General features: G+C 35.3%; 2 pseudogenes; both read right to left on the bottom strand.

Annotated features, from left to right (window-relative positions):
* Positions 1 to 49993: 49993 nt before the first annotated feature.
* Positions 49994 to 50619, bottom strand: LOC111179747 (dynein axonemal assembly factor 11 pseudogene; annotated as a pseudogene).
* On the bottom strand, positions 50383 to 53889 carry LOC149748702 (dynein axonemal assembly factor 11 pseudogene; annotated as a pseudogene).
* Positions 53890 to 288358: the final 234469 nt, after the last annotated feature.

A 288358-nucleotide genomic window follows, 5' to 3' on the forward strand; every position in this document is an offset into this window, starting at 1 on the left:
CAAAGCAAGGACCTGCAACAACTAATAGGAAAAATGGGACAATTTACATGTTTTTTATGTTTAAAGATATTAAAAGACAAGGAATTGTTGAGAATTGGATTAAATAAAGTTCAGAGAGAAGAAATTGTTTTTCAAGTTTGGCTAATGATCTGCAGACTTTTTTTTTCCCCCTGAGGGTATTTTCCAAAATACCACGGTCTAAGGCTCTGGTCTTCCCAGGTAGAGAGCCTCTTGTAGGGAAAAAGGAAACCAGCAAACATTTGGGGCTGGAGTGAAAAGTTAGAAATCAGAAAGGACTCAAGCACACTACTCAGTGTACCAAAATTTGGTGAGTTCAATGCTCTATGGGCAAAATGGGAGATAGGTTAAAAGCTTCTAAAAAGTAGAGTTAAATCTCCCACCCCAATAGACAAGAAACAGCATACTGTTTGAAATGGATCCCTATCAACCACTCCATGGATATCCACTGAAAATTTTTTTCCAGATCTAAAAACTGTTTGTAATGACAGTCTGGGCTTGAATCTCACAGTTTTTCAGGGTTGAGAAGCCCACGAGCTACCAAACTCACAATCAGAATCCTGGAGCAAGAGAAAATTATAAGTAAATTGTATCAAACCTGCAATTTAATGAAGTTTCACTTCAGTTTCTGATTAGGCTGGGGTTAAAACCTCCTGATTTGCCCAAAGGAGAAAATAACATCAGTTAAGTGTCTATATAGTTCTTGTAAGCAAGTCTGATATATATACGACTTGTAAAGAGGCAAAGATACATGATTTACAATTAATAAGAAAAGCAAGAAAGATATGTACCAGATATTGTATACAAAGAATTAGCTCTGATGAACTTGTTAAACACAACATAAAAACATAAGAAAAAAATCAATGAAAATATATAGAATTTCACTAGAGGGTTTAAAATTTTAAAGTAATAAAATGGACTTTCTGAAATTGAAAAAATACAGTTTCTGAAATTAATATCCTAATATATATGTTTAAAAGCAGATTGGCCACAGAACAGTGAATTAATGAAATTAAACAAAGATCAACAGAAAATACATAAAATGAAATATGGATACAGGAGAAAGAGAGAGAAAAAGAGAGAAAGGAATAGCAATATAATGAAAAGAAAAATCTAGGTTAGAGTTTAAGAGACAAGTAAGACATACTTTTATAAGGAAAAGGAAAATATCAACCCACAGACCCAATGAACACAGCAAATCACAATCAGAATAGATCCAAAGATAACCTCTCTTAAGCACATTATAGTATAAATGCTAAAAACCAAAAACAAGGGGAAAATAATCTAAAATTCATTAGTGAAAACACCACACATTGCTCTCAGTGAAGCAAAAGTCAGATTGGCAGCTGACATCTCAACAGAAATGAGGAAAGACAGGAGGAAATGTAGTAACACTTTTAACTTGCTGAAAGAATATAACTATCAACCTAGAATTGTATACCTAGAGAATATACCAAAAAGGAAGGTGAAATAAAGATGTTTTCAGATAAACCAAGACTGAGGGAACGTGTTGCCAGTAGCTCTGAAGTAAAAGAAAATAATTTCAAATAGTAACATGGATGTATAGTAGGTAATGAAAAACAATATAAAAGGTAAATCTATGTATACACATATTGTCTTTATAATGCAGCAATTATAATGTCTCATGGCATTATAATTATGTATATAAAGTTATACATAAATTATATAAAGTTAAAATGATGCAAAAGGTGGTAATATATCAAATTTAAAGGTTTTAATATTTGAGCAGACTAAATTAATTGTATCAGACATTAATAAATTAAGAATGCATATGCTAATCTGTAAGGTAACCACTACAAGGATAATAAAAGGAAGTGTAACAACTAATAAAAGGAAAAAAAAAGAATCATAGAACGGTTTGATTAGTCTAAAAGATGGCAAGAAAGCAAAATCAAAGAAATATAAAACAGATAAGTCTATACAAAATGAATAACAATATGGTATATATTAACACAACCTTATCAACAATTTTAGTAATTACATAACATGTAAACATGTAAATGGAATATGTGTGTGTATATTTAGATATAATTATGAACTTCAGTTGGATGGATAGATAAATATAACTTCAAACATCTCTATCTTTTTGTAACAATATAAAACAGCTCATTTTTTTGAATTCCCATTACAAATACAGCTTAAATTTAATTTACTCCATTTTTGGTTCACCCTCAGTCCATCTTTTGTGGTTTAGGACAGTAATTTTATTTTATTTTATTTTGATCTGCCTTATGAGGCCTTATGAGGCCTTATGTTGCCTCAAAGGATTTTCTCACATATTAATGGTTAGGGATTGGTGAGCATTTGATATTCATCCACTCCATTCCTTGGGTGATCATATTTTTTAGCTTTTATCTATAAAGATTTATAAATAATGAATTCCTGTTTTCAGTTTAATCTTGTAAAAGGACTTTTGATTATTTCTTTAGCCGTCCTCTGCATTTCTCTCCCACTTAGGCAAAAAAGAAAATACTGTCTTATAACTTACAAACAGAACATCATACGGAAGTCTGGGCACACATACACCACGTTTGCAGATAAAGATAATGTGATGATCCTTTTTTATCCACAGTGGCACATAGGATACTTAGTTCACTTTCGTTGGTTCTAGCTAAGCTCAGAGGCTATAGTTTCATAAATATAGTTTAAATCCCTAAATAAATATAATGACTGACATTTCATACACTGAATTTTAGTTGCCATTCTTCTGTCTACGTTATAGATAGTGAACTATTTTGAGCTTTTAACTCAAACATCTTGGAATTTCACTATCTCATACTAAGGGACCCAGGCATCTATTGGGAACATAGTCATTAGACTGTGATACAATGAGAAGAAAATGTTATACATGTCAAACCACTGAAATTTTAAGGTTGGTACATTATGTTGATGAATATATTGATTCAAAAGAAATGATTTCACTTTATCCATGCCATCTCAATGAAACTTAATCTCATCCTTACTGTGTTTTTGATGATACTATATAAATAACATTTAAGAATGGAAGCCTACTAGATTTTATTAAATGGAAATGAATATGAAGAAAATGTTATATGTTTACATATTAATGAAATCATTCATTTCATGTATATGTTGCTTTACTCCAGCAATAACTCATGGTGACAAATAAATAATTACTTCTACTTGTTTACTGTTATCATAATACAAGCAGAAACTCTAGATTGGATTGAGAGAAGTAAAAGCAAAGGAGATCAGAATTCTCTGCCTGTGTGTGGCCCAGGACTGTACAAAGGCCTATATTTTCTTAAGTGCAGCATATCATGGGGCTTATTAAAAATGGGTAACTAATATGTTTAGGCAGATGACCTTGAAAATGAAATCCTATTTATCCCAACAATGATTAGAAAGTAGTGGAACAATTTCTCATGTGCCCAAAGTTAGAACAAGTGTTGTGAAGCCCCATAAATAGCCTTGTTGAGTTTCCAGTAGCCAAAGAAAAATGTATGAGCCTCTTAAAAGCAGACTGGCCTGGAGAGACATTGAGGTTCAGCAGAGAGGGATGAAGTAGTAACATTTACTGTCCAAAGGAGGGAGACCTGGTGGGATAAAGACCAAGTACCAGGAAAGAGAGATGTGGACCATCAAAGTCAGATCCCAGCCACAACCCTGCACATTGCAATGCAGATAGAACCCAAGGATGGTGGAGAGAATGCTGATTTAATTGATATGTATAATAAATCTTGCCATATCTTGAAATGGGAACTCTCTACAAAAATTAAGTTAGTTAAAAATAAAAGCAATTGTACTAACTTAACTGAAGTGAGTGAATATGTACCTTGAGATTTTCTCACACCCATAGTCAAATAATTAGGGGAAAAGTGAGATTGTTAATATATTCATGATTAGTTAATAAGTGACAGATACCATCAGGCTTTTGTTGTGGAAGAAAAATCACTGACACTCAATCTTTTAATCATTATGAAGTTTAAAATATGTTAAGATATAAATACAAAACATTCATTTATATGAAGCATAATTCTATATGAGAGATAGATTATAAAAATATGGAAATTATTGGATACAGTAAGAGATTTTCTTTTAGAGGTGTTTAAATATCTCTTGCATATATAGTGTGATATAAAATTTATATATGTCATTTTATTGATAACTTTTACGGTATGAAATATTATGACAGAAAAATAGCTGAAGATTGTATATCAAAGAATTGTCATCATAAAATTAAATAGAAAACATTAAATTTATAAATTCAGTATTTTAATATTCCATTGAGACAAATATGATTAGAGTTCTTTTGGCATGTAATACACAGAAACATATAATATAAAGATTATAATTAAAATATTACTGTAAGGATACAAATTTTAACTGTGGCATACTTTACAGATTTATTTGTTAGATGTTTTCCATAGCTCTATGACACAAATACATTTTAATGATCAGTTTTATTACAAAGGTAATTATGTTCATTATAGAAAATTTGGAAATGCAAAAAAGCAAAGCAAACAAAATGAAAATAAACACGAATTTCTATCGCTATCTGCATTTTGTGTACATTTTTGGGGGGAGACCCTTTAGAAAAAAATTCTACCTAAAGCCCATCATTCTTTAACCCACAAATGTAACAGCTTATACTTCTCATGAGTTGACACGAATAATCTGGGACTTCTTGTCCATTGACAGTCTCAAGCCCTGCATCTCAATGCTCAATGCTGTAAGTTCTGTGGTCAGACTGACCAGCTGCCATTATGGTTCCAAAGCTTGTTCTACGACCTTAGGCATAGAGTTTAATCTATGTGCACTTTACCTTTTTCCTATTGAAAACAGAGGTAATAACATACCTAACTCATAATTAACTTTTTGTAACAATGCCAAGAACACACTAGAGTGCATAAAACAGGGATAATTATCTAACCTATAGGGTGAGTGAAGGTTAGTCAGAAACTAGAGGTTGGTCTATATGAATGCCTAATACATTCATAGTACTATGCTCCATAAACATTCTTAAAAGCTTATACAGTTTTTGTTACAGTTACTATGAATATTAACATTATTAAAGTTGTACAGCGATCAGTATACACCTACCAAAATAGGTTGCTTATCTTCAGAAACAGTGAATGTTAGACATCTGTATACCATGTGCTTTAACCACATTTCTTTAGAAGTCGTTCTTATTCTCCTTCATATTTCAATAATAAGGAGAATCCAGCCTTTTAATGTCCAAAATCAAAAATATTAAAATTGTTTTTGGAGGTTACCATGGATCCTTACTTTCTTTTTTTTTTTTTAACATCTTTATTGGGGTATAATTGCTTTACAATGGTGTGTTAGTTTCTGCTTTATAACAAAGTGAATCAGTTATACATATACATATGTTCCCATATCTCTTCCCTCTTGCATCTCCCTCCCTCCCACCAAAACACCGAGCTGATCTCCCTGTGCTATGCGGCTGCTTCCCACTAGCTATCTACCTTACGTTTGGTAGTGTATATATGTCCATGCCTCTCTCTCGCTTTGTCACAGCTCACCCTTCTTACTTTCTTATTTGAGAAAAGCAATATAGGGGGATAGATCATTGCCCATCTTCTCGCCACCTTTGGCTCTGAACATTGCTGCCTTAGCTCTGGGCAGCAAGCATGACACCTTTGTCATCTGCTCTTAGTCACCAAAGGAGAAATGGCCAGTCTGAGGCTCACAACCATTCAGCAGATTAAAGGGCCCACAGACATCTGAAAGCAAGGCCATGATTTCTAGATATTGCTAGGCCCTGCACTAAATAAGGAAGAAACCATTTATGAAACCTATGGGCTGGTTTCTATCTCATAGCATCCTTTTATTTCTGTTTTAATATAGTCTAAAATTACAGGTTTAACAAACTATAAAACAGTATATACCATGTATATAATATGTTTTCTTATATATGATATGTACTTAATATATATCCAGATATATACATTTTAATTGATTTTAATTGACTAATTATATTTTGAAGATATATGTGTATACATATATATATATATATATATATTCCAATGCACAGCATAAAAAAATTGAGTTTGATGAAAAGTAACTTTCAGTTGATTATTTGAAACAAACTTCAGAATTAACCTATTCAAGGATGTTCATACAAATCTTGCAAATATAATATGTATCCTACTGATACAGGTAGAAAGTAAGGGCAAATTCACAAAAATATAGCTTTTAGACCTTCTAACTTCATGTCTTTGCTTGGGTTTCTGCAAAAAGCAGAAACCAAGTCAAGGGATGACATGCGTGTAGTTTATTTAGTGAAGTGATTCTAGTATAGATGAGCATTATTCCCATACTGGTCAAGTTAATCCCTTTCCAAATTGCAGATGTGTAAATGTTGACAGTTTCCAAAAGATGCCTGTCCCAGACTGAAGCCTCAGAAACAAGCTGGGCAGAAAAAGAAGATTCAGCTGAGGCAAGATGGGGTCACAGCCGAATGAAGCTGGTTACAACAAAAATGGTCCGAGTGAAAGAAAAGCACAATGGGATCTTGGAGCATGGGGGTCAGTCACAGGACAAGTGCTGTGGAGTCTTGGGAGGCCTCAGAAGTGTGTGATTCATCCATAAATAGGTAAAACACTACTTAGTAACTCTTATAAGACAAGGGTTGATTTTTAAGACATTCTTTAACCTAAATGATCTTTTAGTTTTGAAAATAGACACTGAGAATAAGATTAAGTTTCCTTTCTAATATTTTCCAGTTGTTAGAATCCTAAGTGTACATTTACAATGTTTGCCCTATTTGTTATTTTTCTTCCTAAGAATTCAACTACAGTGTGTGCTTCTTTTAATTTCTCTTTCTCAAAGAGCTGAGTATGAAAAAAATAAAGACATTCTTATGATGTTGTGTGTTTGAGAAAAGATACACATCTAAAAGATGCTACCAAGTAGCCAAGTATCCCTCCGTGAGTTACTTAACCTCAGTCTACTTTTCTATAAGCGTAGGTTATTCGGTTCAAATAACATACACGGTCTAAGTTAAGAGAGAAGACCTGCTTTTGGACTTGTTTAAAAGCTGATTAATATCATTGTCTCCTATTAATTGTGTGATCCTGGTTATATCACTTAGATTCTCTGTGCCTCAGTTTCGTCATTTAAAAATAGGGAAAAATGGGCTTCCCTGGTGGCGCAGTGGTGGAGAGTCCGCCTGTCGATGCAGGGGACACGGATTTGTGCCCCGGTCCGGGAAGATCCCACATGCCACGGAGCGGCTGGGTCCGTGAGCCATGGCCGCTGAGCCTGCGCGTCCGGAGCCTGTGCTCCGCAACGGGAGAGGCCACAACAGTGAGAGGCCCGCATACCGCAAAAACAAAAACAAAAAATAAAAATAGGGAAAATAACAGTACCTATCGAGTGCATGTAATGTGCTTAGAGTACTCATTAAAATGTGAGTGCTGAGAAAGTGTTTACCTAGAATGAATTGATTTGCCCAAGGTCACGTAGCTTCTGATTAAATCCCAGAGCTAGAGCCCAGACTGTTGACTTCCATCCCATTTCATTCCATGCCATTCCCATAGTGTCTTACCTGATTGTCTTTATGGTAATTTTTGTCTCTAAAATTTATTAATACTGTTTTTAAAATTAATATTTATGTAATAAGCTCATCAGTAATCACTAATCAAAAAGTTTAGCTAATGATTATAGGTAGATTTTTTCATTGCTTTTGAGGTGATTTAAAAATATCTGGGTAAATGTCCTTTTTTTTAAACATTTATTTGTAAAGTATCTGGGACTGCTTGCTCTTAAGGATTTATTTGGTTCTTTTAGAAGAATTGCTACATTTTAGAATCTCAAGCCTTATCCAGTTTGGGTAATGTAGAAGACCGACAAATTGATTCTCCAAATAGATTCTCTAATACCTTTCGGTGATACTCAGCATAAAATGGGCTTATGATGCAGAGTAAGACCAGAAATCAGCAATCTTAAACCAAACACCGAGTAGAAGAGAAATTCCCTGGGGATATCACTATGGAAACCAAAGAAGCTCAAGTTAGCAATATCAGAGGAAGGGAAAGTACAGCACAGGAACAGAGCCGCAAACAAATTAAACCACAAACCCTGTGGTCGCAGCTGGAGCAGCATTTATAATCCCTTACAGTGCATGCCTTTATTTCAGATTTCTTCTCCCAAGATGGTGCTAGACTCTGTAAACACCCCTGGCCAGCAAAGACTAGGCATTCCAATTCAGAATCACTACTTCATAACAAAACTTATTTCAAGCTACATTAGGCATCCCCAGCTGGGCTAAACACAACTGTAATATAATGCTTGTTCCTAAAAAGTAAAAAAGGACCTTTCATTCAGTAGCCAGTGAGCTGAGACTGCTGTATCTTAAAATCTCCAGTGAACTTCAGAGTTATAAATTAGGTCCTGGTCTTCAGAGTTATAAATTAGACCCTGGTTTTCCCTCTGCCTTAAGAGAATTCAGAAGAAAAGATCCAAATGATTTGAAGTGGTTTTACAGAACATCCACACCTTGAGAAATGTTTTGGGAAAGAGTGGATATCCAGACATACCCATACCATAAAGGGATAAATAAAGATTCTGATTGCTGGCCTTGAATGTATGCAAGGTCATGTTGATTTCATCTGTACATCATTCACAGCATTTTTAGCAAGGTTGTACATTCTATAGCCTAAAATCATGTATATTGTGTGACTCTGTTAGTTCCAAGCAGTGAGGTATGTTGATATATTCTGAACAGAGAGGATCAAATACTAAAGTAAGCACAAACTTCAGAATATGCTAACACACTCATATTTATTATTGGTGATCTAAGAATCACCTAAGGAGTAATTTTTGTCTCCCTACCTATATCTACCTCTGAAATTTCCTTATTTCCTCCTATTAGATTAACTGATTTTTTAGTTTGCATTTATCACACCTATCTCTTATGCTTGGTCTTTTATAAAATTAATGCTGGTCTACATTTCCTTCTGATATTACAATATTAGACAAGCTGGGACTCTCAAAATTAAGCTGTTGTTTTGAATTTCAGAAATGTGGAGATAGAACATCAAGTTCTGCTTGCTAAACATGTCATAAAAAACACTGCTTGGGGCTTCCCTGGTGGCGCAGTGGTTGAGAATCCACCTGCAGGGCTTCCCTGGTGGCGCAGTGGTTGAGAGTCCGCCTGCCGATGCAGGGGACACGGGTTCGTGCCCCGGTCTGGGAAGATCCCACATGCCGCAGAGCGGCTGGGCCCGTGAGCCTTGGCCGCTGAGTCTGCGCGTCCGGAGCCTGTGCTCCGCAACGGGAGAGGCCACAACAGTGAGAGGCCCGCAAAAAATACCAAAACAAAACACTGGCTTCCAGAAAAACATAGACAGCAAAGGTTTTTGCTCCTCCTTCCACAGAGAAAAGGGCATGTCCTGTGATCTATATAAATCTACACAGGTCTTCACTCTCCAAGTTACCCCGGGATCTCTGAGGACCACTGATGACTCAAGTCATAATAGTCCAAACTGTAACATGCTCCTCGGTAAACCCCTGAACTTGGAGCAAGAGAATTCGGATTTTCAGTATTATTTTGAAACCAATGCCTTGTATGATTTGAGAAATGGTAGTATTGCTGTTCGGGGAAATCCCCTTCTTTTTCTGTTGTGAACCATTAAAAGATAAACTCAGGAATATTAAAATTTTAAGTTTATTTGAACAAAAATCTATTGGAATCAGGCAGCACCAAACCGGAAGTGGTTGGGAGCACACCACCCACGAGAGCCAGGGGACAGACTTATCAGAGAAAGTGAGAAGCAGAGAAAGGAAATTATTTGATTGGTTATAGCTTAAAACCTAGTTGGCTGCTTGTAACTGATTGTCCCTAGTGTTTTGATTTCATAATCTCGAGGCATTTCCAGGCTTAGATTCTGGTTTGCTTACATAGGCCACCACAGCATGAGAGCCGACTCAATCTAATAGCCTTCTTGTTTAACTAGTTTAACACGACATTATATATTTATTGGCATCGGAGAATGCATAAGACTGGATTTTAGAGATGATCTATTCTAGTCCTCTCATGATTTAGATATAAAATGAATCTAACATAAATATTCCAGGCTTTTGAGCCATTTTCAGAATCTGCTATGATGGTATTGGGTTTCTGTAGCTCCTCTGTTGCAAGCAGTACTGTTTGAGGATTTTCAGGGAATTAAAAGGGAAACAAATGGTAACTTGACAAAAACTGTAGATGCAACACTTGCTGAGATTCCTGTTTTGGTCTGTTTAAGAGCCTTTATCACACTGTGTATGTGATATAGTCAGATGTGTGACAGATTTCATTTATAGAGGAATCATTTATATATGAAAAATACATGCAAAACAGGGACTTTTGTACATAATGTTGAATTACAATGTACTCTGGGTGGTTGTACATAAGTATACAACATACTTATATAATGGCTAATGTTTTGTTTATTTTTATACTGTATTTTTTTTACATCTTTATTGGAGTATAATTGCTTTACAATGTTGTGTTAGTTTCTGCTGTATAACAAAGTGAGTCAGCTATATGTATACATATGTCCCCATATCCCCTCCTTCTTGAGCCTCCCTCCCACCCTCCCTATCCCACCTTTCCTATCCCACCCTTCTAGGTGGTCACAAAGCACCGAGCTGATCTCCCTGTGCTATGCAACTGCTTCCCACTAGCTATCTATATAATGTATTTTTGCCTAACAGATTAACTATGCACTAGACAATAGTATAAATTTTGAGAAACATTATATGGGATCTAAAGTTAATCTTTAACCTTGTCGACAAATCTCTCACCTCAACTCCTGCACCCATCCAGAGATCCTTAACACAGTGAACTAGTTGTTCTGCTATAGATCACTCAATTAGAAAATAATCGGAGAAGGAAGTGAGAGCTTAGAAAATAATTCTATGTGTGGGGAGCTGAGTTACAAGGTAAAAGGAGCTGCTGCAATATTAAGGTAGATATTATTGTTTATATTTTTCACAGGAAGGAAAAGTTGTACAAGAATTTTTCGAACCACACAGCTAACAAAGAATGCTATGGCAGTTAATGCCCACATATTTTGATCCTAAGTACACAGCCCCTTTAATATTCAAAAAAAAAATACCTCACCTAAGTAATCCGTTGCATAATTCTCCTCGTACATTTTGAAACATTACAGATAACACTGAGATTCAATTTAAATCATAACTTCGATTCTAAACTTTCTACAAAAATATTTGTTTTTTGTCTATTCTTTCAGAATATTTTCTTCAACACACACACAAGTATGTCTGCACAGAAAATGTGATGGTCTTTTTTAAAAAATAAATCATAGCATACCATACAATTTTCCTAAACTACTTTTTAAAAGAAAATTTTTATTTTAGAATAATTTTAGATTTACAGGAAATTTGCAAAGATTTGCAAAGATGTATATACAAGGTTTCCATATATCCCTCAAGCAGTTTTCTTTTATTTGCATTTTATGTTACTGTGGCACATTTGTCATAGTTCATGAACCAATGCCGATATATTATTATTAAATAAAGTCCATACATTATTCATATTTTTTTAGTTTTAATCTGATGTACTTTATTCTAGCATAGATCCATGCAAGAATACCATATTGTGTTTAGTTGTCATGTTTCCTTCAACTCCTCCTGGCTGTGACAATTTCTCAGACTGCTTTTGATAACCTTGACAGTTTTGATAACTTGTAACCCCATGAGAAAAAACTTCATCAACAAGAGAACAGTAAATATACACAGTTCTTTTTGCCTTTGGTCTCATTTTCAAGGTTACTTAAGTCAGCAACATTTCCCCCCATCCCCCTTAATGAGATTGTTTCATACATTCCTAACACAGATTGTTTTGTCACAGTCTACATTCTAGCCTGGGTTTCCCCAACGGCCTACATTTTTTCTTTAAATTTGCATACTTGAATGCATATGCTTTGTGTTGTCAAGTTCTGTCAAGTTTTGCTGTCAAGCTAGTTTCACCAACGCCCCCACCAAAGCCCCCGTACTTCACATAGTAAAACCTCCACATTCCAAAACTTCTGATAACCATATATATGTTTACTGTCTCTATTGTTTACTTTTTCCAAATGTCATGTAAATGGAATGATAGTCTTTTCAGACTGGCTTCTTTCACTTAGCAATGTAGATTTAAAATTCATCCATTTTTTTTTCATGGCTTGATGGCATGTTTCCTTTTAGCGATGAATAGTGTTCCATTGTATAAATGTACTGCTGTTTATTTATTCATTAACCTACTGAAGGACATCTATGTTGCTTCCAGGTTTTGGCAATTATGAATTCAACTGATATAACATTCATGTTCCAATTTTTCTGTGGACGTAAGTTTTCAGATAAGTTGGGTGATACCTAGGAGTATGATTGCTGGATTACTGTCAAGCCATCTTTCAAAATGATTGCAATATTTTGCATTTCTACCACAGACAATCATGCCATCTGTAAACAAATATGGTTTTAGTTCTTCTATCCTAATATGTATATCTTTCATTTGCTTTGCTTATCTTATTACATTAGCTAGGACCTTCAGTATGACATTGAATAGGAGTGGGGAGAGAGAATACCCTTGCCTTGTTCCCACTCTCAGAAGGTAAACGTCAGGTTTCTCACAATTAACTGTGATGTTAATTGGGTTGGGTTTTGTACATGTTCTTTATCAAGTTGAGGGACTTCTTCCCTATTCCTAGTTTGCTGAGAGTTTTTATCAAAAATGGATGATGGACTTTTTCAAGTCCTTTTCATGCATTAATATAATCGTATGATTTTTCTTTTTTTCTCTTCTTGATGCAGTAGGTTACATTAATTTTTGAATGTGAAACCTGCCTGGCATAATTGGTTGTGGTGTATAATTATAATTATTTTTCTACATTATTGGATTTGATATGCTAATATTTGTTGAGAATTTTAAAACTATGTTTCTTGAGATGGTCTTTAGATTTCCTATTTTGAAATGTTTTTATCTAATTCTGAATTAGGGTAAAGCTGGCCTCATAAAAATGAGGTAAGAAGTGTTCCTGCTGTTTCTACCTTCTGGGAGGAATTTTGGAGAATTGGGATGATTACTAATTTAAGTATTTAGTGATATTTGCCAGTCAAACCATCTGTGCTTTGTGCTTTCTCTGTTGAAAGTTGATTAACTTTTATTCAATTACTATAATAGTTGTAAGGCTTTTCCGGTTATCTCTTGTCTCATGTGAGTTTTGATAGTTTGTGACCTTTAAGAATTGTTCCATTTCATCTAAGTTTCAAATGTGTAGGTATATATTTGTGGAAAATGTTCGTGTCTGATAATTTTCTGCCTCTCTCTCTGTTTCTCTCTTCTCCTTTTCACAATTAGTTATCTTGAGTACAGATATATCAATTTTACTGATCTTCTCCAAAAACCAGTTTTAGATTTTGTTGATTTTCTCTATGGTTGTCTTGTTTTCAATTTCATTGATTTCTGCTCTAACTTTAATGTATCCTGTTTCTTCTCACTTTCAGCTGAAATTGCCCATCTTTTTCCAGTTTCCTATGATGGAAACTTAGGTTATTGATTTAGGTATTTCTTTTTTATTTTCTTAACTATGCACTTAAAGATACAGATTTCTCTCTAAGCAGTATTTTTGCTTCATTCTATAGACTTTGATCAAGTTGTGTGTGTATTCATTTTCATTTAGTTCAAAATATATATATTTTTATTTCTATTAAGACTTCTTTCTTGGGTTATTTAGAAATGTATTATTTAATTTCCAGATATTTATGGATGATCTGGAAATCTTTCTCTTATTTATTTCTAATCTAATTCCACTGTGGTCAGAGAACACACTTCGTATGATTTCTATGTGTAATTGTTTCCTAGGGCTGCCATAAAAAAGTACCACAAACTGAGTGTCTTAAACTACAGAAAATTTTCACTCAGTTTTGGAGGCTAGAAGTCCAAAAATTAAGCCATGTGCTCTCTGAAGACTCAAGGGGAGGATTCTGCCTTGCCTCTTCCAGCTTCTAGTAGCCCCAGGTGTCCCTTGGCTTGTGGCAACATAACTCCCATCTCTGCTTCCATATTCACATTGCTATTTACTCTCTAAATATCTCCACCTCTTCCATTCTTATAAGGACACCAGTCATATCAGATTAGGGCTCATCATCCTGTCCTCATTTTAACTTGATTGCATCTGCAAATAAGGTCAAATTCACAGGTTCCAGGAATTAGAGCTTCAACATATTTTTTCAACCTTTAACATTATTCTTTAGAATTTTTTCTTTTTAATGTTGAGCCTTCTTTTAATTAATTTATATTTTTATTTTTGGCTGTGTTGGGTCTTCCTTTCTGTGTGAGGGCTTTCTCTAGTTGTGGCAAGCGGGGGCCACTCTTCATCGCCATGCGCAGGCCTCTCACTGTCGCGGCCTCTCTCACTGTGGAGCACAGGCTCCAGGTGCGCAGGCTCAGTAGTTGTGGCTCACGGGCCTAGTTGCTCCGCGGCATGTGGGATCTTCCCAGACCAGGGCTTGAACCCGTGTCCCCTGCATTAGCAGGCAGATTCTCAACCACTGCGCCACCAGGGAAGCCCCCTTTAGAATTTTTAAGGTGAGCTTTATAACCCATTAAGTGGCCTATTTTGATGAATGTTCCATATTGGTTTAAGAAGCATGTATATTTTGCTCTAGTTCAAGGGAGTATTGTATAAATGGCAACTAGATCAATTTAATTGATAGTGCTGGTCAGGTAACATATCTTTATGGATTTTCTGACTACATAATATATTAATTACTAACAGAATGGGCTTTTTGTATCTCTAACTATAATGGTAGATTTGTCTATATTTTCTTCCAGGTCTGTCAGTTTTTGCCTCCTATATTTTGATGCTTTCTTGTTCGAGACACACACATTGAAGATTTCTGTGTTATCTTGGAGAATTGACTCCTTTATTATTATGCAATGCCCCCTCTTTATTATCCCCTGATAATCTTTTTTGTTCTGTAGTCTGTTTTGTCTGAAATTAATAAGGCTATTCAGAGTTTTGATTAGTTGTCACGTGGTATATCTTTCTCCATCTCTTTACTTTTAGCCTAGGTCAGTCTTTATATTTAAAAGGGGTTTCTTGTAGACAAAATATAGTTGGGTGATGTTTTCTAATCCACTCTGATGATTCCTGTCTTTTGATTGATGTATTTAGTCAGGGCACATTTAAACATTTAAAGTGATTGTTGATATAATTGGATTATTATCTATCATGTCTATACTGTTTTCTACTCATTGATTTTGGTCTTTATAACTTTATTACTTTCTTTGCCTTATCTGTTTTTAATTGAACATTTATATGATTTCATTTTATCTCCCTCTCCTTAAAATATAAGATATATTTCTTTTGAAAATAAGTTTAGTAGTAATTCTATAGTATATATTTTGCATTTTTAACCAGTTTTAGGGACAGCTTTACACGTACTGCTTCCTGTGTAGTGAGGGAAACATAACATTGTATTCCAAATTCATTCCTCTTCTCCCTTATGACAACTATAGCATTCATTCCCTTCATCTACATGCTATAATCACCTAATACATTGTTTCTATTATTATATTAAACATAAAGTTAACTTTTGATCAATTAAAAATAAGAAAAATAAAAGATTTCATTTTGTCCTCGTTCATTCCTTCTCTGACTTCTTTTTCTAGATAACCCTTTGTTACTGACCTTTAGTATTTTCATACTGACAAAAAGAATAAAAATAAAAAACTTTTAGCATTTCTTATAAGGAGGTGTGGTTGACATATTCCCTTGGGTTTTATTTGTCTGAGAAAATCTTTATTTCTCCTTCACCTTTAAAGGATAATTTCATAGACACAGAACTCTAGGCTGGTCAGATGGTTTTTATTTCAACACTGAAATTATTTCATCCCCCTCTCTTCATACTTGCATGGTTTTTGAAGAGGAGTCAATGAAAATTCTTATACTTGTTCCACTCTAAGTAAATAGGTTCTTTTCCACAGGTTTTTTCAAGATATTCTCTTTGTCTTTGGTTTCCCGCAGTTTGAATATGATATGCTTAGGTGTGTGTGAGCTCAGGGCCGGACAAGCCTTGGTGTGTATCCCACTTGGTTTTGTAACTTCTTGACTCTGTGGTTTCTTTTCTGTCCTTAAGTTTGGAAGGTTTAAGACCTTATTATTAATACTTCAGATATTTCTTCTGACCTTTTCTCTTTGTTCTCCTTCTGGTAATTAAAATGTACCTGTGTTACACCTTTGAAACTGGCACCATTCTTGAATGTTTTCATTCTTTTTTGTTTTGGTAATTCAGTTCAGAAAGTTTCTGTTTACCTATATTCAAGCTCACTGATTTTCTCCTTGGCTGCAACAGTATACTGATGACCCTATCAAAGTAATTTTTCACTTCTGTTACAGTGTTTTTGATTTCTAGCATTTTCCCTTGATTTTTTCTTAGAGTTTGTATCTCTCTGCTTTCCTTTACCACTTCCTCTTCATGCTGTCTACTTTTTCCATTATAGCATTTGGTAAACTATCCATAGTTATTTTTAAATTCCTACCTGAAAAATCCACATCTCTGTCACATCTGACTGTGGTTCTGATTTCTTCTTTTTTTCTCTTCAAATTGTGTTTTTTCTTGTCTTTTGTATGCCTTGTATTTTTTTGTTGAAAGTCTGGTATACATCTGTAATAAGAACTTAGGTAAACAAGCCTGTAAGAAGTTATAGTAACCTGTCTAGAAGTTGGATTTTCAATGTTTGCCATACCTATGAACGAAAGTGGTTTCAAATTATTCTAGTGTCCTCCTTTTTGTCTTTCCTCTTGTCTCTGGATTTTCTTAGTACTCCTACTGAGAATAAGTCTTTTTCTTGAAGCTTTTATTGCTGTAATTCATTGCTTTACTGGAACTCTTTTGTGGTGATGAGGTGGAAGAGAAGGGAACCTTCAATACAATCTTCTGATGAAATCTCTGTCAGTGGTCCTATGTGTTAGATATGTAACATTCACAAGTGTTTTTCCTTTGGCATATTTTCCCCCTGCCCCCCACCTCCACACATACATTCCCTCTCTGTACTCTACTCTTTTCTGGGATTACAGCATTATCAGTAAGTTCTCTTGAAGCCCTTGACCCCTTTTGAATACTCTTCCTTACCTTGGTGAGTCTGGAAAACTAGTAAGGGCAGGAGTGGAAGGAATGTCATTTTCCTAGCTGGGAGAAGGCTATGATGAGGTCTTATCACCTGGAGCATAAACTTTCCTTACAGAGAAGATGCTGAGCTTATTTCAGAATTATTAATTCTCCCTACCCCGGTCAGATCTACGTGGGGATCTTTCTTGGATCTCCACTGTAAGAACCCGGGGCGGGGGTGGGAGTTATGCCTAGAGATAAAGCTCCTGGAAGTCTTGTGTCCCTGCTAATACCGTAATCCTCAGGGGTTTCTCAGTCTCATGCTATTTCATACTGAGCCTCCAGAAATTTATCAAAATTGACATTAAGCGAGAAAATATGGTTACCAAAAAACTGACAGTAAGTGTTCCTTTCACTTTACGCTATGTAAGAAGATCTTGGTTGTGTCTTTCTGGATGAAACTGTGTCTCCAGATTTCAGGGTGGTAGTTTGCCCTGCAACCTCTAATTTCTAATGGGTCCATACAAATTTGTTGTTTTTAGTGTGACCAGCTGTTTCTTGTTGCAAGAACAGGAATAATGATTTCCAAGCTTTTTCTTGCTTTTTGGAGCTGAAATTAGAGTCCCAACTTTATTTTTAAACACAGCAATATACCTTGGAAATGTTTCTATGTTGAGTGAAGTGAACTATTACAGATTATAGATGTAAAAAAGTGTGAGCTTACAATTTTGTTAAATGGATATTTAGGTGTTTCTAGTTGTTGTTATTTATGTATTCTCTTGCAAAATAAAATTTTGCAAAAAAGATAAGCTACAGAGTACACGTTTTTAAATTGCTTAAGATATTTCTTAAAATAAATTTTCCTTCATAATTCTCTATTTTTTCCATTTATTAGTCTCCAATTATACTTAGGTTAGGCTATTATGTCCCAAGACCACTAACACTCTAATTTTTTTCAATCCTTTTCCTCTGTTTTTTAGGTTGAATAATTTCTTCTTACTTGTTTCTGTTTCATTGTTCTGTTCTTATCTACTCTCCAACTTGATCTCAATCCTATTTTAGGAATTTTTCATTTTACCTACTCTACTCTTCGATTCTCTCATTTCCATTTGATGCATTTTTATAATTTTTATAGTCATTATGCCCTATTTCTTTATGTTCTTGAACATAATGATAATAGCTGACTAAGTCCTTGTCTGCTAATTGCAACATCAGTGGCATCTTACATTGAATTTCCATGGAATCCTCCCCCCCTTTGATTTTTAAGTGCAAGTCTAATGTTTTGTTTTGTTTTGTTATTAAATGCTGTATATTGTGGAAAACATGTTATAAAGAGCCTGAATTATGTTATTTTTCTTTAAGGAGGAAAAGAACATGATTCAGGCTTTATGCTTTCCTCTGGCAGGTGTATAAATTACTGGATGCAAATTTTCTTGATCTTGTCAAACCTAGCTTCTCAGTGTATGAGGTAAAATTTATTCTGATATTGCCCTTAATCTAGGGCATAATCTTTACTTTGAAATTATGTTATTTCTGGATTGTCAGTTTAGTATCCATGGATCACAGTGAGATCTTTACATCCTTCCTAGGATAGCTCCCTAAACTTCCCAAGCTTTAGTGAACTCTGATACTTCTCTTGAGCTCTTAACCTCACAAACCTGCTCTCTACTTGGCCTTTCATGAGAGTCTTGCTCATGTGCAGCTCTCTCCTCAAACTCTACCTCTTTATGTTGTTATTTAGAAAGTGCCACCAAGCAGAAATCCAGAGTAAGTGTGGATTTCCTTTTGCTCAAGTGTCACATTTCAGTGTTAACTATGGTCCTATCCCTGAAAGCAATGGCACCATATCTGTTGGTAGTTTTATAGTTGGTTAGAGTGGAATAATACATACAAAACCTTTTACTACATCACTACAGGAAGCAAAAGTTCCATGAAAACTGCTTGCCTTGTAACTTTTGCCATAAAACAAAATTTATTCTTATGTAGCCCATTTTAATTCTTTTTTATTTAAGGCTTTCCATTTTGCATTATTTACAAAACAGATCTTTCTGACCCCAAAGTGGGGATACAGAAAGCATAAAAATATGTATTCTTATGTAGCTCATTTTAATTCTTTTCATTTAAGGCTTTCCATTTTGTGTTATTTATAATGGAGAACTTTCTGCACCAGGGTGGGGATACAGTAAGTACTTGTTCTAATTTTTAGTTCATACTAAGTTTTCCTTGGTATTTCTTTTTTGTTTTTAGTTATTTAAATGTGATACAAGGTATAGTGTAGGTAAAATATTCCTATTATTACAGGATGTTTGGACGTGAGAGAAACTTATCTAAAAATCGAAATTCCCCAATTACACTTTCAAAATGTACAATATGACAACTGTGACAAATGTGCCCCCAAAGCAGCCTTTCTGGTGTTGTTTCGCTCCTCATTATGCCTCCTCCTTCAATACAATAGATTCCCCAAAAGAACCTTTACTCCCTTCTCATCTCTTTATATTCTCCCACCTTCATGCTGTGTAGAATATCGCTCACAACTCCTCCTATAATATTTCCATAGAATTATATTATTTCTTTGAAATATGTGCCTCAGAATTAGGCCTCTCTCCAGTCTGCACATCCCAAACATTTCTTTTTTTTTTTTTTTTTTTGCCGTACGCGGGCCTCTCACTGTTGTGGCCTCTCCCGTTGTGGAGCACAGGCTCCGGACGCGCAGGCTCAGCGGCCATGGCTCACGGGCCCAGCCGCTCCGCGGCACGTGGGATCTTCCTGGACTGGGGCATGAACCTGTGTCCCCTGCATCGGCAGGCAGACTCTCAACCACTGCGCCACCAGAGAAGCCCCCAAACATTTCTTACTTGGAGTCTCCCTGCCCTTTCTGTGCACATTCAAAATTCTTGATTGCTGAAAATGCCATGAGTGCAGGGAATCTTTGTCTTATTTGCCATTGATAGCCATTCCAGCAACGAGAAATACTTCTAATATATCTTATGCTAATTAACAAACTCTATACTATATATATGTTCCTTTTTAAAAATACTGAAGAATATTTTATATACAGTAACTTTCATGTTTTTAAATTACACAGTCCTGTACGTTTTGAAAGTTATATACACCCAGGAAATCACTACCACAATGGCAACACAGAACATTTTCATCAACTCTAATATTCTTGTACTCCTTGTAGCCCAGATCTCCCTCTGCCTTTGATCTTTAAGCAACTGTGAATCTGCTTTATATCATAAAAATTTAGTTTGAATTTTATATAAAGGAAATTATACATCTATTTTCTAATTGTGTGTGTATGATTTCTTCCACCAACTTAATGATTTTAAAAATCAAATATCATAGTGCAAGTATCAGCAGGTTTTTTTTTTCTTTTCATTATCCAATAGTATTTCATTATATGGATATACCATATTTTGTGTAAAACATTTACATTACAAATGTTCATGGACATTTGCATTGTTTCCAGGTTTTGGCTATCACAAATAAAACTGCTATGCATATTCACATAAATTCTCTGTGTAGACAAATGTTATTAGCATTTCTTGAGCAAATACCTAAGATTGCAATGGCTTGGTCATATGGCAAGTGTATTCTAAATTTTTATAAGCCTGACAAACAGTTTTCTAAAATGATTGTTCCATTTTCATTCCCACCTGTACTCTATGCAAGTTCCATTTGCCCCACAGCCTTATCAACATTCTATATGGCTAACCTTTTGATTTTAGCCATTCTAATGGGCGTGCAGTGGTAACTTGTTTTGTTTTAATTTGCATTTCCTAATGATGTGTAATTTTTGTGTATTTATTTAAAACATTTAAATTTTTTTCTTTGTTACTTCTACAGATACCTGATTAAATAAACTATCATATATGATAATTAGTAACTCTAAATTTTTCTTACATATACATAATCATATATCATAAAACCATTATTAAAATTCTTTTTAAAGTATATCATATCAGATAATCATAATCTCTTAACAACAGTAGAAGTTTAGGCACTACAGGTGCATGTCTTAATAAAGTTCTTTGACCTGACATCAGTTCTATTCAATTCAAATCCTAAAATAGTTACAGGATGCATATCATAGGTCATGCACTTCACTAAGTAAAAACGTCAGTAAACTTAATTCTATAGACTGAATGTGTCCTCCATAAATTCATATGTTGAAACCTAGTTCCCAGTGTAATGGTATTTAATGGAGGTGGGGGTCTTTGGCAGGTAAATTAGGTCTGAGGGTAGAGCCCTCATGAAGGATATTAATACCCTTATAAAAGAGACCTCAAGAGAGCTCCCTCTCCCTTTCAGCTGTGTGAGGACACTATGAGAAGACCCTCTAGGAACCAGGAAGCAGGATCTCAACAGACACAAAATCTACTAGCACCTTGATCATGTACCTTCCAGCCTCCAGAACTGTAAGAAATTACTGTTCGTTTTATGTAAGCCATCTAGTTTACGGTATTTTGTTAGCAGCCCAGGCTGACTAAGACACATACATAACTTATAACATATCCTTTTTCTTAAGAATTTAAGAGACATATCCAACTAAAACTACTGTAAGAAGTTCAAGTTAAAACCTAGACTTTCAGCATTTCCAATTTTATTATTTTCCCTTGTGGAGAAATCATGTGATTAACTAAAAGAGATTATGATATCACCAATCATTTCTACCCTTTCTTTTGCTGTTATATCATTCATGAATACTGTGTCATGTTTAGGGTGACCCACTCAGAGATAGCACAAACACTCAAAGTCCCCTCAAAATATCTGGCAAACTGCGGCTCATAAATTGAAAGCATTGTTTCATAACTGAATTTATGGGCATAAAGATTGAGCATATGTAAGGACAGCCCAGAGGACTGAGTAGCCAGCTAACTCAATTCAATGAACACATTTGGTGAGTGGGCAAATTAAAAAGCTTAAAGAAGATGATTTAATCAGAGGGGGGAAAAAAGAGGGCCCTAATATAATAATGAATATATGGTCAGAAAGGAATTATCTTATTCTAGTTTTACTTAAACTCCAAAATCTGAGCATTTTGATCTAGTGGCTAAGATTGCTTTTACAAGGTTGAATTTGATATGGGTAAGTTTATGTCTACTGCCCTCTCACAACTTGGTTAAAATAATGTAAGTAGAGCTTTTAACCATTTAGTTATTTTATCTGAACAAAGGAAGGCTGTCTTGTAAATCTTTGCAGCTTTGCTTTAGTTTTCATATTTTCTTACCCATTATGTGTCCCTTAATTCTGTCATTTCTAGGTTATGCACAAAGGTCTTCAGAGTTAAGCCATATCTTGAGTTAAACTGCCGATCTACCAGCAAAAGTACCTGGTTAAAAAATCAAAATGAACAAACAGAAAAAGCATTCAGAAAGAGAGAAAAATGTCTATTAACTTTTGTTGTTTAATTTTAAATTAATCTTATGCAGTGTTTGGCAATGTTTCACATTGGATTAATGATCTCTCCATTAAAAGATAATACAGAAAAAAACTATAATATTTCAACATGTTTATTATTTCAGTTGGAGTGGATTTCTATAAATGAATCTCATGTTTGATATTATAGAGAAATCAATAATTAACACTTAGTGAGTACTTCCTATGTATTGAGAGACAATACTGCACATGTCACTTACATTTCTGCATGTCTGGTGATCAGAGACACTGACAGCCTTTTGTTCTGGACTATCTTTTCAGGAATGTTTATATAGCAAACAACCTTGGAAGATAAAATTAGTGTCTCTGTTTGGAATACATATTTTCTCCATCCGTGTTAAAGTTTGGGCAGGTGGGTAGTTTTACCTGCAGGCAATTAGGAAAGATTGTGGATCCTAAGCTCAGGATTAGGAAGTTAACCCACTCTGGAATCATGTGTGCAACACTGGAATTGTTTCTTGAATGTTTATTAGTGCTCATTTGTATAAGATTTATTGCTTATGGATAATATACAAAATCAGAATAGTAATTTTTTCTGTAAATTGTATTGTACCATTTCTTATGTGGATCAGTAAGTATAAATGATTTTATATCATTGCTATTTTTATAAGCATCACTTATTTAAACTATTTTTATAAGTACTTATTAATTAACAAAAATTATTATAAAAAAAGGATTTTCATTTACTCCCTGAACTTAACTCACTTCTAAGGAGATAACATATTGTAGTTCTGAGGCAATATGCAGTTTCTCCTTTAGTTTTATTTAGTAAAAAATGAATCTTTTTTTTTAATTGCTGTCTTGCAAATATCCTAATGCCTGAGCTATGTAATTTTTAGTTAAAAGGATAATGACTTAGAATCAATTTTTATTGCCTGCAATATAATTTAAGGAAGTCTAATAATCTCAATTACAAAAAAGTAGAAAATTAGCAACTGATTCTGGAGGGCATATGTGTTTAAGCAACTCACTCAATGGGCAGCCAGTTCCCTGAAAACTATTTCTTCAGCATTCTATGGATGGTTACAGTTTCATGAATGTACAAAATTGTCATTATTTCTTTAATGTCATTCATTGTCCTACCCATCTGGTATTTCATTCAGACATGTGTTAGATGACTTAACACAGTGACCAGGTTGTTGAAGTTCTCAATATTTTCAATCTATAATTTGTGAATCAATTTGGACAATTTCTCTTTCCCTGTCCTTGAGTTTATAGTGCTTTTATTCTGCATTGTCCAACCAATCTCAGGTTAAGCCCATTCACTGAAATGTTGATTCTGAGTACTGCATTTTTTGGGTTTAGAATTTCCATGTTATGTATTTTTTTAGAGTTTCCATTACTCTCCTGATATTTTACTCCATGTGGAAACTCTGACCTCTGGGTCCTCAGCTCATTAAGTCTGCCACTTTCTACTTGAGCTCTATTCCTCATTAGCCTTGTGAACTGTGGAGTTCCTTCACAGGGAAAGTGAGATAAACGTAGATCCTGCCCCCTGTCCTTCCTTCATTTCAAGAGCTGTTCCACTTCTATTTTCTGCCAGCTTTTGTTTGCTTTCCAGTGCCTTCAAACAGCTGTTTATTTGATTGATTCTTTTCAAAGTTTATGCTTGTTGCAGGCAAGAGGGTGTTTGTTGGAAGCTAGAAGTTCAGACACATATATATAATTTTTCCCAATTTTTGAATATTAATTGCTTGCATTTGACGAATATAAATAAATCTTATAATAAGATGTTTACCATTTATGTACATGCAACCTCTTTTTTTTCCCCCATAGAATATACAGTAGTCCTAGAAGGGGAACTGCTGGATTAAAGATATAGCTATGTAAAAGCTTGTTGATACACATTGATACTTTTTGCTAAATTGTTTCTATAAAGGGTTCATGAATTTACATTCTCTAACAGCAGCTTAAGGACAGTCTCACCATATCCTCATTACATTAGACATTATAATTGCATTACTCTTTCCAAATATTACAGGTAAATTATAATTGTTAATAAAAGTTGGTTTCATATTAAACTTCACTTACTTTATTATTAATACGATGAGGCTGCACTTGCCTGTCCTGTTCTATGGATTGCCATTTGACTAGTAGGTTTTCTAAGGTAGTAAGAACTGATTGGCCATACAAGACATTTTATTCACACCTTTGCTTTGGATATGTTGTTTTTATCTTGTCAAAATTGTAAAATTTTCATAATCAACCCAGCTGACAGCATTTCAACTAGGGTTTCTAAGAAGGTATTTCACAGGGGGGAACTGTTCAGAAATTCCAACCCAAGAGCTGCCACTAGGTCAGAGGATTAAAACAAAAAAGTGACAGTGTGGTAAAGCAAGGCCAAGTTGCTAAAATAGTTACTATATTTCCAGATATGGTTAAACACAGTAAAACAAAGCAAAATTTTTGATAGGAGGTGTGCAAAAAAAAGAGGATACAATGTGACATTTTTTACTATCATATAAGGTTGAATCTACAGAGGACAATATTTTATCTCATGAATTATATGTCCTGCTTAATAGGTTGCCAGTAGGTTGCAGGATGCCTTAAATTGTAGAGTACAGGGAAATGAGTGTTGTTCTAGGTGAAAGAAACTGAATACTAAAGTAACACTTTATCTTCAGTACCATTAAGATTAAATTTATAGCCAGATAGTGAACACCAGCTATGTGTCAAGCCTTTTTGCCCCATAGCTTTCTATATATGATTTTAGTTAATTATCACAGTGAAGTAATTGTCAGTATTATTAGTACCTATATACAGAAAAGAAAGTGAGACCCTAAAGTGCACACTTAACTGCAGTCACGCAGGTAGCATAAATTCAAGATTCCACTTCAGATTATTAGCCTTTAAATTACAACCTAATAGCAACTTTATTATATGACACATAAAAAATATAAGATATAGCAATAGAACTTTCTTGATATAGACTTAAGCTGTTCCTCACATTAACATGAAACAGACCTTGACTTTTTCCCATATGTATATATGTATAGTAAGTATATAAGTATATATATATTCATATATTTTTTATGTATGTGTGTGTGTGTGTAATATATACCTAGTATTAAATATTTATCTGAAATTTTTCTTGATCTACAAATCTATCAGCTCATACAGATGAGATCACATTTGGGATCATAATTAGATTTTGGATGACTTGTAAACCCTCATCTGCATGACTCCAAACTACAGCTGTTTCTCCCAGAAACGTCTGAGGGCACCAGTGGAAGTCTCACTTGTCCTCAGAAATGACTTTGTGCCAGCCAAGTGCTGTTGTTTCCCAGTCAACACCCCGAGCATCTTCAAGCTCCTGATGGCACGCTACCGTATCTGCCCTCTATGATTCCTGCTTAGTATCATCATCTATCTCTTAAAGCTGACAGTTCCTAAAGTAACATACAGTGCTATATTTTCCTTAATCCTCTCTACTTTACCAGAGTTATTTAATTTTGTGCTTAATATCATAAAATGTTCTCCTCTTCCTCCTTCTTTAGACAATTTACATTTTCCCTACTGTGTATCCAAATATAATTACTTTTATGCTTTTTCCCTCCTTTTCCACTTTATCCCCCATTTAATTAAAAAAATATTGTTTATCTTAGTTTTACCTTTGTACTAATTCAATATTCAAAACCTTTCCTAAAAAAAAAAAACCCTTTCCTACAGTTTTTTTTCTTTCTTTCAGCTTAGACTAGTCTTTATTTTAGTTATTATAGAAGAGGCAATTTGTGAGCTATTTTACTTTCCACCATCTCTCTCTCTTCTCTTCTCATACTTTGTAAGTTATTTCTCCATTTTAGACCATATAACATTTGTATTCTATGCTGTCAACCTTATACTCATTTTTGTTGGTTTGTTTTTTGCCTTACATTTAAATATATCCGTTGTTTATTACTAGTACTTTTTAAAAAGTTTTCCTTGTCATATTTTATTTAGTTCAAATTTGTCCTCTAGTAGTTTCATTGACTCCTGAGAATGATATTCCCCAAGCTCTGCTGTTTTTGTTTTTTTTTTTTAATATTTGCAATCTGTCTCTTTGCGGGAAATTTGCCAACCCCTACTTTATTTATTTATTTGGCTGTGTTGGGTCTTCGTTTCATGCGAGGGCTTTTCTCTCGTTGCGGCAAGCAGGGGGCCACTCTTCATCGCGGTGCGGGGGCCACTCTTCATCGCGGTGTACGGGCCTTTCACTATCGCGGCCTCTCGTTGCGGGGCACAAGCTCCAGACGTGCAGGCTCAGTAGTTGTGGCTCACGGGCCCAGTTGCTCCACGGCATGTGGGATCCTCCCAGACCAGAGCTCGAACTCGCGTCCCCTGCACTGGCAGGCAGATTCTCAACCACCGTGCCACCAGGGAAGCCCCAAGCTCTTCTATTTAAAAAATGGTTTGTCAGTAGTCTTTTCACTTGAAGGTTAATTTTGTTTGATATAAAATCCCTGGCTCACATGGTCTTTTTTTGTTCATCTTTCTGGTGTTTCAGTACTGTGGGGGGGAGTGTGAGGCTAGCCTGATTTTCTTACCCTTAAAAATCAAGATGCCACACATTCTGTTTTTTGCCTGGTATTCACTATGATTATTAATAACATGAAATTTTACTACCAAAGTTTCCCAATTAGATAATAAATAATATGGTCATACACTCTAGAGGTAATTTACTTATTTTGTCAAAAAGATTTTTCTTTTTTGACCTGGATGATGTTTTTCTTAATTTTAGGGTTAAATAATATTACATGGCTATTTCTCACTGCTTACTATCCTGGATCTTTTTTAGTAAAGCTAGGCTAAGTTACACTGCATTTTAAAGATTTATCCTATGGGTTTTGTACATCTTGTATTGAGTCTATTACTAAAATTTTTATAAATTTACTATTGAAAATATTTTTCCAATTCATTATATAACTGGTTATTGTTTGTAGAAACAAAAAAATATTTATTTTTGTTTATTAATTTCATGTTCTTCTGCCTTACTGAAGGTCTGTATTATTTGTGTTACTTTTATCATTTATTCTTTTGAGTTTTCCAAATATACATACTTATGATAGGCAAATAGAGATAGTTTTATTCATTTATCAGTTATTACATCTCTGTTTTTTTCTCTTACATGATCACATAGGATAATATGCAATATGGTATTAAGTTATAGTGGACATAGTGGAATCCTTGCTTTGTTCCTGATTTAGTGGGACTGTGAGGTTATTTTTATGTGTCAAATTGGCTAGGTCTTTGTACCCAGATATTTGATCAAACAGTAGTCTAGATGTTGCCGTGAGGATATATTTTGGATGAGATTAAATGGGTAGACTTTGAGTAAAGTAGGTTAGTCTCCATAATGTAGGTGGGCCTTGTCCAATCAGTAGAAGGCCTTAAAAGAAAAAAGTTTGAAGAAGAGGAAATTCAACATGAAGTCGGCCTTTGGACTCAATCTGCAACATCAGCTTTTCCCTAGGTCTCTAGCCCACTGATCCACCCTGCAGATTTTCAACTTTGCAGCTTCTCTGCAATCACTTCAACTAATTTCTCAAAATAAATCTCTCTTTTCCTCTCTCAACCTCTCTGCCCTCCCCCACCTTTCTCCCTGTATCTCTCTGTCTTTCTACCTCACTGCCTCTTTTATAATGGCATTATGGTCTGAAGGTGTCCTCCCAAATTCATATGTTGAAATCCTAATCCCCAATCTGATGGTATTTGAGGTGGCCCATTGGGAGGTTATTAGGCCATGAGGGCAGAGCCCTTATAAATGGTATTAGTTCCCTTATGAAAGAGGACTAAGAGAGCTCCCTCATCCTCCCACCATGTGAAAACACAGAGAGAAGGCACCTTCTATGAGGAAATGAACTGTTACCATACACTGAATTTGGCAGTGCCATAATCCTGGACTTCCTAATCTCCAAAACTGTGAGCAATAAATGTTTTGTTGTTTACAAGCCATCCAGATTAAGGTATTTTTTTTACAACAGCCTGAATGGACTAAGGCAAATGTCTAATATACCTTTATTTTATACTTCCTTCTGATTTTTTGTGCTTCTTCTAATGTTTGTAATTGTGATTTAATTCATTTTGTTTATATTCACTTTTTTTTTATTTATGTGAATTAATGTTATGGATTTTTCTACTATCACTACTTTGATTGTATACATAGATTTTAATTTATTTTCATTTTTATTATATTTATATATTACATAATATCTGTTTTATTTACTTTTTTGAACAAGTATAGTAAATAAGGAGTTTTTGTTTATTCATTTATGTTTAGATTTCAAGTAAAAAACCTTTTCTTTTGTAAGGAGGTGGACTTTTTTGTTCATTTGTTCTGCTTTTAATTCATTGACTATTAGATCATGAGATGATATATCCAAACCTAATGAGAAGAATTCTGCATTCTCTGGAGAGCCTGAACTTTATCTGGGGTTCAGTGATTAAACAAGGCTTTGACTTTTCTCCCTTGGGGAGAGAGTGAATGTATCCTGATGTGGGAGATAGAATTTAACTCTTTGGTATCCAGGTGCTATAGACTAAATATTTGTGTTCTCCCAAAATTCGTATGTTGAAACATAATCCCCAATGTGATAATATTTCGAGGTGGAACTTTTGGGAGGCAATGAGGTCATGAAGGTGGAGCTCTTATAAAAGAGACCCAGGAAACTTCCCTCATCTCTTCCACCAGGTGAGAACACAGAGAGAAGTCACCATCTACGAGGAAACGGGCCACCATTGTATACCGAGTCTGCTAGCACCTTGATCTTGGACATCCCAACCTCCAGAACGGTGAGAAATAAATGTCTGTTGTTTAAGCCCCCAGTCTATGGTATTTTTGTTACAGTGGTCTGAATGGACTAAGACACCGAGACAGTGAATATTACAGAGATTAAGTATTCACCAAAATACTTTCCTTTTCCTTCTGAGCACAGAGTCTCTCTATACCGTTTCCAGCTTTGCTTGCAATTAGATGGGGCCACATGTCTGTTTACTAGAAGGTAGATATTAAGTGTTAGGTACCAGGCCTGACTCATGTAAAACTTTTGACACAATATTCTTTTCAATATCTGCTTCCCTAAGAGCTGAATGTATATAAACAAGATGAGTTTGGAAGCCATGTGTTTAAGATAGCAGAGGGTCCATGATCCCGGACCCTTAAAAGACTTGGTGGGGCTGATCTACTCCCCTCCTTTTTTTTTTTTTTTAATTGGAGTATAATTGCTTTACAATGTTGTATTAGTTTCTGTTGTACAATGAAGTGAGTCAGCTATATATATACCTATATCCCCTCCCTCTTGGACCTCCCTCCCCACCCCCATCCCACCCATCTAGGTCATCACAGAGCACCGAGCTGAGCTTTCTATGCTTTATAGCATGTTCCTGCTAGCTATTTTATGCGTGGTAGTGTATATATGTCAATCCTAATCTCCCAATTCGTCCCACCCTCCCCTTCCCCCCTGTGTCTGCATGTCCGTTCTCTATGTTTACATCTCTATTCCTGCCCTGCAAATAGGTTCATCTGTACCATTTTTCTAGATTCCACATATATGCATTAATATACGATATTTGTTTTTCTCTTTTTGGCTTACTTCACTCTGTATGACAGACTCTAGGTCCATCCACATCTCATTCAGACCTGATTATAGATTGATATGAATATAGATGCTACTTAAATTTGATGGCTGCCATATTATATCTCTATTTATAGGTGGCCTTGCTATTTAGTGTTAAAAAAAATCCCCTGTGGGTAGAAATTTGAGCATTATATCTGGTTATCCTCTTTACCTGGAAGAAAAGATGGCAAGAGGTATGGATCTTCAACAATCAATGTGCTTTGGCTGACCATTTATCTTTATACATAGCTGGGAAAGAAAATAAGACTGAAGAATCAGTGAAAAGTAGGTGTATCTAGGGGTAGCTCTGGGAATTGACACAGAGTGTGTGTGAGTGGACCCACTGCAGAAGAGGCTCTCACTTGTCAGGGAGACATATATGACTCAATTAGTGGAATCCAGCCAGTGTCTTTCCTCAGCAACCCAATACTTTCAATATACTCATAAAATCTTGGAAGGAGGAAAAGAAGTGAAACCTGTAAATAGTATCTGGCTACAGCAGGCAGATGGATGGGTTTCAGCATACATGACATTTTGCAGGACCAAATTTTTACAAATTACATGAGTTGGTGATAGAATCTATTATGATCATCACCTGTGGTTCTTTAAAATGCACCAGTAAATCACAGGTAATAATTTCTACAGCCTTGAAATCAGATATATCCCTCTAATAAACCCTTCCCTGTTTGGAACACATAGAGCAGATTCTGTTTTCTTAAATGATCCATGACTGATATAGCATATCTTGTCATCCACATAGCACTTTTCCTATGCAGAGGTATATATCTTCTTTTTTAGGTTTTATTATATTTTTCCCATTTTATTTTACCCTCCCTCTACACAAATACACACACACACACACATGCAGGTACACAAATAAGTAATCCCTTTGAGGATAGGGACATTGTGCACCTAATTTATAACTTGATTGGTGACATTTAGAACAATGCTTGATACATAGTAGATACTCAAAATTATTGCTTGGCCAACTCATCATACACACACAAAAATGCCCCAAACAATAAAACAAACACACTACATATCTGTTAGATACCATTCAGTGGTAAGTCAAAATTTTTCAAACTCCATTTTAAAGCAAAGAAGTGGTTTACTTCTGAGACACATTTGATTTATTATAGTTTTCAAACTATATTGTAAATAAATGAAATGTTCAAAGTTGAAATCTGTAGGTCACTGTAATGATAAGGTCATTAAGGGGTTATTTTCTTCTCTAATATTTATGTTTTACTTATCTGTATTAAATAAATTGATTCTTGATATGGAATAATTCTTCCTTCAACTGAAAAATAATTCTAGACCCCTACTACAACTCTCAGGTTTTTTTAGTTAATGGTGTTATGGGAATTTTATTATTAAAGATTGCAAGCAAGCGCCTCTTCACACTGTTTACTGATACTAAAATATACTAGCTATTCCTTGAGGAAAAAAAGTCCTAAAAGATAAAGTGTGCATGTCCTATGAGAATAATAATAATATCCTATTAAATGGCATTTAAATATCTACCAACATCTGTATAGTCTACAGTTTCTCAATTCTCTTTATCCTGGGGAGTTTTAATACAACGATACACCTGTAACTCGGGCCAAAATACTTTTATTTCTTAACCTACATGTTTGGCAGGGTATAAGTGTAAAAGGAGTGAGATAGGAATCAAGCCACCCATGTTTCTATTAGGACTTCTGGTTTTGAAACCATGAAACTCAGATTCCTCCGGGACTCGAACGCAGCCAAAACCCAGATTGGGACTTGAACCCACATTCTTTTAACTGAGATCACACACCTGGTATTAGGGCTTAATGAAGCTCAGGTTCTTGATGTCTCATCACAGGAAGAATTCACTGAGAGACAAAAGTGATAGGTAAGAGGTGGATTTATTTGGAGAGAAACACACTCCAGAGAGAAGAGTGTGGGCCATCTCAGAAGGCGAGAGTGGCACCAGGGTATGGGGTTGTCAGTTTTTATAGGGGTGGGTAATTTCATAGGCTAATGAGTGGGAGGAGTATTCCAGCTATTTTGGGGAAGTGGCGGGGATTTCCAGGAATTGGGCCACCACCCACTTTTTGACCTCTATGATCAGCCTTGGAACTGTAATGGCACCTGCGGGTGTGTCATTTAGCTTTCTGATGTGTTACAATGAGCGTTATACTGAGGTTCAAGTTCTAGTGGAAGTCAACTGTCCACTTTCTTGGACCTATTTTGTTCTAATCAGTTTATGTCAGGTCCTCGGATATGTCATTCTTTTAAAGGTTGTGCCCTGCCTCCTTCCCTTCTGTTTCAGTTTGACCTTGTAAATGTTGCCCGACCTCAGAAATACTTTTCTTGTGTGTAAAAAGAAAGGTTAGATATGATACACATGGCCAGCTCTAGGCTTTAATATTTTCTGATATTAAGTTTCTTTATTTCTGATTCATTTCCTTTATCTGTGTAAGATTTAATAAAACTACAGCCCAATACAATGATTTGGGATATCACTCTATATTTTCCAAAACCATGAGATTGAAATGTTTCCTGACAGTGCCCCTTTCACCAATGCATCATTTAGTCTTAATTCAGGTGGGTTTGGATCAGTTAATGTTTTCACACACAAGGAACCAAATGGTTAGTAGTCCCAGGAGGACAGTCAAATGGGCCATTTGACTCAGTAATTTTAGACTGATAAGAAGAACTTCCATCGCAGGCGTATTTTTTTCTTAGCAGATGACTCATGAGGAATGGGTGCTATATACATTACCTTCTCTTTATAAATGATAGAGTTATTAAGTGAAAATAATACATTCTTTAGTGTGCAAAATCTGATACAGATTCATCTGGTGAGGTTGGAGAAGTCCTGTGACTTTTCTGAATTTCCCTTTCAGCAAGACTGGATGCTCACAATATCAGTGATGGGGCAGGGTGACTGGTTCATTGCCTGGCATATAACAAAAAAGAAATTTTCTGAAAGTTGCTATTATTTGATGCAAAGGAAAAAATAGGAAGACATAAATAAAAGAAAATAAAGAAAAAAATACACATTTTTAAAATGGAATGTTTATCTTGGATATCTTGTGACCCATTCTGGAATAGACAACAATGGACCCACTAAAGCATGGAGTGAGAGAAGGATAACTGCTCACTCTTCTTTTACTAAAATTTTCACTAGTTAGCTTATACCTAGTTTAATCTAAGAATCAGTCTCCACTACGTTTTCCTTTTTTTTTAAATGTCAGACAAAGTACAGAAGGGATTGTTGGTAGTGGCAAGAGGGCAAAATAATGTAATCTAATATGAGCTAGACCTTAGACTTCCTCCTGCGGAAGTGTAGCTTTCCTTTGCTAATGTTCTTTGACTTGACCAAAAATGTGGAACATACAACTTCAGGAAAGGTGGAGAAGACAGTGATGTGACTTCAAAGGGAACTCAAAAAAGGCATTTGTCATTGCGGCAGGCAATCTAGGAAACTCCCAACAAGTCCAGAATAAAAAAGAATTTGGGAAATGCATATGGGTTTTGATGTTGCACTCACTTTCCAGAAATCCATTAAATGTTGGCTTTGCCAAAGGCAGAAATGAGAACAAATAAATATTTTATATAAGACACCTTCAATTCCCAAAGTCAAAGCCAGTATTATTACATTGGCTTATAACATAAAGCAAGGAAAAGATGAGTTGGAAAAACGTTTTGTTGTTGTTCTGACTTGGGTGTGCCTGTTTAATGAATTGCATCTGAAAGGAAGAACAATATAAATGTCCACCCACCAGGCTCAGAAGACAGAGAATGAAACTCATTTATCCCAATTGCTGGATAAGCCAGAGATATTTTAGGCAGAAGGTATAAACTGATGGGATTTTTGTTTATCTGATGTGAATAATAATAAGTAAATACTGGATGTCAGATTTGCATACAGAAAGAAAACTACATTTGGTCATTGAAAAGATAGACTTCCTTGTGATGGCAGGTTTTTAAACAAAGATTTAAGGAAACATGACTCTTTTTGGTGAAATGAAGTAAACACTGCTATTGCAGGAAAACAGTTTTTGAAACTAGCGGGGTGTTTCTTTTTCATTGTTGACAAGGATAGATGAAATGATTAGTTTAATTCAGGACAAGCTGCAATGATATAGCTTTTGAGCATTTGTTAGAGTTCAGACAGAAAATATTATGTAAAACTTACTGGTCCTTCAAATGTCACATCCAATCACACTTACTCCTGAAACAACAATCTCTGTTAAAGAGGATGTTTCTCTCAAGGTGAGAAAGGACCTTTTTCGTTCAATGGTAAACAAGTACTGTTTTCTTTTAGAAACACCATGCCATTGATATAGTCCTTTGTTTGTAAAAGAAGATCCAGGGAGTGACTTTCTGCAAGATTTTCTATAAATAATATGACACCATGGTCAAATTATTTCAAAAAATATTGCATGTTGTACATCCTATTTAGAGAATCTCTAAGAGGTTTCATAGTATGCCTATTGAAGAGGCCGTGTGAGTTATTAACCCAAAGAAGCTAGTTTAAAATATGTTTTTCTTATGTTCTGTTCATGGCACAATTTTAGCATCAACCCCTTTTATTTCAAAAAGTGTGATTAGATGGAATTCAAAAGAATGCCTAGGGCTTCTCTGGTGGCGCAGTGGTTGAGAGTCTGCCTGCTGATGCAGGGGACACGGGTTCGTGCCCCGGTCTGGGAAGATCCCACACGCCGCGGAGCGGCTAGGCCCGTGAGCCATGGCCGCTGAGCCTGCGCGTCCGGAGTCTGTGCTCTGCAATGGGAGAGGCCACAACAGTGAGAGGCCCGCGTACCACAAAAGAAAAAAAAAAAAAAAAAGAATGCCTAAATAAACCTTGAATGGATTTGAAAACAGAATGGAAAATCTCTTTCTTTAAAGCTACAAGAGTGAGTCAAGAACTGACACATGTATGATATGATGATAAAAGATATTGGAGATCAAAATAAGGAACTGAGATGATGAAATAAATGTCTTACCAACATTTTTTACTTATCTTTCTTGTCAGAAAGTCATTAGTGGTTTCTATTTCTTTAGGGAATCTTCTTATTATAGCTAGAAAATATGACTGTTTGGAATATAGTAATTTTTCTAGAAGGATCATCCCTCAAAAGAGAGATTGGGATTAATGTATAAGAAAAAGTCTTTTTAAAAGGAGAAGCAAAATGGTTTGTAGGGGTTACAAAATGTGCGGGAGGGTTAAGATGAATTAAATTTTATATCTTTTAAGGAAATAATTAAATTTGAGTTTATTTTGCAGTGTAAGGTTGCCAAATCTTTATAGCCAGAAAATAAAACATCAAAGAACAAAACGACCCTTTTAAAAACAGAATTTACAGTTTTTGAAGAGGAACAGAAATTTTCAATAAATAAGATAAAAAATTAAAAGTGTATAATGAATACCTAATCATTCAATGTATTTTATGGTTGAACACTGATAGGTATTTGGAGGAAATTTTTGAAAGAAAAAATTGCTTTAAAAATTTAAGACACTTACTAAGTGGAAATTATAGTCCATTAAACTGCAAGGTCTTTTTAAACTTATATTCTCATAAGGTTAATGACATAGATTAAAATGCTAAAACTGAGGACTAAATATGAATATGGGTAAGGATGAGTTCTTCATATTTATGCAGTATCCATACTTAGCAATTGTTCTTACATGAACTAAATTATCTTACATGAACTAAATTATCACAATAATAGTTTACATAATATATCGTAGATAGCAATTAAAATTTACAATTGATGAATCTGAGATTGATGAATTTATTAGGTTGATTAAATTTGCATGATGTATCAGATAAAAGGCTAGATTGTGTTGCAGTAACTAATGGTCACAAAATGTGAGTGCTTAAAATAACTAACGCTTATTTCTTCTTTGAGTTACATGCGCATCTTGAGTTAGCTGAGATTCCGTATTGTCTTTACCTGGGATCCCACTCTAACAGAGCAACTTCTACATGGAAAAGGAGAAACACAAGATAGATACATGCTACTCTTAAAGTTCCTGTCCAGAAATAACACTTAGCATCCCTGCCCATATTCCCCTAACTGTATCAATCTCATGACCGCTTTTGAGTCCTCTAGAGTCAAACTTTTAATCTCCTCTCTGACAGGGGCACTTCAGAAAGGAACCAAAGTACCTGGTGTTGTGAACCATGAATGTTGCCCACCATTCCAGTTCTAGCCACTGCCCTACAAGTTCACCCTGAGAGGAATTCAGGATGACGCATTCTGTGCTTTGGATATATGGACTACTAGATAGTTAACATGCATATCTAAGAAAGAATTTCAATTCTGGATTCTTACATCTTCCCAGACACACAAAAGCACTAAAATCATTAACGGAGCTGTCTGATCCTCTTGTGTAGTGGTAACCGGTAACCTTTCACCTAGATCTTTTTTTTATTTCCCCCACATGCTTATTGGAGTACAACTGCTTAAAAATATTGTGTTAGTTTCTGCTGTACAACAAAGTGAATCAGCTATATGCATACATATATCTCCATATCCCCTCCCTCTTGAGCCTCCCTCCCACCCTCCCTATCCCAGCCCTCTAGGTGGTCACAAAGCATCGAGTTGATCTCCCTGTGCTATGTAGCAGCTTCCCACTAGCTATCTATTTTACATTTGGTAGTGTATATATGTCAATGCTACTCTCTCAATTTGTCCCAGTGTCCCCTTGCCCCAATGTGTCCTCAAGTCCATTCTCTACATCTGCATCTTTATTCCTGCCCTGCCACTAGGTTCATCAGTACCGTTTTTTTAGATTCCATATACATGTGTTAGCATACGGTATTTGTTTTTCTCTTTCTGACTTTCTTCACTATGTATGACAGACTCTAGGTCCATCCACCTCACTACAAATAACTCAGTTTCATTCCTTTTTATGGCTAATATTCCATTGTATATATGTGCCACATCTTCATTCATCTGTCAGTGGACACTTAGGTTGGTTCCATGTCTTGGCTATTTTAAATAGTGCTGTAATGAACATTGTGGTACATGTATCCTTTTGAATTATGGTTTTCTCAGGGTATGTGCCCAGTAGTGGGATTGCTGGGTCATATGGTAGTTCTATTTTTATTTTTTTAAGGAACCTCCATACTGTTCTCCATAGTGGCTGTATCAATTTACATTCCCACCAACAGTGCAGGAGGGTTCCCTTTTCTTCACACCATCTCCAGCATTTATTGTTTCTAGATTTTTTGATTATGGCCATTGTGACCAGTATTCACCTAGATCTTGTCTGCATGTATTCCCTAACCAAAATTCATATGTATCCTGGCTCCTCCCCTCTCTCTTCAGAGCAGTTCCTGAGAGCTATCCCCCTCTCTCTTCAGAGCAGTTCCTCAGAGCTATCTGAGAGGCTGTCTCCTGGTCTACAGTCCTCTGTAATACACTGAATAAACTCAACTCAAAAATCTTACGTTGTGTGCATTTTTTACCCCCCGGTGGACAGTTAAACAAAAATCTAGCCAATATTTAGTAGTAGAAATAAGGTTAGAACAAAGGATAGTTGACAATTCAGAGTGTTTTGCTTCATTATACATCTATCTTACTATTTAAAGTATATTATTGTATATTATTTGGTTTTAATAAAATACATTGGATATGTGCTATATGAATTAGAAACATACTGGTAAAGTGCATATCAATTTCATCCTACCAATTTCTTGCATTTAAAATAAAATGAGGAGGTTTCCATTTCCATTCACAAAAGATTATCTATAATGATAAGTGCCCTCCTGCTTTAATAAATAGAAAATTGGCAAAATATATTAAATAACTGTTCTTGGACATTAGATAATAGGCACAGTGTGAAAATAATCCCTAAAGGAAAAGAAACAAACAAGGTGAGACTTTTCTCTAGTTTACTGTCTGAAAGCATTTTCCAGCTTCAGTAACACATGGGAAAGCCAAGCAAAGACCAGCAGTCTCACTGAGATAAGGAGACATAGGTAGGTCAGGGAGAACAAGCCAGGTAAAATATTTCAGAGAGGAGATTTTAACTGAAAATAAATACACGTATGTGTGTCAGAAAGCACACAACCTGGATAAAAAAAAAAAATCAAGAAATAACAATCACAGAAGAGCTATAAGATGAATAAATTCCAGAACTTAACACAACCATGGGATCATTCAAGTTTCCTCTAGCAATACAGAACTAGAAAAATTGGACTTTAAAATTATAAATACACAAATATATTCCAGTGTTTAAGGAAAATGTGAACACAAGAAGGAGCTAAATGGAATTTATTAAAACAGACCCAAACAGGATATCGAGAGATGAAATATACCAAATTTAAAATAAAATATATGACAACTGAGATTAACAACTGATTAGAAACAACACACAAAAAGATTAGTGAACTTGAATACATAGCAATAGAACTATTTAAAATGAAGTACAAAGAGTGTGAAAAATTAAACTGAGTATCAATGAACTGTGAACCAATATCAATGGGACTAAAATATATGTAATTGGAGTCCCAGAAGTAAGAGAAAAAAATATATGAAATAATGGCAAAAAGACCTTTAAAAAATTAATGCAGGAAAGAAGAAAGAAATAGAGCATTAGTATAATTAAATCAACAAATTAACTTTGATTTAAAGTGGTAAACTTCAACCAAAGCATATTGATAACAATGCATAATCTACCTATATGCTGTCTACAAGAAACTTTAAATAAAAATACACATGTAGGTTAAGAGTAAAGTTGGAAGACATACCCTGCAAATATTACTTTAAAAAAAAACTGGAGAGTCTATATTAATGTTGAAGTAGACTTCAGAATAAGAGCACTTGCAAGTGGTAAAGAAGGACATTTTATAATGATATAAAGAGTCAATTAATCAAAGAACATTATAATTCTATATGTGCATGCATCTAATAACAGGGCTTGAGGATATACAAAATAAAAATAATGAAACTGAAAGAAGAAATGAGAAGCTAGGTAAAAAGGCAAAGAATTTAAAATAAAGATCATTAAAATACCCCCTGCAGGCACCAACTCTAGGATTATTTCTCTATTTTGATCACCAGCCCTTCCATTGATAAAATCTTCTGGAAGCACCCATCTCAGGTATATAATAGGGAATTAAATGATATAGGGATATATATAATTGAATATATATATATATATATATATATATATATATATATATATATATCTCCTCAGATATATAATAGGGAATTAAATGATAAAGCATTGTCCTTATTGGGATAGTTCTTTAAAGTATTAAGAGAGGGAGTTATAATTTCAGAAGTGTTAGAATTAGTAGTTAAGAGAAGAGTTCCAAAGGATGAGAAATGTACAGGGTGGAAAGGAATTTGGTATCTACGACCCAGCTATGCCACCCCTACTATATATATCCTTTTTTCTATGGACAGCACTGTGGACTTGTGCATGATTTATTAAAATAGTAGTTTTCTTGGACATTTTAATTTTCTATAGTCCTTAATTCACATCTTGTTTACTGCCTCTTTTTTTCACCCTTCTCTTTCCCATTGGCTGTCTGAATGCAGACAATCCAGCAGAGGACTCCAAGACTCAAGGAGATAATGAAATCAGAAGAAAGGAAAATGCAGGATCTCTGAATCACCACTTAAAATAAGGTGCCCAGGAGGTCCAATGGAATGGGCACACCAAATCCTTTGAGTGTGTGAGTGAAAAAACAGGTTTCTATTGTGTTAAATTATGGAAATTTTGGCACATTTGTTGAAGCTCTCTAGATAACTGATTAATAAAAACAATTTGAAGTTAGGCAAGATATTTTACTCTGTTCTGGGTGCACAGTGCCTTAGTGCTACATATGAAACACTTCCACATGAATTGGCTTTCTGTGATGGAAATCCGGGTCCCTGGTGTTTTGTTTTGTTTTGTTTTGCTTTTGTGACACTAGACTGTTAAACTGGATTCTTGCTCCTGATTACATTGGTTTTATGACTTATTCGGGGGAATATTACCATCAAACTTTTTCATAACTTTGAATAACTGCAAAGTGACAACTTAAAGGAAAATTGAAACCACAACTACCATTGCTAAGATTCCTCCACAACTTGGTAAAGAGCAATGGATTTTTCTTTCCAACTAGTTTTACAAGTTTATATTCAAACATTTTCTAATACAATGTTCACTTAGCTGGTTATACAGCAAATACTGCACGTCCATTCACATTATAAAATGAGATAGAGATCAGGAAAATGATTTATTGATAAACTCATTAACCCTTTTTTGATGCAATTTAATATAGACTGGTATTCACTACAACAGATTCATCTCAAAGCTGTTACTTCCACATAAGGTAACTATGGTTATTAAATCAAATACAGCATTACAAGTCCCCAGTGTAATTAGAAAATGAACCTGAGCTATTTTTTGTGTTTACATCCTTCGTATAACTATCAAATATAATGCTAGCCTGTTGGATTCAATTTAACTGTAAAACTGTCATCACAAAAATGGCTATACTTACATTAAAACAATACTGTACTTTTGAAATAAACTGAAAATTAATTTACAAACATGATCGAGGTAAAAGTTTTTTAACCAAGAATACTTTATTTTTTAATTTTTGAAAGGCTATGATATGCTGTTGTTAATCATGATTTGTTTCTTATACTGAAGCCAAATCTTCAGATACATGGTTGCAGATTTAATTGCATTGAAAAATGTAGTTATCTTCAGTATTTCATTAGAACAAATGTTTATTGAGCATTTACTGCCAGTATATCATACAAAATATATGGTTACAGTGTAGTGAATAATGATAATACTAATATGTTAGATTATTAATAATTGATATCGCCCTGGTTCTCTTTCTCTTTTTTGTTTCTCTATTTGTTAGATATAAAATGGAATATTATGTGTGTGTTAGTATCTTGTACATAGTAATTTAAAAGATTGAGTAATTTCATTTTGAGGTGTTCATATGTGTATGAATAGTAAATATCACATACAAGGAAAAAAATCCTCTTTTCAGTATATTAGAAGAATGATTCAAAAGAGAATTTTTTCATACATGCTCTAGAATGTGTTCATGCTCATTAAAAATATTTACATTTAATGTTTAAAAATCATTTTAGTTTTCAAAGAATTCTAACAAGCAATTATAATTTTTCTGAAACATGAAACTGCTCATCTTTCTCTAGATTTTTTCAATAGAAAATGATAAAATAAATGCCATTTTTAAAATTTTAAATAATTTTAAGGTATAAATCTGAACAGTTCTCTTAAGTGAAAACCAAACTTTTATTTTTCTCATACTAGAGTTCAGATAATCACTCTTTAACACCTAAAATTCTTGTTCTATTTGTTTTTCTTTCTTCAGACAGTCTTGAGAACTTAATTCATTATTTGTTTGGTTTACTAGATAAAATAAATTACATTTTATCAAGGTTGATAAAATTTTGTGTTTTTACATCTATTTTATTTCTTCATCACTACTATGACTCCGTAAGTGTGCACCATCACTGCTTAATAGAAGCAAGAACAAGTCACAAGTCAAGGCAAGGAAACTGCCCGATGACAGACAGCTAGGGTGTCTGAAGGTCTAGAGCAGACTGGCAAAATCATAACCAGCTTCTTAGATGAAGAAACTTTGGTGTCATATTATTTTTATAAAGCCAAGGAAAATTCTTCTTTCGCATAAATACACACACACACACACAAATATTCAGACTAAGTCTAATCATGTGCTCTCCTAAACTTCCTGGTTCCAGCCATTAGCCTCTTCCCTGATCTCTCTGCTTCTCCTGTGTTCACCTTTGCCTTCCTGCAATAATTATCTACAGAGCAGCCATGAAGATCACCTTAAAATATAAGTGAAAACTTCTCATGCTTATGCTCAAAATCTTCCATATTGTCATTTCACTGAAGATGAAGCCAAATTCCTTATAATGGTCTACAGAGGCCCACTCCTTCTGTGCACCACCCTTTACCTCCCTTATTTTTCATCTTCTCACTTCATTCTACTTCTGTCACCTTTGCTTCCTTGCTATATGTGCAACATACCACATACTCACCTTGCCTCAGAAACATTTCACAGGATTTTCTTTCAGGTTGGTATCCATATCCCCTATGTATCTGAACTTTGATCACTTCCATAAAGTCTTTGATCAAACATCTCCTTCTTAATGATACCCAACCTGAGTACCTTACTGAAAATTACACCTGCACCCAGCCAACCTTCCAGATCACTCTTACCTTACTATAGTTCTTTTTCTTTCCTTTTTAATTAAAAGGTTTATTGAAACATAATTAAAAACTATAAAATTCATCTGCTTTAAATTTACAATTCAATGATTTTTAACATATCTACAGATTTTAGCAACCATAACCACAATCTAATTTTTTAAAATCTCTGTAACTCCCTGTCCATTTACAATCAGCTCCTATTCCCCTAGGCAACTTTTATACTTACCTATTTCTGTCTGTAGAGATTTGTCTTTTTGGACATTTCCTATAAGTAGCATCATAAAATACATGTTATTTTGTGTCTGGCTTCTTTTATCTAGCATGATGCTCTTGTGTTTCATCCATGTTGTAGCATGTATCAGTAATTATTTCCTTTCTATTGCTGAATAGTATTCCATTGTATGTACATATTTCCTTTTGCTTATCCATTCAGTAGTTGATGGACATTTGGGTCGTTTCCAATGTGTTGGCTATTATGAACAATGCTGCCATAAACATCCATTTGCAAGTATTTGTGTGGACATATGTGTTCATTTTTCCCATACTCTAGTTTTACAGTACCCATGACCTTCTTACATGTCATAAATGTACTATTTATTCTGTTAATTACTTGCTGACATTCACCAACCACTAGAATATAAATTCAAGGATTTCTGTTGCTTTTGTTGAGAGTGCCTAGAACAGCTCTTGGTAGATGGTAAGAATTCAAAATGTTTGTTGCATGAATGAAGCAACGTTTACATGTAGAGTGTATATTTCTGTTTCTAGACATATACTTTTAAGCAGCGTATTTCTTCATGCTTCCACTTTTTCATCAAAAAGTATTTAGCCTCTTCTATGCTGTAGGAATATGTTAAGATTAATATGTATAAAAATGGGTGGGAAGGGAAGGAAATAACTTTCAAATGATAAAAAAGAACTGAGGTAGGTAGAACAGACCCCCAAAGATATCCACACACTAATTCCCAGAACTTGTGAATATGTTAGGTTACATGGCAAGGGTGAATTAAGGTTACAGATGGAGTTAAGATTGCTAATCAGCTCACCTGAAAATAAGGAAAATATCTTGGGTTATCCAGACGGGGCCGAAAACATAATCACAAAAGTACTTTATAAGTAAGAGAAGCAGAGTCTGAGTGAGAGTAGGAAATGGATGGTAGAAACAGAGTGTTGGAGTGATGTGATATGAGAAAAATTCAATCTACCATTGCTGACTTTTAAGATGAAAGGATCCAGGGAATATGGGCAGCCTAGAAGCTGGTAAAGGCAAGAACATAGATTCTCCCCTAGAGCTACCAGAACGGAGTGCAGCCCTGCTGATCCCTTCATTTTAGCCTGACCCATTTCAGACTTCTGATGTCTAGAACTGTAAGATAATATATTTGCATTGTATTAAGCTACAAAGTTTGTGGTAGAGCAGTAAAAGAAAGCTAATAGAGGAACCATATGTACTAACTACACAGGCAGGTAAGAGACGGGGCGACGGGGCCTAAATCCCAGTTATGTTAATAAATGGTTGCTCTTTTTTTTTTTTTAACATCTTTATTGGAGTAAAATTGCTTTACAATGGTGTGTTAGTTTCTGCTTTATAAAAAGGGAATCAGTTATACATATACATATGTTCCCATATCTCTTCCCTCTTGTGTCTCCCTCCCTCCCACCCTCCCTATCCCACCCCTCTAGGTGGTCACAAACCACCGAGCTGATCTCCCTGTGCTATGCGGCTGCTTCCCAGTAGCTATCTATTTTACGTTTGGTAGTGTATATATGTCCATGCCACTCTCTCACTTTGTCACAGCTTACCCTACGACCCAGCAATCCCACTACTGGGCATATACCCTGAGAAAACCATAATTCAAAAAGAGTCATGTACCAAAATGTTTATTGCAGCTCTATTTACAATAGCCTGGAGATGGAAACAACCTAAGTGTCCATCATCGGATGAATGGATAAAGAAGATGTGCCAATATATACAATGGAATATTACTCAGCCATTAAAAAGAAAAGAAATGTTATTTGTAGTGAGGTGGATGGACCTAGAGTCTGTCATACAGAGTGAAGTAAGTCAGAAAGAGAAAAACAAATACCATATGCTAACACATATATATGGAATCTAAGAAAAAAAAAAAAAAGGCCATGAAGAACCTAGGGGTAAGACAGGAATAAAGACACAGACCTACTACAGAATGGACTTGAGGATATGGCGAGGGGGAAGGGTATGTTAATAAATGGTTGCTCTTGTGTGTACTATACTCAGCCCAAAGTAAATTTTCAAAGAAGTGGGAGTCATGGTCTCTGCTCTTGAGGAAAAAAGTTTACAAACTAGTCAGATTTTCCAATGGGAAAACACGACCATATGGCAAAGATGTTAGAAGCACAAAATTGTGCCAATAGGATAATCAACTATCATTTACATGGCCAGCCATCCCAGAGAACTGGCAAGCAAGGAGCATCACTGTAGCAGCTGTTTCCATGGCCCCAAATCCTATGATAGTGACTGAAAAAGAAACAAAACAAACAAGCAAATAGAAACCCTCTCACATGTTGAACTTGTGAAACTGAGAGGCAGCATGGTGTAATCCAAGGGAATATGGAGCTACCTTAGACCATCTAGATAACGATCTCAATTCTACCCCACAATAGGTTTGTGACCTTGGGTGATTTACCTAAGCATCATCTCCTTCCTTATCTCTAAAATGAAGTTGGACCCTTCCAGCTATTCTCTGGGGACTGGTGGGATCACTTCCAAAATAAGCCATATATTCTTTCTTTATTCATTTTTTAAATAAAACAGATATAATCAAGGGCAATTTTAGTACCAGGAAAAAGTTTGTGTAAAATTTACTTACCAATATTCAGAAAATAATTCTTATCTACCCATTTTTTGCCAGACTGTCTCACACCCTTATAAATACATTAACACCTTCTCATTTATACACAAAGCACATAATATAATTTATTTAGAAAATATGTAAATTTGTATAGAGTACATATATAGGAAGAATATATTTAATGAAGCATAAAAGTTTTATAACTAAGCCAGGGTATTTTGGAGGTTCTGAATACATAACTGAAAGAATAAAATAAATTTTGACGTTGCCACGTGATATATGTATATATATATATATATATATATATATCTTATAGGAAATTATATCAGATGATTATGGAGGCTGAGAAATCCCAAGGTCTACAGTCAGTAAGCTGGACACCCAGGAAAGCTGATGGTGTATTTCCAGTCTGAGTCCCAAAGCAGGAAAAGAATAGTGCTCCAGATCAAGGCAGTCAGGCAGGAAAATTCTCTTTTACTTGGAGATCCATTAGTGACCAAAAGCTGTTAATTTCATGGAATTCCCTAGAGTTCTCAGGAATACCTAGGAGAGAGCTATCCATGCTACAATAATCCACTTGCAATATTAACCCAAACTCTGGTGGCAGTTATCCACAGTTATGAAAAACATTTTTCTTTATCAGGTAAACCAGAGAGTGGGATGGGGGGAAGGTTTGATAAGAGATATAGTACCTAAACAGTCTGTGTAAAAATCATATGTAGCTTGAAAAATATAAAAGTATATAAATGATGTACTTCTAAAGGAGAAGAAATGAGACTATGCCATAATAAGCAACTTCAGGTCATCAAAAACTATAACAACTTTTACAAGTAGCAATAAAATATTTTTAAGAAGAAATACTTTTTAAAATAAATAAGCATTTACTCTTATATATCTATAAATATATGCACATATTTAAGCAAAAATATGAGTCTCTTATTCAGATATTATTTTGGTTACTTTTAATTATTATTCTCAAATATTTCTTAAGACTTTATGATCTTTCTTGGTAAAGTTAATTTTTTTCAAAATTATAATAAGTCGTTTTGACAACATGAATGAATTAAAACTAGCCATTGTTGCTTCCCTTTCAATAGAGTTTAAAATACCAGTCAGTTACAGAGTATGTTCTCTTATCTTCTGAATAGATTTTTTAGAATGTAAGTCTGCAGTAGTATGTATAATTTAGCTAAAGCAACTAGGAAAAAAATGAAGATATATTTATGCAAATTCAATAAAATAATAGCAAGTACCCCAAATATCCATAATTCAAAGGCTCCTCAGTAACAGTTTTTATTCTAGTGAGTATGAAAGATTATTATCTTAAATAAATAGCATTTATTAAAAACTGTCATGTACTCTACCTCATTATTTGTATATTATTTCATTAATTATCACAGAAACCCTATTGTTTAAATACATTATCATATTTGTAAAGTTATACACTTATAAGAGCTTAAGTATCTGGTGACAGAAATAGGAGTGCAAACTCAGACGGGTCTTACTACTAATCTATAGTCTTAAAAATTCACTCTAAATTTTCAAGTGATGTAATTTAAAAGTCTCATTTTCTCATCAGTAAAACTGGAGTAATGATAATGGACTCAGGCATGTATATGTGTAGGTATATGTGTGAGGTGAGCAAGTATGTAATTAGATAAAATATTATATGAAACTTCTTAATTCAGTTTCAGGCACAGACAAAGTACCACCTTGGCATCTCACTAGAAGATCTTAGACAAACACTACCCATCTGGGTCTCAAGTTTATTATCTCCAGAATAAGAGAAATACACACTTTGCTATGTTGAAATAAGGAGTACTTGTCATAATGTATATGAAAGCTCCTCATGATGTATAATGTGTATATGTATATATACATACAATATATGTATAATCAATGTGACAGCCCTTTATTGAAGTCCTTTATAGTTTTCAGTTTATACAGCACTCTAAATGTGTTTACTAGTAGTATAAATAATCCTTCATGTTCCATATTATATCTCTTAAATAGACATCAAACACTGAGTTCCTATACATTAAACTAGCTTTCCTTTTTTTTAATGGTACTTCTAGAATAATTTTTTTTTAATGAAGGAGATGATAGTATCACTCCTTTCTAGCTGTGAACTGTAGCTCAATGACTCTAATGTGTATGATTTCCAACTACTCTCCTCAACTTCTTTTAAAAATATATACTTTTAAATAAGCAGTACTCTGTTGCTATAAGACTATAAAGTAAAGCTATCTATCCCAGCAATACTTAGGCATTTTTTGTTTTGGTTTCCAAATTGATGGTTTGAATTTTTTAATCTTTATTATCGAAGACAGTAACTTCAGGGTTACGAAAATATTATTGACCTGATTCCAATCCGATTAGATACCACTCAACATTGAATCTTTAAAAACATGTAATACCTTTTTGGCTAATATTGGGTACTGGGTTCACACAGACAAATCAGGCTTCCCTCATGACAAATAGGAGATCAAATATTATGGTCAGGGATTAGATAAGAGAGAATATGAAGTAGTAAGTGCTACAAATAAATATACAAGATGAATAGTCATTAAGGTAAAATAATCAATATGTTTAGATTAAGGATTTTGGATCTTCAGAAAAGGCACAAATAAAGTTAGCACTTTTTGAGACACAGCTGGGATAAACATTAGAATAATTCCTATCTAAAGATTAAGTTTAAATTTTTTTTAGCAAAAACTGCTAAGGAAAAACATTACAAAGCTGCTTTATGCTTTAAGTAGAATAACCCTCTTAGACATCAAGCAGGGCTCTTGCTCTTAACTTATGAGTGAATTATTAAAGCTCCAAACTAAAACAACTCCGTGTCCATTAGAATCCAGGGAAATTGGCATTTAAAAATTTTTTCCATCATTCTCCAAGTATCGACGACACCTTAAATACCAAGCACTGTTTATTTGTACTTCTTGACATTTCAAGTACATCGCACACTTATTAAATGCACTTTAAGCTAACTCGCTTTTCCCAAGCATATTTTATTAAAGTATACCACGCATAAAAAGAACACTAAACTTAAATGTACATACTCATAAATTATCAAAACATGGATGCTTATGAAGGAAGACGACAATAAATAAAACACCTGATGCCCCTGGTTCTCCCTTAATCACACTCCTCTCCTTCTCCCCATAGGTACATAATACCATATATTTTAACACTGTAGATTAATTGGTATTTAATAAACACTTATATAGAAGGATCTATATATAAATATATTTGTATATATTTAGTTATATTTACGTTTCTTTTTTCCCTATTTGTCTTTTTAGAAATAGTGTTTTGCTGTACAATTCTCTAATTCTCTTCTCTGTTATGCTTTTCTCTCAGGTACACACAAAGAATAAAACTGCTAAAATGTAAGATATGCATGTATTCAAATACAATGGATGACTCCAAAATGTTCTGCAAAGTGTTGGTAGTAACGCTTTGAGCATTTTTACTAGCCAACACTTTATATAGACAAATAATCAGCTATAGCATATTAAGATACATTTTTAAACTTTTAAAAAATTATTGAAATATAATTGACGTTAGTTTCAGGTATACTACATAATGATTTGACATTTGCATACAATATGAAATGATCACCACAATTAGTCTAGTAACCATCTGTCCCCATACAAAGTTATTATAATATTATCAACTACATTCCTTATGCTGTGTATATTACATCCCTATGGCTTATTTATTTTATAACTGCAGGTCTGTACCTTTTAATCCCCTTTGCCTCATTTTCCCATTCCCCTATCCCCTCCCTTTTGGCAACCACCCTCTTCATTCCCTGTACCTATGAGTCTGTCTTCATTCTGTTTGTTCTGTTTTGTTTTTTACATATAAGTGAGATCATGCAGTATTCGTCCCTGCCCAGCCAACTGCTTGGCCTGAGGCATCCCAGTACTTGTGGAGACAGGCTGGTGGGCGAGGCCATTTTCCAGCACTAATAAGCTAGAGGGAGGATTCCAAAATGGCGCTTGCCAACACCAGTGTCTTCATGATAGAATGAGCTCCCCTAAATGGTTGCTGCCAGTGTCTATGTCCCCAGGGGGAGCCCCAGTTGCCTCTTCCTTCTCTAGGATACTCTCCAAGATCAGCAAGTGAGTCTGGCCCAGGGTCCTTTCACATTACTGCCTCTGCACTGGGACTTGGAGCCTGTGAGATTTTGAGCATGCCTTTTAAGAGAGGGGTCTATTTTTCCTGTATCCCTCTACCTCCCCTGTACTGAAACCATACTGGCCTCCAAAGCTTGACATTCTTGTAGCTCATCTTTCCAGTGCAGGACACCTGGATTAGGGAGCCTAATGTGGGGCTCAGAACCCTCACTCCTTGGGGAGAACCTCTGCAGTTGTGATTATCCTCCAGTTTGGGGGTCACTTACCTGGGGGTATGGATCTTGACTATACTGCATCTTTGCCCTTCCTTCCCTTCTCCTTGTGGTTCCTTCTTTATATTGTTATTTTGGAAAATATTTTCTGCTAGTCTTCAGTTGTTCTCATAAATATTTGCTAAGTACTTGTGATTTTGGTGTGCCTGTGGGAAGAGGTGAGCTCATGGTCTTCATACTTTGCCATCGTGGCCACGTTCCCCAAGGGACACATCTTAATTTTAAACTAGTTTAAGTAGTACTATACAAAGTTAGGAGTTAAAACATTATATTAGTAATATTGATAAATAACTCTGCTAACCCATAAATGTTATGCATATACTCTTTGCGTTGAGTAAAACTGAGCCTCCTGGGTCACAGTCAATGACCATGCAGCCTAATGTTTCAAATCAATGGAGGCATCCATGGTTAACAACAAAGCGTTGATCTTCATTACTTGGTATAATTTTGGTTCAGATCGAACGCTTTGAGGAGTGTGTTTTTCCTCTTGAACTACATTAGCTACATCAGGATATACATGCATGTTAGAATCTACTACTAGTTTCTCAATTTGCTTGCTTCTTTTGTTTGTTTGTTCTCTGCCTGTGTCCAAGGTAGTTTTCAAAGACCTGGATGTTTTCTACCACCTAGTTACTTTTTCTACTTTGGGCATGCAGATTACTAAAGATTTCCTAGCAGAGTTGCTGTGAGGTTTGAGCTCTTTAGGAAATATAAGCTGATGTGACTTTCCCTTAAGAATTCCTCTCACATACACTGACTGCGCATTGACATCAATTACCTATAACTATAGACAGCAAGATCCAGGATGATCTGGTTCTGTCTTCCATCATCTTTCAAGAGAAATCAAGTTTGGGCTCATTTAGTTTTAGGGCTTTTCCAACTTTAGTGATCAAAGTTCTCGGTGGTTTACGCTCCTTCTTTGTAATAGTTAATTTGTCTTGGTCTTTCCATCATTTTTCCATGTCTAAGAGTTTCCCATCTAAAATCAGGAGTAAACTGAAGAAAGCTTAAACCAGAATGCTGTTATTCTTTGCTTTCATCTAATTTATTTTGGTTGGGACCTTTTTTCATACTTCTAGTGTCTGATGTTCTTTGTTCACTAAAGAAAACAGGATAGTGGTGACGATATCTGTGTGCCAATGTCTGTCAAAGCCAGGGTTACTTTTCTTATCTATTTTTATGCTGTTCTTAGTTTCCTCTGAACCACTTTTCTGTATTTGCCCATTTGAAACAATAAACTTTTCCTCCCCAATTAATGGGTAAATTCTGCCATTCTTGGATTCATTCTGAACTCTCTTTATCATCCCACACTTTAATTGTTAAGGAGTTGCCACCACCAACTTCCAGTAACGTTCAAAGTCAGCATGTGGGTTACCCATGCAAAAGAACTCCTTCAGATGGAGACTGTGCTGCAGGGTTTTACTGTTGCTCAGGCCTCCAGTGAAATTTATCAAGTTAATTTTCTTTAGCCCTTCAGATCCTTCCAAATTTTCAATCTTTTCAATGTTATTTAAAGCAAAATCAAAACATTTAAGTTTCTTGAGGTTGGTAACATTTAAAAATTTTTCCACTGGGATTATTTTAAAGGTAGAAAATTCTGGTACCATTTATCAATATGATCTCTTTCTGTTTATTGCTGATATAAGGAGAGCTCCTCCAGGGGAAAAATTACACAGTTACTGTGTTTGGCATTCTGTCTAATGAAGTATTCTGTTATCCCATCCATAGCACCTTTCTGGTTTGGGGGCCCGGGAAGCCTGCCTGGGATCCCAAGGACTGTCAGTAATAATTTAAACTTCAATCATTAATATATGAATGTTCTGTTTGTGCCACATGCTTGCCAGCACTTTGTATGTCAATATGTTTAAAAACTTTAGCCATTCTGGTGGCTGTGCCAGAATGTGTCTGTCACTGTAATTTTAATTTACATTTCCTTTATGACTATTGATGTTGATCTTCTTTCCTATGTCTATTGGAAATCTGAATGTCTTCTTTTGTGAAGTGTTTGCTCAAGTCTCTTAGTCATCTTTCTATGTGTTTTTTATCTTTTTGTCTTACTGACTGATAGGGGTTCTTTACCAATTTGGGGTATGAGCCCATGTCTATTATATGTGTGGTAAGTGATTTTTCCTACTCTGTTGATTTAAATATGTTATTGTGAAAATTTTCAAACATTTGATGGATAATTTGTGGGAAAAGTATAATGAATCTTTATCTGTCATCATCCAGCTTCAAGAATTATTACTCCATGGACAATCTAGTTTCACTTTAACCCTATCCACTTTTACCCACAATTGGATTATTTTAAAGTCAAGGTTCCAAGATATCATATCTCTTTTTATTTGTAAAAATGTCACCATGAACCTCTAAAGGATAAGAACAAATTTCCACAATGTAACTAAAATGTCCTTATTAGATATAATGTGTCTAGTGAATGACAGGTTTTCTTATATTTAATACAGCTTGATGTATCAATCTTTTCCTTTATAAACAGTGCTTTCATTGTCTTGTTAAATTCTTTCCATACTTTAAGATGTTAAAAAATTTCCTATACAATTGTCTAGAAATTTTATTATTTTTCCTTTAGTATTTGGATTTAAAATCAATCTGGACTTGATTTTTATGTGTGGTTGGGGTCAGGTTGTTTTCTTTTTTTAATATATAGGTATCTACGCAACATCTTAATTGAGTTTTTTTTGGTATGTTGCTCTGTGCTCTGTATTACCACATTACTGTATATTAAATGCCTATGTATGTGTTAGTCTATTCACGAACTTTCTATTCTGTTCTATCGGTGTATTCGTCTAACCTAGCAGCAATATTACACTCTTTTAATTATGACAGCTTTTAAAGAATTCCTGCTAACTAGTACAACAGATACTCCAATGATGTTCTTCTTGAAAGATTTCTTGGCTATTCTTGGCCCTCTATACATTTCAGTGTATATTTTAGAATCAGCTCAACTTTTACAAATGAAAAACTAAAGTGTTGGAAATTATCAGATTTGCATTACTCTATAAAGCAATTTGGAAAGAAGTAAAATGCTTATAATACTCAATCTTCCAACCATGGACATGGAGTATCTGTTAGCTATCTACTATCTATCTATCATCTTTCTATTTGTCTATCTATCATCTCTATATTCTTTATTCTCAATTATAGTTTTCATTTGCCTATCCAGAAGTCCTGTACTGTGTTTATTAGATTTATTCCTACTTATATGATATGTTCTTGTGCTTTTTAAAAATGGTATTTTATATAATACTATTTTTATTTGTTGTTATTATATAGAAATTCTCTTGATTTTTTTCACTGCTTTTGTATTCAGCTACCTTGTGTAACTACTTATAAATATATATATGCAAATTCTTTTGGATTTTCTATATATTCTACATGTTCAGTTACATAATCTGGGAATAACCTATTTTTTTTCTGATTATTCTAGCTTACATTTCATTTTCCTGGACAAGGAATTATTAAAATGTAGGGTAATTTACCTTACTAGAAGCAGATATGAATAATTATGAGTTTCTTTTTTTATAAAAACACCTCAAACATCTAATCCAACTTGATATCAAAGAGAAGCATCTAAAAAACTTTTTTCTTTTACTTAATTTTAAAAAACTCATTTATATTATAGAATAGGTCCATTACCCTTTCCCCAATGATGTTCACTTAATATAGTGTTCTGTAATGAAGTACGAGGTATATACATTTTTATCTTCTCATTTTCTGACTTTCTCTCTTCTATCCAACTATCAACCATCCATTCTGTAAATGGTTGAATCAAAAATAATCACAGGACATGGTCAGGAAATATTCAGGGAATACTTTTTATATACTAAAAGCATGCCTATTCCCAAAATGTTTAATACATATACACATGCATATATCTAAACTCGTGAAATATTTATTTTGAAAAATCAATATGGTAGCTATCCTACTCTAATTTTAAAAATAAAATAAAACTGAATCTTAGAGAACTTAAGGAACATGTCCAAGGAAACTCATTAATAAGTAGTGTATCCCATAGGGAAAACATGATATACCTAGTCCTCTAGTCTTTGTCAGTTTATATATTCATTGCTTGTTTGTTGTTGTTTTTAAAAAAGTAGAAAACATCTATCCAGTATTTATTTTTTCAAATTGTAGGAGAATATGGCTTTCCCCCAAGATATGAAGACTTAAAACCTACACTTTAAAAGTCTTTAAGAGTAATAAATTTTTTAGAAACACAAAAATTGTTAATTATGTCTACTTTTTGAAGATAGAAACATTGACACAATGACCTATATATTCAAAAGGTCTTTTAAATCTATTTTTGTTAGGACTTTATAAATAATTTTACAGTGGTAAAGAGAACAACAATAAAAAAGGACAAATGATAAGAACTATTATCTTTTCAACAGATGATTTTCTTTAAAAATAAGATTTTAATTCATATAAAAAATTTTTATTTCAACATTTTACCTTAGCATCTCTCTTCCTGGTTGTATCCCGTACATTAGTATGGATATAAAACATTATAAATCCCCTATTATTTAGTTCAGCTTGGCTGAAATGCAGAACTTGAAGCCAGAGAGTACAAGTCATAATTAGAAAATTAATTAGGAAAGTAGTGGCTATTATAACACACTATTACTTTGAGAAGACAAAGCATTCAACTAGCTATTATGTCTTAAAATATAGATAAGTTTAAGAAAAGCAACTAATAGGTAAGATACATTTTAAGTTAAATCTATACAAATTCAAAAGCTTCTCCATATAGAGTTTTTTCTCAGAATCTTTTTATAATGAAGATCAAAATATAATTCTGAAATACTTATAAATTTTTGCTTTAGTGGTTCCAAGAACATTGATGTATAAATGTGAGACTAAGAATAATTGTTAGAATAAATTATTTTAGAACGTTATTTTTCATATTGAGTACATTTGTTCACATTTGAAAACAAAAGCACAGAAACCAGAGAGAAAATATCTTATCCTTCTTTTTTTAACAAGCAGTTATAGAAAAAGCGACAGCTTTTACCTGTTGCATGATTTTGGTTTTTTATCCAAATGGCTAACCCACATGGATAAGGACTGATACATGTTTATTTCTTTTCTTTCAGGTGTATATAGCACAGTGCTATAAAGAGTATATTATACTGTCCAAAAATACATATCTTTAAATTATTACCTGAGGGAATATATAAAACCATCACTAAATATATTTAATGTAAAAAAATAAGCTCTATATTATTATAGCATTCTAACTGGAGCACTAGCCTGGGGAACTGCAGGTGCATATGTTTGGGATAACATAGACTCCTTAAAGTGACTTCTTCCTTATAGAGATTGTCTAAACCAAATTCCAGTAGGAATGCACTCTTCTCGTGTTTTTATAGCATACACGTTTGTTTGATTCAACAAATCCAAATCCTTTCCTGTGGTTGGTAAATCCACGTTGCACAATAGGTTGTACTACTGAGAATAACATTCTGCAGATGACAGAACCTAAGATGAAGAAGCAGCATGACAGAGATGATCTGGGTTTTGTTCACGAAGTGCTGTCCCAATAGTTTTTGTGACTTGAACAATCGATTTTTTTTTCTCTTTGTGCTTCAGAATTTTGTATCTAGAAACGAACCAATAATTTAAATCAAGAACTAGCAAACTATGGCCCAGGGGCCAAATCTGGCCCACAAACAAAGAATGTTTTTTACATTGTTAAATCGTTCATTTGAAATGGCTACACAAATACCTAAGTAATATTCTTAATTCTTTCTCTTTGCCCATAAAAATTAAAAGATTTACTATCTAGCCCTTTGAGAAATGTTTGCCAACAGTCTTCTAGATAGTTTCTAGAGTGTTTTCTTGATTGAGTCCTTGACTCAAAATAAAAATATATTTGCTTCTTTATCAGCCAAAGTTAAGCCAAAAACCAATCTAAGTGTATCAAATAGAAGCATGTTAATAGAAGGAAGAGAGGTTTACAAAAGTGTGAAAAGGCTTGGGTAAAGCCTCTGGTAGCATTTTGATGATCAGAAACCCAAAGTTACTGGCTGAGTTGTACCCACCCAAAATCATAGGTTGAAGCTCTAACCTACAGTACCCAAGAATGTGATTGTATTTGGAGAGAGGGCCAATAAAGAGGTGATTAAGTTAAAATTAGGCTGTTAGGGTGGACCCTAATATAACTTGGCTGGTGTCCTTATAATAAGAGAAAATCTAGACAAGCAGAGAGACCCACCAGGGATATGCATGCACAGAGGAAAAATCATGTGAAGACATGACAAGAAGGTGGCCATCTGCAAGCCAAGGGGAGAAGCCTCAATAGAAATCAACCTTGCCAACACGTTGATTTTGGACTTCTAGCCTCCAGAACTGTGAGAAAATAAAGTCATTCTGCGTGTGGTACTTTATTATGGAAGCCCTAGCAAACTAATACAAGGAATTCAAGGAACTGCCCGCAATGATCTCTGGTCCTATGGGACCAAATGGTGTGATTTTCAAGAGGACACTCAAATGCCTCCATCAAAACATATCAACCATCCCATGAAGTGCATAAATATGCATAATAACCATTTTTGCCTCTCTTCTACTTATCTCTTATTCTGTGAATATCTCTCTTTAGTATAACCTAAATTTGAATCTGCTGGCTGCAGAGTCTGGGAAAAAGAGTTTCTAAGTTTCAATCACTTGCGATTCTTATAAGTGCAGAAAAGTAAGTTCAACAAACACAAGCAAATTAATTGTTATGGAGGGTAAAATAAGCAGAGGTGTCCCTTCCTACAATCATCTGTACTGGTTCTTCTAACTGTGAGTAATTCTTCAACAAAATAAGAACCAAATTTTTAATCAAACATGATGCAACTGTCTCTTATACTTAGATGTGCTCACCTTCTCCTTCTCTTTATGCTAAAAGAAGCATAAAGTCTGATTAAGATAAAGATGACTATACTCATCTTTTTGATGCTAATTTATTTTTAATTCACTTACAATTCCCTTTGGATATACTGAAATTAAATACATATCTTCAAATTCTGTTTTCAGTTAGAAAATGTTAGCCAGCAGACCAATGCTTCCTCATAGAGCAAGTAGAAAATTTATTTTTAAAAATACACAAGTTATCTACTTGAAGGTAGTGGAAAACTCTAGAGATAACTAAATGGCTTAAGACACTGGCATTGGGAGAAGCTCAGAACCTCAGAGTCTCAGACGGGTGAGCAGACTGCAACACCTTCTACCCTGAGGAAACTTGCTATTTTGGGGCTTGGATAAAATTCTGAGAATAGTTGCAAAACCTGAAGAAAACCCCACTAAAGGGAATGTATGAGGAGAGAAATTGGAGAAATTTTCAAGTCGAGTGGGAAAGCCATTGACAGCTCTCAAGCTAACCTATTGAATCCAGATCATCTGATAAGTGCACCCACATTGATTAATTTGGTCCAATCCAATGTGATGCCCCTTACTTCTTGATTTAAATCCTTAAAATCAATTCAATCAATTCCTAAAAATATTCCCCAGATTTCTGTTGAGACATAGATAGGTAGATAGATAGACTGATGATAGATTCTTTCAATTCTTCCAGTGTCCATGCTATATTCTCCTAATCCAGATTTTGTTCTCATCTGCATGGAGAATGCTGATTGCTGATGTCTGATTCTAGCTATGCATCTGGATTTGACTGTGGATCTTGTGAAGAACAGTATCCTCTTGAAGTGTTTCTGCATCAGATTAAAACATTATAGTCTCTACAACCATACAGGCTCAAAGATATATGAAAGGGCTACCCAGCTAGGAAGGGAGTCTTAAAGAATTTGTGGATTTATGATTTTTTGTTCCTCTTGATTCATTCAGATATTCCCATTACAATGTCCTGGATTCCACTCTTTCTTGTTGAATTTCTTAACTCACATATCATTCATAATGAAGTTATGAATTTACATTCTGCTTTAATTTAAGCAAAGGAACTCTTTGTTTCAGGTAAAGATTATTGACACTTTTTCTATAAGATAAGAGGTTCTTTTAGCATAGTTTTATAAGTTTGCTGGTTCTCTAATGGGGACAGAGCTAAGATTTTTAAGCTCTGAAATTATTTTATATCTGTAATATCTTTGGTGGAGTCAGAAGCAGCCATTTAATCTACTATCATTTAGCCTTATCTCTAACCTAAAATTCTGCTGGATCAGCACCTTGGTCGCCTAAACCTTGTCTTCAATAGACATGCCATTCTAAACAACCGTATATTACAAGTTACTGTCTATCCACTGCATACCAGTGACCACTGGTATCACATGTTCCCACTGATTATAAAACTAATCTCAGATTTCCATTATTGAGAACATATTTTCTGAAATCATTTCTAGTAGGAAATATAATACTAGTCTTTGATCAGTCAGGAATACAGAAACGATTCTAGATATTATAGCAAGTGCTTAAATAGAGTGAATTAGAGATTAAAAAAAAAAACCTTTGGAAAGTCTGATTGAGCAAAAGTTATGAAAGCTTTTACCAGAGTTTAAGAAATTAGGAAATGCAGGAAACACAGGACATTGCCTTTTAAAAATGTAATGTAATTACAATTTTTTTGTAATTACTATTAATGTTTAAAATAAATTAAGAAAGAAAAAATTAACAATGGATAAAATAGGAAAAAAATAGCTTTGTTTCAAAGTGAATTAGTGGTAATGCCTAAAATGCTTACCAAAATAATTATTCTAACAACCAACTAAAAATGAAAACCTTAAATATCACCATGTAGTTGTTGACAGAACATGTATCAGACACCAATAAAGGACATAAGTTCCTTTAAAAAAGATACAATAATTTTAACTGTCTCTAGACAGTTGCACACATCAGGAAACAATGATACTTTCAAATCAGAGGTGTATGCTTTCTTGGCCATCAGACATCCGCAAAGGTGCTTAGCTGACAATAATACTACTTGATTTAATTAAAATCCCATTTAAACCTTCATGTAGCTATCTGTGACATCAAATAAAAAGAATAAAAGAGCATGTGAAGTAAAGAATATATACATATATGTATTATATATATATATATACCTTAAAATAATGATAAAAAGGAATGATAATGAGGAAGGATCATAATGATAAAGAGAAACACTTTATAATGATAAAATAATCAATTTGCAAAGAATATTTAGCAATTTTAAATGTGTATGCACCTAAAAACAAAGCTTCACAATATATGGAGCAAAAATGACAAAATTAAAAGGAGAAATAACATAACTACAGTTGGCAGTTTTAACAGGTTGGGTTCAGTGATTGATAGCATGAATAGCAAGTACAAATAACATCTGTAAGACTATACAATACTTGAAAAGCTCTAGCAACTAACTGGACTTAATTGATAGCTTTAAATGGCATAATAAATTACCTTTTCAAGTGCATATAGAACATTTAACAGAGTAGATCATACTGTGAGCCATAAAAATAGTTTCAAAAACTTCAAATGCTTGAAAGAACAAAGAATATTCTACAACTACAACCTTGATATCAAGACCCCTGAAAGAATACAAAAGAAACCCAAAGACCAATATTCTTCAAGAAATAGATACAAAATTCTGTTGTAAAATTAATCATCTGTTTCTAAAAATTAACACTTCATGACCAAGAAGGGGTGTATTCCTGATATGCAGAATTGACTTTAAATTCAAATATCAATCAGTGTAGTTTACCGTATCAAAAATATATAAAGGAGAAACAGTACATGATCTTCTTAACAGATGTAGAAAATGTTTTTGACAAAATGATGACATTCTTAAGATGTTATTCTTCCTAAATTGTTCTATAGACATAATGCAACCCATATTAATACTTCTGACATAATAAGACATATATATTGTCTCTGTTCCTGACAGTGCTCCTAAAACCCTTGTAATTTCATAAGTGATAGGGGTGCTAGGAGTATCTTTTGTTCTAACTTTGGCCTTTTGTCTGGATTCCTGAAATAAAGCTCCTAAAACCCTTATAATTTGCTGAGTGATGGGAGTGATGGGAATGTCTTGCACAGCGCTCCCAAACCCTTTGGAATTTCCTGGGTAACAGAAGCATCTTTTGCTCTAATAAAGCAACTCTGGGTGGGCTCTTGGGTAGAGGCTGGTCATGAGAAAGACCAAGCCATGATTAGAAGCTTGGAACTTTCAACTCCACCTCTTATCCTCTGGGAGGGTGAAAGGGGCTGGAGATAGAGTTAATCATCAATCATGCCTGTGTGATAAAGCCTCCATTAAAATCCATAAATTACAAAGTTTGGAGAGTTTCTGGGTTGATGCTGGGAGAGTGGCACACCCCAAATGCACAGGGACCAAAGATTCTGTGCTTGAAATCCTTCTAGACTTCTCCCTGTGTACCTCTTCATTTGGCTGTTCATCGGTATCCTTCATTATCCTTTATAATAAAGTGGTAAACATAAGTGTTTCCCTGAATTCTGTGAGGTCTTATAGCAAATCATAGAAACTGAGGAGGGGCTTGTGGGAACCTCCAATTTATAGTCCGTTTACAACCCCAGGACTTACAACCAGCATCTGAAGTGGGGAGTAGTCTTGTAGGATTAAGCCTTTTACCTGTCGGATCTGTGGTTACTCCAGGTAGTTAGTATCATAACTGAATTTTAGGACACACAGTTGGTGTCCAGAGAGTTGGAGGATTGGCTGGTGTGGGAAAAATGCACAACCATTTGGTGTCAGAAGTATTGTGGGTAGAGTAAAAGAAATAGTGTTTTTCTCTTAATACTCCAGCATGCTTGTTTGTAGAAATTGGAAAACTGTTTCTCAAATATTACATATGGATGTGAAAAAACTCTGTAATCGTGGGGCAGGGATTATACAGGAAATCTCTGTACCTTGCTCTCAGTTTTGTTGTAAGCCTAAAACTGCTCCAAAAAATGTAAACTCTTAAAACAAAGAACTCTGTAATAGCTAAAAAATTTTGCAAAGAGAACAGAGATGAATAGGTTAAACTCCTGGATTTCAGGATTTTCTAGAAAGCTACACTAATAATGATAGCGGACAGAAATAGAAATAGTGCATAGAAATAGACATATAGGTCAGTAGAACAGATTAAATTGTCCCGAAGTTAATCCACACAGGGAGTGGATTCCTCACAAAATTTCAAGGAATTCAATGGGGATAGAATGTTTTGTTTTTTTATTTGTTTGTTTGTAAACAAGAGGTGTTGTAAAAATAATAGTGAAGAAAATGTTGCTTGAGGTAAATGTATTGATTAATAGAAAATAATTCAGTGTCCAGAAAGAGTCTACACATAGACTGTCAGTGAACAATGGTGCAAAGATAATTCAAACCAAAAATGATTTTACTTGCAACAAGGGTTCAGAAACAACATTTTTTTAAAAATTCACTTTTATATTACATCGTGCCCAGAAATGAACACAAAATGGGCCATGGCCCTAAAAGTAAAGTGATATGATTTTTGCAATAAAATATAAGACAAAAGCTTTATAACTTTGGGATAGCAAAGGATTGCTTAAATAACATAAAACAACAAGCATAAAAATAATCAAAATAATAATGATTTGGACTGCATTAAAATAAAACTCTGGTCTTTACAAGATGCAATGAATAATATGTGATTAATAAAATTAAAAGGCAAACCACAAAAATACATATGCATATATACAGGATAGAAATATAACAAAGACTTATATCCGTAATATATAAGTAAAGCACTCTTAAAGCATAAGAAGAAGAAAAATGGTTACAGGATTTGAAAATATATGAATAAGAGGTCATGAAAAGATGTTCAACATCATTAATCATCGGGAAATGTTGATTAAAACCCCAAAGAGAGGGCTTCCCTGGTGGCACAGTGATTGAGAGTCCGCCTGCCGATGCAGGGGACACGGGTTCATGCCCCGGTCTGGGAGGATCCCACATGCCGCAGAGCGGCTGGGCCCGTGAGCCATGGCCGCTGAGCCTGCGCGTCCGGAGCCTGTGCTCCGCAACGGGAGAGGCCACAACAGTGAGAGGCCTGCGTACGGCAAAAAAAAAAAAATAAGAAACCCAAGAGATAAGACTACTTACCTAAAAGGAAAGATAAAAATAAAAAATTGTTAATATTAAATTTAGGCAAGAACATTGAGCAACTAGAAATTTTATTCGTTGCTGGTGGGAGTGTGAAACTGTACGATCATTTTGATTCAAAGTTTACCAGTTACCTTTAAGTTATATACTTTTCATGAGACCTAGCAATTTCACTCCTAGGTACATGACCAAGGTGTATATATATATATATACACACACACACACACATATATATATATATGTGCAAAAGGACCTGTTCATGAATATTCACAGCAGCTTTATTCTTAGTAGATCCAAATTGGAAATACTCAATTTTCTACCGAAAAGTAAATGGATAAACAAATCACTGTACATTCATATAATGGTACGCTACTCAGCAACAAAAAGGATAAAAACTACTAATACACAAAAGAATTTTATGAACAAAAAAAGTGAGACAGAAAATAGTATATATTTGTTCTGTGCTGGTCTCAGCCTATCAATAACCAATGCTGTGGTTGGATCAGCTCTTGTGATTTTTATTATGGTTGCAAGATGCCCTTCAGCAAAAACCATCAGGAAACTTTGAAAGAAATAGGGGTTTATTACTTACAAGATTTGGAAAGTACACAGCACACCTGGAGCCACACAGCAAGTTCATGGAGAGAGAGAGAACCCATGGACCTAGAATTCTGCTTTTATTGGGGTTGAGGGTGGGGACCCACCCAGGGTTTTTCAAGTTCATTCTTTGTCAGGGAATTAAAAACCTAAGGGTGGGAATTTAAAGCGTGGGAAGAGAATAAAACAGGTTGCCCAAATGGCCTCTTATTGAAATCAACCAAGATTTCTAAAACAAAGAAGCCTCAGTGGGGGCAAGTGGCCTGTCTCTTTATCTAGTGGAGTGGCTGGCCCTGTGTTCATTTACCATGGCCATCTTTGAAGGAAATATCTCTTTGTAATGGATTCCTCAGCAATTAAACCTGAAGTTATGCCCTTGTATTGCAAAAAATAAAAAATGTCAGGGCTTACACTATAATATTGTATGATTCTATTTATATAAAATTCAGTATAAGGCAAAACTAATCTATGTCAAAAGAAATCAAAATACTGGTTTTCTATGTGATAGGAATTAAGAGTGGTTTATACATACAGGATTATTCTGAGATAATGGATATGTTCTATTTCAAGATTGGTGGGATGGTTTTATCTGGGAGTAATTATCAGAAACTTATCAAACAGATACAAAAAATGAATGGGTTTATTTTATGTAAATAATCTCTCAGTGAAGTTGACTTAAATAGCAAAGAATTAAATTTATATGTTATGGCATATTCGTTACAAGAACCATTATGGAGGATTATTGAATTCTGTGAACTGTAACAAAACTAAAAGCTCAATACAAGTATTAGCATGATGAGTATTTGGTCAATTAATTTCAAAATTGGTCAAAATCTGGTGTCATTAAAAACAATGCATAACTACTTTGAATACCTTGTTAGTTAAAATACATAGGATGATCAATAGCCAGTTTTTTTTATTGTAGGGAAAGATCTTTCCAGTGCACGTTTCTAGTGGTGTGGTTCTGCTGACTCCAGTTTCACTTCATTTTCTTACATAACATAAATTGTTATGTATAAGAAGATTATTAATTTGAATTTTTTGAAGAGGTAGTAAGAATTTGAAGGCATTACAAACTGAGGACAGAATCCTTCCAGATTTTTACACTATTTCCCCTCAGTATTTTACACTTCCTTCAACCATATCTAATTTATAAACTTTTCTTTAAAAAAATCTATTTACTTTCAAATTAGTTTTCATAGAAACATCAGAAATTAAAACACTTGACACATAATTCAACATTGTGAATAACGTTTTATTAATTATCTAATTATAACAAGCACAACAGACATTAAGTGGTTTAGAAATTCATGTCCTCTCTTTTGGAGGGAACAAAAGTACATAATGTACCTGAGTCACAGTTTTCATATATTTTGGTCTCAAGATCCATTACAGTCTTAAAATCTATTGAGGATCCCAAAGAGCATTTTTTTAAATGTGGTTTTATCTACCAATACTATCTGTATTTGACATTACAAATGAGAATTTTTTAAATACTTTATTTATTTAAAATTAAAAACCTATTAATTGTTGACATAAATAACATAATTATGAAAGATAGTTGTAGTTCTCAAAACAAAAATAACTAGTGAGAAGAGAAACATTCTTTTATCTCTTTTTCTTTTTTTGCAAATCTCAAGTCTTGAAGGACTTGTTTAATAGAAGACAGCTGGATGTTCAGTCTGCTGTGATATGCTACTTAGGTTGAGGTATGTTTAAAAACAAAACAAAACAGCCACACATACAGATATATATTTAGAAATGGAAGTAGTACTTGTAAAGTCTGTTAATATTATTTTGGATATCATTGTTCATGTTATGAGAAAAAACACCAAGGGCTAGTTTCTTAAAGGTTAGTTTTAATATAGAATCTGAGTCCCTATCAATGAACTTTTCTTGCTGTATTACATTAAAATCCATTGAATAGATCTTTTACTCCTGCAAGGATCTGCACCAACATGAATTTTTCAATTAGAAAATATTGGTTCGCTGAGTTACATACAACTTCCAAATATTGATTCAATTCATTGTATCAAAAATTGCAATTGTTTAAAATCCCACAGATATTATCAGATACACCTTTAAGTACTGAGAAGTTGTCAATCTCATATGGCAGATATAGGTCTTCCAAAATTCTAATTCTCACTTGAAATATCAAATTGTATCTTTGGTTTAAAAAGTCTACTGTTTTCCTTATGGGAATAGGCTGACTTTTTGTTCCTTTTTGGAGAAAAGTCCACAAATACTTGTCAATATGCATAGTTCCCCTCTCAGATGCTTTTTCAGGTAAAAACGGTGTTGTGTGAAAAAAGCAGCTAACTCAGCACGACTCAAACGACTGTACAAGCGTTTTTCCTATAGACAACCATCTACTACGGTTTTCAACAAAGTGCTCCTCATTTTGTAACACAAAATACTAAATAAAATAGAATAAAAAATAAAATGTACTAAAGTTTTGAGATTTCATAAAGTTAATATTATTCACTTTCATTAAGGACATTCTTGTGTATTACTGGCATAGCATTCTGTTAGTGTGTGGTGATGGAGAACACGGTGATTACTTAGCAGTCTGGTGTGGCTGCCGTGATTCTTTCTATGGCATTGTTTGACCACATTTGCTTTTGTAACATCAGGATAAATGTCAACACAGTGAAAAAAGGCCACTAATATCTTAGTGTTATTATGAAAATAACTATAATGTTTATGTTTATAAGCTCATTATCTCTTACTGATCAACATTGATGACAGTAAAATATCCAGGAGACCTTAGTTCAAACAAAGACGTAACTGTACTTAATTGAAGGAGGTCATTGTTAATCCTAGTCAATAAAATGGCTAATAGATAAATCCCTTTATAAAGATACCAGCTCAAATTCAGTCTTTAAAATGACACCTTCTCCTGAATATCTGTAAAGACAAAAGACAAAAACTTAAAAAAAAATTTCATTTTTTACTTTAAAACTGAAAGTAACCAATTCTGTCACTCGAAGTTTCTTTAATGCAGTTTCCTCCAATACAATGCATTACTTCATTAATCTCATTGTTTGGTATTCTAAACCAAAATTCTATTATTATATTTGTTTGTTTGTACTGGTGCCTGCTCTAGGTAGAAAATTAGTTATTGAACAAATTCAATATATCTAGAAACAAATTAAATGTCCTGAATTTCCATTATGTTATTCGAGCAGAATTTTATTTTTTTGCAGGTGAACTTTGCAAGTGTCAATGTCTTGAACTTCTGGGGCTGAATCACAGCCTCTTCATCCGCAAAGGGAGAGTTTATAGAGATGTAAGTACTTTGGCCTTTTGTTCTGTCCTGTGCTATATTCTGAGATATAAATATAGGATGGGAAAATAAAAGTTTGGCTCTAAAGAGAAGAATCTTTGCATTATGTTCATGATACCTAAACTACTGCCCCCCCGACATCAGTCAAATGGGCTGATACTGCATTCTGTGCAAAAAATAGCCAACATGTTCATTGGAAATTCTCACTTCATAATTGCTGTGCAGTTACTGTAACAGCTCTCATAATTTATATGTAGATCCACCCTTGATGTAAGTGTAATCAGAACCCAAGCATTCATGTGAACCTGAAGTTGGTCTAAAATTCAAAATTCCCCCACAACTTTAGTGACAATACATCATTCTTTAAGGTATCTTCCATTGTATAAACAACTGTAGATGACTTAAAGGTACTTTCTGTTGATAGTCTTGGTTACCTTGCATGGCCATTTCCAGCATCCTTCAACTCCCATTTAGGTTTACCCTTTCTTCCCATTGCTTTTTATCTAAGAGTCAGGGTTTTGGGTTTTGGTTTTTTTGTTTGTTTGTTTTGGAAGGAACTTTCCCTCATTTTTCTCTATATATCTCTCAATATGGACATTTAAAATTTCTCCTTCACTGAAGCATTGAAAACCACACCCTGAAGGCAGCTGGGATAAAGTCTTCAGATCTCACCATGGACTCAATCTATAATTATGACCTATAAAGTGAGAGAGGTCAAGTGACAAATTGGCAGCCACCAATTACACCAGAGAAGTGGCAATTGGCTTGATCATTCACCGTGTGCTTTGCTGATGTGCAATAACCTTTGCAGATACATTAACCAGCCCCAAAGTAAAATGTTACAATTGACAGAAGCTTGACTGCTGTCGATTTCAGTGCTTTTCATCTGCAATAACATCCTCGTGAAAATTCAGTGGCAATTCTTAGCATTTTACTAGGAAACTAAACTGAAGACCATTTGAGTTGTTTCAATAAATTGGAAATTGTAATAGTGCATCAATTTCCTTCCATTTTTCTTGGATCTATACTGCTTTGTTATTTTGAGGTTAAAATCCTTTGTTCCTTTAACAATTATTTCCTTCACTTATTCATTACTTCAAAAATGTCTCAGACACTAAAACCTGTGGAATCTAGTAAGACGAGACACATGCCTTCAAAGAGTTTTAAGCTAATTGGATAATCAGTAGATAGTGTAAGTGCTATATGAAAATAGCACCTGCAATTGCGCCAAATAGCCTCTTTTGGATGACTTTTGACAGATGTGACCCTTGTAACATCATAGCTATAAATTTACCTAATTAGCTTGTGTGGGATGAAAAAAAGAAACAATTTAAAAGCATCATTGTCAATATATTCACAATACTGGATTTAGCACCCCGAAAGTGCCCTGTTTTTAAAAACCTGTAATAAGTCACTTTTAATGTCACTCAATCCTCCTAGCCCTGCCCGAAAAAATACAGGGAACAAATTATTGAACAACCTCCCTGACAGTTCCATAGATTTCTGACAAATGGATGCTTCGGAGTCCCCATTGTTTACCATCTCCACATACAGAACTCAGTTAATGTAATGGCTAATTAGATTTCTGTAATCCTATAGTCATTGTGTGTGAGGTGACATTTTGTCGGCATTTCTCTTGTGGCTCCTTCAATGTGATATGGAACATTTTCCCTTAGCCAACTTGGCTTTTGTTTTTTTGGAAATGCAGTTCCCTCTGTCGGTGTAATGAAACCATTGCCCTCCCAAATACAGCTCCGCCACTCAGCATTTAAATAGAAAAGAATAGAAAAATGATCATCTCATTAGTCAAACAGGCCATGTTCAAAATCCACTTCCAAAATCTAATATTAGAATTGGATTGAGTTCAGAGTGGAGGAAGGACTTAGGTATTATTACATACTGTAGTACATATTCATTGACCAGCAGAATGTGGAAGATGAAGTCCTAAATTCTTATTCTTATAATCCATAAGTAAATTCTTCAAAAAAGCAGCGGCAAGGGGACTATTTTAGACAGATTTTTTTAGACTCTAACACCCATATTATAGCCAAGAAGTGAAAGGTCAGGACCAAAGAGACAATCCCAGGACCAAAGAGACAATCCAAGTACCAAATAAAAATTATTTAAAATACTGGGGTGATAAGTAGTACTACCATTTAGAATTTAATAATTATTAAGTATGAAAAATCATAGAGATTTTATGTGTTAGAATTTTAATTAATATAAGTTTATTTTCTAGAAGTTCTACTAACTTTTACTTTGAGCTACATTTCCATCAGGGTGGCAGAAATTTGGTATTAATCATGTTGAGAGTCCACACTTTTCTAGGAGATTGTGTCAAAGTTTATAGTTTTTAACTTGATTTGGGGATGAATGTTGGGTATAATTCTCAAAGCCAGCAATCCACTCAAGCTTCCAATGAGATATCTTCAATCTATTCAGACTTCAGGTCTAAGCCCAACACAAATTACACTTGAAATATTCCTTCAGGTCCAAGAATGCCACCCGCTACTTCTGTACTGTTCAGATGCATGGAAGCCATCTACTCACCTTCAGACCAGGCATAGGAAATATCTTTGATTCTAAGAAACTATACCTACCTAGATACAAGATGGAGTGCGTACATAACTTCCGTTCCTGTCGCCATAGCCACTTTGTTCATAAGCCCATTGAGCAATGACAGGGGTAGCTGAGGAAAGACTGGTAACTACAGAACAGGTCATCCTATCCACTTGATTATTAAAATCCTCCTCTGCTGAGGCCATCCTTTCATGAGTTCCGACATAGGACATAAATATCTTCAAGTCTTTTGCCCATTCAGAGGGGTCTATTCACATATCTCTTCCCCAAATTTCTTCTATTACCAGTTTTCCAATCATGTTCCCTTTAAGTCCCTGACCTTCAGCTAAAACACTGGCTACAGCCCATGAATCAGTGTACAATTCCATGTCTGACCGTTTCTCCTTCTAAGTGAACAACCACTTTGTTCCTTAAGTTCTATCCACTGTGAGAATTTCCCTTTATCACTATACTTCAGGGTTGTCCCAGAGAGGGACTTACAGTGCTGCAGCTATCTACTTTGGAGTGGTGCCTGAATATTCTGCAGAACCAGCTATAAACTAGGCCCTCTCTTCCTCTACCAAGTGATTGTAGGGAATTTCCCACAAGACCAGCGGTGCAGGCTGAGGGAACTAGAGAGAGATAGCAATGTAGCAGGAGTGGGGACCATGGGCATTTGGACCACTTCTTCATGTAAATAACGTGTGCCTTCAGGTCCTCTCAGGCCATTCATTATGGAGGCCAAGAAGTCCCATGATGTGCTGTCTAGAAGCTGGAGAACCAGTGGAAAGACAGAGGCATGATTCATTCTGAGTCCAAAGGCCTGAAGACCAGGGGAGCCCAACAGTGTAAATCCAGGTCCAAGGTGAGGGCCTAAGAACCAGGAGTGCTGATGTCCTAGACAAGAGAAGATGGACACCCCAGCACACACGGAAAGCAAATATATTCTTCCTCCAATTTTCTATTCTGTTCAGTCTACCAATTCAAATGTTAATCTCTTCCAGAAACATCCTCACAGACATACCCAGAAATAATGTTTTACCAGCTATCTGGGCATCGCTGACCACAACACAAAAAAATACATATTTCAGAATCCAGGCTGTTCTCATCGTCTGCCCTGGGTAGTCCAGGACACTCCGCGTTGCCTAGAATGCATCCTACTTCAAGGTCATTATTTGCCCAGGAATGTTTTATGTGGTCTTTTCCAACATTATTGAATTTTTAATTTTATCCACCTGTTTTAAGACTTTAAAAGAATTGTATTTGGGGAAAAAATCTAGTGTACATTTAATTAAGCGGATTCTCAGAAAAATATTTAGACATTACTGTTCCTTATATGGCCACTGACATAAGTATATTCTTGATAAGATGACTTAGAAAATTGTAGAACAAAGCAATAAAGAAAATAATCCATGTAAAGGGGCTTAGGAAAAGGTCAAAAACAAAGTAATCACCCCTCCAAATTATTATTATTATTACTGTTTTGTTATCACTACTTTCTTTTAATAAGAAACATTTTAATGAAGAAGACTACTAAACATTTTGACAGAGAAAACTCATTGAGAATTTTCCCCTTTACATTAACAAGGGGGAAGTAAGAAAGGAAAGGATGTTTTTTTAAATGAATGTTTATTTATTTTAAGTGGGCCATAAATATTGCTTTAAATTCCAAATGGAATTTTCAATATTGGCAATGAAGGAAAAGTATCCTTTTACTTCGGGGGGAATAAATATAACATGGGAGATACTTGAGAAAATCGCCTCAAAATTCTAGTACACAATTTTACAATCAGTTTTCAAACTACAATCACACTTAAGGAGAATAAGATTTGAAGAAAGTAAAGGACTCCAATTAAGAGTCATTACTATTCAAGCTGAGTAGTCAACAATCACTTTTATTTTGATGTATTTAGTCCTTGGTTCACTTGTAATATTTCTGAATATGCTGAAATGGACCGGCGAATAGCACAGAAGAGAAGCTAATTTAGTATCTGTTGAAGGGAGAAAAATTTTTTAAATGCCCTATTAAGTGATTATTAAATCTTTTAATTTCCCTGAATCATAATAGTCTCCAATTCACATACAAAAATGTGAATAATAAAGCCATCTTACCATTTGACATTCTTTCTAAGCCATTAACACCATTTTTTTCCTGTTGAGATTACTCCTATAACACTGGGGAAAACACTATTTGCAAATAAATAGTATGTCCTTTAAATCTCTACTGCTGTGCAGTTTAGGATAAGGAAATAAAGAATTTATCTCAAAAAATATTAATGGGTCTCTACTAGATCTTATTTCAGATAAATTCCCATTACTTGCAAAGAGTTTCTGATATCTCTTAGGATAGTTTTAAAAAACATGATTATCTTTTTTCTTAGTGACAGAGTCATCTGTCAAGCAGCATCTCCAGCAATGGCATGTACCCTGAATACCTTAAAAATAGATCAGAAGTAAAAGCACGTGCAATGTAATGCCTTTTTGCAAATTGGGTTCCTTTTAACTAACTTATCTTCCTACCTTGATGCTGTGGCTTTTAAAGAGATTTATAAAAGGAAATAAGTGGTTTTATATTTTTTGAGATTTCTTAAGAGCATTTGTATCTTCTTTATTTGGGCTCTTGCATAAGAATGGAGTTGGGAAAACGTGGTAATGTGCAAGTAAGTCAAGTTATCCACACAATTTTTGCACTAAATAGAAAGTAATTTCAGGTGTGGCCACTTTTATGATTTAAATACTCACGATGTGCATTAAAATCCATAACCTTCTTTTGGATTGATCCAGACACAGATAAAATTTTAAAATAAGAGAGCATAAAAGAAAGAAGAAGTGAACAAATGAACTTCATATTAAATAATGTTGAATTCATCCTAGTCATCCTTTTTTGAGTACTCTATCCAAACTCTGTTGTGTAACTGTTACATTTGGTTTAGTGGAATGAGCAGAAACTATGAAGCAACACAGAGCTGAATTGAACAGAACTTAGCCAGACACTGGGCAAAATACTTATCCTTTAAAAACCTAAGTTTTGTCATCTACAAAATAAGTGTAATAATGGCTGTCTTATATATTCACTATTTGTATTGCATGAGATAATCATAAAATTACTGGGAAAAGATTAATGTAACAAGATTAAGAGCCAGAAATCAACCCACATAATATAGTCAACTGATCTTTTCATAAGGATATGAAAAGATACTCCATGCCATATGTCATTAAGGAATTGAAAATTAAAACAACAATATGATACCACTACACACCTAGTAAAACGCTGTACATTAAACGGGGTGCTGATGTGGAGCAACAGGAACTCTCACTCATTGCTGGTTGTAATACAAAATAGTACAGCTATTTTGGAAGACAGTTTGACAGTTTCCTCAAAAATTAAACATTTTCTTACCAAAAGATACAGCAATCACACTCCTTGGTATTTACCCAATGAGCTGAAAACATGTCCACAAAAAAAACCTGCACATGATTATTTATGATACCTTTATCCCTAACTGCCAAAGCTCAGAATCCACAAAGATATTCTTCAGTAGGTAAATGGATAAATAAACAGTAGTACATCCAGACAGTGAAATATTATTATTCATGGAAAAAAGCAATGAGCTGTCAAGCCATAAAAAGACATGAGGAACCTTTAATGCACATCACTAAGTGAGAGAAGCCAATCTGAAGAAAACTCTATACTGAATGCTTCCAACTATGTGATATTCTAGAAAAGGCAAAACTATGGAGACAGCAAAAGCTCAGTGGTTGCCAGGGCTTAAGGGCGAGGGAGGGAGGAACAGAGGATTTTTAGGGCAGTGAAACTATTCCGTAGGGCATTATAACGGCAAAACATTTGTCAAAACTCGTAGAATTACACCAAAGGTGAGCGTTAGTGTAAGCTATGGACGTTGAGTGATGATGATGAGTCAATGGAGGTTCATTGATTGCAGTGCATGTGGCACTCTGGTGCAGGAGGCTGACAGTAGAGGAGGCTGTGTGGAGGGGGCAGGTGGTAACGGAAACTGCCTGGACTTTCCACTCAACTTTACTCTGAACCTAAAGCTGCTCAAAAAATAAAGTCTGTTTATAAAGAATAGTTCTCTAAATCGGTAGTTATAACTAACTTCTTAATATAAGAATATTAAACTATCAGAAAAAATTTATTTTTTTTTTCATTTGCTCTATTAGAAGGTATCATTTGGCCCATTTATTGGTAGGAAGAAAAGGATTTTAGTCTTCTGTGAAAAAGACCACAGACCTAAATCTTCTTTCTGAGTTTAGAAAGGCTTTGCAATCTCTAACCTGAAAACGGGGTTCTGAATTTTCTATTGATTATTATTTGTATGCCGGTTTTAATGGGCAATTGGCCTTTTGTTGATATAGCTTGAAGTGTTACTCTGACAAAAAATTATAAAGAGTTCGATAAATCTTAAGAAGCCAAGGGAGGACAGGGAAAAAGGTAGCAGAGGGAAATAAAAGCTATGATTTCTGAGCAAGAAGGTTGCCCAAGCAAAAGATCTTTGCCTAAGTGGGGCTGAGCAGGAATGGTAAAACATCCGCATGCACAGCAATGTTTAAAAATCCAAAGAGGCAGTAAAATCAAAGGCCTCACTTGCCAAGTGTCCAAGATGTAAACCAAGGGAATCCTAATGTACCCAGAGTTCTCACTCAATTATCAGTCTCCCTAGGAGTGGGACTTATGTCACAAAGCCTTACTTTGCAGCTATCTGCCAATGCCCAAGAGAGTATGTCCATTAGTATCTTCCTGGCAAGTGTAAGTTCAAGGACATCCATCAATAATAAGTGACAAGGCCCATACCTGTTGGTGGGAGTTTACCTGAGGATGTTAGAACACTTCATACTATGAGTGTAAATACAGATACCAGGCAAAGAAGGAGCACGGGACATAAATGAAGTTCACATAACATAACCAACTTTGTATAGGGCAGAAACTAACTCTAAAAACTGGTACTGTAAACAAGGGCAAGAAAATGTGCTCTTTAGAAAAGGAGCACTGCACTTGGATTGGAATTTCAGCTCCAAGACTTATTAATTGATGTCTCCATCCATCCATCCATTCATTCATTCAAAAAAGTATGTTCAATTTTCCAGACACTGGATTATATGACTTGAAGCTAACATTAGCCATTTTTCTAATCCTCATTTTTCATCATTTATAAGAAGGTGTTAATAATAATTGCCTGCCTAAATCAGTACAGTGATTTTTTTAATTGAGTGATATAATATGTTGTCAATACTTGAAGACTATACACTATGAATATAATGGTTATTGTTGGATAATAATAGTCATGTATTCATCAATTTCGATACAAACACAATTCACATTTAATCTTTATTTTTCCTAACTTGTGTTATTGATATACAAGTCACATTTTTCCCTAGCCTTGGAAGCTCACACTTTTTTCTACGATTACCTGGAACTGAAAGAATCTTACTACATTTGATACTCAAAGTTCAGCAAAGGTTCTTTTAATTTTTTGTGAGAGTGAGGTAGGGTCAGGTGTTTATTTGTATTCAAGAGCACCAAATTCCATATGACAAATGACACAGTTGGAAACTGAAGTCCTAATTCTAGGCTACTGGGAAACACAAAAGAAGTGAAATTAAGGATTAAGGGCTGCCTGCTACTAAGCTGCAGAACACTCCTTGTTCTAGAGATGAAATGATTTAATTCAATTCCACTGCAGAATGATGTGAAAATAAAACTGATGGGAGAGCAAATGGAAACAGCTGTGTTTTACTGCAACACAGGCAGTCTGCACATTTTGCTGCTTATTTATAATGAAAACAGAAATTGTAAGTGACAGGCTGGGGATAGTTCATAAAGCAAACATTTTGAAGCCTTGGATGTACTATTGCTTTATGAAAGGCAAGCAGCTTTTTAACTTTTTTAAAAAATTATGCATGGTCACTGAATTCTCTTAAAATGATGGAAAACCTTTCATATCGAAAGGAAAATGCTTGGGATTAGAGTAAAACAAAGTTTCATAGAGCCCAAAATGTATGTTATAATTTTCTAAATTCTGAGCTAGAATAATTTATTGATCAGAATTTACCTGGTTTAGAGACCTTGGGCACTAGACCCTTGGAGTGTAGGGTCTCTTCTGCCCACATGATGAGAAGTTCAAAATTAGGCAGAACAATGCTGATGCCATGGTTCAATGATCTGGATAGTGATCTAGGAGGGAATTTGGCTCAGAAGTTGGTCAACTACAACCTTGCACTATGATTGCCAACCATTTTCTCTAATGGTCAGGCTTGCAGCTGAGTCTGGATGCATTCTTACATACTTTTATTATTCTGCAAGATTTGTTTTCCAAAGGCCTATTTATTCCCTCCTGCTTTGTCAAGACAGGTAGGAGGCTCTTCAGAAGCCACCCCTCCCTGCCCTGCCGCACACACTAGATCTAAGTGATGTCTACTTGGTGATAAAAAATGACTACACTCAGAAGATTTTAATAACAATCTTAAAATCTTAACAATAATAATGTGAGATATTATAATCCAACTTGGATTTTTAAATGCAATCTCCTTCAGAGCAAAGTGGAGGATGGCTTAGAAAAGGCCTAGTATTTGAAGGTTGGAATATTTGTTAGGCAATTATTCACAACGAATCTTTTTTGAAGATTAATTGTTCTAGAAAGAAAGCATTTAAAACAAGTGGTATATAAAACTTTCATTTTTATGTCATTTTTAACATAGTCCATGTTATTAGGAATATCATTCGCTAAGAGTGGTTACTGAAAAGGGAAAATTTTTTAATTCTAGTTTTCAACCCACTGTGTCTAATGCCTCTGTACACTCAAAAGGATAAAACTGGATATTTGTGTTACTATCTTTTCTTATATTCAGTGTGTAATTATCTTATCAATATTTCTTTGCCAAATAAAGTGTCTACATCTCGTAAGTTTTATTGCAGGTCCCTATAATTATTTTCTTGTAAATTAAAATTCCTTTTTATTTTGACCTCCATATTTCTTTGGAACTAAATTATGAGGATTCAAATTGAAAGTGTGAAGCAGTCATCCAGAGGAGAAAGATTTCAAATGAATCCATTTTATTTCATTAATATAGGGAAAATAAGGTTGTATAATAAAATAAATGATATTATTTAGGTAATTAGGGGAGCAAAATTTCACAGAAGGACTGTTTCCAACTGCTTATGAGACTAAGGATGACTCATTTCACCCTGATGGACCTCAGCATTTGAAACTTCAGAGCTCACAAATGTAGAAGTTCAGCCAAACTTCAGAAGGTTTTTCCTCTGAGGCCAGAGATTGTCTAACAATGTTTCTGAATGCTCTGCTCTAGTATTCACCACAAATCCATTAAATTTGTTAGATCTAAAAACTCTCATTTCTTTTCCTAGGCTGGATAGGATCTAAGGAATCTTCTAATTTTAAATATACATCTAATTCTAGTAAACTTTCTTCATTCTAGTAATCCTTGTTCATTTAGTCAACATTTATTTAAGCCTACCATTGATGCAAAATATGCAGGGCACTAAGATGAAGAAGGAGGAAGAAGAGGAGGAGAAGAATTGGTCATGGTCCCTTGTTTCAAAGAACCTATAGACTAATGGTGGCAGAAGCAAGAGAGACAGGTAAAGAATGACCACATGGCTTCCAAAGAAATAGCTAAGTATTTTTTTCAAATATATGTATTTTTCCTTTCCTCAAAGATTTATCTTGTTTTGTTTTCTTTTGACTTCTAAATTAGAAACAATTGTGTGCACCAATTTGCCACACCACAGTGGTTTTTCTTCCAATATATGGTGTACTATTTAACAATAATCAAAACCATGAGACTGAAGAATGCTTACAAGATGGATACTAGAATTCACATCAGTTGCCATGATAGCGGGAATCTCTGTGACTTGTTTACCATTGATGAAACCTGTTTCAAACGTTAAGCCATCTATCATATAGATAAATCATTTCCACCATGTCTATCAACACAAAACATGAAGGAGTGAAAAGAAAGGGTAGGGGAGCCTGAAGAGTATGGTGTTTGTGGCAGAGAAAGAAGCATATTTCTGAGCCAATTAAATCAGTGTTGGAGCCATAAGTAAGTTAAATCACTGCCTGAAACTATATATTAAAATATGGAGCAATAACTGGTTGAGAAACTGGGCTTCAAACTTTAAAACACTAAGAATATAAACCAGAAGTTCTCAGTGGAGAGGTAATATAAAAATTACCTAGGTAATGTTTTAATATATTTAAAAATATGTCAATGTAATAGGGAAGAATAAATCTGACTCCATTTTGGATCTGTTTCTTTTACTTTAACCTTTGTATTCTATTGCTTTTGCTACAAGTTAAGAATATTGCCCCTAGCCTGAAATATACAGGATAGCCCATTCTCAAGGCTCTGACATTTAAAGGTATAATGCTTTCCCATTAATATAAAGATAAAAAGTTGCAGAACAGAGAATAACATTTGTCTTGTTGGAGGTTTACAGGAACTTTATGACCTGACCTATGTGGACAGATGTAAGAACAAAGGATTCTGACACCAAGAAGTTTGCAACAACCAACAACACCCCCTCTGCTTTTAGTATAAAAGAGCCTGAATTCTAACTCAGGTAAGATTGTTCTTTGGGATAATAGTCCACCATCTTCTCAGTCTGCTGGCTTTCAGAATAAAGTCACTATTCCTTGACCCAACAACTCATCTCTCAATTTATTGGCCTGTTGTGTAGTGAGAAGTACAAGCTTGGACTTGGTAACATTAATAATGCTCAAAATTAATTGTGACAAACGGTGATCGATGGGACTAGGGTAGAGATAGCCACATTTTTTATTTATGTCAGTTTTAGATCTCTGTGTCAAAACTTATTCACACATTGAGCTGACAAAGCAACAGGATTAAAATCATCATGATAACTGTGTTCTTCTTAAAGCATAGTTTATTTATTGAATTGTTGTTGTTGTTCAGGGTGATTGACTTTCCATTTTATAATCACCTGGACATACTATGTCCTGTCTTTGTAATCTGGATATATTTTCCTTAAGGAAATGCTGATGAAAATAAATGATATTAAGTTATCACGATCTGTTGAGCTAGTGACTATCTTAAATTGCTGCAAAAAGACAAGAGAAGAGAAGAAAAGGAATGATTATTGAGATACACAATAGTAGGGTATGTATTAATTAGAAGTCCAATTTCTGAAGTTAGATACAGGTAGGTTCTAACCTCCATTCTATCACTTATCACTAGTATGATTGACCTAGTTACTCAAGCACTCCAAACTTTAACTTTCTCATGTGGAAATGGAGAGAAGTATAAACCCCATTAATTTTTTATGAGGTTTACATGTATACTATGTATAAAGTCTTAATGCAGTGCATGTCCTCAAAAGAGTGGTGACTGTAATTTACTCTCCAATAATACACCTCCCAATAGTGGAAATTTGGAGACAACAAAAATAGCCTTTGACTCATCCTCTACAGTTACTCAAAATAATCATTTCATCAACCTTAACAGTGCATGATATGTGACTGAATGTTTCAGCAAGAATTACAACATTTTGGGAGGGTTTTACTCTATGCTGTATCCATTAAATTTAGGAGAAGAGTCTGTGTTTTTGTAGTCAGGACAGTAAATTCCCTTATCTTGCACAATGCATTTTTGGACAAAATATCTCATAATCCCAATATAGTTTCTTTTTTTATATAGATTTTTAAAAAAATTATTTATTTTATTTATTTATTTTTGGCTGCATTGTGTCTTTGTTGCTGTGTGTGGGCTTTCTCTATTTGTGGCAAGCAAATAGAGAAAGGGGCTCTAGGGGCTACTCTTCATTGTGGTGTGTGAGCTTCTCATTGCGGTTGCTTCTCTTGTTGCAGAGCACGGGCTCTAGGCTTGCGGTCTTCAGTAGTTGTGGCTAGTGGGCTCTACAGCGCAGGCTCAGTAGTTGTGGCACACTGGCTTAGTTGCTCCGCAGCATGTGGGATCTTCCGGGACCAGGGCTCGAACCCGTGTCCCCTGCATTGGCAGGCGGATTCTTAATCACTGTGTCACCAGGGAAGCCCCCCAATATAGTTTCTTAATCTTCAAAATGGGAATAATCACACCTAATAAACTTAGATGAACTATACAACAACTGATGTAATTCTTTTCCACCAACAGCTCCACTTTAGAGCAAATGGACTGTAACTTTCTGATATCATTTTTTACTGTGAAAGGGTTTTCTGTGGATTCTTGGATTTACAACAATACTAATTATTCATTTTAGCACATAGAGGGTGTTAACAAGTTCAAGGACAGTATTAGCACTGTATTTAGCAGCTGGTTTCTTGCTGCTCTACAAATATATATATATATATTTATATATATTATATATAATACATATATTATATATGTATATATATGCTTTAGCTTCACTAGACTCTTCAGAGAATTTTGTCAGTCCAGTCGATTTAACTTCAACTGAAGTTTCCTCTCGAAATGAATGAAAGATGAAATTCAAATTACCTATTGAGTATAGCTGCATGATTTATGAAGGAATCACGTTAAAAACAAACTAAATCAGTTAGCATAAGGCTGAAACAACTAACATGGAAAAAAAAACCCACCACAGTTGATTAGGAAGTTGTTCAGTCTTTTAACAATATATGTTTTTCTATTAATATAATTTAGGGCCAGGCATGTATTTTGACAGATGTTTTTCAGTCTGTCTATATATTTTTTGCATATTCACTAAAGAATTAACATCCCCCATTATTTGTCTTATTGATCTAGTTCATTGATACCACATCCACAGTGGATATGTCAGGTTGATGAGAGCAGCTGTGGCAAACCACTATTTCTTTCTTATTTTAAATGTACTGATTCAGCCAACTGCACTGTATGATTTAGGAAAGAAAAATACCCTCTGATGGGCCTAAGACTGTTTAACAAACATCACTGCAATTCTGAAAATGTTTTTACTGTCTGTTTTATGTCAGCGTCTGCCAAGAATACCTATACCTATACCTATAGTATAATCTTAAACCTCAACACAATAGGAGAAACACTACAGCTTAATATCAAATGAAGTGATCTTGGATTCTTTGTGTCTATTACAATACACTTTTCTACTGATGCATGCCTCACAAGTTTTATTTCACTTTTTGGCCTTTAACAAAAAGGGATTTTGATTGTTTTCCCCTTCAGATGCAGCTGCATTTTTACTTCTACTCTTCTTGCAAGCGATTCAAAATGCTCCTCAAAAGAACTGAAACTTTCAGAGGAAGAAATGGGAAATTCAAGAAAAGGGTAATAATAATTGAGGTGAAGCTCACCCTCACACACACAAAAAACATAAATATGTACATATACATACATGCAATTATTTGCTTTATTAACAAGCTCTACTCTTCAACATCATTAGGTGTTGAATTTTCTACAGATACATTCATGGATTTAGAAGATTTACTCTTTTTGCAAATTATGATATTAAGAAAGTAATATTACTATGATACCATATGAAAGTTACTGGTGATTTATATTATTGTTGTATCTGTGTACATTTCCCCATGAAATATCTCTTCACTTTTTCACTCATTTGTTCATTTAACAGTTATTTATTAAAAGCCTAATGTGTTGTACTAGGCGCTACACAGATCCTGGATAGATAATAAGCAATATAGGATATATTCCTCTTATTCTCCTGGGGTCTTATTCTTTGGCAGGGTATACAAATATTCATCCAATAATCACAGATATATGTAAGTACAGATGGCAGAAAATGCTATGAAGGAAGAGTAGTCATTTTCGTAGGAGCTTTTAACAAAGGAGCCTGATCAGGACATGAGAAAGTTTACTCCAAAAATAAATAAATAAAGGACATCAAAGGATATAAGTGGATGCTAATCAGAAAGACAGGAGAAGTTCATTTTATGTGCAGAAATTCTATAAACTTATATTTTTAAATGCCCTGTAAAATGGTATTGGTGGATTTGAGAGAATAAAAGATAACTGGCATGGGGCTAGAAAGAGAGGAAAACTATCCATAATGCAATTTGAGAAGGTGGCAGGAGGCCAATCATGTAGGAACTCATAGGCCATGGTAAGGATATTGTGTTTTTCCTATAAGCAAGCAGAAGGCACTGAGAGGTTTGAATCAGAGGGTTCAGTTGAGGTGATTTATATGCATGTATATTTGCGTGTGTTCATAATATTCATTTTTTGTTTGTTTTTTTTTCAAAGGACATTTGTGTTTCAGTAGGGGGAATGTATTTCTTTCTTATAAATTCATAAATAATGACTTTTTGTTTCTCTTTACATTTTAAAATTCCATTACAATTGCTTTCTTATTGGAAAAGGTTTTGAAAGTATAATATCATATATTTTAAAACTATGAATATATAACAATATGAGTCATTACATAATAACCTGCCAAAACACAAAGTACCAGTCCCATATGGTTTCAAGGTGAATTTTAGCAAACATTTAAGGAAGACTGTATAAAATTTTCCAGAAAATAGAAGCAAAGGGAACACTTGCAACTCATACTATGAAGCCAGTGTTACACTAATACCCAAACAAGGTAAAAACACTACACACCAATATCTCACATGGATATAGATGCAAAAATCCTCCAAAACTGTTAGCAAATTGAATCCAGCAATGTACGAAAAGAATTGTACTAAAAGATCATGTGGGATTTATTGTAAGTATGCAAGTCTGGTTCAACATTTGAAAATCAATTAATGCAATCGATCACATCAGCAAACTCAAGGAGAAAAGTCATATAATCATTTTAATGGATGCAGGAAAAGGATTTACAAAATCTAACACCCATTCATGTTAAAAACTCTCAGCAAATTAAGAACAGAGGGAAACTTTCTCAACTTCATCTAGAATATCTGCAAAAAAGCCTCATGCTAACAAGATGGTTAATGATGAGAAACTAGATGTCCTTCCCCTAAGACTGAGAACAAAGTAGGGTTCTTCCGTCTCACCATTCCTATGCAACATTGTACCTGGAAATCCTAACTCAATCAATAAGAGAAGAAAAACAAAAACAACAACAAACGAAACAAAAGGTATCCTGAATGAGGAAGGAAGAAATAAAACTGTCTTGTTTGCAGATAATATGATTGTCTATGTAGAAAACCCCAAGGAATCAAAAACAAAAAGCAAAACTCCTGGAACTAACAAGCAATATGAGCAAGGCCAGAGGGTATAAGTTTAATATACAAAAGTCAGTTGTTTTCCTATATACCAGCAATGGATGATTGGAATTTCAAATAGACCCAGCACCATTGACATTAGCACCCTAAAAATGAAATACTTAGATAAAAATCTAGCAAAATATGTACAATATCTAATATGAGGAAAAATACAAAACTGATGAAAGAAATCAAAGAAGAACCAAATAAATGAATGGCATTTCATGTTTATGGATTTAAAAATCTTGATATTGTCAACATGTCAGTTCTTGATTAAAAGCATTCCTAATAAAAAATTCAGTATGTTACTTTGTGGATATCAACAAACTGATTCTAAAATTTATATAGAAAAGCAAAAGACTCACAATAGCCAATACAATACTGAGGAAGAACAAAGCCAGAAGACTGACATTACCCAGTTTCCAGACTTATTATAAAGCTACAGTAATCAAGACAGAATGGCATTGGTGAAAGAATAGACAAGTCAATGGGACAGCACAGAGAGCCCAGAAACAGACCCACACAAATATAATCAACTGATCTTTGACAAAGGAGCAAAAGCAATACAATTCAGCAAGGATAATCTTCTCAATAAATGGTGCTGGAATAATTGGACATTCCCACCAAAACAAAAAACAAAAAAACCCAAAAATGAATCTAGACACTGACCTCACACCCTTCACAAAATTAACTCCAAATGGATTGTAGACCAAAGGTAAAATGCAAAATTATAAAATTTCTAGAGGATAACATAGGAGAAAATCTAGGTGACCTTGAGCTTGGTAATGAATTTTTATGAATTTTAATGAATTTCATAAAATTCATTAAACTGAGGAGGAAACTGAGGAGGAAATTTGTTCTGACACCATAAACAGTAAATAATGTCGGTCTGTTTATACTGATCCATGAGAGAAAAAAAGATAAGTTTTAGACTTCACTATAATTAGAAACTTCTGCTCTGTAAAAGTTACTGTTAAGAGAATGAAAAGACAAGCCATAGACTGGGAGAAATCTTTGCAAAACCCATATCTGATAAAGGACAGGTATTCAAAATATATAAGGTACTCTGAGAATTCAAAAATAAGAAAACAAAAAACCTAATTAAAAATGAAGCAGGGCTTCCCTGGTGGCACAGTGGTTGAGAGTCCGCCTGCCGATGCAGGGGATACGGGTTCGTGCCCCGGTCCGGGAAGCTCCCACATGCCGCGGAGCGGCTAGGCCAGTGAGCCACGGCTGCTGAGCCTGCGCATCCGGAGCCTGTTGCTCCGCAACGGGAGAGGCAACAACAGTGAGAGGCCCGCGTACCGCAAAAAAAAAAAAAAAAAAAAAGAAGCAAAATATCTGTACAAACACTTCACCAATGAAGATATACAGATGGCAAATAAGTATATGAAAATATGCTTGATATCATATGTCATTAGGGGATTGAAAATAAAAACAATAATGAGGTACCACTACATACCTGTTTACCTATTTCAATGGCTAAAATCCAAAATACTGACAACAATTATTCAATTGCTGGTGGGAAGACACTTTGGCAGTTTCTTACAAAACTAAACCTACTCTTACCATATGATCCAGTAATTACAGTCTTTGATATTTACCCACATGAGTTGAAAACTTATGTCTACATGAAAACCTGTGCATGAATATTGATAGTAGGTTTATTTATAATTGCCCAACATTGGAAACAACCAATGTATCTTTTAAAGGGTAATTGAAAAAGAAAAACTGTCATTTATTTTTTCCGTAAAGAGCAAAGTGAAAAAAAATCACTTGGATTTTGAAAGAGGTGAGCAAATATCTTAAATCCTATCAGTCCAATGAAAGTAATTAATATGCAAGAGGTTTCCTAGGATATGAACATTCAGACTTGACGTTGAATTGTTTATAGAGATTATTACTTTATTTCTGAAAGGTAAAAAGGGCAGCACCTTTTATAATTATTATTATTGTTTATCTTATATTGAAGTATAGTTGATTTACAATGTTGTGTTAGTTTCATATGTACAGCAAAGTGATTCAGTCATACATATACATATTTTTTTCAGATTCTGAGACTATTACTTTGTTTAAAACATATAAATGTTATAATTTGTCAAATAAGACTAAAGATTTTTTATTATGTAAATGTACAATATACTTTATACCTGAGTTTCCTGAGAAGATAGTAATGCCCATTCTTAGAGTCATCTTCATGAGTGAAAGGGAAGCAGTATACCTAATTAGTACTTGCCTTGGTTTCTTTCACTGCTCCTGTGTATATCCGAACACCATGCAGAAGCACACCTACATACTCAAACACGATCTTATATTCCTTATAGTTTCAGAATTGTGGTTAGGGGAAGAAGCACAGCCCTCAGCTGAGGTAGGGGTCAGCTTAATATAAATGCAGTGGTAATTAGACTGAAAGCGCTCAGATCTTGGACAATCAGCTGTAGAGGGAGGTTATACACCACATGCTTGGAGAATGCAGAACACTTCACAGTTCCATACCACATGTAAACTCTATGAAACCGGCCTCTGACATTCTTCTATTCACAGAGGCTCCAGAGAATTGGAGGGGGTGAGCACTGTGGATGACTGAAAAGAAGAGGCGAAAATCTCCAACAGGGGGTGGTGGTCAAGCACTTTCATTTCCTGGGAACAGTATAAAAGATTTTGCAATCTAGATAAGCCTCTTTTCATAGATTGAATCCTCTCCAAAGGGCATGTGAACTGTGGATAGCCATCAACTCCCCGAGCCAGTTTATTTTCTAACTACCAATGCCTTGTGTGTCAAATACCCACTTTCATTTTCTCCTCTTCTGGGAATAATGTTCACGTTGTTCTGCTGTCAGTAAAATGTGCAAATGGAAACTGAGGAGGAAATTTGTTCTGACACCATAAACAGTGAATAATGTCGGTCTGTTTATACTGATGAGGAAGATGATGTGTCTTCTGTGTCATTTCCCTCTCGGCTGTTATTACTGACATCTAACTTTGAAAGAACGGTCTGTGATAAATGATAGTGGTTGCTGGCATGCTTTAGAGAGGTGAGTTTCTCATTTTAAGCATGGACACCAGATTTGCAGATAGCCTGAGCGTGTTGCAAAGTACCATCCAGCCCTCTGTCTTCTAGTATGTTAAATAGCAGCCCTGGCATTCGTAATTCCAGTTGTTTATTTCACACTCTATCTGCTGCAGAACCATTCTCTCACTGTCCCCTGACCCCACATATTAAGATAAAAACATCACAGGATGAATACTCCACAACCTTTGTGAGGTCCAGTAATTTATCCAACACTCAAAAAAGAAAAAATGTTTTTTATGCACCTACTACCAAACAGGCAATGGGTTTAGCATAGGAGCTACAACAATAAAAGAAGTATAATCTAACCATATGAAGTTTACATTCGAGAGACAACAATAGATGATAACTGAATAGATTATTGATATAATGGTTATATATGTTATAAAGAAGAAAACAAAGAGCTAGAATAGACAATAATGACATAAATTGGGCAAGATTTAATTCAGGTGAGGGATCACTAAAATTCAGTTAGAGGGAACATTAAAGCTGAAAAAGAAGAAAGCAAAACAGAGAAACAGGGAGTAAAAACCTTCCAAGCGGAGGTAACATCAGGTAAACCATTGCTGAGCCAGGAAAGAGCTTAGTATACCTCTCACATCTGAAAGAAGATCAGTAAGGATGTAGTCCACGAGTGAAGGTGGACATTAGACAGCATAAGTTTGGAAACACAGAGGATCATGTCAGGAAGGACCGGTCAGATTGAAGGTTTAGGGACAAAATGTCATGATTATTTTCCAGCAGAGCATGGAAATATTTAAGCAGGAAGTGATTGACATATGTTTAGATTTTAAAAAATGAGTTCTTGCTACTAAGTGGTAAATAGAGGAGGGTGAGATTTGGATAAGAGTAGTTCATGAGTGTAGTTCATTATAAGAAATGAACATTATAAGAAAATGCTGGTTTGGATTTAAATAGTAGATAATGGGAGATACAGAGAGGACGACCCATTCAAGACCTACTTTGGAAGTTGAATTCATAAGATTTGCTGATGGACTGTATGTAAACATGAGGAAAATAAAATAATTAAATAAATGAAATTGATAAACTTTCCCCCAAATCCAGAAGTAGCAAAATTAAAACCACCAACTCAATAAATAGTTCTTTGTAAGAGTTTATTGTGCATATAAGAACAGTTCACAAACTGTTGGGAGCTTTCCGATTTAAAACCGATATGAAGCTCAGGGGCCTGATGTTACAGGATGGCTTATAAAGCGAAAATAAAAAAGTTGTTTAATCTTTACAGTGATTGGCTATTGCAGTGGCGGTTGCCAGATGGCGGGGGATTGGTTAAAAGTGAGTACCTTATACCATTTTTAGGAAGATGAGTTAAGTTTCTCTTATGATTATCAGAGGCATGACAAGAAATAACCTAAGTTAAGTTTCACTTCTGTCCTAGTTTATTAAGCTAGATTTAGCTTTGCTTATGTGGCTTAAACAGTTTTGTCTCCTCAGAGAATTCTCAAGTCCAGTCTCAATTTGTATTTTTAATTTTAACAATTCCTACATTTCTGGCATGAGTAGTTGGGATATGGTGGTGTCATTTCCTAAGGTAGGAAAGCTTAAAACAGAGGCAGTGGGAATCAAACTCATTTTATAGTCAATTTAATTTTGAGGTAGCCCAGAAACATCCACTAGTATCCAGTACAGTGGCATATCTTTGCAACTCAGATGTAAAGTTGAGTAACATAAAAGAGATTATTTATGTGTTTATGACAAAGCACGGCTTATGTTTATGTTGTTGAAATGCTACAGATACTGTCCTAAGTTTAAATTCATATTTCTTTAAGTCTATAAAAAAGTTGTATTTTATGAAATCATGACACTGTCCAGGTTTTTCTATTCAACCCTTGTCTTTTTACTGAATAATTGTACCATGTTTAGTTTTCTTTGGCTAGTGGAGGCAAAAATTAAATTTTAAAAGCTAGGACACAGGGGAAGAGAGGTGTTCTTTCTCCAGAAAAAATATGCACAAACCGAATTTTGCTTTGCAGTTTCTATTCCCCTCTACCAAAGGCACACTTCTCAGGAATAACACTGTATATAAATCCCTTTATAATACTGGTGCTTGAGGTAAGGATGTTCCAGCCAGATAAGTAGCAGCCGCCAACCGTGTTAGGAGATCAATGTGTTATAATAGATTTTGACTGAATATGGTAGTTGCATTTGGAGAAGAAATAGCATCTGAGTGTTTTTTGAGATAAAAGGAAATTTACGGTCCATCTAGTCTCAATTTTACAGAAGAAGAAACTGAAGTTCATGAAAGTTATATCAGTTTCTCAAAGTTATACAGATAATTAGGGGCAGATGTGGAACTTGAACTCAAGTCCCCAGACCGGAGGCCCCATAGTGAACACACTGATTGACCCAGCATGCATTTCTATCTGATGGAACAGCCATTTCATGAGTGAGCTCCTACTGATCCTGGCTGACTTTTGGTGATACAGTTGCTTAATTAGAGTTATAATCCTTGCTACAGGCAAAAAAAAAAAAAAAAAAAAAAAAATCTCTGAGGGCCTAAGGGAGGTCTCTTCAGAGTTTAAGAATATAGGATCTGTATATCTTCTTTGGAGAGATGTCTATTTAGGTCTTCTGCCCATTTTTGTATTGGGTTGATTGTTTTTTTGATATTGAGCTGCTTGTAAATTTTGGAGATTAATCCTTTGTCAGTTGCTTCATTTGCAAATATTTTCTCCCATTCTAAGGGTTGTCTTTTCATCTTCTTTTACATTTTCCTTTGCTGTGCAAAAGCTTTTAAGTTTCATTAGGTCCCATTTGTTTATTTTTGGTTTTATTTCCATTTCTCTAGGAGGTGGGTCAAAAAGGATCTTGCTGTGATTTATGTCATAGAGTGTTCTGCCTATGTTTTCCTCTAAGAGTTTGATGGTGTCTGGCCTTACATTTAGGTCTTTAATCCATTTTGAGTTTATTTTTGTCCATAGTGCTAGGGAATGTTCTAATTTCATTCTTTGTGGCACATATACACAATGGAATATTAGCCATAAAAAGAAATGAAATTGAGTTATTTGTAGTGAGGTGGATGGACATAGAGTCTGTCATACACAGTGAAGTAAGTCAGAAAGAGAAAAACAAATACCATATGCTAACACATATATATAGAATCTAAAAAAAAGGAAAAGAAAAGAAAATGGTTCCGAAGAACCTAGGGGCAGGACAGGAGCAAAGACGCAGATGTAGAGAACAGACTTGAGAACATGGGGAGGGGGAAGGGTAAGCTGTGATGAAGTGAGAGAGTGGCATGGACTTATATATACTACCAAATGTAAAATAGATAGTGAGTGGGAAGAAGCTGCATAGCACAGGGAGATCAGCTCAGTGCTTTGTGACCACGTAGAGGGGTGGGATAGGGAGAGTGGGAGACGCAAGAGAGAGGAGATATGGGGATATATGTACATATATAGCTGATTCACTTTGTTATAAAACAGAAACTAGCACACTATTATAAAGCAATTATACTCCAATAAAGATGTTAAAAAATAAAAGAAATAAAAAATAAAAAAAGAATATAGGATAATCTTTGGGGCTGAGGCAGATCCAAAAACATTTTTACTTCCTTCCACTGCACTAGTTGCCATTCCTTCCAGGTTTTGAACAACAGCTTCTTTGCCATTGTGACTCTGAGGTTAAGAGTATCAGGGTTTAGAAAAGCACAAAAATCAATCATCTCCACCTTGCACGTTGCTGAGGGTTTTTGAAAATTTCAGATGTTGGGAAGAGCTTTGGATACAAATCATAGTACATAAATTTAGACATGCAAGAAATATGATTTATTTATTATAATTGATGACAATTTTTGTTAAGAACCTCAATTCTGACACATAGTGAAAATCCAATCTTGGTCACTTGAATATTTCTACCCATTCTCTGAATAACATACAGGGTACAGTAGCTGACTCATGGTACTGGGGAGGGGCAGGTGTGGAAGTTGCGGAGGTGTGAGGTCGAAGGTGTGGTGAATTGGAAGAAGGGACATTCTCTTTCCATCTTGTCTTCACTAATTGGTCCATGAAGATTTCTCCTAAATCTTCCTGCTCCTCACCTGATGCTGAGTATCTCAATGTTATTTGAATTGCATTAATCATATGACAAAACTGGGTCTCTCAATGGTGAATGTGATCTGGTGGCAACACTCCCAATAACTCTTAAACTGTTCACCAGACAGCCATTTCTACTATGGGATCACGTGTTTTTTTCAGGTTATATCATGCAATCCTATGGTGGCCCAGTTCTGTTCTTAAGCTTCCAAACCTATGTGTGTGTGTGTGTGTGTGTGTGTGTGTGTGTGTGTTTCCCACCACCATCCCTAGGGCTTTCTAGAAAGAAGAGCCTGGTGAACAACCAGCATCTAAGTTCTTTAATTCTCCTCCCACTTCTTCACTGATATCAACTGAAATTGTCACTGAGCCTGAGGCCAGCATAACCTGGCACCTCATCTCTTCTTCCAAATCTGTTTTATAAGCTCAAAATTCATCAGGATATGAAGTTTTGCAACCCAAAAACCATTTCCTTATTTTTCAGCAAAAGCAAATCATTTGAAGAGCAAAAGACTACCTAAAAGCTGAGTTTTTGTTTCATTTTTGTTTGTTTTTCCACATGTTCTCAAACTTCTACTTGTTTAGAAATATTCAATGGAATATCTTCATTTGTGGTCTAAGTATGTTAATTTATGGGAAGATGATTCTTTCCCCAGAAGTGTCACTTTGGTGACCTGCTGTGCTACAAAGAACTTAAAACATTTTTTTTAATTTTAGAAAATTTGTAAAGATAGTACAGAGGTTTCCTATGTACTCTAGACCCAACTTCTCCTCTTGTTAAAGTCTTATATCATTATGGTGTATCTGTCACAACCAGTGAACTGAAATTGGTACATGGTTATTAACTAAACTCCATACTTTGTTTGTATTTCCTTAGTTTTTCCCTAATATCTTTTCATTTTAATTGTTCCAGGATCCCATAGTACTTTCAGCCGCTGTATCTCCTTTGGCTCCTCTTGGATGTAATAGTTGCTCAGACTTCCCTTGTCTTTCATGACCTTGACAGTCTTGAGAAAAACTTTTTGTCTTCCTGAAAAAGGAATTTTGTAGCTCAAAACCTAGATTTGTCTGGTACTTTTTTCATGGTTAAGCCTAGGATTATGACTTTTGGGGAGGTCAAATGTCATTCTCAGAACAATATAGCAAGGATTCCTTTATCAGCTCGACTTGTCACCGATGATGTTAGCCTTGACCACCTGGCAAAGACACTGTTTGTCAGGTCCCTCTACTGTAATGTTGCTCATTTCCCCACTCTTTCTGTACTGTATACTTTGAAAGAAAGTCACTACGTGTAGTTCACACTTAAAGAGTAGGAGACCATGCTCCACCTCACTGAGAACAGAGTAGCTACACAAATTATTTGAAAATTTTCTCTGTGGAAGATTTGCTTCCCCTGTCTCCATTTATTAATTGAATATTTTTATACAAGTATGTATTTATGCATATTTATTTTATAATCTATAATTTAATACTACACTCATTACTTTTTTGCTCAAAAAGTTCTAAATTTGAGCATTGGGAGTCCTTTCAGTTGGCTCCTGTGTCCCTTTGTCATTTCCACATCGTTTTACTTTTGGAGCACTTTCATATCTTCTGAAACTACAAGATGCTTCAGGCTCTTCCTGCATAGTTCCCTTCATCCATTTCTGAAATTGGCCATTTCTTTAAGGAGCCTTTGTTCCCTTCATTGGTTCTAATATCATTGCAGAATGATATTAGAAACTAAGCTCTGGGTTCTGGGTATGCTCATTGCTATAGGAATGTCATCTCATTGGCTGTCTTAGCATTCAGAGCTAGGAAATATATGCACGCATACTAACCTATGTATATACAAATATTTAAGGTTATATCTGTATATTTTCTATCTATTTCTATCAGTGTCTCTATTAAGAGCTAAATATGAGTTTATACTGATGTCTCTAATTCTAATCCAATATCACATGGTTCATTCAATAATGGCTTAGTGTCAACACATAAAGGAACACTATGTAACAAGTAATGGGAAACACAGTACTTAATATTATGTGTGGAGGATACGACATTGCCTGTATCTGAGTCAGCTTCACCTAATAGCTAAGAGCAGAGATTTTGGAGCTGCTATGGCTATATTTGGATATTAGCTCTGCCAGTTACTGGCTGTGTGTCCTTGTGTTTAACTGTTGAATCTTTCTGTTTTTCAGTTGCCTTGCTTGATACATGAGGATGATAATAATACTTGATTCACAAGGGTATGTGGGAGGATACACATCACTCTGTCATATGTAAAACTGCTTAAAATATGACTTTCTGATCTATTGTTCATAATACATATCATATTAAAATTTTATTATTGTGTCAGAATATGATAGTATTGTTATTATATCAAAACTTGTTTGAGATGCACAAACATGAAAGTGAGCTCCATGCATTGTGATATATAAGCCACTGTTCTATTTTTATGGTCTTGGCCTCATCTTAGCAATCAGTGAAGTTTAAGGAAAGAGAACTGATATGGTGTATACAATTATACTGATACAGTTAAATATGCACAGGCCTTTAAGTGTTACAGTTTTAGGGCTTTTCCAAATAAGGCTCAACTAGAGTTCTCAAACAGTCTTGGTACAAATGGGACTAGGAACATACTAAGTATTCTAGCAAATAATTTAAAAAAATACTTTGAGGAAAACATGGAACGTTCATTATTAAAGGGAATCATATTGTAGGATGACATGAAGAAATGCAGGTTTTATGATCTGGATAATTTTTTTTTTTTTTTTTTTTTTTGGCGGTACGCGGGCCTCTCACTGTTGTGGCCTCTCCCGCTGCGGAGCACAGGCTCCGGACGCGCAGGCTCAGCGGCCATGGCTCACGGGCCCAGCCGCTCCGCGGCATGTGGGATCTTCCCGGACCGGGGCACGAACCCGTGTCCCCTGCATCGGCAGGCGGACTCACAACCACTGCGCCACCAGGGAAGCCCTGGATAATTTTTAACATTATTTTATAAACGCATGTCATCAACTTACAAACTTCCTGCACCCACATACACTTAACACATTGTCAGTCCTTCTCTTATAATGCACATTTGGCTGAAATATTAATGAGTTTTTGATTCCACAGCACAATTCTGTTCACTGTTGCAAATAGGTATATTTTCACATAATTTCAGTTGTCAAAATTTGGAGGATGTTTTTCTGGTTTTTTTTGTTTGTTTGTTTTTGTTTTTGCGGTACGCGGGGCTGTCACTGCTGCGGCCTCTCCTGCCGCGGAGCACAGGCTCCAGACGCGCAGGCTCAGCAGCTATGGCTCAAGGGTCCAGCCGCTCCGCTGCATGTGGGATCCTCCCGGACCGGGGCACGAACCCGCGTACCCTGAATCGGCAAGCAGACCCTCAACCACTGCGCCACCAGGGAAGCCCCCTGGGTTTTTTTTAATCTACATATTTTCTGCTTCTTGAGTTATGGGTAGGTGACTTTCCTAGATGCATGGGCTGTTGAATTAGAGAGAAACAAGTACAAACCCTACTTGAATTCTGATTACCTGTGTGATTTGGCAGGATATTTAACCTCTTTCAGCCTAAGTATCCTTACATTTATAACGGGAAAATTTGCATCCATTTTATAGGGCTGTTCAGAGGATGATATAATGCATAAAACAAGAGCATGGAAACCAGCACATCATAAGCACAAAATATGTAACTAATATCACATCACCTCTATTAAAGAACTTAACACATTGCATTGTAATTGTTCACTTATTTTTCTCCTCAACTGGTCTGTGAACTATTTGAGGACTAGAGCAACTTTTGCAGCAGGTATTTATAAAATCAAGGATCACAAATTTAAAAGTCGTTAACCATTTTAAAGCTGCTAAGGGGTATTAAGCATTCTTCTACTTTCTTATAGGCAGTACATTGAACTTAATGAATCCCCTTCGCAATTTCTCTAGTCTTTTGTGAAAGTCTATTTTTTTAAAAATATGTTGGCTACCTCCATGCTCAAGAGATCTTTGATTCTTTTGCCTGCTTTTTGTTTTGCTCTGGTCTTTTCTCTCACTATTTGCTATTACAGCACTTCTCTTTGTGGTACTGATGTGCCTGCATATTTTAGTCTTTGCTCTTTGTGATCACTTGTTTCTTTTTAATCTGTTCTACACGTAGAGAGCAGATTATCAATCTTGAAAGTATTGCCTATAATATATTATACTGATTCTGGATTTAAATATTCACATATAAATATGCCATGAGCATGAGTTTTATAGTATAATCTTTGGGACATCCAATTTTGCAACGAGTATGCCTTTGATGTTGTTTTCTTTATGGTTCTCAGTTGTTACAGAGGTACTATTTGGTTTGAAAGGTTGGTACAGTAAAGGTGAGATATTTATTACTTATGCCATAACTGTAGTAAAATGGACTTTTTTTTTACCCATTATGTCATGTGTTGACACTAGGATATATATCAAGTATCATCTCATTCAACTTCATTATTTTAGACATGAAGAAGTAGATAAGTTAATTGACTCATGCAAATGTATACAACTAGTTATGAGAATATATGAAAATTGTGCTAATAGATTTTAACTAATTCCAGGTAATTTTGTACTATCTTATATCTAATAACATTTTCTAGTGCCAGAAACCCTATTTAATGACAATTTATAATGGTATACCATGGTGATTAAAACATATTTCTAAAATCCAAAGGAAATACATTTGCAGTAACATGTAGCATTGATCAAGATAGCTATCAAAATAAATATGAAAGATGAGCTATTTAAGCTTATTTTATGGTTTTGTGGTCTTGGAAGGTTTTTTCTTGGGATTCTAGCATCAGGTCAGCCATGCTTTTCTATAGTAAATTGGTCATTTTCATTTCAAAGTCTATAAACACTTTCCAGGTGTTGGTTGTTCCCATGCATAAAAACTATGGGAAATGGAAAAAGAAGAAAGGCCCTTAAAAAGTTCATATTATATTTTTGACCCACGGGCTTAGCTCTTCAAAGCTTGAGTCCCTAAGAACATTTAATGTATATTCCCTCAATTTATGGAGATTTCCGGTGGCTTCACTGCACTTTCTATTTTTCCCAGATGTGTGTAGATCATAACAAAATCAGGAAATGGAGATTGATTTCCTGCTCACTTTTCTTCATAGTATCCAAGCTGTGCTATTCTATTCTGTGGCAATTGTATGATTTGTAGTTAGTAATGTGTAAACTTTAGATTTAATACTTATCGGAACACTACTTCCATGTAAGTTCTGATAGGTCAGGGATATGAGTTAGGCAAGAAAACTTGGATTTGCAAACCAAATCATGGATTAGCAAATCACATTTTCTACAAAGGCAGCTGATTGCTTCATTGGCAGAGGAGAGGTTTTTTTTTTGAAAGGTAAAGTGTAGTGTGCCATTTTGAACCTTTTATGGGATTTTGAAACAATGTTGGCTTTTAAACATTTAAGGAAAAAGATACTCTATATTTTGGTTCACTATCATAGAGAAATTTTCCAGAAATCAAAGATAGCAGGACTTATTTGTAAGTTACAAGAGACTGACCAAAATGTTCCAGCATATATATAATAATTACTATCTAAAGAAAATCAAAGGTAAGCAATATATTTGAGCTATTACCACATTATTCTGAAAATTAAGTAGTATAGAATTAATGGTTTTATTCAAAGAAAGGACGATTCAGACATCAATCATATAGGCAGCATGAGTAAAGTCAGCAAGAGATAGGAATGTAATGACTTCCAGCAATGGCCGTCATCATAACATTTGCACAACTTTAAAAATTCTATAGAGTGTGGGCTAGAATGATAATTCATAGTAGTTCTTACACTTTCCAGTATAAAGATCTGCATTATCACATTTGATCCACACAAGGATGCTGCATTGTCAAGCGACAGCTTTGTAGCTTCTTAGTATCACCATTTTCAGGTAAAGAATACTCATCTGGAGCTAGTTGATGATAGAATTTGAACTTGAACCTGGGTCCAATAGCTCATGCTATTATATTCTATTTCTCTGTCTCAAGGGAGAATGGTAATTCTCTTCTGATCGTTCACATTAAATAATCAAGTTTAGTTCCATATATTTTTAATATTAGATATACATGCAAACATAAATACAGATTGATATTTTTTTCAATAAACTAAATTTTAAAATAGCAGATTTTTCAAGGTCAAGGTTAAAAAGTATCAAATAGCACCAATAAGTCTTAACATTGAAAATCACAGTCCCTTGAAGCCCCACATGCTAGTTTTGTTCCTCAGAGGCAAATATTTTTAGCCATTTTAGTTTACCTTTCTATTCTCTCCCATTCATTGCAAGGTGCATTTTCATCCAGACCATCTTCACTGACATTTGATTTGGATTGCTGCTTTTTAACTTTTTCTCTTAGCTCCACCCATTTCAGCATATGGGCCAGTAATGCCCTAAGTCCTTAATCTAACTCAGGTTTCCAGCAAGCCAAATTCTAGCCTGTAGTATCCTCAGTACTTCAGGTTTCTACTTTTGTTAAAGAAAAAATTTAGTCTTGTAAATGTTTTCATCATTTGTTAATCTGACTGTATAAGTAAAATTTATAACTCATGCTAAGTTCTTATGTACAAATCCTTTAAAGTCAACTTGAATTAACTTATACTTATCATTGGAAGCAAGTGGGTCTAGAAGTTCTGGTATTGAGTTTAGAAGTAAGGACTATACTTATGGTTCTGAGATGAAGTAGAATTCAAGGTGCTAAGAAATTTTTAAAAGAATTAAAGGGTCCATAGGACAAATAACCCTGTGCTAGTCATTTGTCCCTCTACTCTTTTTTCTCAGTGTTGCAAATCCCCGCTGCAGAGAGCCACAGGTATATCAGTACAAAGGCAAAAGGCTGCAAATACAGTAGCCCCAACACACATTAAACCACACATTTTATCATATACTCATCACAAAAATCACCTATTTCAGATATTTCAAAATCATTAAATTGTTTTGCATCTTAAAGGCATTTCTTCCTTCATCCCCCTTTTGATCATGAAAGTTCTCAAGATCCAATCAAGACAGTTTTTCATTTTTTTCTCGTTTCAGTCTCTAGCAGCAGTTAGAAACCCTTGCTCATACTTTGGAAGGTGTATGCTAATATCGGAATAGGTTTATCAGTAGACATTAAAATTGAAAAACGCAGGTGTGCTCAAAGTGAAAGCCAATTTCATTAGGATACCCAGATACAGAGATGGAGAGACTGCGGCAAAAGATAGATGGCTTGTTCTAGGACACATAAATAGTAATGTGCCGTGAAACCCTCTGATGTTTCTGTGAATCACTTGAAGGCGATTCATTTCTAGTAATGAGTCCAGTGGGATTCACACCCTAAAAATGCAGGCTGGTCTAAAAATGAAAACACCAGTTGTTGTTTTTGTTTTTTTTTTCGATACGCGGGCCTCTCACTGTTGCAGCCTCTCCCCTTGCGGAGCACAGGCTCCGGATGCGCAGGCTCAGCGGCCATGGCTCACGGGCCCAGCCGCTCCGCGGCATGTGGGATCTTCCCGGACCGGGGCACGAACCCGTGTCCTCTGCATCGGCAGGCAGACTCTCAACCACTGTGCCACCAGGGAAGCCCAAAACACCAGTTTTTTGAACTCACAGTAGGTAAAGTTAGGAATATATGGATTGTATATATTGGGGCGGGGTAATTTCCTCCTCTACCCCTCTTTAAATCTTGTGGCTGAACTAGTAATAACATTGACACAAGACAGATTAATAGGAGAAAAAAAAACAGATTTTGATTCATGTGCCTGGGGGGTGTCTCATGGAAGCGGGACCTAAGAAGTGGTCAAAGCAGGAAGCTTTTATAGTTTTTTAGAGAAAGAAACAAAACTTTTGTGACAAATTGACAGGACAAATTCAGGTTTTGGGTGCCCAATTAATGAAGAATCTAAACAGAGTTTGGCCTTGGGGTAGTAAATGAAAAAAGTAACAAGGCTTGTTAATACAGGCTCCTTGACCTGAATTCCCTATCTGGTGATGAGGATGTCTCTTTATGTCCTGGTACAGTTCACATGGAAGATTTATTTCTTGTTTTCAGGGGAACAGAAGGGAGGGTGGGTGTCCATCTTGGGTTGACCATTTCTTAAGTAACTTTAATTTAAAATAATCAATATTCCACTGAGGCACATTTTCAGGCAACCCATCCTGAACCCCAACAGCTATCTCCATGGGAAAAAAACATGTTTCTCATATTTTTCATCTCATTTTTTAAAACCTCATAAAAATGATGGATATACAAAATCACCATTAGGAAAACACTACAGTAATAATTGTTGCAGGCAAGATTGATCTGGCAAGATCAACGCAGGAAAGATCTGTGAAAGCTCAAATCTACGGGTGAACATTCCAATAGAAAAATACACTGCGTGCTCTCATAGTATCTCCTCTAAGATATATATTAATTACAAAGAAAACAAAATGGCAGCTTTATAGTAGTGAAAGCCAGCAATCATCATTTTAACCAAATGATCGAGGTTAATATTAACAGTAGACACAGAGACGTTATGTGTCCCCTGATATGAGGCACTGAAAAGGGCGTAACACTTCCATGATATTCAACCTAATCATGAGACTACCAGACACACTCACATTCTGTATGATACCTGACCAGTAGTTTTCAAAATGTGACAGTCTTGAAAGATATAAAGAACTGAGAATCTGTCATAAAGTAGAGGAGACATGACAATTAAAAGCGATGTAGGATTCTCGGAAACAAAAAAGGACATTAGTAAATAAAACATAAATGTGAGTTTGACATTTGTAGAAAAGAACATTAGTAGAAAAACTAGTAAAATGTGAATTGGAGCTGTAGTTTAATTAATATGATTGTACAAATATTGCTTTTATGGTTTCAATAACCACGTTATAGTTATATATATTAATGTCAGGGATACTGGGAAAATGGTATATGGGAACTCTCAGTATGACCTTGTAGTCATCTGTAAGATTCAACAAATATAAAATTATTTCAAAATAAAAAATGAAAAAAATAATATCCTAAATATTCATAAATAACACATAATGTTATGTTTTAATATATATTTTATATACTTTTCTATGGAGGGATATTATGTATTTAAGGAAATACAGGAATTATAAATATACATCTCAATAAGTCACCACAAAGTGAGCACATCCATTCAACTACCACACACATCAAAAAATAGAACAATATCAGCCACCTAGAAGTATGCCTTACAGCTCCTTCAAAAACTACTCCATCTCTTCTCCCCAGAGTAACCCCTATACTGTCTTCTAATAGCATAAAATAGTTTTGGCTTTAAATTTTATATAAGATAATATAACAAATTACAACCTGTTCAGTAATGAATGAAAGTTTTATTTGTCCTATATTCTCACCAACACTTGGTTTTGTCTTTTTAATTTTATCCCCCCCTTTTTTTTTAATCCCAGTGTTCCACATGGCTTTATGATGTCTGTATAAAAACTTCAATGAAAAAAGGGAATTCATGTAAACACTTTTAAATGATTCAGCACATGGAGTGACTTTTATGATAATCACATTCTAAAATCTCATTTACAGATCCCAGAGGAAGCCAGATCTTTCCCCAGAAGATTGATGTTACAAGATAAAGTGAAGCAATAACATTAAACGCAACATGACTTGGAATTGTTTAGGTGTTGCATGCTTTTACTTGATGGTAAAATTCTCTCACCCATTTATGTTCTGAACATGATACAAAACGCACAGAGAAAAGCAGAATATTCTACCATGATAGAAAGCATTAATAAGTCTTTTAAAGATACAGATATATTGCATCCATTTTATTCTGATACTTGATTACCTTGATTGTTCCATGTATTATAGTTTTCCAAATCGAAATAGAGAGAAATAGCCCTATTTATCAATGCCATGTATTGATACTTCTGAAAAACTTTTATAAAACATTTAAAAATATTTATATGTGACTTTAACCTTCTCCTAATAACCCAATAAAGCCTTCATGGATATATTACAAAGATTTGCTGTAAAACAGAACTATTCTTTTTGTAAACAAATTTGTCTGAGTTAGTGCAAGAACGACTGATAAAGAACAATTAAAATGATAAGGCACATTTAAGTAAATTTTCTCATACAATTTATATAGGTATTTTTAATTATTTCACAACAATCTTATGAGATTCTTTATTACATTCTCAGCTGTATATTCAGCCCCAGAGAGAGTTATACATGTCAATATGTAATTTGATTCAATTATGTTTTATGAGTTCTTATAACTCTATAATCAGAATATATGGTCTATCATAGTGTATTATTTTGCCCACAAAAATAAAAGAGAAGGAAAGAAATCAAGTTTTTGTTGGGTCACCATATAATTATGCACATTTTATAGCTAAGAAAAGTGAAATTACAGGCAAAAGGCTATATGGCTATCATATGGCAAAGTTTCAGCTCGAAGTAAGCTCTTTTAATTAAAATGCATTAACATAGTATTTCCACATGCTCATCACTACATTCATTCTGCAGAATACATTCTTATAGTTATATTCCCCTGGAAGTAATGGGAAATCACAGAATTGTGAACTTCATCAGGCTTCTAAAACTGTGTTTCTTCCTGTCTACTGTCTTCTCCTCCTTTTTCCTTCCCCCCATACTCCTCACCTTCCTTCCACCTCCCAGTTTTTCCTCTTCTTCCTCCTCAAGTCACTAAGAGATAAACATTTGAGATAAGGCTGGCAGTCAGCAATTGTGTCAAGTATTTTCAGGATATGACTCTATTAGTGCTACCAAACCAGAATAAAACTGGTATTTCTCTGCTCAGTCCCACAAGAAGATTCATAGAAATTTTGGTCCTATTCTGATCCTATTGCTGTTACAAGAGCCAACTCTATAGTGGTCTGTGAGACAGGGGAGAGTTAGAATTGAACATGGTAAATCTGGCAGGGTTGTACTTGACCCTTCCATACGTACCTAGCTATTGAAATAAGATTTGGCTATTATTTGCCAACCCAAAACCAATGGTGGTATACCATCTTCTTGTTACTGCTGCTCCTGCCAATATTTCAGGTTTTTATCTCGGAAAATTTGACACCAAGAATCCACTTCCCTTCTCACCTGAACCATTTTATTCCCACGTATATGTGTGTTTTGCTTAATTTAATTTTAGTTTGACTTGTTTTTGAGAAAAGGGTTTTATGTATTTATTTGTTTTGTCAGTGAATGCCAGTATGTAAATAAAGATTAGGTTTGCCTGCATGTATTAGAAAACTCCAAAATAAACAAAATGAAATTTTATTTCTCTCTCATAGGTGATTGGCAATCAGGGATTGGCCTAGCAGCTCAACAATATCAACAGTGACATTCCTTTTTAATATCATGCACTGCTACACTGGAAGCTACCATGTGGCTAAATATGGCTTTGGAACTGATAGACAGCAAAAAGAATAAAGATGAGGAATCATGTGCTCTCTCTCTTTAAGGACTCATGTTGGAAATCACAAACAAACAAAACAACCTTCTGCTTATTTCATCTGCCAGAACATAATCACTAAGCCAAACTGAGCTCCAAGAGAGTATAGTAAAATAATCTCATAATTGATTCTACAATAGTCTATCAATTCAAATAGTAGCTGTAGTTGACAAAGTTTGTAATTATTTGTCTGTGTGTGTATAATTATATATATATGTATATATACACGTATGTGTGTGTGTGTGTGTGTATATATATATATATATATATATATGTATGTATATATATTCCAAAATGGAAATAAGTTGGACTAAGTATATCTTACAATGTGCAGATTTTGGGGTAAGGGTATCAAGCACTTCAGTATCTGTTAAAGGAATATTTCCTTAAGTCAAAATAATATTGTCCATGGGGAGGTGCAATTGAAAATATCAAGCATTTTAAATCGGCTAACTAAAAGTAAGTGCAACTTTTTACAGCAAATTAAACTTTTAATAATAAAAGGAACAAAAAAATTCATTCTTGAGAAAAGTACCAGTGATTCAGTATCAGATGACACAGCTTTAAAAAAATGTGGAAATAATAATTAAACCTATTTTCAATCATTAAAAAAACATAAGAATAATATTTCACCTGTTTTAAACATTCAAGTTATCAATAAATCTTGGCATTTAATATATGTAGTTGTATGTTTTATTTTAAGTTGTATATTAGTTGGAAAATAATTTTTGAAAATAACTATTCTAGGGAGGCATCACATAACAAAAATATTTTGTTGGTCAATAAATAGTTTTTTTCTAAAATTATATTCTTTTATTTATTTTAAGAATAAGCTTTCATTCTAAATGTAATAGTTTGCATCTACCAACTCCAAGCTCCCAGTCCTTTCCTCTCCCTCTCCCCTCCCCATTGGCAACCACAAGTTGGTTCTCTATGTCTATGAGTCTGTTTCTGTTTTGTAGATAGGTTCATTTGTGCCATATTTTAGATTCCACATAGGACAAGTAACTATACTCAATATGCTGTGATAACCATAGTGGAAAAGAATATTAAAAAAAAAAAAGAATAAGCTTTCACTCTCAAAAATGTCCAGGAGAATAGATTGTGTGGTGTTAGATATTGTTCAGTGACAGTGTTTTGAGTCAAATTTTGTGTTATACCTATTTTGAATGATTTTCATATATTTAGATAAAATATCACTTGTTTAACTATATAAAATCAGGCCATTAGTCACAAAAATGGACTTTTATGAAAGGTCTGCTTGAACTCTCAATGTTGACCATTTACTGAGGAGAACAAATAAGCCTCTTATAAACTAAGACAGAATACAAGTTTCTATATTCCACCAATATGTCCCATTCAAATTTATATATTTGTGCATCTGCTTTTAAAATATAAATAAATAAGTAATGTGCTATTTCTCAAAATGTGCTAAGTACTCTACTTTGTAAAATTTTTTTTTAAAGGAAAAAACAAATGCCAGACACAGGAGCAAGTTTCTTCTAAAATAAAAGGTCTGTGTACATGTACTGCAAGTAATTAATGATTACTTATCAAATGAAAATGTGTTAGATTAAAAGGGGGGACAGATTTTGGAGGAAGTTAATCAGGTTAGATATGAAACAGGAGTGTGTGTGTGTGTGTGTGTGTGTGTGTGTGTGTGTGTGTGTAGGATAAGTAAAATAGAATTGAAGGTTAGTTGACTTTCTTATAACTTACATATATTTAATTTGTACTTCATCAGTTGCCTGACTTAAAGTCTATAGTATCGATGAAAAATTAATCAATCAATCTAAGAAAGAAATGGAAAATTTTATTGCAATTGCAAATTGAGGATTATAATCCAGGAACAGCCCCTCAGAAAGCTCTGAGAACTGTTCTACCAGTTAGAGCTCAAAGTTATGTAAGTTTTTGAGACAGAGGGATGTACATTAAATAATGTGTTATTGCATATATGTGGAATCTAGAAAACTGGTACAGATGAACAGGTTTGCAAGGCAGAAATGGAGACACAGATGTAGAGAACAAATGTATGGACACCAAGGGAAAGTGGCGGGGTAGGGGGATGAATTAGGAGATTGGGATTGACATAGATACATTAATTTGTATAAAATAGATCACTAAGAAGAACCTGCTGTATAAAATAAAATTTAATTTAATTTTTTAAAAGTGATGTGTTATTGGCAGTTTGCACAATCCACATCTATAAATACAAAGTGGTGGGCCATTGTGACCCCTTACAAGATCAAGAAGAAATGTTATCTTTCAAGGAGTTGTCTTGTTGATGCTAGGAGAATGTTGCTTTTTATGGCTGAGCAGGTATTTTTGCCAACGGGGGAGGTTTGGTTGATGCATAAGGCAGATACACAATGCTCAGTAGAGGGGAAAGAGGAGGCTAAAGGTCAGAGAAGATATTTTATGTTTGAATTTTTCTTGTCTTGCCATAAAATATAAATTTTATTTCACAATATCATAGTGAAATAGTCCTTTGTATACAAAACTGAAAAAACCCACTAATGAAAAAAATAAAAAACTAGAGAAATAATAAGAGAGCTCATATTTTTGAAGTTTGCCAGTTTCCTGTGGTAATAGCCACACATTTTAACCACAGCTACTGATGTATCACACATAATATTTGATATAATTTCTTTTTCTTCTCAGTGATGCCATAATCCTGAAATTCCCTTAAGATATTTTAAAATTTCTTTTCCTAAATGAAATTTAAGGCCTGGAATTTTCTTTCTCAATAGAACAAACAAAATGCAACTATATTTTCACTTGATACCACTATTGTATAATATTTGGCACAGCTGTTACTGAACTGAACTCAACGCGCAGCAAAGCCAATCTACTGACGTCAGATTGTGGTGAAGGAAAGTACAGCATTTATTGCAGGGAACCAAGCAAGGAGAATGGGTAGCTAGTGCTCAAAAGACCCAAACTCCCCTATGGCTTTCAGGCAAGGGTTTTTAAAGGCATCATTAAGGGTGAGAGTTGCAGGGTGCATGATCAGCTCCTGGACATTTTTCTGATTGGCTGGTGGTGAGGTAACAGGGTGATGTTTCCAGAATCTTAATCATCAGTCTTCTGGTTCCAACCAGTCTGAGACCTATGTGCTTGCAGTCAGCATGTTGTCACCATCCTCCACTGGATAGGAGTGTCTTAGTTTCCACAGAATAACTCAAAGACATACCTCAGATTGAGGTCCTGTGGCTCTAATGATCTAATCATTAACTGCTTGAGTCTGCTCTTTGGGACTTGGGGAAGGCCAAACAAGAAGCAGAAGGCATGGAGGGGATTGCACCTGCCGGGTCCTGCTGAGTTTCAGTCATCCCTTTTCTTTGATACACCTCCATCCAGAGGGAAACAGGGGTGGGACAAGAAAGGGAATAAAGTTTTGGCTAGAGAGGTTTATTATAACTCTGCAGAGGAATTCAGTTTTAGGGTGACTTGGTTTCACAACAAGGTAACTGTAGAAAATTAAACGTAAATATGGCAAAGCAAAAAAGAACACTGACTTATTAGGTTCAGAAAATTGAAGCAAAAGGCTAGTTTTACCACCTAGTTTATAATCTATGTCTACATACTTCACCTTTTCTAAGCCTGACATTTTCCCACAACACAGAGAAAATAATCACCTTCTAATATTGTTTTGCAAACTCAAATTACTGTGTGTGCATTTGTGCAATTTACATAGCGTAAACACTATAAAACTAAAACATTACAAATGTCCTAATAATTTAAAGAATATGGTGGAAATAGAAATTTCAAATTTTCAAAAAAGGAAATTCTATTAAAAATATATAGCATTTTCCCCCAATTGAAGTAGTAGTATTTTTAGCAACTGTTAGTTTTAGGGAAAATATATATAAAACAACACCATTAGGAATTTTTTTTTTTTTTTTACATCTCAAAGATACTATCTAGGAATATCCCCCAAACTAATGTTCTCTTTAACATTGATATTTCAGATGTTGGACAAGATTAAAAGTAGGCGATATCCCAGAGTTATCTAATTACATGTGCAATTGTGAATTTTTCAGACGTTTCAGGAGTAATGGTGATTTCTTAAAAAACAGAGTAATAATTCCTCCAAACAGAATGCAGTTTAAAATGCAATTTCCCCTACTACCTTCCTGGTCACTCAGTCTTATAAGGAAAGTTGTAATGGGATTTATGTGAAGATGTTGCTGATGATGAGAGAAGAGAAAAGGCAACACTTCAGAGCCGGCCCCATCTGTACCATCTCTGCCATGCTAACTGCAAGGGGAAAAAAGCATAACAACTAGTTTTTATTGGTAAAGTCAGCAGATGTGACCTGAAGACAAATAGGGAGCAGATGTGAGGAGTTAGTTTGCTTTTCCATTGACAAATGTGGCCATAGCCATCATAATTGGGAAAATGCTTCAGCTGCAAAATCCGCTCTGTCTCCTAAGTGCCAAGCTTATGTTATTTACTTTCTTCGCAGTTCTCAGGGAAGCATAGAGAGCATACCAAAACCCTCTCTGAACTATTATCTGGGAATGTAAATTTAAACAAAATTCATTAAAAAAAAATGATTGAAAAGGCATATGTTGCCTGTTACATGGATTATAATGAAATGCACTCTATTGGAGTTTCTGTCATTAAAAAAAGAGAAGAAAGGAAAAAATAAGAAAAACAAAGAAAAGATAAACATGTTTGGCAGAACTGGCATGGGAAAAATTAGGAAGGTAAGAGTTATTTTGATGGAGTTGGGAGATAAGGAGTGTCAAAAAGGAAAGCAAAAAAAAAACTCTGTCATTATACTTGGTGGGCCATTTCTGAAGGTGATATTTATTTCCTTGGAAAGTTCAATATGTTCAGTTATAAGCTTCTGACCCTTCCTTCTAAATATTGTAGGAAGCTACTGATTAACTATGCCTCTGTTGTTGTGGACGCCTGGTTGCAGCCTTTTAAGGTGGAGAAAAGGAAGATATACCTCCCTTGCTTTTGGAGAAATCTCTCAACTCAAACCACAGAATTAAGGGAAAAATGGTATCAATTCTGAAAGCCAGGTCTGGTTAGCTCTCACCCCAATTCTTTATTTTGTCTGAGTGATACACTAGACAGGTAGGTAATTCAGTTAATAGCATGACAATGAATTATTTATCACCTGTTCTTTTTCTTTTTTTAAAGCATGCACCATATAAACCTAAACAATAATTAAAACACCAAGTTTCACTTTTTCTACATTGAGCCAATTTTTTTTTAATTATTCTGGATGCAATGAGTAAGATTCCTGTTGTTTGATAATCCAAATTATACTGGCAACCATTTTACTTTTATATGCTCCGTAATAAAGTAATCCCTTCCAGTCACTTATCTTACTATTACCTACCATGTATACAGTCAAACTCAGTGTAAGCCTCCAGCAGCCAAAACACTGTCCAGAGACCTAACTAGAACTGACAAGTGTATTTTCTAATTCAAACTGCATCTGCATGTAAGAAGGATGTGATAGAACAATCTCCTGGTATAAGATTATGTTTAATTTCTGTAAATGAAGCTAAAATTTAAATGAATCATGACATCCATTATCCATAAAAGGGGGCAACAATGACACTTGCTGTCGATCTTAAATTATGACTTGTTATTAGTTTTGTGGACCTCTGTTTCTCTAAATATAAAAAGAACGTTGTAATACCTAACTTGTCAGGGGTTGAAGAAGATGAAATCATGTCATATTTGTGTAAAGCATCAAGTCCAGAGGAGTACTTGGTGTACAGTAGTGCACACATGGAGTCTGACAGCCTGATTCTGACCTTTACTAACTGTGTGACTGGAAAAGCTCCTTAACTTTCCAAGCTTCAGTTTCTTCATCTGTGGGATATTAACTACATCTTATAATGGTTGAAAATTAAATAAGATAATCAATAAAGTGGTTAGAATGGTGCCTGACACATTGAAGAGGCTCAATAAATATTAGTTAATCTCATTCTCTTTTTCTTTAACTCAATCTCTATTAATATCCTGGAGAATTTAGAGTGAATGATAATACGTAATTGACCCATTACCCCCTGAGAACTTTCTGACATTGATTTCTAGATCCCAAAGTCTGAGGCTGCCCCTGAGTGTTTGTATGTGTGGATTTTGTGCTAATGCATTGCGACCACGTTTCATAAAATCTTTCTCTGCTCCTCTCCACTCCTCTACAAGGTAGGCACGTTTATTCAAAGTCCTTGTTTTATCCTCCTATCCTCCAGAGCCCTACTATTTGTTCTGAACTACAGAGAAATTATATTGTAATATTAAGCAGCTCTTACTTAATGCAATTAAAATTCATTGCTTTATAAAGTTAACTTCGAATTCATTATTATATTTTATGGGGGAAGGGACTTAAAGAGTCAAAGAGAGGAGAATATGCTGTATTTGTTCTCCAAGTCCATCCAACACCCTGAATCACTCTATGTGAGCGACAGCCAATGATAATTTAAATGTATAATTAACTTTTTAAATATATAAAGAACTTTCCACATAATAATAGGTCTTAGTATAAAGAAATACTGAAATTCTAAGTTTCCTGGATATGAGAGATAGAAGAAATTAGAATATGAGGGTTAGTGAGTTACTACCTAATTACTCAGAATAAGTTACATGTCTCCTTTGAACCTCAACTTGTTTATCTACAAATTAGAGATCGTCTAATTTATAACGTCTTCTAAGTGTGCTTTCATTGAACATATCGGCACCTGTTCAGTTTTCCCTCCACTCAAAGTCCTCCCATCATCCTTAGTGACTTCACCTTTGATATAGAAATCTCAAACTGCATTCTTGCCCCTCATTCCCAACATCAGTAATCACCTTCTTTGTCACTACAGACCAGCCACATTTCATTCTGTCCTCATCTGGATCTTGTCATCACTTGAAATTTTTTTAACCTGCATAATAACTAAGTCATGCGAGTTTCTGACCACAAGCTATATTTCTTCTATTATTATTATTATTATATTTCTTCTTCTAATTATTATTCCACAACTGTTTTGACTGTTCATCCATATCTACAGGGTTCATAGTTTTGGGAAATCAATTTTTCCTTGTGTTCTATGATTCCTCACCTTTCTTAAATTCCTTATTTTATCAGCCCAGATCACATGGCCTATACTTTATTAAGACCTTTGCCAATACTATAAATCATCTTGATATATATTTTTTACTTTTATACCCATCTAGCAAAATGCCAAAATAATATTCAACTCTTCTATACTTTCTTTATGTATGTGTTTAAATAACAGGAGCTATTAGGAAAGTCAAAAATTTAGTGTTACTATAAATTCACAATTATTAACCTCAAATATACCCTCAGATTATGTGCAAATACTTCTTTATACTACATAAAAACCCAGTCTTGAAAATGAACATAATTAATATTTGCTAGTAGTCACCTCCCTATTGGTATAAAATAGATAGATAAACAGAGAGGTGATATATAGATGAATATATACATAAATTTATACCAGGGAAATAATTTTAGAAAAGTACAATCATACTACACATTACATTTTAGAAAATATTATTGAATTTAAATACACATGAGTTTAACCAAAGATGAAGAAAATTTAATGAATTTGAAAGAGATCTGAGACTCTAAGAAATTTTACTAAAGATATGGCTGTCGTCATGGATTTTGAACTGTAGTTTTAAATTTTAGGTACTACAAATCTGCCTTCCCCTTCTTCACAAACAACCCATTTCCTGTCAGTTATATTACTGTGTCCTGTTTGAATGTGCTTTTGTAACCATAATTCCCTAGTTGTTTAATTTCAGCTCTACACTTATATGAATAAAACACTTAACAGCTGTCTTCTTACCTTGATGACATTATTACTGAGATCTTTGTTATTTATATCCTTTTGCCCAGATTGTTTTGTTAGAGCTGTTTTTGTTTAGTTCGGTTTGGATTTTTTTTTCTATATCTTAAAAAGTGTTAATGAGGGCTACAATGTCAATATTCTTGCATTTTCAAAAGTTTCTTTCATTAATCCTCATACATTATCCATATCCTCACTTAGGATAAAAGTTACAAGAGGGCAGGGAATTTTCTGGTTCACTATTCAGTTTCTAAGACCCATAACAACACTTTGACATATTAGAAGCGCCATAAATATTTATCAAATGAATGAATGAATAAAATAAAACCACAGTCAGGACTTGGGATCATATCAGAGGCATTTTCCAAAATGTTCAGAATGACTAAAGTCACATAGGATAGGGAATTGGTTATTTCATTAAGATATTAAGTGACTTAAACCTTAGTAGTTTTTGTTTAAAGTTTAAATGGTTCATAGTTAAGAAAAAAAAGATGATATTTTAAACAACTGTGGCAGAACACTCTTTGACATAAATTGAAGTGAAATCATTTTGGATCCATCTCCTAGAGTAATGGAAATAAAAACAAAAATAAACAAATGGGACATAATTTAACTTAAGAGCTTCTGCACAGCAAAGAAAACCATAAACAAAACAAAAAGACAACTTACAGAATGGGAGAAAATATTTGCAAATGATGTGACTGACAAGGGATTAATCTCCAAAATATGCAAACAGCTCATATAGCTCAATATCAAAAAAAAAGAACCAAATCAAAAAAATAGGCAGAAAACCTAAAAAAGACATTTCTCCAAAGAAGACATAAAAATGGCCAAAAGGCACATGAAAAGATGCTCAGCTTCACTAATTATTAGAGAAATGCAAATCAAAACTACAATGAGGTTTCACCTCATACTGGTCAGAATGGCTATCATCAAAAAGTTTACAAATAATAAATGCTAGGAAGGGTGTGGAGAAAAGAGAACCCCCCTACACTATTGGTGGGAATGTAAATTGGTACAGCCACTATGGAGAACAGTATGGAGGTTCCTTAAAAAACTAAAAATAGAGCTACCATATTATCCTGCAGTCCCGCTCCTGGGCATATATCTAGAGAAAACATAATTTGAATGGATACATGCACCCCAGTGTTCATAGCAGCACTATTTAAAATAGCCAAGACATGGAAACGACCTAAGCATCAATGGACAGATAAACGGATAAAGAAGATGTGAGATATATAGACAGATAGATTGATATATCTATCTATCTATCTATCTATCTATCTATATATATATATAATGGAATATTACTCAGCCATAAAAGAGAATGAAATAATGCCATTTGCAGCAACATGGATGGACCTGGGGATTATCATAATAAGTGAAATAAGCCATACAGAGATAGATAAATATCATATGATATTACTTACATGTGGAATCTTAAAAAATTATACAAATGAACTTATTTACAAAACAGAAATAAACTCACAGACATAGAAAACAAACTTATGTTGATAGATAAATATCATATGATATTACTTACATGTGGACTCTTAAAAAATTATAAAAATTAACTTATTTACAAAACAGAAATAGACTCACAGACATAGAAAACAAACTTATGTTTACCAGAGTGGAAGGGGGAGGGATAAAATAGGAGTTTGGGATTAAAATATACACACTGAGGAGGAGCTTCAAGATGGCAGAAGAGGAAGATGCTGGGATCACCTTCCTCCCCACAAATACATCAGAAATACATCTACATGTGGAACAACTCCTACAGAACACCTACTGAACGCTGGCAGAAGACCTCAGCCTCCCAAAAGGCAAAAAACTCCCCATGTACCTGGGTAGGGCAAAAGAAAAAAGGAAAAACAGAGACAAAAGAATAGGGATGGGACCTAGACCAGTGGGAGGGAGCCATGAAGGAGGAAAGGTTTCCACACACTAGTAAGCCCCTTCGTGGGTGGAGACTGCGGGTGGCAGAGTGGGGGAGATTTGGAGCCACAGAGGAGAGCGCAGCAACAGGGGTGCGGAGGGCAAAGTGGAAAGATTCCCACACAGAGGATCAGTGCCGACCAGCACTCACCAGCCCGAGAGGCTTGTCTGCTCACCCGCCAGGGCAGGCGGGGCTGGGAGCTGAGGCTTAGGCTTCGGAGGTCGGATCCCAGGGAGAGGACTGTGGTTGGTCCTGTGAACACAGCCTGAAGGGAGCTAGCGCACCACAGCTAGTCGGGAGGGAGTCCGGGAAAAAGTCTGGAGCTGCCAAAGAGGCAAGAGACTTTTTCTTGCCTCTTTGTTTTTTGGTGAGCGAGAAGAGGGGATTCAGAACGCTGCTTAAAGTAGCTCCAGAGATGGGCGCGAGCCGCGGCTATCAGCAAGGACCCCAGAGACGGGCATGAGATGCTAAGGCTGCTGCTGCAGCCACCAAGAAGCCTGTGTGCAAGCACAGGTCACTATCCACACCTCTCCTCCCAGGAGCCTATGCACCTGCCACTGCCAGGGTCCCGTGATCCAGGGATAACTTCCCTGGGAGAACACATGGCGCGCCTCAGGCTGGTGCAACGTTACACCAGCCTCTGCCTCCACAGGCTCGCACCGCATCCGTACCCCTCCCTCACCCCTGCCTGAGTGAGACACAGCCCCCAAAGCAGCTGCTCCTTTAACCCCGTCCTATCTGAGTGAAGAACAGACGCCCTCAGGTGACCTACACGCAGAGGTGGGTCCAAATCCCAAGCTGAAACCCGGGAGCTGAGCGAACAAAGAAGAGAAAGGGAAAATTTTCCCAGCAACCTCAGGGGCAGCGGATTAAATCTCCACAATCAACTTGATGTACGCTGCATCTGTGGAATACCTGAATAGACAACAAATCACCCCAAATTGAAGAGGTGGACTTAGGGAGCAACGATATATATATATTTTCCCCTTTTTCTCTTTTTGTGAGTGTGTATGTGTATGCTTCTGTGTGTGATTTTGTCTGTATAGCTTTGCTTTTACCATTTGTCCTAGGGTTCTGTCTGTTCGGTTTTTGTGTGTGTGTGGTTTTTTTTATTACTTAAAAAGTTTTATCCTTAATAATTATTTTTTAATAACTTTATTTTATTTTTTTAATTTATTTTATTTTATCTTCTTTCTTTTGTTCTTTCTTTTCTCCCTTTTATTTGGAGCCACATGGAGGAGAGGCTCTTGGTGTTCCAGCCAGGTGTCAGGGCTGTGCCACTGAGGTGGGAGAGCCAAGTTCAGGACACTGGTCCACCAGAGACCTCATGGATCCACATCACATCAATCAGCGAAAATCTGCTAGAGATCTCCATCTCAATGCCAAGACCCAGCTCCACTCAATGACCAGCAAGCTACAGTGCTGGACACCCTATGACAAACAACTAGCAAGACAGGAACACAACCCCATCCATTAGCAGAGAGGCTGCCGAAAATCATAATAAGGCCAGAGACACCACAAAACACACCACCAGACGTGGACCTGCCCACCAGAAAGAAAAGATCCAGCCTCATCCACCAGAACACAGGCACTAGTCCCCTCCACCAGGAGGCCTACAAACACACTGAACCAACCTTAGCCACTGTGGAGAGACACCAAAAACAACAGAAACTACGAATTTGCAGCCTGGGAAAAGGAGACCCCCAAAACAGTAAAAGTTAAGCAAAATGAGACGACAGAGAAACACACAGCAGATAAAGGAGCAAGGCAAAAACCCAGCAAGCCTAACAAATGAAGAGGCAATAGGCAGTCTACCTGAAAAAGAATTCAGAATAATGATGGTAAACATGATCCAAAATCTTGGAAATAGAATGGAGAAAATACAAGAAACGTTTAACAGGACCTAGAAGAACTAAAGTGCAAACAAACACTGATGAACAACACAATAAATGAAATTAAAAATTCACTAGAAGGGATCAGTAGCAGAATAACTGAGGCAGAAGAACGGATAAGTGACCTGGAAGATAAAATACTGGAAATAACTACTGCAGAGCAGAATAAAGAAAAAAGAACGGGCTTCCCTTGTGGCGCAGTGGTTGAGAGTCTGCCTGCCAATGGAGGGGATGCAGGTACGTGTCCTGGTCCGGGAAGATCCCACATGCCGCAGAGTGGCTGGGCCCATGAGCCATGGCCACTGAGTCTCTGCGTCCGGAGCCTGTGCTCCGCAACGGGAGAGGACACAACAGTGAGAGGCCGGCGTACCAAAGAAAAAAAAAAAAGAATGAAAAGAATTGAGGACAGTCTCAGAGACCTCTGGGAAAACATTAAATGCACCAACATTCGAATTATAGGGGTCCCAGAAGAAGAAGAGAAAAAGAAAGGGACTGAGAAAATATTTGAAGAGATTATAGTTGAAAACTTCCCTAATATGGGAAAGGAAATAGTTAATCAAGTCCAGGAAGCACAGAGACTCCCATACAGCATAAATCCAAGTAGAAACACGCCAAGACACATATTAATCAAACTATCAAAAATTAAATACAAAGAAAACATATTAAAAGCAGCAAGGGAAAAACAACAAACAGCACATAAGGGAATCCCCATAAGGTTAACAGCTGATCTTTCAGCAGAAACTCTGCAAGCCAGAAGGGAATGGCAGGACATACTTAAAGTGATGAAAGAGAAAAACCTACAACCAAGATTACTCTACCCAGCAAGGATCTCATTCAGGTTTGACAGAGAAATTAAAACCTTTACAGACAGCAAAAGCCAAGAGAATTCAGCACCACCAAACCAGCTTTACAACAAATGCTGAAAGAACTTCTCTAGGCAGGAAACACAAGAGAAGGAAAAGGCCTACAATAATAAACCCAAAACAATTAAGAAAATGGTAATAAGAATATACATATTGATAATTACCTTAAATGTAAATGGATTAAATGCTCCAACCAAAAGACATAGATTGGCTGAATGGATACAAAAACAAGACCTGTATATATGCTGTCTACAAGAGACCCACTTCAGACCTAGGGACACATACACACTGAAAGTGAGGGGATGGAAAAAGATATTCCATGCAAATGGAAATTAAAAGAAAGCTGGAGTAGCAATTCTCATATCAGACAAAATAGACTTTAAAACAAACACTATTACAAGAGACAAAGAAGGACACTACGTAATGATCAAGGGATCAATCCAAGAAGAAGATATAACAATTATAAATATTTATGCACCCAACATAGGAGCACCTCAATTCATAAGGCAAATACTAACAGCCATAAAAGGGGGAATCGACAGTAACACAATCATAGTAGGGGACTTTAACACCCCACTTTCACCAATGGACAGATCATCCAAAATGAAAATAAATAAGGAAACACAAGCTTTAAATGATACCTTAAACAAGATGGACTTAATTGATATTTATTGGACATTCCATCCAAAAACAACAGAATGCACATTCTTCTCAAGTGTTCATGGAACATTCTCCAGGATAGATCATATCTTGGGTCACAAACCAAGCCTTGGTAGATTTAAGAAAACTGAAATCATATCAAGTATCTTTTCCGACCACAACGCTATGAGACTAGATATCAATTACGGGAAAAAATCTGTAAGAAATACAAACACATGGAGGCTAAACAATACACTACTTAATATTGAAGAGATCACTGAAGAAATCAAAGAGGAAATCAAAAAATACATAGAAACAAATGACAATGAAAACACGATGACCCAAAACCTATGGGATGCAGCAAAAGCAGTTCTAAGAGGGAAGTTTATAGCAATACAATCCTACCTTAAGAAACAAGAAACATCTCAAGTAAACACCCTAACCTTACACCTAAAGCAATTAGAGAAAGAAGAACAAAGTTAGCCAAAGGAAAGAAATCAAAAAGATCAGATCAGAAATAAATGAAAAAGAAATGAAGGAAATGATAACAAAGATCAATAAATCTCAAAGCTGGTTCTTTGAGAAGATAAACAAAATTGATAAACCATTATCCAGACTCATCAAGATAAAAAGGGAAAAGACTCAAATCAATAGAATTAGAAATGTAAAAGAAGAAGAAACAACTGACACTGCAGAAATACAAAGAATCATGAGAGATTACTACAAACAACTATACGCAAATAAAAAGGACAACCTGGAACAATGGACAAATTCTTAGAAATGCACAACCTTCTGAGACTGAACCAAGAAGAAATAGAAAATATGAGGAGACCAATCAGAAGCATTGAAATTGAAACTGTGATTTAAAATCTTCCAGCAAACAAAAGCCCAAGACCAGATGGCTTCACAGGCGAATTCTAGCAAACATTTAGAGAAGAGCTAACACCTATACTTCTCAAATTCTTCCAAAATATGGCAAACGGAGGAACACTCCCAATCTCATTCTATGAGGCCACCATCACACTGATTCCAAAACCAGACAAAGATGTCACAAAGAAAGAAAACTACAGGACAATATCACTGATGAATATAGATGCAAAGATCCTCAACAAAATACTAGCAAACAGGGCTTCCCTGGTGGCACCGTGGTTGAGAGTCCGCCTGCCGGTGCAGGGAATGCGGGCTCGTGCCCCAGTCTGGGAAGATCCCACATGCCGTGGAGTGGCTGTGCCCATGAGCCATGGCCGCTGAGCCTGCGCATCTGGAGCCTGTGCTCCACAATGGGAGAGGCCACAGCAGTGAGAGGCCCGCGTACGGCAAAAAAAAAAAAAAAATACTAGCAAACAGAATCCAACAGCACATTAAAAGGATCATACACTATGATCAAGTGGGGTTTATCCCAGGAATGCAAGGATTCTTCAATATATGCAAATCTATCAACGTGATACACCATATTAACAAATTGAAGGAGAAAAACCATATACTCCTTTCAATAGATGCAGAGAAAGCTTATAACAAAATTCAACACCGATTTATGATAAAAACCCTCCAGAAAGTAGGCATAGAGGGAACTTACCTCAACATAATAAAGGTCATATATGACAAACGCAGAGCCAACCTAGTCCTCAATGGTGAAATACTAAAACCATTTCCACTAAGATCAGGAATAAGACAAGGTTGCCCACTCTCACCACTATTATTCAACATAGTTTTGGAAGTTTTAGCCACAGCAATCACAGAAGAAAAAGAAATAAAAGGAATCCAAATTGGAAAAGCAGAAGTAAAGCAGCTACTGTTTGCAGATGACATGATACTATATGCAGAGAATCCTAAAGATTCTACCAGAAAACTACTAGAGCTGATCAATGAATTTGGTAAAGTAGCAGGATACAAAATTAATGCACAGAAATCTCTTGCATTCCTACACACTTATGATGAAAAATCTGAAAGTGAAATTAAGAATACACTCTCATTTACCATTGCAACAAAAAGAATAAAATATCTAGGAATAAACCTACCTAAGGAGACAAAAGACTTGTATGTAGAAAATTATAAGACACTGATGAAAGAAATTAAAGATGGTATAAATAAATGGAGAGATATACCATGTTCTTGGATTGGAAGAATCAACATTGTGAAAATGGCTCTACTGCCCAAAGCAATCTACAGATTCAATGCAATTCCTATCAAACTACCACTGGCATTTTTCACGGAACTCGAACAAAAAAATTCACAATTTGTATGGAAATACAAAAGACCCTGAATAGCCAAAGCAATCTTGAGAAAGAAAAACAGACCTGGAGGAATCAGGCTCCCTGACTTCAGACTATACTACAAAGCTACAGTAATCAAGAAAGTATGGTACTGGCACAGAAACAGATATCTAGATCAATGGAACAGGAAAGAAAGCCCAGAGATAAACCCATGCACATATGGTCACCTTATCTTTGATAAAGGAGGCAAGAATATACAATGGAGAAAAGACAGCCTCTTCAATAAGTGGTGCTGGCAAAACTGGACAGCTACATATAAAAGAATGAAATTAGAGCACTCCCTAACACCATACAGAAAAATAAACTCAAAATGGATTAAAGACCTAAATGCAAGGCCAGACACCATCAAACTCTTAGAGGAAAACATAGGCAGAACACTCTATGACATAAATCACAGCAAGATCCTTTTGACCCACCTCCTAGAGAAATGGAAATAAAAACAAAAATAAAGAAATGGGACCTAATGAAACTTAAAAGCTTTTGCACAGCAAAGGAAGCCATAAACAAGATGAAAAGACAACCCTCCGAATGGGAGAAAATATCTGCAAATGAAGCAACTGACAAAGGATTAATCTCCAAAATTTACAAGCTGCTCATGCAGCTCAATAGCAAAAAAACAAACAACCCGGTCCAAAAATGGGTAGAAGAACTAAATAGACATTTCTCTAAAGAAGATATACAGATTGCCAACAAACACATGAAAGGATGCTCAACATCATTAATCATTAGAGAAATGCAAATCAAAACTACAATGAGGTATCATCTCACACCGGTCAGAATGGCCATCATCAAAATATCTACAAACAATAAATGCTGGAGAGGGTGTGGAGAAAAGGGAACCCTCTTGCACTGTTGGTGGGAATGTAAAGTGATACAGCCACTATGGAGAACAGTATGGAGGTTCCTTAAAAACTAAAAATAGAATTACCATACGACCCCGCAATCCCACTACTGGGCATATACCCTGAGAAAACCATAATTCAAAAAGAGTCGTGTACCAAAATGTTCATTGCAGCTCTATATACAGTATCCAGGACATGGAAGCAACCTAAGTGTCCATGCACAGATGAATGGATAAAGAAGATGTGGCACATATATACAATGGAATATTACTCAGCCATAAAAAGGAATGAACCTGAGTTATTTGTAGTGAGGTAGATGGACCTAGAGACTGTCATTCAGAGTGATGTCAGGAAGAGAAAAACAAATACTGTATGTTAACACATATATATGGAATCTAAAAAAACAAAAAAAAATGGTCATGAAGAACCTAGGTGCATGACGGGAATAAAGACGCGGACCCACTAGGGAATGGACTTGAGGATATGGGGAGGGGGAAGGGTAAGCTGGGACAAAGTGAGAGAGTGGCATGGACATATATACACTACCAAACATAAAATAGATTGCTAGTGGGAAGCAGCCGCATAGCACAGGGAGGTCATCGTGGTGCTCTGTGACCACGTAGGGGGCTGGGATAGGGAGGGTGGGAGGGAGGGAGATGCAAGAGGGAAGAGATATGGGGACATATGTATATGTATAGCTGATTCACTTTGTTATAAAGCAGAAGCTAACACACCATTGTAAAGCAATTATACTCCAATAAAGATGTAAAATAAATAAATAAAATAAAATAAAATATACACACTACTGTATATAAAATAGATAACCAACAAGTACTTACTGTATAGCATAGTGAACTATACTCAATATCTTGCAATAACCTATAATGGAAGCGAATGTAAAAATAAATTCATATATGTATATAAAAATAACTGAATCACTTTGCTGTTCACCTGAAGCTAACACAACATTGTAAATCAAATATATTTCAATTTTTTTTTAAGAAAGGAATAAAAATAGAAATGGCTCCTGTTTAGAGACAATTGCTGATAGTAAAGTTACCACAGAATTTATAGAAATATCAAGAGTATAAGAAAATAAGAAGCAGAGTCTAAGGAGATCTTAGAAAGAGGAGGTGATTGAAGCGGTCCCACACTTAAGGTTATATGTTTTCTCTGATTTTGCAAAAGTTAATAGAGGTTACATCAAACACATCTCAGATGGTATTTTTCTGTACAATTAAAAGACACTATAGGGACAGCTTGCAGGAGTATTGGTCACTTGTTCTAAAAAGGAAAGCACTTAGAGATAGGTCTACTATACTCTCCACCCATGAAATAAGGGAGAATATCCTCAGCATTTGTTCTATAAGAGCACTTACATTTTGTGGCATTTTTTATGAGTTAAATGCATATTTATAGACATTGTCTTTATCACAAACATGTCAGGTAGAGTAGCTAATGACATTTCACAAGTAGGGTTATTGAAGCTAAAATAACTTTATATTTTTAGCCAAGAAAATGTACCTATTAAGTATGAGAGGTGGATTTTATATTCCAATCTTCTAACTACATGTCAGTTCTTATACTTCTGTGAAATTTCTCTTCTAGTTTACAAGTAATTGATGCCAGTATCATGTTTTTATGATCACCCAGGTTATCAAGTCAAACGTGTCCTTGAATGTATATTTCAGGTGTTCTTAATAAACATCAAGGACACTAAAACAAAGGAAATAGCAGTTAATATTAGACAAAGTTGGGAATGTAGAATCACTTGAAAATAACTAGGATATACTCCATTGTAAATAGATGCTTGAAATGATGTATTTTATTGTGATTTTTCTACACAGCACATATTTATTGGATCAGACTTAATTACATATAGATGTATACATATACACACATATATATGATGCATATTTGAAAACAACAAGCAAAGAGCTGTTTTTGAGTGTTTATCTTGGTCCTCTCATCCACCAGTGTCTACACCAAGAGCTCTACCCACCTACAGAATCTGGAAATCCATCTTCTGGCAGATACTCTAATGTCAGGCATGTGCAGCTAGAAGAAAGTTCCAAATCCAAGAGTCATTAAACCAAAGGGGACTTCTAGGAACGTTTTGTCAAAGTAGTGTGTGTGTGTGTGTGTGTGTGTGTGTGTGTAAATATATTTGAAATTAAATGAATTACTTCTTACTTGGCCACATTTAATTAGAAATTGGGCAAAGCAACAGAGTTAACAGTATACTGAAATGGAACTCCCCAAGTACTGTTATTAGAGGATTATTTAATCTGTTGCAAAAGGAAAAGAGAAATAAAATTTACCTGGGAAAGGTACCATCTTATGAGAGGCAGGAAATTCTTTGAGATTATTAAAACAACAAGTACTAGAGTGATCATTTTAATTGTTTTTCATCGTATATCCATATTTTCAATCTTCTGTTAAAGACACAGACATAGGGCTTCCCTGGTGGCACAGCGGTTGAGAGTCTGCCTGCCGATGCGGGGGACGTGGGTTCATGCCCCGGTCTGGGAGGATCCTACGTGCTGCGGAGCAGCTGGGCCAATGGGCTGTGGCCACAGAGCCTGCGCATCCAGAGCCTGTGCTCCGCAGCGGGAGAGGCCACAACAGTGAGAGTCCCGCGTACCGCAAAAAAAAAAAAAAAAAAAGACACAGACATAGAGAATGGACTTGAGGACACAGGGAGGAGGACGGGTAAGCTGGGACGAAGTGAGAGAGTGGCATAGACATATATACACTACTAAATGTAAAACAGATAGCTAGCGGGAAGCAGCCACATAGCACAGGGAGATCAGCTCGGTGCTTTGTGACCACCTAGAGGGGTGGGATAGGGAGGGCAGGAGGGAGACACAAGAGGGAGGAGATATGGGGTATATGTATATGTATAGCTGATTCACTTTGTTATAAAGCAGAAACTAACACACATTGTAAAACAATTATACTCCAATAAAGATGTTAAAAAAATCTTCTGTTAATAAGTGCAAAAAAGATTAGCGAATGCTTTAAGTAGCCACCGTCATATGATAAAACAAGGCTGTAACAACATTGTCCAAGATTTTTGTTACTGTTTTCATTTTTCTTTTGCAGCACTTTTTTTGTTAAGAGTATCACTAAAGCCTGGAACTGAAGGTTTCATTTTATTGCAGTCCACAGCAGGTGGAATGACCAGAGTAGAGTGGAAAAAGAGACATCCATGTGAACAACTTCACCAAGGTTTCTTTTTCATTCCATCCACAATCGTGCTGCTGAAATATGGTCTGACTGCTTTGCCATAACATGGGGGAAAGCGACAGCAGAACATGATTCAAAGCAAAGTTTCACAGTCTCATTGACGTAAAGAGTAGAAAAATTTGTCTTTTGGATTGTTTACTGTTCTGAATAGCAATCAATCACTTGCACTTGTAGGTAAAAGCTATCTGCTAAATATATCATAAATGCGTTCCTGTAACTATTTATTAGAAAAAAATAGATCTTGTGGTCAGATTTTAGTCTCTAGCAAAGTTCTTAATTCAATCTACACTTTGCTTTCCTTAAATATAAAAAGTGGGGGCTCAATCCTTAAGATATCCTCTAGTTCTAATAGGCTAAGCTTCTATATAGTTTTCATTTTACTCAAATACTAAATTCTAATGATTGAATCCATCAGAATTTGATGTTATTCTTATTTCTACACTATTATTCTCTCAGATTAAGTAATATCAAATCCCTCTTCTAACATTATTATTATTAAAATTGTGGTAAAATATACATAGCATCAAATTTACCATCTTAACCATTTTTAAGTGTATAGTTCAGAAGTGTCTAGTATATTCACATTGATGTGCAACCAACCTCCAGAACCTTTTCACCTTGCAAAACTGAAACTCTATGTCCATTAAACGACTCCCCACTCCTCCCTCCCTTGCAGCCACCTTCTACTTCTATGATTATGATTATCGTAATAGCACTTAACATGAGATCTACCTTCCTAACAAATTTTTAAGTGCACAGTACAGTATTGTTAACTACAGGCACAATGTTGTACAGCAGATCGCTAGAACTTATTCATCTTGTATAACTGAAAATTTATATCCCTTGAGCAGCAACTCCGCATTTCCCTCTCCCGCCCAATCCCTGGCAACCAGTGTTCTACTGTCTGTTTCTTTGAGTTTGACTACTTTAGATACCTCATATAAGTGTAGTCTTGCAGTATTTATCCTTCTGTGACTGGCTTATTTCACTTAATATAATGTCTTTCATGGGCATCCATATTGTTGCATATGGCGCGGTTTCCTTCTTTTTTAAATAAAACTGAATAATATTCCATTGTATGTATATAACACATTTTCTCTATCCATTCACCTATTGATGGATGTTTAAGTTGTTTCTGTATCTTGACTATTGTGACTAATACTGCAATGAACATGGGAGTATGTATACAATTCTACTTTCTATTTCTATGAGTTTGACTACTCTACATATATCGTATAAGTGGACTCATACAGCGTTTTTCTTTTTGTGACTGTTTTATTTCACTTAACATTTGATATTCACCCTGCGTTTTATATCTCCTGAACAGTAGCCAGGTTTTAACATGTTGAAAACAAAACACTGCAACCCTTAACTTGGTGGCATACAACAACAGTGGCTTTTTATTATTATCTCTCAAGGTTTTGAGGGTGGACTGGACCCAGCTAGTCAGTTTCTGCTTGAGAGTCTTTCATGTGATTACAGTCAGACAGTAACTGGGGCTGGATAATCTCAAAGGTTTCCATGCTTACACAAGGCTTCCGATGCCGGCTCTCAGCTGGGGCTTCTGACTTATCTGTTGGCCAAGACATCTGTATTCAGACTTTACTGGTGAAATAAGTTTTGTCATAGCACAGCAGCTGGGTCCCCAAAACAAGTGTTCCAGTAGAGTGAGATGGAAGAGGTATGACCATGTATTGTTTTACCCTGGAAATCACAAAGCATCACTTCTGGCACACCTATTAGAAGTTAGGCAGTTGACGGTCAAGAGGAGAATAATTAGACTACCATATGCAAGAGGAGAGGAATTCGACTCTAACTCTCAATGGGAAGAATGGCAAAGAAAAATGACAACATGTATTCATTTTACTGTCTTCCTATATATTTCTATTTCTCCTAATTGTGTTGTGAGATGTATAAAATTACAAACATTTGCCTGACCGTTTTTTCTTTTGCGATACGCGGGCCTCTCACTGTTGTGGACTCTCCCGTTGCGGAGCACAGGCTCCGGACGCGTAGTTGGAGAGACTAGGTTTGGCCCTTAGATAGCTTAAGTCATTTCTTCTATGACTCACGATTTAAACATGATTGTCCAAAACTGATACCCCATTAAATTTATCTCTTCAGAAGAAACCTGTAAAGCTGATTTTTTAAAAAGAAAATTGTGTGTAAGCTCCTCATTTTGCTTTTTATTTTAGGGCTGGAGCCATATCCTGTGGTTATCCTAAAGCTTCTGTGATGACCATTGGTCTGATATGACATGATATTCACCTCCCTGCAGCAATATTTATATTACCTTTCCATTAATATTAACCGGACTCACTACTTACAACTCCTCCTCCAATCCTGGCCAAATTTAAGGTTGCTTCTGGTGATATGAGTCACTTTGAGAAGCTCCTTGGAATTATTTGGCTTAGTTAGTTAACAGAGAGAAGTGATAGAGGCAGTGATACAAGGAAAACAACATGGGCTGTGCCTGTCACATCACATCACTCAATCAGCAGTAATGCATCTAATCATCAATATTATACTTACACCTTACTTAGCAATAACTTCAAGAAATGGCAAGGTAGTTTTCCAAAGTAATCCTCTTCCTTTCTTTCAAGTCCGTCTTTTTTTTTTTTTTAACTGTGAGACTATTACCATGAGATTTCTAAGTGCTCTTTCAATCCAGAGAGTCTGAGATTAAAGGCAGATTCAAAATTGAAGAATAAATAAATGACCAATATTCCATTACTCAATATGCAAACTTAACACCAGGTTAGTTCATGAGTGCAAAACTTATAGAGGACTTGATATTTCTAAAAGTAAGCATTAAAAATGTCAAAAATTATTTCCTGTATAGACACACTCAGGAAAGTGCTGGAGGATGTTCTCCAGAGAGAGAGAGAGAGATGGACAACTAAAAGATGAATTAATGTGGTCCAGAAAAAAGACATCCAATACAGGAGAATAAAAGCAAGGGAGAGTCTCAATGTAGCCAGGTGAAAAGTCTAGAAGTGGGTTGGAAGAATCCAAGAGAGATATCTTGGGGAAGGGGGGAGGGGGAGCATGCATATTTATATATATAACAATATTCTGGCAGCTTTGACAGTTTGGAAACTGAATTCAGATACACTTAACAAAGCTCTTGGAAGGAAGATTCACACAGCTGAACTCCATGGATACATTTTACTTTAAGAAAAAAAAAGTCTTTTCTCCCTTCCTTTCTTCCTTCCTTTTTATACCCCTCTCTTTCTCCCTCACATTTTCACACTCCTGCCCCCTTTCTCTTTATTTCTTTTTCTGTATTTTGGTTTACACTGTAAAGGGAAAGTAAAAATATTGTGAATTCAAAGCTAATCTAGATCAACAAGCAAAAACACATGTGTCTGCTTAGCTAACAGAACAGAATTTATACTAGCAGCTGTATAATATCACTATAGAATATTGAAACATTACTTTCTGTGATTTACCACAATTTTCCTTGTTTTACTAAATTGCTCATGTTGATATTTTAATCCAATAATTCATATTTTCCCAAGGCAATTTATTATATTCAATTCAAGTGAGGCTTTGTGTCAGCATAAATAATTTTAGGTTGAATGCTCTTCTTTCCTGTATTTGGTTAATCAGATTTTATACTTAAAAATGTAATTGTGATAATGGTTTATTTCAGTGCAAATAGTATTTTATTCTAGTTTTTTCTAGCATAACATTTTCATTATTTAGATATAATACTCTATCCATAGGTGTAATTTTCAAAATATATCATCCATTTCTGTTATTTCAATGTAGAGTCATCCTTGTGCCTTCTGTTCAAACCCATTCACCCTTTCTTATGAAGCTTCCTGCATTAGTTCATTGCTCAATTTACTTCATTTCTGTGTTTTGATCTCACTACAACATCATGTTATGTCATCTTTCACTTCATTTTGGTCATTATGGGTTACCTTTCCATCATCTCAAATTCAATTCATATCATTCGGAAGAAGGCACTTGTCAGTGTGCATCCAATTATAATTGTTTTCTTTTATTTCCTGTTATCTTGAATTCAATTACCCTTGTTTATTTCTCATCTATTTATATTAGTTTCAATTTGATTTTCTAAGGTTCTGATTCTGGTAATATTACTTTACAATATAGTGTTTTCCTGATTTCATATACTTGATTTTCATTTTTGTTTGTTCAGTTCAGTGTATACACAAATGCACACACACACACACACACAAACTTTCTTCTAGAGAAAACAGCTTAACATCATTTTATGCCTTTTGGCATTTACTTATCAATGTTTTGACTGAAACAATATTTTTAGAGTTTTACTCTTAACGTCATCTTTTTAACAGTGATTTGAGTGAATTATTCTTGCTAAATTCTTCTCATGTTATTTTAGTTAGCAATTCTGTTATTACAGAATTTGTATAAATATACTTATTTTTCATTCAAATCTTTGAGTTGATATTACTCTATTCCATCTTCTGTTTGAACTAGCACATCTGGTTAAATTTCACAACAGTTAATCATTGGTGAAGATATCATTCTATTTTCAATTTAATTCTAAATTTTCCTTTCATATTATTAAATAAAAGTCTAATGGTGATTTTAGATTGTCTGCAGTCTCTCAGTTTGAATCAGGTGAGTAAAATTATAGTTTTTCACATTATTATTTACAGTAGAAAGTTTTAATCATACTTGATCTTTGAAGCCATTTACTCAATGTTATTATGTACCTCAAAAAATAAGGGCAAGGTGTTAGGTTTGTGCAATTATGCTTAATAATAAGCATGATCTCTTAAATTCTGCTGCCAGAAAAATTAATTGAATACTTAAGGCACTTGCATAGAACCTTATCTTTGCTCACGTTGTGTTTTTTTGTGAGCTTCTTAAAATTTCCTAGAAAAAGTGGTAGATTCATACACTATTTAAAATAACTTTGTCTTATGGTTATAACACATTATGCTCCATTTGTTAGAATTTGTCAAGTAGAAGAGACTTATTTTGACCACATTTTCTCCCTTTTCAAATGGAAGTTCTAATAGTACATTTTCCAGAAAATGGGCCTGAGTTCCTCATGTAAATAATAGAACCCTAGCTTAGTTGACATTATTTCATCTCTATATCAACTGGTTCATCTAGAGCACTGCTATTCAATAGAAATTTCTGTGATGATGGAAATGTTCCCGAGACTGTCCAAGATGGTAGCCTCTAGTGATATAAGCACTTAGGATGTATTTAGTAAAAATGGGAATTCATTTATTATGTTATTTAATTTTAATTAATTTAAAATTTAAATATACATATATGGCTAGTGACTTCTATAATAGAACTGTAATAAAGGAACACACTTTATTTTATAGCATTTGGGATCTTAGATATTTTTCAATATGTGCTATTGTCAAGATATCCAACAGGGTCAAATTACATGAAACCAGATGAAATATCATAATATGAATTTTCAATAAAAATGGCAAATTAAGAAAAAAGCTTTACATATGTAATTCATAGACTTGAAGAGAGTTGTTTACTTTTGCTTACTCTGAAAATTTGATAGCTGATAATATTTGTTGATTAACTACAAGGTAGGGCATTTTCTCTGAAACAAGAAAATTGGAATGAGACAAGGACAAGAACAAATTGTAGTCCTGGAGGGACAGACAAATTAAACCAATGTTTTATTACTGGACTGAACTGAGAATCAGCTAAAAACATAGGGAGAAGAGTTAGGGGAAGGGGTATTTCAGAAAACATTCAGAGTACCTTCAACTTGTCTTTACCAATAAGTTACCTTCATCAGTAAAGGAATAGTAGAGAGTAAATGTATTAAGCCACAGCTGAGTCTTGGAAATTAACTGAATGCTACTTTTTAAAAAATTATTATTATTTACTTTCACAGTTCCATAACATATATGTGGTACAAAAAGGTCTATTTCTGAACAGAAATATCAAAAAATATATAAAGGCATAATTGACATTTCTAACGAAAACTACTACATTTCATGTTTCACAATTAATATGAAGCTAATTTTACTTCAAAAATTTGGTGTTCCAATATGATCCTTATAAATGCAAGACAAACTAACACAGTGCAGGTTTATTATAAATATGTATCCAATGACCTACTGAAAATTTGGTAAGAGTCTCGAACAGGAAAAAATAACAAACAGTCTCATCCAATAATTACGCAAAATATCACCTTGAAGAAAACTTTTTATCGGTTCCAAATGGCCATTTAAAACACCTGAGAAAAATTTAGAACTTCAAAAGTTTAGGGACAGGGCTTCCCTGGTGGCACAGTGGTTAAGAATCTGCCTGCCAATGCAGGGGACACAGGTTCAAGCCCTGGCTGGGAAGATCCCACATGCCATGGAGAAACTGAGCCCACAGGCCACAACTACTGAGCCCACAAGCCACAACTACTGAAGCCCACGTGGCTAGAGCCTGTGCTCTGCAACAAGAGAAGGCACCACAATGAGAAGCCCGCACACCGCAACAAAGAGTAGCCCCCACTACAGCAGGTTGGTCAAACTACCAATGGCATTTTTCACAGAACTAGAACAAAAAATGTCACAGTTGGTATGGAAACACAAAAGACCCCGAATAGCCAAAACAATCTTGAGAAAGAAAAACGGAGCTGGAGGAATCAGGCTCCCTGACTTCAGACTATACTACAAAGCTACAGTAATCAAGACAGTATGGTACTGGCACAAAAACAGAAATATACATCAATGGAACAGGATAGAAAGCCCAGAGATAAACCCACACACACAGGGTCACCTTACCTTTGATAAAGGAGGCAAGAATATACAATGGAGAAAAGACAGTCTCTTCAATAAGTGGTGCTGGGAAAATTGGACAGTTACATGAAAAGAATGAAATGAGAACACTCCCTAACACCATACACAAAAATAAACTCAAAATGGATTAAAGACCTAAATGTAAGGCCAGACACTATCAAACTCTTAGAGGAAAACAGAGGCAGAACACTCTATGACATAAATCACAGAAGATCCTTTTTGACCCACTCCTCAGAGAAATGGAAATAAAAACAAAAATAAACAAATGGGACCTAATGAAACTTAAAAGTTTTTGCACATTAAAGGAAACCATAAACAAGATGAAAAGACAACCCTCAGAATGGGAGAAAATATTTGCAAATGAAGCAACTGACAAAGGATTAATCTCCAAAATTTACAAGCAGCTCATGCAGCTCAATAGCAAAAAAACAACCCAATCCAAAAATTGGCAGAAGACCTAAATAGGCATTTCTCCAAAGAGGACATACAGATGGCCAAGAAGCACATGAAAAGCTGCTCACATCACTAATTATTAGAGAAATGCAAATCAAAACTACAATGAGGTATCACGTCACACCAGCCATCATCAAAAAATCTAAAAACAATAAATGCTGGAGAGGGTGTGGAGTAAAGGGAACCCTCTTGCACTGTTGGTGGGAATGTAAATTGATACAGCCGCTATGGAGAACAGTATGGTGGTTTCTAAAAAACTAAAAATAGAACTACCATACAACCCAGCAATCCCACTTCTGGGCATATACCCTGAGAAAACCATAATTCAAAAAGAGTCATTTACCACAATGTTCATTGCAGCTCTATTTACAATAGCCAGGACATTGAAGCAACCTAAGTGTCCATGCACAGATGAATGTATAAAGAAGATGTGGCACATATATACAATGGAATATTACTCAGCCATAAAAAGAAACAAAATTGAGTTATTTGTAGTGAGGTGGATGGACCTAGAGTCTGTCATACAGAGTGAAGTAAGTCAGAAAGAGAAAAACAAATACTGTATGCTAACACATATATATGGAATCTAAAAAATATATATATATGGTTCTGAAGAACCTAGGGGCAGGAACAGGAATAAAGATGCAGATGTAGAGAATGGACCTGAGGACACAGGGACGGGGAAGGGTAAGCTGGGGTGAAGTGAGAGAGTGGTATGGACATATATGCACTAGCAAATGTAAAATCGATAGCTAGTGGGAAGCAGCCACGTAGCACAGGGAGATCAGCTTGGTGCCTTGTGACGACCTAGAGGGGTGGGATAGGGAGGGTGGGAGGGAGACGCAAGAAGGAGGGGATATGGGGACATATGTATACGTACAGCTGATTCACTTTGTTGTACAGCAGAAACTAACACCCCATTGTAGAGCAATTATTCTCCAATAAAGTTGTAAAAAAAAAAAGTTCCTTTATTAAAATAGAAAGAAAAAGTTGTGCCAATATATTAATAATCAGGTATACCAAAATAAAATCCAAATGAAATAGTATTGCACAATCTAGCCAAAATAAAATTTTAAAACATAAAATAAGAACTGCTGGTGATATTGTTTTGTTTTCTTTTCTTGTCCTCAAAAGCATACTAATGGAAATATTCTGTGGCTTTAGAAAAGTTTCTTTACTTCTCTGTGCTTCATTTGCCTCTTTTTTAAAAGTTAAATAAGTTAATTAAACCTCATAGGATTCTTGTGACAATTAAATAAAATGATACACTGAAAAAAAAAGGAAGTGCTGGTGAGATTATAGATCCACAAGAACTTCCTTGACAGCTGTTAGTGTTGTAAATCTGTACACCACTGTGGAAAACACTAAGACACATTTCATGAAGTTAAATATGCATATCACTCAGTATCCTATCACTCAGTAATTTCATTCTTAACTGTGCACACTTAGGGATATCTTGCATATTTGTGCCACAAGAAATGTACAAGGCATCCACAGCAATCCAAGTATCAATCAGTAGTAGAATGTTGGTTATATTCAAAACATAGGATTTCATAAAACAACATGATGAATCTTACAAGAATAAATGAAATAATCAGGCATGATTTTATATGTATAAAGTTCAAAACAGGCAGTAATAAATAATGTAATTTTAGAAATACCGTTATCACAAAAGTCAGGAAGATGATTATTTTACTTTGGCTGGGGCCAAGTAATTTGGAAGAGGCAGACAGAGGGCTTCTAAGGTATTGGCAATATTCTTTTACAAACCAGGCTAATTATTATCTAAGTGTTTACTATGTAATAGCTCCTTCCACTCTACCTACAGGTTTTATACACTATGTGATATTTATGATAAATTTTTGCAACAAACATACAGTTACAAATTATGAAGAAATTCTAAATTATAAAAAAGGGAATTATCTATTCCACATACATTATAAGAGACATTAGGAAAAGAAAATGGATGTGGAGTTAGATCAAACAGGCTTCAAATCATTTTTCTATTACTGTTTACGTTTTGACTTTGAGGGCATTAGACTCCTCATTTATAAAAGAAACATAGGTCATTTTAAATGAAATCACCTAAAATGTTTACGTTTTGCTATCTTCCCAAACATACCTGTTTTTAATGTTTGTTAATAGCACCAGTATTTCTTTCTCAATTTCTCAAGCCAGAAATAGTTTAGTCATTTTCCCTCATTCTTCACTTCACTTCAATTTGATCTCCAATTCCAAAGCATGTTACCACCTAAAGTTTCTGCACATGTCTTCTCTGTTTCCTTCATGTCACTCTATGTTTAGGATTCTGTAATCTCTAAACTTAAATTATTTTGATGGCTTTAATTTTGGTGTTCCTGGCTCAGGTCTCATCTTCTTCCTTTTTTTTTTCCATCACTGACAAACAGAATGACCATTTTCAAAATAGCATGTCTATTCATCTATTTGCCCTCCTTAAATACTTTCAGTGACTGATCATCACTTAATTTATAAAATCATATTTCTACTCCATTTATTTATGTATAAATATCTATGTATCCATCTAGTCATTCTTCCTTTCATCCATCCATGTATCCATCCATCTAAAATAAGAATGGCTTTTTACTCTAACCAAGCATATTAGATATTTTTAATCCAACTATTGAGGTTGCCATAATCTAATAAAGAATACCTTCATTAGTCTAAAATATTATCTCTGAAATCTTATAAATATCCATTTTATCTCTGTAGTGCTTTTTCCTGCAGAATATTGAAATATTAATATCTCTGTCCATGCCTTTGTATATACCCTCTGTCTCTATAGTCTTTCATATTGGTAAACACCTTTTCAAAAATTAGTTCTCATCTGCTATAGGATGCCTTCTTTGATTGCCTGGGATAACATTAGTCCTACTCAGTTCCATATTCCTGTAGAGATTTCTACCAATAAATCCATTTTATTATGTTTACCTATTTGTTTGACTAGAATATCACAAGCTTTTTTTTTTTTTTTTTTTTTTTGCGGTACGCGGGCCTCTCACTGTTGTGGCCTCTCCCGTTGCGGAGCACAGGCTCCAGACGCGCAGGCTCAGCGGCCATGGTCCACGGGCCCAGCTGCTCCACGGCATGTGGGATCCTCCCGGACCGCGGCACGAACCCGTGTGCCCTGCATCGGCAGGCGGACTCCCAACCACTGCACCACCAGGGAAACCCTATAACAAGCTTTTGAGAACACAAACTGGGAAACTTTTCTTCATATTTCCACAAACTATATAGAGAACTAGAATATCGGAGGCGTTCAATAGATGGTATGCAACCTAGTAGAATGGCTAAGAGCTCTGGATGGGTCAAATTACATGGATAATTCTACACATGACTAAGGTAGAACTAGATGCCTAATAATTTGGATGATTTTTTTAATTTCCTTTTTTTTCTCATTTACTAATCTATACTGTTGACTAGTGAATGCTTATTTTCAAGCCTTATACATTTTTCTATTCCTCTCTTTGGAAGATTGCATGGCCTACTCTCTTTCCTGTACAGTTTGGTACATCTGGGAAACTCAATAAATACTGGAAGAATCACCATATATAATGAGCCATAATCCCTGTTATTTTTCTTTCTCTCCCCAAGACAACTCTGTAAGCAGAATCTTCAAGGGACATAATTTCATTAGCAATGACAGTTAAGCTTACACTTTATAAAACTTTTCTATTTTCCCTGTCTGTGAAATTTATGAGATACCAAATGTGTTTAGGAAAGTAATTTGATGTAACACTCTGGCTTTAATATCAGAAGTGCTAAAACCTCTAATTGTATTTCAGGTAGTAGATCGACCTGACCTTCTATAATAGAAACCTGAAAGATAAGAGGTATTTGTGTACTGTTTATGTTCACATTTTTATACATTCCCAATATAATCTTTATTTAAAGTGCCTATGCAATGCTACACTGTGATAAGATAGAGCCTTAATTCTGACTGTAACAAATTCATACTCTTATATCCTAACTACAGCAACCAATAAGGTTACATTACCTGATTTGGATACACTCTGAACTATGGATTACTTTTACCAACAAGCAAAGATCTCTGAATATAGTCTATTTGTCACCCACTGATGAAATTTCAGAGTTGAACAGACTGGAGAATATCACCATTTTCTTCTGTCTATTGCATCTTCTTATGAGTACTTATAAAATTAACTAGGAGAAGAGCAAAATTTTAAAAATATCTATTTTCTATATTGGCATGGTTCTCTTTCATACAGGAAAATCATATCATTATCCATTCTGCAGCAAGTGGATTTCCTCTGATTTTTACTGCGCTTTTCTAAAAAAGTTCTACTTAGAAAATTGAAATAGATTTCTATTAATACCCCACCCACAGTACAGCCATCTAGTGATGCTTTATTTCAACAGCATATTTGGACAGAAAAGACAGCTTGTCTTTCCATCATATAACTTAGAAGATTAAAACACTGGATGATTTAGATAACCTGTATTGAGATGTTGAAAAAAAATGAGTAATGCAACCTACTTTGCATTCACAATCCACCTAAAACATATTTATTTTCTCTATGAATGAAGCTAGGAATCATTTCCTCATTTCACTGTGATGATTATGAGCTTTTTACACAACCAAATTTTCTACTGATTATAATTTGATGAAGAAAATGTCAGAAAAATTAAATCAAATCAAATGGCATTCCTCAAGAAAGATATACATATACATAAAGCACCATTCTCCTCCCCCATTCCCCTGCCTTGGCTATGTTGCTAAGTCAAGTTCCTAGAATAGAAAATAATGTTACTGAGACCATGGCTTATGGGTATGGAAAAGATCACCTACTCTCTGTGTCTTTTCAAAGCCTTTGCAAAGGCATTTGTCACTGTCAAACCTATGAATATGCATGCTTTGGTTGAGGATGAGCTACAGCACAGCTATTCACCATAGTTATAAATCAGCTGCTCCTTGGAACATCATTTCTTGTTGCTACATAGAAGGTTAGCAGAAAGGGAAGGTGTTCTCCCTGCCATTTCTTACTTCTCCCAGAAATCTGTTCCTTTAGGTGACATTTAGAAAAGAAACTGCTGTTCTGTTAATGCTTTGTGAAAAGTATTAACTGTCAGCATATCTGTACTCAGTTCCTTCATCTGTTTCTTTTAATTCAATTTGTCTTTAATGTCCCAGTCCTCTAATTATCACCTGTGTCATCTAAAATTTAATAAGTGAAATCATGGGTTATGGTTTTGATCTTTACTGGGCGTCTTTATTAAGAGTAGAGGTAAAAGTCTAAATAATTTTCATGTTTTTTCCTTGATTTCCTCAGTGGATAAAATCCCAAAAAGGAATGTACAGACTCTCTTGTTTAGAGAGTACAATTTCATGAATTCTGCTGCATTTCTGGATCCCAAAAATGTATGTGACAAATAAAAGGTGCATTATGTTTTTAAAAAATATGTAGGGAAAAGCAGTCTAACTAATTGCATCCATCATTTGAAGAAAATTCATGTACTTGCCAAATTCAGTGTTTTGGTACTCACATTGCAAGAATGGAAGTTAAGAGCTCTTCATTTAAATTCTACATGATAATAATACTTTAAAGCATTTATTATAAATGCACATGGCCTTTCTTTCTGTTATTTGGGGATGTATAGGAAATTAGAATATTGTACTTAGTCAGGTAAGATTTAGCACATGAAATACAAATTTCTACCTCAGCTGAGAGTACAGGCCAAGGAATGTATGTACGTTACTGTATTTAAACTTCATTTAAACCGGGATCTCTTCTGATCCAATTCTGTAAGGAATGCTGCTTACACTTTATGAACACTATTTTGGCAAACAGTGATATTAGGTTAGCTGAATTCACTTCCTTTAGGTCTCTTTTCTTATTAGGATTCAGTTATTCTGCTATTGATCCCTTCTAGAGTATTTCTAATTTCAGTTATTGTGTTGCTCATCACTGTTTGTTTGCTCTTTAGTTTTTCTAGGTCCTTGTTAAACATTTCTTCTATTTTCTCCATTCTGTTTCTGAGATTTTGGATCATCTTTACTGTCATTACTCTGAATTCTTTTTCAGGGAGGTTGTCTATTTCCTCTTCATTTATCTGGTCTTGCAGGTTTTTACCTTGCTCCTTCATCTGTAACATAATTTTTTGTCATCTCATTTTTTTTGATGGATGGGGCTGTATTGCTGTCTTACTGGTTGTTTGGCCTGAGGCATCAAACACTGGAGTTTGCAGGCAGTTGGATAGAGCTGGGTGCTGAGATGAGGACCTCTAGGAGGCCTCACTCTGATTAATATTCCCTGGGGTCTGAGGTTCTCTGTTAGTCCAGTGGCTTGGGCTCAGAGCTCCCACCACAGGAGCTCAGGCCCGACTCCCAGCCTGGGAACCAAGATCCCGCAAGCCACGTGGCACAGCAAAAGAAAAGAAAAAAAAAAATGGAGCAGTACGATAACAAAGAATAAAAAATAAAATAAAATTAGAAAGATAAAAAATATATTAGGAAAAATAAAAATATAATTGAAACAACTACAACAAGGTAAAACAGAACCACAACAGAAAAAAGAAAGATAAAAAAGAGAAAGAAAAGAAAAGAAACAAAAGTGCTATTTTGTACTGTAATGCAATTACTTTTCTAATCGTGGTCTAGTCTACACAGTATTCACCTTTTTTACTATAATATTTTTAATTACATGACATCAAATGCTCACCAGAGTGGCAAATGGAATCATCAATGCACCTTTGTCATGAGATGCAGCCATGTGGAGTTGTGTGATACAACGACTTAATGGACATGGAGTTAGGAAGTACGTTTTTTTTTGGAGTAAATTTGCTTTACAATGTTGTGTTAGTTTCTGCTGTACAATGCAGTGAATCAGCTATATGTGTACCTATATCCCCTCCCTCTTGGGTCTCCCTCCCCCCCCATCTAGGTCATCACAGAGCACCTCCACAGTACTCCTCTATACCATATATACCAAATTTATTCCTCTGTTTGTTTTATAATCATTTCTTTTATGTAAACTATGAGTTTCCTTTGCTATGCAGAACAAATATTGGTACTTCCGTGAGGATTTTCCTGACTGCAATCTACAGAGAATTTTCATTTTGTATATACCTATAGGGTACCTTCATTTTCCCAGCTAGAAAATATACTTTGCAAAGATTATTTTATATTCCTTTTATAATACTCACAGTATAATAAATAAATATTAGTTGATATGTTAGGAATAAAAGAAACTGTAAAAATGACCTTTTTTAATAGTGGCAATTACTTCTCATTCACATCATAGAAAAGTAGACACTGAATTTATAGACTAGAAAGATTTACTAACTCACATGGAAACACCAAACGAATATTTGTTTTTTACCTCAACAACTACTGTGTTTGCTGAATACTGATGACCTTGAAATATAGTTCTCTAGTTTTAATAAGACAGGTAATTAAGTCAACTTCAAATGTGGCTTTGCACAAAAAAGACAAAGTGTCAGATTAGGAGAAACATCCTTATTTGCACCTTAAACGCATTTTTTAAAACCAATTAGCCAAAACATGTTTTCATCTATTCGCTTAATATTTTTAATAAATCGTAAGCAATCAACTTCAAGTCAGAGCAGAGCATATACGGAAGTGAGTTATCTGCTTCTTCGCTAATGAGATACTTAATGTGGACTGGGCAAAATGCAAAGACTTGGTCTCTGTAAAGCAAAGTACAGATGAAGGATGAAGACAGTTCATTTCCTAAATAGCAAGAAAATTCTGCCTGACTGATACTTTACTTTGATCTGAAGTTTCTCCTACAAATTCATAGCACCCCCTCCTTAATTTACATCCTAAATATAAGAGCAAAGTGCATGTTTCTTTGGTTACCATCTTCTCCTACCTGTCACCCTTTAAATTTCCTTTCAAAGAAGACCACCTAAAAGCCAATGAGTATTTGCATTTTTAAAGACCAATAAACTTCTTTATCATTAGAAATGATATAAGTGCTTTTCTTTTTCTAGATACTGAAGCTTCTGAGACAAAGCTTTATTTCTAGGTCTCTTCATCACAGTGTTCCATTCTCTCTCTCTCTCCCCTTCCCTCCTTCCCTGCACTCCTCCCTCTCTCCCATCTGCCCCTCTTTCCCTCCTCCTCTGTTCTTCCCTTCTTATCTTTCTTTCCAAATGATAAAGAAAAAAACTAAGAATAAAGTTTCAGTGGAAATTTTGTTTCAAAATACATCAAAATCATATTTAATGGTGAGAAAACATGTCTTGTCACATGTAAAAGGGAAAAGCAATTCATTTAAAATAATAGTTATGTTGAAAATATGCTTCAACGTAAGAGACTAAAACAATTCTCTACCTTAAACAACTATTTTTATCCCAAAATTCAAATGAGAGATAAATGTAAAATGGAAAGATTAATATTTTAATCTTTTAATATTTAATCTTGGTGAGCCAGAGTAATAACATCTTTTACTTAAATATGTTCTATTTATCTGTTAAAATATTTCCTTAAGTTGTCTTTATATACATTAATTTTCATATAATTTAGTTTCCAAGTTGATTAAATGTTTTTTCAATAATGAATATATAGCTCTCCTTCCATCGAAGCTAAAGCTAATAATAAGCTGTCACAAGGGATCATTCATTTGGGAGTGACATATCTGTACCTTGCAGAGTTAAACTTTATAATTCACTTTGCCTTTCATTAGTTATTTCTGATTCCATATTTTATTAACTTTCCAAGATATATCTTTGCACTCCATAGAGAGCATGACATACACATGATCCACTAAAAGAAATCTGACTGTTAGAGGTTAATGGAACAGTAGAGATCCAGCTTCACTTCCAACTTTTGCAGACAAGGATGATTCTTAGAGAGCTAATGGTTTTCCCCAAGGTCAAGACAAAAGAACAGTCAAACCAGGTTGAAATTCAGGGGAAAAAAATGGGAACATGGGGAAGAGGTACTCCAAAATGTCAGCCATGTTTGAAAATCATTTTAATGCTAGTTATGATCTGAATACAAGATAATCGAGATGGAAAATAGGAAGTTTTAAAGAAACACTAAAGAATAAAGTGGATTGTGATAATCATTTCACAATGTATATGTATATCAAATCATCAAGTCATACACCTTAAATATATATCATAGTTATTTGTCAACTAATCTCAATAAAGGTGGAATAAAAGAGAATAAAATGGATATGATTAACATTATATCATATGAGAAGGTGGGAATAATAAAATATACAAATTAAAATATACAAATTAATAACAAAATATACAAAAGTAAATTTAATCACGCAAACATACCTCTTACTGAACATATTCAATGATGATTGTTCACTCTAGAAAAGAATAGGTTAAATAAGGATTTTGTCCAGTGGTTTCAAATCTAATTTTTGGATTCACTGTCTTTATGTAAATGTTAATTGAGTTATAATAAAAAAATAATAATGACAATAATAAAATACTGGTACAAAACTCTGGTCATGGCAGAGGTGAAGGCTTGCTAATAATAAACTACTATTTAAGCACATTGCATTCATTCCCTTGCTTAATTCTTACAACACTTACATGAGAGAAGTACTATTTCTGTCCCCATTTGATTGTTCAGAAAATGGAGGCTGCACAAGAAGTTAAGTGATTTCCTCATTCAGACCCCCGTAAGCAGCAGAGCTAGGATTGGAATTTAAGTAGCTTCACCTATGATCTCAACACAACAGCAGGTGATGAGATGGATTTTAGTGTATCAGCAATTCTGAGAGCACACACAGTGTGCAATGCACAGGAGCTGAGAACTGTTGATTTCTACTAATTTTAACTGATAAAAATTACATATACACAACACTGTATAAATATGTGCATATATATATTTAATTATAACATTCAATTTGGGGAATGTTTTTTACTCAGCGTTAGATGATAAAATAACATTTTTTTAAAAAGCTTTAATATAAAGGAGTAAATATAAAGGAAAAGGATTTACTGTCAGTGAGACCTGTTCATGAGAACCAGTTACAAACTGACTCTAAGTTTAATATTGACCTTTAAAATAATCTCTAAAGGTTACAAGACAACCATTAAGAATAATATTTCTAAGACTAGATTATAATATTAACTATGTATAAGGCTTTGGTTTCAAACTTAAGTATCCCTGAGAGTGGTAGCGTATTCATTCTGAAGCACACAATGCCCAATGCCAGATATTTGGTAGAAAGTAGCAGGCCAAGTACTTTTCAAAATTTCAACTAACAGTGTCTATGCATATTAGATACCAAGCTATTTGAATTCAAAATTGAATAGGGAACTATCCATACTCTACAAAGTTAATTGCTTAAAAAAGACAGACCTGCGAGGAAATTATTGCACTGTATTGTGAGAGCATTATTAATAGACCAACATAGAAATGGTAGTGGAAAAGCCGTGAGAGTAGGACTGAAACTCTAGGACAAATTCACAAAGGAGTCAACATTTATGTCAGGGCATGAACAATGAGTAGAAACAACCTGGAACATGAGATTTGAAGAAGGATACTCTTGGCAGAGGAGGGAAGAGATACAAACATTCTACATGTGCTTTATTCACAGTCAAACTGGAAAGTTCTGCTGGGTTCAGAGTTTATGACAAATCTAATGTGAATATAGGATCCCTCAGCATCTAAAAGTAGACAACTTGTATTACAGCAAGGGCAAGAGAGCCCAGGAGCAAAAGTATAGGGGACCAGTGAATTGTTTATTACGAAACTTAGGAACAGTCATGATACTTGAAAGTTTGCATTTGGACTACAGCATGTATGTTATATATTTATACATTTTGTTTTAGCAAAAATGTTTGAGAGGCCTATGATAGGAGCTTAATTCTTAGGTAGAACAAGTAATCACAGGCAGGAGGCTCTAGTTGTAAGAATAAAAGAAAACACAATTTTCTCAAATGTAGTTCACCATCTACCTTCCCCAGCAGAATCACAGCATGTGAAAAGATGAGTGCATAAAGATGTAATACAGCAAATTACTATGGATCAAGCTTCAATTCACATATACTAAGAAGTTTAGAACGTTGATCTTTTATTCCAAACAACAAAAAAAGGAATTTAAAGAGCAATGCTTTTGCATAAAAAAAAGATAATGAATAATAGCTTTCAATTGTAGGAATTAGTCTCTACTGAATGTCATCAATATCAAAATATGGTCTCTCAAGGACATCAGGGGGGAAAAAAGAAACAGTAAAGCAATTAATTTGACTTTCTTCTCATTAGGTTCTCATAATTACATTTTCAGAATTAAGTGCATTTATGTGATGGTCGTGCAGTTTTATTTGGATAGTAAAAGTGACTTTGTTCTGTCTTAAAAAAAAAAATTGGACTCTTCATGTAGAGCATTAAAATCAAATAAAATTTCCCTGAAAATGATTAAGGAAAATATAGTTCCCAACAATGCATATTTTAATGATTTGTGAATGTTTTATATTTTCTAATATACTAAATTTCATTTATTTACAAAACAAATAAAAATAAATAAGTCTGGTGACTTTTTTTTTTTCTGTTGGGCAGCCTGGGATTAGGGAGAGTGGTTGATATAAATAAAGCTTTTCAGTCATGAGATTAATTCAGAGACTGTTTGATATGTTTTGAGCGTTTGTGGATGAAGATAAAGTCAATTATTTGAAAACTTAACATCCAACAAAATTCTACCTTAGGTTTTATTGGAAAGTATTATTTGGGGGGTGGTTTAAAAGACACCATCTGAGCTTTGAAACAAGTATATATATAAATGATCAGGGTTAAAAACCTAGAGAAATTTGCAAAAGGGAGATGAAAATGCCATCTTCATTTCTACTGAAACTGGTAGCTGAGAATTTGGATTAAATCTGAGGAAAATGTGCTCTCTAGCACAGAAGTCCAGAATTTGACCCCCTTTACATTCATAGCAGGGAGCAGAGTACAATACGTGAGGCAGGAAATGCGCCAGGAGTCATATGTGGTGGAGCTTCCCACAGATGGGAGGAAACAGCAGGTGTGGGGAAAAAGACCTCACACCTCTGCAAACATTATGCTGTTAAAATTAGGTCTTTTGACAAGATAATCCAAAACATGACTAAAATTGGTAGAAAGTAAATTGTGTCAACCTTGGTCATTATGGTATGATTTGCAAAAATGGGAACTCCGTCCAAGAAGATTATTGGAATTGCTCTATAATGAGAAATATTAAAACAGTATTTTTAGTGGTTTTAATGCCTTCAGTTTTATAAGCTCCACAATCCACTGTCCCAAAAAAAAAAAAAAAAAGAGCTATAATTCTAAAATGCCCTTTCCCCATTTCAGTTAAATGGTTCATTGGCCTCCCCAAGATAAAATCCAAATTCTCCTACATAAAATATAAAGTGCCCATAATTTGGTGGTTTACCGTTTCCAGGCACTTCTTAATTTTCTTCAATACATATTAAGCTCGTCTTACTGAACTTCTTTCATTTTTGAAAATGTGTCATGCCCTTTAGAATTTTCAAGACTTTAGGTATGCTATCCCTTGGGGCTAGAATGATGTTCTGTGGTTTCTTTATTTGGCTACACCCTATTTATCCTTCTTTCCAAGTTTAGACATCAATTTTCTTTTGAAACAAGTAAGATATAAAAAAAAAAACGGGGCAGGGTGAAAATGAAGTATTCTTCTCTGCCCAAGTTTTGTTTATTCTGTCCTCACCTGTTTTTCTCTGACACTTTACATCCCTGCTACTAGCTTACAGCCATCCTGTACTGTAATGCATATTTACTTGTATCTTCCACTAAATACTTCACAGTATTCAGCAAAGTGTCTGAAATATATTAGGATCTCAATAATAAGTTTGAAATGCATGAAAGACTGATGGAATGTGTACGTAAATAAATGAGGGAGGGAAGACTTAGACATTGAAGCAGAGAGTTGATTTCATAATTTAACTAGAATAGCATTTTCCAAAACACTTAGCTTTCCTATGTTATGTTCTAGAACACAGGCATCCATGAATAAAGTAAGTACATGGAGATCTGATGGATTGCTGAAAGCTGAAATCTGGCATCAGACTTGTCCAGAGAAATGGGACAATCTTGTGTGAGGCATATTCTCCATGGGTTTTACAAAGAACATTCATATAGTTAACGTTGGGGCTCAGGGCAGGCCAACCAACATGCCACAATGGAGGCATATTGATTATTTTGAACTAAAATTACCTAGGAAATAACCAATGCAAAGAAGGAAACTCTGACCCTCCTCTGTCCACCTGAAAACAGGAAATAAATCTCCCATGAAAAAGGTACCCTCCTTGTACCAGGAGGTAAAAAGGCATCCTTGTGGCCAGAGAAAAGGAATCCAGGGCCAAGAAAACTATATAAATAAACCGTTATTACTTTACTAATTTACTACCTCAAGCCCAAACTGTTCGGTTTCTTCATTAATTTAGCACCCAAGCCTAAGTTTCATTGTCCTGGCAATTCCTCACAAGTTTATTACTTCTTTGTCTAAAAAGTATAAAAGCTGCCTGCTTTGGCTATTTCTTAGGTCCTATTTCTCTGAACCCTCTGTATGTACAAATCAAAAATTTTTTTCTCTTGTTAATCTGTCCTGTGTCAATGTAATTATTAAACCAGCCAAAAGAATTCAAGAAGGGTAGGGGGGGAAATTTCCCTCTCCCTGACTCAGGGGCAAGTTTCATTAGGTAATGAATTCTTGGTTTGAGTGTATCAGTTGCTTGCAACAAAGAGTGCTGTGGCCCTTGAAATGTTTTTATATAAAACTTCACATAAGACTGAAAAAACATCAGCTGGTTAGCAAATACAACTGGCATTTTTAAGAGGCATTCAGGGAAATTCTGGTGGCAGTTTCTAGGAATCCAGTGCCTTGAGGCACATGATGGCAGATTCTTCAGCTATAGATGGCCTGAAGTGAGAAGCATATTATAAAGACAGAGTCATTCAGAGAAGATAAAGGAGAAATTGAATTAGCCCCACCAAGATACATGGTGGAGACTGGGACTCATGAGCTAGGCAGAAGCTATTTAAATGAATGAATATGGGCACAAGAAGTGTGGAATAAAACGGATAGGAGAAAAAGAAGCTGGTCCTCAAAAGGAATATTGAATGCATATACAAACATCTACCTTTAAATCTCATGGACAGAATAACTGTAACCATAATAGAGAAGAACAAACCTGAAATATACCTGATAGCCCGTTCTCAAGGCTCTGCCTTCCAGGCTAGACCTTTAAAGGTATAACACTTTTCATTCACATGGAGATTAAACGTTGGGAAACAGAGAATAACACGTCTTGTTGGAGGTTTGTAGGAACAATGTGACCAGACTTACGTGGACAGCTGCAAGAACAAAGGGTTCCAACACCAAGAAGTTTGCAACAACCAGCCACACCCCCTCCCCGTTTAGTGCAAAAGAAGCCTGAATTCTAACTTGGGGAAGATGGTTCTTTGGGGCACTAGTCCACCATCTTCTCTTTCTGCTGGCTTTCCAAATAAAGTCGCTATTCCTTACCCCATCACCTTGTCTCTCGATTTATTGATCTGTTGTGTGGTAAGCAGTGTGAGCTTGGACTCAGTAACATAACTAGTTAACTGCAGCAATAATTCTCAGTGTATTTTCATTCTTACACTCATGTATACCCATACAACCTCTCTGTCTTCCTTCGATGTTCCTCTACTTCTTTCCCATTTAATATTACCTTTGACAGTCATTTAAACCAGCTCTCAACCCTTTGGATCACCTCACACCAAGGTGATTTTGTCCCTCTGTCAAAAGGTAATTGGCAATATCTCAAACATTTTTGTTTATCACACTGGGTTTTTGGTGCCTCTGGCATGCAGTGGATAGAAGTCAAGCATGCTTCTAAAACATTGTACTATGCATAGGACAAATGTTACTGTGACAAAAATTTTCCAGCTCCAAATTTCAATATTTCCAAGGTTGGGAAACCCTGCTATAGATGATGAAGAGTGAATGGCCTAGCAATAATTTTGGGGGGGGTTCCAACCCTTTCCCCATGGAATAAATGGTTATATATTGAAAATAATTTGAGAAGACAAGAGAATAGTTGACATTTGAGAACAGTGTTTATTAGTAATGCTTATAAAGCTCTGAATCAATTGAATTATTGAGTTTATCATGAAAATAGCAAAAATCAAAGCTATTGGAAAAGAGAGTATAAGTCAGAGACTATTTTTTCCCCACACCTTTATTAGCCCATCAAAATAGTGAGTTTCTATCCAGGGGAATAGCTAATAATTTCACAAGATAAAAGGTTTTGTCCTATTATGGCATTATCAAAAAGAGAGAGAACAGAGTACAATGGTAATAAAGCAATAAAATATGGAGGAAAAGCATAAATAAGTATAATAAAAAGAGGATTACATTCATCTATGTGGATCAAAAATCATCTGCCCTGTACTGATGTGTGCATTATGCCAGCAGGAATTTCCAGACAAATTGCTGCATCTTTCACAGATTAAACTAATGCTCCTGACTGACTGAATGCAGTTTATTGCCAGGGCGTATGATGTAGAAATACTTAGACTATGGAAATCAGACAGATGGCTTGGCAAATTAATCCATAAGCAGCATGCCATAAGGTTAGTCAATGACAGTGACAGAAAAGTGTGGTCGTTGATAGAGATAATCATAGGAAACGTGAAGGTGAAAAAGATCATGAAGAAGGGATGGGGAAGGCAGTCTTTAATTTTTATTATAAAACAACTTGATATGTCTGTTCTAAATGTACTTTATTTTTTTAAGTGTCTGAAAGAGAAGAATTTTACTATCCAATAACAAACAGGTAAAAACTAAGATATTTGAAACTTTGTGACAATAGAGACTTGTCATTGCTCCAAGCACTGAACCAGGGTTTAGAACAAAGGGCCATTGTAGGGATCAAAATAAATTATTATTTCCATTGTAAGTGTTAGAGTAACTTTATGTGGGACTTTGTATAATTTTAAATTGTCACTTGTAATCCATGGCTTTTTCTTCCCCAAATTCAAAGAGTTTATTATTTGTGTGATTAAAAATTTTACTTAAAAATTAAAACAACAGACACATAAATATTAATACATGAACACAATCATTATTATTACCTTTTTCTAAAAATTTTATCTATGCTCATAAACACGATCATGTAATATATGCTATGTAACCTGAGGTTCTCACCTAATGATATGTGGAAAAGATGAAAAGTACAAAGGCATTTTTAATTAAGTATACTGAAACAAGTTCGAGTGAGATATTTTCTATTTTATCAGTGAAATATGAAGTGAATTCATGTCCTGGGTATAAGAAGAAAAGTAATAGCTTTGGAGATTAACAAGAATCTTATTTGTAGAGCAAAATGATTCTTTTTTCCAAAGGAAAGATGTCTCCAATAAGACAAAAACCCAATATATATGAATATTTTCTGATGCTATGTGCACATTGCATATGTCTGAAACAGGCAACTGCCTGTTAAGAACATTGTGTCAGTTTTTGATACAGAGGGACTAGAACTGAGTGAAAGAACCCCAGAACTGAGTGACAAAAACAAAACAAACAAAAAAAGACATTTATAATTGCTCACTAGGCTGGAAATTCTTTTCATCTAGGCCAGCGTGGCTGGGCCTGCGTCTTTCATATTAGCACATGCAATGTCTGGTGACTGGCTCCATGGCAGCTAAGTGAAGAGATGACTTGACCATGTATGTCCCATTATTCTTTAGACTAGTTCTGGCTTGTTCATGTGGAGTTCTCTAAAGCAACAAGAGAGCAAGCCCCAATGGGCAAGTACTTTTTATGGCTCTGCTTGAATCATGTTTGCTAAAGGTCTATGGCCAATTCAGATTCAAGATTCAAGGCATGTCTCTCTAAAGAAAATCACGTAAAAGTAGATATTTTATCCTGAATTAGGTCTAAGCTACTTTAACTATGAAGAGGCTGCCTTAATATACACGGATGTTGTCTTAAATAAACACTTACATTTCTGAGTGAGTTTAAAAAAAAAACAGTCAAAATACAAAATCTAGATCTAAAATATTGACTCAGTGTAGAGATGTACTTCCTTGAAATTTATCTCTGATTGACATTATGTTCAATGTACCCTCTTGTTGATTATTTATAGGGAAACTGATGATCGGAAACTGCCAGATTCCATTCCCAAGTAGTAAATGGGTAAAGGAATATTTCAGAAAGATCAGAGTTGGTGGATGCTTTTTCTTGATTAACTTTATTTCATGGGAGCATCAAGTGTTAAATTGATATAGGGAAATGTGACTTCTATGACATCTTTGGACCATATTCTTCTTTGCAATGATGTACATGGATTTCACTTGATCCCATTAAATAGAAATGGAAAATTTCATGCATAGATTCAAATCTCTAAACCAAAAAATAAATAAAAATAACAAAAACATTTCATCTCAATTAATGTTGCTTTTGTGCTAGATCCATGTAATATCCATGAAACATTGATCACATCTACACATAATTCTCTACTTTAGAAGTCATTGTGTAGTAGGTGAAAATATGTAATGCAGCTCACAGTAACAAAATATTACTGATGAATTAAGGGACATAAACACTTCAAGCTATAACTGGGAAAAATTGGCAGATTTTAAAACACAGAAATTAAATTTTCTGAATAAAGGGATACCACTAACAAATTCAAAATCCAAAGAGAGAGCAGGAAGCTATCTGAAATAAAAATAAATGAACAATATAGAAAACTGTTAACATATGTAATATATAAAGAAAACTCCTGTACATTGATATTAAAAAGCAAAAATTACATACCTAATTAAAACAAACCCAAAACAAAAGAAACAAACCAACAAACAAAGTGGAGAAGAATTTTTGGCAAACAGCATAGTCTTTCAAAGGAAAGGCATGGAAAGAAGGAAAAAAGAAAGAAAGAAAGAAAGAAAGAAAGAAAGAAAGAAAGAAAGAGAAGGTAAAAAGGAGGGATTTATAAAAGAAGGGAGGGAAAGAAAAAAGGGAGGAAGAAAAAAGAAAATTAAAAGATAAATATTAAAACATGTTCAACTTCACTTGGAGGCAAAAATAGACAAATGAAAACTATTGTAAGACAATATTCCACTTTTTTGTTTGGCAAATAGTAGAAAATAGTATTTTAATAATATATAGTTCTGACTATTTTGGGGGAAAATGGGTACTTTCATGTAATGCTAGTGGGATATAAATATAGACCCTACTTGGGAAAAATGTGCTGAAAGTATTGATCAAAAATCAAAGATGAATATAAGGCTTGGCTATTTGCTGGTGCCATTTGTAGTAGGTAAATACTCCTCACAAAAAAGTAAATTTGAAAAGCTATCCCGAAACGAGTTAACAAAATTTTATACAAAGCCATCAGAGAGCTACTAAAGCAATGGGTTAGACAGACCAAGATTCCAGAAAGGGATAACCATCTGGAAATGACATAAATTTCTGGAGCTTCATTTTCCCTGGAGACTTTGATTCTGGGCATCACACAAGATGGGAGATTCTGGCTCTGGCCCCAGAAGAAAACTACTTCAGGTGCATGGGAAAACCACGTGAAATTTTGATGCTATGATCAGGATAAAAAGAGAAAAGAGAAAGCGAATGTCAGTGGTCAACATCAAAGAGAAAAGGGAAGAGTAGATAACTGAGCCTGACATGTGGCCAATTATCCCCTTGAGACATTGACTGAACTCTGCAGTTGTCTAGGAAAGGAGATGAGATGCTAATGTGAAAGCATACTAAAAAGCAGAGTAGAGATTTTGATAGTCTCGCCATGCTAGGAAGGTAAGAGATAAATGTTCAGGACGTGCCAGGAGAGGGTGATGAATAAACTTGATTCTTGGTAACCCTGGAGGTTTATGCTCTAAGAACAGGGAAAAAACAGAATTAGACTAAGCCTTACCAAATCCGCTACCCATACTCAACTGTTGTTCTGTCACTTTTTGATTTAAAGTGATTAGTCACCTTTCCATCTCTAGCAAAGGATGAGCTCTCTCTGGAAGATTGTCACACTGTCTGGAACCTCTACAAGTTCTTCTTCAAAACATAAGTGTTAGGCATGCCAAGAGAAAGAGCATATGACAAACACTAAGAGAAAAAATAGACTACAGACAATCCAGATACAGGCAGGAAAAACAAACAAACAAACAACTAATTACTATCCACTATCATTTTATTAATTGCTATATTACTTATACACTTTATGCTTTGCTTTGACATCATTGGTATATACTGACCAATTATTTTTCTCTTCCCCTGACTCTAATGTCTGTTATTAGATGTTTAATCAGTATTTAAATTATAGGGTATCAAAGGAGGAGCATGATTTAGCTGGAAAAAGAATGAATATCATCTGGAGATTCTATGAGTCTTTTTTTTTTTACATCTTTATTGGAGTATAATTGCTTTACAATGGTGTGTTAGTTTCTGCTTTATAACAAAGTGAATCAGTTATACATATACTTATGTTCCCATATCTCTTCCCTCTTGCATCTCCCTCCCTCCCACCCTCCCTATCCCACCCCTCCAGGTGGTCACAAAGCACCGAGCTGATCTCCCTGTGCTATGCGGCTGCTTCCCACTAGCTATCTACCTTACATTTGGTAGTGTATATGAGTCTTTATATCTCCACTTTTGGGAAGAGTACTGGCATGTCTTTAGTCTTATGTGAGATAGTTCCATTTAGTTAACCAAAGAATTATTTTATTAGTGTTTTTATTCAGAAATGAAATATGTTTACAAGGGGCATGTAGGAATGCTTCATTGACAAAGGGATGGACTGTGAGAAATTATTTGCTTCAACTTTTATGATTCTAAGCTGTTTGTAGCTGTCAGATGTTGTTGGGTAAGAAGTGGTGATTGACAGGGCAACTTCTAAAGACACAGAAACTTCTACAAACATTGGCAGCTATTCAGAACTAGTCATCACCTCCCTTTGTGCTTGTAGTAGTAGATTCTCATTTCCCCATGACTGTTTCTTTGTCTTCTTCAGTGCTTAAGATCTTCATCAGAGTAAATTGTTTCTGGTCTTTTGGCCACAGCCATCCAGACATTCTCTAACTCAACTCCAAACATATTTGTGTAACCTCCAGTTCCTACATGCAATCCTTATTTCCATCATACTTGCAGTGGCTCTTAATTTCTTACTGAATCCAAACAGACATAATAATCAATTAGTTGGATAAATGAACAAAAGTGGGTCTTATGTGAACCAATGAAGGGAGTATGTTATGAATCAATGATTATGATTGGCTCATGTAGGACCTGACTGAGGTTCAGAGAGGAAAAATTACATCAGCCAGATGTGATTATAAGTGACCTTCAAATGATTTCCTTAATTGAATTAACAGTGTTTACACAAAGATTATAGGAAATAAAAATTTCAAAAGAGGCACATCCGATGCAGTCATTTTAAATTAGGAGCAAGACGAGGGTAACCGCTGTCATCATTTCTCTGTTCACCATTGTGCCCGAATCCCTTGTCAGTACAACACAGCAAGAAAAGAAGTGATATAGAAAACTTATGTGGGTAGAAAATCTGGTGAGTAATTAGATTTAGGTAATGGGAAGATGAGAAGACAGTCTTTGAATTGTTCATCAAGTAAGTAAGTAACAAATGCACAAACTGGTTTAGAATGGATTATGGGGTGTTGCATTTTTGAGTGGAGAGAAGGTTTGGGCAAGTTCTTTGGGAGAATGGGAAAGTGAGTAAACTAGCAAATTGTAGTTGGATTTCAGACAGTACTGAGAGAAAACCTGAGGTCTGTGGTTAAATAAAGAGATATCAATCACTGGGTTTACTTTTTTCTCTTTTTTTCTTCTCCAGCTATATTCAACTGCTTGGATACACGTGTGGAGATATGCATGGATTTAACAGGTATCTAGTTAGGTACTGCAACAATAGGGTAGGGCCAGGACATTGAAGAGGTGAGCGGAGTAATGGATATTGGATTCTAAATTAGGTAAGGAGAGAAGTGAGGATGAGAGGGAAGATATATTACAGAGGGGAAAAGGAAAGGAGAGGAGTCAAAATATAAGATTGATGTATTTGAGGAAGTAAGCTTGAAGGACAGGTAGCCATCAAAGAATAAGTTAAAAAAGTGAAAATAAGTAATTGGTACAGCTGTTAGTAATGGCAATATTTGGAGTAATGGCAATACCATTGTGGAGGTGCTTGCTAGAGCAAAAATGAAAATCAGATTATTGGAGGTAAAATATTAATGAAAACTGATAAAAAATGGAGATTATATGGATCATGAACTCAACAAGAATGATGACAAAAGTAGTGATTGAGGTAAAGACAGTGAAATGTATTAAATTCTTCAATGAATAAAGGAGAGTGACTAAGAGGTCAGTTGATGATAATTTTATGTTGAGGGGTTGAAAGAAATCATTATTTATTTATTTGAGGAATGGAAAAGATGGCAATAAATTGGAAGTGAAAATGAGGATCAAGGACAAACCCCCTACCCCATGCCTTATAGTACATGGGGTGTGGAAGGAAACAAGCTTATCAGGAATAAAATATCTTACAACATATTACATAAACTGTAACTATAATTAAATCTGTAATAAATATAGTGTTTTACATTCCATATGAAAAACTTTTCAGTGTCAGATTTATTTGGAAAGTAAAAAGTATATATTCATAATTCCTTTATCAAAACCATTAAAATAATTTTTATACTGTACTCTTTTAATGTGTCAAAGGCCAGTAATATCCAAGAGTTTTATTGCTCAAATTTTAATCTTTCTGTGAGTTAATTCAAAATTTTATAAATTTAAAAAATGCAAATCTCTTTATCTAGATATATAACAAATAAAAATTAATTTAATCATTAAGAATCTTTGATCACATGTAATTCTTTCGTATTAGAGAATTATTTTGAAGCATTTTTTTCCCTGAAAACTTGTTTCATACCACTCTTTATTTTACCTTGCTTCTTACTTCCACAAGTATAACATGAAACAAATACAATGTGTCTAAAGATAGGTATTCTAGAAAATAATTATAGGCCTTGAATAATATTTCAGCTGTGTCTTAAAAACAAACAAAATTTGAAGCTGCTAATTTACACAATGCAGGTGTGAAATAAAATTCATATTTTATGGCAAGACAAGGAAAATATAAACATAAAAACTCTTCTCTGCCCTTTGGCCTCCTCTCTCCCCACTGTCATTCATTGTGCATCTGCATTATGCATCGACCAAACCTCCCTGTTGGCAGGAATACCTGCTCAACCATAAACAACAGCATTCTCCTAGAACCAAAAAAAGATAACATTCCTTCTTGATCTTGTAAGAGTCCACGATGACCCACCACTTTGTACTTATAGATCTGGATGGTGTAAACTGTCAATAATATGTCATTTGATGTATATCCCTCTGTCTCAAAAAACTCTTATAACTGTCCTTTGACTTCCAACTGGTGGACCAGCTCTCCAAGCTTTCTGAGATGCTGTTCCTGGGTTATAATCCTCAATTTGGCTCCAATAAAATTTTCCATTTCATTCTTAGCTTGACTAATTAATTTTTCATTGATTTTTCATTGACACAGGAAAGAAGATTTAGAAAAATACTTGATGTTTTTCTTATTTTCAGCTCATTTCCTTTAACATGATAGAAGTATGAACAGTATGTATTTTTTAAAAACTGGATGGATATCATGGGGCTATTGTTATCAAAAATAAACCTCTTTTCTTTCAGAATTATTCAGAAATTTAGTTGGGAGCATTCTGTGGAGAGGGTGAGGATGGAATCAAGGGATGTGAACAATACAATCTGTGTTTCCCACTGTTATATACTGGTCTCAGCCTAACCATAACTGGTGTTATGGCTGGACCACACCTTGGGGTTCTTGTGACTGCAGGATGCTCTTCAGCAGTTACCATCAATAAATTTTGAAAAACAAAGGTTTATTACTCTCAGGTTCTGAAAAGCACAGGGCACACCTGGGGCCACACAGTGAGGTCCCCAGGAGAGAGGGAGAGGGAGAGGAAAGAGGGAGAAGGGGAGAGGGAGAGAGCACACTCAGGCCTGGGGGTCCTGCTTTTATTGAGGTTGAGGGCGGCGCTCTAGAGTTTTGTGGGCTCATTCTTTTTTTTTTTTTTTTTTTTGCGGTACGCAGGCCTCTCACTGTTGTGGCCTCTCCCGTTGCGGACCACAGGCTCCGGACGCGCAGGCTCAGCGGCCATGGCTCACGGGCCCAGCCGCTCCGCGGCATGTGGGATCTTCCCGGACCGGGGCACGAACCCGTGTCCCCTGCATCGGCAGGCAGACTCTCAACCACTGAGCCACCAGGGAAGCCCTGGGCTCACTCTTTATTGGTGAATTTAAAACACAAGATCAGGGAATTTAAAGAGCTGGAAGAGAAAAAACAAGTGGCCCAAATGGACAGCTATTGAAATCAACCAAGATCTCTAAAACAAAGGAGCTTGTGTCGGGAGATGGCATGGCTCTTTATCTAGTCTTGTGGCTGGCAAGGTATTTGCTGGAGATTGATGGGATGCCTCTTTGAAATAAATGCTTCTGCAAACAGAGCCGAAGTCAGACTTTGCTTTACAAAAAGAAAACCAGTCGTCAGGGCTGACACTACATCCACTGGAGTTGAAACTTTGTAGTTAATGGCAGTTAAGCAAATTGGTTTTGTGGTCTAACCAGAATAATTACCATTTTTTTTAGCAGTAAATATATGAAAGCTTTGCTTAGCTTTGTGACTGCAGAAATGCCCTGAATGCCTTTATTTTGGATATACTTTCCTTGTTGGAGTTGCCTAAATGCTGTTGGAAAGCTGTACCAAATAAACTATTAAAACAACAAAAACAACTAATGAGGGCAATGCTGATAAATCAGACCCATGGGTTGAAAGAAATTGGACATTGTTTACATCATTGCTGCAAAAAGGAGACACAGAAATCTATTCCTTTTAAACGTTAGTTTGAAAGCAATATTTACCTCATAAAACAAATGTTTAGTGTCTTCTGATAAGTAACTCACTCATAAACACGTACATAGTACATGCATAACTGTCACAAAGCTTTCTGTCCCACTTGTAAAATGATCATATGAATGAAAATTCAAGACTGAACTTCAAGAAAATTCAATGAAAGCTACATTTCCTAATGTTAACTAAAGTAGCTTTAACCTTGACTTTCCAAAGTCTGTGCAACTTTATGACAAGGCTATACCTTCAGATAAAAAGGTGCCATTCCCTATCTGTCTTCCATCATACTTCAAAAAATTTAAAATCTTAAAGATGGACTTGAGGGTCTTATATAAATGGAAGAAGAAATACACAAGTATGTCTATAATTACTTTCCTATCTCACAAATTGTCTTCCGAAATCTAATACGATAAAGCCCTTAATGTTTTGGAAAATATGTTGAGTACATGTTCCAAGAGTCAAAAGATTTTGGATTTGATTATTGTTTTACTAACCTTTTTATTTAATTAAAAAAAATTTTTTATATAGCAGGTTCTTATTAGTTATCCATTTTATACATATTAGTGTATATATGTCAATCCCAATCTCCCAATTCATCACTTTCTAACCTTTTTTAATGAAAGTGTGTATGTAACCCCGGGAAATAAATCATATAGTATAAAAATGATAATATGAGGAGAAGATGAAAAGAAAGAAGGCTGGGGATTCAAAATCCAGTCAGAACATCACCTTCAAAGTCTGCAAGCAGCAGTCCATATTGGTATTCTAGGAAGAAGTTTCAAACTATTAAATGTTTTACAAATAATTGTGTCCGGTATTACTAAGAATTTGTATCTAGTTGGTTAGCTTCTTTTGGTGGTTGGAGATGAACTCAGACAATGCCAATTCAAAATTTTGCCACTTCAAATTCTTAACCATATTAACACCACCCCCAGGGCCCTAGATTTTGTAATATGTGCTCCTGTGTTCAAAGATGCAACAGCTAAGGTGACCCTTAATGAAAAAGCAGGGGTGAGTAGTGAAGCGTATGGATAATGTAACCAGACAAAGTAGATCGAGTAGGCATGGGGTGGGGTGGTGGTGGTTGTACCCCCATTTAGCTGTCTAATTGGTGGCATAAACAGCTTCAAGGAAGCTCCTTCAGGATGGCACAATGCCCTAGACAAGTTCTACTCCAGAGTTCTTCATACCCTCGTCAACAATTTTCTACCTTACCTGTTTTCTTGACTATTCTGACACATTAGCTTATGTGTCTGCCTAGCATCAGGGAAAGACTATGTGCTACTTTGCAGAAATCATTTAGTCATATATCAAAAAGTGAAGTCCGATAAGATTCAGAATAATGGTCAGTAAAACTAAACTTTCTAAATTATAGAAAATTACTGTGGTTGTCCACTTCTTAGCATTTATATACATGATTGTTAAACCATCTATGTTTTATGGTGAGCAAACAGAAAAATGTATTTTATTGAAACCAAGAATATTATGCTAGGGACTTCCCTGGTGGTGCGGCGGTTAAGAATCCACCTGCCAATGCAGGGGACACGGGTTCAAGCCCTGGTCAGGGAAGATCCCACATGCTGCAGAGGAACTAAGCACAGGAACTAAAGAGCCTGTGCTCTAGAGCCCGCAAGCCACAACTACTGAGCCCACGAGCTACAACTACTGAAGCCCGCGTGCCTAGAGCCCGTGCTCTGCAACAAGGGAAGCCACTGCAATGAGAAGGAGAGTAGCCCCCACTCTCCGCAACTAAAAGAAAGTCTGAGTGCAGCAACGACGCCCCAAAGCAGCCAAAAATAAAATATAAATACATATTTTTTTAAAAAAAGAGTATTATGCTAGGTTATAGTAATTCCTCATAGTAGCAATTAATTCTGCTCTACATCGTCTTTAATAAGAAATTAAATTATTTTGTTAAGAATTACTCTGTAATCATTACACACAATCACAATCACTCAATCACAAGGTGCAGAAATTAGGTTAAGCAATATCTCCTGATCTTCACTGATTTCGCCACCACCAGAACAATTCATGACTAAGCAGTTGGAATGATTCATGAATTAATGTGGTGTTATGAGTGATACAGTCAGAAACACAAACATTAATGGGTTTGGCTCTTCAGTTTTTCACTGTCTACACTAAGTCTTACAGGACTGCAGGTCGCCACTGTTGAGAAGACTGGGAAACCTTGGGTTAGGAGAGTATGTAGATTCACCTGATGTGATGGAATACTATTTAGAAAATATTTAATGTTATCCCTCTTTCTTAACCACCAGCAATTTACACCTGTGCTTACAAACACACACACACACACACACAGGCATGGATACTCATACACGCAAACATGCACACACATACACAAACACATACCTACACAGCCTTTCACTTTTGTTTGTACTCCTGAATTTCCTCCCATTGGAAAATCTTTTAGTTCCTATGCTTTGACTTGTGGAAGAACTGTTTTAACAGAAGGGCAGCAGAAGGGCTTTTGAATTTGAGGCCATGAGTAGAATAAAATTCAGAGAAAAACATAAAAAGAGTCTATAAAATATTACCCAGACTAATAAAAAATAAATAAATGAAGTCCTAGACAAGGTGGGAGACAAGTAAAAAGAAAAATGGAGTGAATAAATGCTGACAGGTTCCTGAAAAGGGACTCTGTTTCCCAAGCTACATCTACTCTCCCACACTTCTCTTCATCCTGACTCAAGCTTGGAGGAAAGTAGTGGTAGAAACTACTTGCTTTTGAAATCCAAAGACAGGAGATCTTTGCTCTCTCTCTCTCCAATAAAGCCCGGGAAGGAGGGAAGACCTCACAGTGGAAATGGCTGCATGACTAGTTCAATCTCATTGATGTTTCCCTATGGCTCTAGCAAGGTGTGGAGAAAGTAGGATTACTTCTATGTATTCAAAAGCAGCATGGAAATGGTGAAGGATTATCATAATACCAGGTGACAAGACAGTAGAATAGATTCCAACTACCTAGGAGAACACAAGAAATCCTGAAAACTAGGCTGCTTCCTAGAGTCACTCCACCACATGCAAGGCTTGACTTTTTCATGACAAGAATATAACATCTCAGCAGATATCAGTGGACAATGCATTGTGTCATTTAATTGTTACAAAACCACTAGCACAATTCATAGATGGCAGAGCTAGAATTCAAACTGAGAACTCTCTAATCATCATCATACGATGATGTCTTAATAATCCTGCTATTTGAGCTCTGTTCTGTTTGTTGATTGAATACATGAATGAATGAATGAGTATAATTTAATAAATTTTTCTATAGAGCAAAGATACTAAATTAATTAAAGATTAAAGATACTAAGTAATTAAAGATTACAAAGTAACTTCAACTCAGTTTGCAAGTGATTTGAAAGAAATTTGATTCTGGATGTAATGCAATAGTCTAGTCCTTATTGGAATTTGTGTCAGGTAAATGCTGCTTTTTGGCTGTGTTAGGAGGTATGTACTTTCTCTGACCCAGTGTAAGGTTATGTGTCAAGAAGTTAGGGCCACATTCTGGCACCCATGACTCTATAAAAATTTTCATTTTATGTTAAAGTTAGTAATGTATATACCCAATTAGGTTCCATTATCCAAATTGAACTGTTCTTAAAAGCTTTCTATAATATAACAAAGTTCAACTCATAACTGCAAGTCAGTTTCATCAAGGTTATATGTTTGTTGCTTTGTTAAAGGAAAAATTTCTTACGTTTTTGAATTATAGGAGACTGGTAACACAGGATTATTTATAACAAAGCCAGAAGCAATTGTCTCCATGGAATGAAGAGAGCACATATTTTTATCTGAGGGAGGCAAGCTGTTTTTCCTTTGATGAAACATACATAATCATGCAATAAACACTGCCGCTGACTGATGATTTAAGTGTATTTGAAAATGTTACTCTTGGATACCTTTTTTATATTTTTAATATTATTATTTTTAAGATATTACTATGAAAGGTTTAGATTTAAGTGAAGATACTCATCTTTCCAAAATTTCATTATAAGTCTATTTCTAATATGCTCTTCCTCTTTCCTCCCAGGCATCCACTCCTTTTTATAGCAACATTTAATAAACATTATTCCTATTATACAGAAAGTGAAAATAAGGCTTTAGAGACTTTCTTTTTTAAAATAATATTTTTAAAAAATTATTTATTTATTTATGATTTATTTATTTATTTTGGCTGCACTGGGTCTTAGTTTCGGCACGCAGGATCTTCCTTGTGGCACATGGGTTTCTTAGCTGCGGTGTGCGAACGGCATGCATGTGGGATCTAGTTCTCCGACCATGGATCAAACCTGGGCCCACTACAATGGGAGTGTGAAGTCTTACCCACTGGACCGCCAGGGAAGTCCCCAAAATAATAAATTTTATTCATTTACATAAATTTAAAAAAGCGTCCTCATTCTAGTTCAAATGATGAATATAAATTTATATTAATTATAGTTTTAAAACAAAACCATATGCTAATTAAGTTAATTTCACATACATAAGAAAGTTCTACTCAAACACAATGGAAATCTCAACCATACAATGAATAGTTATAACCTTAGAAAGTATATGTGTTCTTCAAGTGCCTTTTCTTATATCCTGCACAATGTGTAACCGGTTTGAGACAATCACAAGTTTTGTTTCACTTTCAGCCACTATACTTTTAAGCATGTATGCTTATAGCCAAGAGGAAGATACAGGAACAAGTTGGTTCCTGTTAAAGAGAAAAGCACAACGGCCATGCAAGAAGCATGACAAGAAAACTTGGGACATGAACTGACAAAGTGTGAAATGTAACAGTGACAAAGATGAAGAGTTTTGACATAAATGACAGCCCATTTCTCACTTATATCTGATGTCTCAGGCTTCAAATCAGAGGAAAGTTATTTTATCATGGAAAATTTGTGGGAGCTAACATCCAGAATGGCTATCATCCAACAGAAGTGATGGAACAGAATAAAGTAAATCAAAGATTAAAGGATTAGTACTTAAAACCAGCTAATTAAGCACAGAGGCGTACTACAGGCACTAAGCTTCCTATTTTATTAACTAAAACAAAAGTGATTTGTTATTTAATACTTATATTTTAATTCTTGCTAAATGCATGTAATGATTTTCTTGTATTTGAACTTCCAAGAATATTCATACAACAGAAATAGTTACCAATTCTGTGTACATGGGGAGAAGAAGTAGTTTTACCTTGTTATTAATTTCTATTAAATTAAAAAGATTCATGTGACAAAGAGGACCTTAACATTCTCCTCAGCTGGACTAAACTCTAGATAATCTTCTTCCTGTCTACAGGTCCCCAACTTCCCTTGTCTTAGAGCATTTACTTGAGAAAACTTATGATTGTAAATTCTTTCTCTGCCTCTTTGATATCTTCATTTTTGCTTCTTTGATATATATGCAAATCTTTTAAAAAATCCTCTTGCCAGTTTTATGACCAGGAATGTCTTTCTTAAGGACCTAGGAGCAATTTCTTTGAAAGGTAATCATCAAGAAAGATTAGTGCCTGTATCTCCCAGTCTCTGTTAAAGAATCTAATTTCAATGGGTGCAAATTAGCAAACACAGAAGGCCCTAATCATAGAGAAAAGCATTTGCAAATTCAGGAATAACTCAATGTGCTCCCCACATCCCATTGCTCAACCTCACCCTAAGCATTCTACTAGCTCACCCACCCACCTTAAAAAAAAACAAAAAATGGGAAAGGGAGAGCGAGGGTAAAAAAAAAAAGAAAGAAAAGAAAAACAAAGGAAGTGTAAATCTCTCACTTTTCCTCTCAGTGGAGTTGAGCTCAGAGTTCTGTCCTCTCTCCCCTATTGCAATATCCTTGAATAAAGTCTTCCTTGCCTAAAACTTTGTCCAGTGCAATGTTTGTTTTGACACATGTGTAAGCAGCTCCTTTGCCCCTTTTCTCTTTGTTCATCCTTGTTTTCCTTAGACCTTAATCATAAAGGTGAGATCATTAGGCAACGTGTAACTTAGCTCCTGATTTCTGCTCTTCTAAGTATACTCAACACCTTACCTAACCTGTTGAATCCTTGCTGGATTAGAAGGAATAAGAATGAAGAATTAAGTAGTTAAAGAATGACTGACTCTACCCCTAGTGTCCCCTTAGTAAATTTTTTTTTTTGGCTGCGCCACTCAGTTCCCCAACCAGGGATTGAACCTGTGCCCCCTGCACTGGAAGCCCAGATTCTTAACCACTGGACTTCCAGGGAAGTCCCCCCTTAGTAAATCTACAGGCAGACCACGTAGGCAAGAGAACATCCAATTACAGGTGGACGATGAGAGCAAGACAGCGTCCCAAGGAGAGATGGGGAGAAGTCAGCAGGCCTACATGCAACTGAAAAATGACGAAGAATCTGACCTCCTGCCTTAATAATTAACTGAGATTGTTTCCCCCTTTTCCCTTTAAAAATTGTCATGGCTGAGCAGAATCTTTGGAGTTGGTCTCTGGACATAAGTCCACCATCTCCCCAGATTGCCTGCTTTTCTGAATAAACTACCTGTCTTCTCTACTGAAGCTTGCCCCTCGATTTATTGGCTGTTGAGTGGCAAGTTACAGAACCTGCATTTGGTTACACATGCATGCATCCACATTCTGCATCTTCATAAAAAAAATGCAGCCATCATTCACTCATTCTTGATTCAGAACATGAATTTATTTATTAATCCTGTAAATATGTTTTTAATATTAAGTGCTGGTCTTTGGGATAGAAAGAAGAAATATTTTTGCTCCTTATATTTTAATGATCAAAAATCTTTTGATTCTATTAGCAAAGTACAAGTGAAAAGTAAAGATTTCTTTGGAAGAGAAAGATTTTTACCCAATCTACAGACTCAAGATCTACCCAGGAGTTTTCTGTTTATTTTTATTTATTTCTCTTGTTTGCTCATTTGTTTTGCTTGGTTGTCTTCTCAAATTTGGAATCCTGAGAAGAACCAAAACCCTCTTAACAAAGCTGCAAACTGCAATTGGAGATTGCTGTTTTTTTGTTTGTTTTTAAAATGATTTTGGTACCAGTAGAAGAGCTTTTATTCATTTCTTTTTGTAGTTATTTAATCATTTGCTTCATTTATATTCCTTCAAGTTATTAGCATGCAAACACACAAAGCTGAATAGGTGCTTTGACTTTATTCTCATCACTTCTTAGAGAGGGAGATCTAATTTAAGTTTTATGTGTAAATGATCTCAGAGAGGGAGCAGTGAGCAGTGGCTTGAAGCGAGATCTTAGTTCCCTGCCCGGGAATTGAACCTGGGTAGCTGGATGGAAACCAGGAATACTAGCCACTAGACCAGCAAGGGTTAGAGGCTAGAAGCAACTTTTCCCTGGCTCTTGCCTCCGTTTGAAAGCAAGAATGTTTCAAGGAGGTAAAAACAGGTGCGAGGTTTATTATTAGAAACACAGCATAACAAGTGAGGGAGCACACAGAGAAACAGTTTATTTAAGGCAGAAGGCAGGCAGAGATACACACCAGGAGAGAAAAGGTGTGGGCGTCCCCCCTAATAAGGAGGAGTGCAGTAAAGAGGCTGTTAAGTCATTTATATAGGACAGTTCTTCCAGGTCTTTGTTTACCTTTGGCCAATTACCTGGTTTCTTTTTCCACACCTGACCCGCCCTAGGGCCCTCCTCAGCATGTGTGCACAACTCTTTTCCAAGATGGATTCCAGCCCAGAGGCCTATGGGGGCCTTGGCATCACCTATTATGGGGTGGCAACCCTTCATTTTTGACCCCCAAGGAACCTTTCTGCACATGTGCAGTGTCTCCCTTGCCCCAAGGATGGGAAATATGTTTCCTCTTGATCTTTTACTCAGACAGGGTCTAGCCCCTCTCTGTCCCTGCCATAACTGTTATATTAAAGTGTCCACAGGAGGCAAAGTCCAGCTATCTACTCTGTTCTTGTTGTTATTTCCATATCGAAGTGCAAACAGGAGGTTGGTTGTAAATATCTAGCCTGGAGCCCACCTGCCTCCTTCCTCAGGAAATGTAAACAGGAGGCTATTGTAAATGCCTAGCCTGAAACCCCTCTATCTCCTGCCTCATAGGTTGTTAATGGACCAGTAGTCTGCTACCCCAAAACATCCGCCACCTGACCCTATGGCCATTCATACTGATTTGGGAAGAAGCAAAGTGACTGATATTTTGGATTTGATACAACCATAAAATTAGATATTTTAGATATGTATATTAGAGCCTAGACCTTACCTCTGGAGTATATAACCTGAGTTATCACAATATCCCATCAGTTATCAGAATGGCAGGTAAACTTGCTTAGAGAAGTAATGGACATTACTGTAGAGGATGTGGCAGACATCAAAGAGGTGTACAAAATGAGAGCACTCCCCAGGTAAGCTTTTGGTGGAGAGTAAATAAATATTTAATTTGGTAAAGCACATTCACCATGACATTAATTCTAGGATAATAAACAAATCCATTGCAAAACCACCGACAAATGAAATATTTCCTTCTGTATCAGTAGACAAAGGACATCACAGTCATCAGCCATTGCAGCCTCCACCCCCACACCCCGACGGTGAGTCCTGAGGGGACTCAGGAAGGAAACAAAGGATCCCTGCCATCTAGCAGCCATCAGACTGCAGCCACTCCACAGGTGCAGCTTGAGGAAACTCTGGTTGTGAAAACATAGGATACTGGCCCCAGATAGCTGAGATGCATGTCAAAGGAATGACTTCAGTGAGCCCAGACTCTTGCATCTTCCCATACATAGAAAAGTGCTCAATTCCTTAACTTGAGATATTTGGTTTTCTTTTATTAACAGTAATCCTTTGTTCTGACTCCCAGGTGTTGTTGCAAAATCTCCTATACATCCTGGCTTCCCCCCTTCCTCTTTGGAGCATTTTTCCCAGGATTACTTGAGATACTGCCTCCTGAGCTTGAAGTCTTAAGAATGTCCGCCGAATAAAATATAACTCTCAACTTTTAGCTGATGCTTTTTTTTTTTTTCATTCGACACCATAATGAGACAAACTGCTACAGTCAACCTATTAATGACAGCTATTTAAAAATATTAAGAAAGACTCAGGAATTAAAGAGTAGATTTTGATAGGGCCCTAAAATAAATCTACTACCCCATGTACATTTGATGGTGATTCCCTAACTGAAGGGTGAAAAGGACAACTTCAGTGGAATCTGTGAAACAGGTCAACACCTCTGGACCAACCAATCAGGAAGAATTAAAACACAAAGGCCATTCACACAGATAAAGAGTCTAACAAAGTTAAGGATTACAGAAATTGTCTCCTGTGCAGATTCTGATTATGTGGAACTTCTGGCTCAACAGTGAGAGAACCGAAGCACACATAGAAAAAAAGAAAAGTTGTTGAGACCTAGCGGTTCCATCTTGTGGATTTTTTTTCTTTTACATGTAAATAAGAGGAGCACAATAAGAGTATGAAAAGATGATCATTGTAGGATAATTTTTAATAGTTAAAAGCTCTAAATTACCTAAATGTTCAACAATAGAAGAATAATTATGTAAATAAAGGTTTAGTTATAATAAAAGAGAATACTAAGCAGTTATTCAAGATCATGTTTAAAAAATTAATGACACAAAAATATTCGTCATATAATTTTAGGGGACAAAAGCAGTAGGCAAAATGCAATTTATGCCATTAGCATGAGTATATAATATCATGTATATATACATGTAGAGCAGTATTAAAATTTGTGCTACAATCAAAATATTACCCTTCTCTGTGTGCAGAGATTATAGATTTTTTTTCCCTCATGTCTCCTCTACTTTTCAAACTCCCTCCACTAAGAAAATAATTTTTATTCTTAGAAAAAAAAAAACCTAAAAAAATAAATAACTACAAAATGTCAAAACTAAGACTTTGTTCTACTTGTAAAATTAGCCTGTTATCCTGTCACAGCTTCATAGATGCTATAGGAAGACAGGATTCTGGGTCAGAAGCAAAGGACTTTATTACTCATGACACAGCAGGCAATGAATTTCACATTCACATTGGTTCCCTTGCCCCCAGTGTTCCACAGTGGTGAGGCAGAGAATGACGTTTTTAGACGGGAGATTAGGGATCCAGTTTAAAAATATGGAAGCTTTGGAGCATCTGGAAAACCTTCCCAACCTTTGTCCTAAAGGGAGACATTATCATAACCTTCAGGAACAAATCTCCTCTCTGCTGCAGAGGGAGATACTATCTCTTACCTTCCAAAGCTCTTTGCTATAAAAGCATCCTTGAAAAGATAGTTTGGAGCAAAGCTAGCAATGTCTTTTGCTAAGATTATGTGCAGAAATGTTGCAGGAAGGGGGGACCCTTTCCAGGGCCTAAGAGTGGGCTCTTGTCTAACACTCAGAAATGAATTGTCCTAGGAGACACACGTGCTGACAAAGCAAGCGATTTTATTGGAAAGGGGTGCCCGGGCAGAGAGCAGCAGGGTAAGGGAACCCAGGGGAACTGCTCTGCCATGTGGCTTGCATTCTCAGTATTTATGGTAATGGTGTTAGTTTCCGGGTTGTCTCTGGCCAGTCATCTTGCTTGGCCCATAGTTTGACTCAGGATCTTTCCAGGTGGCATGCGCATCTCTCAGCCAAGATGGATTCCGGCGAGAAGGACTCTGGGAGGTTGGTTGTCTTCTCCCTCTTTTGGCCCCTCCAAGTTCTCCCGGTTAGTTTTCAGTGGCAGCACCATGGTCCTTATTGGGACCTCCTGTTGTGAGACAACTCAGGCAAGCAGGCCACCATTGACAGGGTGGGTGGTTTCAGTCAATAGTTCCCTAAGAGAAACATGAGAGACCCACGGGAAGTACTGACTCTCATCACAAGAGAAATTTCCAAACTCAGCCTCTGCTATTTCCTTTCATTCTAAACTTGTTGGCAAAGGCAACAGTGCCTCTTAGACATTATTGTTTTTTAATTGGAGTATAATTGCTTTACAATGTTGCGTTAAGTTTCTGCCGCAGAGCGAAGTGAATCAGCCACACGGATACACACATCCCCTCCCCCTTGGACCTCCCTCCCCACTCCATCCCACCCAATTAGGCCATCACAGAGCACGGAGCTGAGCTCCATGTTCTACACAGCATGTTCCCACTAGCTATCTATTTTACACATGGTAGTGTATTTCTGTCAAACCTGATCTCCCAGTTCATCCCACCCTCCCCTTCCCCACCGTGTCCATGTGTCTTTTCTCTACATCTCCCTTTCTATTCCTGCCCTGCGAATAGGATCATCTGTACCATTTTTCTAGATTCCACATACAAGCGTTAATATATGATAGTTATTTTTCTCTTTCTGAGTTACTTCACTCTGTATGATAGACTCTAGGTCCACCCACAACTCTACAAATGACCCAATTTCATTTCTTTTTATATCGGAGTAATATTCCATTATATATATGTACCACATCTTCTTTATCCATTCATCTGCCGATGGACATTGAGGTTGTTTCCATGTCCTGGCTATTGTAAATAGTGCTGCAATGAACATTTTGGTACATGTGTCTTTTTGAATTCTGGTTTTCTCAGGGTATATGCCCAGTAGTGGGATTGATGGGTCATATGGTAGTTCTATTTTTAGTTTTTTAAGGAACCTCCACAATGGGTGTATCAATTTACATTCCCACCAACAGTGCAAGAGGGTTCCCTTTTCTCCTCACCCTCTCCAGCATTTATTATTTGTAGATTTTCTGATGATGGCCATTCTGACCTATGTGAGGTGATACCTCATTGCTGTTTTGATTTGCATTTCTCTAATAATTAGTGATGTTGAGCATCTTTTCATGTGCCACTTGGCCATCTGTATGTCTTCTTTGCTGAAATGTCTATTTAGGTCTTCTGCCCATTTTTTGATTAAGTTGTTTTTTTTATATTGAGCTGCATGAGCTGTTTGTATATTTTGGAGATTAATCCTTTGTTTGTTGCTTTGTTTGAAAATATTTTCTCCCATTCTGTAGGTTGTCTTTTTATCTTATTTATGGTTTCCTTTGCTGTGCAAAAGCTTTTACGTTTAATTAAATCCCATTAGCTTATTTTTGTTTTTATTTTCATTACTCTAGGAGGTGGGTCTTAAAAGACCTTGCTGTGATCTACGTCAAAGAGTGTTTTTCCTATGTTTTTCTCTAAGAATTTTATTGTGTCTGGTCTGACTTTTAGGTATTTAATCCATTTTGAGTATATTTTTGTGTATGGTGTTAGGTAGTGTTCTAATTTCATTCTTTACATGTAGTTGTCCCGTATTCCAAGCACCATTTATTGAAGAGGCTGTCTTGTCTCCATTGTATATTCTTGTCTCCTTTGTCATAGATTATGTGGCCATAGGTGTGTGGGTTTATCTCTGGCCTTTCTATCCTGTTCCATTGATCTAGATTTCTGTTTCTGTGCCAGTACCATACTGTCTTGATTACTGTAGCTTTGTAGTATAGTGTGAAGTCATGGAGCCTGCTTCCTCCAGCTCTGTTTTTCTTTCTCACGATTGCTTTGGAAATCGGGGGTCTTTTGCGTTTCCATACAAATTGTATAATTTTTTGTTCTAATTCTGTGAAAAATGCCATTGGTAATTTGATAGGAATTGCATTGAACCTGTAGATTGCTTTGGATAATATAGTCATTTTCACAGTATTGAGTCTTCACATCCAGGAGCATGGTATATCTCTCCATCTGCTTGTGTCATCTTTGATTTCTTTCATCAATATTTAATAGCATTCTGCGTACAGGTCTTTTGCATCCTTAGGTAGGTTTATTCCTAGGTATATTATTCTTTTTGTTGCAATGGTAAATGGGATTGTTTCCTTAATTTCCCTTTCTGATCTTTGGTTGTTAGTGTATAGGAATGCAAGAGATTTCTGTGCATAAATTTTGTATCCTGCGACTTTACCAAATTCATTGATTAGTTCTTGTAATTTTCTGGTGGCATCTTTAGGATTTTCTATATATAGTATCATGTCATCTGCAAACAGTGACAGTTTTACTTCTTCTTTTCCAATTTATATTCCTTTTATTTCTTTTTTTTCTCTGATTGCTGTGGCTACGACTTCCAAAAGTATGTTGAATAATAGTGGCGAGAGTGGACATCCTTGTCTTGTTCCTGATCTTAGAGGAAATGCTTTCAGTTTTTCACCATTGAGAATGATGTTTGCTGCAGGTTTGTCATATATCGGCTTTATTATGTTGAGGGAGATTCCCTCTATGCCCACTTTCTGGAGAGTTTTTATCTTAAATGGGTGTTGAATTTTGTCAGAAGCTTTTTCTGCATCTATTGAGATGATCATATGGTTTTTATTCTTCAGTTTGTTAATATGGTGTATCACATTGATTGATTTGCTTATATTGAAGAATCCTTTCATACCTGGGATAAATCCCACTTGATCATGGTGTTTGATCTTTTTAATGTGTCTTCTTTCTGTTTGCGAGTATTTTGTTGAGGATTTTTGGGTCTATGTTCATCAGTGATATTGGTCAGTAGTTTTCTTTTTTTGTGATATCTTTGTGCGGTTTTGATATCAGGGTGATGGTGGTCTCATAGAACGAGTTTGGGAGTGTTCCTCTCACTGCAATTTTTTGGAAGAGTTTGAGAAGGATAGGTATTAACTCTTCTTTAAATGTTTGATAGAATTCGCCTGTGAAGCCATCTGGTCCTGGACTTTTGTTTGTTGGAAGATTTTAAATTACAGTTTCAATTTTATTACTTGGTAATTGGTTTGTTTATATTTTCTAATTCTTCCTGGTTCAGTCTTGGAAAGTTGAACTTTTCCAAAAATTTGACCATTTCTTCCAGGTGGTCCATTCTATTGGCATATAGTTGCTTGTAATAGTCTCTAATGATCTTTTTTCTTTTTGCGGTGTCAGTTGTAATCTCTCCTTTTTCATTTCTAATTTTTTTGATTTAAGTCCTCTCCCTTTTTTTCTTGATGATTCTGGCTAAAGATTTATCAATTTTGTTTAGCTTCTCAAAGAACCAACTTTTAGTTTTATTGATCTTTGCTATTGTTTTCCTCATTTCTATTTCATTTATTTCTGCTCTGATCTTTTTGATTTCTTTCCTTCCACTAACTTGGGGTTTTCTTTATTTTTCTTTTTCTAGTTGCTTTAGGTGTAAGGTTATATTGTTTATTTGAGATTTTTCTTGTTTCTTGAGGTGAGCCTGAATTGCTATAAACGTCCTTCTTAGAACTGCTTTTGCTGCATCCCATAGGTTTTGGATCATCGTGTTTTCATTGTCATTTGTTTCTAGGTATTTTTATATTTCTTCTTTGACTTCTTCAGTGATCTCTTGGTTATTTAGCAGCACACTGTTTAGCCTCCATGTGTTTGTGTTTTTTACAGTTTATTTCCTGTAATGGATTTCTAATCTCATAGCATTGTGGTCAGAAAAGATGCTCTATACAATTCAATTTTCTTACGTTTTCCAAGGCTTGATTTGTGACCCAAGATGTGATCTATTCTGGAGAATGTTCCATGTGTACTTGATAAGAAAGTGTATTCTTCCATTTTCAGGTGGAATTTCCTATAAATATCAATTAAGTCTCTCTGGTCCATTGTGTCCTTTAAAGCTTGTGTTTCCTTATTTATTTTCTGTCTGGATGATCTGTCTATTGGTGTAAGTGAGGTGTTAAAATCCCCCACTATTTTTGTGTTAATGTCGATATCCCCTTTTATGGCTGTTAGCATTTGGCTTATGTATTGAGGTGCTCCTATGTTGGGTGCATAAATATTTGTAAATGTTATATTTTCTTCCTGGATTGATCCCTTGATCATTATGTAGTGTCCTTCCTTATTTCTTATAACAGTCTTTATTTTAACGTCTATTTTATCTGATACGAGTATTGCAACCTCAGCTTTCTTGTGATTTCCATTTACATGGAATATCTTTTGCCATCGCCTCACTTTCAGTCTGTATGTGTCCCTAGGTCTGAAGTGGGCTTCTTGTAGACAGCATATATACTGGTCTTGTTTTTGTATCCAATCAGCCAGTCTGTGTTTTTTAGTTGGAGCATTTAATCCATTTACATTCAAGGTGTTCATCAATATGTATGTTCCTTGTCCTTTGCTTTTCACGGGTAGTTTCCTGCATCTCTTACTCTTCAGAGGAATCCCTATAGCAGAGGGTAGATTTGATGCATCACAGAACACATAATATGATTGGAAGTCTCTACCTACCATGAGATGTGATGAAGTTGCCCTGGGTAAACAGCTCATTTCAGTGAGTCAGAATACAAAGATGCAACGTTTCCACTTCCAACATCACTGAGATATATTCTGAGAGGACTGTCCATGTCCATAAAATAAATAACAATAAGCAATTAGACAAAGTGAAATTCTCTGCTCTGATGCTGGCTCACAAAGGTATACCGTCTCCTTCACCTACAAATGAGAATCTCATGTTGATCAAAAGGAATCCATCTGATAACTGAGCTTATTACTAAATCTCAATTCTCTCTGATATTCAAGTTGAATTCTTGCATTTCTTGAATCTGTGCTTCTTTATTTCTTCTTTATTCTAGCTAGAGATCAAAGTTAAGGTACCAGGAGTATCACAGATAAAAGTCACACCGTTTACTTACCTTAATGAAGCCTAGTCTTTCTGAAACTGAGTTCCTCTGCTGAGTTTATGATTAACCTCTCTATCCAAAACTTTATTCCCTTTCTTGTCCCACATCTGTTTCCTTCAAGATTACGTAGTACCAAAGAAAAGGGGCATTGAAACCTGGCAGGACCCTGCGGGTCCCTCCCAGATACAAAAGCCTTTCCATGTCCCTCATTTCTTATTTGTAGGAAAAAGGATTCGGTCTCCTAGACCTTCCCTGAGTTTAAAAGGGCAGATTCAAACAGTTATAATTAGGGAAGTAAGGGAAGACAGAAACAAAGGAAAAGCAGTCAGAAACAATAGTGCAAGGAAAAAGCAGAGTCCTAGTTCCTCCGTAAGGGGTATACAAAACAATTTGACACATATCTTTAAGTTTTTCTATGGAACTAAGGCCCCCACCCAGCGGGAGGATGGTAACTTTAGACTGAGTATGAGATTCCTGGAGCACCACCCTGTTACCTCACCATCAACCAATCAGAAGAACTTTACACACCCTGCAGCCCTTACCCCAAATTTTGCCTTTACCCCAAATTTTGCCTTTAAAAATTCTTGCCTGGAAACCAGCATCAGTTTGGGGTCATTTGAGCGTGAGCTGCCCATTCTCCTTGCTTGGCCCTTGTAATAAACATTTCTCTGCTCCAAATTATTGATACAATGTTTAATTTGTCTGTCCTCACTGTGCATCATACACATAAACTTCCGTTTGACAACATAACTGTAACCAAAATGCTACTTGGCCCAGTGATTGTTTTTTCCTCTATTACTATCTCTAACTTCACCAGCATTCTCTTTAAAAAGAAATCATATCTACAAAAGTAGTTAGGCTAAGACAAAAGAGGATGTTGCAGGTAGTGGTTTGGGACTTCAAAGAGTAAGAAGGCAATTGACATGGAGATGGAAAAGCAAATGTTTGGTGAATAAATGTTTGCTGGACCTTGCAGAGACAATGGGATACAGAGTGGAATTTTAAGAATGAATTTTGCTAGGTACATTTCTGTCTATACACCTGGCTCATACTATAGTTATCTATGGTGATAGCTCCCTTCCTGGAACAGGTGCTCTATTTACACTCTTTAGGCAGTTAGAGGAAAGGTCAAAGTTTCTTCTCAGTCTTTTGAGCCTTGCAATTTGGGGCCCTAAATAATCCACATGGCAAAGAGACATTTGGGAGTGGCAAATTTTGTCCCCCTCCAATATCAAATCATCACATTATACACTTTAAATACCTTACAATTTTATTTGTCAATTATACTTCAATAAAGCTGACAAAAAAGAGAAAATCATCTCTAAGTTTCCTAGAAAAGTCCATAAACAGAATTAGAATACTAAAATCACATAGCTTTTCTAAAGTAGTCACTGAACTTAGTGATTTAATGGAAAAAAAGTAACAACTTACTATCATGGTAACTTTCAGGATTTGCAAACACTAATTCATGAGGAAAGTAAAAGAGAATTAACACAGTCTATGGTGATTATGTACTAGCTCTTTTTCACATCTCTGTTTAAATCTCCTATTAAATAAATTCTTTGCTTTAAATCCAGTTAACAATTTCATTTGTACACAAAGCTTTCCTTTCCCCTAATCTATTCGCCTCTCAATGTTTAAATAAATGAAATAAAATACACCTCCATGCTAAGAATACACCACCATGATGGTGGTGTTGACTTAAAGAAAAAGGCACAATGTAAGAGTTGTGGGTTTAAGTTTTATTCAGGGTTGTACTGAGGATTATCACCCAGGAGACAGCCACTCAGTAGCTCTGAGTAAACTGCTCCACAGAGGTAGGGAAGGAGCCAGTATATATATGAATTCTTTTTGGCTGGGAAATACATGTAGCCAAGCATACATCTTACTGCTAATTACAAAGGAGAGATATCTCAAGTCAATGATTTTAGTGCTTTTCTATGTATGGGAAGATGCAAGAATCTGGAGTCACTGAACTCTTCCTGAGATATGCATCTTTTAACTATCTATGAATCCTTTTATCCAAAGCACAGAATGCTTCATCCTGTTTTTTCATCCTAAATTCTTCTCAGGCCACACTATAAGTGGGCAGTTGTAGTGGGTTATGACTTAACCCTTGTTTAAATGGATGATGAGTGACACTGTTCTTTTTTGGTCTACAGGGGGCACATAGGCAGGATTTTTTTAAAAAGTTATTGTTTTTGACATTTATAAAAAGTCAATAAAAGTGTTATAGAACAAAAGTAGACAATAATATTCTTTCAGACTGAAGTAAGAAAGTGTTTTTCCCTTTGCAAGGGAGAGCTTATCCCTACATTTTAAAGAATAGTGTGATCTAAATATTTTTTATTAATAAAGCATGGTTTGATATAATATAATAGCAATTTAGTGGCAACAAGAGGAAAATAGGTAGCTTATGTTATTCCAATTTTTAGTCCCTTTATGCAATCAATTCACAAATATTGAGTGAATGCCTATAACTTAACAGACACTCAAATTTACATACTTATTATAAGCTATTTAACTTTAGGCAAAGCAGTGTAAGTTTTATGCTTTAGATTCCTCCTCCGTAAAAATGTGGTTAAAATAGTATCTACCTCATATGGTTGATGTTAGAATAAACAAAGTCAATATACGTATAAATATTAGAGCAGCAACTAGATAATATAAAAAACTCAATAGTATTTGGCTACTGTTATTTTTATTATTACTGCTTCTCTCTTGGAGTGCTGTTATAGACTACTCACTAAACAAGCCCTGCTATTTCCTCTTCCTCTCCACTTTTTTCTCTATAGCTTGTTTTACCCAAGTAATCCTTCTAAAGTACAACTCAGAATTTTTTAGCTCAAAACCCTTCAATGACTCTCAGCCAAATTCCAATGTCTACCATTTAATCTCTATTCTTTCCATAGTCATTTCTCACAACTACCCTTGCCTACCATTTTATGAGCCATAAACAAAACAAAACAAAACCACAACAAACAATAAAGTCAGAGTCCTCAGATTTTCTGAGGCCAGGCAGTTCCCAGAGCTCTCTGGGCATGTCACTTGAATGTTCACCTCTACTCAAGGGTTGGTGGAAATCTTCCATCCTTCAAGTCTCATTCTAATCAACACTATTGATTACTGGAACTATTAATGATCTCCACCGCTAAATACAATCTAACCCTCTTTTGAGCCTTCTAAATGCTCGGCTGATAACCTCTCCTGAATTACTTACTTTATATTATCTCAATCATTGGTTTATTTATTTAATTTCATCTACCTGACTGTAAACTTGAAATAGGAGACATGATTTTTTTTATCCCTAAAAATGCCTAACATCAGTTCTGACATAACTTAGATTTCTCAATACATATTTGTTAAATTTCTTGGAATGGTCTTAAAATACCTTAAGGAATAAAAGTACATACTATACTATTTCTATATACCATCTCTTTTGACTGAACAATAACGAAATGTGTCATATATGTAAAATATACTATATATAATAGTGTAATACTATTTTATATACACACACACACATATATATATATATATATATAGAGAGAGAGAGAGAGAGAGAGAGAGAGAGAGAGAGAAAGGAAATGTAAAATATGCCAGAACTACTGATGTTAGGTATTTTTAGGAACTAATAATATTGTGTTTCTTCTTTTAAATGTGTGGTTAAGTAGATGCTTTTAGATAAATACACCAATGATTTTATATAGATCTACACACACATATTATATCTAATATATATTATACATATATATTACACATTTTATATATACAAATGTGCAAATACATACCTCCAAATACATATACATGCCTCTAATATTTGCCTACTAGCCTTTGCCTGCATTCTACAGAATGCCAAAGGAGCAATTCTCAAAATACTGAAAATCAGTCCTGTGAAGCAATGGGATCATTTAACTCTGTTAAATTAAGATTTCAGAGTGATTTATCTCTAGCATCAAGTCACTCTCAGATACTTTTACTTGATTGTAATTTGATTTGTCTTTTAACGTTCTTGTCCATTGCTAAATATGTAGCATTTATAAGTTTCCTAAAAAAAAAATTTCCTATAACATTATTTTAGTTTTCCAGCCCTTTGCAGAACCCATAGTGGTCTTCAGAAGGATTCAGAAGCAGTCATATGTATGACTTAGAAGCACTTGTAAAGGTGGCAGGTGGATGACCGCAGGAGTCAAGTTCACCTTGGAATGGACTCTCAAGAGTTATAACTCTCCATCACAAAGAAAATAACCCCAGGGCATCATTGCAGCTGCCCCCAAACTGTGTGGTAAGCTTATAAGATGCAGTGCCACAAGGTGAGAATGGAAGCTTTCAGAAGTGTGAGATTGCTGAAAAAAGAGAGTTGATGGCACTGGGGAAAGGATGTATTTTCAAAGTATAAGTAAAAATGAACAGTGCAAATTATACCTTAGAGGATCTAGAGTTCAAAAAGAGCCCTAACCTAATTGTAAGTGAGGAGACAGAGTAGTTCTAGGAGCTATTTTTCTAAACATATTCATTTAATACCTTTAAATTAATGTAAAAATCAGAAAATAACTATTTATAATAAATAGCATTTCTATTATTTCTGGAGCCCAGACAGTAAAACTTCAACATTCTTTCATTTAGAAGACATCTTTTCAGCCTTCAAATATGGTTGAGAATGCATTAGGATACAATTATGTGATTCTTCTTCTAAATCATTCTTTGTATTTTGTACTGCAAAAGTAAGACTTGCAGAGGGATATATGATACTATTGTAGTGCATTGAATATGCTCTAACTTTAGCATACTTCATAGCTATTTTGACACCTATAGCAAGCCCATCATTCATATTTGCACAGAAATCTAGAACAGTGTTCAGCAACCTTTTTTCTGTAAAGGGCCAGATAGTAAATATTTTAAGCTTTGCAGGCCATATTGTCTCTGTTGCAACCACTGAACTCTGCTATTATAGTGTCCAACCAGCCATGAACAATGTGTAAATTAATAGGCCGAGCTGTGTTTCAATAAAACTTTATTTACAAAAACAGGTAGTGGGCTAGATTTGGCAGGGCCATACTTTATCAACCCCTAGTGTAAAACAGTCTTTTAAAATTCTAGTTACAAACTGAAGAGTGTTCTTAGGATGAAATTACATCTGTTTATCTGCATTATTTTTCCTTCTTTTTAATTTTTTTTTTGATGTGGACCATTTTTAAAGTCTTCTATTGAATTTGTTACAATATTGCTTCTGTTTTATGTTCTGGTTTTTGACCCAGAGGCATGTGGGATCTTAGCTTCCCAACCAGGGATTCAACCTGCACCCCCTGCATTGGAAGGCAAAGTCTTAACCACTGGACTGCCAGGGAAGTCCCTATTTTTCTTTCTTGTTCTCCTTCCTATGACCTTATACTCTAGTCACAGGATGTACTTGATGTCATCCTTGTATTGACTGCATTTTCTTGTATTTGAACATTGAGCCTTCCAAGAATTCCTGTCTTAACATACTCCTGCCTGGAAATCTCTTTCATACTCAAAGACCAATTCTAACATGCCTCTATCTCCCCTCAGCGGTGTCAGTCTTCTGACCTCTTAAAACCAGGCATCTGCAGATTCCTTAGAACAATCTCAGTTTATTCTCTGCATTATAATTGTTTATGAATATGCATTCAGATAAGTGGATTCAGTTCAGATTGTTTTTCCTCTGAAATTCACCAGCACAGCGCTTTGTATGAAATGTTCAGTAAACAGCTATTCAGTGGATAAATGCCTAAACAAGCACTTATAGTTGGAAGGGAAAGGAAAAAGATTTAAGGTAAATGTCATGGGATCAATTTGGCTAGAAAACTCCAAATAAGTCACAGGTCATTTAGTCTTTACTTCCATATTAATTTAACAACATGTCCTACTCGTATTGGAAACTTCCAAACTTGGCTGAGAACCTTGGGCAACTGAAACCATATGCCTGAATAAGAAATCTTGTCATTTATTCAAATTGACCCATCAGTTTTATTTAATAATTTAATTTCTCTTATAAAGTCAAACAAAATATGTAAACAGCTTTTAAAACAAACATGGGTGATTGCTTTCTAATGATATCTAAGTTACTAAATTGATATTTTATTAGCAGTTCAATATTATCATAGATGTATTCTTCTTTGGGAATATGAAACCAGACCATAGAAATTTTCAAATTATCAAATAAACATTAGTTTACTCTTTCCAGTGCCATATGTTTATTCACCAACAATCTAATCAGTTCTTTCTCAATTTGTAACTCAATGACAGAGACTCAATTTTCAAAAAATTAAATTAAAAAATCATGAAAGTCAAAGATGTATAATCCTTTGGTGGGAAAGGCTAATTCCCACATCTTTCTTTCAGGAATTCTGTCATTTAACTTTTTTTCTCCATGATTTTCTATCTTTTCCTAAGAATAATCCTAATGCAGCAATTTTTTTTTTTTTTTTGCGGTACGCAGGCCTCTCACTCTTGTGGCCTCTCGCATTGCGGAGCACAGGCTCCGGACGCGCAGGCTCAGCGGCCATGGCTCACGGGCCCAGCTGCTCCGCGGCATGTGGGATCTTCCCGGACCGGGGCACGACGCGTGTCCCCTGTATCGGCAGGCAGACTCTCAACCACTGCGCCACCAGGGAAGCCCTGCAGCAATTTTTTATTATGAAAACTCAACTGTATTTACATAAATACAGTTTATGTAAATAAGCTTTGTTTTTGCCAGTCATGTGAAAATGAAATCTTTTTCTGTCTAATGTGTTTTAGGTACAGATGTTTGTTATGAAAAGGAGCCACTGAGGGCAGTGATGAACAAGGCAGAGTCAGTTGGTAGCTGCAACTACAGAGAATCAGACAAAGCTCTTCATCCTGGATTAAAAATCAGGTCTTAAAATACCAGATGAGTACAGAGTAGTATTCAGGGGGCAGAATTTTGAACACAAGCTAATATGTCTCGGGTTATTTATAAGGGTCTAGAATCTACAAATTTATCATAGGTAAAGGGGAAATAGTTGTCTGCATTAAATGGGATTCTCTGGATGCAAGTAACTGAACCAACTTGATGAAGTGGAAGCAGAAAAGAGGAATGTATTTTAAGGGTACAGGGGCTGACTCCTAGTGGTCAACAATAGGATGGCAACAGAATCCCAGCAAAGGCCTAAAAATGAGAACTGGAATTGGAGGAATCTTTAGCTCTGACTCTGCCTCTCTTTGCAGTGCTTCCAAAGTGTCTTCCAGTATATGTATTTTCCTTGCTTTTCTTCTTATACAGAGTTGGTAAAAGAGGCCTACCCATCTTTCCTCAAGAAACTATACCAAACTGAATTAGAATTTCCTCATCTTAATTCCAGCTATCCAAAGTGATAATTCACTTGTCCAGTTAAAGTCAGGTGTCAATACCAGGCTCACTCAATCATGCCTGACAGGAGACCATCCAGGTGAGGAAAAGGGAAGGTGGGGCATTCAAGCTGGAATGAAACCCCCCAAATGTATTTACTCTGAAGTCTTAGAGTTCAGAGGAGTGCATAATTCAGTATGGAGGACATTATCAAGCAATCTGATAGAAATAAAAGCTTCTGGTTGAAAATTTGGAAATGGTGACCATAAGCATAAATAAACTTATGACCAAGAAATTACATTTTTAGAAATTCTGAAATGAATTTTGCATAAAATTCATTTGCATAGAATGTAAGTCCAATGACATTAATCACATCTTGTTTATAAGAGGAAAAAACAAGGTGAGCCAAACAATTGGGCTTTTAAAAATTATGGTATATCTTGAGAGTGCTGTTGGTTAAGATGATACTGAAAATTCAATATGACGTGAGGATTATTATTTATTTCAGTAAGAAAAGTAAAGTAAATTTAGAGAATATTTATATTCTATGACCCCAGACTGGAAAAGGTCTTATTTAAGGCTCTATAAAGGTTTTATTTCCTGGATATAAACAATTGTTAATTACAATGTTTCTATTATTACCCTAGGAATGCCTATATACACACCAGAGCATCTTAAAACCACAAATTATATCCCTCATTTAGTCGTTGATATGCAATTGTTTGAGGAAAAGTTGTATTTGCTTAAGTTATATGTGAATTCCTTAGCCTTTTATGAATTTATTCATTGCCATAAAAATCAGTTAGTCAGAAAGGTCCAAACTTTTTCAGGGCTACATACCTTACTGCAAGAGTATGAAAATAAAAATTTTGATTCTAAAATTTTGAAATGCAAATTCATTTTAAAGCTTAGGCTCTTTAGCAATCCTATGATCCAGAAAATGCCTCCCTGAGAAGATGAAAACTAAGGTCAGAGAGTTCAACATTGTATGTTTAGTAAGCAGGATACTGAGACAAAAGCAAGAGCCTATGCAAAGTTCCAGGGACAAGAAGAAAAAAAAAATATATATATATAAATATATTATATATATATTTAGTAAATATATATAAATATATTTATTTATTAAATTGGCATTTAAATGCAAATGATAACAAATCCATTAATCCTTTCCAATACAAATAAAGGATTGAATGAATGAATAAATGAAAGAATGAGGGAAAGACAAAGAAAGGAGGAAGGAAGGAAAGAAAGAAAGAAAAAAAAGAAAAACGAAAGAAAGAAAGACTAATCTCCCATGCATAGAAATGTAATCTCCCTACATTGTTGGTGAAAATGCAAATTGGTGCAGCCACTATGGAAAACAGTATGGAGGTTCCTCAAAAAACTAAAAATAGAGTTGCTATATAATCCAGTAATCCCACTCCTGGGCATATACCTGGACAAAACTATAATTCAAAAAGATTCATGCACCCCTGTGTTCATACCAGCACTATTCACAATAGTCAAGATATGGAAACAAATATCCATCAACAGATGAATGGTACATCATGTACTGGATGTGTACATATATACAATGGAATACTACTCAGCCATAAAAAAGAATGGAATAATGCCATTTGCAGCAACATGGATGGACCTAGAGACTATCATACTAAATGAAGTAAGTCAGAAAGAAAAAGACAAATACCATATGATATCACTTATATGTGGAATCTAAAATATGACACAAATGAACTTATCTAGGAAAGAGAAACAGACTCATAGACATAGAGAACAGACTGTGGTTGCCCAGGGGGAGGAGGGGTGAGAGAGGGATGGATTGGGAGTTTGGGATTAGCAGATGCAAACTAGTATATATATAGGATGGATAAGCAACAAGGTCCTACTGTATAGCACAGGGAACTATTTTCAATATCCTGTGATAAACCATAATGGAAAAGAATATGAAAAAGAATATATATGTATAACTGAATCACTTTGCTGTACAGCAGGAATTAACACAACATTACAAATCAACTATACCTCAATAAAATAAATTTAAAAAAAGAGAGACTAATCTCCCATGCAGAAGAATTCCAAATAATTTATGGAGATACTTTGCTTTTAAGGAGGTGAAGCATAACTCTCCATTCCCTGAGTGCAGGTGACCTCCTTCTGTTACCAGGTTGGCGTGCCTTGTATCAAAATAGCTTCAACCAAGGAGGACAATGGAAGCTGGGAACCAGCAATCTCAGTCTTCGTGATAACAAGCAAAGAACTACAGACGACTGCTTTTGGTTTAAATGCAAAGCAAAATTTATTTAAAGCATAGAGTCAAAGAGTGGGCTGTTTCTGCGAAGTGAAAGCTTAAGGACATTTTTAAGGAACAGTCTGCAGGGTGGCGGGGTGAGTTACAGGGGAATCATTATTTGACTGACAGTGCCGAGCTGCATAACAAGTTCACTATTGTACGTGCTCTCACCCTTGATTCACTAAGAAATGCCCACCGGGGGCGGGGCCGGCAAAACCACATGTAGATTTTATTATAATGATGGTATAATGAGTTTGGGTTTACTAGTCTGTCTGGTCTGGGCATGTGCAGCAAGGGAAGTTCCCTCATGTTATTGTGCCCCCTCTTTATCAGGATAAGTTTGCTCACCACAAAACCCTAGTTTCTCCCTTCTGGGTGGGGTCAGGGGAGGGTCCCCAGATGGTTGGAGTGTAACTGGACTACTCCCCCCTTGTCTTTTCACCACTGTCGCCTTCTTGCTGCTATTGTCAGGGGAGGGTCCTCAGTTGGTTGGGGTGTGTCTTTTTGCCTCTGTCACCTCCTTGCTGCTAATGTCTGACTAACTAACACTTCCAAAGACTACAGCATGGAACGGGAAGAAAATAAAATTAGAGACTAACTTTCTTCAGTAAAGAAACATGGCACACACTATCTCAAGCCAGGTGAACAAGTTTAACATCAGCAAGGATAAGTTAAATTGACAGTGTGTACTCGATATGATGTCAAGAAAATGGTACTTACCTCCGTGGTTTTGCTCCCAAACACCCAGAGCCTCAGACTAACCATGAGAAAAACAACAAATGCAGACTGACATTCTACACAATACCTGACTAGTACTCCTCAGAACTTTCAAGCAAAGTCTGACAAATTGTCTCAGCCAAGAGGAACCTAGAGAGACGTGACTATTAATGAAACATAAAACCCTGGGTTGGGGCTTCCCTGGTGGTGCAGTGGTTGAGAGTCCGCCTGCCGATGCAGGGGACACGGTTTCATGCCCCGGTCCGGGAAGATCCCATATGCTGCAGAGCGGCTAGGCCCGTGAGCCATGGCTGCTGAGCCTGTGCGTCCAGAGCCTGTGCTCCGCAACGGGAGAGGCCACAACAGTGAGAGTCCCACATACCGCAAAAAATAAATTTAAAAATTAATTAATTAAAAAAACAAACAAACCCTGGGTTGGATCCTGAGAACAGAAAAGGGGCATTAGAGGAAAACAGGGGAAATTTTAATAAAATACAGACTTTAGTTGATAATAATGTACCAGTAGTGGTTCATTAATTGTAACAAATGCACCATAGTAATGTTAAGATGTTAATAATAGAAGAAACTGGGTGCGGGGTACATGAGAATTCTCTATACTTTCTTCATAAAAGTTCTGTAAATCTAAAACTGTTCTAAAATTTTTTAAAATGTTGTGTTTAAAATGGCATTTAAGACAAACTAAAAGAAGGAAACTGTGGGAGTGCAACATATAAGAGAGAGACATTTATTCCCAAACTATTTATTGAATGCCTACCTTTGTGGCCAGTGAGGATTACAATTCTTACTCTCCTGGAGCTTAAATATTTTTAGTGTGAAATGGAACAGTAAGTAACTAAGCCAACAAAGAAAGAAAGTAATCATACATTGTGGTCATTCCTGTTGAAGGAAACAGGCAAAACCCCTACACTTAAACATTATAGTGACCCAAATGTTATTCCTTTTTTAGTACTTCAGCCCACCTGCAGTCCATCTCTCTTCAGTAATTTCTGGTCAATGCTGACAGCTCAAGAGATTTTCAACCAGCCAGTGTTTACAGATGCTGTTCCATGGTGGTGTAAAGAAATTTCTAATTGTCTGTAGGTGTGTTTCCATGTACTTTAAAGGAGGTGTGGAGGGGGTGGTATTCTATTTGGGAAAACAAGCACAGAAAAGAAATGGTGAGAAACCTTGAAACAATGCAAACATGAATGCTAATTTTTTCCTCTGTAGAGAAAAAAACTGTGAAATGTGTTTTTAGTTTTTTCATTCTTATAGCTTCTCTAACAAATGTTTAGGATGTATTTTGCTCTTCCATGCTTCCTTATATATTTTAACAATATATATTTTGGAAGCATAGCCACATATATCCTAAAACATGTGCACGGTTGTTTTTAGAAGGAGGATTTTTCTTGTCACTTAAGAGCACAATTTGAGGACTATGGATCAAGAATGTAGGAATGAGAAGCTATCTAAACTGGCTAAATTGGAAAAATCAACCCTAGCTTTCAGTTCAGTATTAGACATCACAGCTGCAAGACCCTCATCTCTATCTGTTTTTAAGATCCTTGAGTTTATTTATTGAGATAAAAATATGATTTCATTTTTATTTGTCTTAAACTTAGCTTTTGTTTGAAACTGACTTTACCAACTCAACTTTTGTGCTTACCTGAAATATCTGTGATTTGCAACTTAGTTTCACATAATCAACAATATAAAGCAAAATTAGTCAACTGGCTGTATTTTTTCCATGATTGTTCTCCCATTTGGTACTGTATTACACTTCTCTTTAAAATTCTCATGTCAAAATTCTCATGCTTAAAATAAAGTTATAGGTAAAAATAACCATAAATAAAGTGATCATCCAGTTTCAGAGATATACCAATCCAATCAATTCTTGTGTCAATTTATGTCTGGATTTTAACTGATCTAAGGTTTAAAGTTTTGTTGTTGTCATTTCATTTCTTTTGCATTTTTTCTTAAGCTTATGAGGTCAAAGGTAATACCAAAGAGACTGTTTGAAGCTTTTGGGTCTCATAACTTTCTGGTCTTCATCAAGACCAGGGAGCTTCTAGAGCCTTTGGATGGAGGAGAACTAGCTAGAAGGCACTGCAGCATCTTAGAAAGCTCCTGACTGACTAATTTCAGTTATAATTGGGAGTTGGGCACATTTTTCAAGGTGACTGAGAATAAGCGAACATCTTGGTGAGGAAATTTTATGACTGCTAAATCCCAAGTGAGAGAGTAACTGGTTCAATGATTGAAAGAAATAAAAACAGAGAACAAATAAGGTCATGATTTAAACTATTTTGGAAAATATGTTTTTAATAGATATTCAATCAATTTGAAAGAATAAATGAATGAGTTAGAATGAGAATGAGAGAGGCTTGTGGATAGTGCTATTTCAAGATGGTTTTATACAAAGAATAATCCTTATTATTCTTATTCATCCAATTTAATTTCTGTAATAGAAAATGAAAAGCCCCAAGTGGACATCTGAGGACTATCTTACCAGCATTCACCCTTACTTCTCTTCTTCTGAGAACTTCTCTCTCATTTTTTATGTCTGATTAACTTAGACGCCACCCTGTACATAAAACCTGGGCCACAGTCATCAGGAGTAATTATTAGAAACTTACCAGAGCAATCAGACTTAATTTTTCCAACTAGAAAATAGAAAGAGGGAGTTATTTTCTTTGTGGTGTGTGACTCCTGGATGGGAAAAAAATCAGGAATACAAGTTCTCTGAAAAGTACAAAATAGTCTATCATTTATTTTTATTTATTTATTTATTTGTTTATTTTTGGCCATGCCAGGCATCTTGTGGGATCTTAGTTCCCTGACCAAGGATTGAACCCGGGCCCTCAGCAGTGAAAGCACAGATTCCTAACCACTGGAGCACCAGAGAATTCCCCAAAATAGTCTGTCTTTTACAAAAATAATTTAATATAATATGAGACGGGTTAAAAATAAGAAAATGAAGATAAAATATACTGGTGACAGCTGAATCCCTGTTCCTGGATATTCTCAAAGATCTTACTGCATCAATGGCCTTCCAGTGGCTTTGTGGCTCCTTGTTCAGTGACTCAATAAATCATTTTTATTTTACATTATTTGAGTGCTCTTTCTACTCAACCACCTCTTTCTTCTTCTCCTTTCTCTCTTCTTCATTTCTGGCATCTAATGTATTTGAAGTATTTATTATACAGATTCGTTTAACTTTATTAATCTTCTCGATTTTTCAGGGGTGGGAGGTTCTTTATTTCATTGATAATATAAATAATACAGATAATACCAATGCTGTTCCTTCTCATTTCTTTGTTTTTGTTGTATTGCTTTTTTCCTAGCTTCTTTATTTTAGTGCATATGTTATGAAAAAATAAACAACTAAAAAAAGACTATTCTTGCTTCTGATGAATATCATAAACCATTAATTTCTGTCTAACTCTGCTTTAGCTGTATCCCACAATATTGTGACATCAATGTTTTCATTATCATTTAGTTCTACGTATTTTTAATTTTTAAAAATATTTTTCTGTATAATTAAGCTACATCACTGTATAACGTTGGTTTCTAATACAGGCAACTTTTAGATCTCTTTTGAGTTACAATTTATAACTGTTATTTTATCAGAGACTAATTAAGATCTTCTTTTACCCATGCCCCATGGGTATTCAAAAGTATGCCTATTATCAGGTATAGAATTCTAAAAAAAACCCCCTAAATTCTCAATGTTGTATTGCTATTCAGAAATTTAACCTCTCTATTTTTTTTTCCTTCTCCATCCATCCACTAGTTTCTTACAATGGGGTTTTAAAAATTTCAAACTACAGTTGACCCTTGAACAAAATGGGTTTGAACTGTGCTGGTCCACCTATACTTGGATTTGTTTTAAACAGTAAATATTACAGTACTAAACAACCTTCAGTTGGTTAAATCCATGGATTCAGGACCACAGATATGGCAGAACCGCATAGGGCCAACTATAGGCAGATTTTCAACTGCTTGGAAGATCGGCATCCCAACCCACACATTGTTCAACTGTATTTCAGAACTCTTCATTTATCTGCATTTCCGTGGAGCTCTGCCAGTTGACACTTTAGGTAAGTAATGAAATTTTGTAATGTGCATTTACTTTTATAATGGCTTTATATGCTTGTTCAGTTTTTGCTTTCTTTAGTTTCATTTCCTTTTGCTGATTTCCCCTCTTTTTTATCTAAGTGGAATATTATCACATGATACAATTAGAAACCTCCTTTTGTTTTGTTTCATATTTTCCATCTTTATCCTATGTCCAAATTTTCAATTTTTTCTAATTTTATTCTGTGAATTTATTTTTTCATCTTTTGACAACATAGTGTTGAATCTTTTAAAATTAATTGGAGCGCATTTTAATTTTGATTTCATGAACTTGCCTATTCTATCTTTCTGTAAGTAACGGTATATCGAGACTTATGTCTGAACATTATTTTTGTTCCCATTCCTTACCTTGCTTTTCTCCCCTTGCCTATTGATTAATGCTAGTTTTTCCTGTCTTAAGATTCATATTATTTTTTTCTCTGTTATTTTCTGAAATTAATACTTATAGTCATTTTACTCACTGATTTGTTTATACATAAAATCTGTATTGTGCAACCATGTACTTACTAGAATACATTCTCATTTCGCTTGTAACTATCATACTGAAATATCATTCATTTTATTTTCTGAGTTTTTATGGATATAATTTCTTATTTTGAAATAAGAGCCTTTTGGACAATAATCAACTTTTATAAGCTCTTTGATCAACGTTTAATCCCATACCTCTTTTCACATTTCCTGAATTTAATCATCCATTTTAAACACTTCATTGAAGAGTATTTTCAAAATGGATTTCTATTTGCTAAACATTCAGAAGTTTAGGATGCCTGAGAATATTTCTATTACACTCTCATATTGAATAGAAAATTTTATTGGTTATTAAATTACAGGTTAAAAATTATTTTTCATCTATCTATTAACTAGAGTAGGCTACACTACATTTTTATAATAAACTACCTTGAAATATCACAGTAAAGTTTATTTCCTGGTCATGTCACAGTCTGAGGCAGATTAGGCTGCGCTCCCAAGCATCCCTCTCCATGCAGGATCTAGGACAGAGAGGGGAGAAATCTTCACTTTGTACTAAAGTACTGCAGGAGCCTAGAAGAGTGCCAAGCACTTAGTGAGTGTTTAATAAATACTCATTATATTAACTAGTGAATGAAAAGTAAAGGAAACTATAGATAGATAAAGTTTGTACAGTTGTGGCTACTACTGAGGGAGTTAATATTTATAAAATAATATGTGGTTTGTTTAATGTGTCAACATATGCTAAGGGGAATCGCTGTAGGACTTTCTTCTAATTTAGAACACAATTAGTTTGCATCTTTAATTGAGTGTGAAAAGATGTCTAGACACATAAATATGGTGGTGTTTTTCTTAAGAATGTGAGAACACTTCTTAAAATACTAGTTAATTGTTAGATGAGAAAAGTTGGGGAATGTAGAGCATAGATAAGTCTTATGAGTTCTCAATTTCTCCATCTCCTTTTAATTTCATCTAATTAAAAGCACATCTCTCTGTGCTCCATAGTTTACTATCCAGTACATTTTCTATAGAATTATTGTGTAATATTTATTTCAGGTTTGTTAAAAATCCAAAATAAGGTGTAGTTAGTTATTTTTATCGTTGAATCATGTTTATACACTTTTATTTCTAATTGTTTTAAACTTAAGTATAACTCATAAAGAAATATGCCAGTTTATGAAATATATATTCACATAAATAAATTTGTTTAGCTATAGAAATTTACTACCTAACAAAAAAATCACAATCTTAACCATCAGACCTTTTATTTTCCACACATAGTTGTACATTAGAAAGCTCAAAATGTGGAGTTAAGAGAAAAAAATACAGTTATATTTTCAAAGAACTTTATAAGGATTATTTTCTCTCCACATCCTATTAATACCTGAACACTTTATCAATAAGTCATTGCCCAAGGAAGCACTGGAATGCCCTACAGAGGCAACTTTCCTCTTTTATGCTTCTGACCCTAATCCGCAAACTGCTGCTCCTTTAGCAAGATGAATTTTCTGACATTTCATATATCATTAATTCTTTTTCCATCTTGCTTAATCTTACCACCCTTGGTAAGTTTTCAGATCTTTTAAATTCAGACACATGCAGTTGCATGATAAACGGAATAAAACACATCAGGAATCTAATTTTTCCTGACAATTACATTATGTCACCTCTAGCATTGGAATATTTTACATTTCCATGCTTTGTCCTGATTTGACTGACACACAACGTGCTAAATTGCCTTAGCTCTTGAATATATTTTCTTGATTATAGCCCCAAGAACTCCACCACCTGATAAGTGCATATGCTCTGATTTTTAGAAGCAAATATTCTGGCAATTAAAGAAAACCTCTCTGTTATCCTTACTTAGCAGTGGCAAGGAATAGCCACTATTTATAGCTATTAATTTAGGATTGGAGCCTTAAAACTTATTGGCTTATAAATACTATAATTCAGTTTAATGTTTGGAGTAACAAAATGTCCTTATTCTACAGCATTTAGCTTTTAGTTTAGCTAAAATCCCATAGTATTTAGTGTCTATAAGAATTACTGACTAGAAGTTTTCTTTTTAAATGTATGTTCCCATAGCTTTATGTTTCTGATACATGCTATTGATGATTATTACATTTTTTTCCACCAACCTGGATATCACTGCTGAGGGCTCCAGACTCAGACATCCAATTATTTACCTATCATCTATTTTTGGAAGTCTAACACACGTCCCAAATTGAACATAGCCAGGAAATCTCTTGTAGGCACCTTCAAAGTTTTTTTGTTCTTCACCAGTCTTCTATTAATCAATAAATATCACCATCATTCACCTGGCTACTCAGTCTAAATGTTTAGGAATCACTGTCACATTTTTTCTTTCCTTCTCATGTCACATCTGATTTATTAAAACAAGCTTACCTTAGAGATATTGTGGGTTTGGTTCCAGACCATGACAATAAAGCAAAAATCACAATAAAGTGAGTCACACAAACTTTTTTGTTTCCCAATGCATATAAAATTTATATTTACACTAGTCTGTAGTTTATTAAGTATGCAACATCATGTCTAAAATACAACGTACATAGCTTAATCAAAAAATTCCTTAGTTGAAAAATTCTAACCATCAACTTAGCATTCAGTGAGTCGTAGTGGTAACATCAAAGATCGCTGATCACAGATCATCATACCAAATATAATAATAAGGAAAAATTAGAACTATTGGGAGAATCACCAAAACGTGACACAAAGTGAGCAAATGCTGTTGGAAAATGGCACTGAAGACTTGCTCAACGCAGGGTTGCCACCAACCTTCAATTTGTAAAAAAAAAAAAGTGCAATATCTGCAAAGCATAATAAAGTGAAGCCCAATAAAAGAAGGTGTGCTTGTATTGTTGGCTCTTCTTTCAAAATATACTACCCATCAGACCACCTCTTTCCATCTGTTACCACCCTAGGCTAAGACACAATCACCGTGCTTGTGAAATACAAACATAGTCTCCTTAGGGGTCTTCTTCTTCCACTATTCTTCTTTGAAAACTATTTTCAGCACAGCATTCTCAGTGATTGTTTTCAAAGGCAAGTAACATCTAATCCCTCCCTTGCTCTATCCTATCACACTTAGAAAATGTCAATTCTTCATCTTGGCATACTGTGGCTGACTCCGTCTACCTGCTACTTACCTCTCTAAACCCGCCTCTTACCACTTCTTTTATGGCTTACATCTCTTCAGACTGACTCTCTTGATGCCTCCTCAAATGTACCTAACTTATTCTGTTTTAAAGTCTTTCCGCATTTTCCCCTCTTCCTTGAATGTTCTTTCCCTAGAAATTCACAGTCACACCCATGTCTTTCAAATCCTTGCTCAGCTATATCTTCAGTGCATGCCTCCCTCCCTCCACTACCCTTTTTTACAAAGGTAAATCCAGACTCTTACAGAAATAGAACATATAAAAGAATAACATGTCAAAGGTTATATTTAGTTCATTAATTAATGGGGAGACTAGTAAAATGTTACAAGTAGTTCAAAGGAAAATTCAAAGACTCATACCTATATTTAGGCAATAGGGAATTCTGAAGTGAATTTATAAATAGATTCCAAAGCAGTCTATCTACAGGGCAAGGATCAACAACATTCCACCAGACACATTCTCTGTGAATTTTTATGAATTCAATTTTTGTTATTATCAGTTTTCTCCATTTTAGAGTTGTAAATTAGCTTAAAGGCGATGAAAGGAAGAGATTCCTTGGAAGAGTGCACTGGACAGGAAACTCAGTAATCCTTTTTCCACTTCAAAATCTTTAATGACGTTTACTGACACTTGCCATACTCCTATTCCTTTACTTTTTATCACTGAATTTATTACTCCATGAAAATGTGGTATACATTCACATTTTTATTGTCTGTCTCTCCTTTAGAAAATAAGCTCCATGAGAGCATAAAACTGTAAAAGTTTCTGGCACAGAGCGGTTGTTCGTAATTTGTTGAAGGTTGAGGGAATGCATGCATTTCAAAACAGATCGTAAAAACTATCTGTTAATGGATATATTTTTAAAAAAGGTAAATCATGACTCTCATCAATATCAATTGAATATATGTCAAAGATTTTATTTAAATGTTTAGTTAGCCAATAAGATGCTAAAGCTAGTTCAAAGGGAAATTCAGAGTAAGCACCATACATGGGAAAGCAGGAATGCTGAAATAAATTGGTTATGGATATAAAACTGGCTGGAGGGGGACCAATCATACCTCAATTGGACACATCATTTGCATTTCTATGAAAAATAATCACTGGCATTACTATCAATTTTCTACAAGTCTAGAGGGTTTTAAAATAGCTCAAATATAATGAAATACGCAGATAACCTGGAATACTAGATGGGACATCTGGTAATCTTCTACCCCATTTCAAAACCTTTCACAATTTTTTCTAATGTAATATGGACCATAAACATGTAAGGATAACATTAGTATAAGTATTATCCCTAATTGGGAAACATACCTAAACTCTGAATGCTAGCCCTTAACCTAATTTTTTGTATTTCCATTATTGTATATCAATTATCAGTCAAAATCTAACCACGTGATAAGCAAAAGAAATGTACTTTCTTACCATTAATCTTGCATTTTTAACATACGTTTTGCTAATTATCTTAGCTGTCTTAGTTTATAGAGCAGGTAAATCAAGTGTTCTAGTTTAGATCTCCATAGAGACTAATCAGCTTTTCTCTCTTCCTTAGTCATATTATTAAACCTTAAGTCAGTTTTCTCCCTTATTTATAGTAGATTTCTTGGCCACAAGGGAAAAGATTCCCATCTTTAGCATGAATCCATGCTCTTTGCTTTAATTGCAACTAATGGTATAATGTGAAGTACTGAGCCAGAATTCTGGAAGTGGTTCCCCTTACCTGTTTACATGAGCACCAGAATCTCAATTCTAATAAGAAAGTGGGAACCATCTACTGCAAAAATTTATATGTGAGATAATAAATAAGAGGTTTGGTTAAACCTTCATGCATTTGATACAAAATAAATTTATTATACATTTGACTGTCCATAGGTATAGATAATTACCAATAGAGAATTTCTTGTCAATTCTGCTATTTCTCTCTGGTGTATAATTCAACTGTCTGGTGATAACTGTGGTCCACCCTGGATATTAATCTGTTTCTCATGCTGTTTTTGCTTCACGTGGCCTGACTAAAATGTCAGCATATTCGTTCAGGCCCTTCTTGCTTGTGTCTTAGATTTCGTTTTTACATTGACTCAAAGTAGATCCTTAGATCACCGAATACTTAAGATGCCTGTAATGGCTGCTTGATGATATAAATCTGCCTCTTAATGTGGTCACTGTACAGCCCTCTCTTTAAAGAATTCCATTCTTCAGCAAGGCCGCCTCTGTTCTCTTAGCAAGTATCACAGTGCTAAGGGGCTAAAACACTTTGTGAGAAGAAAGTTAACCTGACAGGACCCCAAAGTTAAAATAGAGATGTGTGAGCTGTGTCAAACCATTTCCTTTATAATGCCATTAAATGTGTCCCAACTAACATCAGTGGCTCAGAACACTACAATTAAAATATTTTACACTCCGTATAGTACAGTTTACACTAGCACATCTTACGAAGTATTGGTCATTAACACAATTTACAAATATAGCACAAGGTATCTTACAGAACACACTCCATAAATCCTGAAAATCTTTTTCCAGAACCACATAAATTTGTATAATATTTCAGTAATCTTTCAATATTATTTTAGCTTGCTTTTCACTTCTCTTAGATATTGGAAAGAACATCAATAAGAGATTTTCCTTGCCCTTGGATCTGTTTAATATTGGCTTTAATCAATAATATGATACAAAGTTAAACTGTACCAATAACATGTTATGATTAAATTATTATTGGATAGTAACTGATGAAGGCCAAGGGCAATCAGAGCGTTTTAGCATTGGAATATGATCTCTATCAATCAGTAACAAAATTGATGCATGATAATAATTATAGAAATTCAAAGCAAAATCTCAGTAAGTTTCCACTTCACACCCATTAGGATGGTCATTATCAAAAATCCAGAAAATAACAAGCATCAGTGGGTCTGTGGAGAAATTGGAAGCCTTGTGTATTGCTGTTGGGAACATAAAATGTTGCAGCCACTGTGGAAGACAATATGGCAGTTTCCCAAAAAATTAAAAATAGAATTACCATATGATCCAGCAACTTCACTTCTTGGTATTTACCCCAAAGACTTGTAGCAGGGACTTGAACAGATATTTGTACATCCTTGTTCATAGCAGCAATATTCACAATAGCCAAAAAGGTGGAAGCAATCCTAGTGTCCATTGACAGATGAATAGATTTTTAAAAATGTGGCATATACATACAAAGGAATGCTGTTATCCTTACAAAGGGAGCAAATTCTGACATATGCTATAACATGAATAAACCTTGATGACATCTTGCTAAGTGAGATAAGCCCGTCACAAAAGGGCAAATATTGTACGATTCCACTGATATGAAGTACCTCAAGTAGTTAGATTTATAGGGACAGAAAATAAAATGTTGGCTACCAGAGAGAGGGAGGATAGGAGAATGGGGAGTTATTGTTTAACAAGTATGAAGTTTCCATTGGGAAGCTAAAAAAATTCTGGAGATGGATAGTGTGATGGTAACACAACAATGTGAATGTACTTAATGCTACTGAACTGTACACTTAAAATGATAAATTTTATGTTATATATATTTTACCACAATAAACAAAGAAAAATAGGCAAAAAAAAACAATTGATGCATGGCCAGGGCTAGAAATAGAACGTACCCAGGTATTGACTGTATGTATGTGTATGTACGTATATGTGTGTATGTGTACGTGTGTGTGTGTGTGTGTGTGTGTGCGCACACATGTGCTCATGCAATTCTTTGACTCTTCTTCTACTCTTTGGTCTTCATTAGAAAAAATGTGTAACAATGCCAACACATTTACCTAAGTACATGTTGATTTAGTTTTCTATTTTATAATCGATAACACTTTGCATAATTATGTATCTGTGCATAAGTTTATATGTATAAACATGTGTATAGATATTGTTTTATATTATATAGATACAGTGGGTTAATCAGAGTTTCTAAAGGTGGTTTTTCAATAACAATTTATCTAAAACTCTTGGAAGTTATTTGGAGGACCTTTACATAAAAAAGCCATATACTAAATGCATCAAGGAGCATGTGATTTTAATGGTATAGTTCTCAGCATTTTAGCTTTTCTTCATTGTTCCACTGACTTTTTTTGTCCTTCATGATGTATGTATGAGTGTAACAGTAAGTATGGGAAAGAATACCATGTGATAAATACAAGATGCTCTGTAAGTAAAAACACTATAATGATGAAATATTAACTCCTCTAGGAAGTCTTGGCTGACATTCTCTCTGAAGTGGCATAATCCTTTTTACATACAGCCACTTACCAGTGGGCCTGTGACCCTCAGAAGAGAAAGCTCTTTGGAGTGTAGGAACTGGGCTAGTACATCTATTTCCTAGCATGCTGCCTATACTGGACTAGGTACTCAATCTATATCCTCTGAGAAAGAGGAAAAGACCACATAAGCAAATAGCTGAGAACAATTTTCCTAAAGAATCAACCTTACAATCAAGATGAGAACAACTATTAGAACTGATAAATTTATATCCCCATTGAAATAATTCTGCCTCACAGTCATTTGAACAAAGGTAGATAAAACATCAATTATTAAAATTAATATAAGTGGACTAGGTACTACACAGGAGTAAGGGTCAAAGGTATTTTTCCTAATTCAGAATGAAATATGACACATTCCAGGTTAATTTTACAGTATGTATTCTATGTAAGGTGTACACCTGATGGGATAAATGAAGAGTCCTGATAGCTACTAAAAGCAAAGGAAATAGGACAAAGGCATCTCAAGGGAGCAGAGCATACAACCAAATGTGAAATGATCAGTGAGCTATAGAATAAGTGGAATTTGGAAAGAAATCATGGATCAGTAGTAATCGAGTTGGCTCTTTCTTTTTCATACTCTCTACTGATTTCATTATTAAGGAGATTGTTAGACACGTGTTTTTATGGCAGAGAAGTTAATGAAAAGATGGTGGTAACAAACTGTAGTACCAGCACTTGAGGAAATATATGTTTGAGGTAGAAAACCAAGTGTTTAGTTCCTTGATTTGATGTAAAGAAATTTAATTTTCTAAGAAATAGAATACCAATCTGATGCTACAAAATTTCTGAACTATAGCATTCTGCTCTGAGTTGTGATAGATTTTACAAGGTAGAGTTAAGCAAGTATTATGTACCTAAAATTATTCATATGTGTTTCTTTTGTCCTTATCCCTCTAGATATAAAGATACTTTTGTATTTTAATATCTCTATCTCAGCATCTTCCTTTTATGGTTGCATGCAAGTGTGTGTGCGTATACATATAAGAGGTCACGTGACATGTCTGAATATACATATCTATAAGTTATATCTTTCATATGTATAATATGTGCTAAACATCCTACGAAGGGATAAAGGAAAATATGATATAGTCTGGTCTCATGGAACTTGGTGTCAGTGTGGGGAGTTGAATACATTCGAAAGTATTACAGTGTGCAGTAAATGAGTTTGATAGAGATTAATGTAACAATCTATGGAAGTCCAGGAAAAGGAGTGCTGCAGGATATTTATTGAAGGGAGGCAAGGAAGGCTTCACAGATGTTAAAATACATGAGTGCAGTCTCCAAGAAAGAGAAAGTACACACAGGGCACACAATGAAAAGAGGCAATGTCAAGTAAGAGAGTAGCACCTGCAAAGACACGGAGGGGCCTGAGAGTGAGACATGCTTGGAAAACCACACGCAGGTTGATATGACGACCTAGTCACAGATATATAAGATTTAAATAAATGCATGCATATTGTTTTTTTCTCCATGTTTGGATACACACTCTTCTCTATTTCCACCCCCCTTCCAGTAATTGTAAAGGAAAAAAAACACTTAATTTTCAAGGACATGCATAAGAAACATGACTTCTGCTTCCTCAAAGCAGTAAAGCAACAGAGCAATGTAATTCAATCCGACAGCTACAGGAGACTCTACTCCCCTTCATTACTCCATAAAACATTTTGCCTATTTGTGAGGAAGACATTTCACTTTCAAACTGAGATTCCAAACTGCTCTCATGAAATAAAGGTGCTTCATGCTTGAATTTTATTTATTTATTAATGATAGTCACAGTTGTCACTTCTCCCTTGTCCTAGGAGTGGGCTATTTCCTCCCTCCTTCCCCAAGTTAGAAAAAAATCACAACAGGAAAGTGAAAAAAATCAAATCAAATCATGATTTACCAGTTTCAGCTCTAGTCACAGAAGCGTTTTATCATTCTTTTTTAAACACCCTAAAAAGCATTTACAACTTCAATGATACCCAAGGTCATGTGAATCTCTGCAGGCTATTTTTGACAGAAGTTTTGTTTTTTTTTTTAACCAGGTCTGGCAACAGAGAACATAGCACTGAAGCTCACACCTCACAAATGTAATTTGGAGTGTTAATTGGAAAGAACCTAGCTGACCCTGTGATTTCTGCTCTCTAAGAATTGGTGACAAGATGTCTCATCCTTCCTTCTGAAGTCTGGTGGACAGAAATGATGAGGCTCATAGGGGATTTAGCTGGGGAGGAAAGAGATACAGAATATGGAAGATAGGAGAAAAGAAATGTAAGGAATAAGTTTTGATTGTTTGGTTGAAAAGAAATGAAAACAAATTATATCACCATTGAAATGGTCTAAGAATGGTTGGGACTAATCCAGTTTCTGTTCGAGATGTCTTTAAGATAGTTAAGAAGGAAACCCAGAAGTTTTGTGGCAGAAAAGTGAAACAAAACAAAAAGAAATGGACTTGTAGCTTCTCAGTAGGAATAAAGTAGGGAATAAAGGAGGTATCTAATTTCTGATTGCAAAATACTTGGTCTGTAGTCTAAAAATAAGAGTTAACACTTATTAACGACAAATGTCCGTCACCAGTCTAAGCACTTTGCAAGTATTAACAATTTAAATCTCTCAAAACCCTACAAAGTAGATTACCAATATCACCCCCACTTTCCAGAAAAAGAAACAAAAGCACAGATGGGGCAAGTATTGGGTTGTCCAAAAAGTTCACTTGGTTTTAAGGAAAAGACACATTTTTCATTTTCACCAGGAATTTTATTGCATAATGTGTTCACTATCCGAACAAACTTTTTGGCCAGCCCCATACATTTAATTTCCTGTGGCGCCACAAGCTGGTAGGTGGTGAAACCTGAAACCAATCACAGGCAACTTGGCTTGAGCAACTGCCTGAGGTTGATCTCAATGAAGAATCACTACTGCTTCTTAATATTCTAAAACAAGGACAGAAAAACTCTTTATGAAACAAATATATTTTAATGACCTCTTTTATATTTTCATGACCTCTTCCTCTAGTAAGACTGGCAAGGAATTGGAATTGAGTGGTATGAAAATAGCTATTTGAATACCAACTAAGCTTTTGACACTGTTAGACACAGTTGGGGGTACAGAGGTTGATCAGTTAGAGCTGTTGAGGATTTGAGTTCAGAAGACTGAAAATTACCTTTGATGCCTCCATGGTAGAGTTTAGAACCTTAGCATAATTGAAAAGCATCAAGCATCTTCATAAACCAGCTAGTTGGATGATTACTCAAGTTGTTAATATTGTCATAAACACCTAGCATCAATATAGTTGATAGTTTGAATCCTCATGACAAAAGTCCCTTCCAAATAGATATCTAGTCTAGCCAGAATATCTTCAGTGATTGAGATTTGCTATCTTCCAGAGCAATACTTTCCATCTTTGGAAAGATCTGTTTCAAATTCTTTATTAATTTGAACTGAAACCAGTTCTCCTGTAGCGTTTAAAACTGGCCCCAGTTCTAATTCCTGTGAATGATTCTTCCAGGAGGATCAACATAGTCACCTTATCATTGTAATAAAATATTGGAAATGTTTGTCTTATAAAATTCTCGTTAATTAGTAGTTGATACTGTTGAGAAAAATCACCATTTGTAGAGCAGAAAATGGTGAATTATTTAAAGTGCTGAATAGTACTTTTCAATTAAAGTAGCCACATTCTCTTCTCTTTCCTTGTTGCAGATTCTGAAATGCACTTATTTTACATTTCAGCCTATAAATGAGGGAAAGAATGTTTTTAAGGAAACAATAGAAAATATTTCTAAACAGGGTTGTTTTATTTTCTGGGGCCATGTCCTCCAAATGACACTCTGTTAGGGAGGCTGTCTTTCTTTCTTATCCCACAAAGTTAGATATGCTCTACCATCCAGACCAGGCAAGCATGAAGAGCTTAATTTCCAAAATTCTATAAAATATGATACAAGGCAGAGCTAAACAGAAATTTCCAGGGCCCAGAGAAGGGCCTTCTAAGCAAACTAAAAGTGCATGAGTGCCTTGGGGTGCTGAGCGTGGGGGTGGGGGTAGAGTGGAAAACGTCATGAATAAGGAGAAGAAAAGTAACCCAAGGACAGAGACAGAAACGTGCTATTTTTCTCCCCAGGTGAACACTTTTCTCACTCATAAAAGTAACCTGTTGAACGAAAGAAAATTTACTGTGTAGAAGTCATGGCCTATGCAAGGGGAAGTATAATTGTTTAGATCATATGCTCTGCAAAATGAAATAATAAATTGACAAAATTTCTCCCAAAAGACTTCTATCAGTACTGACTACTAAATAGATTGAGAAAATCATTCCTGTTCTTGGTCTTAAATTTTTATAGATGTTTCTAAAATGTTCATTTAGCTCACCTTTGGTAAAAGATTGAGCAGAATGATTTATGAACAGGGTTGATTTCCATACCACTGATGGATGATGTTTTCACTTAATGATCACTGGCAAGCAGCAGCTACTATAAACCTTCACGTGTCACTAACAGGACTCTTTAGCTATTATATTGTAAAACACAATTTGTGAGTTTTTTTTAAGACATAAAGCATTAAAAAAAAGAACTTTACTTTTTCCATGTACTAAGCATTTTAACCTCAGATCATGTATCCAGATACTTGACTGCTGTGTTTTCAGATAGTATGAATACAGGTCAGGATGGGTCATATATTAAGGATGGATAAAATACTAAGCTACATATAATTAAGAAAGAAAATCTGTGATGAAAACAAATAGAAACATTTCCTTTAAAAAAATTACCTACATAAATGAATGTTATACCCAAGGAATTGATGTTTAATAATAATAATAAATGCAGGTTTCATTCACCAAACACCACATACTATATGTTATTTTCAGGTGTTGTTTCATTTATTTTAAATATGTGATTTTAGGAATTTGGATTTAGAAATATTTTTAAAATATTCTCAATATATTTGGCTATTTTTTTATACAGAGGATTTAAATCCGCATGACTTTAAAAATCCAGGGAGCCTGCTAGATATCGTTCTCTAAATCAGTAATTCAGAGGCCTTTGCCAGATTTACTCCTAAGTCAGTGATTTATGGTGGGTATGGTGAGAAGGGTTGGTGCTTGACATTGTTTTCCATTTGATAGAGGGCATCATGACACCACCATTGGTTATATGGCTGTGATGTCTCAATATTCTCATCTGGGTATGGAGGAGGTTGGACTAGCTGATCTCAAAGGACTCTGACATCTCATACATTATACAATTCTATAAAATCAGAACATAAAATGAAACACTACACAAATTTAAAACAGAAATGTGCGATGACTGGCATTCCCTCAAAAAACCTATTACATCCACTTTAAAACTTCACCTTTTAGTGAGTGTATAGGGATTTAGAATGAAATTTCTGAGTATTAGGACCCAAAATACAAGGCCAAGGGGAGGCCACTTCCTGCTTTCCGTGTACATCTACTTAACTATGGCAGAGCATGGTTATACATCAAAGCAATATGGTCATTTAAAATTTTACTAATAGAGAAAAGATCAATTTCTTTATGCTGTGCCCATTTCCAAGGTGAGGGCGAAATGATTGGGAGCTGCTGATTTTGCACATAGTAAAGACTGATATACCCCTCAAGAAATGGGAGGATTAAGGTTTCCACTCATGCATGGTACCATTCATCTTACAATCATTTTAAACTTCCAGATATCAGAGGATGCCTTTTGGGGGAGAAATAACTTTGAACTGAATAATTTGCTGTTAAGACTCCATCTATTTCTTCGTGGTTGTCCATTTTATTGGTATATAGTTGTTTGTAGTAGTCTTTTATAATCCTTTGTATTTCTGTGGTATCAGTTGTGACTTCTCCTTTTTCATTTCTAATTTTATTGATTTGCATCCTCTCCTTTTTTTTCTTGATGAGTCTGGCTAAGGGTTTATCAATTTTGTTTATCTTCTCATAGCACCAGCTTTTAGTTTTATTGATCTTTGCTATTGTTTGCTTAGTTTCTATTTTATTTATTTCAGCTCTGATTTTTATTTCTTTCTTACTACTGACTTTCAGTTTTCTTTGTTCTTTTTTCTCTAGGTGTTTTAAGTGTAGGGTTAGATTGTTTATTTGAGATTTTCTTGTTTCTTGAGGTGAGATTAAATTTCTATAAACTTCCCTCTTAGAACTGCTTTTGCTGCATCTCATAGGTTTTGGGTCGTTGTGTTTTCATTGTCATATGTTTCTATGTAATTTTTTATTTCTTCTTTGATTTCTTCAGTGATCTCTTAAAGTGATCTCTTTTTCAGTGATCACTATAAAGAATATCAGCACTAATAAGGAAATACATAGGTTTACATCATTTGCCTATATCATGGCCCTGTCCCAATTCATTCTTCCCTTTAAAACAGGTAGTTATAATCCTGTCCAAATGACTCTGAATTTTAAATATGTGGTTTGCTGATTGACATTTATTTTTCTCTAAACTCAGTAAAATGGCTATAGAAATTGTAATTTGTGATATTTGAAATATTTTAAAATTTATTCATTCTCTGAGTAGAGAAATACATGGGTAAAGAAGAGAGATCCTGTATATAAATATAATACTAGTTTCAATTTGATCAAGAAGTTTCCACTTAACAGTCAAAGCCCTCCTTACCTCGGGTCCATATGGTACATATTCAGTTTCCCATATATTCTCATCAAAGAGCTGCCTAGGCAAATGCAACATTCTTTACAGATAATGAACTGGACTTTGCAACATGAATGATAAACAGGGGTTAGTTCAGTACTTTACATAATATCAAAGACTGTGAATAGAGACTAGATACTGTGCTTTAGACACTACTCTAAATACCAAGACATTTGAGTTATTAAACACTATATAACCAAAAAGAAGAGCAAAGTGAACCTGTTACAAATTTCTTATGCATAGGGGGAGGATTATTTATTAAAAGTGTTACTTTATCTGCAAAATTTGCATTGGATATTCTGATAGCTTCATTAAAAGAACAAACTGCTATAAAAAGAAGAAAGTGGAATTCTTTTATATAAGAAATTATGTTAGAGATACATGAATCATTAAAGATGTAGTTCATGGTTTTTCATCATTCTTAAGTTCTTCAGATGTTAGTAATCCAGCAACTCTGATTGCTGCAGTACCCCTCCTTGGCTTTGGGTCTGGAACCTCCAGAGCATTCAGGGTGTTTAGAAACCCTTTTTTTGCAGTTTTCCTAGACATTCATACTTCATATGAGTGTCTTTGATCGCACTTGGTCTTGAGCTCAAGATTTTATTTTTAATCCAACTCTGAGTACTTTAAAATTGAATCTTTTAGAACAAATTAAATTGACTTCACATATAAAAAAAGTTTTCCAACAAGTGTTGCCATTTATTTCAGATTTTCCATTTAGCAGAAATGAAATTGTCCAGTAGCTCTGTGTCTATTCTATTTGTAGTGGGTGTTTATGTGTATGTGCGTACACTGCTTTCTTATCCTTTACATTTTTGAAAATTCAGAACTGCCAGCTTCTGGGAATTATTTCATCTACTTTCTCCCCCCTGTAATCTAACAGCATCTTCTATAGGGAAAGCTTTATATTTTCCATAGCACTAGCACCACTTGTCTTAAATGTTCTGTTGATAGCAGCACATGGTAACTCTTATTGATGGGTGAATGACTAAATTAAGTAAAAGTGAATGCTTGACAATAATTTTTTTCTCATTTACAATTTACCTGCATGAGACAATATTCAGAAAGACAAAAGAATTTTTTCAATGTAATTTTACCTTTCACAACATGATTTATAAATATAAATAGACACTATAGTGACTTCATTGGTGTTTGTTGTCTGTTGTTGATAAGAACTATGAATAGATATTCACTAATAAATTCACAAATAGTTCTCTTTTTCTCTTCCATTTTTTCTTTCCTTGTCATATTGCACTTAAAAATGAACTTGTTGGTATTGCTAAATGAGTCACTTGATCCTGGTAAACTAGTTTGAGTTAAGATACATCCACTTTGGGAACGTTAATTTATTGGAGCAGGAATGTCCATTGATTTCACTCTGCAAATGAGGTGGTTTTCAGGACTGGAGAATATCATCACACACACACACTCATAATCATTGAGTATATCATTCACTTGAGTGTGAAAAGAATTATTTAAGCCTCATATTTTTAGAAATGACAGGACAACTTAATCACTAAAATAATACATATTTTCAAGAGAGCATGCCTATAAATATCTTAGATAAATGCATTATTAAGTAAATGAAATGGCCATTTGCCACTATTATACCTTAGTAGAGCTTGTAAAATGAATGTCTTGCTTTTAGCACTATTAATAATTTACATCAGTAAGTTTATGTGAGACATTTTTGGCTTTAGGTAGTAATGCCAACAAGAAGTAAACATGAAGTCTGCTTTGGAAAGCGTTGTAATTTCTAAAGATCAGATTTTGTTATTGATGTAATATGATTCACTGGAATCTCATTTTACAGTGGTGCAAGGACAAGGAAAGGAAAAAAAATAAAGGCTATGGAAATAGCAGGCTTGGGCAAAGCAACAAAATATACAAAATACATTTAATGTGTTCTTCGTTGGAAGGAATAGTAATAGATGCTATTTTCCATAAATTATGAATCTGACTAGAAGAGGGAAACTGGGCTTTACTTGAGGCCAACCTAAACCAAGCCTTTGTGACTAAGGAGATCTTAAAGCTATGCAAATTGTGTGTGTGTGTGTCTGTGTCTCTGTCTGTGTCTACTCTCAAGAGCTGAGATTCCTCTGATCCTCCTACTGTAAGTAGGAAGAGGAGACCTGGGGAAATTCCTTCAGCTCCCTTCCTCCTTCCCCATGTTTTAGTCTTCCCACATATAGTATTTGCTGATTTAAATGGAAATTTATATTCATTGACATGGATAGACAGTTCTGATATACAAGGGGAACTTTAATAGTGGACTCACATCAGACATCAGTAATGGAACCACACATAATGTGTGAGCATATGTTTATGCACAGATAGCCTAGAAGAATACCCATGAAACTTCATAATAGTTGTCTCTGAAGAGGACCTTAGGGTCTAAGAAGAAAAAAGTGGGAGAAAGGCTTAGTTTTTTTATTTTTTTTACCTTTTTAAATTTTTTAAAATTTTGTAATATTTAAAGGTATTACCTATTCAAAAGTTCATGTGCTGAAATTGTTTGTGTGTGTGTGAGAGAGGAAGAAGGAGAGAGAGAGAGAGAATATTACAGCCTAATGCTTCTGGTAAAAAGCAACTATTCATTGTAAAAAATGACTAGCACACATTTAAAGTTTGCCTCTTCATATTAAAGGCCCAAATGTTACATACTAAATTTGGTATTTAAAAATATTAGTTTGAGTATATACACTACAATTTCCCACCTTCTTCTCCATTTATCTCTTGGTAATTCTCTTCCAGTTCTCTGTTGGATACAAATACCAAGAGAATAACTTGGTTTGACATGCAGAAGAGATTGCAGAAATTAGCTTCTTTTGAGAAGCTTGCTTCTCTCTGGTAAGATGATAAATTGCCTGCACATCTGGCCAGTAATTTCATTTTCTTTCCTCCCATTGAAAATATTGAAGTTACTCAATCCCCACAATCATTTCCATTTGGACACTGCTTCAAAGACTTTGAAAAAATATATAAATATTGCTCAGTAGTGAGTGTAGATAGAAAAACATTACTGTATTTGAATATTGAGTATGGTCTAGAGAAAATTCAAGAGTTATTTCAACTGGGCAATACAAAAGGAGAAGACAAAAGGAATTCAGGCAAATACCACCTATGAGAAGAAATATTTTCTTTAACTCAAATAACAGAGTAATTTTAACATTGTGCTGGGCATATAATCTATTAGGAAACAATTTATATGATAACTCATATTCCTTTCCAGGCACAGGCACCAAGGGATCTTGACAAGATTGCTTCGTAAGGGTGTTCACTGATCAACTGAAAGGCATGTTGCCCTGAATCAGGAAACTCTGACAAAATTCTGTTTCTGAATGGGATTGTGGCATCCTGGACAAGAAAGACAAAACATTAAAAGGTTGTTCAGCCAGTGGGCAGAGAAGGAGGAGCGGAATGGTTGTAAACAGGCCTGCATCTTCCCCAAAAGAGAAGCTCACCTGGAGTTATGAGATTATTTACAGAAAACAGTGCAGTGACTGTTATAGTGAAATGACACCTTCTGATCTTGGGACCATTCTCAGGTGTTAACAAACTGTAGCCTTTAAGGTTAGGTAGGTTCTACTTTTGATAGACCTTAGAGCAGCAGCAGCAATAGCAATAGCTAACATTCATTGAACGTGCCCATTTGCTAATCACTTGAAAAACATTATCTCATTTAATCCTTATAAGACGCTCTTAAGGGAGTGCTGTTATTACCTCCATGGTACAGATGAGGAAACGAACATACAGAGAAGTTAAGCAAATTTCACAAAGTCTACATGATGAAAAACTGATCGACTAGTAGTATTTGTCCAGAATCAATACCCTACATCACTATGCTCTACTGGTATTTGGTAATTCCCAAGTTGAAAAACCTGAGTCTATACACCTAATATGCTTAGCAGTTGCAGTCTGACCTGAGAACAACAGGTTCTTTCAACTGACCTGATAATTCTTAAGTAGAATAAACTCACTGGCCCAAGATTGCTGTTTGTAGATAAGCTGATCTACCATTCGAAATTCAGCCTCGTGTATTTTCAGATTGACTAGGGTTGCACCTAATCCTTTGTATCTCCACCTGAGCCCAACTTGCACTGCAGCTATGACAGATCTTAGCTGATCGACCTGGACACCCCTATACATTACAAGTCAAAGCAAAAGGAGAGATATGCGCCCTAAACTCTCTCACTCATATAATTTGACCAACATTTATGGAATCCAAACATGATATAATTTTGTGCCTGGGGAATTTTGGGTAATATTGTCTCAGAAAAGTGGAAGTTCTTGACTATTTTTTTTTTAAATGATGATCCTTCTCTCATGAGGGAAAAAGATGGATTTGAACATACACCACTAGAAGCTCATGATACCCCATGATTTAGACTACATTCCCCAAACATCATTTATTTGTTGCAACAAGGGTAGGAAACTAAAGCACAGGATATATTAAACATTTAAAAAAATATATGTCATAATAATTTTGCATGTTTGTCCCTTGGAAATAATTCGTTCAATCTCTCATACATAAAAAAGGGAGACTTGATCACCAAATTCGGTGGGGGAAACAATGACCAAAGTATAGTCACAAAGTTCTATTGAAGTTGAATCTCTCTCATCCTTCTTCCTAAGATGGAAGAAGTCTATACTTCAGGAAAAAAACTAAAGAAGGAAGTCTTACCAGAAGACTGCCAAGAAGCCAGTGAAAGTACAGTTACTAATTAATATTATCATAATTAGAATTTTATAAATCCATTTTGACTGATTTCCTGGCAGTTTGACCATTTCACACATGACATTATAAAAAGAACAAATTAATTAAGACTTTAGGCAAAAAGAGGGTAGTGTTTTTTTTCAAAAAGTTAATTGGAAAAATTTAATTAATAAGCATCAAGAGCACTGTACATGGATAACTGATGCTGAAATTGTGATATTTTGAATACTTTTCTCAAAAAAGGTTAGTGATCTTCTTTTTTCTGGGAAATGTGGAGATCCAGCTGTAAGCATTAATGAAGCCATTCTAGGTTAAGACAGTCTAGTTAATGTTAATAGCTAAACAGGTGTTCATATTTTATCTACATAAGGTGGACTGTGGACTTCATGTATTACAGAATTTCAGCAAAAATTCCATGAGATAATTTAAAGGAATGCCAAATTTTTTGAAGGCAAACTCATAAAACTCTACATGGGGATCCCTTTTTTGCTTCACGTGTATCTGACTTGAAAATATAGACAATTTCTCTTTCCTAATTCCTTGGAAAAAATTTCTGCCATAAGTCACGTGTCTTCTTTCCTACGAGTGTGTTGTTTTTAAGAAATAACAACCATGTGGTTACTTTCCCACAGTTGATAAATGTCTATCAAAAACATCATAATTTGCAAGGAAAAAGGTTGTTTTTCAAAGGCTGCCGAAACAGGAGAGAAATCCCTTAAAAAAACAATTCATCAATATATGTGACATTTCCCAAAGAATAGAAAATTAAAACTCACAATTTAATTTTTAATAAAAATATGACTCAGTCTGCACTGAAGTCATCATGGAAGTTTTATTAATATTTTTAAACAACAACAGCATCAAACAAAAACCTAGAAGGCACTGTAACCTAATAAATTCTGTGAGGATCCAAATAGAATTCTAGCCATAAAAAAGAACTGATTCACATACTACCATTTATTAGATGTCCATGAAAATATATGGGTAAATAAATAACGAGGCTGAAGAAGTTTAAGCAGTTGCTCTTGATAAAAAGACTTATAAGCTGCAGACCTAAATTAGAATCTGATGTTTTCCAGCTAATCCCCTCTATACTCCCCTATGTTTAGAGGCAGTACAGCTTTATATCTATAGAAAAAAAATATCTACCCTTAAGTTAACCCTAAATTAAAAAAAAAAATTCTTTTCATTTTAGGAGGTAACTATCATGTCAATGCTTTACTCTGAAACTAATAATTAAAAGAGAAGATCTGACCATTTTTTTTCTGTCTTTTTAACAAAGGTCTGTAATTCATTACTGGTTGTTGAGAGAAAACTCTTTTTCACAAATTAATGATGCATAATAAATATGCAAAATAAATATAAAATAAATGATGCAATTAGAAGTATCATCTTTTTGCAAAATCCAATGATATAATTGATTGCAGCATAGACAATCAATGCACAATAAAACCATTGGGCAGAGGAGACCTTCAAGAAGGTGGAGGAGTAAGACCTGGAGATCACCTTCCTCCCCACAAATACATCAGAAATACATCTACATGTGGAACAACTCCAACAGAACACCTATTGAATGCTGGCAGAAGACCTCAGACCTCCCAAAAGGCAAGAAACTCCCCAGGTACCTGGGTAGGGCAAAAGAAAAAAGAAAAAACAGAGACAAAAGAATAGGGACAGGACCTGCACCTCTGGGAGGGAGCTGTGAAGGAGGAAAAGTTCCCACACAAGAGGAAGTCCCTTCACTGGCAGAGACAGGGTTGGCGAGGGGGAAGCTTTGGAACCGTGGAGGAGAGCGCAGCAACAGCGGTGCAGAGGGCAAAGTGGAGAGATTCCTGCACAGAGGATCCATGCCAACCAGCACTCACCAGCCCGAGAGGCTTGTCTGCTCACCCGCTGGGATGGGTGGGGGCTGGGAGCTGAGGCTCAGGCTTCAGAGGTCAGATCCCAGGGAGAGGAATGGGGTTGGCTCAGTGAACACAGCCTGAAGGGGGCTAGTGCGCCACAGCCAGCCGGGAAGGAGTCCGGGAAAAAGTCTGGACCTACCCAAGAGGCAAGAGACCACTGTTTCGGGGTGTGTGAGGAGAGGGGTTTCAGAGTACCACCTAAACGAGCTCCAGAGGCTGGAGTGAGCCTCGGCTATCAGCATGGACTCCAGAGACAGGCATGAAACACTAAGGCTGCTACTGCAGCCACCAAGAAGCCTGTGTGCAAGCGCAGGTCACTACCCACAACACCGCTCCCAGGAGCCTGTGCAGCCCGCCACTGCCAGGGTCATGTGATCCAGGGACAACTTCCCAGAGAGAACACAAGGTGCACCTCAGGCTGTTGCAACGTCATGTTGGCCTCGGGTACCGCAGTCTCGCCCCACAGCCTGTACCCTTCCCTCTGCCTGGCCAGAGTGAGCCAGAGCCCCCTAATAAGCTGCTACTTTAACCCCGTCCTGTCTGAGCTAAGAACAGATGCCCTCAGGTGACCTATATGCAGAGGTGGGGCCAAATCCAAAGCTGAACCACAGGAGGTGTGCGAACAAAGAAGAGAAAGGGAAATTTCTCCCAGCAGCCTCAAGAGCAGCAGATTAAATCTCCACAATCAATTTGATGTACCCTGCATCTCTGGAATACTTGAATAGACAACAAATCATCCCAAAATTTAGGCGGTGGACATTGGTAGCAAGTGTAGACTTGGGGTTTGCTTTCTTCATCTAATTTGTTTCTAGTTTTATGTTTATATTAATTTAGTATTTAGAGTTTATTATCACTGGTAGATTTGTTTATTGATTTGGTTGTTCTCTTCCTTTTTTTATATATATACATATATATTTTTTTTTCCTTTTTATCTTTTTGTGAGTGTGCATGTGTATGCTTCTTTGTGGGATTTTGCCTGTGTAGCTTTGCTTTTACCATATGTCCCAGGGTTCTATCTGTCCTTTTTTTTTCCTTTATTACTTTTTAAGTTTTTAAATAACTGTTATTTATTTTTTATTCTAATAACTTTATTTTATTTGTTTCTTTTTTTCTCCCTTTTCATCTGAGCCATCTGGATAACAGGGTCTTGGTGCTCTGGTTGGGTGTCAGGCCTGTGCTTCTGAGGTGGGAGAGTTGAGTTCAGGACATTGATCCACAGAGACCCCCAGGCTTCATGTGATATCAAACAATGAAAACTCTCCGAGAGATTTCCATCTCAACGCTAAGACCCAGCTCCACTCAACGACCAGCAAGCTCCAGTGCTGGACACTCTATGCCAAACAACTAGTAAGACAGGAACACAATCCCACCCATTAGCAGAGAGGCTGCTTAAAATCATGATAAGGTCACAGACACCCCAAAACACACCACCAGATGTGGACCTGCCCACGAGAAAGACAAGATCCAGCCTCATACACCAGAACACAGGCACCAGTCCCCTCCACCAGGAAGCCTAAACAAGCCACTGAACCAACCTTAGCCACTGGGGGCAGACACCCAAAAAAACGGGAACTACAAACCTGCAGCCAGTGAAAAGGAGTCCCCAAACACAGTAGGTTAAGCAAAATGAGAAGACAGAGAAAAACAGCAGATGAAGGAGCAAGGTAAAAACACACCACACCAAACAAATGAAGAGGAAATATGCAGTCTACCTGAAAAAGAATTCAGAATAATGATAGTAAAGATGATCCAAAATCTTGGAAATAGAATGGAGAAAATAAAAGAAACGTTAAACAGGGACCCAGGAGAACTAAAGAGCAAACAAACAACGATGAACAGCACAATAACTGAAATTTAAAATACTCTAGAAGGAATCAAGAGTGGAATAACTGAGGCAGAAGAATGGATAAGTGATCTGGAGGATAAAATAGTGGAAATAACTACCACAGAGCAGAATAAAGAAAAAAGAAAGAAAAGAATTGAGGAGAGTCTCAGAGACCTCTGAGACAACATTAAACGCACCAACATTCAAATTATAGGGGTCCCAGAAGAAAAAGATAAAAAAAAAAGAGACTGAGAAAATATTTGAAGAGATTATAGTTGAAAGCTTCCCTAATATGGGAAAGGAAATAGTCAATCAAGTCCAGGAAGCTCAGAGAGACCCATACAGGATAAATCCAAGGAGAAAAATGCCAAGACACATATTAATCAAACTTTCAAAAATTAAATACAAAGAAAAAGTATGAAAAGCAGCAAGGGAAAAACAACAAATAACACACAAGGGAATTCCCATAAGGTTAACAGCTGATCTCTCAGCAGAAACCCTACAAGCCAGAAGGGAGTGGCAGGACATATTTAAAGTGATGAAAGGGAAAAACCTACAACCAAGATTACTCTACCCAGCAAGGATCTCATTCAGGTTTGACAGAGAAATGAAAATCTTTACAGACAAGCAAAAGCTGAAAGAATTCAGCACCACAATACCAGCTTTACAACAATGGCAAAAGGAACTTCTCTAGGCAAGAAAAACAAAAGAAGGAAAAGACCTACAATAACAAACCAAAAACAATTAGGAAAATGGTAATAGGAACATACATATCAATAACTACCTTAAATGTAAATGGGTTGACTGCTACAACCAAAAGATATAGACGGGCTGAATGGATACTAAACCAAGACTCAAATACATGCTGTCTACAAGAGACCCACTTCAGCCCTGGGACACATACAGACTGAAAGTGAGGGGGTGCAAAAAGATATTCCATGCAAATGGAAATCAAAAGAAAGCTGGAGTAGCAATTCTCATATCAGACAAAATAGACTTTAAAATAAAGACTATTACAAGAGACAAAGAAGGACACTACATAATGATCAAAGGATCATTCCTAGAAGAAGATATAACAATTGTAAGTATTTATGCATGCAGCGTAGGAGCACCTCAATGCATAAGGCAAATGCTAACAGCCATAAAACGGGAAATCGACAGTAACACAGTCATATCAGAGGATTTTAACACCTCACTTTCACCAATGGACAGATCATCCAAAATGAAAATAAATAAGGAGACACAAGCTTTAAATGATACATTAAACAAGATGGACTTAGTTGATATTTATAGGCCACTCCATCCAAAAACAACAAAATATACTTTCTTCTCAAGTGTTCATGGAACATTCTCCATGATGGTTCATATCTTGGGTCAGAAATCAAGCCTTGCTAAATTTAAGAAAATTAAAATCGTACCAAGTATCTTTTCCGACCACAACACTATGAGAAGAGATATAAATTACAGGAAGAAATCTGAAAAAATACAAACAAATGAAGGCTAAACAATACACTACTAAATAACCAAGAGATCACTGAAGAAATCAAAGACGAAATCGAAAAATAGGTAGAAACAAATGACAATGAAAACACGATGACAAAAACCTATGAGATTCAGCAAAAGCAGTTCTAAGAGGAAAGTTTATAGTAATACAATCCTACCTCAAGAAACAAGAAACATCTCAAATAAACAGCCTAACCTTATACCTAAAGGAATTGAGAAAGAAGAATAAAAAAAAAAAAACCCAAAATTAGCAGAAGGAAAGAAATCATAAAGATCAGATCAGAAATAAATGAAAAAGGAATGAAGGAAACAATAGCAAAGATCAATAAAACTAAAAGCATGTTCTTTGAGAAGATAAACAAAATGATAAACCATTAGCCAGACTCATAAAGAAAAAAAGGGAAAAGACTCAAATTAATAGAATTAGAAATGAAAAAGGAGAAGAACTAACACTGCAGAAATACAAAGGATCATGAGACATTACTGCAAGCAACTATATGTCAATAAAATGGACAACCTGGAAGAAATGGACAAATTCTTAGAAAAGCACAACCTTCCGAGACTAAACCAGGAAGAAATACAAAATATGAACTGCCCAATCACAAACACTGAAATTGAGACTGTGATTAAAAATCTTCCAACAAACAAAAGCCCAGGACCAGATGGCTTCACAGGTGAATTCTTTCAAACGTTTAGAGAACAGCTAACACCTATCCTTGTCAAACTCTTGCAAAATATAGCAGAGGGAGGAACATTCCCAAACTCATTCTGAGGCCACCATCACCCTGATATCAAAACCAGACAAAGATGTCACAGAGAAAGAAAACTACAGGCCAATATCACTGATGAACATAGATGCAAAGATTCTCAACAAAATACTAGCAAACAGAATCCAACAGCACATTAAAAAGATCATACACCCTGATCAAGTGGGGTTTATCCCAGGAATGCAGGTATTCTTCAATATATGCAAATCAATAAATGTGATAAAACATATTAACAAATTAAGGAATAAAAACCATATGATCATCTCAATAGATGCAGAAAAAGTTTTCAACAAAATTCAACACTCATTTATGATAAAAAACGGGCAGAAAGCAGGCATAGAGGGAACTTACCTCAACATAATAGAGGCCATATATGACAAACCCATAGCCAACATCATTCTCAATGGTGAAAAATTGAAACCATTTCCTCTAAGATCAGGAACAAGACAAGGTTGTCCACTCTCACCACTATTATTCAACATAGTTTTGGAAGTTTTAACCATAACAATCAGATAAGAAAAAGATATAAAAGGAATCCAATTCAAAAAAGAAGTAAAGCCGTCACTGTTTGCAGATGACATGATACTATACATAGAGAACCCTAAAGATGCTACCAGAAAACTACTAAAGCTAATAAATGAATGTGGTAGAGTAGAAGGACACAAAATTAATGCACAGAAATCTCTTGCATTCTTATAGACTAATGATGAAAAATCTGAAAGAGAAATTAAAGAAACACTCCCATTTACCATTGTGACAAGAGAATAAAATACCTAGGAATAAACTTACCTAAGAGACAAAAGACCTGTATGCAGAAAACTATAGACACTGATGAAAGAAATTCAAGATGATACAAACCAATGGAGAGATATACAATGTCCTTGGATTGGAACAATCAACATTGTGAAAATGACTATACTACCTAAAGCAATTTAAAGATTCATGCAATCCCTATCTAACTACTAATGGCATTCTTCACAGCACTAGAACAAAAAATTTCACAATTTGTATGGAAACACAAAAGACCCCGAATAGCCAAAGCAATCTTGAGAAAGAAAAACGGAGCTGGGGGAATCAGGCTTCTGGACTTCAGACTCTACTACAAAGTTACAATAATCAAGACAGTATGGTACTGGCACAAAAATAGAAATATAGATCAATGGAACAGGATAGAAAGCCCAGAGATAAACCCACGAACACAGGGTCACCTTACTTTTCATAAAGGAGCCAAGAATATATGATGGAGAAAAGACAAACTCTTCAATAAGTGGTGCTGGGAAAACTGGATAGCTACATGCAAAAGAATGAAGTTAGAACACTCCTTAACACCATACACAAAAATAAACGCAAAATGGATTAAAGACCGAAATGTAAGGCCAGACACTATAAAACTCTTCAAGGAAAACACAGGCAGAACACTCTGACGTAAACCACAGCAAGATCCTTTTGACCCACCTCCTAGAGAAATGGAAATAAAAACAAAAATAAACAAAAGGGACCTAATGAAACTTAAAAGCTTTTGCACAGCAAAGGAAAACATAAAAGAAGAAAAGACAGCCCTCAGAATGGGAGAAAATATTTGCAAATGAAGCAACTGACAAAGGATTAATCTCCAAAATTTACAAGCAGCTCATGCAGCTCAATATCAAAACAATAAACAACCCAGTCCATAAATGGGTGGAAGACCTAAATAGACATTTCTCCAAAGAAGATATACAGGTTGCCAAGAAACACATGAAAGGATGCTCAACATCACTAATCATCAGAGAAAGCCAAATCAAAACTACAATGAGGTATCACCTCACAACTGTCAGAATGGCCAGCATCAAAAAATCTACAAACAATAAATGCTGGAGAGGGTGTGGAGAAAAGGGAACTCTGTTGCACTGTTGGTGGGAATGTAAATTGATACAGCCACTACGGAGAACAGTATGGAGGTTCCTTAAAAAACTAAAAATAGAACTACCATACGACCCAGCAATCCCACTACTGGGCATGTACCCAGAGAAAAGCATAATTCAAAAAGAGTCATGTACCACAATGTTCATTGCAGCTCTATTTACAATAGCCAGGACATGGAAGCAACCTAATTGTCCATCGACAGATGAATGGATAAAGAAGATGTGGCACATATATACAATGGAATATTACTCAGCCATAAAAAGAAACGATATTGAGTTATTTGTTGTGAGGCGGATGGACCTAGAGACTGTCATACATAGCGAAGTAAAAGTCAGAAGGAGAAAAACAAATACTGTATGTTAACACATATATATTAAATCCAAGAAAAAATAAAAAGTTTCTGACGAACCTAGGGGCAGGACCAGAATAAAGACGTAGACATAGAGAATGGACTTGAGGACACGGGGAGGGTGAAGTGTAAGCTGGGATGAAGTGAGAGAGTGTCATGGACATATATACACTACCAAATGTAAAATAGCCAGTGGGAAGCAGCTGCATAGCACAGGGAGATTAGCTCCTTGCTTTGTGACCACTTAGAGGGGCGGGATAGGGAGGGTGGGATGGAGACACAAGAGGGAGGGCATATGGGGATATATGTATACGTATAGCTGATTCACTTTGTTATACAGCAGAAACTAACCCAATGTTGTAAAGCAATTATACTCCAATAAAGATGTTAAAAAATTAAGAATATAATAAAGAAAGAAAGAGAAAGAAAGAAAGAAAGAAAGAAAGAAAGAAAGAAAGAAAGAAAGAAAGAAAGAAAGAAATATATAAAACAAAACTGTTGGGCAAAAGGCATTAGGTGAATTCAAATTTGGAGGATTATGTTCATATGCTAAAGTATGACACACACACACCCCCAACTACTGTTTGCTAAATTCAAAGAGGAAACTAATCTTTATACTGAAGATACCTATTGGTCAAAATCTTAACCAAGTAGCCAAACACAGTCTCTGCTAAGGAGACCAATTGATATTATGTGCTTCTTTGTGTGCTGTAATGTGAAGTACATTGTCTCACCTGTGAAGTGTTCTGACAAAAACATTTAACCTGAATCTAATTCAGGCATTACTTCCAAATCCTTGTTTATAAAAAAACATGGGGATTGAGGAACAATTAAATGACACTATAAGAAAACAATGACATGGCAAATATTGGGAATATTCTATAAAATAACTGACCCAGATTCTTAAAATATTCAATATTATGAAAAATAAAGAAATATAAGAACGTAGAACTGTTAGAGATGAAAATACGCTAAAGAGCGATGAGAATCAGATGTAATTAATAAACTTTAAGAGAATCCAAATCTGAAAAAGCAATTGCAACATGCTTATTGTAGGCAACTCAGGAAATTGGAACGTAAACTGTATATCTTAGATGAAGTTAGGGTGTTATGGTTAGTTTTCTTAGATGGGATAAAAACACTGGAGTTACATAAAGACAATGCTTTTGTTTTTAGGAGACAATGCTGGAATATTTAGGAGTGAAGTATCATGAGACACACATGGAAAATGTTAACAAGCACCAAATTTATGTGAAATCTAAGTGGTATATTCTTTTAACTTTTCTGTATGTTTGAAATTTTAATAATGAAGAGCTGGAAAAATATTTGGTGATAATTGTAAGCCAATGAGATACTGCCTAAGCTCTTATTAGTTAAGGGCCTTTAATATGTCCTAGACAAAACTGAAGTAAAATTGCTTTTAAAAGGAAAAGAAAACAGCTCAAATAAAATTTATTTCAAATGTGGAAAATCACACAGATGGCAAATGACCCTATCCAAAGTCACCTGTGACTTAAGCTGCTTTATTTCTTTTAAAGATTAAAAAAAGAAGAACTTTAAAGGACTGTGAAAAAGATACAGTAGACAAACTTATTTTCTAATCTGCAAAGTGTCCAGGACAAATCTCATGTTTTTGGAAGCAGCAACAACAACAAAATGATGGAAGTTGATCAAAATATGTACTGCCACTCTTATTCCTTTGAGAAAATGACTTGTCATTTCATTTATTAAAAATTCATTTTTAGGGGCATCCCACTTCCCAAACCCCTTCACCTGCACTTCTCCTGAGAACAAGCTATGTGTTAGTAGACCACCATGAACCATAAAATTCACCTCTCTTTCCCCTGTTGGTGCTTCTGTAGTCCTGATATTTCTCCCCATCATTGATTTTGTTCAGCATGATAAAAAGGCATTCCAGTGGAAAACAGCATGTAATTTAGTCAGAAAAGTGAATTTGCTTTACCTTCTGATTCTTGGTTTGGGATAAGATCTTTAATGTTTCTTCGACTATAAGTTGGAGAGAGTAATATGATCACCTACCTCTTAGGGTTATTTATATAATAATTTAATCTTACATGAAAATTTACTTGAGCATGTACTGGCCAGACACTGGACAGGTTGATTGAAAGAATTTTATGGTCTAGAATGGTAAATAGATGGTAACATTCTACAGTAGATAAAAGAACTATTTCCTATATGGATACAATAATAGACCACTAATCCTAGACATTAGAATGGGTCCTAAAAAGCTGGATAGCTCAGTTGATACTTGAAGACCTAGTAGGATCTAACAAAGTGAAGAAAGTCAGTAAAGCCACTTTGGCAAGATGGAATAATAGGTAAGGACAATGAAATTTAAGAGTATGGTCCATCTACTGAAGTCAAACTTGGAGTGGGATGCAGAGATTTCAGTAGAATCCAGGTATAAGAGTAGGTAAAGACACAAATGGGACAGAAAAAAGTAAGCAGTAACCATATAGTTAAGGGCCTTCTATGTCTGGACTTCTATTCTTAGCAATGAGAGAGTTGATGACAAAAGTTCAGTGCAGAGTGATTTATGTTTTAGAAAACCCATGACTCAGACAGCAGTGTTGGAGACAGAGATGTGACACAGGATCCAGGACTATATCTTTCATATTTGTATCCTCGTTACCAAATACAGTTCATAACTTATAGTAGGTGTTCAAGCCTACAATTGGAGGCAATAATTAACTGAGAAATCAAGATCAGTGAAGCACTCTGGAGATGTTAAATGTGATTTTTCAAATTTAATGTAAGTGGGACAGATTTGTTTATAGCTCCCTTGGAATTCTTACTTGCCTCCTATTCATTTCCTTCCTCCCCATTGGGCTGAAACTGGCATTGCCTCACTTCTCTCTTCCCCTTCAGTAAAATTCTGAATTCAGAGCAGGCTTTGAGGAAAATAAAACCTCCCTATAACATTCATAACCTCTTGCTCAGTTAGATGTCTTGGGAATGGGAATGCCAATTCCAAAAATCAATTGTACTCTCAGAAACAGAGTCTATGAGTGAGAGCTAGCTGGGGCCCTAATAAAGCACTGAACAGTCTGCTGCTGTGAAGAGGCAAGGATGATTAATTTATAGAAGTATTGCATTTGTGCATTAGTTACTGCTCCCCTGCAAATGTTTATTGGTACAGATCAAACTTTCTCAGCAAATGGGATAGACATCTTAACTGTTCTTATTATTTTTTCATGATTGTATACTGTGTAAAACAAGGTTATTTTTTTCTGATGTAGTATCATAAGCAAGAGGGTTTAAATTAGATTTATCAGCAGCTTTATGTAAATGAGACTGATATGATGTCATGGAATCATGAATGTGAGGGTTCCAGAGACTGTCTATGTCAGCACGTCATTTCTGAGAAAAACAATCTGAGCCCAGAGACACTGATCACTTGCTTAGGGTCATATGTCCAGTGATTGCAAGGTTGGCATTAGGACATGTGTTCCTTAATTACTTCTAGTCCAAAGATCATTCAATATACCAAACTACAAAAAATACTTGAAAATTATCGTACATTAAAACATAGAAAGAGTATAGCACAGAGAACTATATACAGTATCCTATCATAAACCATAATGGAAAAGAATGTATATACATATATATGTATAGCTGAATCATTTTGCTGCACAGCAGAAATTAACACAACATTGTAAATCAACTATACTTCAGTAAAAAAGAAAGAAAACATACATCCACGTTAAAAAAAACATAGAAAGAGGAAAACATGAAAGGAATTCATAATTAATTGTGTTTTGATATATTGATTTTAAGAATATCTGGTCAACTGATTATGTTTCTTTGCTGCAGCACAGCTTTTACATTAAGGGTCTGAATGAAGAATGAAGGCAACTAGAATTTTAAAAAGAAACAAAAAAGAAAAAGAAGTCTGAGGGTTATGTCTCTCTAAATATTTGATTTTGTCCTACTTTTGTTTTACCCTCCTTTAGAACCAAGAATATGGAGGACATTGTTGTATCAATAGAAGAAACAAGGCAATAAATAGAGGAAAACACTTGGGCTTCAAGAAAAGTTCTCCATGACTCTAGACAGAATGCAGGTGGCCTTTTGCTTGGCCATCAGATGAGCAGACAGGAGAAGTACATTTCAAATTCCCTGGAAAGGTTATGAAGCCCCACATCATAGAAATCATGGCTACCAAGATTGTTAGCAGGATGGTGCCTTTCTCCACCAGCCTACACAGATGATTTGTATTTGTCACAACAGGTTCACTTTCTAGAAGCTCTGTTAGCTCATGCATAAACAAATGTTTTAATATTAAAGTATATTTCTTGGGAGTATGACCTAGGCAAAAAACACTCTGAAAGGACACATATAACCACCGCCCCCCAATTTTTTGAAACACAAAATCAAGCAAAGAAGAAGTTAGAATACAGTGCATGTTAGTGTTTGTCAAATTTAAGTGAAGATTCTGGTTTAGTATGTCTACAGTGGGCTCTGAGTTTCTGCAGTTATAACAAACACTCAGCTGATATCACTGATGCTGATGTGCAGAGCACAAATTGAGTAGCAAGGCTATTGGTCAAGAAGTGATTTTGCAGGTATTTCAAGGAGATCTCTCCAAAAATGGACATTTTACTCTCATATTCCTTTTCAAATTACTTAAAATATACTCCTGAATTTTGGAGATACCGTTCAAACCATTTATTTTATGGGAAAATAAGAGGAGAGAAATGAGAATGAAAAAAATTTAAAAACTTCTATATTTTCTTGAAAGAGAATAAATTTGATTTCATATTATAGTTTACCAATTGTGTTTCATTGAATAATGAAGCCAGTAAAATATCGAATAATATTTTAGATTGCATTTAGAAGGAAAACTGTATATATTTATTAGACAATTTATGATGTACCCAGATCTGTGCTAGTAGTAGTAGTAGATACAGAAAGATAGAAGGATATTCTCTGTTCTCCAGGAATTTATAATTTTATTAAGAATAGATAGGCATATAGACATACATGTGCACATAGTAATAGATTCACTCAATAAATACTTATTCAATGATTTCTTTTTCCAAGCATGGCGTGAAGACGTGGCCACACCCCTTTATGGTGATTAAAGATGCCTAATCTGCAACCCATATATTTCAAGTCTATTATGTAGTATGTGAAGATACAGATATAATGGGTACAATAAAAGATCAGATTAACCTTTATCCTTTACATTTGAGTCGATTTAAACATCTATTTCAATCAAAACTTTGTAGCTTATCAAACTCTTCTGTTGATACTTCTAATATGTAGTTTCTCAAAATTGACTGTATATAAACTTAATTCCAATAATTAACAAAAGAAATCAAACAATTCAATTAAACATGTGGCTTTCTTCCTTTTCCTAATGAGCACATCAAATGAGCTAATGTATGATTTGTGAGAGCCTTTGTATATTGCAATGACTGTACAAGTAAAGGAATTAAAAGATTAACACTACTGTGACCCACAATAAGAAATCAATTGTATAGTCATAGGAAAGTTTTCTTATTTTGCTAGGAAAGCTTCTTTTCAGCATAGAGACCCACGAGGAGAGATATATCATTTTTTGAGTCCCCTTCCATCACTAAGGAATATATTAGTGATATGTTTCATGCTGGTTAAGTGGAATATATTATAATTTCTATCATAGAAATTAAGGGCATGTTAAAACATGCATTTTCTGAAAGTCTCAATAGACTTGTCAGATCTCAAGTCTCTCTTAAAGAATAGGTTTTAGTACATTAGGCTCTCCTAGAGAGATTAAATTACTACCCCACCCTCAGAGATTCTGACTTAATTGGTTTGGTGAGGTACCTAACTATTATTACTCTTTTTCAAAGTGATTTTAATGGGATGCCTGGATTGATAACCACTGTTTAATCTATTCAAAGGGGAACAGTCTCTACGCTACATTACATGTAGCGTGATGTAGCCCCACAAGTCACAAGCTGTATAACCTTGCAAACCTTATTTCAACTCTCTGAGTCTTAGCTTCCTCATCTGTAAAATGGAGTAATAGGTAACTTGCAGGGAGTTTTGCAGGTTATATTTAATTTATGTAAAGTGCCTGGTGCATAGTTGATTTAAATTACTTGAAACTATTCATCATAACTGTGGTACTGGTGGTTGTGAAAGATGTAGTTCTGGAAGTACTGGTAAAAGCAGTGGTAAGACTCTAGGGACCGTTGGTTAACAGCACCCGGAGAGCTTTGCAGATGTCATGGTACAAAGCCCAAACACCACCACAGCCAAAGAGGGATTGGTGCAAGAATCAGTTAAAATTATTTTTATTGCTTCTGGAAATGAACCAGAGGTACCAATGGATCAATGGAACTGATTTCTTGCATTTACATCCAGAGAGTAAACTCAACATGTTCAAAACAGAAAATTTCTTTATAAAAATTAAGATATAAATAATATACCATAAAATTTATCCTTTTAAAGTATATGATTTAATTTTTTAGCATGTTCACAAGGTTGGGCATCCATAACCATTCTCTAATTCTAGAATGTTTTCATCAAATCAAAAAGAAAAAGCATAACCATCAATATTCATTCCACTTTCCTTCCTCCTCCCCTTTCCCCCCAGCTCCAGGCAAACACTAATCTGCTTCCTGTCTCTATGGGTTTGCCTGAGACATTACATATAAATGAAATCATACAGTATGTCTTTAGATTTAGGTTTCTTTCACTTAGCATGTCTTCAAGACTCATGCATGTTGTAGAGTGTATTAGTACTTCATTCCTTTTTATGACCAAATAGTATTCCATTGTATAAATATATGCCACTTTATCCATTCATTAAGTGTTGAGCGCTTACTGCCTACTATAAATAATGCTGCTGTGAACATCTGTGTGCAAGTTTTTATGTGGGTATCTTTTCAATTCCCTTGGAAATCTGTATGTGTATTTATGTATGTTCAACTTTTTACATTTCCATGAATGTTTATTGAAAAAAATTATCAGAAATTGGCTATATACCTAGGAGTGTAAGTGCTATGCTATATGATAACTCTGTGTTTGTTTTCTAAAACATGATTTTACATTCCTATCAGCAAAGTACAAACGTTTCAATTTTTTCATATCTTCAGTTCTTACTGTCTGTCTTTTCGATATAGCTATCCTAGTGGGTGTAAAGTGGTGTCTCATTATGGTTTTGATTTGTATTTACCTAATTGCTAACGATGTTGAATATCCTTTTATTGCAGCACTGTTAATAATATCAAATATAATTCATGAGTCATTTTTCTGAGGACAGATAATGGAAACAAATCTCCAGGATATAATGTTAAGTGAAAAATAGCAAGTTGCAGCGTAATGTATGTAGTATACTCTCTATTGAAAATAAAGGGGAATAAAAAACACATACACAAACACACACACATATGCACTTAGTACCATCCTATGAAATAATCACTTGATAGGGCAAAAAGGACTAAAATATACTGAGCATCTCATAGTCTAATATATGGTAGGCTCCTTTGTAATTCTGTCTTAGTCTTTACAATAATCTTAAAGGAAGGGCATTAATATCCCATTTTACTTGGGACATATTGTAGGAATCTGTGAACTCATTTGCCCACAACCTCACCCTTTTCTGTCTCCAGCTTCTCTACCTTTATCCACTTGGCTACAGTAGAAGCTGATTTGTTGAATAACATCCTAACTCTCACAGGCAGTTCTAGGTTTAGAGGTGAAGACCTGACTCAGTTGGGCCATGGCATCACAAATCTGGGGTTTGGGGATGCAGAGCTGAAAAAAGTCTCACTCTAGGTGGCTAGATATATGTTAGAAATGCTAGAACCCAGTGACAATTTAATGGCATGAAGTCGGGATTCTATACACTTCTTTGACTTTAAAGGCTTTCTTTCCAGAACATCACGCTTATTCTATGTGTGGCACTATTTTAGGCACTTTGTGAAATGTAAAAATAATGAGATGATAAAAATTAATGAATATGTGGTGAGGTGAATAATGATTAAACATTGAGGGAGTAAAGAAAAATTGGGTAAAAATGTTCTTAGCTTATGAGTATTTATATGAATTATCAAAAGTTGCAATTTAAGTTGATTTGCAAAATAGTTGATTTTGTTGTTAATTGTATAATACAAAATCTATTTCTATAGAAAAAACTCAGCATGTACTCCAAGAGTCATATAGAAGGATATGGATTTAAACATTTTAAATAAGAGAGAAGAAGTAGAAAAAACCTAAAGGTCTATTAGTAAGGGAAGGAAAACAAACATACTGAATAGCCATGACATACAATACCATGTGCAAATGTACAAGAATAGGGTATATGTAGTGACAAGAATGATTTCTAAGACATACTGTTAAGTCAAAATAATCATGTTAAAGAAACAAACATAACTGATAGCATCTAAGTTAGAAAACAAAAGGAAAAATAGAGATTAAATACTATAAAAGTGGGGGAAAGAGAGGGAGAAAAAGAGAGATAGAGAAGACAAAATCTGTAAAAATACATACCAAACATATAAGTAATAAACGTGCAGAGCACATTCTTTTGGGGGTGGGTTAAAATAAGATTTTTATTCTTTAAACTACATATTTATATATTATATTACTTCTGCATCAATAAATGTGTTTTTTTTAAAGGTAAAGAGTAGATCTGTCAATGTCAAACTGGATTATTGATCATATACCCTCTTTGTATATGCATCAACTATACTATCTTAGGTATTTAGAGCCACAAGAACATTTCTATATATATGAAAATAATCAATATACCATATTTCTTTACATCTACTTTTAAACAGCCCAAAGATAATATTCATCCCTAAGTCCACTAAGCATTGTTTTATATACTTTTTGTTGGTCTTTGTTGCAGCATTTGGCTTTCTGAGCAGCCCCCCTGAATTGAATCATGTTCCTATGTTTTGTGTGGCCACTGCAGCAGCTATATTCATGGAAGTCAATTTCTTAGGAAAGAGAAAGCATGATTTAATGATGATTGTGACATACATGGACTCTAAACAGATACTAACCTTTACATATGCCCAATTTGGCTTTAAATTTACTTCTGTTTGGTGTCTAAAATGATTAAACAAAATAGTTTGGAGAAGATAACAATAAAAACTGTGATATTATTTATTTCCAAGTTTCATGACTCAAATAGCTTTAAGATCCTCTGGTGGTCAAAATCTGGGCTGTCTGAGGTTTTAAGTCTGAAAGCTGGATAGATTAATTTAATTTATATATAATGGTTTTCTGGATTTTCAGGGATAAACATACAAATCTTTAATAGATTTACTGAAATCTATATCCTACATAATTGGCTTTCATTGTTATCAAATGGATCATTTTACCATTTGCAGGAAGAAGGAGAGAAGCTTCAAATGATAATTCAATTATGTTATATATTTCTTTAGAATAATCATTTTAAACTAAAGGAAAAAGGATTTGGTATGAGTCAACTTTTTTTTTTCAATCCATAGATATAATGCACCTTGGAGGGCAGAGGAAAATGTAAGGACAGTTTTTAAAGCTTGCTTCAAGTAATTTCATTACACAGTCGTCTGCTGATGGATTAAATAGTGTTCAAAGGCATATCATCCTGTAATGGACCGTAAGTAATTTATTAGAAATGCATACAACATTGCACATGTTTCTGAAAGATGTTCTCTAGTAATTATTTTTGGCTTTCTATTACAGGCGTGACATTAATATTCTAGGAGTCTATGTGGTTTTATTTATAAATTCATCCAATGTTAATGTATTCATCAGAAGCTTTCACTATATTAAAAAGCTCACTATAAACTGTAACAGTGAGAGAGCAAATTAATCATATTTTTGCTTAAATCTCAATGCTTAATCATAGTTTGATTAAATAATATGTTGATGACGTAATAAAAAAATTCTGATGAGTTGAATTGCTCCCAATGCTAAAAGCAAGAATTGTTTAATATTATTGTGTTTGTATACAATTTTAACCTTTTTCCCATATTCTAAGGTCTTGGACCTTCAACCCATTTTACTTTTACTGTAACAATATCCTATATTATTATCTTTGATGATGAGCAGATGAATAACTGTTAATAATAATTTTATTTTACTTTGCAGATGGGATCGACTCCTAGTGAGATGGTGCCTGGATCCAAACAACACATCTCTCTTGCCTCAGTGACCTGATTTGGGGGACTACCATACCCATTCACAGGAGACTTTTCAAGGGCAGGAGCAACTTCTAAAGTATAAACAATGTCTCTCAAATGTCACATTCATTACACTAGGCACTCCACAAGCATAGGTATCATGCTTAGGTATCCCCTTTGCTTAAAAATTGTTCTGTCTCAGAGAAGAGATTTGAGAGACAAAAATGTTAAAACAAATATTATATCCAAGCAACTTCTTAGAAGCGTGTAGATATTTTCACTCCAATTAGAGGAAAGCACTTAAAATATGTGCTTTTTACAGAGTTCTTTACCTTAATACACTGTATTAGTTTGGGTCCTCTGGGAAGCGTATAGCAAAACAGAGTTAGAAGACCAAGAGCTTTATTGGGGTCAATGGCTATGACAGGTAAAGGAGAGCAGGAATAGGAAAGGAAATTCTTCACACTATGATGCCATGAAAGCAGAGGAAATGGCAGGATTTTGGAAGAATTCCCCAGACTATTGTACAACTCAGGGAAAGGGAGAAAGTCTCAGCTAGTTCACAACTTGCCTGAAGAAGAGACCTATGTTGAGCGAAATTGACTAGCTCCTAGTACCTTGCCCATATGCAATCCTTCGCTTCGGCTGTCTTGGAAGAGCATGTCCTCAGCTCAGACACTACAGCAGAGATCATGCGGGATGCATGTGGAAGCTCTACTAACAGCTCCACTTGTTACAAGTTCTCTAGGGAAGAGTTTTCTGAGTGGCACACCTCTATGGCTACCATGTATATCTACTCCGGTCCTTAACTGCAATATCAGAAATGCCCTTTCCTGAATTCTCTGCCTGGCAAACATCTACTCTGCCTTCAAACTTATTTTCAATGTCCCTTGCATCTATGTTTCTTTCCCTAACTTCACTAGCATAATAAGTCTTCTACGCTTATCTTTTTCCATATCAATTTGTACTCACCATTAATAGACCTTAGTTTATATTGCATGGTACTTGTATCTTAGAACACAAAGCCAATGCCAAATATCATCATATTGCAGAGGGTGAGTTTAAGACAAGGAAACTATTTAGAAACATATTTTCACTTTCCAAATAAGGGTTGAATGACCTGAATGACAAGAACAGTAATCACAGAAATGCTTGAGAAAAATATTAAAATGTCAAATCAGTAGACTGCAAATTCCACTAACAGCAAAGAATGTTTCCTCTTGATCATTGTATTCCAAGAGCATCTGCACAGTAATTTTCACAAATGTATACTCATTAAGTATTGGTTAGATAGAAAGTATCATTTAAATAATGTATTATGTTTCTATGTACTTAATCTCAAAGAAACAGGCTTTGTGGAATGACTGCATACAGCACATTGAGTTCTTCAGAGTCAGGGGCTAGGCTGTTCCATCCTTCATTTTCCCTATGGCTAAGAACACTTCAAAGAAATGGTATTTTTGTTTGTTTTTGTTTTGTTTTGTTTCATTTTGTTTTGCTAACATAATGTATGAAAGGAAACAACTTCATGAAGAAAAATATAATTAAAATGTGCTGAATTATGCTATATGGAAAGCATTAAAATGTGCTGAAATATGATGTTATATGGAAAGTATATAGGAAATTATATGGAAGTTCATAGAAGAACCTTCAGTTTGTATCCTCTCTCAAACATATGGATCTGAAACTATTTCATCGCTCTGAATATTAGTTTCCTTATCTATAAATCGAAAATAATTATAACACAGGAATTAAATTCTTAACCCAGTGAGTATGGATCTAAAAGGAAATACATATGCAGGCATTATATTGCTATAGTAGGTGAGAAAAATGATCTGAACCTTTAATAAAAAAGAGAGTGGTGGGCAGCATATCCTTTCAATATCATATTGAGGAAAAATCCAACCAAGGATCATCCTGACTAATGTTCTTACTTCAACTGTTTACTACTAATTAAAGATCACAGATTCAGTGAAGTCATGTGTTAACTTGATTTTGTCTGAAAATATGCAAATAATTTCAGTTTATTTGAACTGGACTTTATCCAAACATTATATACAAATATATTATATAACATGTTATATATACATATATAATATATATGCGTGTATACACACACACGTTCACAGATATATACACAAAATAATCTTTGAACAGGTCATAACATCTTATCGGTCCTCTCACTAATTAATGAGTTGAATTTAAACTTTGAACTGTGTTCAGTTTACAGATTCATGAGAATCATGTTTTTTAACCTTTTGAAAATTTATATTTTTACAATAGACTGGGGTCAGGCTGTTTGAATTCAAATCCCTATTCTACCATTTAATAACTGTCTGACTTTGAGTAAATTACTTAAACTCTTCGGATCACTTTTCTTACATGTAAAGTCAGAACAATAATACTTTGTTCATATGACTTTTTATAGGATTAATTATTAAAATGCACATAATATTCTTAGAACATAACCTGGCAAATGAGCAGCTTTTAGTGTTTCTTCTTCTTGCATGCTTCCTTCTCCTTCATCTTCCTATACAGTTTATCTAAAACAATTTGAAAATTGTTCATTTAACTATAGTGTATATTTTCAGAATACCTTTCCATAGATTTTAATAACAACTCATTCATGTTTTTATTTAGTAATTATTTATTGTGTCCTACCAAGAGTATTTATTAAGTACCTCCTGCTCAGCTATTAAGACAAGGTTGTTCATTCGAAATTCTTTTTTTTCTTGTCTGTTTACTCTGATGCCTCAGGCACCATAATTGCTTTCTCTCTAGAGTATGACATTTTGACCAATCAACAATCTCTTTTGACCTCCTGGAATCAGCCGCAAATCCACACATATCTCAAATCATAGGCAATCAAGAGATATCATTCATATCTTTAATTATTTCTATGACCAGCATGCTGCTTCTAGATCTTTCTCACTGATGTCCAGTCACAGGAGATTTGATAGTATCTAATCAGGGTTGTTTAGGATTTTTTTGGTCTTCTTTGTGTGTGTCAACTGAAGAAAAATGCACAACCTAAGAGCTGTGAGTTATGTTTTATTCAGGAACCTTATTGAGGACTATAGCCCAGGAGACAGCCTCTGAGACAGCTCTGAGGAACTTGTCTAAAGATGTAAGGAAGGAGCCAGGATATGTAGGAGTTTTGTTAGGAAAAAAAAACAGGTTGTGGAACATCAAAAGATTACTGCTAATCACAAGAAGCAGACATCTCAAGTTAATGATTTTCTATATGTGAGAAGATGCAAGATTCTGGGTTCACTGAAATTATTCCTTAGATGTGCATCTTAACTACCTAAGGGCAAATATCCAGTGGCTGAGTGGCTGCTGGTTTGATGGAGGACAACATTCCTTGTTTACTGGAACGGCAGGCAATATATATATATATATATATATTTTTTTTTTTTTGGGGGGGGCCTGCATTTGTAAAGAAACAAATGGAAATAATGAAACTAAGGTGCTCAGTCATATAGTCATGTGTCAGACACTGTATTTTTTAAAATTAAGATTTGGGGGATCTTACAGATTTACTTTGGTAAAAGTAGTGGTAGGATAATAAGAATGATAAAAATTTAACAATATATGACACACCTCACAGTTTTCACATGTCCTCTTCCCTGTAGTCTCGCTAAATCATCTATACAATTTCTGTGATTTATATTGTCATTTTACGGATGCAGGAATTGAAGACCAGAGACTTCAACTGCATAGCCCCAGCTCACAGAGGAGCAAGAAACAGAGCTAGGACTCAAATTAGCCAGGCTGTTTGATTTCAGTCCCTTTGCTCTTCCCGTTATTCCATTCTTTCCCCTCTTTTATCAGTAAAATTAACAATAACCATCCCTCAGGAAAAAAATGTCAGCACAAGTGAACTATTACGTTTAATGACTACTCCATGATAGTTATAGCAATACTAATGTCAGAAAATAAATTCTAAAAGACATATCTAAAATAAACCACCTGTTTCTTTCTCAGATCACTTTTATGAATGTGTGACACATTTATAATGTTTTTATTTTTTTGTAATGATCCAGCATCTAGTTTAAATGTCAGTATGATTTGAAACTACGATTTATTTCACTTTGGTGTTGTTAAAATATGATCCTTAGTTGAAGAAACTTCTGTGTAAATCTTATTACCATTTGATCTAACACCCAGGTTTTCCTAACATGATCTCATTCAAATTTGATTTGCCTGATTGGCAAATGCTTAGAGATTAGTGGGTAGAATTATATGGTTGAACAGCAAGTGATGCTGGAGAAAAATCTATGACTCCATTGGCTCTGGAACAGGGCTTGTGAGTTATAAACTCCAGATAATAGTCTTACAAGCTGTCAGTGCTCTAAATCTTTGTTTTCTATCACAGCATCAATGTTATCTCTAAGAAAAGCATGGTTTTACTTACCATTTGTGAGCTTCATAGCCAAAGGGATAAACAGACTAGACAAAAAAGTATGAGACATAAGCTTGGCTGGCTTTTAAAGGGGTATATGCATTATAATAAGTAAATTACAGGAATAACCAGGGGTCATAAAAATAAATGCCAAAATATTCTAAATCTGAAGATTATTGGCCCTGAAAATGTATATTTATTTTCCCTGATTAGTAATCAGAAGCCTTCCAAAAAACTTATCTAACAGGCAAGATTATATTTATTCTACCTTATACCTGTAGTAACATGGAAAAACTGCTTAAATCAAGTTTCTGTCTGTAGAAGTTAAACTTTTTTCAAAACTTCACCTTACAGACAGCAAGGCCTTTTGCTTGTGCTTGAAGCCACTATAACACTGATACATTCTGGTGGATCCGTTTAATAGGTTTTTTTAAAAAAAAATATTTTCTTCAAAGCAGCATTAGTGTATTTTTTAAAGCAACTATCAATTGAATGTCATACTCATAATAAGTAATAGTCTGAGTTTTCTTGTACACACAACATAAATTTTAGTCACTTCCCCTATGAAGAGTAAATTCATAGCAATTATTTTCTGCCTAATTAAATTGTGGCTTTCCCTAATAAATTCCTTCAGACAGCAATCTTGTAAGATAGCTAAGGGCAATGACTTTTTTATGGTTCACTCATGTCGCTCAGGACAGAAACAAAGTTATAGCCCTGAAACCAACAAACAAAAAACTTCATGGTGGTCTTTTTCTTTGAAACTCAATCTGAACTTCCAGAAAATCTGAAAATTTGAGGTAAATTGCGTAGTACATTCTTTGAATTAAATTAAAATTCATAGTACATTTTTTTGCAAAGAGATTCAAAGTAGACCAACTACCTTTGTTTTCAGTGTGTTGTGAAGCATTTTATCCTCATGTTTGTAAATCTTATAGTCAATAAAACTGGAAGTGGACAACTCGATTGTCCTTGCCTTGAAACGGTTTTCAGAATCACACCTCTCTGTGCATGCTCCTTTGTTTTGCGGTACTTTTCCATTTGTTTTTATAAATTAAAAAGTTATTAATTAGAAACATGCAGTCCTCAGATATAATTAGAAGCAGTATGACATCTACAGCCTAATGCTCACACTGGTAAATAAGTTTTTGCCTAAATATGTGAACATAATGCCACACTGGGTTTTTGCTGGAAAAAAAAAAATAGCATCTGTCCATACTTTGACCTTTGGTCTTTATATAATATCACTATTTCCTGGGGAGAGATGAAACCAATATATTTTGAAATTGCTAAGCTAAATAATAATGAGACTAGGCATACTTTCATATCCCTGCGTTAAACAATATGAGACCAGGTATATTTCCCCATACCTATGTTAAATAATACTCAGAACAAACAAAAATAATTGACCTAGTTGCTCAAGAAAATACTTGCTTCTGGAAAATTAAAGTATAAATCAACTAAAAAGTCTAACATCCTGCTAACGTTTAGCGTCAAGACTAGACCTTTGCTTTATAGTACAGTGGTCCTCCCTTATCCACGTTTCTTTTCTTTCCATGGTTGCAGTTATCCATGGTCAACTGCAATCTGAAAGCGTTAAGTAGAAAATTCCAGAAATAAAAAATTCATGTTTTAACTTGCTCCCTCCTGTGTAGCATGATGAAATCTCTCACTGTCCTGCCCCATCCTGCCCAGGACATGAATCATCTGTTTGTCCAGGGTACCTCCCATTAGTCACTTAGTAGCTGTGACTCAGTTATCAGATCTACTGTCACTGTATCTTAGTGATTGTGTTCAAGTCACCCTTATTTTACTTAGTAATAGGCCCAAAGCACAAAACTAGTGATATGTCAAAGGGAAGCCATAAAGTGCTTCCTTTAAGTGAAAAGGTAAACATTCTCGACTTAATAAGGAAAGAAAAAAAAAACCGTGCTGAGGTTGCTAAGACCTATGGTTAGAACAAATCTTCTATTTGTGAAATTGTGAAGGGTGAAAAAGAAATCTGTGTTAGTTATGCTGCCGCACCTCAAACTGCAAAAGTTACAGACACTGTGCATGATAAGTGCTTAGTTAAGATGGAAAAGGCATTAAATTTGTACAGTAAGACATTTTGAGAGAGACCACATTCACATAACTTTTATTACAGTATATTGCTATAATTGTTCTATTTTATTATTAATTCTTGTTAACCTCTTACTATGCCTAATTTATAAATTAAACTATCATAGGTTATGTAAGTACAGGAAAAAAAATTGGTATATATAGGGTTCAGTTCTATGCACATTTTCAGGCATCTACTGGGGGTCTTGGAACCAATTCCTTATTGATAAGGGGGGACTACTATAAGGACTAAACCACACTTATGGCATAAACTTTCCTCAGAATCAATCAGTTCCCCACCTTGTAAGACACACCTTAGAATCACCCAGTGTAGACCTAAAACTCCATAAATAACTTCCCCTTACTCTCCTCCCTGAAGCCACTAAGACTCTCAAGATGATGTTCTCCATTACTATAGCAAGTCTAATAAATGTAACTTCACTTGATCTGAAGAATTTTCTGATAATTTATCTGAAGATTAGACTATTTACCGAAGTAAGTCATTTACGAAAAAGTCAAATATCTCTTTGATAAAATATAGAGTGAGAGAAAATCTTTTATCTGGTTTCATACGTCTAGTAATCAGCAAGGGGTAGCCACTACTTAGAGGATTCCTGATATTAAAAAACCATGAAATTTCCCATTCTTTCATTTATTTATCAAGTACCAAATATAAATTAGACATCATGGTAGGGGTTATTAATAAAATAGGGAATAAAGCAGATTCCATCCTTCCTTGTGAAATTTGTAGACAGTTTGTGTTCAATTCTGCCATCAGTTATTTATTAGTTATGAGATTTTGAGCAGGTGCTGTCTAAACTTATTTTCCTTATCTTCAAAGAAGGGTTAATAATAATTTCTTTATAAAGCTTTTACACAAGGATTGAATGTGCATAGTTATATAAACAATTTACAGTGTTGGATACATAGTAGGCACTCAACAAAATGCAGTATTTTTATATAAAGAGCAAAAAATAGACATAATTCTAAATAAATAATTACAAATCATATTGATTGCTATGAAAGAAATAAACAAGAGGAAGTAAGAAAAGAATATAGGTGCTAGGGGTGCGTTCAAAGGACATTTTATCTGAGAATATGATACTGTAGCTGCTACTCAAGGACTGAGTAGGAACAAACCATGAGAGAGGGGCTCACATTTGAGGAAGATGAAAAATCAGGGATGTACAAAGGCCCTAAAATGGGGAGTAGAGTTGGCAGGGTTTGAAGTAAGTGCAGTATGGCTAGAGCTTAGTGACCAAAGTGAGAGAACTAACTACTAGTACTATAGTAAGCCCCAAGGGTTGGACACATCAAGAAGCAAAGTGGTAGGATAGGGTGAGCAGAGGTATTGCTTAGCCTAGATAGTCCTTAGTGCTTCATTTCACCAAACACAAATGTGTCAACAAGTGGACTGTTCTATATACCCTGAGACTACATCAGAGATTGATGAAGGTGGGAAGACTCCATTAAAACAAAAAGCTTCCATCCAATTTGGTCAACCCAGATCAGCTTTCAGCAAAGGCCAGAGAAGAAGAAATCATAATGCACATCATTTTGTATTCCTAACCACTCTGATTCTAACCGACTTCACATGAAGCAAGGTGAAGGCAGGTTTATTTGTTGGTCCTTTATAGACATTACCTATTTTTACATTATTGATTGATTAACTGAACTCAAATGCACTATCTTGATTTACAAGTGTAAATAGGTAAGGTTTCTGAGACTGAATACCATTTTTTGTATACACAAATGACTAGAAATATGTAATATAAGGCAGGGAGTGAACTCTACATAGACATTTTATTTTACTTTATTTTCTTTCTCTGAGGTAAAGGTTTAGATTTATTTTTGAGGCAGTTGGATATACCAAAACTCCCAAACAAATCTGTGCAATAGTTCATGAAAGTGCTCAATGTTTCCCTACCTAGTTTTTATCAAAGTATTTATACTTAGTAATGATCAAAGTGTTTATGCTTGGTGTTATAAGAGTCTCTGGACCATAAATTGGAATGTAAGTCAATGAAATAATCCATTCATTTTAGAATATTACGGCTCTATTCAATCTCATGAATGCTGAGCAGATTCTGTTACTCCATAGGCATTCCAGTCCATAATTACTGCTCAGTTAAATTCCCATCATCCAGGACAGAAAGCCCTTATAAAAACTTGGATGACAATAAATTCACATCTTATAAGTAAAAAAAAAAAAAAAAATACATACACACGACTAGTTTTATTCTATGGAATGAAGAAAGCAAGAATATGAGAAGACACATTTCTGAAATCAGAAAATAGAAGTGTAAAATATATTTACTTGGGTTTTGCTGGTGTATGAAATAATTCATACAGTTATTTCTTTTTGAAATGCAAGAATTCTTAAAGGGAGCAGTGATGCAGACAGCTGAGCTCAGCACAGGTAATACGGTTTAGCAGAGGGGCAGTTTATATCAGGCTACGTTCCCTGGGAATTGGCGTTATTTTTTTGAGAGGACTAAGTTTAGAGTTTCTCTTTTTCCACTTATTATTTTGGGGGTTCTCACCTGAACATTATAATGTTCCTTTGATTAAAGAAAAGTAGTACATACTTGTAGAAAACTGAAAGTGAACTTCCTTCTTTCTGTTGAGAGAGCATAAAATTTGCTAAATTATATAAAAATTGTTCCTAGGACTTTCATTTAACTTTATTATACATTAAATTTTAAAATATAGATTCTCAGTATTTAAGTTGCCTTCAGTATAAAAACCTAGGGAGATTCTTATGGCTCAAATTACATTCAGAACCTCAGCTGGAATGGCTTCAAATTAAACATCTCCTTCAAATTGTGAAAGTATTTGATTAGGTTCTGATATTATTAGAATTAGATTGCTGGTGTATTTTTTAAATTTCCACTACAGATTACTTCTTGCTAATTTTAAGGTAAAGATGTCTAAACAATCTTATCTCAACTATAAAATTATGAAAATTAGTGAGTGAACAATTTATCATTTATGTGTAGGATTAGAGTCTCTCTCGATATGTCCCCTTGTAACTAAGTATTTATCTATAAAACACACAACATGCAAAAAAAAAATGACTCAGCTGACATTCATATCAAAATAATAGAAGACTGTGGAATACTTCTTTTGGAATAGTTCACTTCTTATCTCCTACATATTATTTGCCTGTATACATAGCTGTACAACATTATAATTTAATCAACCCAATATACTTCCCCATCTTCACTTATTAGCTGTGTTTTATGCTCAAGGCTAGATTATCAAAAGTCTTACACATCTCCCATACAGGATCCATCAGGAAATCCTGACATATCCAAGCCAAGAAAGTGAGATACAAAATTCTTTAGCCCCATAATTACAAGATGATGTGATCTCCAGTACGGTTTTATTGATAGGTTGAAAGTCTGTGCATGACAGGAGACTGAACAACAACAAAATTAGCCAAAAAAGAAAGAGTACTGCAAGAATGATAATGTAAAAAAAAAAAAGATATAAAAATGAGGACCATTTTTTCTTCCATTATTTACCAATAATAAAATAACAAGAAGTACTTGGGAAAAAAAAATGTCTGTGCATGTCAAGGGGAAAGGAGTTTATTAAAACTGTAACACCAATTAAAAATATCAGGAGAAAATTATATGTTTGAAATGTCTATATCTATATCTATGTCTATGTCCATGTCTACATCTACATCTATATCTATGTCTATATCTATATCTATATCTAAATCTCTTGCTTGAACATAAATATCAAATCTTTATTATGCCATCTCTCAGAGAGTCGGTGCTCCTAATTTAACAAAATTAAAATATCTGTCTCTGGTTCCTTTTTTCTCTTTGTGGTCTTCTCTTCCTTATTATGGGTGATTTCTCTACAGTGGTGAAATTTTACATTTTATTGTTACATATACTGCCAGGAATAGACCCACAGAAATTATTGTGACAACAATGGGAAAAAATCAGAGTCTCCCCTTGCTTATAATCTCTTTCTTTCCCTCTCTCTCTGTCTAGGGGAAGTGATATAGGGCAGGCTATTACAGTTATAAACAACCCCCAAATTCAGGTAACTTCAAAATTTCAGTGGTTTAGCAGAAAGAAAACACTCCTGGCCCATTTCAGTGCAAGAGGGAGAAGGGACTCCAAGCCTGTAGTTACACAAGGGCTCAGGTCTTTCCTTCTAGGCATATTCCAGGACCCAGTAGACCTGACTTCACCTGCTGAATCCAGCCAGGAATCAAGGGAAGACAGATGGATTGTGTGGGTTTTTTAAAAAATTGAGATATAATTAACATATAATGTTATATTAGTTTCAGGTGTACAACATAAGGTTTCAATGTTTGTATATACTGTGAAATAATTAGTGTGGTGGGCTTTTTCTATGTTCCAGGTCTAGAGGTAGCATACATCACTTCTGCTACATAGTACTGGCGTCAGAACCCAGTCGCATGGCCCTACTTAAGTGTCAGGAAGATAACACAGTTTGCCTGTGTGTCAAGAAGAAAGAGAGGGAGGATTTGGTCAACTCAGATCATTCCCCAGCATAATGTGGATTATCCAACCCATTGACGCATGTATTACTATACATGAAATGAATTGGTTGAGATAACACAAATTAACCTGAAAAAAATGATGTCACCGAAGCTGTGGAAAAGTGATGCCAACCAACTTGCTTTCATAAACTACTACAAAGAAGCATTTGAAAAGGTTAGTAATGCAGTGATATTCTTGAGGGAAAATGGGTTAGTACATGGCACAGATGTGCTAACAAAAATATTAGTCACCCCTATAATATAATAAATATTCACAGTTAATTTTATTATATGCCAAATAAGCAAAACTTTATGTCATGTAATTATCAGAATTACTTTTATCAAACCCATGTTACAGACGAGGAAAGTGGGTTTTAGAGAGGTTAAGGACATAATGTAAATAAATCCGGCAAGTCTCTTAGAATAAATATTCATATCAGAGTCCATGATCAAAGACTTTAACTAGAGTCCTACTCTGGCTTGCATAATACACCCCACCAGCACACACACACAAGTTTGGGGGGGAATACTGCATGTATCCTTAGAAGAACATATTTAATAATTTTCATTAAATAATTTGGAATTCTGAATCCTGTGTCAAGTATATCCTATAGTCTGCTCCCTTATTAGAATCATTTAGAGAATATGGGTTTTAATGTTATTTGTCATTGTTCTAACGCTCATTTTATGTTGAATTTGGCATAACCAGAACCTTCAACTCTTAGAATATTAGCACATATTTTATTCATTTTAAACTTGTAAATATATTTATTAAAAATCTATTTTTTCTACTTGAATATTAGAACCATGAGGGAAGGTATTTTGTTTCTTTTCATTTAAGGTATATCTACAACACCTAATATTTTACTTGGTAAGAACTGAGTGAATAATCACATAGCTAAATGAATGAATCACTAGAGGCTGAGAATACAGTGCTGTGTGATATAGACAATATCCAAGATTGCTACCACAGAGAATTCATGTTCTATCCCCAAAATCAGTTAAATAAGCAATATCTATCTATATAGGACATATGAGCTACGGCAGAGGAAATAGATGCAAATGTGATAGTAGAGCACAATAATATGCAAATCACCTTGCAAACAAGAGTCATTACTTTTATGTCATTACTAAAAATAAATATACATAACCCCTATGCTCATTTAGCTCAGCCCGGAGGAAAGGTTTCAGCGGGCAGCAGGTGACAGTTCTATCTAATTACCCTAGTAGCCAAAAGTGGCCTTCAGAAAGAATAGGCTGTGCTGCCACTGATGACCAAAAAAAATGCAAATGAGAAGACAGCCACCATCTCCCCTGCAAACAGGCTCTTGTGCATAATGGTGACAAGCAAGTGTAACTATGCAGAAAGAAGGAACAGCATTTTGTTATTTGTGGATCTTGCACAGAAGCCAACTTTACATTTTTAAAAAATTGAAAAGAAATGACATAAAAACTTTCTTCCCCTGAAGTCAGTAAAAAAATGAACTTCTTGGAGAAAATTTTGACATTTATAATATTAACTATTACTTAGCTATTGCTTTTTTTCCTTCAAGGATGGTCCAGCATGGTTGTCATTGCTGTTATTCATACTGCCTTTGTTTCTGAACTATTGTTTCAGAAACATTACTCCTTTTTTTTGGTCATTCTTTGACAAGAAGGAAGTTCTAATAAAATTGTAAACTGAAGGACTAACTAATACCACTTTCCTCTCTCCTATCTCTGGTTATATTATTTATGAGTTGCTAAAACTTGTTGACCTAAAAAAATTTGCACAACGTGAGAGTTGCCAGTTAAGTTTTATTTGGGGCAAAATGAAGACTGCAGCCAGGGAGACAGCACCTCCGATAGCTCTGAGAAACTGCTCCGAAGAGGTGGGGGGGAAGTTCAGTATATATGTGATTTTGGTGAAGGGGAAGTACATGCAATCGAGCACATATTTCTTTTGCAGAAGGTTTCTGCTAGTCACGAGGAGCAGATGGCACCATGAAGGATTTTAGTGTTTTTCTAGGTATGAGGAGACACAAGAATTGGGCTCATATAATTGGCTCCTGAAATATCTAACTATCTGAAGACCTGTTCTGCCTGTTTTATTCCAGAGTCCTGAGTGCCTCATTTCAGCTCTCTACACTGAACTCCTTTCAGGGGAGTGCTGAAAATCAGCAGATGCAGCACACGATTTAATCCTTGTACAGGTAGATGGCAAGTACCAATGGTGAATGCCAAGTGTAGTGGACAAACTCTGTATAGGAACTGTGCCTCTGGATTTTGTTAATAGCATGGACCCTGGCAAAATAAAACAGTGCAATAGGAAATCAAATAAGATAATAAACATTGTCCTTATCGGTTACTGTTGTTTTTTTTTTTTTGCGGTACGCGGGCCTCTCACTGTTGCGGCCTCTCCCATTGTGGAGCACAGGCTCCGGACGCGCAGGCTCAGCGGCCATGGCTCACGGGCCCAGCCGCTCCGCGGCATGTGGGATCTTCCCGGACCGGGGCACGAACCCGTGTCCCCTGCATCGGCAGGCGGACTCTCAACCACTGCACCACCAGGGAAGCCCATGGGTTACTGTCTTAATTTATATAGTAAAATTGATGCTAAACCTGAGACTTTTATATTTTGTCAATTCCAGACAAGTAGTTTATAAACGTTATATTTTACATAGGTTTAATTTAACTGAAAAATAAAATTTGATAAGTATACATTTATCTATCCATTTCAATCACCATTTTACTAGAACTAATCACTTTGAATTTGCAAATTTTTTAACAATCTGACCCTAATTGACAAAAAATTTTCAGGTAGATTAGATAGATAGATGATAGATAATGCACCAAATGCATTTACTCTTTCTTGATATGTTCAAAAGATATAATTATTATTGTACTATCTGATCATGCAATACTTCTACTGTCACCTCTCATGCCAGGATATTAATTATTATTATTATTATGTGATAACAGGTTCTTGCCACTACTCTCCCTTATTTTTTTTCCAATTTACTATCTTCTTGAAAAATTAAACAAATGATGCACACTATGGATCATGGATTCTAGGAGCAGACCACTTGTTTTTGAGCTTGTTAAGTAATTGGGTGAATTTTGGAAAACCACTTTTTTTTTAATAACTTTTTAAAAAGTTTGTTTCACTACTTCTTAGCAGAGTTACAGTTGAAATGTGCTATGCTGGTATGTGATTTGTTTATATACATGTAACTTGCTTTTCCTTAGTTTTAAAATTATTTGGTGATAATTTTATTTTGTAATATTATTAAATAGTAATTAAAATTTTTTCTTACATGAAACTTGCTTTCATATGTATAATATTCTTGCTAATTTGTATAAAGATACTATTTGCAGGTAATCTTAAAACATTTTATGCTTTCTTTACAGGTATTAACTGTTTCCTCAAGGCATGTTATTTCTCTTTTTTAAGGAATTTCTTCCACGGTCTTTTTCCCTAAAATATTTTATCATTCTTGTTTCTAATTCATTAGTATTTGTAATGGTTAATTTTATCTGTCAGCTTGATTGGCCACAGGGTACCCAGATTAAACATAATTTCTTAGTGTGCCTGCGAGGGTGTTTTTGGATGGGATTAGCATTTGAATCAGTAGACTCAGTAAAATAAATTTCCGTCCCTAATGTGGGGGGGTATCATCCAATCTGTTGAGAGCCTGAATAGAATAAAAGGCAGAGAAGGAAGAATTTTCCCCCTTTTCTACCTCACCACTTGAGCTGGAATATCTCATCTCTTCTTCTGCTTGTGGACTGGAATTTATCCCATCAGCTCCCCTGGTTCTCAGGCCCTTGAACTCAGACTGCATTACACCACTGGCTTTCCTGCGTCTCCAGCTTGTAGATGGCACATCATGGGACTTCTCAGCGTCCACAGTTGAATGAGCTAGTTCCTCGTAATTAATAAATACACACACACACACACACACACACACACACACATAAAACTGACCCTTGAACAATGGGGAGGTTAGGAGTGCCAAGCCTCTGCACAGTGGAAAATCCTCATGTAATTTATAGTTGGCATTCCATATACATGTTTCCTGTCTATCCAGGATTCCTCCATATCCATGGTTCTGCATCCCAACCAAGTGTGGATCGTGCAGTACTATAGTATTTACTACTGAAATCCTCATATAAGTGGACCTGCACAGTTCAAACCTGGGTTGTTCAAGGGTCAACCATACACACACATATTCTATTGGGGGTTCTGTTTCTCTGTAGAACCCTAATACTGTACTGACAGCTGGATTGTATTTCTTTAGTCCAACAGTTAACTACTAACCTTCTTGTAGTGACTTTAGGTTCTGATTCGAGGAGTCTGGCACCAGAGGTGGTGGCAAGGATTTGGGGTGCAGAAGAGAAATACGGAAACAGGCTTTTCCTGGAGTGTAGTTGCTTATACCTTAATACGGTTTTCTCTTGGTTCTTCTGGAGTGTCTCTGGGTTATTTTATGTAACTTAATTCCTGGCGTCCACTCTATGAATCTCCCACATCAACAATCCAAATTTTATTGGGACAATCACTCTGCTTCGTTGCCTGTGCTAATCTGGCAGGATATTGCTACCTTCTATGCTTTAGAACAGTATTTCACAGAACCCCCATTCCTATGTGCTTCCCAGTCAGACAGAGTTTGCCAATGAGAGGAACTTGCGCAAGACTGAAAAGGCAGCTGGAATGAAACAAATTCCATTATTCTCCAGAGGTGGTGGCAGTCAGACACCTGGAGGACAGGCCATTTAGGATCCCAGTAAGACCTTGAGAATCACTCAGTCATGTGGCAGAGTAAGATCTGGGAGCTTCTCAGAGATTCTTGAGAATTGCTATAAGTCCCAGGCAAGCTTTATAAGAACCGTTCACTGTGATGGTGCAAGATGAAATCTTCAGTATCAAATACTAACTTTTGGAAGCACCTTTCATGACCTTCACGCCCCTAGCTCTTCTAAAATCTTGTAAGCCCCTTCCTCTATTTTAAAGCCTTTATACACATAGTACGTAGAGTGGTTTCTGTTTTTCTGACTGAGCCCTGATAAATTCTATCACAGTTTTAGCTTGAAGGCAAATACTTTATGTTGTTTTAATTGCTTTAGAAACAGGAGACTTTTAATTAATTCTTAATAGACTACCTTAATGTCCACACCATGCCTTGTACATATAAACCTGATCTTTCAACTATTTTGACTACCTACTGGGAAAATAGATATATAATTTTTCAAAAATGGCCCTTTCTTTGACCTCCATAAGATATCTATTTTCTAGCTCCTTTGGAAATTTTCTTTAATGTGACCTTAACATATCTTATATTATCTAGAAAAATCCTGGCTATCATTCTCTTCTGTTCATGATGTCCTTCCAAAATTTGCAGCACAGTATCTGATGTATATTACGCTTATTAGATCATTTCAAACTATAACATTTCAATAAAAGGGAGGAACAATGAATACATGTGTTTACTAAGCCATCTTGAACGAGAAGACAATCTTCTAGGGATAACCTTGCTTATCCCACAACTATTCAGAATATCAAAATATATAAAGGTAATTTAGTCAAATAAAGTCAGTAACTTTTCCATACTATTTCCTTTACTCTGAGATCTCAGGATCTACATTGGTATATTATAGACTATGAGAAATCTTGCAATAAAAAAAAATCTATAAAACTTTATTTAATCCTTATTTGACCACCTTATTTACCACAGATATGGCATCTTGCAATATAGTACAGTTTGAAACATGTATTTTTAAGTTAGTACAACATGAAGATTATTTATGAGTTGCTTCTTTTGTAAGAAGCCTGTGTATAATGGTGTTGACAGGTTTTTTTTTTGCATTAGTAATTTTAATAACATTTGGAAAGAACACAGGTGTAACAAGACAATATAGCTGATATATATCCGTGTATATATAAGTAGCACCTAAACAAGCTTTCACAGAGTGTATATTTTTATTCTCTGATTCTTAAAGAAACTGACATATTGGTTACTAATGAAAAAAGAAATAGATATAGAAAGACACCAAAGAATCCTAAAAAAAAATGGAATGTTATTAAAGCACATCATGAGATTCTCAGATTCTAGTAATTATTCTTTTATTGTTCTGATTGCTTTTAACTGCATCTTTAGCTTTAACAATCCCAGGGCACCAGTGCAGTTAATTATTAACTAAATTATTCATAACAAACAGCTGCAGCAATTAATAAAACATTAGAAGAGAACAACATGGAAACAGCAATATCTCAATATTCTTAAAAGGTCATGCAATACCTTAACAAAGTGATCATTTACCAGTGTGACTGATTATGCTAAGTTTTGACATCCATATATGTAAAATAAGCTACCAACATGTACACTGATGTGTTTCCTATTAACTGCACTCCTACATTTGACACTAAAACTACATGTTGGCTTATAACTGACTCACCAAGTAATATATCTGTTCTATTTCTGTCCAACAGCACCTCCTTAAGGTTCTGAAACTGGAGAATTATTTCATTTGTCCTTTCACTTGAAGAAATTATAACCTGTATATTCCTAGTGCATGACCCTCCCATCACAAGCAACAGTTATTGACTAAAGATTCTCTTATTTTTTTTCCTTTTTCTGTAGCAAACAAGTTATTACCATCCCTTTCATAATTCTATCAGATATGTCCTATATTCCCATTTGCTCTGTTGCCTAGTTTGTGGATCCATTTCTCTCAACTACATAAATACAACATCTTCTCAGTGGTTCTTCCTAGAGATCATCTCTCATTATTAATGAGTGTCCCATACTGCTAACAAGATTTTTTTTCTCCAGAAAAACACTTCCTAAAATTATCATTTGACCTAAAAATACTTTCTGGTTTGCATTTGCTTATAGGCTATGTTTCAAAGTCCTCTGCAAGGCTTATGGATGCCACATAGCATGATAGTTGTGTATTTCTCTATTAATTTCACAAATACTTTTGAGTTTCTGCTACAGCCCAGGGAATGTTATAGGTGGCGGGAATTGAGTCATATACTTAACAGAGAAAATAAGCAATTAGGCACTGTGATGGTCTTTTGATGGGTCAGTTTGGCTAGGCTACAGTCTTCAGTTATTCAATCAAATACTAATCTAGGTGTCTACTTGAATGTATTTTGTAGATATGATTAAGGTCACACCATTACAAAACTTTACTTAAGTAAGGGAGATTGTCCTAGATAATCTGGGTGGCTCTGATTCACAGTTCAAAGTCCATAGGAGCAGAGCTAATGCTCCCTGTGTAAGAGCTCTGTATGTCTTTCTCTGACTGATTTATCTCACTTAGCATAATGTGTTCAAGTCCATCCATGTTGTGGCAAATGGCAGGATGTTATCCTTTCTCATGGCCGAATAACATTCCCCTGTGTGTGTGTGTGTGTGTGTGTGTGTGTGTAAAACACACATCTTCTCTATCCATTCATCTGTTATTGGCACTTAGGTTATTTCATATCTTGGCTATTGTGAATAATGGTGCTACTTATGGCTATATAGCAACCATATTACAATATATAAGTCTATCATGTTAACATGTTGTACACCTTAAATTTATGCAATGTTATATGTCAAGTATATTTCAAGTGTATTTCACTTTAAAAAAAATGGGGAATAAAAAGAACTCTGACTGTAGATAGCCACTTTAGCCATGTTGAAACTTCCAAGTTCTTCCTGAAGGCCTGTCTTACCAGCAGGAATTCAGACTTGACTACCTGCCCCTAATTATAGCCATTATTTGTAACACATTTCTTAATATATATCTCTTACTGGTTCTGCTTCTCTGGTTGAAACCTCATTGTTAGAGGCATACAGAAATCTTAAATAAAAAAGCAATAAAAATGGAAAACACAATATTTACTGTGCTAAGTACTATAGTGAGAGTGAAGCACACAGCAAGTCAAAGTGGTCGACTTTCTTGCTCTTATTCCATTTGTATTTTAATGATGATGATATATGAAATTACTACTTCTTTAGCTTAACTACTGCTAAACAAGCTTAGTTCTGATAAACTACACAAAATATCCTCCCACGTATACAATAATATTAATAATGAAAATAGTGTTGGTACTATGGGCAGATGTTTCTTGAATCCTTAAGGCATTAGGCACTTTCATAATCATTTCACAAATACTATTTCCTTTAATCCTCATGACAGTATTATGACGTAGGAGTTGTTATTTTTCTTATTTTTCAGGCATAAAACCTGCAGCATAGAAAGGTCCAGTAATTTACCCAAGGTCCAATGTCACCCATGGTACAGCCAGAATTTGAACCTCTTTTTTTTTTTTTTTTTTTTGCGGTACGCGGGCCTCTCACTGTTGTGGCCTCCTCCTGTTGTGGAGCACAGGCTCCGGCCGCGCAGGCTCAGCGGCCATGGCTCACGGGCCTAGCCGCTCCGCGGCATATGGGATCTTCGCGGACCGGGGCATGAACCCGTGTCCCCTGCACCTGCAGGCGGACTCTCAACCACTGCGCCACCAGGGAAGCCCTGAACCTGACTCTTAACCAATATGAGAATTAACCCATTCCTATGTCTAACTTGGTAGTTTTATTTCAACTCTGACGTGTTCTGTGAATACTATACTTCCATCGGACTGAGGTAACAACCTATAATCATTGTATAAAATGACATCATTAGGAACATATCAAGATGCAATTTGAAAAGCAGCTCTTCTGCAAAGCCTTTACCAACCCATCAATCACAACCAGTCATCTTTTTCTCTGAACCTCCACAACACCCTGCAATGATCCCTACTTCAGCTTGCAATAGAGCACATTGAAATGGTATATTTATAAGTATTTCTCCTGATTAAGCTGTATGTTCACCGGGGGCAGCTATTTTGTTTTGTTTGGCTAAATATCCACTCAAGTGCATAGAGTAATGCCTGGAGTTGAATAAGCAGTCAATTAATGTAAACTGCATAAAAATTAATTAATTAATTGAAAATTTGGAACTCTTCCCATTGCCCAGTTATGTGAAGTACACCATTTAAAAAAAGAAGAAAAAATAAAGATTCCAGGTTTATTTTGACCACCATATATCAGTATCTCCTAGGACTTGAGATTCTATTATACTTATCATATCCCTCCTGCTCTCTAAGTTTAAACTGCTTTCCTCTCTGTCTTCTACATTAATGGCCATGAATTTTGATGGAGCTTCCTTCGATGTAAGTCTCGCCATGTCTCATAAAATATTCAACATCTACTATCCTGAAGGCTGTTACCAAGGACCAAGTAATTTTCAATGTTTTTGACTATAACACTGTGGCAGGAAATTTTATTTTCCAACCATGGCCATACAAATATATATTCTGATCCTGATGCTCTTTTTATAGAGTGACACTGACAATCTTTGATGGAGAGGTGGAGTCCATGTTCAGTCCCCTTGAATTTCAGTGGAACTTTATTACTGTGTTCACTAATAGAATGTAATGGAAGTGACACTGCATTACTTTGTGATTTCTGAGGTTAGACCAGTGAAAGCAATGCTGCTTCTGTTTCTCACTCTACTGCAAGGGTTGCCACTGGAACCCAGTTACCAGCTTGTGAGGAAACCTCTGTCACATGGAGAGGACACATACAGGTGTTCTGGCTGATAGCCCAAACTAGGCTGTCAGGACATTGAAGCATCAAGTGGCAGACATGAGAGTGAATGAGCCTTTAAGTGAGAGCCGATTTCAGCCTTCAAGTCTTCCAGCCGAGGTCACAGACATCGTAGGGCAGAGATAATTTATATTCTATTTGAATTCCTGACCGTAGTAATTCTGAGAGATAATAAGATTTCTGTTGCATTAAGCTAGTTAGTTTGGGTAATGTATTAAACAGACTGGGATAGAAACATAGTAAGAAATATATTTTGCATCATGACCCAACACACACACACACACACACACACACACACACACACACACACAGAGAGAGAGAGAGAAAGCAAAACTACTGTAACAACACTTACTATCACTGTATGTAATGAATACTTTAATAGTATTCTATTATATTGTACCTATTGTGTATTTACTGTATTTTAACTTATTATTATTATTTTGGATACTTGGTCCACTGAATACATTGATTCCATGATATAATTCTGAGCTGCAACCTGTAGCTTGAGAAATATAGTTTTAATGGAAAAAAAAGTAAGATAACTTTCCTTTAAGGAAAATTATAAATCAAGCAGTTTCAGGAAGGTGGAAAAATGGAGACTGTTCCTATACTTCTAGACTTTTTCCAAGAGAGAAAATGTGTCTAAACTAGGACCATGATCAAAATATTCCTTCAAAAACATAAAAATAAATAGCTCGAGGTTTATGAACTCCTGGATTTTAAAGATAAACTTGGGCAGGTTGGCTTTGAACTTTGGATCATCTATTCTAGCTTTGAATAAATTTATCTGAAGCAAGTGTGAAAAAAAATTGCTTTGTCTAATTCATTTTTAAGTGCAAACTCCAGTGCAAAATAAGGAATGGCTTATAAGGAGCTTTATAAAACTAAGACCTTTTACTCTCCTAAGATTGACTCTTGTTATTGGTCAGGGACATCACAGCAAAAACATCACTAAATAGAATCAAGTCTGCAAGAATAGTTTCAGCTTAGGGCCATTCATGGCTCTTTCTACCAAGTAGAAAAAGAAAAGCAATTGAATTTTTAATATAAGGTCTTATTACACTACTGAATAAAATGCCTTGAAAGAATGGAAGAGGAAAAAAGAGCAGTAAAAGTTCCTCTGTTTTGCAAACTGTTGGAGACTCTTGAAAAGTTGTAATAATTCTACTTAAATCATAAAGTCATGCAAGGTCTTCTTATCTTGCCTTAAAAGGAAGCTATTTTAGCTTTCTTACTTTCCTTAAATTATCAGTGTTTGGTAAAAGTGAAAGGCAGAGGCAATCAGCAGTAAATGTGCTATCTATCTGCCGGGTATTACACAAACGGAAGAACTATTTGCATTGCAAATGAATGACTAATAATCTCATTCCTGACCAAAACCCTGTTTTCATTTCAACATTTTCCTTTAGCTCTTTTAAAGTTCTAGATATTTTTAATAAAGTCCTATCATCAAGATGGTAATCATATACTTTTCCAGATATTTTTAGACGCGCTAATGAGGAAGGCTGAGCTCAGTAAAACAGCAAGAATCATTTTGGCAATATCCACAGTGTTTACTTAGATTTTTCATTTCATCAGTTTGGAAAATTGTTTTTTTTAATGTTAATCAGTTTGCTTTGAGGATATCTGCACTCTCCTCCCCCAAACATATACATGTACCCTTACACTTCTCCCAGCCTAATGCCAGAGTAGCTGAGATCCCAGGATTTGCGGTGAGCATGAAACAGCTTTAAATAAGTAAGAACTTGATCATAGAAACACCAAGTTGAATTAATTGCCTCAGAAAAGCACTGACTTCTTATCCCTATAAAGATGTAAGCTAATGGGTGGGGCGGGGCAGTGGAAGGAGTGATGGAGGCTAACACTTCTGGGTATGTTTTAGGGAAGGAAATAGAGAAAATAATTTATTACATGAGAGATTATTTAAATGCATAAAATAGATACCATCGAAGCTAGCTCAAGAAAAAGGGTAAACTTGAGTATCAAAAGATACAGAATTGATGAAGGCGATGACAAGAAATGACAGAGTGAACTAGAAAAATTTCAGTAATCAGGCATCAAGGCAGGTAGTGTATTATTAAGGTCTGTTCCTATATCCCAGGGCTGCTTTTGTAAGTTCTTGTTTTTCTGGGGAGGGAATTGGGGGTTCGTTTTCCTGTTTTCTGTTCCTTTTTTTTCTCTGAATAGCAGATTCGGGGTAAATTGTTTGTACTCAGAGTTTGGGCTCAAATATAATTTAGCTTTATATGTTGCTTTGGATTTATTTCAATTCTAAATCAAAAACAAAACCCCAAACAAACAAAGAAACAATTGTATCTCTTGGTTCACATACAGTGTTGAGGTGAGAGTGGGGGAGCAGAGAGAGACTGAGTTATCCATCAGTCTGATACCCAACTCAGTCCACCCATTAATGCTTCAGGGTGCCTCTGGGGGACAGGGAATCACAGGGAATCACATAGGACCAATACGGCTGTCCAGGCCACATTTACAGCAATAACTCTGAGATATACCTGGTACAGAAACAACAATACTTATGACTCTATTATTGCCAAGTGCAGTGGTTAGGACATTTTGCATTTTCGGAGCTCGTAAGATTCCCAGCAAGACAAGAAGGGAACTATCATCTTCATTTTTGGTAGGTGAGGAAACTGAGTTTAAATAAGCTTGAGTAACTTATCAATGATTTTATGGCTAACAGGGCCAAGATTTACTTTCATTTTTACATGGTAACAAGTTCATAATTTTTTAAATATATTTTAGGTTATAACCAAAAAAGGATCTACTGAGTTTGCTAAGAAAGTATTCTAAATAAATTCTAAGATACTCTTCCACTCAGGTTCTATGGATTCTTCGAACTCCTCTTGCATTAAAGGTTTTTAATTTCTTTCCTCAAACCAGATATCTATAAAAGGTTTTAATAGCTGTCTTCCAGAGGATCTGTAAGAACTGGATAATCTATACCTCTCTGCTTAATGTCTTCTGTATTTTTAATATCTGAGGTCTATACACCCATAACATTTATTTTACACCAGTATCGTTTATTCCTTCAGAAAGTTCACAGACCTCCTCAAGTCAATATACTGACTCTAAGGTCCTGTTATTTAACTCAAAAACCTTATTTGCAGAATTTTTTGGATCTGTTTTTGTCTTTACATTTTCAATTCCATGGAAGAATCCTCACTTCTTCTCTGGCACCTGATTGATGTCTGATAACTGTCTTCCACACCTGGATCCAGCTGATCTTTCTAAACCATACTTGCCACCAGACTCTGGCACAAACAAATGTTTAATGAATAGGGATACAATAGAGATTCAAAATTTTTATTTCAAAATATTTTTGTTAAAGAAAAAATGGTCCACATTTCATAAGATGAGTAGGTTCAAAAGAACTATGAAGCAGACTTTTTTTTTTTTTTTTTTTTGCGGTACGCGGGCCTCTCACTGTTGTGGCCTCTCCTGTTGCGGAGCACAGGCTCCGGACGCGCAGGCTCAGCGGCCATGGCTCACGGGCCTAGCCGCTCCGCAGCATGTGGGATCCTCCTGGGCCGGGGCACGAACCCCTGTCCCTTGCATCGGCAGGCGGACTCTTAACCACTGTGCCACCACGGAAGCCCCAGACTTTTTTTGTTGTTCTTTAATCATTTGAAAGTGAAATGTAGGGTGAGCAGGCCTCATAGTACCAGAAGGAAAAGTGTGAACAAACTTTGTGTTTGATAATGACTTCATACAGTTATTTAATGGCTTCATTCAAAATTGTCCTCGGAGAGGAAATATGGCCTAGGATTCTAGGATGGTGAGTTGGGCACGAATTAATTCTTACATGGAAATAATTGTATAAATAAAGTAAAATTGAAAGTTGTGAATATATGTGAGGAAAATGCAAAGAACCCTCAGCACATCTGGGAGTGGGATTATCCACCATCAGATAAACACTGTGGCCTGAAGGAATCTGGATTTGCTGTCATCACAGAGTGGACACACATTTAAGAAATCATATAGGATGTCATTAAACAGTGGCATAAGGTGCAGCAATTAAGAAAGAAAAATCATGGGTTTCCCTGGTGGTGCAGTGGTTGAGAGTCCGCCTGCCGATGCAGGGGACACGGGTTCGTGCCCCGGTCCGGGAAGATCCCACATGCCGCAGAGCGTCTGGGCCCGTGAACCATGGCTGCTGAGCCTGCGCGTCCAGAGCCTGTGCTCCGCAACGGGAGAGGCCACAACAGTGAGAGGCCCGCATAATGCAAAAAAAAAAAAAAAGAAAGATCATCTATCTCTAAATTAGAAGTGGGGTGATATCTACTTTAGAATGAATAAGCAGGTACATGGATAATTCTAGAGATGATTATAGATGACAGAAGATTATAGTCTTTTTGTTAATATGAATATAAGAGAATTTTTTAGAAAACTAAAAGATTGACACCTTTTATTTAACTTTTGCTCTCAGTTTATGAAATTGTCCATACAGAAGACATTTCTCTTATTTGTAAGAGTTGTTTTGTTAGTATTTTTTTTTTTGGTAGAAGAGTCAGATATTATAGGTTTACAGTTTTTAAAAACTTTCACTGTATAAACTGATTTCTTTGTTTAGTGTATACTTCTCTTGATAAATGTGAAGATTTACACTTCTAATACTATTTCTATAAATAACTTGATAAAACAAATCTAATATTTTATTACTTTCAGCAGTGCCTACTGATCCTCTAATACTACAGTAATTCATTAATGTACTTCCTATTTCTCACACTTCTACCCAGTATAAGACTCAATGTAAAACTATTTTAATTTTATATTATTTTTTAAACTTTTATTTTTGGATATGAAAATACCTCAGTTATTTTTATTCAGCTTTATATTGTCTCCTTTTATACCAACCTAATAAAAGTAATCAGAAAATTTTCTCTGTATTCTTTTAACTCCCTTTTAATTACATAATTTCTGATTGTTACATAGATAATATTCACATTCTTTTTTTGTCATATTTAAGCACATTTGTTTTAACATTTTTACATTTTAACATTAACACTTAATGCTTATTTCTAAGATGAATGGATTATTACTGACAGGTTAAACTTTTGCATTTATTTTTGTTTTATATCTGGGTTGGCCACATTTAGTAAGTTCCTAAGACAGTACCCATGTGAACAATTTTCCCTGACTCCTTGAATATCAACTTTATTGTTCTTTTATATATTCTGTTTTTCCCACTGAAACATTTGTAAGTACTGTTCTACTGTCTTATACATTGTATGACATTGTAAACAAGTATGAGGCTAGCCTATTTTTTTCCCCCTATTTAACAGTTTTGAAATTTGGAGATATATCTCAATGTCGTCCATTCTGAATCAGTATTTCCTCAGACAAACTGTACCTTTTCAATTTATGTAGTGAAGTCCTCTTTTATTATTTTTCTTGTGATATTTCTTAAAACATTTGTTCTATTTCTTTTTTTTTCCTCCAGAGGTCTCATTTATATAAGATGCTACCTTTGCTTGCCTTATACTTGCTCTGCCTTGTGCTTATTTCAATTTCAACCTATTTTTCTATTAGTCTTATTTTTTTCTCCCAGGTATTTCTTGTGCCTTGACAGCTCATGTTTCATCTCTTTATATTGACTTCATCTTTTCCTTGAGCTCCTTTATCTCCTCTTTGAGATTGTCTATTTTGTGCAGTTAATTTATTATATGTTCCTTTATTTGTTCATTGATTACATGCCCAACTACTCAGCCACAATCTTCCTCTGTTCCATTACAAATCTTTCCTACTCATCCTGTTTTTCTCCCTTTTGTTTGAACCATAATTATTAAATACTCTGCATTTCTCATATGTTTTCTAAAATAATTATATGCTTATTTTTAAGCATTATTGGCATATTATTACTAAAGTCCATAGATTCCATTAGGGTTCACTCTTAATGTTGTACACTTCTATGGGTTTTGATCATTGTATAATGTCATGTAACCACCATTACAGTATTAAACAAAATAATTGTACTGCCCTAAACATCCTCTGTACTTTATTCATCCTCTGCCCTCTAACCCTGGAAACTAGTGATCTTTTCACTGTCTTTATAGTTTTGCCTTTTATAGAACATTATACAGTTAGAATCATTTGATATGGAGCCTATGCACCCCAATGTTCATTGTAGCACTATTTACAATAGCCAGGTCATGGAAGCAACCTAAATGCCCATCAACAGATGAATGGATAAACAAGATGTGGTACATATATACAATGGAATACTACTCAGCCATAAAAAGGAATGAAATTGGGTCATTTGTTGAGATGTGGATGGATCTAGAGACTGTCATACAGAGTGAACTAAGTGAGAAAGAGAAAAACAAATATTGTATATTAACGCATATATGTGGAACCTAGAAAAATGGTACAGATGAACCAGTTTGCAGGGCAGAAGTTGAGACACAGGTGTAGAGAACAAACGTATGGACACCAAGGGGGGAAAGCTGAGGGGGGTGGGGATGGTGGTGTGATGAATTGGGAGATTGGGATTGACATGTATACACTGATGTGTATAAAATGGATGACTAATAGGAACCTGCTGTATAAAAAAATAAATAAAATAAAATTCAAAAATTAAAATAAAAAAAGCCTGGCTTCTTTCATTTAGCAATATTCATTTAATGTTCCTGCATGTCTTTTCGTTGTCCGATAGCTCGTTTCTTTTCATTGCTGAATGGTATTCCATTGTGTGAATATGTATGTGTCCATGAGTCTGAAGCCTGTCTAATTTTTCCCCCTATTTAATTGTTTTTGAAAAATTTCAAACTATTTGATTATCCATTCACCTATTAAAATACATCTTGTCTGTTTCCAATCCAATTTTTGGCAATTTTGAATAAAGCTGGCATATATGATTTCATATAGATTAGCTTTTTGAACAGAGAATAATAGTCTTTTACCAAGGAAACTCTATTAACTGAGATAATCCATGTAAAGTGGAATTGCAAGGATGAAATAGATACATATTTTAATATTGCTAAATTAATTCTTCACATATTTGAACTCATTTATACTCCCATGGATATTACATGAGTTATTTGCACAAACATTTGCAACCTGTAGAATTATATTTTCATGTGTATGTGAATGGCCAATCTGCTCAGTAAAAATATATCTTATTCCTATTTTAATTTGCATTTATCCACCTACTAATGAGATCAGGAATCTTTTAATTTGCTTATTATCCATATATAATTTTAAAAATTGAAGCCTAGGTACAGAGGATTGAGTTAACAATTCTCCTAATTCATGCTAAGTTATCATGATTGATCTGTTTAAGGCCTTTCTATTTATTTATCTACTAATTTACTCTTTTCTTTAATTCAGATTCCTACTACAATTACTTTTTCTGAACATAGGCAATCATTCAATGTGTTTAGTGTATCTTCTATTTGTATTGTTTTAAAACCTATATTGCTGCATTAAAAGCAACTGAATTTTAATTTTATATAAAGGTCATATATCTAATTCTGTTTCTTAACTGTCTCATTTAGCAGTATGGTTTTTATAACATGCATACATATTATGAGCTATAAATCTTATGATTTTGTACTGAATCTGGTTGAGAAGGTTTTGATAATGATTTATTTAATACTTCAGGATTATTTAATTTTCATCTATTTAAATTCTCTATTTCTTCTTGCATCAACATTGGAATTTTATACTTTTCTATGAATTCATCAATTTCATCCAATATTTAAGAATTCATGTTTGGTTTTGGTTTTGGTTTTGGTTTTTTTGGCCACACCACATGGTATGTGGGACCTTAGTTCCCCAATCAGGGATCGAATCCACACCCCCTGCAGTGGAAGCACGGAGTCTTAACCACTGGACCTCCAGAGAAGTCCCAAGAATTCTTGTTTTTGTATTTATTAAAAAAATACCTTCCCTAATCCAGGATTTAAAAGATACTTCTCAGGACTTCCCTGGTAGTGCAGTGGTTAAGAATCCTCCTGCCAATGCCGGGGACATGGGTTCGATCCCTGGTCTGGGAAGATCCCATATGCTGCGGAGCAGCTAAGCCCGTGTGCCACAGCTACTGAGCCTGTGCTCTAGCGCCTGAGAACCACAACTACTGAGCCCACGCAATGCAACTACTGAAGCCCGTGCGCTCTAGGGCCCATGCTCCACAACAAGAGAAACCACCTCAGTAAGAAGCCTGCGCACACCACAACAAAGAGTGGCCCCCGCTCGCCACAACTAGAGAAAGCCCACGCACAGCAACAAAGACCAAACACAGGCAAAAAAAAAAAAGTTTAATAAAATTTAAAAAAAGATCCTTCTTTATATTTTATAACACTTTTAAGGCCCTCCATCCCAACCCCATAGCAGATGAGCATGGGTGACCCCCAAGAGGTTTCATTTTCCATCTGGACATGCTAGATGCCTGGATAGGGCAGTGGTGGGGGAGAGAGCTAGAGTCCCCCATTAATTGTCTGCCACCCCAGTACAGGGAAGGCTGCAGCCCTACCCCACCCAGACACACAGTGGGGTTTGTGTCTGACCCCATCTTCCCTTCATCATGCCCTAGCCCCCCAAGAGACACAGAATGACAGCAGAATGGGGGCTTCCCTTCACCAGCGCTACTAGGTCACTAGCCCTGCAGAGGTCAGCATCAGTCCCCTGTTGGGCAGAGTGGGGGAGGCTAGGCAAGCCCTGCAGTGCCAGGGGCCAGAGGAAGGAGCTTAAAACCCATCCTGGGGAGCTGGGGAGGGGACAAGAGGTGGGATTACAAGTGAATTAACACTCGAAGCACCCCATCCCTGAAGTATCCTCCACTGTCCCATAGGATGTCACTTACAAAACAGAAATTCAAAACTAAAATTATAATAAGTTCAGAAGAGTGACCACATTAAAACCTAGTATAGAGCACTTCTGAGCGTGGGCCTTTGTGTGACTACACGTAGTCACACACCCATGAAGCCATCTCCACTTAAAATCTTAAGATTTCACTCAGAGTAAAAGCAGAGTCTTCACAAGGCGGTACAGGGCTGCCACCCCACTTCCTGACACTACTCTCCTCTCCCTCCTCTGCAGCCACAGGAGCCACCATAGCACCACTGGAACACGTCTGGCACACTCACTCCTCAAGGGCCACGCACAGGTTATTCTCTCCCTGAATTACTCTTCCACTTTCCACTTTTCCCTGGGCTCACTTTGTCACCTCCACCAAGTCTCTCAAATCTCACTTTCTTAATGAGGCATGGCCTGCCAGCGCTGTTTAAAAAGTTTAAAATCCAACTCTCTCTTTCCAGTTTTTTTCTTTATGATTTTCATAGACCTAGTTATCTTTTTAAGTATATCATTTAATCAACTTATTTATTTATTTATTTATATTCTTTATTGCCTATTTTCTGCTTCTAAGAAAACAAGCTCCACGAGAGCAGGGATCTTTATCTTCTTTTGTGGGTGGTATTGTCAGGTGTCTCTCTTTTGCCTCACTGATGTAATCTAGTGATCTATAAATGTGTCTGGTACATAATGGTTATGGAAAAAAAAATACTTGTTGAATTACTTAACTAACATTATTATTTTCAAACATATTTTAAAAATGATCACAGTATACTAAGTGAAAAGACATAAAACTATAGATACCAAGTGATCAATATGATACAAATGATGTTTGTATGTGTGCAGGAATAAATTTACACTTGTATATATGTGCTTGATTAGATGCATGTGCATGCGTGTGTATGTATATAAAAAACTGAAAGAGAACAATTATAATATTTGCCTTTCTATAGATGGTGAATTGATGGGTGTCTTTAATTTTCTTTTTAATTTTTTGCATTTTAATAATCCACATGAATATTAATGACTATAAAAAATAAACATTTTAAGTAAGCATCACTTTCCAGAAATGTTGATAGTCTCTCCACTCTAATATTCATAGAATATGAGATCTTAACTTGTACCTGTAACTTTCTGAAATTACTGAGAGTCAGTACAAGGAAACATAAATCACTTTCTCATGATAGCTAAGACATAGGTCGCCTTATCTTCCCCCAATCACCATAACATGTCTGTCATACATTTTATCATGACACAAGATATTAACATATTATCTTTGCCCTCTGTGGAGCTACTGATTCTCTTTTCTCATTTATTAATAAGAAATCTATTTTTTAATGATTTTTTGTTTTCCCAGTGACTACATATGGCACAACCAAGAAATGACATTAAAGAAAAAGATCAGCTGATTTTACGGTGATAAAATTTCTAAAGCACACATGGGGAACATGTGCATAAAGAATAAGAATGGGACTTCCCTGGTGGAACGGTGGTTAAGAATCTGCCTACCAATTCAGGAGACACGGGTTCGAGCCCTGGTCTGGGAAGATCCCACATGCCACGGACTAACTAAGCCCATATGCCACAACTACTTAGCTTGCACTCTGGATCCCTCGAGCCACAACTACTGAGCCTGCGTGCCACAACTACTGAAGTCTGTGCACCTAGAGCCCGTGTGCACAGGCTCTAGGCGCACAATAGAAGTCACAGCAATGAGAAGCCCATGCACCGCAACGAAGAGTAGTCCCCCCCTCACCACAACTAGAGAAAGCCTGTGCACAGCAACGAAGACCCAATGCACCCAATAATTAATTAATTATTTTTTTAAAAAAAGAATAAGAATGAACACAAATGGTGATTCCTGTAATTGTCATATGAGGGTAGGCATTGGGTGTTCCTTTTGGCCACCACCACTATTTTTATCTGGAAAAAGTCAGGTTAAGATGGAGAATATCATGGGAAGCCTTGAAGAGGGAACCAAGGCACAGAATCAGTAAACATGTGCCTTAATGATGGTAAAAGGGAATCTGATAGTTTGGTTATTTAGAGTTTATTAAGGTCAACCTTTTGGTTTTGTTTTAGCTATCAGCTGGCAAGTCCTTTTACTCACTCTTTTCCTATCAGCATATATCATGCCATATAAATTTTAAAACTCATTTTTATATGAAGAAAAATGACACCAATTTGATTTTTCTTTTATTCCCACCCAACTTTTTTGAGTAAATTTTTCAGATCTTGTAATGTCAGAGGAAAATATAGCCCACAGTGCATTATATTGAATTTAACTTCAAACACATGGAACAATATTCAGTGTAATTCTCAATTAATCTCAATTGTATTTATTCCTATTAGATTTAAATTTCATTTACTTAGTAGGCCTTTTGTCTGAAACTAGGACTCTATTAAGAGTATAATAGTAGCACTTTTTAATAAAACTAAAAGGAATAAGATATTTATTGAGGTCAAACAAAATTGGACAGGAATTGCATATAAATCCATCTTCTCTCATGTTTTCAGCACTGCAAATGCATTTAATATTTATTTAGTTCAAATTATAACTTCATAGATTTCTATAATTTAATTAACCTCTCCTCACTCTGTGCTTTTATATTTCTTTGCAACTCCTTGATAACACCACGTATTTCTTGCTCTATGAGAATAGGGAAGTCATATTGATTGAGTTGCTATGTGCCAATCACTGTGCTGCTTTCTTTTCACATACAATCTCCATTGTCTCCTTGAACTCCAGCAGTGACAATTTAGTGTTGATGCTAATCATCTCCAGGTTATGCTAAATTTCAGAGAAGTTAGGGAAGTTGTTTCTAAATCATAGTCCAATGTGTAGCAGGGATGACATTCAAACCAGGTCTATCTAAATCCAAAATTCAATTCACGGGGTCCATAATTATCCATGCCAGGCCTTATCACTAGACTGTAAACTACTTAAACTCAACAATATAGTCTTCTGTTTCTTGCTAAATACAGTGTTGTTTTAGCAAGTTGCAAACTCTGATATAGTATTTTAAAAATACATCTGACTGCATATTATCTCTGGTAAAATGTATCTTAATGATACGTAGGTTTAAACAATATTCCACTTTTGTAATAAAAAAAATGTTGATTCCCAAGGTGATTTCATAGAAGTAGAAAATTCAGTATATTTTCAGATCTAACCTGTGAGACAAATAATGAAAAATTAAGTAAAAATAACAAACACCTAAACTGAAACCACTTCCAGTTTCTTAGGCAGAAATGTGACCCACAACAAAGAACATTGCTTATTAGTTTATGGGTTTTTTTCCCTCAAGTAAAATAACAGTATATATTAGGGAAAATCAATCAAAACAAATAAAGTTTGCTTCTTCTTCTTTTTTTTTTTTACAGATACTATATACAAAGGAAAAGTCAAAACTCAACGTGAGTTCTGGAAAAAAAGTGATTACTGAGACAAAGTCCATTTAATTATATTGAAGTATTTAGAAGTTCACTTTTCATAAGGTTAGACAAAGATTCAGAATATAATGCTTATATATTTTGTTATAATTCTTTCAAAGTATTCTTTCCTTACTGCATTCATCTCACAAACGATGTTTTTCACAGCAAAAACAAACAAAAGTGAAATAAAACGTTAGATTGAGGCAATATTTCCTCCCTCTTAACCACGTTGCAAACTTTTTAAATAAGATAAAGGTATTTTATATAATTTTCATTAGCAAGGAAAAGAACTCATTCTGTTTATAAATCTACAAATATATTCTCCAGCAAATTAAGAAACATATTTTCTAATTTACAAATACTCATTTAGAATTGATCATTAATTTCATATATTTTATATAGGCACACAATATTGATAAAAGAGAGATGTATTTTAACCTCAAATTAGCCATTTAAATGTAAGCTATTTCTTCATACAATCAACTTTAAATCTGTGAATAAAAGTGAAACCAACTCGAGTTGATATTAAGTTAATAACCTAGTGACAGTAGGGAAAAATTGGCATGGATTTGTTTTTGACTGAGATAAATTTTAAAGTTAAGTTTTTCTCTCTACTTAGCTTTGCAGTTACTCTTAAGGCATTAATCTATTGAAAGGGATAAGTTATCTTTCAGAGGAAACATGTCATAAATATTTTGATAAAGTATTTGTAATCCTCAAAAACAGATGGCTTTTCTACAAAGATTGTCAGCTGAGAAGGTTTTGCTGACAGAATCATACTAAACAACTGCAACTGGGTTTTGCACTGCAAAATCAGATACATTCTTCTATTAATCAATCACAGCTGGCTGATTTTTCTGACAGCTGGAACTTGCAAGACCTAATTTGTACCCTTTGCTCTATTTCTGACTAATAAACCTTAAGTGAAGCAAGATAGGCTCCTGGCAGGGTGGTGTGTGAGGGGTATAATAAGAGATTAACATGTCAAGAGGAGAAACGTTAAGGATGTTCATTTAACCTTATAAATATTGGGAAAAGGAAGTATTACTAAGGATCTTAGGCAGAAACATCCTCCAGGAAATTTATATCAGAGAAAAGGAGGGCCCATATTGATAATGATAACACAATAAGAAGAAAGTTTATTTTCCTCTGTGGCTTCCACTTAATTGGCATAACATCCCCTAATTGATTTTAGGGTCCAGTTTTCTTTACTGACATTTGGATGATATATTTGGGAGAGGATGCATCACTTTACATTATTAAAATTCAAACTGTCTTTTGTAATTTTAGCATAATTTGTATATAACATTAATCTATTATTTATTATTTGTAACTTTTTACTAATGAGAAGATAAGGAAGAGGTATCTTTACTAACCAATTTCCCTAAAAATCAAAGGACCCAAGGTACAGAATGTGTGATTCCGCATGATAGGCAATAGGTTGGTTTAAGTCACACTCTAGCCTATTATTGTGTGTTAAATTCCTTCCAGTATTTATCATTATCTGAGTTTTAATTTATTTTTTGACTCTTTGATTTTTATCTCTCCTCCAATACAATGCAAAATTAATGAAAGCAAGGATTTGAGTTTGCGTTGATCATCACTCCATTGTAACCTCAGTGTAAAAAACAGTGCCTGTTACACAGTGTGTCCTCCATAAATATATGTTGGAGAAATCTATAAATGTCATCAACTGTAACCATGAAGTTGTATTCACAGCATACATTCTGTGTTCTGGATTAATTTGCTTTTCATTAATTTACTTTTTATTAATTTGCTTTTTTTTACAAAAATGATTAATCCATCAAACATACATTCTTTACCACCAAGTCTGAGGTATTATACTAGGTGCTTCAAAATGAATATGAATAGAACATCACTCCTGTCTATAAGGGTTCACAGACAGGTGGAAAAGAAAAATAAGACAACAAAACATATGATAAAACTTTAGATATCTCTAGAACCCTCATTTCCAGAATTCTGTTAATAGTTTGTTAAAAATACCTTATGCTGAATTTGATGTTATATTTTCAATTATTACACTGTCTTATAAAGAATAAATTAATATTAATCTGATTTTTTTGGTCTCTCTTGAGGTTCCAAAAATTAAGGTCATTGATGTTCATCATTGATGTTCAGAAGATTCTAGACTGTCCTCTCCAAACTTTACAAAAGTGGTCACATTTTCACCTTTTTTTTCCCTCTGAAAATATAGCACATTGTTTATTGTAGGTTCCCTATAGTACTGTCCTGGAGAAGCACATGAGTTTTGGGGGCAAAGTCGTCTTGAGTTCTTATTTAAGGTTTTACTGTAAATTACTGTTGACAAGAACCAATGTCTCTTCATTTTCAAATGAGTGGATTGAAATAAAATTATAAAGAGCTTTTCATCCTCACACATTTTGGAATGTATACAATTAATAAAAGAGGCAACTAACAAGACCATGGTTAAAAAACAAAAACAAACAAACAAAAACAGGGAGACCTTCAAGATGGCGGAGGAGTAAGATGTGGAGATCACCTTCCTCCCCACAAATGTATCAGAAATACATCTACACATGGAACAACTCCTACAGAACACCTACTGAATGCTGGCAGAAGACCTCAGACCTCCCAAAAGGCAAGAAACTCCCCACGTACCTGGGTAGGGCAAAAGAAACAATAAAAAACAGAGACAAAAGAATCGGGATGGGACCTGCACCTTGGGGAGGAGGCTGTGAAGGAGGAAATGTTTCCACACACTAGGAAGCCCCTTCATGGGCGGAGGCTAAGGGTGGTGGAGGGGGGAAGCTTCGGAGCCACAGAGGAGAGTGCAGAAACAGGAGTGCAGGGGGCAAAGCAGAGAGATTCCCACACAGAGGATCAGTGCCGACCAGCACTAACCAGCCTGAGAGGCTTGTCTGCTCACCTGCCTGGGCGAGTGGGGGCTGGGAGCTGAGGCTCAGGCTTTGGAGGTCAGATCCCAGGAATAGGGCTGGGGTTGGCTGCATGAACACAGCCTGAAGGGGCTGGTGTGCCACGGCTAGCTGGAAAGGAGTCCAGGAAAAAGTCTGGACCTGCCTAAGAGGCAAGAGACCGTTGTTTCAGGGTGCACGAGGAGAGGGGATTCAGAGTGCCGCCTAAACGAGCTCCAGAGATGGGCAAGAGCAGCAGCTATAGCACGGACACAAGAGACGGGCATGAAAGGTTAAGGCTGCTGCTGCAGCCACCAAAAAGTCTGTGTGCACGCACAGGTCACTATCCACACCTCCCCTCCTGGAAGCCTGTGCAGCCCGCCACTGCCAGGGTCCCGTGATCCAGAGACAACTTCCCGGGAGAACAAAGGGCACACCTCAGGCTGGTGCAACGTCATGCTGGGCTCTGCCACCGCAGACTCGCTCTGCATTCTGTACCCCTCCCTCCTGCCGGCCTGAATGAACCAGAGCCCCCTAATCAGCTGCTCCTTTAACCCCGTCCTGTCTCAGTGAAGAACAGACGGCCTCAGGTGTCCTACATGCAGAGGCGGAGACAAATCCAAAGCCGAACCCCAGGAGCTGCGGGAACAAAAAGAAAGAGGGAAATTTCTCCCAGCACCATCAGGAGCACCTGATTAAATCCCCACAATCAACTGGATGTACCCTGCATCTATGGAATACCTGAATAGACAAAAATCATCCCAAATTGAGGCGGTGGACTCTGAGAGCAACTGTAGACTTGGGGTTTGCTTTCTGCATCTAACTTCTTTCTGGTTTTATGTTTATCTTAATTTAGTAATTAGAGTTTATTATCATTGCTAGATATGTTTATTGATTTGGTTGCTCTCTTCCTCTTTTTATTCTAAATAGAGATATATAATTTTTTTCCTTTTTCTCTTTTGCTGAATGTATGCTTCTTTGTGTGATTTTGTCTGTATAGCTTTGCTTTTACCATTTGTCCTAAGGTCTGGTCTGTCTGTATTTTGTTTTTTTGTTTTTATTTAGTATAGTTTTTAGAGCTTGTTATCATTGGTGGATTTGTTTTTTGGTTTGGTTGCCCTCTTCTATCTTTCTTTCTTTTTTTTCTTTTTTTATAAATTTATTTTTTTTTAATTTTAATAACATTAGTTTTATTTTTTTCTTTCTTTCTTTTTTCTCCCTATTCTTCTGAGCCATGTGGCTGACATGGTCTTGGTGCTCCGGCCAGGTGTCAGACCTGTGCTGCTGAGGTGGGAGAGCCAAGTTCAGGACATGGTCCATCAGAGACCTCCCGGCTCCACATAATATCAAATGGCAAAAGCTCTCCCAGAGATCTCCATCACAAGGCTAAGACCCAGCTCCACTCAATGAACAGCAAGCTACAGTGCTGGACACTCTATGCCAAACAACTACAGGAACACAAACCCACCTATTATCAGAGAGGCTGCCTAAAATTATAATAAGGTCACAGACACACCAAAACACACCACCTGACATTGTCCTGCTAACCAAAAAGACAAGAACCAGCCTCATACACCAGAAAACAGGCACCAGTCCCCTACACCAGGACTCCTACACAACCCACTGAAGCAAACTTGGCGACTGGGGGCAGACACCAAAAACAACGGGAGCTATGAACCAGCAGCCTGCAAAAAGGAGACCCCAAACACAATAAGATAAGCAAAATGAGAAGACAGAAAAACACACAGCAGCTGAAGGAGCAAGGTAAAAACCCACTAGACCAAACAAATGAAGAAGAAATAGGCAGTCTATCTGAAAAAGAATTCAGAGTCATGATAGTAAAGATGATCCAAAATCTTGGAAATAGAATGGAGAAAATAAAAGAAACGTTTAACAAGGACCTAGAAGAACTAAAAAGCAAACAAACAATGATGAGCAACACAATAAATGAAACTAAAAATACTCTAGAAGGAATCAATAGCAGAATAATTGACGCAAAAAAACAGGTAAGTGACATGGAAGATAAAATAGTGGAAATAACTACTGCAGAGCAGAATAAAGAAAAAGGAATGAAAAGAATAGAGGACAGTCTCAGAGACCTCTGGGACAACATTAAATGCACCAACATTCGAGTTACAGGGGTCTCAGAAGAATAAGAGGAAAAGAAAGGGACTGAGAAAATATTTGAAGAGGTTATAGTTGAAAATATCCCTAATATGGGAAAGGAAATAGTTAACCAAGTCCAGGAAGCACAGAGAGCCTCATACAGGATAAATCCAAGGAGAAAAACTCCAAGACACATATTAATCAAACTATTAAAAATTAAATACAAAGAAAAAAATATTAAAAGCAGCAAGGGAAAAACAACAAATAACATACAAGGGAATCCCCATAAGGTTAACAGCTGGTCTTTCAGCAGAAACGCTGCAAGCCAGAAGGGAGTGTCAGGACATATTTAAAGTGATGAAAGGAAAAAACATACAACCAAGATTACCCTATTCAGCAAGGATCTCATTCAGATTTGATGGAGAAATTAAAACCTTTACAGACAAGCAAAAGAAAGGAGAATTCAGCAACATGGAACCAGCTTTACAACAAATGCTAAAGGAACTTCTCTAGGCAGGAAAAACAAGAGAAGGAAAAGATCTACAAAAACAAACCCAAAACAATTAAGAAAATGGTAATACGAACATACATATCGATAATTACCTTAAACATAAATGGATTAAAGACTCCAGCCAAAAGACAAAGACTGGCTGAATGGAAACAAAAACAAGACCCATATATATGCTGTATACAAGAGACCCACTTCAGACATAGGTACACATACAAACTGAAAGTTTGGGGATAGAAAAAGATATTCCATGAAAATGGAAATCAAAAGAAAGCTGGAGTAGCAATTCTCATATCAGACAAAGTAGACTTTAAAATAAACAATATTACAAGAGACAAAGAAGGATGCTACATAATGATCAAGGGATCAGTCCAAGAAGAAGGTATAGCAATTGTAAATATTTATGCACCCAACATAGGAGCATGTCAATACATGCTCCTAGGTAAGCAAAAGGCAAATGCTAACAGCAATAAAAGGGGAAATCACAGTAACACAATCATAGAAGGGTACTTTAATACCTCATTATTGCCAATGGACCGATCATCTAAAATGAAAATAAATAAACACAAGACTTAAATGATACATTAAACAAGATGGACTTAATTGATATTTATATGACATTCCATCCAAAAACAACAGACTACACTTTCTTCTCAAGTGCTCATGGAACATTCTCTAGGAGAGATCATATCTTGGGTCACAAATCAAGCCTTGGTAAAGTTAAGAAAATTGAAATTGTATCAGATAACTTTTCCAACCACAATGCTATGAGACTAGATATCAATTACAGGAAAAATCTGTAAAAATACAAGCACATGGAGGCTAAACAATACACTACTTAATAACCACAAGATCACTGAAGAAATCAAAGAGGAAATCAAAATATACTTAGAAACAAATGACAATGAAAGCACGACAACCCAAAACCTATGGGATGCAGCAAAAGTATTTCTATGAGGGAAGTTTATAGCAATACACTCCTACCTCAAGAAACAAGACACGTCTCAAATAAACAACCTAAACTTACACTTAAAGCACTTAGAAAAAGAAGAACAAAAAAATCCCAAAATTAGCAGAAGGAAAGAAATCATAAAGATCAGATCAGAAATAAATGAAACAGAAATTAAAGAAACAATAGCAAAGATCAATAAAACTAAAACCTGGTTCTTTGAGAAGATAAACAAAATTGATCAACCATTAGCCAGACTCATCAAGAAAAAAAAGGGGAAGACTCAAATCAATAGAATTAGAAATGAAAAAGGAGAAGTAACAACTGACACTGCAGAAATACAAAGGATCATGAGAAATTACTACAAGCAACTATATGCCAATAAAAGGAACAACCTGGAAGAAATGGACAGATTCTGAGAAAAGCACAACCTTCCAAGACTGAATCAGGAAGAAATAGAAAATATAAACAGACCAATCACAAGCACTGAAATGGAAACTGCGATTAAAAATCTTCCAACAAACAAAAGCCCAGGACCAGATGGCTTTATAAGCAAATTCTATCAAACATTTAGAGTAGAGCTAACACCTATCCTTCTCAAACTCTTCCAAAATATAGCAGAGGGAGGAGCACTCCCGAAATCATTCTACGAGGCCACCATCACCCTGATACCAAAACCAGACAAAGATGTCACAAAGAAAGAAAACTACAGGCCAATATCACTGATGAACATAGATGAAAAAATCCTCAACAAAATACCAGCAAACAGAATCCAACAGCACATTAAAAGGATCATACAGCATGATCAAGTGGAGTTTATCCCAGGAATGCAAGTATTCTTTAGTATAAGTGACTCAATTGATGTGATAGACCATATTAACAAATTGAAGAATAAAAAGCATATGATCATCTCAATAGATGCAGAAAAAGCTTTTGACAAAATTGAACACCCATTTATGATAAAAAACCTCCAGAAAGTAGGCATAGAGGGAACTTACCTCAACATAATAAAGGCCATATATGACAAACCCACAGCCAACATAGTTCTCAATGGTGAAAAACATAAACCATTTCCACTAAGATCAGGAACAGGACAAGGTTGTCCACACTCACCACTATTATTCAACATAGTTTTGGAAGTTTTAGCCATAGCAATCAGAGAATAAAAAGAAACAGAAGGAACCCAAATCAGAAAAGCAGAAGTAAAGCTGTCACTGTTTGCCGATGACATGATACTATATATAGAGGACCTTAAAGATGCTACCAGAAAACTACTAGAGCTAATCACTGAATTTGGTAAAGCAGCAGAATACAAAACTATTCCACAGAAATCTCTTGCATTCCTACACACCAGTGATGAAATATCTGAAGGAGAAATTAAGGAAACTCTCCCATTTTTACCTTTGCAACAAAAAGAATAAGATACCTCGGAATAAACCTACCTAAGGAGACAAAAGGCCTGTATGCAGAAAACTATAAGACACTGATGAAAGAAATTAAAGATGATACAAACAGATGGAGAGATATACCATGTTCCTGGATTGGAAGAATCAACATTGTGAAAATGACTATCCTACCCAAAGCAAACTACAGATTCAATACAATCCCTATCAAACTACCAATGGCATTTTTCACAGAACTAGAAAAAAAATTTCACAATTTGTATGGAAACACAAAAGATCCTGAATAGCCAAAGCAACCTTGAGAAAGAAAAATGGAGCTGGAGGAATCAGGCTCCCTGACTTCAGACTATACTACAAAGCTACAGTAATCAAGACAGTATGGTACAGGCACAAAAACAGAAATATAGGTCAGTGGAACAGGACAGAAAGCCTAGACATAAACCCAAGCACATATGGTCACCTTATTTTTGATAAAGGGTGCAAGAATATACAATGCAGAAAAGACAGCCTCTTCAATAAGTGGTGATGGGAAAACTGGACAGCTATCTGTAAAAGAATGAAACTAGAACACTCCCTAACACCATACACAAAAATAAACTCAAAATAGATTAAAGATCTAAATTTAAGGCCAGACACTATAAAACTCTTAGAAGAAAACATAGGCAGAACACTCTATGACATAAATCACAGCAAGATCCTTTTTGAACCGCCTCCTAGAGAAATGGAAATAAAAACAAAAATAAACAAATGGGACCCATAAATAAGATGAAAAGACAACCCTCAGAATGGGAGAAAATATTTGCAAATGAAGGAACTGACAAAGGATTAATCTCCAAAATTTACAAGCAGCTCATGCAGGTCAATGTCAAAAAAACAAACAACCCAATCAAAAAATGGGCAGAAGACCTAAATAGACATTTCTCCAAAGAAGATATACAGATTGCCAACAAACACATGAAAGTTTGCTCAACACCAGTAATTATTAGAGAAGTGCAAATAAAATTACAATGAGGTATCACCTCACACCATTCAGAATGGCCATCATCAAATAATCTACAAACAATAAATGCTAGAGAGGGAGTGCAGAAAATGGAATCTTCTTGCACTGTTGGTGGGAATGTAAATTGACAGAGCCACTATGGAGAACAGTATGGAGGTTCCTTAAAAAACTAAAAATAGAACTACCATATGACCCAGCAATCCCACTACTGGGCATATACCCTGAGAAAACCATATTTTACAAAGAGTCATGTATCACAATGTTCATTGCCGCTCTATGTACAATAGCCAGGACATGGAAGCAGCCTAAGTGTCCATTGACAGATGAATGGATAAAGAAGATGTGGCATGTATATACAGTCGAATATTACTCAACCATAAAAAGAAATGAAATTGAGTTATTTGTAGTGAGGTGGATGGACCTAGAGTCTGTCATACAGAGTGAAGTAAGTCAGAAAGAGAAAAAAAAATACCATATGCTAACACATATATATGGAATCTAAAAAAAAGTTTCTGAAGAACCTAGGGGCAAGACAGGAATAAAGACACAGACATAGAGAATGGACTTGAGGACACGGGGAGGGGGAAGGGTAAGCTGGGATGAAGTGAGAGAGTGGCATGGACATATATACACTACCAAATGTAAAACAGATAGATAGTGGAAAGCAGCCACATAGCACAGGGAGATCAGCTCAGTGCTTTGTGACCACCTAGAGCAGTGGGATGGGGAGGGTGGGAGTGAGATGCAAGAGGGAGGAGATATGGGGATATATGTATATGTATAGCTGATTCACTTTGTTATAAAGCAGAAACTAACACACCATTGTAAAGCAATTATACTCCCATAAAGATGTTAAAAAAAAAAAAAAACAGACAAAAAAAAACCCAAAACAGATATTTTGAGGAATTGTTCTTATATAATAACTCTAATATTTTTTTGTGAACTATATAAAATAAATGCAATATCCTCAAGATATTCTTCAATCACTGTATTTTTTGCACTTGGGAAGAGAACCCATAATAAGGCTAATACCTATGAGTTCTATGCCTGTGTACTTGGCAGTTTCCTCATATAAGGCCAAAGGGTAATTAGAAAGAACTGACTTAATGGAGAAAAATGGAAATGAATAAGGAGATTAGAATCATATACATAAGATTAATTATTTTCATTTTCATGATATCACACCAAATTCAAAACAATAGGAAGCCTCTGAGATAGTCTGAACTTCAAATTCCATGCCTTATTACTATAAAACATTGATCAGAAAATTTTAAAAAATACCAATTAAATAGAAACTGAAATATTAGTTTTTCTCTATCTTCCTGTTTTTATGTGCATGAAGGATTTCTTTTCATATGAAAGTTTAAGTGGTTCAAGGGGGTTAAAACTAGCAACCCCTACATATGCAGTGGATGTTTCAATAATTAAAACTTGAATATTATTGACAAGGTTAGTAAAATTTAGAGTGAAAACATACTTTTGTGTGTGACATGACCAAAAAGTTGCATATTGCTTCCATCAAGAAAGTTACTCTCCTATTATAGAAATGTCATTTGAAATTATTTGTCATTTCTGCTTTTAATCACCAGTTTATAACTCTGGAATCAAATCTTCCCTGTAGGTTCCTTGGCAAAACTCCCATTCACACCAGTATTAAGTACTTATGCCCCTGTCAGCAAAGTTTGACCCATCCCCTTGTGTTTTCATTCAATTTCGGTTTTCAGGTATCCCTGTAATTAGTCAGTTACTTTAGATGATTCCAGCAGAGATGCCCTGGTGTTGAATAATTATACAAAATGATTAGCTTTTCAGCTGTGAGGTCTGTTGCTAGAGACATGAAAACTATAACATGATCTATAGTACAATGCCCTATTACTGAATCATTGTACCTAAATGTCCCCAGTGAACACAATTCTGTTAAAAAAACAAGAAATGTAACTTGTTTTGCAATGTACAAAGTGCAAACAAGTCGTACTAAGGCATATATACAAGAAACAAAAAGTTTGAACTTCAAAAGATTCCACCAGATAATAATCAGGACCTCTGCATTCCAGTCCTGCCCCCTCTACTCAGCAGCTATAGAACCTTGTGTAAATAACTTCATGGGAGCATAATGGTCACTGACAATCATTTCTTTATCTGCAAATTTCAGGGACAGACTAGGAAAAAAAGGAATTAACAGAGGAAGTTCTTTCCCATTGCATAAGTAACCCATATTCTAAGTTAACTCTTATTTCCTTACAAGTAGAAAAGTAGCCTCCAGTTGAAAGTTGGACTTCACTGTCCTCTATTTATTTTCTGATTGCTTCTCTTCGATCTTACTCTTTATTTGGGAAAATCACAGCATGGTGTGATATATACCATTTTAGGTATATTTTATTCTTTAATTCTTTCATTTGGTTTCTAGACCAATTTTGCTCAAATGGATTCCCTTAGGCACCCAAAAATGTGACCTGGAGATCAGTGAGTTTGATATATCTAAGATTAGATCTATGTACATCTACAGATGTAACTATCTATAACTATATCTGTACCTATATCTATATCATCTGTATCTATACCTACCTTTACCCATAGCTATAGCTATCTCACCCAGCTCTCTGATTACAGTGTTTAAACTCAAGGGGCAAAAAGTAATATTGTATCTTAGAAGGATTATGGGGTTAGAGAACAGAAACTAAAGTTTTGTGATACCTAAGCCAAACTCATTTCAAGAGACTCTCGCAATTTACACTGCCACCAAAAGCTTATGAAGGTCCATTTCACTGAACCTTCATTGGCAATGAGTCTGCTTTAATTAAAATCTTTGTCATTTTGGTAGTTAAAAAAAAAAAAGGAATACTTTAATTATATTAGGTTAATGAGAACTGAATCATTATTCAGTCTATTCAGACTTATGCAATGACAGAAAAAGGAAAATAATGGCACTATGCCATACTAATATTAATTTTACTACCTAAAAGTAAGAGGAGACTTCAAAATATTTTAGCAGATATTATTAAAATGAGATTTGAGTAGTCTCAAGGGATTCAGTAGAACAGATATGCCAAACTCAGAAAAGTAAAAAATCCTGATATACAAGCCAGAAAGCCAACTTATACACTGACAATAAACAATACAATTGGCAAAGTGAACACGTATTATATACCACCTTAAATGACTAATCATATTGGATAGAAACTACCATTTGATATAAATTACATTTTATATATGAAGAAAAATGTTATAATCAGAAGACTGTAGTTTTCTTGTGTTAGTTATATCACTGAAAAAGCTAAAATAAACTAGTAACTTATTCCTATATCTCCTATGAATATTTCCTGCATTTCGATTTGGAAGGCTAGTGGACTTTTCCCTGAATGTTTTGAAATAGGCACAAAGTTCATCTTTGTGACTTTTTTTTCTGTGTTTCTGTCTTAATCTGTTTGGGCTGCTACCACAGCCCAAATACCATAGACTGGGTGGCTTATAAACAACAGAAATTTATTTCCTATAATTCTGGAGGCTGAGAAATACAAGATCAAGGCATCAGCAAATCTGGTGTATGGTGAAGGCCCACTTTGTAGTTCATAGATGTCCATATGTTTTCTATGTCCATGCATGGATGAAGGGATAAAGGAGTTCTCTGTGTCTCTTTTATAAAAGCACTAGTCTCATTCACAAAGGTTCCACCCTATAACCCAGCTCACAAAGGCCTGTCCATGAAAAAATGTTCCCTGCCATATCAGTAAACAAAGGATGTTGCAGCCATCAAACCATCACATTACAGCCACCCCAACAGTGAAACCTGAGTCAACTCAGGATGATAAAGCACAGGATATGGCCCCAGATAGCTGGCTCAGTTGTATATCAAAGGAGTGATTTCAATGAGCGCAGACTTTTGCATCTTCCCATGTACAGAAAAGGACTAAATTTATTAACTTGAGATGTCTGGTGTTCTTTAATTAACAGTAATATTTTGATGTTCTGACTACCTGGTCTTTGTTGCAACAACTGCTATATATCCTAGCTCCTCCCTTACCTCTTCAGAGCAGTCCCTCAGAGTTATCTGAGAGGCTGCATCTTGGGCTTGTCTGCCAAATAAAATATAATTCTCAACTTTTACGTTGTGCATTTTTTTCAGTCAACAGGCCCCACCTCCAAATTCTATCATGCTGGGTATTAGAATTTAACAAAATTTGGGAGAAATACACATTCAGTCTATAACAGTTTCTTTAGCTGGAAAAAAAAATCCCCATTCTTCTTCTTCTTCTTTTATTATACTAGTACTTCTACCCAAGCTCAACTCTTGCCAGCTTTGAAGTCACTTTTTTTTTTTTTTGCTTTGCTTTTAAAAGTGTCTTTGTACATTGGTTTATTGTGTATTTAATTTTCAGAGGTAATACACTTTCTAAATTACTTCAAAGACAGGGTTTCTCAATATAATCCTAAAGTATGGAAGACAGTCTCCTCTTAAGAGGTTCTGGAGTAAGAAAACTATTTAGATCTCAACTTTCTAAAATAATTGTGTGACTTTGAGGAAGCCTCTCTCCTCTGACCTTTGTTTTCCTAATCTGAAAAGTGGGTATAATAAGAATACCATTGTAAAGTTACCAGGGGGTAAGGGGGAGTGGGGAAGGATAAATTGGAAGATTGGGATTGACATATACACACTACTGTATCTAAAATACATAACTAATAAGGACTTACTGTATAGCACAGGGAACTTTATACAATACTCTGTAATGGCCTATATGGGAAAATAATCTAAAAAAGAGTGAATATATGTATATGTATAACAGATTTACTTTGCTGTACACCTGAAACCAACACAACATTGTAAATCAACTATACCCCAATAAAAAATTAAAAAATAAAACAAAAAAAAAGAATGCCCTCACTGAATTTTGCTGATAATAAATGATATACTGTATGTCAGTGGTTTTCAAATCTGGGAGCATATTAGAGTAACTGGATATTGGTATTTTTATAACACCTTAGGCTATTTGACGTGTGCCTAAGTTTCTCTTGAAGGACAATCTTGCAAATGCTAGCAAAAATTCTGGCTCTGCCAGCAAGTCTGTGGTCAGATTAGCTATAACTAACTTCGGAATACTATATGTATATACCTTTGAGTGTTGGATCATTTATTTCAGGGGTGATTTGCATTTGGGGAGCTTAATCAAGGCATCCTTCATTTATGTCAAGATATGAATCATCTAATCATAGCCATTTGGCACAAAATGTGAAGCTTTACTCCTGGGTGAGAGGAAATGGTTTTCATCCCCTGGCAGGCTTAGTATAACCTGCTTAGCACTGCACCCTAAATAGGGAAGGTTGTTTTCTATCTCAGGCTGAAATCAGGACTGAAATGCAGTAGAGAAAAGCTTGGGCTATTCAGTTAGAATGGGCTACCTGACAGAGATGGTTTGATTTACAAAGGAGACAGTGTCTAAATTTTATTGTGTCTAATGTATACAAGGTAGCTCCCACACCTGTAGAGGGATATTATTATCATGATTTTATAAGATTGGGAAACTAAGTTTCAGAGAAGTAGTTTACCTACATATGTGATAGATTTTTCAGTTCTATCGAACTAGGTCTCTTTCCAATACCACATCATCCTGTATTGAATAATGGGACAGAATTAAAGAGGCCAAAGTTAAGTAGAAAATAAAACATAGCACATGTTAACGTTCCCAAAGGAAACATTCAAACTACTTTAGCACTCATTAGCATTTATAAGACGAGTGATCCAAACAATGAACTGATAGCTGGGAACCACAATAAAATGAACAATTTTGCATTGGTTCCCAGTAGATAAAAATGAGTATTTTTAATAACCAATTCCTGTGATGAATAGAAGACACTACTTGCAATAAATTTATTCCAATCTATAGAGTAGCAGAATTCTATCTAACTTAAGTAATTTAGTAATGGGTATTACAAACATCAGTTCTTGTGATAATTTAAGTAATAGTCCAGTCTCTCCCTTACTTTAGGTAAAGGGTAACCTGTGCTACAAACAGTTGATTATAATCCAACATTTAGGCTAATCAAATTGGATTAGAATTTGAGCATGATGATTAGAAAACACAAGCAACCATAATGAGCAAAGGTATTTCACAGACTAACAGTTACTGTAAATCCCTTTGAAAGAGAAACATGAGACTTGGGTGTAGAAATTTGCAATTTGAGGAAGGTGGTACAAAATAGGAATAGAAAACATGAAATTTACCATAAGGCATTTATCTCCTCCTTGAGCAACTTAATTCTGAGCCTTGATCTCTCTATTTGTAGTTGAGGATAAAAATACCTATTTTTCATGGAACCCTTGCTCACATCATATAAGATCATGTAAATAAAGACCTTTATACAAAGTTTTATATTACAGTAAAAATGATTAGTATACATAAAATTCTGTTTTGAAAACAGAGGATATACCTTCTCTTCAAGTATCGAAAGAATAATCCTCAAACTCATTTTGCTTTGTGCTTTAAAGAGAACCTCAATGATTCCCATACTGAAGAAACAGCATAGAGAAAAATATAATAAAACTGAGGTTAATACAAAATAACAACAACATACTTTTACCAGGAAACAAATAAAACTCTGTTTTAAAATCTTGAATATGTTAAAAAACTATCATATCAAAATGAAATCCAAACTAAACTAAGGATAATGAAAAGCTACATGTCAAAACAAATTACATAGAGATAAGAGTTGTAAAAGAAAGTATGAATTGTATATTTTCATATTATTAAAATAATGATTATCAAATTCAAGATGTTAAAATAGAACAAAAATAAACCTTACAGAATTAGAAGCTGATTTTAATAAATATAAAAGTGAAAATTTCTGAATAAAGAAACAAAAAGTAATAGAGTTAATAACCTTAAATACTTGTTTAGAGAAAAGGAAAATAAAATAACTAAATCATAAAAGAAATAGGAGAAACAAAAATACATATATACCTTCAAAGATAATAGGTAAACTAACCATAGACAGAAAGTAAGATATTGTTTGAGACTGTTATGCTCAGATCTAAACAATTAATTCTCAGTGCAACAACTAATCACCATGAAAAAATAAAGCAACAAAATGAATCTCCAAATATAAATTTGGAGATATAAAATTTATATGGAACAATTGTTAAAGACAAATAATGTTAATCAACAATATATTTCACAGATTTTTACTAATTATTAAGAAAGTCACTTAGTGTTCCAGAGCAAATAAAAAGAAGAAATGTCTCCAATTATTTTATTCTAATATTACTTCAGTACCAAAATCCAACTAGGATTGTGCATTCTCACATACACACAAACATTCACACAATACACAAACACACACACACCTATTTCAGTTTCCAATTTCTAGTTAGAGAATGGTTATATCATATAGAACAAAAATATAGAAAGACTCTATCACAGGGGAACATCATTCCTTGCTCAGTAAAAGTTCATTTCTTACACTCATAAAAAGTATTTTACTCAGCTGGTAGTAAGAGTGTGTTAGCAGGTTACCAAGAATGTTTTCCCCCATGCAGCCATTCAGAAATACAGGATATTGGTGGCTTTGCCATTTCCAAAATTGATTTCTAAGGTCAGCCACCCAGAAATGTAAAAGGTCATGGGGCAGTATCATGGGGAGGTTTTGTATAGGTCAGTCCTGGAAAGGTCCCACATCTATTCCATTCACATTGAGTTGATTCACACACACACGTCACAAGCCCTGCTTACAAGGGATCCTGGGAAATGTAGCTCCTCTAAGGTCAGCCATCTTCCAACAGTAACTTAATGCCAAAGAAAATAAAGCATGCACTTTTGGAGGAAATTTAGCTTATTTCTCAGGGTGGTTGTGAGGATTAAATGAATTAATAACTGCCAAATGCTCAAAATAATGTCTGGTAGATGGAAACTTTCCAATAAATTTAAGTTATCTTACTGCTTATGTCCATTTTTCCCCACTCCTACTCTACGTTATGGTCTTATTACTTTCCTTATGTTTCAGTTAGATTTTAAGCTGTAAGGCAAAGATTTCAAATCCAGTGGTTTTAACAGTAAGAAAGTATTATAATGTCATTCAAGTGAAGTCCTGAACTCTGGCAATTCCAGGGTTGTTGAATTCAACATCTCAGGAACATCAACAAATGTGCAGTTTCTTAAAGTTTTTATTTTCACAATTCAACACGTATTAAAATTTTGTCCCTATGGTTTGCTCCCATCATAAATGGAAAATGGTCTGGTATCCCAAGATACAAGACTATTCAGAAAAAGATTAGAGGCAAGGGAACTTCTTTCTGTATCTTTTTTTTTTTTTTTTGCGGTACGCGGGCCTCTCGCTGTTGTGGCCTCTCCCGTTGCGGAGCACAGGCTCCGGACGCGCAGGCTCAGCGGCCATGGCTCACAGGCCCAGCCGCTCAGCGGCATGTGGGATCCTCCCGGACCGGGGCACGAACTCGTGTCCCCTGCATGGGCAGGCGGACTCTCAACCACTGTGCCACCAGGGAAGCCCTCTTTCTGTATCTTTTATCAGTGCAGAAACATGAACCTGAAATCCTCTGGAAATTTTTCTTAATCACATTTGCCAGAACTAGTTCACATTTCTGTTACTAAAGTGGTTACTCGCAGAAGGCTTCACCAATCAGAATTTAAGCCTTAAGTTAGGGATAAGGCATCTTTTCTTCAGTTACAGGATGGAGAGAGGGAACCCCCATAAGAAGTTGGTTATCCCAGGAGAAAAAAAGGGAGTAGACCTCCTTAGCACTCACAGTGTCTGCTACAACTTATCATCTATTGCCTAGATTGCCATAAAGTCCTATTAGTGTTTTTTGTTTTTTAATTCTACCTTTTCTACTTTGACAACATTCCCTATGGTACTGCCAGATAACATTTTCCAAATGAATAGCTTTTACTTATTCCATCTCAAAGAGCTTCAATACATTTTATACCATTTAGGTCTACAAGTACCTGCTGATTTTCTACTGGCATCTCACGGTCTAGCATATCTAATTTTGCATTCACTGGAGCCTCTGCATTGCATCCTCTCCCTTTAGATAACTAATAGCTTCCTCCGGCACCTCATTGAGGTCTTTACTCAAATGTCATATATTTCAGTAAGTCCTTCTCTGTCTATCCTTATGCAAAATTCCAGCTACCTCCAACCTTCTCTATCTCTCTTCATTTCTTAGTTTCTTTTGTCAATTAACATTACCTGACATTTTGTATGGAACACTTATTGTCATTTACCACTAAATTTTAAGCTATAACAATTAATCAAGCAGATTATAAATTGCGAATGTGTGAAGGTCCTCAAGACCTAAAAAATTACAAATGAAATCATTGCTTAAACCTTGCTTTTAAACCTATTCTTTACATTTTAAAGTTTTGTTATTGTCCTTCACAATCGAACACCCACACAGCCTGCATAAGTCCAAGGTTAATTGTGTTCAGCATTTCCAGTTAAATCAATTTTTGTTTTGATTGTACAAAATTTACCAAAATTTGCATTGATCTCTTTATATTAATTTTACATAAAACTCTAAAAAATAACAAATATGAAAATGATTGCATAGGCAAATGCTATTAAACAAAGAAGGCAATGCCACTTAAGATTTGCTATTGGTCCAGTAGGCAGCACTTTCATCCAAAAAATTGAAAGTGTCTTCATCAGTAGGTGTATTCTTTTTTAAATTCAGTGTTTGAAAGGGGGCTGGGGAGAGTCAGTTATAATGTAAGAATGTAAAAATGGTAAAAATGCAAAGACTCAAAATGACAATTTAAAATATATACTTACAGATTTCTTCCAAATGGAAACATTCAGACCTTTTATATATGCCCCATGGATTACCAATTCTATGACTGTCCTGAAACCTCCCCCAATATCTTCATTTCAAAGTTTAGTAGATTGTCCTATGGTTTCACATAGTCGTTCCTCCCTCTACTGTCAAGAGTATTGTATGTCCCTTCCTATTGTTATGTGATGTTTTCTGATGAATGGTATGAGAGTGGGCTTATATATGACATCTGAGCAGTTGTTTCAAAGAGGAATCAAACGTTTCTATCAGGCATCTCGCTCTTCTCTTTCCACTGTACAAAGGGTATCTTCCAAAGAAGGGCTGCCCGTTAGCCTGGGTCCTGGGATATTAAGACATTTCAATAGCATCAAAACAGCTGTGGCAGCTACCAACACGTAACACAAGCAAGACTAAATATTTGGAAGTTAGTGAAATTGGGGGCAGGGGGGTGTTTGTTACTGTGATAAATAGATACTAATGCGGCCCACAATTTCCCACTTCCTGGTGCCTATACCTCTGTGCAATCCCCTGCCTTTAGTGGAGGCTGGACCTAGTGACTTGCTTCTAATGAATAGAATATGGCAAAAGAGATGGGATGTCATCCCTGTGATTATGTTATGTTGTATAAAATGTGCTTTAGTAGATTTAATGTGAGCAGCTGTGATGTAGAACTCTACATAGCAAGGAGCTACAGGTAGTCTCCAGGAATTTTAGGCAGCCCCTAAGATCTGAGAGCAGTCTCTATCCAACAACCAGGAAAAACTTGGGCCCTCAGGCATTCAACCACAAGGATATGAATTCTTCCAACAGCCTAAATGAGCTTGGAACTAGATACTTTCCCAGTCGAGCCTCCAGAGGAGAACGCAGCCAGCCAACATCCTGATCGATCGTATGCAAGTGAGGCAGTGAGCAGAGGGCCCAGATACACCTTGCCCAAATTCCTGACCCATTAAAAAAATGTGTGTGGTTTTAAGTTACTGTGTTTGGGATAATTTGTTATAAGGCAAGAAAACTAAAACAGTTTTTAGAGATAATTCCTATCAATATCATACATCTAATCTCAAATGCCACCTTCAGCAGATAACCAGAAATGACCCCTCCCACTATTTACTTCCTTAGCATTTTGTACCATAATATGGCACTTAGCACTTTTTATCTATTCACTGCTTACTGGGACAGTGCTGTTCATTTTTATTTTCCCAGTCCTAACACATTACTTTTAAATGAAATGTGTTCAAAATAAATAATTCAGTCAGTTTAAAAACTATATTAAATATGTTGACAATCATAATTTTTGGCAGTCATTAACATTAAATAAGTATATTTTAAAGAAAGAAAAATAAAGCTTTTTAGAAAGATAATCCATATTCCTTTTCATTAGTTTAGACTGATCCTCTTTTAGGCTGAATTTGTAGAGATTTCTTATAGATGAAATGAGACTACTTACTTTAGGTTATATTGCAATTGAGTAAAAGATTAATTGTGTAGCTTCCTTAAGGTGATTATGTATCAATTTGTGAGTCTTTTCCACTTGGTTATAATTTCTCATTATACTTACATGTCACTATTACTGTATGTTTTTCACATTGCACATACTAGTATTTTTGATTATACCCCAAATAATTGTGGAATAGTAGCCCAATCAGGAACACAGAAATACATACTCATGGGATATCTGTAGATACTGGCATTAAGCAACTGATTTCCAAAATTAATGAATCATGCAATGTACTTGAGGGTAGTTACTTGCCATGGCACAGAAGTCCTTAGAGACATGTTAGCTGACATCAGAGCTTTGGGCTTGCATCCATTTCAAAAAATATATTTAAGAATAGGCTAGAAGCATGGAAGTTTACCAATATTTTGTGAAGTCCATAGAGCATGATAGATCTGATATACTCCATATATTTAAACATTAATTTGCTTATCATTCATCTCTCCTCACTAGAAAGTAAGTTCCACATGGACAGGAGATTTCATCTCTCATTTATTCACTGATGGAAATCACAAGAACTTAGAATAGCACCTCATACTCAGTACTTAATAAATGTTAGTTGAATTAATGAATAATTTTATATTATCTTGGCAATGAAAAAATAAGCTTATATTACAGTAAATTATAACAGACATGGCTTCTAGAAAAGATACGGTAATATGATTCTGGTCCTCTTGTCCACTCATCTTACATATAGGAATTTTTTTACCCACAAGTAGCATCAATTGGTATAATCTGTATCAATATGGACAACATCTAAATAAGTATACACAAGTGAACAGTTATTTTTTGCATAAGCTGATTGGGCATGTTTTTATGATTTTATGTTTTTCTCTATTCTAAGAGTATCTTTTTCTTTGTCATGACAATCAGGGGAGCTAAGGACTGAATGGACTCTTGTCTCTAGGAAATACAAATGATAACTTTCCACATTTTCATGTGTCCTTTCATGCCATGTCAAAGGCAAAGTCTTCCTCCATGAGGGAAGTAGAAGAGAAAATTCACTGATATCCATGCAGCCCTGCCATCATCACAGATATAGAAGGACCTCAGCAGGACAACAATTGTGCTTTTCTTATTAGTGAGTCTCTAAAGATTTGAGGGAATAAGGGTATCTCTTAGATCAAGTGCTTTGGTGTGGGAAATTGTAGTTCACTAGCCTTAAGCGTATTTAATAGCCTCTAAAGGTTTCAAGGAGCTAAAATGCCAGGAGTTTGTGACTTATAATCAATAGAACATCACTGCAGTTCCTGGCAGGTTTAATAATGATAAGCGGGTAGTACTTTTCTATAGTTTAACAAAATGTAAGGCAGATCATTGTTGGATATGTAAATTACACTCGGAAAATGTTATTTTCCTCTTAAAATAAATGGCTACTTGAGTAATGAGCCCAGGAGAATGAGTGATGACCATTAGTTTTTGCTTTCCCCATCTAGTAAGCTCTTCTTGAAGAAAACTATAGCTATTGAAGTAAATATGACAGATGTCTGAGTAACAAAAACAAAAAAAATCCATCTTCTTCTAAGTGACAAAACCAGAGCTCCCAGGAAAAATGGAAATACATAGGGATCATGATAGAAAATATTAAGAAGAATAAAAACTGAATACCAACTTAAGATTTATCATTGAATATAGAGGAAGTCACCATATAAAATATTTGTCTGTTGATATGTCTCTTCTCTTTTTATTCCAGCAAGGAGAAAGATTAAATTAATTTTTTTTTAAAGTACAGTACGTATTCTAAGCAATTCTAGTCCAGGCTATGCCATTTCAATATTTATTGATGTGAAATTAACAAGAGCACCACAAAAAACATCTAAAGATCATGTGAAAATGTGACCACATTTGTAGGTGGACCCTGACCGTATTTACCTCTCCTCAGTTTATATAAGTGAAGAATTAACAAGGAAATAGAGTGAGTTTGACAGACCTTAACTTGAGCTCAATACATGGTGGTACATAGTATCTAGTATTATCTCATGTCCTAGGCTTTGGGTTACATACTGATGATGGACACTGCATTGGCTTCCTTGGAACCATAGCGCTAGATCACTGTTCTGAAAAGATGTAATGTTTCCTTACAAGAATGTCAGTAATCAGTAGATGAGGTCACTTATAAAGTAAAAACTTGAAGCTTGGTAGACATGTCTTAGACTGGAGTGAAAAAATAAAATGCTTCCTCTTTGCCTGGGCATAGCCTTCCTTTTTACTTGATGCCCTAAGAATAAAAATGTGTATGTAAGTGCCTGTGTGTATGTGCCTGGGGGTAGAGAGGTGATTTGTCTGTGTCTGTGGAGGTGTTTTGAAATTATTTTCTTCAGTTTTTCTTATTATATTCTTCAATATTCCATGGAGAGAGGATTTGTAATACTCAACTTTGAGGCAGCCAAGTTTGAATTCTGACCCCTGGTCGGAACTAGAATGAAATGAGAACAACTAAGGAACTTCATGTGTTTTGCTGAATGAAGAAAAGCATAAAAGTTTGAAGGCATGATGAATAATTCATTGTAGAGCTATTACTGAGCACTGCGTCTACCTAGAGTGCAAATCAGCTGTATTTCCTACATATGCCCTCAGCTAACCATACCTATATATGGGCTATATTAGCATATATAAAGCATAATTTATATATTAGGCTATATTAGAAACCTAAAGGCAAGAAAATATAGACTATTAGAGCTAGAAGGAAACTTGGAAATCATTTATTTTTAGCCTGGGTTCACTGAACTGCTTAGAGTCCAAAAGGTTGTAATGGGGATTCAGGAGTTATTTTCAGTATTTCAGGAGGTCTAATGGATATAATAAATTACCGTAATCAAAAGGCCTAACAGGATAAATATAACTATAAATGTCTTTGCAGAATGTTATGACTGGTTATTCCCTTCTTATCCCAAGTTCTGAATGTGTCAACAATTAGTAAAATACATTTGTAAGTAATTAAAATGAAAACTCTCTCCTAATCAATGTAATGTGACAGCTATATCTTTCAAATCATAAGCACAAGAATGAAAAGGGCATTTGGCTTGAAAAACACTGGCAGCCCTTAATCTGGTTGAACCATATCCTCCTTCCACCTTGTTTTCCCCACCATGTAACAGATGAGAAATTTGAGGCTAGGAATAGCTAGTTGACTTACCCAAAGTAATAGATTCGTTAGTGTTAGAGGAGAGACTGGATATTGTCTGCATCACATTAATTTAAATATTTAGTCTACAATACAATATGGGATATATGGGCACATCTGAGTTATGAAAATCTAGATTCAAAAAATAATACAAATTCTCATATTGTTATATGGTTATATCTGTTCTCTCCTCATTATTTCAAAATTTAGCTCTATGATGCATGCCTTCTTTATTTTAAACAAAGTAAAACTTATTGAAGAAAACAACACAAACACACATTACTGCTAATGGATAATGAAATGGATAAATGAGAAACTGGTAAAAAGAAACAAGTAAATTTGAGGAAAATAAACCATGTTATCAATTAAATATGCATATATATACATATAAATATATATATACATACACATATATGGCCACATATATATACACACACGCACACACACACATACATACATGGCTTACACAGGTGTCCATTGTTCATTGCAGTATAACATATTGTTCGATGCTGGATTTATGATAGTAATTAGTTGCAGATTGTGCTATTTTATACAGATATTTTACACAACATTTCCCTCCCCTAACCTACTCACAGATCCCTTTTTCATGACATGTTTTGCAGGTCTTTATTAAAATTCTTAAACTTTAAAGTTGTCTGTAAATGTAAAAATATGTCTCAATAATTATACTGTTTTTCTATTATTGCATTTAGTTCTCCTGAGAGAAATATTTTTGAATAAAATTTACCTTCATCATGTACTTATTCAACCACCATTTTTCCTAAAGCAGAAGATGATATCAACTTTTACTGGCAAAGCACTTAGCGTATATGTTTACTAGAAGTCTTGAAAAGTCTAGAGGGAGTTGGCTACTTTCACATTTTACGGCATCGATTGGATGGCCCCTTAACAGTCCACCAGCCAAGAATTAAACAACCATAACTAGAATGGCCAGCAAGTACACTGTTCTTGTTTTTATGTTTCCTTATGTTTTGCAGTTGAGCAACTGCCTTTGTATCTTATTCACAAGCCATTTGGAATAAAAATATGGTAAACTTTGGATTTGCCTTTTCTAAAGTATCCAGGTCCTCTGTGATGCTGTTGGATTTCTGTTTCTCACTATCTCCTTATCAAGAGTAGCCTTTCTCTACAGAGTAGACCAGATGGCTTTAAATGACCCCAGCCACATCTAGATCTATATCCTATCGGTTTATCGATTATAAAAAATCCAGTCTTTACTATACATTCAAACAGAAAATTTACAGGGAGATCTGTTTTCAGCCTGGTTTGAGTCACAAGATAACCCATGTGAAATGAAGGAGCCATGGTCGGCTGACTTCATATTAAATAGATAGATTTCCAAAAGTAGAGGTATTACAGCACTGAGGAAGAAGGGATGTGGGCAGAGGCAGACAAAGACTCAAGGGCTGAGTTCTAAACCACCCAACACAGCAATAGGCACAATGTTGTGTCTCAGTGAATCAGGTGTCTATTGAAATCGTTTGCTTTATAGTTTATATATTATATGCCACTTAGTATACTAGGGTTCTATGAAGCTCTTTTTCAAACAAAAACCATATATAATTTGGACTTTCTAAATTTTAAACTATCTTTGTTTATTAAATGAATAATTACTTTAGCTACAAAATACTTAAATATATAAGCAAGTAAAATTATACATTCAACAAAATTAAATTACAATCACTGATGTGTTTCCAAAAAGGTTTATTCTTATAAACTTATCATGCAAAATTACAAGGGTTACTTTTTCTTCTTAAACCATCTTCATAATTTAAAAAAAATTAAATGTTAGCTTTCAGATAAATTTTTCAAACCACCTTCAGTCTCTCTGAAATGTACCAGCTTCAATTATAATTCTAGTATCTTTTGTTACTTCTAAGATCTTCAATTAATGTTAAATTGTATTAATTAATAAATCAGAATAGGATACCTGATAATATATAGTTAAGATAGAAATTATAAAACTCTGGAACATAAAAAATGGTGATCTATATATTAGAGTATGATCATCAGTCAACAGGTTTAAAAGAAAGTACCTACATTGGCATATATTTGAGTTGAATTATTATACATGTTTCTTTTTGAAAAAACTGAAGATGCTGTAAATAATGGTGCCAGATGACTAATAAGTTAATGTATATGTTTTGTTGCTATTGTTATCAGAAAAAAGAGAGCAATCTTGTAAAGCAAAATTATCTGATATCAGAATGTAAACAAATATAATGAAACACAAATTGTAGGATATTCAGTAAAAGTAGATGTCTGAAAGGAAGTTTTTTTTTTTTTAACTTTCATGTATAAAGTACCTGAATAAATGAGTTGGAAAGAATAAATAAAATGTGTTCAATATTCTCAACAAAGCTGGTACAATAGTATAGGGTTATTCATAAAAGGCACGAAGGCTGGTAATTCCTCTATTTCAAATAATTATAAGGGTAGTATTTGCGGCAGATGTCTTTGGAAGCTCCACATCACATTCTCAATAGAAGCAGAAGCTACAAGATCCTGTTGTACCTGGACACAAATACAACCCAGAGCACTGAAAAATTAGTGCCCCTGAGGACAAACTTACAGCAATGGAACAGACCTAATGGACGTACATCCCCACCTCTCATCCTATGAACAGAACATTCTGGCATTCTGTATGTTTCCCAGAGGCTCTGATGATATTGAGTCCTTACTGTCTACAGCAGTGACCTTGATAATAGGCCCCTATTTTGTTTCCTGGCTTCCCTCTCTGATGCTCCCCAATTCCTTGCTCTTGTATCCTGAGATCTCCTCTCAGAAAAACTATCTGTAACAAGTCCTTGTGTTAGGCTCTGCTAATACAGAAAAAGAATAAAATAATAATTGGGGATTTTTTAAATCACAAAAAGAAATATCAATCTGTTCATACATATAATATATTAATGAAAAACATAGATGTGTACTTTCTGAGATACTATAGCTTTCTTATATCACAAAACTTCTTGTTAGTGTTTATATTTTGCTATGATCTGGAAATCATGTTTTAATAAACAGTTCTGATTTTAAAAGTAATAAGCTATAGAATCCCTAAGAGTAAGTGCTACTTATCATTGTGTTTATTGTAAAGAGTGTAAATAGTGCTTAGAACCATTCTTATCCCTAGTCATTTTTCTCGATGTTCGTAGCTTGTCTATGCTAAGTTTTTGATGTAAATTATTTTACATTAAGGACCTAGAGTCATAACCGTTAAACTGTTAAAATATCTTTTTACACTTGAACTCTGTGAGTTTTGTGAGAAAGCCACTGGATCACACTGGATATTTGTTCCCTTATCTTATAAAAACAGGGATGCTTGACATGACTTGGTATGTCAGGCACTTTCCAGATTAATAATTAGCTCAACATTATTATGAGAGCTGCTCTGTTTATCAGGCACATATTGTAGAAGAATATTTTGTCCCTAAAAGAGTAGCTCAACCTTCTTTGGTTGATAATATATTTAAAATGTTATTAGTAAGAATGTGTATATATTTTAGATTAGATAGGAGCACAATCATGTCTCTTTATAAGGTCCTGTACACAGGAATTTTGTACAATACCTTTTTATATCAAATATACTTTTGCATAATATCTGTCAACAAATCGATTCTATATTGGCATACATACAGATGCTATAGATATATGGAGATAGCTACATAGCTTCAAATTTAAAACACTTTCACGTTTGTATAAGTACAGCTGGTCCCCAAATCCCATTAAACTAATAATTCTATTTTTAAAAAAAACTAATAAAAACTCTAAAACAACTCTAAACAAACGTACTTGGTCAAATCCATGCTTTAGGGGCAGATTCTTGGCCACAGAGAAAAGTCATGGAAACAAAACTGACACTTTGACTCTGCTGCTATGAATGAAGAAGCATGGTCGATGACTCAGGGAATCCCAGATTACAAGTAACACTGTATGTCACTTTATGGGAGCCCAGAAAATTGATAAACAACAGGGATCTCAAAGAAAGAGGATATTCTTACATTATAGGTACTGCAGATGAAGTCTGTTAGAAGTGAATTGGATGGCTCTTGGTTCCTGATCACTGCTTCACAGGGAGAAAAAGCTATTTTGCCCCAGATAAGCCAAAATTACAAGGTCTAATTCTGTCCTAGTTCAGGCTTTCCCAGTAAATGAACCTTGAGAATTTTCTTCAAGTTTGATGCTTTAGCGAAGTTCTAAAAAAATAGGTCCTCCTTATTAACAAATTTTATTTTGATAAATCAGACTTGTAATTGTTACCATGCTAGAAATATATCATCTATTAGTATGACAAAATCTCTATTATGCAAAAGAGTATCCTTTACATGAACGGATAATTACAGTAAAATATTTTTAGCCCATAGAAGTAAAGTATATTCCTTGAAGACAGATCATGGCCTCTAAATAGCATTTCCCATTAAAAGTTGAAGGGCTCCTAGAAGAAATAGCTCATTTGGGCTGTGGGATAGGATAGGATATACACAGGATGAGCTTTGTAACACCAGATAACAGGGCTTTTTCAAAGATAATAAGGGTCAAATCAAGAGGTTTCAGGCAAACTTAAAGAAGCTACCATGGGGAAAACAATTTCCCACAGATGTGACAATTTGAATATCAATAAAAATAATAATTACAATGAATTAATACAAATCATAGTAACACGTAGAGATTACAGTTTAAATCATGAGATCAGTGAACTCTGATCTGAATGGACTTACTAGTAGATTTATACTAATTACCTGATTTGAATGTTATTTAGCATTATTAAAACAAAGACTTGGTCTTTCCACACAAATTTCCTCAAAGTAGTCTTAGAGTCTCACATTTTGCATGTGTTTTTTGGTTTTATTAACCACTGTGCCCAATATATCTTGCCTCTAAACAGCATTTTCTTTTACCATCCTGCATTCTGGTGGTTGTGGCCTTTCTCTGAGATCAGTACTCTTATCTGAAGATGAGGCAATGAATAGAGAGCATAAGTCAAAATCTGTCATTTTTATGTTTTTTTACTCTTAAAGAAAATATATCAGTGAGCCTAATCTGAGGAATTGGAGATACACAGATTAATAAAATAATAAAATTTACCTCTCACCATCAATATACAAATATTCATGATTATAATACAAATAATTAACTTCAGAAAATAAATATTCCATTTTCTTTCCCAAATTGCTGTGACTGTGGGTGTGTTTTTAAGCATTCCTACAGCAGCTGGTATTTCTTTCTTTCTTTTTTTTTTTTTTTTTTGCGGTACGCGGGCTTCTCACTGTTGTGGCCTCTTCCGTTGTGGAGCACAGGCTCCGGACGCGCAGGCTCAGCGGCCATGGCTCACGGGACCAGCCGCTCCGCGGCATGTGGGATCTTCCCGGACCCGGGCACGAACCTGTGTCCCCTGCATCGGCAGGTGGACTCTCAACCACTGCGCCACCAGGGGAGCCCTGGTATTTCTATCTACAGTCTTTTCTCATTACATACCTTAGGAAAATAAAAGCTCCTCAAAGAAGGAATTAAATTATACTGAAACACTGCTAGAGAAAAGGCTTTTCAAACTACTGAAATGTAATCACATTTGACTAAGTCTCTACAGAATCTAAAAGTAGATACTTCAAAGCGAACATACATTTGAGATAAAAATTTATCAAAATCACCTAATTTATTTTTCTCCATTTTTTTTTTTTGTCACTAGATTTGGATTGTCAAAAGTATCCCAAAACTTTAAATAAATTAGGTAAAATGGATATGCCCTTGTCCCTCTGTTGGGTACTAGTGATTATCATCTCCAGTTTAGTTTCTTCTTTCTTTTTCTTTTTTTCCCTCAATTAAACCATTAATCCTGTTTTCATAATCGTTCCTAGATTTTCTCTGAGGAAGGAGCCCTTCTCCATACACTGCTTCTCCATACACTACATATGGGCTGCTGGTAAAACTGATTTTACTATCAGGATATAGAAATATAGCAACAAATCACCTAAGCTAGCAAATAACCAGCAACAGAATTCCACACACGCTCTATTCAAAGTGATATGTTTTGAAAGACAAACACATTCTACAAGTCAAGACAAATCCAAACCAATGCTGGGAATTTTGTTTGCTAGTCAAGTTTATCAGTTCCAACTCCTCTTCCCAATCCTGGACTACCTACTGTCTCAGAGAGAACAGGCATTTTTGATATTTGACTCTTCAAAACATTATCAGATTTACCAAAGGCCTAAAGTCCTTATAAGCCAGAGGTTGAGCAGAAGAATGGAACCAACTCAGAGGAAAGAAACTGAGAGATCCTGGTGTCACCAGTTGGGTTTCTAAATCAAGCTGTGTTTGAGGCCAGAAGTTCCAAGTACCTGAGAGATTATGGTCTCCGAGTGAGATCACAGTCTTGCCTTGTTGCTGGGGTTGTGAGGGTGTTATGAGTTGGATTGTGTCCCCCTCAAAATTCATATGTTTAAGTCCTAACCCCTGGTAACTCAGAATGTGACTTTATTTGTAGTAAGGCCTTTGCAGAGGTAATCGAGCTAAGATGAGACCGTCAGAGTGGGCCCTAATGCACTATGACCAAGGTCCTCATAAGAAGAGGACATTCTGTACACAGACACACATAGAGGGGAGATGATATAAGGAGACACAGAAAGAAACCTGGAACAAATACTTTCCTTACAGCTCTCAGAAGGAACCAACCCTGCCAACACCTTGATTTTGGATTTCTAACTTCCAGAACTGTGAGACAATACATTACCTTGTTAAACCTCCCGATTCATGGTATTTTGTAACAACAGCCCTAGAATATGAAGGAGAAAAAGTCAAAATCTGTCATCTACAGGTGTCACACCCTCAAATTAAGCATGCCATATTTTTATACAGAGGAATCAAAAACAAACATTAACAAATTATGCATGCCTCCATCACCACCATAGAGAGACAAAATTCTCATCACTTTTACAATGATGAAATAACCTGAAAAAAATCCACAATCTCCTCCTTCTTTCAATATGCTGTACTTATGGGTGTGTTTCTGCAGAACAGAGGCCAATCAATTATTGTGTTTACATAAGGCATTTAGGGTTGGACTTTCTGTCAATGAACAACAACAACAAAAATGTTCTGATCAAGACACACAAGTTCTGAGTATAGTACTTTTGAAATTATTTTGTTCCCCCAATTGTCTAGGTTTTCTTTGTTTAAGACAGTATAACATAAATTACAACATATTCCGTGACCTGAGCAGGAGACACTTTACGAATGTGTTTCTCTCTCACTGTGATCACAGGAAAAATTCAGAGCAATGAAGGAAACATGCAACATGGACAGTATAGACCTTGGCTTAATCACACACAATTGTGTCCCTTGCCTTCAATAACTCAATTTTTCCCACGACTCCCTTGACCGTCAAACAGCTAGAACCTTTATGAAATGTTAACACTTAGCGTCTACTGCCTGAGACTTTCAACCCTCCACTTAGGGAGGTGGAATTCTCTCTCCACCCTTTGCTTAAATCCAGTGCAAAGCAAAATTGTTGCTGACTCTGGTGATAAATCACCATATTACAACCATCAGGGCATTTAATTTACGCCTAAAATCAATTGGGACTTGCTGATACCAAAAAGTAATATATTGTCAGTTAAAAAAAAATAACCCCAGATACTACACTTCAGTGCAAGGTGGACTGTCAGTCACTTTGATGACCAAACAACAATTTACAGTTTGTAAAAACCAAACAGACAAATGGTAAGAAAAATGCACTTTGATTTTAACCCTGACATTTGTGGAATTTGGCTGGGGTAAAAAAATCAAATGGCTTTGCAGAAAAACGGAGGGATAGATGGTGGCGCTGAGGCTTGTTACAGAAGGAAGTGTTTCTTGGGGGTTGAAGGGGGGATGTGAAGAGGTTGAGGGGTGTAAATCTTTGACTAAAGATATATAATGAGAAAATAACATTTTACTAATATTACCAAGTTATAGGTTATTAACTGATCCATCTATTCATTCACCAATTATTAGCATGTTAAATACCATGAAGGAAAACGTTTTCACTGTTTCCAGAGGCTGTACATTAGCAGATGATGAACTACATCTACTCCTGGTGCTCTTGGAGCCTGTGGTAAAGGAGAATGTTGGAAGCATAGCTGTGTGCTGCTGGCTAGAGAGATATTTGTCCAAAGGACGAGGGAAAGTTCTAGGTCTTCATTTCTGCCAGGATTTATAGTAATTTATAATAATTTGATCTATCACAGTTAAGAGCAGAAAGGGTGCAAGGAAGTGATTTAAATAATAAAAAGAGAGATTTATATCAACCATGATGAGGAAGGCATCAGGCACTTAAATGTTTATTGTGTGGCTGGCATTGTGTGACGCAAATTACATTTTTCCATTTCATTCTCTCTACCCTATCAGAGAGATATGATTAAAATCAATTTTATTCCTGAGGAAAATAAGGCTGTAGTCAAAGAATTTGCCTAAGGTTACACAGCTATTAAGAGCAAACCTATCCTTTGAACCTAGGTCTACTTTACTGAAAATTCTGCTCTTAACTACCCTGATTTAGGAGAGAGCATAAAAAGAAGTGGAATGGGTAGTGACTGCCAATGAACACATCCAGCAAATGACACTTCTGCCATTAACAGTGGAACTGCCACTAACACTGGAAATGCTTTTCCTGTTAATGTGGTGATGTTTAAAAAGCCGGGACTTTTTTTGCAGTCCAGCAGACATGCTTGGAATCATACTTACTATGTATATGATTTTGGACAAGTTACTTAAGCCCTTGAATTCGTGGATTTATTCTGAAAAATATTAAGTAATATAAAAATGTTAATGATTGTTAAGATATGTATTACCCTCAAGCACAGAAAATACTATGGTAATCAAGACACATGTCTCCTGGTATCAGGGAGCTAACACACTGATTGGGGTGGGGGTCGGGATAAACCAACTGATTAATTTCAAATTGTATTGAGTGCTATAAAATTATCATATTACTACTAAATATCATGTAAATAGATAACTAGTGAGTAAGAGAGGAACAAGGCCATCTGAAATAGGGTGATCAGGAAATACCTTGCAAGAGCAATGATATTTAGTTGAGATCTGAATAATAGGCCAGTCAAATGGTGATCTTAAGAAAATGGGTTATATAGAAAGAATAAGAATGATAAAAGTCCTACGGTAGGAATAACCTTGGCACGTTTGAGAACTGTTACAAAGTCAATGTTACCAGAGTATAGTGAAGCTGAGATTAAGTCAGAAAGTATATTTGAGAGCAAATCACATAGGGCCTTAAAAGTTATGGTACGAAATTTGGAACTTCCTAGGAGTGCTAAGAGAAAGCATAAGAATATGTTAAGATAATTATAATTTGATCTAATTTATGTCTTTACTTTAGCAGCCCTCTGACTACTGTATAAAGAATGGACTAAACTCAGGAAAGTATAAAAGCGAGGAAAGCAATTAGGACTCCACTGTACTATTTTCAATGAGAGATCATAGCGTCTTGGTTCTAAGAAGATAGTGAATTGTGATGGTAGGACTTGAGATACATTTTGGGACAGAGACAACAAGTATTTGATGATAGGCTGAATGTGGGTTGTAAGGAAAAGAGGAATTAAGGATTATTTGTAGGATTCTTTTAGCCCGAATAACTGTGTGGTTAGTAGGGCATTAAGCAGAATGAGGGAGACTGGGAGAGGAAGATATTTCTGTTGGAGTAGATGTGGGAGATATTAGCAAATACTTTTATTTTGACCAAATTATCCTTGAAAAACCCATTAGATAGTCAAATAAGATGTAAGAAGGCATGAGGATATATAAACCGTGGATAGATAGAACAAAAGTATGAGTTGAATAAATAGGAAACATCACCATATTTACAATCATGGAGCTGGGTAAAATAAGTAGGAAAATAATGAAGATAAATAAGAGAAAGTCAGTGTTTGTGCATTGGCATATAAACATTTAGAGTGAAGATAGAAGAGGAAAAATACTCAGAGGAAACCAAAATCCCAAAGCGTGAAAGTGTGAAAAAAGCTAGAGAAACGTAGTGTTACTGAGGATTGCAGTGGCAGAGAATGGACAACTGTTGAACACGCTACTGAGAACTTAAGTAAAATGGGGGCAGGAAATTGGCTATACGTCAAGAGAAATTATTGGTGATATCAATAAGTTGTGTGCAATAGTAACAATCTAAGAGACTCATGTTCAGATTAAATAAGCTGAAATATAGAAAATGATTACTTTGTTTATCTAATCCTACATAATGAATTACCCCTGAAATTAGTGGTATAAAACAATCATTTTTTACTCTCATGGAGCCTGTGGGTCAGATTTTCAGGAAAGGCTCAGCTGGGCAATCTTTGCTCGTGGTCTTTTATGTGGTTCCACTCAGATATGCTCAGACTGTAGTCAGCTAAAAGCTTGGTGAGGCTGGGGAAATTCAATCCCAAGATGGCTCAGTCACATTTAAAGCAAGTTGGTTTGGCAACTGGGCAACAAATATAGCTCCTTTCCTTGTGGGTTTCTCCATGAGGCTGCTTTAGTGTCTCCATGCAATGACAGATGGCTGTGCTCAGAGTAAGTGACTGAAGAGACCAAAAGAGAAGCAGAGGTCTCAGAAGTTACACATCTTCACTTCTGTCATTCTCTATTGGACATAAACATCAGTCCTAGTGCAATATGAGACAGGGCTATACAAGTGAGGAAGTACTAAGAGGTAAGGATTATTGGGAGCCATCTTGGCGATTGGGTATCACAGTAAATATGTTTTAACTTATTAAATATATCTCCTGGGATATAGCAGACATTCAGTAAGTGGTAATGCTCAGAGTTAGCCAGACTTGAAGTAAAGGGTACAGTCCTTCATTCAGCCAAGTCTGTCCAAGGCTCCAGATATCAGCTGTAAGTTCAGGGATCCCCAGGGCCAGCCTCACTTCCAACCAGCTGACTACAAATTTGGAGGTTCCCAGGCCCTTCCTTATGTTTGATAGTTTGCTAGAAAAACTTAGAGAACTCAGGAAAATATTATACTTATGGTTATAGTTTTATTGTAGTAGAAGGATACAAATCAGAACCAGCCAAAGGAAGAGCTGCATAGGGAAAAATCTGGAACTGGAAGGATTCCACATCTGAAGCTTCTATGTCCTCTGAGAAGCATTATCCTCCAGGCATGAACATGAGGAAATATGCAGAATATTGTCAACCCAGAAGCTTACCCAAGGTTCTGTGTCTGTTTTGTACTAATAAAAAATCTAGGAATAAACCTACCAAAGGAGACAAAGACCTGTACTCTGAAAACTATAAGATGCTGATGAAAGAAATCGAAGATGACAGAAACAGATGGAAAGATATACCATGTTCTTGGATTGGAAGAACCAATACTGTCAAAACGACTATACTATCCAAGGCAATCTACAGATTCAATGCAATCACTACCAAATTACCCATGGCATTTTTCACAGAACTAGAACAAAAAGAAAATCTTAAAATTTGTATAGAGACACAAAAGACCCCGAATAGCCAAAGCAATCTTGAGAAAGAAATGGAGATGGAAGAATCAGGCTCCCTGACTTCAGACTATACTACAAAGCTATAGTCATCAAAACAGTATGGCACTGGCACAAAAACAGAAATATAGATCAATGGAACAGGATAGAAAGCCCAGAAATAAACCCACACACCTATGGTCCATTAATCTATGACAAAGGAGGCAAGACTATACAATGGAGGAAAGAGAGTCTCTTCAATAAATAGTTCTGGGAAAACTGGACAGCTACATATAAAAAAATGAAATTAGAACATTCCTTAACACTGTAAACAAAAATAAACTCAAAATGGATTAAAGACCTAAATGTAAGACCGGATACTATAAAACTCTTAGAGGAAAACATAGGCAGAATGCTCTCTAACATAAATCACAGCGATATCTTTCTCTATTGTCTCCCAGAGTAACAGAAATAAAAATAAACAAATGAGACCTAATTAAATTCAAAAGTTTTTTCACAGCAAAGAAACCATTAAATAAAATGAAAAGACAACCCACAGAATGGGAGAAAATATTTGCAAATGATGCAACCGACAAGGGAATAGTCCCCAAAATTTACAAACTGTTCATGCAGCTTAATACATTAAAAACAAACAACCCAATGCAAAAATGGGCAGAAGACCTAAATAGATATTCCTCCAAAGAAGATATACAGATGGCCAAGAGATACATGAAAAGTTGTTCAACATCGCTAATCATTAGAGAAATGTAAATCAAAATTACAATGAGATATCACCTCACACTGGTCAAAATGGCCATCATCAAAAAATCTACAAACAATAAATGCTGGAGAGGGTGTGGAGAAAAGAGAACTCTCCTACACTGTTGGTGTGAATGTAAATTGGTACAGCCACTGTGGAGAACAGTATGGAGGTTCCTTAAAAAACTAAAAATAGAACTACCACATGACCCAGTAATCCCACTACTGGACATATACCCTGAGAAAACCATAATTCAAAAAGAGTCATGTACCACAATATTCATTGCAGCACTATTTACAATAGCCAGGACATGGAAGCAACCAAAGTGTCCATCCACAGATGAATGGATAAAGAAGATGTGGCACATATATACAATGGAATATTACTCAGTCATTAAAAAAAAAAGAAACTGAGTAATTTGTAGTGAGGTGGATGGACCTAGAGTCTGTCATACAGAGTCAAGTAAGTCAGAAAGGGAAAAACAAATACCATATGCTAACACATATATATGGAATCTAAAAAAAAAGTTGGTTCTGATGAACCTAGGGGCAGGACAGGAATAAAGATGCAGATGCAGAGAGTGGAATTGACAACACAGGGAGGGGGAAGGGTAAGTTGAGACAAAGTGAGAGAGTAGCATTGACATATATACACTATCAAATGTAAAATAGATACCTAGTGGGAAGCAGCTGCACAGCACAGGGTGATCAGCTTGGTGTTTTGTGACCACCTAGAAGGGTGGGATAGGGAGGGTGGGAGGGAGACGCAAGAGGGAAAGGATATTGGGATATGTGTATACATATAACTGATTCACTTTGTTATACAGCAGAAAATAACACAACATTGTAAAGTAATTATTCTCCAATAAAGATGTTAAAAAAAAAAAAGATGTTCAACATCACTAATCATTAGAGAAATGCAAGTCAAAACTACAATGAGATATCACCTCACACTGTCAGAATAGCCATCATCAAAAAATCTACAAACCATAAACGCTGGAGAAGGTGTGGAGAAAAGAGAACCCTCCTACACTGTTGGTGGGAATGTAAATTGGTACAGCCACCATGGAGAACAGTATGGAGGTTCCTTAAAAAACTAAACACAGAGCTACCATATGATATAGCAATCCCACTCCCGGGCCTATATCTAGACAAAAATATGGTTTGAAAGGATACATGCACCCCAATGTTCATTGAAGCACTGTTTATAATAGCCAAGACATGGAAGCAACCTAAATGTTCATCAACAGAAGGATGGATAAAGATATGGTACATATATACAATGGAATATTACTCAGCCATTAAAAAGAATGAAATTATGCCATTTGCAGCAACATGGATGGACCTGGAGATTATCATCCTAAGTGAAGTAAGTTTGACAGAGAAAGACGAATATCATATGATATCTCTTATATGTGGACTCTAAAAAAATGATACAAATGAACTTATTTACAAAGCAGAAATAGACTCACAGACTTAGAGAAGGAACTGATGTTTACCAGGGGGGAAGGCGGGGGGAGGGATAGATTGGGAGTCTTGAATTGACTTGTATACACTGCTATATTTAAAATGAATAACCAACAAGGACTTACTGTATAGCACAGGGAACTTGGCTCAATATTCTGTAATAACCTAAATGGGAAAAGAATTTGAAAAAGAATAGATACATGTATATGTATAACTGAATCACTTTGCTGCACACCTGAAACTAACACATTGTTAGTCAGCTATACTCCAATATAAAATAAAAATTAAAACAAATAAAA

Source organism: Delphinapterus leucas, chromosome 7, assembly GCF_059928025.1.
Source record: "Delphinapterus leucas isolate spDelLeu-1000000601 "Yukka" chromosome 7, BTC_Dleu_Yukka2, whole genome shotgun sequence".
NCBI classification, from domain to species: Eukaryota; Metazoa; Chordata; class Mammalia; order Artiodactyla; family Monodontidae; genus Delphinapterus; species Delphinapterus leucas.